The sequence below is a fragment of the Dicentrarchus labrax genome, unplaced genomic scaffold, assembly GCF_905237075.1.
Source record: "Dicentrarchus labrax unplaced genomic scaffold, dlabrax2021, whole genome shotgun sequence".
In the NCBI taxonomy this organism is placed as follows: Eukaryota; Metazoa; Chordata; class Actinopteri; family Moronidae; genus Dicentrarchus; species Dicentrarchus labrax.
Window position 1 is genome coordinate 8,480,926 of NW_026136701.1, and position 281,861 is coordinate 8,762,786.

At 40.3% G+C, this 281,861-nt stretch overlaps 22 protein-coding genes and 1 long non-coding RNA gene across 45 annotated transcripts in view; 8 read left to right on the forward strand and 15 right to left on the reverse strand.

The window, feature by feature from the left end:
* The first annotated feature begins 8,351 nt into the window (after positions 1–8,351).
* Positions 8,352–37,288, forward strand: slc1a7a (solute carrier family 1 member 7a). Of its 2 annotated transcripts, XM_051409228.1 has the most exons (11): positions 8,352–8,908; positions 15,443–15,522; positions 24,516–24,731; positions 29,277–29,319; positions 29,788–30,019; positions 30,144–30,243; positions 30,967–31,200; positions 32,301–32,495; positions 34,978–35,112; positions 35,459–35,558; positions 36,138–37,288. In XM_051409228.1, the coding sequence occupies exons 1-11, from the start codon at positions 8,768–8,770 to the stop codon at positions 36,402–36,404; spliced, it is 1,743 nt and encodes a 580-aa protein (XP_051265188.1). In that variant the 5' UTR covers positions 8,352–8,767; the 3' UTR covers positions 36,405–37,288. The 2 variants fall into 2 exon arrangements, with proteins under 2 accessions (XP_051265188.1, XP_051265197.1); XM_051409237.1 differs by lacking the exons at positions 8,352–8,908; positions 15,443–15,522 and adding an exon at positions 21,359–21,497.
* Positions 37,289–38,525: 1,237 nt separating this feature from the next.
* On the reverse strand, positions 38,526–57,185 carry scp2a (sterol carrier protein 2a). The gene is given in 17 exon segments (XM_051409256.1): positions 38,526–41,451; positions 42,907–42,948; positions 42,950–42,987; positions 46,511–46,640; positions 47,722–47,818; positions 48,102–48,255; positions 50,581–50,688; positions 51,722–51,869; positions 53,534–53,684; positions 53,844–53,930; positions 54,020–54,083; positions 54,186–54,312; positions 54,820–54,884; positions 55,021–55,152; positions 55,433–55,504; positions 55,636–55,693; positions 57,022–57,185. Coding segments are annotated over 17 exon segments (1,623 nt in total). The 5' UTR covers positions 57,076–57,185; the 3' UTR covers positions 38,526–41,355.
* Positions 57,186–57,524: 339 nt separating this feature from the next.
* On the reverse strand, positions 57,525–61,762 carry czib (CXXC motif containing zinc binding protein). The gene is made up of 8 exons (XM_051409260.1): positions 61,663–61,762; positions 61,482–61,565; positions 61,118–61,174; positions 60,939–61,020; positions 60,814–60,845; positions 58,863–58,940; positions 58,111–58,176; positions 57,525–57,818 (listed from the first exon to the last, which is right to left on the reverse strand). Exons 1-8 carry the CDS (start codon positions 61,708–61,710, stop codon positions 57,741–57,743), a joined length of 525 nt encoding a protein of 174 aa, XP_051265220.1. The 5' UTR covers positions 61,711–61,762; the 3' UTR covers positions 57,525–57,740.
* A 438-nt stretch (positions 61,763–62,200) lies between these two features.
* Positions 62,201–68,686, reverse strand: uck2b (uridine-cytidine kinase 2b). The gene is made up of 7 exons (XM_051399053.1): positions 68,520–68,686; positions 66,185–66,344; positions 65,434–65,530; positions 65,057–65,199; positions 64,660–64,757; positions 64,187–64,235; positions 62,201–63,658 (listed from the first exon to the last, which is right to left on the reverse strand). Exons 1-7 carry the CDS (start codon positions 68,622–68,624, stop codon positions 63,522–63,524), a joined length of 789 nt encoding a protein of 262 aa, XP_051255013.1. The 5' UTR covers positions 68,625–68,686; the 3' UTR covers positions 62,201–63,521.
* Positions 68,687–69,283: 597 nt separating this feature from the next.
* Positions 69,284–74,257, forward strand: aldh9a1b (aldehyde dehydrogenase 9 family, member A1b). 3 transcript variants are annotated; one of them, XM_051399005.1, is made up of 12 exons: positions 69,284–69,366; positions 69,668–69,878; positions 70,543–70,688; positions 70,993–71,122; positions 71,210–71,344; positions 71,575–71,771; positions 72,126–72,266; positions 72,344–72,532; positions 72,627–72,714; positions 72,918–73,059; positions 73,215–73,327; positions 73,539–74,257. In XM_051399005.1, exons 2-12 carry the CDS (start codon positions 69,701–69,703, stop codon positions 73,631–73,633), a joined length of 1,554 nt encoding a protein of 517 aa, XP_051254965.1. In that variant the 5' UTR covers positions 69,284–69,366; positions 69,668–69,700; the 3' UTR covers positions 73,634–74,257. The 3 variants fall into 3 exon arrangements, with proteins under 3 accessions (XP_051254965.1, XP_051254954.1, XP_051254943.1); XM_051398994.1 differs by having other exon boundaries at positions 69,302–69,443; XM_051398983.1 differs by having other exon boundaries at positions 69,318–69,425.
* On the reverse strand, positions 74,194–77,385 carry zte38 (zebrafish testis-expressed 38). 3 transcript variants are annotated; one of them, XM_051399041.1, is made up of 12 exons: positions 76,954–77,385; positions 76,573–76,717; positions 76,072–76,135; positions 75,868–75,904; positions 75,736–75,756; positions 75,608–75,634; positions 75,427–75,494; positions 75,184–75,332; positions 74,833–75,065; positions 74,573–74,621; positions 74,453–74,493; positions 74,233–74,330 (listed from the first exon to the last, which is right to left on the reverse strand). In XM_051399041.1, the coding sequence occupies exons 1-12, from the start codon at positions 77,002–77,004 to the stop codon at positions 74,280–74,282; spliced, it is 936 nt and encodes a 311-aa protein (XP_051255001.1). In that variant the 5' UTR covers positions 77,005–77,385; the 3' UTR covers positions 74,233–74,279. The 3 variants fall into 3 exon arrangements, with proteins under 3 accessions (XP_051254981.1, XP_051255001.1, XP_051254992.1); XM_051399021.1 differs by having other exon boundaries at positions 74,194–74,330; positions 74,453–74,621; XM_051399032.1 differs by lacking the exon at positions 74,233–74,330 and having other exon boundaries at positions 74,363–74,621.
* A 601-nt stretch (positions 77,386–77,986) lies between these two features.
* On the reverse strand, positions 77,987–81,579 carry prdx1 (peroxiredoxin 1). The gene is made up of 6 exons (XM_051399065.1): positions 81,425–81,579; positions 79,839–79,951; positions 79,507–79,660; positions 79,287–79,409; positions 78,997–79,127; positions 77,987–78,487 (listed from the first exon to the last, which is right to left on the reverse strand). Exons 2-6 carry the CDS (start codon positions 79,942–79,944, stop codon positions 78,405–78,407), a joined length of 597 nt encoding a protein of 198 aa, XP_051255025.1. The 5' UTR covers positions 79,945–79,951; positions 81,425–81,579; the 3' UTR covers positions 77,987–78,404.
* A 4,029-nt stretch (positions 81,580–85,608) lies between these two features.
* On the forward strand, positions 85,609–89,857 carry LOC127359153 (histone-binding protein N1/N2). 2 transcript variants are annotated; one of them, XM_051393000.1, is made up of 14 exons: positions 85,609–85,720; positions 85,856–85,966; positions 86,257–86,337; positions 86,471–86,577; positions 86,688–86,981; positions 87,082–87,182; positions 87,257–87,333; positions 87,420–87,493; positions 88,021–88,209; positions 88,296–88,468; positions 88,984–89,055; positions 89,207–89,299; positions 89,407–89,528; positions 89,680–89,857. In XM_051393000.1, the coding sequence occupies exons 2-14, from the start codon at positions 85,866–85,868 to the stop codon at positions 89,684–89,686; spliced, it is 1,491 nt and encodes a 496-aa protein (XP_051248960.1). In that variant the 5' UTR covers positions 85,609–85,720; positions 85,856–85,865; the 3' UTR covers positions 89,687–89,857. The 2 variants fall into 2 exon arrangements, with proteins under 2 accessions (XP_051248960.1, XP_051249046.1); XM_051393086.1 differs by having other exon boundaries at positions 85,861–85,966.
* A 1,331-nt stretch (positions 89,858–91,188) lies between these two features.
* gpbp1l1 (GC-rich promoter binding protein 1-like 1) lies at positions 91,189–104,347 on the reverse strand. 3 transcript variants are annotated; one of them, XM_051392777.1, is made up of 12 exons: positions 104,220–104,347; positions 101,077–102,450; positions 100,452–100,566; positions 97,836–97,965; positions 94,328–94,656; positions 94,019–94,094; positions 93,698–93,894; positions 93,364–93,507; positions 92,744–92,899; positions 92,295–92,419; positions 91,900–92,002; positions 91,189–91,801 (listed from the first exon to the last, which is right to left on the reverse strand). In XM_051392777.1, the coding sequence occupies exons 3-12, from the start codon at positions 100,509–100,511 to the stop codon at positions 91,631–91,633; spliced, it is 1,491 nt and encodes a 496-aa protein (XP_051248737.1). In that variant the 5' UTR covers positions 100,512–100,566; positions 101,077–102,450; positions 104,220–104,347; the 3' UTR covers positions 91,189–91,630. The 3 variants fall into 3 exon arrangements, with proteins under 3 accessions (XP_051248737.1, XP_051248649.1, XP_051248822.1); XM_051392689.1 differs by having other exon boundaries at positions 104,078–104,257; XM_051392862.1 differs by lacking the exon at positions 104,220–104,347 and adding an exon at positions 103,952–104,069.
* A 181-nt stretch (positions 104,348–104,528) lies between these two features.
* On the forward strand, positions 104,529–105,811 carry LOC127359266 (transmembrane protein 69-like). The gene is made up of 3 exons (XM_051393205.1): positions 104,529–104,710; positions 104,852–104,897; positions 105,028–105,811. The coding sequence occupies exons 2-3, from the start codon at positions 104,859–104,861 to the stop codon at positions 105,733–105,735; spliced, it is 747 nt and encodes a 248-aa protein (XP_051249165.1). The 5' UTR covers positions 104,529–104,710; positions 104,852–104,858; the 3' UTR covers positions 105,736–105,811.
* A 1,381-nt stretch (positions 105,812–107,192) lies between these two features.
* Positions 107,193–112,347, reverse strand: ipp (intracisternal A particle-promoted polypeptide). Of its 4 annotated transcripts, none has more exons than XM_051392405.1 (10): positions 112,257–112,347; positions 111,426–111,847; positions 111,117–111,328; positions 110,692–110,911; positions 110,392–110,547; positions 109,815–109,982; positions 109,587–109,724; positions 109,007–109,129; positions 108,602–108,822; positions 107,193–108,497 (listed from the first exon to the last, which is right to left on the reverse strand). In XM_051392405.1, the coding sequence occupies exons 2-10, from the start codon at positions 111,763–111,765 to the stop codon at positions 108,273–108,275; spliced, it is 1,803 nt and encodes a 600-aa protein (XP_051248365.1). In that variant the 5' UTR covers positions 111,766–111,847; positions 112,257–112,347; the 3' UTR covers positions 107,193–108,272. The 4 variants fall into 4 exon arrangements, with proteins under 4 accessions (XP_051248365.1, XP_051248447.1, XP_051248533.1 ...); XM_051392487.1 differs by having other exon boundaries at positions 111,426–111,862; positions 112,257–112,335; XM_051392573.1 differs by having other exon boundaries at positions 112,013–112,307.
* Positions 112,348–116,562: 4,215 nt separating this feature from the next.
* LOC127362575 (uncharacterized) lies at positions 116,563–136,409 on the forward strand. The gene is made up of 4 exons (XR_007884482.1): positions 116,563–116,860; positions 117,033–117,078; positions 117,546–117,633; positions 136,317–136,409. It is a non-coding gene; the product is annotated as an uncharacterized LOC127362575 (long non-coding RNA).
* LOC127362452 (phosphatidylinositol 3-kinase regulatory subunit gamma) lies at positions 117,877–124,989 on the reverse strand. The gene is made up of 10 exons (XM_051398161.1): positions 124,643–124,989; positions 122,506–122,617; positions 122,292–122,390; positions 122,010–122,190; positions 121,751–121,867; positions 121,513–121,655; positions 121,215–121,391; positions 121,024–121,098; positions 120,752–120,922; positions 117,877–120,632 (listed from the first exon to the last, which is right to left on the reverse strand). Exons 1-10 carry the CDS (start codon positions 124,695–124,697, stop codon positions 120,359–120,361), a joined length of 1,404 nt encoding a protein of 467 aa, XP_051254121.1. The 5' UTR covers positions 124,698–124,989; the 3' UTR covers positions 117,877–120,358.
* A 7,010-nt stretch (positions 136,410–143,419) lies between the features above and the next one.
* On the forward strand, positions 143,420–163,900 carry sgip1b (SH3GL interacting endocytic adaptor 1b). Its single transcript, XM_051397685.1, has 22 exons — positions 143,420–144,116; positions 149,686–149,749; positions 150,454–150,499; positions 151,623–151,679; positions 152,002–152,059; positions 152,806–152,981; positions 153,143–153,154; positions 154,059–154,083; positions 154,559–154,622; positions 154,751–154,821; positions 154,931–155,005; positions 155,101–155,169; positions 155,261–156,022; positions 157,338–157,459; positions 157,627–157,777; positions 158,295–158,406; positions 158,704–158,859; positions 158,966–159,098; positions 159,200–159,402; positions 159,749–159,813; positions 159,986–160,150; positions 160,304–163,900. The coding sequence occupies exons 1-22, from the start codon at positions 144,107–144,109 to the stop codon at positions 160,324–160,326; spliced, it is 2,619 nt and encodes an 872-aa protein (XP_051253645.1). The 5' UTR covers positions 143,420–144,106; the 3' UTR covers positions 160,327–163,900.
* A 226-nt stretch (positions 163,901–164,126) lies between these two features.
* dynlt5 (dynein light chain Tctex-type family member 5) lies at positions 164,127–166,631 on the forward strand. Of its 2 annotated transcripts, none has more exons than XM_051398394.1 (5): positions 164,127–164,725; positions 165,154–165,309; positions 165,537–165,628; positions 166,074–166,198; positions 166,279–166,631. In XM_051398394.1, the coding sequence occupies exons 2-5, from the start codon at positions 165,197–165,199 to the stop codon at positions 166,480–166,482; spliced, it is 534 nt and encodes a 177-aa protein (XP_051254354.1). In that variant the 5' UTR covers positions 164,127–164,725; positions 165,154–165,196; the 3' UTR covers positions 166,483–166,631. The 2 variants fall into 2 exon arrangements, with proteins under 2 accessions (XP_051254354.1, XP_051254346.1); XM_051398386.1 differs by having other exon boundaries at positions 164,142–164,737.
* A 2,015-nt stretch (positions 166,632–168,646) lies between these two features.
* Positions 168,647–180,391, forward strand: mier1b (mesoderm induction early response 1b, transcriptional regulator). Of its 4 annotated transcripts, none has more exons than XM_051398125.1 (13): positions 168,647–168,717; positions 169,500–169,524; positions 170,359–170,507; positions 170,725–170,910; positions 170,982–171,123; positions 171,256–171,323; positions 171,758–171,830; positions 171,972–172,123; positions 172,728–172,809; positions 172,912–173,006; positions 173,372–173,499; positions 177,294–177,421; positions 178,493–180,391. In XM_051398125.1, the coding sequence occupies exons 1-13, from the start codon at positions 168,709–168,711 to the stop codon at positions 178,807–178,809; spliced, it is 1,554 nt and encodes a 517-aa protein (XP_051254085.1). In that variant the 5' UTR covers positions 168,647–168,708; the 3' UTR covers positions 178,810–180,391. The 4 variants fall into 4 exon arrangements, with proteins under 4 accessions (XP_051254085.1, XP_051254090.1, XP_051254107.1 ...); XM_051398130.1 differs by having other exon boundaries at positions 170,994–171,123; XM_051398138.1 differs by lacking the exon at positions 168,647–168,717 and having other exon boundaries at positions 169,477–169,524; positions 170,994–171,123; positions 173,453–173,499.
* A 61-nt stretch (positions 180,392–180,452) lies between these two features.
* LOC127362512 (UDP-N-acetylglucosamine/UDP-glucose/GDP-mannose transporter-like) lies at positions 180,453–184,425 on the reverse strand. 2 transcript variants are annotated; one of them, XM_051398300.1, is made up of 13 exons: positions 184,185–184,425; positions 182,970–183,003; positions 182,791–182,877; positions 182,618–182,685; positions 182,445–182,516; positions 182,273–182,341; positions 182,070–182,172; positions 181,876–181,968; positions 181,695–181,762; positions 181,533–181,611; positions 181,359–181,441; positions 181,217–181,269; positions 180,453–181,069 (listed from the first exon to the last, which is right to left on the reverse strand). In XM_051398300.1, the coding sequence occupies exons 1-13, from the start codon at positions 184,376–184,378 to the stop codon at positions 181,059–181,061; spliced, it is 1,014 nt and encodes a 337-aa protein (XP_051254260.1). In that variant the 5' UTR covers positions 184,379–184,425; the 3' UTR covers positions 180,453–181,058. The 2 variants fall into 2 exon arrangements, with proteins under 2 accessions (XP_051254260.1, XP_051254266.1); XM_051398306.1 differs by lacking the exon at positions 184,185–184,425 and adding an exon at positions 184,053–184,184.
* A 312-nt stretch (positions 184,426–184,737) lies between these two features.
* serbp1b (SERPINE1 mRNA binding protein 1b) lies at positions 184,738–193,220 on the reverse strand. 6 transcript variants are annotated; one of them, XM_051398219.1, is made up of 9 exons: positions 192,848–193,220; positions 191,920–192,100; positions 191,508–191,648; positions 191,046–191,117; positions 190,722–190,796; positions 190,296–190,473; positions 189,297–189,362; positions 188,793–188,981; positions 184,738–187,108 (listed from the first exon to the last, which is right to left on the reverse strand). In XM_051398219.1, exons 1-9 carry the CDS (start codon positions 193,101–193,103, stop codon positions 187,049–187,051), a joined length of 1,218 nt encoding a protein of 405 aa, XP_051254179.1. In that variant the 5' UTR covers positions 193,104–193,220; the 3' UTR covers positions 184,738–187,048. The 6 variants fall into 6 exon arrangements, with proteins under 6 accessions (XP_051254179.1, XP_051254159.1, XP_051254168.1 ...); XM_051398199.1 differs by having other exon boundaries at positions 190,287–190,473; XM_051398208.1 differs by having other exon boundaries at positions 188,793–188,984; positions 192,848–193,219.
* Positions 193,221–196,825: 3,605 nt separating this feature from the next.
* Positions 196,826–202,212, reverse strand: LOC127362503 (3-keto-steroid reductase/17-beta-hydroxysteroid dehydrogenase 7). Its single transcript, XM_051398288.1, has 9 exons — positions 201,993–202,212; positions 200,759–200,962; positions 200,536–200,628; positions 200,293–200,407; positions 199,612–199,806; positions 198,517–198,621; positions 198,364–198,420; positions 198,162–198,260; positions 196,826–197,959 (listed from the first exon to the last, which is right to left on the reverse strand). The coding sequence occupies exons 1-9, from the start codon at positions 202,025–202,027 to the stop codon at positions 197,843–197,845; spliced, it is 1,020 nt and encodes a 339-aa protein (XP_051254248.1). The 5' UTR covers positions 202,028–202,212; the 3' UTR covers positions 196,826–197,842.
* Positions 202,213–202,376: 164 nt separating this feature from the next.
* LOC127362229 (discoidin domain-containing receptor 2-like) lies at positions 202,377–213,553 on the reverse strand. The gene is made up of 17 exons (XM_051397696.1): positions 213,298–213,553; positions 212,123–212,216; positions 210,806–210,908; positions 209,274–209,511; positions 208,313–208,460; positions 208,005–208,107; positions 207,660–207,843; positions 206,921–207,161; positions 206,715–206,780; positions 206,033–206,169; positions 205,160–205,370; positions 204,768–204,991; positions 204,344–204,471; positions 204,025–204,243; positions 203,694–203,928; positions 203,323–203,472; positions 202,377–203,132 (listed from the first exon to the last, which is right to left on the reverse strand). Exons 2-17 carry the CDS (start codon positions 212,199–212,201, stop codon positions 202,998–203,000), a joined length of 2,601 nt encoding a protein of 866 aa, XP_051253656.1. The 5' UTR covers positions 212,202–212,216; positions 213,298–213,553; the 3' UTR covers positions 202,377–202,997.
* Positions 213,554–216,257: 2,704 nt separating this feature from the next.
* On the reverse strand, positions 216,258–233,730 carry LOC127362423 (carboxyl-terminal PDZ ligand of neuronal nitric oxide synthase protein-like). 2 transcript variants are annotated; one of them, XM_051398103.1, is made up of 10 exons: positions 232,936–233,728; positions 232,127–232,198; positions 229,713–229,805; positions 229,563–229,621; positions 229,350–229,458; positions 225,526–225,655; positions 224,452–224,576; positions 220,790–220,951; positions 219,125–219,293; positions 216,258–218,641 (listed from the first exon to the last, which is right to left on the reverse strand). In XM_051398103.1, exons 1-10 carry the CDS (start codon positions 233,038–233,040, stop codon positions 218,109–218,111), a joined length of 1,557 nt encoding a protein of 518 aa, XP_051254063.1. In that variant the 5' UTR covers positions 233,041–233,728; the 3' UTR covers positions 216,258–218,108. The 2 variants fall into 2 exon arrangements, with proteins under 2 accessions (XP_051254063.1, XP_051254070.1); XM_051398110.1 differs by lacking the exon at positions 220,790–220,951 and having other exon boundaries at positions 232,936–233,730.
* Positions 233,731–242,788: 9,058 nt separating this feature from the next.
* On the reverse strand, positions 242,789–244,457 carry rgs5b (regulator of G protein signaling 5b). The gene is made up of 5 exons (XM_051398373.1): positions 244,300–244,457; positions 244,071–244,160; positions 243,892–243,953; positions 243,620–243,783; positions 242,789–243,511 (listed from the first exon to the last, which is right to left on the reverse strand). Exons 1-5 carry the CDS (start codon positions 244,341–244,343, stop codon positions 243,335–243,337), a joined length of 537 nt encoding a protein of 178 aa, XP_051254333.1. The 5' UTR covers positions 244,344–244,457; the 3' UTR covers positions 242,789–243,334.
* Positions 244,458–277,718: 33,261 nt separating this feature from the next.
* The window catches only part of LOC127362236 (BMP/retinoic acid-inducible neural-specific protein 3-like), a 16,891-nt gene continuing 12,748 nt past the window's right edge, over positions 277,719–281,861 (reverse strand). Inside the window, exons 7-8 of the mRNA XM_051397708.1 lie at positions 280,217–280,439; positions 277,719–279,043 (exon numbers count right to left, since the gene is read on the reverse strand). Of these exons, the coding sequence (XP_051253668.1) occupies positions 277,909–279,043; positions 280,217–280,439 (1,358 nt within the window). The 3' untranslated portion in view covers positions 277,719–277,908. The remainder of the gene's footprint in view (positions 279,044–280,216; positions 280,440–281,861) is intronic.

Genomic DNA, 281,861 nt, shown 5'->3' on the forward strand with positions numbered 1-281,861 from the left:
AAAGGTGAAAAGCCCTTTTTAGAGCCAGTGTTAGGTTTGTCTATTCTCGGGTACTGTCATGTGGCCTAGATTAAAATGGCTCATTCTAATGTAATGTAATAGATCATCCTAAATGTTACAGTCTGGACCTTTAATGAAAGATGTTTCACCTACTCTCGGACCGGGCAAGACGAGCCTGTACACAAATACAAGTAAACTGTGGAGTCGCTGTGTTTCTGGTTAAAAAGCACTTTAACGTTTACATTTCTCAACCGATTTCATTGAGTCATTTTTTTATGATAAACATGGAGTAGATCTTTTTTGTTTGTCTCCAGATCTTGTGTCTTAGAATCTTGATAGTTAATAGGTTATAATAGCAGTAAGACGGTCAAGCGATGGGTGCATGTAGAACTGAATCACTTACGTGTTGGAAAATAATTAATTCTCATAATATTAATAATAATCATAGTGTTATAAACAGGCTGCAGCACCTAAGTGTCACCACATTTTGCTGTAATTTATGGTCAATATACGTCTATGGAGAAAACCACCCAACAATAAAATAAAAGAAAACAACATTGGATCAAAACACTCTGTTAGTATTGGGTCAAGTTAACCTAGTATAGCGTATATGCTATATTGACCCCAGACTGAGTACATTTTTAACCAGTGTTTGTTAGTGTTTTATAACTAAGAGGTCTTTATTTGCATTTCACTGTGTTTACATTACATCATATCATAGGTTTTATTATCATGGTAATGTTAGATACAACATTTGCTTAGCTTGGCACGTGGGGAGAAAATACAGATAAGCTCATACTGACATCTGTGATATTGCAGTACACAATGTCCAGTGACTCTGTGACTTGAGACAAACATAAAAACTCCATTTGATTCTTTTCTCTTATTCAGCAGACCCTCAGTCTCAGTATGACTCATTCAGTTTCACTCCATTTCTTGCTGAAATGGCTCTAATGCAGACTGATTTCTAATCATGTTTTTCCTCCATTAGTGACATAGTTCAATTTGAAGAGAGAGTTTGTGATTATAAGACAAAAGCTCTGGACTACATTCAGAACTCAGCACAGGTTGAGCCACCAAGACACAACTGCCCTGCAGTTACTACTATAATTACTATCTACCAAACAGACAAAGAATAATAATGAAAGCCAAGTCAGTGTTTCCTGGGCACTCAGTGCTCTTTTTGAGCCTGGGTAATTGACTACACTGTAATAAGGTCAACAGAAGCAATGCCCACGCACAATTATTCGTCCAAGTGCTCCACATCATCTATCAGTAAGAAATGTAAAGCAGTAAAAACAGTAAAGCAAAGAAAACAAGATTCCCTCTTGAAAAAGAAGAAAAATACTGTGAAGTGTACTTAAGCCCAAACACAATGTCACATCACGGAAAAATATGGGGCTGCAGCGTTTGGTTGTTTGGAAAAAAAATATTAGAATTTAAAAAAAGGGTCTGGTCCCACAAGACTGGTCCATCCCTCAGGTTGGGTCCCCCTAATTTTCAGCATTTTTTCTTTTGCAGTTGTTTTGTTTTTGGTACGTTTTTCCTTGTCGGCCACCATAATATTATTCTCTAAACTATAAAGCTTATATAGCTGCTAACTGCTCATCGCTAGGGTGCTCCCACTGGGCCACCCCTCCTTTGTTTTAACAAATCTCCTTCAGTCTCCACCAACTCCTGAAGTGTGGCTCTTAAGTTACTGAATGCACGATGTTCAGTAGCTAGTTTTTACCTTTGTCACATTGTCTGTCTGTTGTTTGGTGTGGGGCAGATAGTGTATGTTGGGTTTTTAGAGCTTGTTTGTTGGAAACAGCAGTGGAAAAGATAGCTGCCATGGTGCTCATCAACAAATTTCATAAGCCTGAAGGTTTGTCACTGTGAAGGTTTATTTGTAATTATTTCTGATAAATGTAATACAATAAAAAATACCATCCCGAAAACCATTCTGCTCGCATGGCTATACAGGTGACAACAAGAAAGGATTAAACAAAACTGGAGTCTAATGAACTAAACTAATGTAAAGCATCAAGGGGAAAGATTACCAGAATTTTTCTGTGTGAAGTACATTGCTGATACGAAATAATTATCTATAAGATGGACAGTGAGAGGTAAATTAATCCAATGGGGATTTTTAATGAGACCACTTGGCTCCAGGATAAGGGGCTGCAATGGCAGAAACAAGGCACAGGGGATTATCCTAGAGACTAAGCCAGAATGACATTTTCAGTTATCACCTCAAGGAATCACTCAAATTCCTGATATACTTTGTGACAAGCCATGATCCTGCTCTACACATCTGGATGGATGTCAGCCCACAGATGTGTAGAGCCAAATTAGTAGTCATCGCTAAGAATATATATAGTTTTTCTCATTCTTGCTTGTCTGTAATGAGCTTTACAAACTGGGTGTCAGAAAGAAAAGATGGATAACAGGAGTCCCATATGTCACTGACCTCAGCTGGATTTATGAGAAAAAAGACCAAGCGATGAATAAAAGTTACTCAGTGAGAACAATGTTCCTGCCACACATGGTTTCCATCATGAAACACACATTTTGTTACAGAAACATTGTACAACCATAGTGGAATAATATGGATATTGGAACATAAATTGGGAAGAGTTAGAAAGATAGAGGGATCAGATCATTGAAATCAGTCTCATAGGCATATATCTGCCAGTATTTCAGGATCACATTCATTTAGGCTGATGGGAATGGTACTAGCTGCTTCATTACAGCCCAACAGACAGCAACTACATTCATTCTCGCTCTCAGTTTAGCATGCAAAGTGCCCAAATCTGCAAAATTTTGCCCTGAGATAATATGTAATGGAATATGCTGAGGCACACAGCAGATGACCTGTGGATGTTGAACATGTCTGCCCCTGTCTAAATGAATGAGGAGCACACCAAGCCTGACTGCTCGCTCTAATCCCAGATTATCTCTGCCAGTCCAGTCCTGCAACAGGGAAAAATTGGCAGAAGAAAGGGGATTATTTGACGGTGGTGGGGGATTGTGGACGGACGTGGCGGTTAGAACACACACCTACTTATTCGTAAACATCACTCCCATTCACTCACTCACACAGACGCACTCACAAACGTGCAACACACAAACAGAAATTCACAGATCGCAGTCACAAATACAAATATATAATTCACTGTACGCATGGCATGCAGATGTCCATCCTCCCTATCCTTTTTTCTTTTCCTCCCATCCATCTCCCCTCCCTTGTTAGCACAGAGTTGTAGATAAACATCCTCCTTCACTGCACTCCGCCACATGACTGATAATGTCGACCACCCCTGTGCACGCTGCATGCTGCACAACAGCAATCGCCACAACACTGAAAATCCCAGCATCGCCTCCCCTGTGCTGCTCTTCTTCTCACTCTAATGGGTACTTTCCTTTCTGTATTTTTCACTGACTGAAAACAATGCATCATGTCACACCTTGATGACATCCCTGAGCTCTAGTTGTCTTCTAAAAGCTAAAATGGGACTAAGAAATAATTTTCCATCTTTTGTCAGTGAATGTGTTTCAATTAAAAGTTAAAATTTTACACCTCTGGGTAGTAACATGGTTGAGTCCTTACCATGGTGGCCCTGGTTCCACTACAACCTGCAGCCCTTGCTGCATCTCCTCCCCTCTCTCCTCACTTCCCTGTCACTCTTCAGCTATTCTATCAAATAAAAGCAATAAAAAGCCCCCCCAAAAAAAATTAAGTTTGAAACAACAAGTGAAAACAATGTGACAATGTGAAGGAGGTCGTAATGATGGAACTGCAGAGATTTATCACTTGAATCTGCAGCTCCCCTCGGCTTTTCAGAACTTTCATGAATTTTAGCTCACTCTCTCCGCTCTCATGGTGTGGTTTTCCGCCGCAGCAGGCAGCTGCTGTCAGCAAAAAAGCTACAGATACACCTACTGTGTACTACCTGCTCAGTACCAAACGGCAGACGGACAAAGTTAACTACTGGTGGCTGATATAGAGGCAGATATTTCCCTTGGGAGTTGGTTAAAAGGGAGTGAACATTGGACTTATATTCACCAGGTGGCCAAAACATGACTTCAAATGAATGATAATGTTGCTCCATACAGCTGGATGTGAAACTGTTGGATAGCAAGTTCACCATATCAACTTAAAAGGTTTTCACAACCTGGTTTTGCTGACCACGAGTCACCAGCAACAATGATTATTGCTGGTTTGAATTAAATAAACAGTTTATTAAGCCTACTGGATTAGCTAAAATAAATTGTCACAAAGCAAAAGAATATAGCTCTTTTTCTTAGTTCATGAAAGTTATGGAAATACATGGTTTTCACAGGACAGGGGTAACAAATCCACAATCGTTGAGATCTTTCAAGAAAGAACAGAAAAAAGGATTACATGTTTGCAACATCTTTGTCTGATGACAGGAAAAATGTTGAAGTGAAACTCCAGGGGTAAGATTAGGAAATGTAATTGAAAGATAATTTTCTAATACTGAAGAAGCTCTTGTTTTCTCACTTTGCATTTCAGGATAACCACCAGGTCAGAGTCTGAGTGTATTGGGTCATCCTCGAACAATGGCAAATACGGACGTTCTATTTTCTCACCCAGTGAGCTAAAGGACAAGATAGCACCTGGGATCCATTCATCAATATCCATCCCACTATTCTTTGTGCCCATTGTGCCTTGCAGACTCCTCTTACAGCATTTTGATTTTGAGTGAGACTCCCATGTCCTGTGGTTTATCACAGACACTGCTGTGGAAACTGCAATGTGTCAGCTGTAGAGGCTGCATTTTCCACAAGGAGCAGTCACTAAAGTGGCTGGTGCTATTTTATAAAGACATTTTCTGCAGCTCACAGAAATTGCTAGCGATTAGCATTCAAGACCTTCTGCATGCAGAGTCCACATTTTTAGCCACAGACAACAGCACATCCTGGAGTCCAGTCAGGGATTACACAGCAGCCTCACAAACCTCACACCAGACGTCGCATCTGGGACAATTAGAGTTAAATTACCCATCATATGAAAGCTTGTTATGTTAACAACAGGAGAGCCTTTTTCCCATGTGTCACACGTAGGGCATTGTAGTTAATGGAAATGAAATAAGCTGTTTGCATTGTGCAGGACTTTGATGTCATCACAGTGATTGAGGTCTGATGTTGGGGTGAATGCACAGGGGTCCTTCCATTGCTTGTAAAATTACTTTTTTTCCTTGCCCTTATAACTTAGAGACTGAATTAAGAGACCAAGAATGAGGAGAGTTAATGTCTAGTTTTAGATTATAACCAGTGCAGGTTTAATACACTGATGGCTCCCCAGTTAAAGCCAACAACATGACTGGATTTCCCAAATTTGAAGCTTTACATTTTAATATTGGTTTTATTATCATTTTAACACTGACCAACTTCTCTCCCAGCAAGTCTGCTGCTAATGACAGTTTCATAACAATTTATAATAGACCTCACCAGATTCTGCCAGACAGGGTAATTGTGGTCATACAGTTCAGATTGAATTTACAGCAGATTCAATCAAGTATCATTTCAATTTTCATAGACAAGCCTCTCAGTGGGAGATGATTTCCCTGGATGTGAATTAAAACCAAAGGCAAGTAGGTTTGGGGAATGAAGACAATTAGGGGAGATATGGTAGACGACCGGACTCTGCACCCCATATCAATAATCAATAATAGGGGGACATGCTCTGAATAATGATTGTCAGATAAAGTATGTGCCTGCTGTTGCTGTATGAGACCCCACGGACTGGTTAAGTGGATGTTTTTATTTGAAATGAAGGCTGATTGCTTGCTTGTACTGTAAATATATTCAGAGTTTATGTATGTGTACATGTGCATGCCATATTTAATTGAAGTAATTTTCACATGTAAAATAATAGACATGCATTTATCTTTGTCTTTGTGCTCATTTGTTACTAATTTATTTTCTTTCTTTCCCTGAAGGTACATCAGGCCAGTGTTAGCAGCATGTGTAATAGAGGCTGACGTCTTCACTGTATTGATCCTACCTTACTGCATCAATCCCTTTTTTATCTCTTTTAGCCTTTGGTCTTTGGTCTTTGGATTATGTCATTAAGGTAATGTGTACCACACTACCATACCATCGATCAGTACTGTAGATAGAATCTAAGGCCCCATTTATGTTACAGTGGACATTATACACATCTCTTTTCCAGATAATATCCACACATCATCTGTATGTCGTTTGTACATGGCAACATAGACACATAGACTACTCCAAACACAAGCATGTACTGCATATGCCATATGTAGGCACATCCAACTTGGTCATAGATGTTCAGTAATGTGATGGATTGTAATGTGTATGAACAATTAATGGGATTACTTTTAGTGAACTGGGACTGGTCCAGGATGTTAGCTTGGCACAGGTGTAGGAGGTGTGAGGTGGAGGCTAGCCTCTGCTAAAATAATGAATTGTGTCTCTAACTCCAGACTTATTTAATTTAAGTGTTTTAAACGTCTTTCAGTAATCACCTGGTTGTTGTTTAGATCTGTCTGCTGGTCACTGAATACCTTCATTCCGTAGGCTGTCCTATTGAACTGCAATGTTTAGTTGTCTGTGATTATTTTAGTGAGTATTTCATTTCATTTTTCAATACTTCTGACCACGCAAGCAATGGTTCCGAACCTGGGGACTAGGCTTGCCAAAGCTTCACAGGGGGTTGCGAGGCACTCTTGATTTTAAGGGGTGTAAAAAAACTTTAAAACTATACAAAGTAAGCCTATATCTCATTATTTTGTTCATTTCAGTGAAGAAAACTAAATTAAATTGATATCTTAATTATTTAAGATTAAACTTTGAAGACCTGAACAGAAGGTATATTCACAGTGCCTTCAGTCTCTAATAGAATAATAAAAATAAAACACGGAAAAAGAGCCAGTTATTTGTTTGTCCATTCCGTGATACTGTAGAAATATGGTACTTCAACATGATGGAATCCGTAGAAGAGGACCTTCTTCCTCTCTAGATAAAAATGGCTCATTCTAAGATAACATAAAAAGATGATTACACACAAATGAAAACATACCAATGGATATTATATTCTATTTCTGCCAATAGATCCTCCTAAATGTTACACACTGGACCTTTAAGTAGAAATTGAAGAGACCATCTATATACCGATCAGCCATGATGGTGCACCAGGATGCCCAGGTGGTCAGAATGTTCTGCAGCTCCATACCAACAAACCGTGATGCACTGTGTGTTCTGACACCTTTCTATCAGAACCAGCATTAACTGTTTCAGCAGTTTGAGCTACAGTAGCTCATCTGTTGGATCGGACCACACGGGCCAGAATTCACTCCCCACGTGCATCAATGAGCTTTGGCCGTCCATGACAACTGTCTCCAGTTCATCACTTTTCCTTCCTTGGATCTCTTTTGATGAGTTCTGACCACTGCAGACCAGGAACACCCCACAAGAGCTGCAGGTTTGGAGATGCTTCGACCCAGTCGTCTAGCCATCACCATTTGGCCCTTATCAATATCGCTCAAATCCTCACGCTGCCCATTTTTCCTGCTTCTAACACATCAACGTTGAGGGCAAAATATTCACTTGCTGCCTAATATACCCCACCCACTGATAACCAGATAATCAGTGTTATTCACTTCACTGTGGAAGTGTGATATGTTTTACTTCTCCTTTACTGCTGTGTGCTCTGTGTTAGTTAGTATTATCACCACATCATTTAAATACACTTAAATACCACAACCTGTGGCACTGTGTATGTAATGGACTGCTTCCCACACAGTGTTTAAAAGCTCTAATAAATGTTCCCGACCTTCTTTGTTTATTAAAGATTCTAAATTACATGCAGTATGTATGCGATGGCGTGTGTTTGTGCCTGATAACGTGAATTATGATTAATGAGTAATCATCTGAAGATTGACTGTGTTTATTTATGTGTGCACACATACAGAGTCGTCATCGTTATGTTCAGTCATGTGTACTGTACTTCTGTCAAACATGAAAGCTGGTCAACAACTCAACTTTAAGTCCCAGTTTTTGTTTTGCTCTGTTATTTACCTCATGTCACTTGTTGTGCAATTTTTTTAACTCTTTTTTTTTCCTTTTTTTTGTTATCTGGAACAATCCGCTGTCCAATTGTTCAGAGAGCTCTCTAATCCTGCCTTAGATCTGAGTCGTGCAACGTGGCCTAATAGGATCGTAGTATTAACCCTGATGACAATACCACCAGCTGTCGCAGAGCCCCCTGTTGGCCATCAGGAGCAATGGGCTGGTGGTGGTGTGTGTGGGGGGGGGGCAGAGAGACAGAGAGGGAGGTGACTGACAGAGAGAGGGAGACAGACACAGATAGACGGAGATTGACAGAGAGTGTGTCTGGGTGATGCTCTTAGTCTCATGTGGAATAATCAAGGAAGCAGCTCGGAGAAGGAACACAGAAACTCCTGAAGTGCTTTATTTTTGGACGACTACCTCTCAAATTTGACTTTTCACCCGCCTCTGTTGACGAAATCAAACCTTTTTTTTTTCTTTTAAACTTGTTCTTTATCTTTGTTTCTATTCCCCATTAATCCCACTTCTCCTTCAGCAGTCTGCATCCATCTATCTCGCCCCCATCTGCTGTGTCCACACTGTGCTATTTCTTCCAGTGTGGTTGCGGCTGTTGTCTCTATATGGCTGAATAAGTGGTAAAAGAGGGGGCTTGGTCTCGTGGTGTTCTCTGAGGGAAGTTGCAGTCAGGACCAGGACAAGCAGGGGGAGGAGGTGGTGGAGGAGGATGGCAGTGGCTCTGGATGAAGTGTGGGGGCGGGTGAAGAATGTCTGCAAGCAGAACGGACTGCTCATCCTGTCTGTGCTGGCCGTGGTCATTGGCTGCCTGCTGGGCTTCTTCCTCAGAGGCAAGCAGCTTTCTGAGCAGGTCAGTTGGTTAAAATACCCAGTGGTAATTGTGACCCATGGTTCCCCCTCACACTACCCACCTGCTCACCTGCCTGACTACCTTATCTCCTGCCTCAAGTATCCGTGTGTACTCCCTGTCTCTTTCTTAAATGCCAAGATGGATTCAGACGCCACAACTCCTAATACAAGAGATTACCTAATTCCCTGTTTCCTGCATGCGCCTCTTTACCTACACTCCATGAGATACACGCCAACATTTTCACAATCACATACACATACAAATATGCCCTACTATCTTTGTGAGGACACTGTGTGGTCTCCCATTCAGTCCCTGGAGGCTTCACCATAACTACCAAATGCCTAACCCCAAATTCTACCTTAACCTTGAGCTAGACATGATTGACCCCACCGAGCGATGAATTCACAGTACACACTAGGCCCCACACACGTTTACTTTAAATAATAACATTTTCACCTTTTTTTTATAAAACAGCCACTCTTCCATCTGACAATTGACCACACCTGGACCATTAAAGTGAAAGACGGAGCGATGTAATGAAGTAGTGGATTGTGCCTCACACAGATGTAATGAGGAATGGACTTTGTTGAGGGCTGTTCAGTTTCACCTAAGTGACTGACGCAAGGTTCTTTATCTGCACTGTTCACACTTCAATAACAAAAGAGTGTCAAAGAGATACAGCGTTATAAAGCCTCCAGGGACTGTTTTTTTGATGAGAGAATGAATGAAAGTACTACACTATAGTGGTTAGCTTAAGCTCAGACTTCCAAAAGCCAATTTATCTCCTTCCCCAGGTACATTTAAATTGCAAAGGACATCCCCAAATCTTTTCTGCTTTTTTAAAAATTGAAACAGTATCTCATCAGTCGCTCAGCTTGCCCATAGCCTCTCAGCTGGACTCAGTGCATCAATGTAAAGGGATTGTCGGTGGAGAGATTAGTTGTCAATCACTCACAGAGACATCAAGTCGACAACATACCATTCGTGTTCACTTATATAATTCACACAAGACAGAAAGATTGAATAGTTGGAATTCAGAGAACGCTAAACTAAATGCTGCAGATAAATAGAGAAATATCACTTCTGCAGGCAACTGGGTGATTATTTCTCTAAGCACTTTGTGTCAGATAATGACTGAAATTATTGTAAGAAAGAAATGAAAAAAACAGATTGCTACAAATTCAAAGACTGAATTACTGGGAAAGCATGTGTCTAACTAAAGTTTTTTTCCTTTTCCTGTTGGAGTTGGCGTGTGTACAATATGTGTAAGTGTTGCCATTAATGTTTGACTATGCATATCAGCTGAAGTTTTCAAAGCTCAAAAATAAGTATGCAACGCCTGGTTACACTTATAACGTTGTTGCAGTTTGGTTAGCATTAGGAAAAGGTTGTAAATTACGTTACATACCTGACGTAAATTATCTGCATCAATAAAATGTAACTTAAGTAAGGGACCTGATGTAACTTATGTACGTTACTAAAAATCCTGTGTTTGTTTGAGCCATCCATCCACCCCATCACCTCCATATCCCAACTTTGTAGTTCTTTATATATTACATCACCTGACTTTGATTGTGGGTGCATCCATAACTGACGCTAGAGGGTTCGTCTACCTACAGTGTCGTATTTTGAAGTACCACTGACCCAGCTACAGTATTTGATGACTTGGGATCTGGGTTGGATCTGACTTGATTTTAGGGCACTTCAGAGATCAATCATTGTATTAGTAGTATACTAACAGTATAATTAATTAATTTATGGTGGTAAAACACACAAAGCAGCCCTAGTTTGCTTGTCATTGCCAGTCACTGAGGGTTGAAATGAGGAGAATGCGGTTTTCCATGGAGAAACAAAGCTTATTTCTGTGTCTCTGTCACAAACGCAGTGAGCTGGGATTGTTGTCAACAGGTTAGAAAATCTGCCCACACTGAGCCTGCTGTGCATGGCAATTTTTACTCACTCAGCAGGAAAAAAGAGAATACCATATTAGCTGCCTGAGGAGTGCCTCTCAACAGTCCTCAACCCTGACCATGAGGTGAACAATTCATCGTCACTATATAAAAACCAAAGAATTTTGTTGTTTTTTTAAAATAACAGTTAAATGGAGAGGATTTCTATCCCTTACAGACAGCAGGATAATTCAGTTGTAGGCGCACACTGCTGCTCCATCTTTGTTTCTTCACCAAAAAAAAAAAGTTTTCAATTTTTAGTGTAGATGAAGAGAGTGGTGGTGAATTAGAGTCGACTGTGTGGCAGCTGATAGGTGAAGGTGAAAACAAAGAAGAGGATAGATATGCTCACACTGCATTCATGAATTCAAGGTGAAATAATTTGGAGCAGTTTTTGTGTGTTATGGTGCATGCTTGGATTTATATTCATGAAATGTGTTGGCCTTGGGGAACTTTCTATGCTTTATATGCACAAGCATTTTTTTTTTTTGTGAAAGTGGTTAAAAGTGCAGAGTCTTATTAATGCAAACTGATTAGACCACATGGTTCAGTCAATCTGAACATGATTTTCAATCAGTATAGCTGAGCAAATATGAAAGTTAATTGTTGTTGATATTTCTGACTTTCAGTTAATTAAAAAAATCTTCATTACTTTGTGCCCAGACTCAAAAGAAGAAGTGAAGACATTGATTAAGTGTTTACACTATAAGAAGCCAAGGAAAATGTATTTGTGTGGCTCATTTCATACACAGGTAATTCCAAGTCCTTCATATAGGTCAGTAAGATAACAGAATAAATTAAATACATTGAAAGGAGTAAAATGGCAGACTAAATGGAAAAACAGAACAATGTTAAGAAAATTAAACAGCATAAAACTTAATGTACAAAAGGTTTAAAGAAAATGGCATTTAAAAGGTAATTTTAATTTAAAAAATGTAGATTACAACACGTATTCACAAAACCATTTAACATTTAATAGTGTAAGATTACTGAAAGCTGGATTGTTTCACTCAGACAGACATGGATTTAAATAAAAGCTGATGCACGTATTTAAATACATGCTTCATGCATTTATAATTGTCTGTTTGTGTACACATTACATGTACATATACCAGCTCATGGACTTTGTGTGTGTGTGTGTGTGTGTGTGTGTGTGTGTGTGTGTGTGTGTGTGTGTGTGTGTGTGTGTGCCTATGAATGTACCAAACATCCATGGCAGAAACAGCCACTGTTTGTTCCACTGTTAGCAGACTTCAGGACTCAGTTACAGCTTGTCCTTCCTGCACAATACACATAAACACACACAAATACAAATACACACTGAATGCTATGTTCACAGACTGACATACAACAACACAAAACATACAAATGCCCCCTCACCTCCTGTCAACACATGCTCACACAGCCATTTGGCCTAAAAGCTCTCTCACTCCAAAACAGAATCAAAAAGCTTTTATTCCTCCGTCATATCACCGCACAGATGTGCTGCACTTAAATTTTTATTTCCAACGTTTATTTTGTTTTTCTGTTGACCCCTGCCACCGGATTTGTCACGTTTTTGGCCAGCAACAACGTTCAGTATTTTATATCTTTTTAGCTCTGTTTTGGTATGCACCAACTTTAGCTGCTAGGAGCGAGAGACTTAGAGCAGCAGTGGTCGAGCGAGCTAGAGAGTGAATTAAATGAGGGAGCTACGTTAGCAAGGACAAAGCAGTGAATAAGAAATAAAGTTGTTTTATCATTGTTTCACAGCAGTCTCACAGTGCCGTTGGAAATTGGAACTCTAAATATTCACCAGGTAGTTACTGACTTGACTTTGTCTCTCATGACTTTGTCATTTGTTGCTGTGCAGGTAGCGTACATCAGAGCTTTGTAAATGAGGTTAAATCAGCGAGACTGAACAGTGAAGTTGCAGGCCAGAACCTCAAAACCATGGTAAGATAATTATTAGTTCATATGACCACATATATGAAAGAATATATGGCCTGGATGGGTAACCTCATAGCTCAGTGAGGTTTGTACCATTTTAATGGCAAGTTGTGGAGCTCAGTCCAACCCAGGATTTAAGATATCTCCTCCTGGTAGCCACATACTTTCTGATGCCATCCATCCTATTCTTCTATGTTTTGAGCCCTGTCCCCTGCATCAAATCGAACCCATTGGAAAAAAGAAACAATAATACAAATATGGACACTATTAATTATGATTTAAATATATTTATATGTAATGATATTGCAATATACATTATCTGACTCCTTTATGATCTCTGATGATTGATTTTCAGTACTTAAAACACTTTCTGGTCACAACTGTATCTTGATACAATAGTAGCTGTTTGCCACATTGTCCATGAACTGAAACCAATAGAGTCTATAAAGTAACCAATAAAGTTATTTGTGGGGCACCTGGATAGCTCACCTGGTAGAGCCCCATATACTGAGTCCTTGCTGCCCCTCTCTCTCCCTCCTTTCCTGTCACTCTTCAGCTGTCTCTATCAATTAAAGGAAATTCAAAAAATATTAAAATTATTAAAATGTAAAGTATGTATGAATTGTAGGCAAGCAGGATTCGAATGCATACAGCTGACATCACAGGTAAAGCGCAACCTTAGTGATCATGCATCACTAACGAAAACTGAAACTAACTGAAACGTGGTTACACAAGATAAAAGACAACCACACAGACTGTGAAACTCCATACAGCAGCTTCTGTGTAGGCGAGAGCTCAGACATGAATACAGATGAGGACACTCCAGTCATTCAATGAACAAGCCTTTATTTTCAATATTCATAGCTTTTAATCAAAGGCATACATGTAGATTTGGGCTATAACATGGCTCCATTTCTGAAGAGTGATTATCATTATATAATTATGTCATGTCAATACACACTGCAACTGAATGCTCTTAATATGAACCACAATGAAATGTTGTAATTTAATAATAAAGTATATGTTTGACATTGTGTCTGGCTCAAGAGTGGCACACAGTAGCATCATTTTTAATTATAATATACTGAGTTACAAATGCAGTGACGTCCTCGATTATGGCCATTAATCAGTGATTAATCAGCTACATCAGATATTTTATTGGCCTCTACCATAGGAACATGTTAAATTAAGGCAAAGACAAGCATAATGAAGCATAGCAGTGTATTCATTAATAGTCAAAGACATAAAGGTTAATAGCAGTTAGAAGAAAAAGGGTATACCAAATAAATGCTTTTCAGTACATTCTCTAGGGACAGGAATGTCAGTCAGTCCACAACTGACTGATGGATTTCCATAAAATGTTGACCTGTTTTTTGTACTAATTAGCAAATATCCAAAATGATCACGCTAACACACTGAACAAAGATAATGAACACGGTAAACATACCTGATAAAAGTGTGAGCACACTGATAAAAGCACCACAGGTTCACTAGAATGACTGTAGACTTTTAGTCTTGACGCTATTAAATGTGTCTGGTCAGATAGTTTTTTTTATTTGAAGGAATTTTCTCATCATCCAGTCCATCAACATCTAACAACTTGCAAGAGATTCTTTCACGACCCCTCACACAGACACACAAAACGCATGCTTTTGTTCAGTTACTGAAAGGCAAAAGGCATTATTGACAGGAAATTAGAAAAATAAACTTTTAAGGTCTTTTTTTTAAACAGGTTAAAAAGATTCTTCAGTGCACTATTTCTAAGTTAATGGCAGTTTGAGACTTTGAGGCAGGAAGCTAATGCCAAGTGATGACCTCTGAGTTCTGTCTGGCTCATAGCTGTTTCAGTGGATCTAAAAACATTTTTTGTAGCAAGGCCATGCTTTACATAGGAGCACTAATAATCAGTTGTATACTGAAAGCCACCAACACAGTGAGTTCTCTATTTCTGTCTGGCAGAACTTTACAGCAGTCAGAGCTGCCTTCAACAGCCTCTTTTAAACTTTATGCTGATTAAACAAACAAGATATAAAGTGATTATTACAGGGCTTAAGAGGTCTTGGTAGGTGTTTTTTTAACCTTTCAACAGAGTCAGGGTGGCTATTTTCTGGCTTTGCGCTAAGCTAAACTAATCAACTGTTGGCTATTGCTTCATATTTAGCATACAGACATGAGAGTGGTATCTCTCTTGTCAAATACAGTAAAACCTTGCAGGATAATGTGACCAGTGTATTTGATAACTGAAGTAATTGGTAGGGGCCATCAAATTCTGCATCATGAATATAATTATGTTAAATGTGTAATAATATATGTCTAAATACATGAGTGCCGGGCATTGATTCCTGTGGAACTCCATGTCATGCATTAACTGTTTCTGAGACAGTTTCCAATAGAGGAATTCAATCATGCAAATAGGCAGACCTATTGAACAACTGTAACACTGCGCCAGACAATCGAACCTTTTTTTTTTTTGTCCAATAATATGGTGATGGTCTGGTTAGTGCAGTGAACCCCCTACACACTAATTAGCACATTACAGGACAGATGTCACGAAAATAAACAGGAATAATGTAGGTCAGCATAGAGAGCAAAATACCTGCATAACATATTTTGATTGTATGGTATAACTTGGTGCTTTTTTTTCTGCCACATGCAGGAGGTGAAGTACTTCCAGTTTCCAGGAGAGCTGCTTATGAGGATGTTGAAAATGTTAATTTTGCCCCTCGTCGTATCCAGGTAAGAGCCACACAGCTTCACACACACATTATAAACTCACACAAACACATGCATGCTGTGTATGTTAAATGGCAAACCACATAAAAGAGCTGAATAATTATTTGGGTGGATGTTTATTATCACTGCAGGAATGTGGCTAAGAATAAAAGTCAGAAGAAATAATTTCTAAAAAAGGAGCGACATAAGCACAAAAATGTTTTGCTCTCTTATCACTGTCACCTGTTGCATCAGTGTTCTGTGGTTTTGTTGAATTGCACTGTCTATGCTGAAATAAACTAAACCAAATTCAACTGAATTGAACTGATCTGTAAAGAGGAGATATCTCCAGTCACTGAGCTAGTATCACAGACACTGCAGTTACTCTCCCCCTACATACATATAAAATGAAGTTTGTTGCCATTTGCTGCAGAAACATTTTGCAAATAGCACACTGTTGCCTCTGGCAGTAGTTAATATTACTTTGAATATTGTACAACCTTCTTCTGAATGAGATGAAATATAAAATTTGACCAAACTGCAAGCTATTTGAATGTTCTTCTAAGAACACTGAGACGGCATCAGAACGAGATGTTTGAATTTACTTTGAAGTTGCTTCAGAGAGAATTATGAATGTTTGCACACACACACATATCAGGGTCCATAGTAGGAAAATTCATTCAAATTCATGCAGCACAACTGTACTGACTGGATTACATTTATCAAAACACCTGAATACTGTAAAAAAAAAAAAAAAAACAAGCAAATAGCAACCTATCCTACACTTGTTGGTCATTTTTGTTGTGTATCACAACAGCTTCATTTTGCGTTTTAACTCCAGCTGACTCCTGAGCCAATCAGCTGTCCTCAATGACTACCTGTTTGTTGGTCTACTGTGAGTAACTAAAACAAATATAGTAAATAACATCATAATAAATGCTATGTTTTGAGTCAGGGGAGCAGGGAATCTTTTTCCCCTGATTTAAGTTCAAAATCATGTTTTCTGCTTATAGGGTTTTCTTATGCACAGACTATTGTGTTTGGTACTGGCTGTGCATGGCTACAGGTGATTCAAGTCAGTGTAGTTTTTACTGCACCCAATTACTGTTTTCAACATCAAGGATTAAAGTGCAATGTTTGTATGGAAGTAAACCTATTGCCCTTTTATAGCTTTGGATGCGTTCTTAGGAGCACACAGCCTGCCAGATTCTCCAGTTTGACTATTTTAGGCCCAAAGCTCTCAGTTGCCTGCATGGGGTCAGTGATGTCCAACACACAAAAAAACTCCCAAAACAAATCATGCAAACGCACCGGTTACATGCAGGGCGCTTTGTGCAATAAGCTACTTACAATCTATGCAACAGCAAAGACTGGATGAGAAGTTAATCCTCCCTCCCTCACTCTGTCTCTTTCTGTCTGTCTATCTCTATCTCAGTGTGCTTCTGTGTCTGTGTCATGTATATTTCTCTTTCTGCCTTTATGTACATTGTTTAAACATAGAGCAAAGGGTAGCAGGTGTATGTGTTTGTTTATGTATGGATGCTAATGCTTCCCTCCCCCAGTTTCACAGATTCAGAGCAGGAGATAACTTTAGTGCAGGTTTTCTGCCAAACGTGAGGCACGTGAGGGAAAGAAAGGGTAATTACAAGTATCTGAAACAATGCATGCAGGCAGGGGGCCAGACTCAGCCAATTCAAAATATGGGATACGTAAAAGCAATCAGGGCAAACATTTAGGGTTCTGAGAATGGGCTCTGGCTGCTGGAGCTCCTGTTGAGTCTGCAACACACAATGTTCCTGGTGCCTGCCTGCCACTTGATGGAGGTAATAATGGATAATGAAGGTGGAAGGCATGGCTTGTTACCTTACAGCTGTTGTGTTTGTATTAATCACTATCCATTCACTCCTATTTATTATTTACTCTGAGATGATTTGCAGCATATCTGTATAACTTTGCAGCCCTCTGCAGACACCCACATCAATCCAGCCACAGATACAAGCACAGTCTTGGTTGATCACCTGTTTGTCTCCCTTCTGCCATGCCTACTGATGACAGCACAGAGTGTACCTAGATTGGGATGCACAGACCGGCTGGTTGACATGGTGCATGGTACAGTGGGGCTTATCGAGGGGTGAATATCCGCCGCAGCCGTATAGCCTGCCTGTCCCCATTTTTTCCCTCCCAGCGCCATCTGCGCACCAGCCAAAGCGGAAACCAGATTATCCCATGAACGCATCATTCAGAATCAATGGCCTCTCCACTTACTGCCTCCTTATGTTCCATGTGTCTTTTATTTGGGGGATTTTAATTAAAATAACCTATAAAATAGAACTAGATTTTGAAAAAATATATATTTTATAAAAGAAAATTGTGGTTTCTAGTTAAAGACAGCATTAACATTTTTGATAAAGCCCTTGCTTTATCAAAAATAAGCTCTTATTCACTAATGCTTTGGCTGAGAGGTGAAGGTCAAAGGTGTAGAACTGTTTAATGATATTCAGCACAAACATATGGCGGATTCACATTGTATACAGAGTGCTAATAAGTGCATCTGCCTTTGTGTGAAATCTTGCTGTGAGGTGTAAATAAGTTCTTCTTGCTGACAATGGCTAACAATGCTATGATGTGAGTTCCATTTTCCAGAGTTGTACTCTGTGTTTGTCCTATAGTTTGATCTCAGTCTTCCCATATGCAGCATTAAACTGAATGCTCAATTTTCACACACTGAAGAAGAACTAATTGGCATGGAAGATAAGTGTTTTCAAACAGATGTGAGTGGGTGTGTCCTAGAGCTTGTTTACAGGGTTTTGAGAAATCATAAATAGCCTGTAATCATGATTTGTTTAAATGTGAAGCTCCCCTAGATGTTTTCTCTCAGAAAATGAATGGTAATTCTTTAGCCTCTTCCTACCTACATTGTGGTTATAGCTGTCACATTCTTAGAAACAGACTGAAATTCAATTAAAGGTGCAAAACATTTCCTGATAATAAAGATTAATAATAAAGATTAATAAAAAAATAAAGATTCTTAAACAGGTATGTAAACATCCACAAGTCTGTTTTGTTGGGGAAGCATGTATTTCCCTACGTTTATTATAATTGGGCAGCCTGTTCTGATTTTCATATCGTCCCCCATGTTTTTAGATTTCACATGTGGAAGTTTTAATCATGTGGTTTTATCTTGTCGCTGATTAGGCTTGGTAGCCAGATATTTCCTGGTGAATATTTCTCAGACTAAAAGAAGAATATACAGATGAAATGAGCTACAGTAATTTTCTTGAGAAAATGCTAATGTACGAGTGCATAGAGTGTGAAGGACTCTGATTATAGCTTCAAATTTAAGTCCTTTTACCCATTCACTGGATGTCAGGGTGACTCAGGGAGACTGAGCACAATCCGTGTGCCCATCAAGTCATGTTGTGATGGTTATTTGTCAGCCTGCGCGTGTGCATCTCTCCAGCTTAATGCAGCCTAATTTGTTTTGCTGGTTGTACTGCAAGAGGAGCTTTGGTCATTTTAAATTATGAAATGATTTTTATATATTTTATCAAGAACTCTGTCTATGATGCCAATGACGAACAATTAACTAGTGGCTGTCAGACACATTTATGAATTGCAATACTCAATACTGCAATAGAGTAAACAACATTGACACGAATAAAATTTCAAAGCCAGATCTTGTTAAAAGGAAGTTGAAACAACTTGTTAATGTCTCATAAAACATTTAGATCTCATTTGCTGGACATCATGTTGCTGAAGTGTGTTTTGTCTTGTGTTGTGAGCTTAACGGTTTATGGCTGTTGCAGCCGTGCAATTAATTCCAATCATCATGACAGAATTTATGATCAGCAATAACATGCTCATTTTAGTGTGAAGTTCAACTTAGGTAAACTTCGACCCACATAAGATAATGTTTTATGCTTATATTGCCTTTATTTCTCATATGAGCAGCTGGAGGAAAGACAGTAAAGTGGTTACAGAGATAGGGAGGATGACATGTACCAAAGGGTGGTGGGTTGGAATCAAACTCTACCACACTAGTGAATAGTTGCTACATTACCAAGCTTTTAGAGCAAAATAAATACAGTACTATAAAAGTACCACTTTCACAGCACTGTACCTGTCCCTGTTACCTTGCGAGGCAGCTGGACTCACAAAATTCACAAAATCTAGCCAGGCTTCAAGCTATCAGCATCCCATGAGGAACAACTAGCTGTGTGACCCTGTAAAAAACGATGTTCATTCAAAAACAACAACAGGGGCTCCTGAAAAGGTGCAACTGGAGGGAACGGCACTGAATACTTTTCTCAGGGAAAAGATGTTTTTGTTCTTCTCTGGCTTACTCTGTTCATTTATTTGATTGGTTGAAGTTTGCCTGTGAGAGAAGTTGATGGGTAGTTGGTTCATACACTCACTTGCCTACGCTGAGTATTTTTGAAAGCGCCTCCCCTTTTCCAAATAGTTTCCAATGACGACTTCCCAGATGGCGTCAGCTAATCTAAAAGTGGAGATAGGAAGTGTAGTACTCAGCAGCATAAAGAGGAGCAGAGATTGTTGACAACCTTGTGGTTTGAAAAGCCATGAACACAGTGTGCAGTCCTCCATTAACACAGCACAGTTTGTTATATAGAAACATTTATAATACATAGTATATTCTGTTATGCTGGTAGAATATCAATATGGTTTATAATGACCTGAGCTGCCCAAAGGGAAGGCCACAGTGTCACTACCACATGTCATGGGCAACCCATCTCCAAGTAGCCTCGGCCTTCTTTTTTTCGTCTCGACAAAGGATTACTGTAATGCTCTTGCTCAGTGTAGGTGCAGCAGGAAGGACTGTAAGCCCCAGATGGTCAAAAATCGTGCTGTACGTGTGCTCGAAACCTCACGATCGAAGCAACTTCACATGGCAGGTCACATACTGTAATCTCACCTTGACTCACATAAATGAGATAAGGACATAGATCTCAATAGATACTCTGTGTTCAATATCATCCAGTCCATTATTCACATTCCTGTCAATAAGACACAGAGAAGCAACAGCTTAAGTGCACTAAAAGTATATGTTCCTATGAGTTTGCAAAGTTTTATTTTTTTCACCAAAAGAATAAGAAAAATTTGGATATAGATATAGTTGTTGTTTATTATTACATTTTAATTCAGCACAGTCATATGTTGACTATCTTCCTCTTGCTGTGACATCAGTTTAAAGGGGACTTGCTTTTCATTAGTTCCTGTCATATAATGTTACAATGTTGGATGTTGATAATAATACATACATTGTATCTTTACACAAGGCCAAGATGTCAAATAATAAAGTAAACGTATGTAAACGCAATCCCTGTGAGCAAAAACCTTCAGATTCAGATTGTTCTGCATGCAACATTTCTCATTTGTCTCTTTCGACTTTCTCTGCATCAGTGCTCAGGGATTTACGGAGTTTACTGAAAGACATTTACTTGTAGCTATTAGCTGGGTCCCAAGAAAAATGTAAGGGGTCCCAAGATAATTAAATGGATAAGAAAGATACTATTATTTGTGATTTATCTTGCATGTTTTTTCTTTCCCAGAACATCACGAGTAGACATGGCATTTTACAATTAATATTTTTAGCTTCAACCACAATTCTACAGTTCGCTCTGTAGGTTGTTCAGTCCGTAAAAATGTCCTCACCCTTTGGCAGACACGTCCTAGGACTAAAATTTTGCATTAAGCTGTGTGTGTGTGAAGGTGTGTGTTTGTGTTCATGACAATTAGCAAAAAAGGGGTGTGGTAATGGGAATGGCCTATCACAAACAGGTTGTGTGTGTGAATGCATGTAGGCTTGGATGTACATCCGCATGCCCCCAGTTATCACCAACTCTGCAGTTCTTGGCAACTATGTTGAGTGTTTTAGACAAGTGTGAACCTATCGTGACGTCACCCACTGGTTTGTGAAGTACCCTTTTGAACCCTCAAGTTTTGGCCGTTGCCAAAACAGCTAGACGGAGCCAGCGAAGGTGACGTACTGCAAATTGAGCTGCTCTCATAATCTGCGCACTTTTTACTTGTCTGTAGCAGGAAACAATGGCCGCTCGTCAGGTCACATACAAAAATGTTTCTGGAACGATTTTAGGTGAGAAATAGGCAATGCAGTAAAAGAAAACAGAAACAGAAACCTAGTTTTACAGTTTGATCTGAGTTTCAGTCACATGGTAGCCACGCACAAAATCATACACAACTTTATCGTCTATTTTACTCTAAATTTGACCATAATTTACTATATGAACATCATAATGTATGGAAGAAGACTTGAAACTAGAGAGGAAGGAAATACAGTATGTATGATCATGTGCTTTCATCAGTCAGTGGGTGATTCAAAGCAAACCGCAAGTTTTAATCCGTTTAAAATACAGAACACATTACAATTACTTATCTGCTCAAACTAGATAAAATACAAATAAAATGTTAAAACTTCTAAGTAATCTGCAACTCTGAATCTGAAACAGCATCTGATTTAAATAATTATGAGATAAAAGAAAATGTTCCCAGTTTGATGGATAAATTGTCAATTAAATTAAAAGATCTTTCATATTTTAATTATGTATTACTGTTGATGTTTTTATCAGTTTATATCAGTTTCCCAGCTAAAACCAGTAGCACATCAATAACTCAAAATCAAAAATACAACATTTTATGTTATTATCAGATTTAAATGCACAGAGCAGGGCAGAGGAGGTCATGAGGTAAATCCCTGGAATAGGAAATGTAATTTTTTTCCCATTTTGATCCCTTGGCTGCAGTTACTGGTTTCCAAAAGAGTTTCAGTGTAGAAAAAAACAGTCAGGTCAACTCTGCTCCAAACATCTGGACACACAATGCAGCACAAATCAGTTGAAACAGTTTGTCTGCCATTTCCCGGAAGATTATTGTTTTGTTGTGACGTCATTCTAACTCAGATTTACTTTCTGCTCGGAGGCCGTCTCGTCCTTGACCTGCGCAGGTCAAGCGACTTAGTTATCACAGCTGTGTGTCTTTCTGGCATTGTAATTTCAGTCACATCAAAACACTCAAAAACAAACAAACAAAAAAAACACCTTTGGCAGTAAATTTCAAGAGCTCTTCTATTTAATAGATGGAAACAACATGGTGGATGGAATCATTTTAACTTGCACATTAGTCTCTTTGCTGCAGTGTATAATATCTGTGATGAGAATTCAAATCATGATGGTGGTGACTGCTTCTTGGCTAATCAAGCACACTTCCTCTGTTTTCATACTTATTGACTCCATAATAATCCTTTTATGCACTAATTTATGCAGTTAAGTGTTCCAAGTGCCATAGGCAGCAATTTGCTGCTAATTGCATTCAAATTACAGTCATACCATGGGTCATTCATGGGAGTGGTGCATGGCACAGTGATGGAAGCACATTACAAGTGTTCAGCTCAGTGAGAATGCATTTAAAAGGTAGCAACAAAACAAATTTCGTCAAGAAGGGCATGGTGCTTTTCAGGTCCATGTAAAAAATATCAGCAAAGCAAAAGGCACATTTGGTGATGTTTTGGGTCAAAAGGATATTGTATGAAGTACAATATCTTGATGTCTTCAGAAGAGCAATGTTCACTACATGAGGGGACAGAAAAAAAGGTATCGATGTAGGTGAAGAGGAAAGTATGAAGGAGTGGTATAAATTTACAAACTAATGATGCCCTCTACTACAAGAAAAAAAAATGTTCTTATGGAAAGACTTAGCTCAACTCAACATGAGAAGGAAAGCAGTGCGGTGATGCACTTCTCTGTGTGCTTTTGTACTGTGCAAGGTCAACAGAAGATTCAGTAGGTTAGAAAACTGCCATTATTTTCTCTGAGTAGTAGTTATTGTAGTCGTAGTCTCAGAAGCCCCATCTACACACTTGCCACGTCAAACCAGATTACATTTTGGACAGGGAGGAAATCTTGTCACCCCAGCTCAAGAGAATTCCTAATTCCACTGGATCCACCCTCCTGCTATGCCACCATTTCAGCTCCCTCTCACACAAATTCCAACAAAGAACATCTGCCATTTTTTTCTGTTCCATCTGAGGTGCAAACAGTATAGTATGAGTTGAAAATTTCAACAGATGTCACCATGCAGTGGAAATGAATATCTGAACTGGAGGACTATTCAAAGCAGCCCATTTAAATGCAAATGACTCTCTTCTGTTCACAATGTTTATGATTATAGTTGTTTATCCCCATCCCTCAGGCTTTCTGTGACCGAGAAGAGAGTGGCATGAATGGCTAGATTCACATTTCACAAGTAAAAGCAAAGGAGTAAGTGACAGAGAGACAAAGACAGACAGAAAAAAATTTCATTACGTTTGTTGCTTTATTCTGCCATTTTCTCACTGACACAGATTGCCTTATCTGAGATGGCAGAGGCAAGTTCTTTGGTTTGAAAACAGGCCAATTCAGTTTGGCTAAGTGGTGCTATCATGTCAAAGCTGTATGATCAAACGCCTCATTGAAGCCTTGATGGAAGGTTTGCATAAAGTATGTTATTAGGATGGATATTGAACATAAATCACTTTTAAATATAAGTTAGATTGATTTTCCTCATAATGCACATGTGACAGTTTTGTGAAAGACCTATATTACCTCATGTATTTTCCAAAAGATATAAAAAATGACAGAAGTAAGAGTTATATAGTATAATCTAACCATGGCAGCATATAACTCAGTAATATATTCAGTAACCTGCAGCTTAAATGTACAATTTTGTGTCACTGGTTTCTTTTCTCTATAAATACTTTAAGTGCAAATGAACACTAAATTAGTTCACTGAACATTTGCAACAGCATGCCAATCAGCTAACACTTTTATTCAGCCTGCCTCTGCAGGGAAACTGAAGTTAATTTTTCAAATCCTCTCCTGAAAATGGAGGCAGAACAAAGGCAGTTCTTTAACAGTGGACTGATAAAGTCCTTTCTCGACTTATAACATTAACCTCTACCTCCCTGCCTGTCTTTTTGTCTCCACTTCCTCTCCATCCCCCAGTTTGATGTCAGGTCTAGCTGCCTTGGACGCCAAGTGCTCCAGTCGCCTGGGCATCATGACCATCTCCTACTACCTCTGGACCACCTTTGTTGCCGTGGTAGTGGGCATCGTCATGGTATACATCATCCACCCGGGCGGAGCTGCTCAGAAGGAGGACTCTGAGGAAAGCAAGAAGCCAATGACCAGCTCTGCTGACGCTCTGCTGGATCTCATTCGGTAAGAGACTGTCACATATCTCTTATTACACTCTCAGTGTCGGTTAGCTCATCATCCAGGTGTGCAGCAGCTTTCACACACACCTGCATAGAGAGTGATAGGCAAATGACTTGCATGAATATACAGACAAGACTCCAGTGATGCAGACAATGAAGTTCTTGTATAGCAGTTTAAGTATCAAACATAGAATAAAGACTGAAGTCACTTTTTTTGTGAAACACTGATACATTTGCTGTTATGCCAGCCTTAAGACAATAGTATTTCACTCAGTATTGATGATTGAGCTACTTAAAAATTCAGTTAATTTCTATAATTCTTCCAAAATGCCATCTCAAAAGGAAACACGGGGCACTGCTGACAGGCAACCTCTGACAAGAAGTCATGAGTAAGCATTGCTTAGAGGGTCACAAGACAGCAGGCCAGTGAATTTCTGGGAATATAAAGCCTTTGTTGTATATGGAAGATATGTTGGATGTCTATTGTGTGTAATCATGTGATTTAAAAAAAAAATTAAATATAAGGTAATATGACACCAACATTTTAAAAGCTGGTTAGATTTTCAACTAATTCATGACTAAAAAGATTGTCTATCAACTACAGCACTAATGAAAGCAGAGTATAGGGGGAAATTATCATTTTACAACATTATATTACATTGTGAGCCAACTTAATGTCAGCAGGAAATAACACCTGTGATATATATATACACCTGTACATATGTCCTGCTCTGCGTGCTGTTCCATGAAGTCAGGGAAATTCTCGGGGTCAGATCGTAAAGCCTGGAGCCTCGTGTGCCAGTAGGTTATAGCGCTAAGCTAATTAGCGCTGCTGAGGGATGCAGTGGGTGTGTTTGAGGTGAACCTGGGTCAGCCCTGCAGTGAGACTGTGAGGCCTTTAGAGCCACTGTGTCAGAGTGACAGTCGGTTAGTGGGATAAAGCCAGTAGCTTGTAATGCACAGAGCTGCTCCACCACCAAGACATTTAAGTTTCTGAGGCTGATTAATTATAAACCACAATTTTATTTGAAAAAGAATTCATGTTAAGTCATTAAAAAGTAAACTTTTCATCCTCTGTTGATTTTGGTATTGTTTTTAATATATCTGAGAAAATAAAATCATACTAAGTATAAATTGTATTTGAATGACTCACTTTTAATCAGAATGTAAAAAAAAGGGAAGTAATAAACTGGCCAAGCCCATGAAATCCAACTACGTACTGATCATGTGGCAGAGGTGAAGCTCTGTCGTTCAAGGGATCTCAGTGTGTGTGTGTGTGTGTGTGTGTGTGTGTGTGTGTGTGTGTGTGTGTGTGTGTGTGTGTGTGTGTGTGTGTGTGTGTGTGTTTTAAAGAGCACAGCTGTGCTTTGGATTTATCTCGCAAAGCTTCTTTACAGCCTTCATCTATCATGCAGGCATACTATATCGGTACACTCACAAATAGGCCCAACAGTGCCTGCAGTTATGTGTGTGTGTGAGTGTGTGTGATAAGTATAATGAGCATAATATGTATGAATATTTGCATACTTGGATTTATTAGGGGCACTGGGGTCAGAGTGGTTCATTAGCCTACTTTGCTCTGTCTTAGGATAGGCTGCTGAATGGCTAAGTGGTCAAATCTGTGCAGAACACACACTATAGTCCGTTGAGTTGCACCATATTGCCTCTGTATATCTTTGCCATATGTCAAACTGTAAAATACAATATGTGCTTTAAATCTCTCTTCATCTGAAATGCTTTTTTGATTGTGATTTGAGCTGTATGTTGATGTGGGATTTACAGCCGGCGCTAATGCAATGCTGATTCTGTTGTGATTGTCAGACACTCATCTCTGCATATAGAGTGCTACATAATGTATTCTAGTAAAAAGCAGCATGCTGAACCACAAACAAAGTGTGCTTCATACTACACTCAATGAATTTGATCGCCCCATTGAATGTATAACAAATTAATTAAATGTATTAAATGTATATTTTGTAATTCCATCTAAAATCAATTTAAAAACCATCTAAAATAATTTGTTAGATAGATTTTTTAATTTTAGTATGACTAATGTGCTATTTATTATTTGGAATAAATAAAGTTGGCAGTGAAGGAAAAATATTAAATGTATTATTGGAGTCAGGTAGGCATGAACAGAAACTTCCCAGCATGCACTGGGGCAACCAACTCACAGACATAAGCTGCAGTGTCATTTTGTTTTACATTGTGTCCTCCAGAGGAGTAAATGTGTTAGACCATGAGTGATGTAGTTGTGCACCACTGCTGACGTGCTTCCTAACATAACTACCAGGAGTAATTCAGACCCATGTTGGTGGGAAATCCCATGGCTTATACTAATATCCTTAGGTGGGATATACAATCTCACTTTGCATATGATGAGAAGAGCAGATCTTGCAATACTTGGAAACATGGAAAACCAATAGTGCACTCCTATATTCAGTCACATCAAAAAAGAAAATACTCTTTACAGTTAAAATTGATTCCTTAACTTTGATGAAATGGTTTGTTTTAGCTTGATTTGATTGAACTTGAAAATAATTAGTGGTAATTATTACAGAATCTTTTTCTGTGTAATCCTCATTCTAAAACTTTGAATAAAATTCCACTTTGAAATTTTTATTTTAACCATTTAGGGTTTTATATATCTCAACTAAGCTTCATTCTACTCTGTTTGATTTACTACATTATTATATTGGCTTTAGTTTGCACTGTAAAACAATATTTAGTTCAAATATTAACTTCATTATTAGTAAATGGAATATTTCAGAGCTTAAATACCAAAGAGCGTTACAATGTGCCTCTCGGACAATTGGAGTTGGGTACTTTGCTTATGTGCACTTCAACATGTGGACCTGAGCCACAGCCTCCAACTAGCAATCACAGAGACATTCACATTATTCTCATTCAGTCTTTGGAACAATTATTCTAGCGTCATCAGTGTGCTATTGTGGCGTTTGGAATTGCTGCCATGTTACAGCACTACAAGCCTACAAGGTCTCTGTAGCAGTATGGTTGCATTTAATTATCTTAATTCAACAAAAGCATACAGCATATATATGAAAATTAAATTACAGTCATTGCAGTATTTATGTCCATCCATATATTCATCCATTATCTATATTGTGCAGGGAGGGTCCCAGGGGGCTGAACTATATCCTACGAACATCAAGGGCAATTTAGCATATAATTAGCTTAACTTACATGTGTTTTGATTGTGGGAGGAAGGTAGAGCACCTACGAGAAATTCACAATCAATTCCACACTGAAAAGTAGTGTATATATGTCTTGTAGTATGACTGCACATATAATCACTTACCGTATAGTTCCCACTATTTTAGTTCTTTAGGATTGGTCTAGTCAAGTTTTCATCTTAGCTCTCTCTTTGAGGGTTGTTGGGTATCCATTTTTCTACTCCAGATATACTTATTTTTCCTTTGTTCCATTCAATTTGCCCATATTTTCCTAATGTACCTACTCCCTTCATCTTCAGGCTTAACCCCTTCCTGCCCCCTTAAAGTATCATTGAGTACCAGAGTCTTCTAAGCTGCAGTAAACCTTGGCACACAGAGCACTCAACATGCGCTTGTTCATATGAGTGAGCTTTTAAAGACAGTTATTAAGGTGTACCTACTATCTGAGCAGCTTTCAGTTTTTGAAATAATGAAGATTTTCATCAGCCAAGATCAATGCAGAATGCTGTCATGTGCCAATGCCTATATACTTTCTACATATTGAAAGTAGGCCAATAACAAAGGGAGGAAATATGATCAAAATCTGCCAAAAAGAATAAGATCATGCTGCAGTTGACAGGGTCTTTATGGCCATGAACATATTGCATCTGTTGGTTTCATGAACAATAATACAGAGATACGTCTTTATACTGAGGGATGAGTCAGTGTTTACCCTTATTCAAACATTACATTGCTTTGTATCAGTGCTGTGACTATGAATGACATATGTGAAGGACACTTTTTTAAACTTATTTAATGATGTTTTATAACTAGGTTTCGGGAACAAAGACCACGCCCTGCAATCATCTAATTTCCGCTCAAACTTACTTAAGCACACCTTATCTGTTCACTCCCTCCTTGATTCATTTTCTACATCCCTCCCACCCAAACCCTTTCTTTTTCTCTCCCTCTCTATTTGGATAAATACAGGAATCACTGGGGCTCTCTACAAGACATACGAAGAGACAGCTCCCCCACTCAGTATCTCGCAACCCACTCAGTTCCCTCTTACATCGCGCTGAACCCCTACATCCATACATCGAGCTGCCAACCGACCTTCCTTCCTCAACCTTCATTCCTCCATCCCTCGTTCCTCAATCCCTCATTCCCCTACGTCCATCCTTCATCCCTTCATCCCTCATCCCTCAGTATACCACACCGGTTCACATTTGTTTATTATGTGCAATAAACTTTTCTTATTTCATACATTGGATGGCGTGGTTGTTGTTAGTGAATGTATTTCTATATATACACTGATACTGTATATCTGCCATCCACTGAAGGACTTTAACATTTCTCAAAATTATCTTCCCCAGCAACATGTTTCCAGCCAACCTGGTTCAAGCAACTTTTCAACAGGTAAGCAAAATATTTAACGAAAACATACTGTAGTTCCTAAAAAACAGAAACAATATGTTCAAAACAAGCATAGTTTGCTGTGTGTCATCCTCTGTCTCTGTCCCCCTTTCCTGTCTATCTCCAGCTGTCACTATCATAAAGGCAAAAAAAGCCCCAAAAAATACTACTAAAAAAAAACAAGCATAGTTTGACATTCTGGCAAATACATTTACTCTTACCGAGAGTTAGATGAGAAGATGTGTGTACATTTAATACGATGCTAGAGCCAGCAGTAACCAGATGGTTGGCTTACCTTAGCACAACAGAGGGCAACAGCTTGCCTGGCTAATGTGAATGATCTAATTACAATGTTAACATCAATAATATGAGCCCACACGTGTCATTATCACGTCTGCTGCATTCAACATATCTGTTGCCGTCATGTTTACTGTGCTGATATTGTTACCTGTGCTCTGCTTTGGTTTCAAGTATCGAACCCAAAGAGTCCCCGAGCTCATCCCCAAACCAACCTTGGCTCAGCTCCTGGATGAGACCACCACACGCAGGGTCTACATCTACGGCATCCAGGATGACAATGGCACAGACGTCCAGAACTTCTCCCTGGATCTGACACCGCCCCCTGATGTCATTATGAAAACGTCACCTGGTACCAGCGAAGGCATGAATGTGCTGGGGATTGTTATTTTTTCCGCTACTATGGGTAAGTGGGTGGAAAAACAACAATCAATTACATACTCGTCTATTTCTATTTTTATCATTAGACGTGTGACAGATGCAATTATCAAGCAATGTATGCAACACAAATGTTTTTTTCTTCAATCCAGGTATAATGTTGGGCAGAATGGGACCCAATGGAAGTGCTTTGGTCAACTTCTGTCAGAGTTTGAATGAGGCAGTTTTGAAGATTGTTGCCATTGTTATCTGGTAAGAGTTGTAACTTGAATGGAAACAGCGCTAAAACATTTGGTCAAATCTGTCCAAATACCTTTAAAGGTCCAGTGTGTAAGATTTAGGAGGATCTGTTGGAAAAAATGCAATATACCCTCATATTCATAGGTATGTTTTCATTGGCAATCCTTATTATTAATCTTTGTGTTTTCGTTACCTTAGAATGAGCGGCTTTTTTTACATAGAGAGGAGCTCCTCTTCTATGGAGTCCGCCATGTTGAACCATGATGTTTCTACAGTAGCCTAGAACGAAACGTTAGCAATTTTCTCCTACACGCTTGGAAGACGAGTGGTATTCAGTTGGTGGCAAATTACAGCTTCACCTCACCGTTAGATTACACTAAATCCTGCACACTAGTCCTTTAAAATGAATGGTGTTCCCATGAGCCTTAGCTGTACTTTGTGTTAATGCTAAGTAGCATGTCAAACTAAGATGGTGAACATGGTAAACATTATACCTACTAACTACCTGTTAGTTTTGTCATTTTGAGCATGTTAGCATTCAGCTTAAAGCACCACTGTGCCGAAGTACAGCTTCACGTGACTACTATCACGGCTGTAGAAGGCTTGTTGAAAATTAAATGATTGTCTACAACATGATGGGAAATACTCTAATTTTAAATAAAAGCCAATGTTGTAGCTTTCATTTTATGAACATGCACTCTACCTTCTTTCCTCCCTTCCTTCCTTCCTTCACAGGTATTTCCCTTTTGGGATTGTGTTTCTGGTTGCCGGTAAGATCTTGGAGATGGACGACCCTTCCGCCATGGGGAAGAAGTTGGGTTTTTACGCCATTACGGTGGTGATGGGCTTAGTGCTGCACGGCCTATTCATCCTCCCGGCCATGTACTTCTTCATCACTAAGAAGAGCCCCATTGTTTACATCAGAGGCATTTTGCAGGCCCTTCTCATCTCCTTGGCCACCTCCTCCAGGTAAAAGTGGATGCAAATGTATGTATTAATATTGGTACTTATAAATGTGGCGACCAAACATGTAGCGGGGAATAAAACCACTTCAAATTCGCTACATTTTCCCTATTTTATTTCCCTGTATAATATGAATTAGTTATTATATGAGATTATTTGAGACTCTGAAAAGTGCTCAAGCTTTTCAGAAAATGTAAGTACTTGACTTTGACTGTTTCTGTCATGTTTCCCAGGACAAATTGTGTGCAATGAGTGCTGAAATAATAACAACCTTTAGCTTAATGTCAGCAAAACTGCATCTACGAGAGTCAGAGTAGATATGCTTTTATACTGCATTGCTAGTGTAAATGGATTGGACAATGGAATTCACCTTGAAGGAATGAATGTTTGTTGGTTTTCACCGTGACCCTCTTAACCTTATACATCTATATATAGGTCCTTTCCAACAATACTCTACCTTGTAGCCTTTCAAAGGGGTGAAAAGCATTACATGTGAGTTCACTCCTGGTTTACAACCTTCTTGACACATCCCATCCAAATGCTCTCCTGTTGCAGCAACAAAGGTTCCTGCAGTGTGTACCCATTTGTTGTGTCATTATGTGTAGCAGCTAATTTAGAGGTAATATTAAATGAAATAAAATGATCCCTGATCTGCAGCATTCAGACCTCGCATAACAAAACAAACCTGAATTGTCTGCAGCTTGTTATCACAGTTGCATGCATACTTGCTCTTGGGCTCTCTTTTTGTAATTTATTTTACTATTTAAATGTTAAGTTTACTCACATATGTTCTTGTATGTAACTCCACCTCAAGACTAGCATCGGCCCCTTCAAAATAATTTCACATACTTTTTGGTCCTAATATCAACAGCTTTGACACAATTCCTCACAATTAATCCAGTATATAAATACATTGACACATAAGTACACTAGATTTAGGCAGTTTTACAGCACTGTGGGTGAGTCACAACACATCTACTACTCCATTGATAGCAACTCCTGTAAGACGCATTTAATGATATCATATAATTGATTATCATACATCAACACTGCTTATCACAGAAGAGGTTTATTGTCAGTAATTATTTATCTTTTTCTTGCTGCAGCTCTGCCACTCTGCCTATCACCTTCAAGTGCCTCCTTGAGAACAACCACATCGACAGACGCATCATCCGCTTCGTGCTGCCTGTCGGGGCCACCATCAACATGGACGGCACTGCACTCTACGAGGCCGTGGCAGCCATCTTCATCGCCCAAGTGAATAATTATGAGCTTGACTTTGGACAGATCATCACGATCAGGTAAGGCTTTTTTTCCTAGACCTTCTTTAGACCAGAAGTGGCTTATCAAAGTGGGCTTTTCATGGAAAATTTCATAAACTATAATCAATGTCAGTGGGTGAGGGAGGTCAGAAAAGTAAGTAGATAGCACTCTGCCTCCTTTATGAAATAGGTGTTAGGAGAGCAACCTGCTTAACATTATTTTAACAGCAGTTTCTATCATTTTGTTGACTTTGTTGTTTAGTGGATGGGTTCAGTTCATTCACTTTTTCAGCTAGTAAAAACAGATGTTTTGATCTTTTGTGAATCTGGAGAGAGCTTTCTATAAGCCTAAAAAAAATAACCCTAATGATGTCATCAGGGTTACCTTCTGCACATTTTCAGCAGAAAGCCTCCATTACAAACAGGGGGTAATGGCGTTTGAAAGACATTTACCTAATGAAAGATGCTATTAGGTTGTATTATGAGAAATGTAGACTCCAGTGTCCCAGGGCTTGTCTTTTTTCTCATCTAACTCTCAGCAAGCATATGTCAAACTACTCCTTTGAAATAATTAACATCAACAACTCTTTGGACAGATTCTTATCGCAACAAAAATTCTGCACATAAAACCCTGCCAAAGTCTGACAATGTAAGCATATTTCATCTGGGTCAAAAAGGGTGCAGGCATACTAGTGGTGAGTGCAACATGTAAATTAATCTAACGTCACACATTTAGTTTAATTCTGAATTAATAAAAAATATTATGGGATTTACTAGATACACATATATGTAAATGTCACACAGATTACGCCTCATATGAGCTTCTTAGTCTGATCTGATTTCTGCTAAATCAGTCTGGAAGCCCCTGGGACAGGCAGACAGACAGGCAGGCAGAGTGACAGACAGACAGACAGAAAAAACACCAACAGTCTCCCTTCGACCAACACCACCAGCCTAAAACTTTCAACCACATTACCTGTGGCCCACCCCAGGTCTAGGAAAATGTAATGTTCCTCCTCTGATTTCCTGACATGTTCTACTGTAATAACATTAAGCGGACCTCTCCTCATGGCTACAGTCTGTGCCCATTCCCTCATAATCCCTTGGCGGTAAAACCCATATGACCTGTATTACTCATCTCCCTTGTCACGCCAGAATTATAATCATTTTTCCCTCTTTCTGCGTCCTGTTCCCATGCCGTTTGGTTGCCGACTGTAGAGCTGTTCCATCTGCATGCTAAAGCTTTCAATTTCTCCACATGCAGAAAACAGTGTACATGGAGCTGTAGTAAGACCTAGAAATAGGAACATGATGTCTATTTTTTGCCTATCCAAAACCAATAGTACAATTGGATTAATCCATGTTTTCAACTGCTCGAAGCCACAAATGCTAGCATGCTGCTCTAACTAACTAGCTCCTACAGTAATGAGTGTTTCCTCCAAAGGCCAGGGTTAATGTTGTTAGCTAACTGCACTATTTGTAGGGCTAAAAAAGAAAAGAAACATACCTCCTCCTCAGGGTTCTCGCTTCAAAGATGTCAGCTGAAGACAGACTTTTCAGCTAACTCACAGAGTTTTAGCTGCTTGTGACAGTTCTTATTTTTGGATAGAAATGTGTGAAGTTAGACTCATTGTCTAAAAGATTATGATGAATTTAACCAGCTGTTTTTAATTAAAAATTTGCAACTGTTTTCAATAAATAAATTGCAAATGTGCTGTGTTAGGGGCTAATCACACAGGTACATTGCTGCAGGCTCTCCCATTTCAAAAACGCCTTGGCAACGCCCATCAGGAAAAACATCTGGGCAGCAGGGCAAGTCCGCAACCAGGCGATCAAATGCGATTAACAGAATAAATGGATTGAGGCAGACATCGGCCTCTACATAAGTAAATTCTAGCTTAGAATGGAGAGCTTGTCATGTTTGCAGCGGTATTTAAGAGGTGGTTGCCATTAGTAAACGGGCGGTTACCTTGAACTACTTGTTTAACTATTCCTCATCGCTTCTCTGTCCGCCCCCAACAAAAAAATATACTCTGTCCGCCCCCAACAAAAAATATACCTGTTATGAACTAAAGGTCATCAGTATCTTTGTCTTTGTCCAACTTCCACAATTCAGCACTACATTAAATCTGTGTGAGGATGCTACCTGTTGTCACAAGGTCACAAAATGAAAAACAGGCTGCAGCGCAACCACAGTTAGTGACCCCTGTAGTAAGCGGATGTGTTTTATGTGTAATATAATAATATTATGTGAATCTGCAAAGTAACTATAGTTGTCAAATAAATGCAGGGGAGTAAAACGTACGATATTGCACACTGAAAAGCAGTGGAGTGGAGGGGCCGACTAGAGTATCTCAAAACTGTTCCTTACATCCATTCTTTTACAAATGCACTTATACCCCTCGCAAACTAACCTTCACTCTTCCTTCTGTTCAGAAAGATCATATACACTTTGATGAAGACTTGTTTTTGAATGTTATAAAAAAATAAACGTATTCTGCTCCTCTGCTTGTTCTCTCAGCATCACTGCCACTGCAGCCAGTATCGGTGCAGCAGGAATCCCACAGGCCGGACTCGTAACCATGGTGATCGTGCTGACCTCTGTGGGTCTACCCACTGATGACATTACTCTGATCATTGCTGTTGATTGGGCTTTGTAAGTGAGGGTTAATCTCTTCATCATGAATAGCTCAACACAACCAAAGCCACCAATTTGAAAATGTTTATGATTTTAAGAGTCTTCCAGTAAATGTGAATCTAACTCGACTTAGCTGGAGTTCATATATAGATGCAATCAGCAAAATATACGGCAGTGCACAAGTACCATACTAAAAGTATTTTGAATATTACAAGCCTCTACATTGCATTAACATTGTTCAATATCTCCGTGTATCAAAGGACTCTATGAGCTCTAAGGACATCACTGACATGTTTTTTTTATGAATGATATCTTTTCCCCAGCTTCATAAACATTGCATATGACTTTTGATTTTATTATTTAGGGATCGATTCAGGACCATGGTCAATGTGATGGGTGACGCCCTGGCCACAGGCATTATGGCTCATATCTGCAGAAAAGATTTTGTCAAAGAAGGGGAGCAGGTGAGACCAAAGCCAAATGGTTGTAAACCATCAGTTTATTGTCTTCTTAGGGTTGTCTTGATCTATATATGGTCAAGACAGGTTTGAAAGAGAGATAGGCAGGTGGTTTACGGTGTGCAGTTGAGTGTTTATAACACAGTCATTATTTGTGAAAATTAGATTTAAAGGTTCAACATTTTGGAAAATACACTTATTTGCTTTCTTGCTGGGACTTAGATGAGAAGATCAATACCACTCTGGCTGTGCCTTAACTATGAAGAAGAGCCAGTAGTCGATTATCTTAGTTTAGCATAAAGACTGAGAATGGCTAGTCTGGTTCTTCTGAAATAGCTCCAGACAGAACCGATATCCAACTTGTTAAATAGTGAGCTTTAGAGTATGCATAATTTTTAACCTGAGGCTACCTGTTTCTACTGCTTCCAGTCATTATGCTATGCTAAGCTAAGCTAACCAACTGTCAGCTCTAGCTCCATTAACACACAGACAGTGAGTGGTATCAATCTTCTCTTCGGAAACACTTGGCAAGAAAGTAACAGTTGTTTTCGTTCTATTCCCCTCCATGATCATCACATCCACCAGGTTCCTCTCATCTGTGAAACTAAGCCGATGATAAGCATCCAGCAGATGATGACCTACCAGAACCAGAAGAACGGCTGCTACCAGCCACCTCCACCAGGCAGCAAGCAGGACCACCGCTCCCCAGACGTGGCTCGACTGATCCAGCTGGAGGAGGGGATCCGGCCGATAGAGAAGAAGAAACACGCTCACTCTTCTCATCACAAGAGAGAGCACAGAGACAAGGACCACTGTTCCGTTGATATGAACGGGCTGGAGACTAATGTATAAAAGCAGCTGCCCTGCCAACAGCTACTGGCTCGTCCACAACTGCATTGCCAGCAGGAGAGGAAGACAAATTAAAGCTTCAGGTGACTAAGATCACACGCTTTCCCCCTCCGAATGGATGAGTGCAGAAGACCCTGGAAAAAAAGACAATATTTTTTTCTACATAACCTAAATAATGACCCACATTTGATTGATTGTGTGTGTTGTGTGTGTGTGTGTGTGTGTGTGTGTGTGTGCGTGCGCATGTGTGTGCGTCCATATTTATCAGAAATGTATTATTTGGTACCAGCAGTGACAGTGGGCTGCTCTAGCTGACAGACATTTAAAACTGAAGAACTGATCCTGTTCAAGGTTGCGCTTACATCCTCCCAGATCGTTGAGTTAGTCCATCTCAAAGGAGCAGAAATGGAGATCACAATAACTAATATCAGATATAATTTAAGGAACATATCCCTCTAGGACTGGAAAAAAACAGAAAACATCCACTCACATCATTATGATCTGGTTTGGTATATTTTTAGCATAATACTGTTTGAGGTTTTTGTATATTATTATTTTTTTTTGTCATTCTGTTCTCTGTTATGAAACTCAGGCAAAGTTCTGCCTGTTTCGGAGCATTTTTCTAATAGATTCACTGACTCAATAACACGCACAACACAGAGGCAAAATGGGACAATATAGCATAATTGAGCTTTAACAAGAAAGCTTTATTTAACACACATACGCAACAGTTTGGTTCACATTCAGAAAAGCAATGTCTCAGATTTTGTTTTGAGGAAAAAAGAAGGGATTATTTACAACTTTCTCAGCAACACCTTTCCCTACACTTCTCTGCCTTGTTGTCCTGAGTCTAAGTGGGTACTCATACCTGCAGTACTGTACGGTCACTGCCAGAATCAAGGCAAAAGATGATGAAAGTCACGATGAAGACGAGTGTTTGCCCTTGTGTCATGTTAAATTGTCTTTGCCCTCCATTGTATTCCCTCTTTGCCTTAAACGACCAAAGGAGAAGCATACGGGACCGGTGCGTTACTGACGTAGGCAGCAACAGCAAAAGAACACAAGTCAACAATCACAGGTCACACTCCCAACTCTGTCCGTATGTATATGATATATGCTGTATGTATTTCAAAAGTTAAACAAATGTAGATTTTACTACCATGTCAGTTTGTTTTAAGAGCTGCCATTTTGTATTTGTAAAAAAAAAATAACAACAACATTTCACCGTAGTCCAAAATTTATAAAAATGTACCAACTCTGCTAAAAAGAAAACATCAAGAAATGAAAAATATATCAACAATGTACAAATAGTATACCGAGTTATTTTTAATGGTTTTAGAATATAAGGGTTGAGTTACAAGGACCGCAAGGGCAATAATGGTTCAAGTATATGACAATTCAATGACTAAATACTGCAAAAGTGCAAGTATTTAACAAACTATGTAGAAATTTGACAAGCTGCCTCCTCTCTCTGGAGGGCATACAGAAAAAACAGTTGTTTACTTATTAACAAATGTCCTGTTCAAACATGAATAAATCTCTGTGTAAACTAAAGTCAATTGAGCTGTCAAATGAATAAAGAGAAGTTATTAAGTACTAGTTCAATCCAATCCAAGCGCACTTGGGAGCCTGGATGGATTATTAAAAAATTGGCCTCCATATTGATGTTTCCTATGGTATTTAGCTCCACGCTAAAGATGATATCAACCAATGATTTCACTGACCCTTGCATGCACCCTTTTCTTCGTTTGTAATGGTGTTTTAATATCAAGAATTATATATCTTATTGTCATGGATGGCCAAAGAACATAATGGAACTAACCACAGAAATCCTCTCAAAAAAAGCTAATATATATTCTGTACACAGCACCAATACAGTAGGTTCCTTACACATGAAGGTAACAGGCCAATAGAGTGGGTTTGTAGTTCTTAAGGTGTGCTAAGCACTGGGTGCTCTGCTGATTTAAAGCAAAAGCTGCAGGAACAACAAGAGTATCCTTGGAGTAAGACTGGGTTATAAATGTCAGAAAAATATCATTACCATGGCAACCTTGGTGAACCAATTACAATAACTCTGTGCAATTGAGCAGACAAGCAGATGGGATCGAAAGAAAGGAGAGCGTCCAGAGAGTAGAACTTTATTAAAGAACCTTTTACCGGTATTATACCAGGTAACTGCACACGTCAGAGGCACATACATCATGCCGAGCATTTCTCAGAAATAGCTGTAAGTCGTCATGTACTACAAAATGTAAAAACAATAATGTATGTGGTAAAGGAGTGGGAATGCGTGTTAATTTACATTATGTCCATAATTACATGAAACAATAACATATAGACCGAAAATCATTTTTAAAAATCCTTAACCAAACATTAACATGGCATAAAGCATTAGTAAGGTTGCTATGGTTACACAATGGCTCTCTTTCTATCACTCCTGTTTATAAAAAGCTGAATAACAACTGTAGATCCTGCTAAGCTCCTAACCTTCACAAAGACAATGATTTCTTTCTTAGTTTCCGGGAGGTTTAGGTAGAGAGGGATACATAGCAGCAGCAATATAACAAAAAAAATAAAAAAAATTGCTATTATCCTGTAATTGAAAGTTGTGGCCACAAAGAAAACATGATGGACATCTTCTGTGTTTTGGTGTTTAAAAGCTGCCATCTTTAGTGCATTAAAACCCTTTTAAGAATTACCACTGAAGTAAAAAAAAAAGAAAAAAAGATTTTCTTTGTTTCCTCATTTCAAAGATGCCTCAAAGAAGGCTACTGGAATTAGTAGCGTTAAAGAAGATAAAATGGTTTGGGAAAACTACAACTTTTGTCAGGGATGTAGTAACCTCTAAAGACTGAAGGAATACTTTAAAATGACCTCCTCTATTGTTATGTATAATTGTACGCTATTACTGTAGATGTCTCTGTCCCAATGTCAAAGGACAGAACAGGTTATGTTTGTTCCACTGTGTAAATTTCAGTCTGCTGCATGCTCACTTATACTTAAAAAAGATGCCACTCCACACCAGTTCAATCCACTGAACAAATGTCAAAGACCAGCCGTCGTTTGGCGTCTCATTTAAATACAACATATCCAATTTATACTTTTTCTTTTACCTTCTAGGAAAGCTCTGAGCCGAGGTTATTTATTCGAGCACAGGCTGAGCTTCTTAAGTTGACTTGAGGCGAACCAAGCCTTAAAATCTTCAGTTAACACCACTCCGCTTCACCCACCCCTTTGCCCTGCGCTGGTTACAGTATATCTCCTAAAGACCCATTAGCCCAGTGCTAATGGTCAGTGAGACGGGCCAGCCATGCAGATTGGGCAGCATCTGAGTATCACCATTTGGCCAGCCGGCCACCTGGCAAACGGACAGGATGGTGGGTGGGCTAAAGGGAGTTGGCCGGATAGCAGCAATTAGGAACGCAGGCTGGATCTGGCAGAAGGTGCACAGTAGGCGGAGGGGGGCGGTGAATGGGGGTGGGAGGGGGAGGGGAGCCAACAGGGAGTAGTCTGGATCAACACAAAAATAAATAGACAAATGGAGGGAAAATGGAGAAAGAGGGAAGTAGGGCACAGAGGCTGAAAAAAAACCAGCCGAAATCCCTTTGTTTGTCCGACCAGTGAAAACTAGTGGAGAAATGACAGAGTATGGGGACATGGACGAGAAACACAATACCACTTTCAAACAGCACTGATGCTTTCTTTTAAAACTGATTTGTGTATGGGATTTGAGCAAGAAATGGTTTTTCCTTCACTCAGTATCTTCCTAGTTTCTGTATTCTTCTGTATATAACCATGAGAGCCAATATATTGAGGATCTTCCTGTGGGTTCCCTCAGCTATGTAGCCATTTATGAGCCATTCATATTATCTTTTTTCAGAAATTGTAAGAGAGCATTTCAAAAGTTTCACCTCCCCCTCAGCATCCACCTGTAGGTTTTCAAGATTATTATCGCCACTTCATACTCTCTGCTGTGTTGAGCCTGGTGTTCGGGGAGTGCGAAGGTCAGACCTTGGACCCCAAACATCAATACTGTACACATTCTACATGCACATAATATTTGTCTATTCCACATGAGTTTGCTGACTGAACTAGCTGTAACATTTTGTTGGTGCATTGTTACACCAGGGAGCTGCATCTGGTCAATGCAAGAGATTCTATTCACGTCTGAATTTAAAAAGGGGCACAAAGAAACAACTTCTATTTATATTAGGCTAGTTTCCCCAAACACGTAGATTTATTATATCTACAAAAATATAATGACATTGTAAGTAGAAAGTAAAACTGCAAATTATTGACTCAAATATTTTCCTAGTATTGTACTAAAATAAAATACTATTTGTTAGAGTAGTTCTCATGTGAATGCAAAATGTTGTTTCACAATATGATGAGGTATAAAGAATTAGATATAATTATGGACCAGGACTACCTTTAAGGGGGAAAAAAATCAGAAGTTGTTATTGTCAGTAAATTATTTATTTTTTAAAAATCAGATAATTGCCCTTACACAGATATATATTCTATACAAAATGATCTATCAAAACGGTTGAGGCCATAAATGGCTTTAAACCACAAGATTCATTCAGACAGATGGGAATTAGAGGCACATTGAGTGTTTTGACTACAGGATTAATCAAACTCTGAGGAGTGCCACATATCTTTGACATGAAGCAGCTCCTAAAGACTCACTGGATGTTTCAGAATTTAAATCAGACTTAAACATAATGGGTGTATAAGATCCAGCAATATGGATATTAATAATTCTGTAAGTACTACACAGTGTGTTCTGATATTAAAGTAGCAGCTGTAAGTGAAACTTTATGGACTGTATCTCAAGATCAAATACACTATCAAAGTATTGGAGGAACTTGTTGATTAACAAAATTCAATAGGAGGGATAAAATTTTCCAACTAATTTGTCCTTGAAGTGCTGATCAGAGGAAACAAAGCTCGCTCACAGCTTGGCCTTGCCTGGTGTGACCTGGAGGTTCTGCAGCTTCATAGCCAGGCCCATGTTCCCAGAGATCTTCAGTTTCCCTTTGAAGAACGCCTGAGAAGACAGAAGATCAGAGGAAAAAAATAAAAGTTTATTTTTCATTCAATTGCACTTTCAATTTCTTTTTTTTTCTCCACTGGAAGATGCATCTGAAACACACTGAAAAAGAAAACTACTGAAAACCTGACAGCTGTACACAAAGTACAACACTAATTATGTGTTGTGTTAAGTGAAGGAAGGAGGCAGGATAAGCTGTCCACTGACCAATCAGAGCTCATATTAATCTCTACTGGACTGAACACAGTTTATTTCTGTCTTCTCAGATACAAAGACGGCAAACATGAAACTAGCACAAACCAAGTTTTCATATTTTTGGTTTGCTTGATTGTTTTCTTGTTGCTGCTGGAAGGGAGCTTGCTAGCCTCCGGCTGTGTAGCTGTAAGTGGATTGTTATCTATCAGGAGCCCCAAAGTCAGGGGCCTTTATAAGGGCTAAAGGGTTTAAGGGCTGGAAATAAACATGTTCAAATGTTTGCCACACTGGTGCTAACAGAATAAAAAGGTGGACCCACTAAAAAATAATGAAGTAGCTTTCCAAGTGCTAGCTAGAGGCTAAAAGCTTCAGACGTTAGAACCTGAATGAAGTGATGTGTTGCACATGTGCACAACACTGGACAATGACATCCACGTGGGAAAAACTCTAATTTGGTTGAGTAAAGGCTTTATATATTTTTTTCAGTCCCAAGTAATATCACATCATCTTAAAATGATGTATTTTCCATAATGTTTTATCAATGTATTTCTATCAAATGTTACATTTTCAAGTTTCAAGGTTTTTTATTTTACATTATTCATTGTGAAATCCTGCATTGTATAATGACAAATTAAAATCATTGGCGCTTGAAAAAGATTGAAAAAACACAATGATATTATATATATATGTAATATATAATGTACATATGACATACTACATGAACAACTAGACTTTTCTTACATTCACTGCACCTCAGTGTGTGTGCTGTAAGGTTCTATACATTAAGGTTAAGATGTCTAATTGCTGGTTGCATGAGTGCAGGATATTGAGTGAGTCCAGTGTATTGAGCTTGTGTCCTACTTAAGTTAATTTTAGTGGTTCCCCAATAAAACAAGAGTAAAACAAATACAAAAAGTAGCAGATAGTAACAATGCTCCCCGTCTCTTCACCTATATTTATGAGGTCAAGTTGTAGTTGACCCTTGATGCTCATAATCAGTTGTTTTTCTTTGTGAGCTCTTTGCGAACACCAGAGCAGATAAATAAAGCCAAAGACCAAACAATCTTAATTTCATGTGTGAAAGAGACTTTAGTGGCAGTTATGACGAAATATATTTGCCAAACAAAAATAAAAAGGCACCTTTATTAATATTTTTGTTATGTAAGCGACAGTTAATGTAATAAATCCTTTTATATGTTTAATGTTACATTTTGTTCATGTGTAAAACTGTCAAACAAAGAGTCGGTTAATACACACCATTTGTGCGTTCAACTTTCCTGTCATCAGATCCAGAAGATCCCTCGTCACTCATGGATAAGGTGCAGTCTGCCTTTTTACCTGAAACAAAAGCAATGGAGGAACGTATTTATTATGGATAACTACTTAAATATATCAAATGTTTCAGAACTAAAACTTCACGCAGAGTAACAAATTATATATATATGCTCTCTCTGCAGCAACGGAACTTTGTAGCCCTCCCACTTCTCTGTTAGACTCAGTTTCCACAAAACAGGCTGTGAGCATAATTTACAACCTGTGCTCAACACACTTTCACGCCTTTAGACGTACTTAAAAATGAAAGAGATTTGGACAAACCAATTTCATAGGAAACTCAGTACAGCAGATAGAAAATAAAACTGGGAATTTTCTCCTCTTTAAAATGTCTTAGGCGTGCTGTTATCAATTTTCAAAGTTGTGCACCATCTGCACTGGTGTAAAGTCAGATCTTCTCAGGTGTCATTGATCCCACCTGTGATCGATGCGAATAGCCTCCAGCTTTGGAAAACCATCTTTGTGACATTCTCTAGGATATTTGAAAAAATTGTGGAGCCATCCGATGTGGCCCCAGCAGACGCCCCTCTCAGAAGCCTTCTTCTGGGAAAGAAGCATGTTGGCGTACTGTTCTCTCGTGGCCAGCAGACAGACACTGTTTAAATGTAAAGACCCTACTCTGCCAACATATGGACATTGGATCAAGAAAGTCATGTACAATTGGAGAAGATTGGATATACTGTCAGAGTGTCTACTAGGCGGTTTCATACAATTTAGCAGCCTTTTTCTAACCTCTGCTTAACCAAAAGAATATTGAAGGCAAATGTTAGTTACCATTACAACAATGTTCTGAATAGAAATCTCTCAAGAGTACACATGACATTTTGATTTAATGTTCTATTAGTGTAAAAAAAATTATTGCATATTCCTTATATTTCAAGTCAAACGCAGTTCCTTTCACTGAAGCAACAATTCAGAAAGCTTTATGACTCATGCTTCTATATTCTGACTGAAAATGGACCCTGCTGTGCAGATTTCCAGGACAAGCAGAATACAATCTTTTCCATCATCATAAAAACAGGAATGATTTAAGCCTTTGTAATAGTGATGTATCAATATGATTGAGTCAATGTTTTTTCGGCAGAAACCGTATGTCTGTGTGTGAGAAAGTAAATTGCTTATTGTCCTGAGCAATCTATGCGGTCTTACATAAAGAAACATAAATCAATGCCTCTATCTCAACAGGAAGAGAACATTACAAGCTTTAAAAGTCAGTATTTAGTGCAGAATTATGGACATACATACATTGTACAGTATGCAGTATAAAGAGTATATATGTATAGATCCAGCTTTATATGTCAGGTATGTCATTTTTTCCAGTCTGAACTCTAACTCTAAGGGTTTTAGAGCTTTTTAGCCTGAAAATAGCCTGTTGTGGACAAGACAGCTAAACAACAAATAGGAATATAGGATTATATTATAGTGCCACATTTCCTTTCATTTTCTAAGATCCTCCTGAGTCAGTTACAGTACTTTACTGACATCATTAAGGGAACTGGACTGAGAGCAAGTGGGATTGGCCAACAAGCCCACAATCAACAAACATTGCCAAGCAACATATTGTTGTGTATGTGTGTGTGCACTACACAGCCTCTCCTTTGCTTCAATATATGGCGTTTTAACGACAGACTGTTCAGTTTCAGTTTTTTATTTATTATCGGACATTTTTGTTTAATTGCGTTTTTTTTCTAATTTCTGGTTAATTCTACTGAGGCTATACAGCAGGGGTGTCAAACTGATCCGTGAAAGGGCCGGTGTGGCTGCAGGTTTTCATTCCAACCATGCAGCAGCACACCTGCCTTGGTTCATTCAATTAACTGAACTGTCTTCACTTGGGCTGCGTTTCATTAGTCGTTCAACATGCCCTCGTTCACTTGCCCTCGGCACTCAAAGGTGGATATCACCCACAATGATTGCAGTTTACTTCATTGCCGCTATAACGCTGAGTAAGGGCAAGTGCGTTTCATTTAAATCCCCCGCTCCTCCCCCCGACCACTAATGAAACGCAGGCTGCGTTTCATTAGTAGTTCCACTTCCCCTTGTTCACTTACCCTCAGCCCTTGGTATGACGTAACAGCATACGTCGCACGGAGGCCACTTGGAGCGCGGAGGGAAAGTGGGCGGGGGAGGAGCGGGGGATTTAAATGAAACGCACTTGCCCTTACTCAGCGTTATAGCGGCAATGAAGTAAACTGCAATCATTGTGGGTGATATCCACCTTTGAGTGCCGAGGGCAAGTGAACGAGGGCATGTTGAACGACTAATGAAACACAGTCACAGTCAAAAACTTGCAGCCACACCCACACTTTAATCAAGGGTGGGTGTGGCTGCAAGTTTTTGTTTCAATCAAGCAAGAGGACACCTGAAATGACTGTGTGAAGACAGTTCAGTTGATTGAATGAACCAAGTCAAGTGTGCTGCTGCATTGTTGGAATGAAAACCTGCAGCCACACCGGCCCTTTCACAGATCCGTTTGACACCCCTGCTATACAGAGAAAGGAATCATCATTTAACATTTTTTCTTTATCCCCTTTTTACTTCTGACTAAATTTGTACACTTTTAATTGAGTAAAATGTACTTGTACTTGAGTATAATATTCTAGTCTTTTTCCATCCCTGCGCGATGGTAAACTAAAATAATAGCTTAGATCCAGCGAACATCATAGAGGGAGCCAGCCAAACAGAAATTGTCAGGGAGCTATTTATGAGAGACTGGGTGTGTGTGCTTGTGTTTAATATATGAGTGTGTGTGGCAGTAACAATCAGCGTATAAAGGCAGAATACAATATTGACAATATATCAAAATGCTTAAAGCATCAAATTGATGAAAACAGATGAGTTTTTTTTTTTTCTTTTCATGCTTTGATTTCCATTGCAGGAGCTTTATCAGTCTTTAAATCCAAAGAAGACAAAAGATAATTCCAGTGATTGGGAAGAAGACTGTTCAAACTGTCTACAACCTCAATTGCTTTATTGGACTAGTATTTCAGTAGAAATGCAACTATCCAATACACATCCAGACAGCCAAACCAGTCTAAAAAAATCTGACACCAAAACACAATTCAACCTCAACCTCTCCATTGTATTGCCAAGACTCCCTCATCTTGTCAAAATGAGGACACACTTTCCAAAGGCGAAGAGTTTCTCAGTTTTAAACCAGTACTTATCTGAGCGGATTGAACCAATTTCTTTTTTGAGTTTCAAGGAAAGAGCCAAACAAAGCAAGTTGTTCACCAATGGTTTCTACAGCATGTTTTACTTGCACAATACAGACGTGTGTGGTCTCTATAAGAAAGAGAAAACCACATGAAAAGCTTTTAATTATAAATGACAGAAAGGGCATATGTTGGTGCATGTACACACTGCTGCTGAGAGGTGGGTGTGTGGAAATGGACTGAGAGTGAGGTCCTACTGTGTCAAAAAAATAAAATAAAAAATGTCAGTCTGCCTTTTGAACTCCAGCAGGCAAAAAGTAGGAGAATAACAGCCCAAGATGAATAATTGGAAACATTTCTATTTAGTTGCCCACCTGGGTCACTGGTGACAGAACCTTTGTCATTTTTCACATCCACGACCCAAGTCGCCTCTTTCCCGCCTGGTCCATCCTTCACTTTAAAAGCAAACACTCCACCAATCTTCTTGACAAGCTGCTCTCCATCCTGTAATCGAGAAGACTTTTCAGTTCCATGAAATAACCCTTGTTATGTAATGGCTGTAGTGAGGCACACGTGAGACTAGAATACTTTAAATGAAAGGTTAAGGTTAAGGTCAGAATCTGTTTTAAGGTTAAAACTGTGATTTGATTGTCTGTAATGGCTACTTCATTCTCAAAGCAATGCAGTTTAATGTTTACAGTGTTGTTAAGGAGATGTAGAGATTCATACTTATTCTCTGCAACAGTGTGTTCTAGGATTTCTGTCCCTGTTCTAAAAATGCACTAAAGCTAAAATTCACTCCCCATGAATTAATCCACCTCTGTACAGCACAGCACAGCACAGCACAGCACAGCACAGCACAGCACAGCACAGCACAGCACAGCACAGCACAGCACAGGGAGAGTGGGAGCCCACATGCAGGAGTGAGTGGAATTAAAAATCAATAACAACATATACTCCACATATATAAATCCTGCCATCGAAGGCTTCCAGGCATTATAGCAGCCCTAAGGCCCACTCCCACTTATGATTACTGTAAAGTAGCTCTCCTCTTCCCAGGTACGTGCACGGTTATAAATGAGAGATCAATGATGAATCAAAGTATCACAATTAAATCACGAATGTCATCTAAAAGAAATTGGTGCTTTTTAGTTTTTTTTTTGTAGAAAAGTGTGCCTATCCTTTAAAAACTGACCTCACTAATGCACATCAATTACCGGTCCACCTGATCTTCTTTTAATACGTCAAAGTGCAATAATTAGATCGGAGCGGAACTAATGTATGTTCTGTAAATGTTTTTGATTTAGAGATGTCAATCACTGCCCATCCAAAGCATGATGTATTATATCTGTTGAACAGTGACAGAAATTGTTTACACTACGTGGCCCTGAAACTGAAGCGCTGAAAAGCACCCAAGGGCTGTATACTGCCCACTGGGCTAAAAGGGAAAGAAGGTTGACTCACAACCACCCTTATTTTTTACTTATACTGGATGGATGGTGGATACTGATTCCATCATATCAAACAGAAAAACTCAATTAAAGGTGTGATGGGGACTTTTGTCAGTGACAGCGTGCGGTTTTACCTCATGAAGACGGTTTTCGATCTCTTTGAAGACAGGGTAAGCTTTAAACCCCTCCAGACCACTGCCTGAGCTGGTGGGAACTGCAGCTACGTGGGAACTATGACAAGCAGAAAAAACAGCTTCATAATAAACAATGTGAAAAAATTATTTATAGCTATATATATAGCTAATAGCTATCTAGTACTTTAATCATGGTAAACAATGCACACTGTATCTACAGCAGCAGAACTGCAACTTGCAAAGAATAGACCTATAATGGTTGCATGATACAGAAACCGTTCTCCTATGCCCTTTTCCTCTGGTGTGTTATTATCACAACCTGCAACAACTGATCACTTATAAAATATAATGATTAACTAATAACGTTGTCGGTAACTCACCTGGCCTCCTGAAGGAATCCCATCCTGTAGAGAGCGACAACCACAGCTCCTCCTAAGCCAATGTTGTGTTGCAAGGCCACTTTTGCCCCTGGGACCTGCCTCCTGCCAGCCTGCCCTCGGAGCTGCCAGCACAGCTCTGCACACTGGGCCAGACCTGAGAGAGCACAAGGAGGGAGGGAGGAAGGGAAAAGAGGCAGAGGGTGTGTGTGTGTGTGTGTGTGTGTGTGTGTGTGTGTGTGTGTGTGTGTGTGTGTGTGTGTGTGTGTGTGTGTGTGAGGTGAGGACCTGTCATTTATGGCTTAATGATGAAGCTGAAAAATGTGTCATCACACACAAACGGACGAGAGGCATCATTAAGTGAGAAAGACAAAAACAAGTGAGGAAGTTCAGGTGTCATCATCGGAACTAATTTTCAACCCTTGGTTCCATTATGTTTTAACATATGGATTGATTAGGAAAAAATGCACGTTGTAGACATGTTAGACATTTGTAATTTGTTTTAAGGTGTATTTGTTGCACTAAACCTGCATTAGCTTTTTTTGGCTACCTGGGGGCAGCGTAAAGAAGCTGTAAACTGTAACGTATTATCAACTTAAATGATAAATGACTTCACTTATATAGCACCTTTCTTGTCATCTGATCACTCAAAGTGCTTAACACTACATGTCACCCATCCATGCACTAATGGCTAAGGCTGCTATGTAAGGTGCCATCTGCTAATCAGAAAGAGATCTTTTATCATTTCATGTTACTGGTCACCTGATTAATGCAAGACCTTTTAACGTTTGTGGTCTACACAAAGTCTTGAGAAAAAAATCTGTCTCATTAGCAGCTAATGATGATAAATAAGCTGCTGGCTGCAGTTTGGTTCTGGCAGGTGACAGAAAGCTCACCTCAAAAGCCATTCCAAGAACGTAACATACATTAGTTTCTACCAGTGGAATGAAAAAACAGCTATGTCTTTGTTGCTGTAATTTCAAAATATCTACAATGAGGCTGCAATAATCCAAAGGGAAAGTGTCAATCAGACTCATACATATCAAGCTGAAATCCATACATTCTTTTTTGGGAATGTTTACAACTTAAAAAACACCAACAATCAGTCTCCAGGTGAAGACACCGAAGCATTCTGCAAGTATTAAACACAACATCTTCACTGAGAGGGGTGACAAATTGCCTCCTAATCTGACAACTCACTCCCTACTCTCGCCAGGGACAACTCCTGCGCTAGTGTTATGGTTAAGTATTTCATCCCATGTGCTTAATGAGCTTTTGCATTTCTCCATCAACCCAATAGGCTAAAGGAATTAGAGTAAAGACCTCTTCATGGTGCTAAGTTCACAATCTGCAGCACTCTCCTAATCTTCTCCATGGAGACTTGTTGAAATTTACTGTAGGGTCCACAAGGCTATTTATCAAACTACCAGCAAACATCCTCTAGATATCACCTCAGATATACCTTTTCATTACTGAGGGACAAGAGCATATGGTCATTCACCACAAATGACAACCTCTGCATCAGTGAACCTTCAAGGTCCCTAGGTATCCTGTCAACATGAAAAAGGTGAGGTAGCTCACAATACCTCCTGCGAGGGGATCCCTGCGAGGGTCAGTCAATTAGCTGTCAGTATCTCTGCTCACACTGTTTCTGAGGCACGAGGTCAGAGCTTTACAACTAGGATTAGACGCATAACCATGGATCAGACGGAGCTTAGCTGACTGGGGCACTCGTGTAATAGAAGAGTCACCCATGAAATAGGACGAGTATTGATAACATAAAGTGGGAAAATCATTGCAAAAATAATGAGGCAGTGGGAGTGCTAGAATAAATTTTTAGGCACGAAGAAAGGAAGGCAGAGAAAAAGATGATAGATCAAAGAAAAAAAAGAATCCGACAGTGACAAATCTAATGGTCTGTATCAAATGAAGGATAAAGAAGAAAACTGTGATGTTTCACCTTCCTCTGTTACTGTGTGAGTGTATGTGAGTGCACACGAACCTAAGCAGCAGCGACTATAAATATTAAATGTGGTATGTGTAGGAAAAATATTGGATCTGCCAGAAAGAAGATGAAGACCGAACAAGTCAGCTGCACTGTTGCTAAGTCTCTTCCCTCAACAGTTTAATATGTGGGGAGATTAAAGGAGAGGCTTGCCAAAGCCACAGGCGGCTGGCCTCTCACATACAGGCAGAGGATCACTGTTACCCAGTTACAATACAGGTGTCCATCATCATGAAACACATGCCACCTAGTGGCCGCCGTGGAAGTTGTTTGACAGAGTGTTTGTTTAAAGATGCGTTTATCTATTCTGAACAATTCATTTGATGCTCAAAACAAGCTCAAATGAGCATTAAATGCAAATGCTTTATGACCCTGATCTGCCATTTTCACTCCCTATCAGACTGGATTAGTCTGTACTTTGTCCTACAGTATATGACAGGTGGTTTGTTTTCATCAACAGTCAGAGGCTCGGCATACCTGTGGCACCCAGAGGATGTCCTTTGGAGATAAGACCACCGCTGGGATTGATCACAAATTTGCCTCCATACGTGTTGTCCCCTCTGTCAATCAGCTCTCCTGCTTTACCTGCAGAAGTTGTGATACACACAGGAAGATCACAAAACAATACCCAGTGAAATTTACATTGTATTTACCAGTATTGTTTTCACCTTGTCTGCGTCATCATGGCAAAATGTGCTGCTGGAGCAACCTACTGCAACAGGAACCCCCAGTGAGCACATTTTCTGTACCTTGCCAGGTGTTTATGTGGACAGATGCAGTCACAATACTGTTCAGGTGTGTAGTTGAGATCAAAATGAAGGCCGAGTTCCAAGACGGGTGGGGTCTGACCCATGAGTACTCAGTGCTCAAGATATAATGTAGTAAGGACTACTGAATACTCATGAGTCAGAACGGCTACATGTTGCCGAGCATTGCAAGACATGTTAATATAAAATCATCAGTAGGTGCGTGTTAATAACTTAACACTAAAAGGATGTCAACAAACAAACCTTTGTTTAGCATATTGGCAACATTTAGAAGAAAAAGACGAATTGTGGAAATCCAGTGTTAAACAGTTACTTTCCTCTTGGGGCAAATACTCTTCCTATTTTCCTGTCATGAATGGTTCAGTAAGATCAGTAAGATTTCTGGATCATGTCCCTCAGAGTGACACCAGGCAGCCAACAGGTTTTATTCAGAGTGATCTTATTACTGTATCTCCCATAAGAGCGGATCTGCAGAGAGCGCTGTGTTCCGTATTTAGCCTCACAGCCAAATGTCCTCATAACCCAATAACAAAGAGGAAGGAAACTACAGGCAAAGTTTCTGAGAATTCAATTCTAGTTTATTGGGTTATTTCATATAAGTTCAGCAGTGAGGCACAATATTGTCACACATCACCAGCTTATATAAGCATCCCTGACTCTGTGTAGGAATAGCAGATATTTAATATTAAATAACTTATATAGATAATCCCTAGTCCTGGTCCTATGTACTCCTGTGAAAGTACAAACCTAAATACAGGTTGAAAAAGGGCCGGGGGAAAACTTCCTGCTCTAATCCTCTTGTTGTAAAATAGCTGGAGGATAAGTTAGGTTTTTAACAGCTGTGGTCTTACCCTCTGGACACAGCCCCAGAGCCTCATAAGTGATGAGCTCATTGGCTGAGAAGCAGTCGTGCAGCTCGACCACATCAACGTCACTTGGCTTCAGACCTGCAGCTTCATAACACTTTTTGGCAGCCGTCTGAGACATGTCATATCCCACCTGAACAGAAAACAAAACCCCCAAAAAGAAGTATGTTTAGGAACACATTCAAGGTTACAAACTTATCATAATGAAGAGATCTTCCTGGTCCCAACACATAATAATCAGCAGGGGTAAAACTATAGCTGATAACTGTGCATCAGTTATATAGCTTCAAGTTTCCTTAAGATGATTTTCTCCTCACTGGTTTGCAAAACGATGGCAAGCATCCTTTAAATTCAATTTCAGGAGTATTACAGGGAATAATGGGATATTTATACAACACATTTTGCTTGTAATGTATTACGTCAGCCCAGAATGCTTTTACTGCTGTTGTACCACAGTCGATGTATGAGCGTACCTGGCCCTACGACAGCCAGCACAAATCTGGCACACTTTAATTTGTGGGGAGTTATATATACTATATAATAAAATTTTCATCTGAATAGCTTTATACCCAACTAATTTTTTTGATAAATAATTAGAAGGTTGCAAGATGATTTCCCACTGGTCTGGTGAGAGATATCACTAGCTCTCTTTCCCACTGTGATCGAATATTTATACATCTGTAGAAAGTGTATGACAAGAATTTGTAAAGACCAACATTTGCGTTTTTTCATCAGCAGTGTCTTTAAGGACAAGTGTGATGCCCTTAATAATGTAAATGTAACCTTTTAGTAAAATGATTGGCTGAAACAAGTTGTCCTCTTTTAAATTTTACTGCATTCTTAGTTCATTAAATTCAATAATGTCGCCATCAGAAAGCAACTGACTCAAATACGTAACATTTTCCTGCAGCCACTACTATTCGAAATCTGTTTCCTTCCAGCTGTTAATGGTGGGTTTTTTCCCAAACTGGACAAGAAGGCAGGGATAAGCCAGAAATACAAAGAGTACGTCTTTAGCTATGTCACATATGAACAGAAAATTATGGGGTTACTAACATTTCTATTACATTTAGGGTGGTACCACAGAGAACTATTTTCTGCAATAATCTTTTACTTTACTTTAATATACCCATGACAGTGGATATCTACCATTATAGGCTGCTCTGATTATCTTATTATTCAATTGCCAACATAAATATGAGTGTATGAAAAAGTCTCCTCATATTTCTAGAAGTGAGGCTGCCAGCAAGCATCTTTGCAAACACTTTTGAAGAATTATTTAACAGACCAAGCCCAGTCTGCACAGGACTAGTACTACCAAGGGACTTCATGTCTTCTTCTGTGTAATTTTCATTATGAACCAACTTGTGTGCTGAAAGGTAGGGAAAAAAAGCCTGAAACACAGGAGACCGCAGGAAAAAATGCCAATTAGTCCAACTCAGCAGACGAATAATATATGACCATGAAGATTTGAATGGATGTCCGTCCTGATCTCGCACAAATCAAGGATGTAACGTATGCAACAAAAGGACCAGGCTGTTCCTCCGGCTATAGGAGTCAAGGTAGGAAACCTTCGGTTTTCAGGCCCTTTACCTCCTTGGTTGTCTCCTCATGCACTTCCTGCTGGTCCTCTATATCTCCAATGTTCTTTTCTGCATTGGCACCTCTATTGAGCATGGCCTTTGTTTCCTTCTTAAGACCTTTTACTGAGTTATTTAGATCATCAAACACTGATCAGCTTAACACACTATTCAGTTTGTTGTCACACGACACACTTTATTAATGAGTAGTTCTTACCATCTTAATGCAGCTGTTTTCTTCAAACGTGGAGGAGAGGTCTGTCACCATCTCTTGGGCCACAATCTCCACTGCCTGGTTCTCCAGATGGTGTTCCCTGACGAAGGCCTCGCTGGCCAAAACAGCTGCTCCAGCACCATCTGACGTAGGGCTGATGAGAGGTTGTATTAATAACTGAGGCAAGTATCATCAATAACTCAGAATCTGCACTTTGATCAAATATAAATAACGACATCTGGTTAGCCTCAGTTCTGGCATAGCTTCACTCAAGATCTGATAATCAATTTATTTTTTAAAAGATCAGTCTTACCAACACTGCAGTAGAGTAAGGAAGTCAAACACCTTCCTGGAGTTAATCACCTGCTCCAAACTGTACTCATCCTGGAACTGGGAATACCTGCACAAATGGAGACACATACATATAACTTGAATTAAAACAAAGGAAATTTGGAGGCATTAATCTGTAGTGAGCTAACTGTGTCTTACGGGTTGTTGGTGGAATGCTTGTGGTTTTTCCAGGCAATTTTGGCAAAGTGTTCCGGTTTTGTACCTGCAAGAGATTCAAGCATTTACTGTATATGATACAGCAAAATCCTGAACTCACTGCTTTCACATTTAACACCTTGTGAGCTGCTTTTGTATATGTATATACCATATTTCTCCATGTGCTCTCTGCCAGCGTTCCCGAACATCTGTGGTGCTGCTGGAGCTGCCACCATGCCGTAGCGGTTGATCATCACCTCCATGTGCTTGTCCATGGGATTGGTCCTGTCCATATACTAGAAACAGGATGTGTTTTATAACATTTTACTTGTTTTTACTATTTACTATTATAGTAATAGCCTGTTTTGTTGATAATATTTCTATATTTTACATGTTTTGGTTACAAGCAACACATTAGAGAAAGAAAGAATATTGACAAAATTTGTGTTTGAAGTTTGCTTTTTAAAAGGTAGAACTCTTTATTATGGCCGCCAAACTACCCCTTTAGCCCCCCTGTAATATAAACTCCCTCAACAGTAATAAGCAGTTAATGAAAACTAATAAAAGAAAATTGGAGCTTCTTTTTTTGTTTATCAGTAAAGTGCATCTCTCTGTTTTACTGGGGCAGATGACAAATGTGGACCACCGGCTGATATTCTTTCTTCCTTTCTCTTTTCAGAAAGAAAAACTATGCTGCTAGCAAAAAGTACAGGAGGTTAACAAATAACCTATATGGTGGATTAGAAGATACTGTGAAGTTTTTATGTTATTTTGTCCACACCCTCCAGTTCAACAACAGATACCTTTGAGGACAAAGAGCCCCTCTCCATCTTCTCAAACCCGAGGGCAAGCACACAGTCAGCAAGACCTGCAAAAGGAGAGGAGTAGTGATCAAAGAGTGGATTTACAGTTTCAGATAAATCATAGATAATGGATTATGAAAAAAATATATATATATAGATTTTGGGTGGTTTATCACTTTCAATGCATCCTGCTTGACTCACCTCCCAGAACCAACTGCCGAGCCATGAAGAGAGCTGTGGAGCCTGTGGAGCAGTTGTTGTTGACGTTGATGATGGGGATCCCGGTCAGGCCCAGGCTGTGGTAAATGGCCCTCTGCCCACATGTGGAGTCCCCTGAGGGAATAATGTAGAAGAGAGGATGTTATTGCTTATTTATTTTACTTTTTTACTCTGGTAATTACAATATGAAAGGCACATTGTTGGTTTTTTTATGACCATAAGCATTTTATGTTACAAAATGTATGTTTATAGACATCACAGTATTTAGGAAGTTACAAACGATTGAAAGCATGTACTGTATGTATAAGAATGTCAAAATTAGTGCTATTTACTATTCCAGAGGAAACATCTAAAATGTTAACACTTTATAAGAGACTTGACAACAGGGTCTTACCATACACATATCCTACACATGCTTGTTCAATGGCAGAATACGGGATTCCTGCATCTGCTAGAGCATTCTGACCTGAAACAGGATGCACACATACAGTAATGAAACACTTTGTTACGTTAAACAACAAGATCCATCTCACAGATATTCAGATACGGTATCTTTTGAGTGACTGAACAATGTCCATTTTCTGAGAAGATAAGCACCTGCTTCCTTGGTCATATCAGGGTAATCATAGTTGTCTCGGACTCCAGGCTTGTCGAACTGCAGCAAAATACAGACAATGAGTGTCACTTAACATGAACATTCGCATCAGTTTTTCCTTTTCTCGAGTACAGGATAACATTCTCGGGTTCTTTCTTTCATAGTAAACAACCAACTTTATTGTCACTGTAACCATTACATTGGATCATACTTAAATTACAGTTTTTATAATCAATTTATTTGTAAATGTTTAATAAATAAATGTCTGATTGGTATACAGTGATGGAAATATACATACACACACAATATTTGTTTACCCATATAATTACAAACTGACGACAGGGACATTGTATATTTGAAGTGAAAAAGGTTAAAAATCCACGGCGGGAGGGAGAAGATCATATGAACTATCTCAATATTTACAAGCTCAAACAAAGTATTTGCCTTTAGGCTAAGCTATAGGAACACCTTAATCCAGAGATCCGGAGACAAAGACTGAGAGAAAAGGTCAAACATGCCCCACAAGCCAAATTGACTGTCTGCGCATGTCACAAGAGGAGAGGGAGAGAGCTGTGGGCTGCAATTAATATAAAATATATTTTCATACATTTCTTGCTAAATTTGTCACTAGTTGACTTTTAGAAATAAAAAAAATTAGGAACATTATTGTCTGTCTACTATTCAGTGTGACAGTGAGAGAGGGTTGGACAGTGACACCAATCACAGTTTCATAATGACAGCATTTGTACACTTACAATGTAATAACTACTAAACTGACACAATCTCAGTTAATAAAAAGCATAACAACGGGTGCAAAGGGGACATTTTCAAATCTACTAGAAGTGTTATGCCCTTGTGATGGTCATGGTCACCATTCAGAAGCCTGAAAAGTTTTTCCCATCTTCACTTTCCAAGAGCCTGCAGACACAGACAGACACACTGTGTAGCAGCCTGCTGGAGAGATGACCCTTAGCACAGATTGCAACTCTGGTGGCCATGAACTATGGACTCAAAATGTAGGGAGGCATGAAATAGCACATGTACATCAGACATTAAATCCTGACCAAACTTTAACTCTAAACACAACTTTAAAACCACAAATACAGCTACTTTGTTTGGGCTAACTCCGCTAACTAATGTTTACAATGTGTAGTGCCAGCTGTGGACACAATATGAGCACTACGGTCGGTTTTGAACCTCACGGACTGTTATATAATAACATCTATAACATCAGAGTATACAAGGATTTAAAAATAAAAGCCAAAGTTAGTTTTTTTAAGGGAAGCATGTTGAATGCAGTGCAACCTGTTAGCCGACAATGCTAGCCTCAAGTCTTACATACGGCGGTCGTCTTGCTGACTAAGACAATAATAATAACATTAAGCTACCTTTGTCATGCCCACACCGATGACAAACACCCTGTTCTTCTTCCCAGGTGCCATGGTCGCTTGTGTCCAGCAGCTGATACAGACGGAGGCAGACAGACAGGTCTGTGGACAGCAGCACTGACAGGGTCCAGATATTACTGTAGAGCAAAGATCGTCTATGTCCCAACCGATGCGTCACTCGGTCTATGCTAATGTAGGCTTGCTGGAGAGTTACCCTACAGACAAACATTGTTCTCCTTAAAATCTTGTAAATCATGTGAACACCTTTTGAAAATGACTTGTAGCTGTATGCAGCAGGCTATCTTTCTAACTTTCTTCAATTGTTGAATCAAGAAAACCTGAAATCACTTTTCTGTCAAGGGTTATCTCTTTACAGTGACTCCATCCAGCTATGTGAAGAGAGTTCAGTCTCTTGTTGTGACACAGGTTGCTATAAATATACACTACTACTCTTCTGAGTGCCAGTGAAAGTGGAAAGTAAAGAACAAACTTCACTCAAAATGTTCACCTTTCGAATTTTATTGAGGCAGTGAAAAAAAGCCTTGAACATGCTGATTAATCCATGATGTGTATGGACAACCTGTGCTGTTAGTCTTCACCTGTTAATGTTCATCACCAACCAAACCACGCCACCTCAGCATCTGGAGCATCCCTTGATGCCAGGAAAGAGGCCGGAGGATGTTTAACTGTAGTGTTCATTGGCTCATCACATGATGACATCAGCACTTTTTGAACTGGTGTGTGACCTCATATATTCCCACCGACTCGCTGACTTTCTCGTCGTAGTCTGTCCAGTCCTGAAATTTACAAAACAAGGGTTGTCAAGTTGCACTGATAAAAGAGATTGTCATATTCTGTTGGGTTATTATTATTATTATTATTATTATTATTATTATTATTATTAGTCATTTTCAGAAAGTAAGAAAAGTAAAAAATTAATGAAAGAACCTGTAACGAAGGATGCCATCAATCAGATTTTGAATTCTGTTTCAAGTAAAACATTCTCTAAAAAGTTAATATATATAACAACCAAAAGCTGAAACCAAATCTGACATACCATCAGGGACAAGTTGTTCCCTCTGCACTTACTTTTTCTTGTAGGTTGATTTCAAGAAACGGTGTTCCAGACTCTGCTCCTTGTGCAGCGAAACCCGCCTGGAGTGGGTGTAAAAAATAAAAGAGGAAATTGAGAATAGTCACATGAGAATATATAATATTGTTTCTCAAGTAAACTCTCTAACTCAGGAGCAATATACTTATTTTCCACAGCAAATATGTTGACTCAGCAAGCGTGTATCTAATAACAATTATTGATTTCATTCAGTTTAGGTGGGCAGTTCTAGTGAGTCAGCACACTCATGCAGCAACAGACTTTTTTCACAGCAATAGTGAAATAGTAGGGTAAACACAGGTGTTACCAATGCTACTAATTAAATAGTTATTATAATAATAATACCATATGCCATTATGTTTTCTGAGACAGTTATCCAGTTGTCACATGGTTTCAACCCTATTTGCAAACGTATCTGGTAGGTTAAATGTCACCAAGGTCAAGTTAAAAATGTACACACTCTACATTAAATAAGTCATTCACATGGAAGACATTTTGACATGTCACAGTGGAAATAGCACAGGCGCAAATAATAAAATCAATCGTGGCTGAGTCCCATTTGGCTGCTTTTGTTTCAGGGTGCTGGTACTGTGCATGCTGGCTCATTGTCACACCGTCAGGGACACTTGAGTTGGAACACTTTTGCTTTTCCTAAAAAGTCAAATGTTCACTGTGAAAAAAGCCTATGCTACATGCATTGTAAAACTCATATCTGTTCAAACATTCTTACTTGTGGTTCGAAGTCAATGGGCTCCAGACCTCGACACTCAAACTGCACCATTGTCTTGAAGCGCTCGCTGTCCTCGGCCTTCAACACAGCAAACATACAGCAACATTAGAGAGAGACGCACACAATGTAAAAAAGAAGCAGCACTGAACAGATTTGTTCAGAACTGAAGAGACAAACTCAAGGACAGATGCAAGGCAGCAATGTTTTCAGAAAACCATTAAAGGAAATGTTTTCTAATAGTCCTCTTTTTTTTTAAACCTTTGAATATGTTTTTGCACAAAAGGACTGTAGATTTTGTTCCTTTATCACTTCCATTAAAAGTGCATTAGGATGGGATCTCCTAATGGCCAGTATGAACAGGACACAACAAGAACAATCTGCTTCATGGCTCATATGGGCACCTGACCAAAAATTTAAAAAAAGAACAATTTTAAATCAATCCTTTAATTTCCCAATTAAAACTAGGGATCGACCTATATGTTTTTACAGGGCCGATAAAAATAGAAATCTTTAAAAATAACCACTGGTGGAGTGAAACTAACTACATTTAGTTAAGTACTGTATAATTCTGAGATACTTGTACTTTACATGAGTATTCTCCATTTTATGAAATTTTTATTGCTTATAAATAAATTAGCTCCACTTTTACCAGCTGCAACATTAAAGTGATAACAAATGCATCATTTGAATCCAGTAATATACTATACATTATTCTGAAATGAGCCATTCTGCACTTTTACTTTCAGTACTGAAAGTATTTTGTGATACAAATACTTTTGAACTTTTACTTAAGTATTTAAGTTTTTTATTGCAGGTCTTTTACTTGTAACAAAGTGTTTTTACACTTTGGTATTGCCACTTTTAATAAAGTAGAAGATTGGAGTTCTTTAAGGACTTCCAAAAGATAACTTTTCAATGCTATCTTAAAACAAGTGCAGGAAGCCCTGCAGCATTGTTTATAAATTTAACTGAAAACTTAAATAAAAATACAAAATTGTTTCACAAAACTTTATGAAGTAAATACAGTAAAATAAAAATGAAACTAGTAAAACTTACATTTGTAGTGAAATTTTAGTTTTCTATTTATTTTATCGGCAAAACTATACCAGTAACGGAAAAATGCTGAATATCAGATCCAGAAATCGATTGAGTAAACCGATAATCAGTCGGTCCCTAATAAAAACAACCTATAACAACCATTGTCCTACCGTCATTTTGCTGTTGCTTAAAGGCATACTATGCAGTTTTCTGGTTTTGTCAAACAGCTACCCCTAGAGTCGCTGCGGAGTACTTGTATTTAACATTAACTGTCGTAAATACCACTCACCAGAGCCGTCTCTATATATACGGCTCTGCGTCTCTCCACTCACGGCCTGATCCCCTCCCCCCAGTATACCGGTATATGTTCAGTAGGATGGAAGCGTCGGACATCAAACAGGCAAAGATAGACTCCGAAGATGTCTACTGACCAGGTAACGTCTGAGTGAATGCCTGCTAGTGTCTTCCATTTAGGCTGCTTCTTATGTCGTTGATGTATGTGACGTTGCGCCGTAAAGCAATTTGTGATTCTCGTGAGATTTGGCGGGGCGCCACCTTTCAGACTTGCATTGCTGGTTCTGCCAACGGCGTCCTTCTCCAGCTTTGCTATCGGGATGATTCACTATACTACGAGTTTGTTTACCATCGAAATTACTTCGAAGCTGTTATATTAAGGTAAATATCTTGCATAGTGTGCCTTTAATGCGTTGAACAAAAAGTATTTGTCTAATAGGGTTCTGCAATGAGAAGATGAATGAACTGAAAATGAGCACATTTAGTCCCTACACCATCAGTCATGCTTTCAAATGGCAACTGCAGTGCATGATGGGAGTCGCTGTTTGCAGTACAGTTGCACTATCAACACTCTGGTGATGTGTCTGTTTCAAAGTGGAAGTACAGGATGTTTGCTTACATTATACGGTGTGATTGTGTCTCCCAGGATATCTGTAAATAAACAATAGTCATGTTATAATTCAACAACAGTATTTTCCTCAGAGAATGAAGACAAAGTGAGGAAAACAGCACGTTGACTCCTACCTATTGAATTTTCCCTGGCACAAAGTTTACATTTCTGCACCATGCTGGCACTGCCTCTTCCTCCTTTTAGTGGCACACTCTCCTGTGAATCATTAAAAGAAACAGGTTGGATGCGGTGTGTGACAATATGTACAAAACTGACCAAACTGTGTAGACACCAGGATTATTTTTGTCCTTACCACTAGGGTTACGTACTGCCATTTATCTGGGACCTCTCCACAGTTCCCACACTGCAGCTAAATTAAGGAGAAAAGACAGTGAGACAGAAAGTGAAAGACAATGTAACAGAAATAGAGGGCTTTCTTCTGTAAAATCTGAGGATCTGAGCGTCAGTCAGTAAAGTGGTTAAGAAGTGTGTCAACATGATTAAACACATACACAATGTACAGGTCTTTCCTTATCTTGTTGTCAAGTAAGGGCTGATATCAGAACATTTCCTCTGTCGGTGAACATGATAAAACTATGAGCATTACTGAACACGGAGAGGAGAATGAGATGATATACTATATTTAAATACAGACGTGAACTAGACAGCCATCCTACCTTCAGAAACCAGCGGAAGTCGTCGCCCAATGGCCTCACATTGGTGACATTCTCCAAAGTGGCTTTGAACTGGAGCCCAAATTTCTGTCATATATAGAAAACAAGGAGAGGTTAAAATTCACCCAAAATGAGCTAAATTGCTTCACTGTTTACATCAGAAACACGCCGCGGTGACACGTACCACCATCTTGAATCTTCCACACTGAGGTTTTTTTTTTTTTTGCTGCATTAAAGCGCTCCTCGTAAATTCCAGCACCCGCTGTCATAAAGGACTAGTTTTCCCCTTTCTTTTCTTTTTTTGTTTGGTGGCGTTAGCTACATGACAAAGAGAGAGGCTGTGAAAAGCAACGTGTGACGGCTGTTTTTGTTTTTCAGCTCAGCTTTGCTTTAGAAGTAAAGTAGCTGAAATGAATGTGAGGAAATGTGCATCATGCTTGCAGTACATAATGTTCATTGATCATTTTATACCACATATGCTTTGTCTTACTATGCTATGTCTTATGTATGCTGTTGACAACTGAACGTAGCAGGTCGGGTATTTATTCCAATCATATGAACTATTCAGGACGAATATTTGTGTGCTGTGTTCATATGTCCGTCAGTATTTTAAGGGAGCATAACTACAGTAATTGCACCATCTAGTGGACACTTTGAAAGCCTCTCTCATCAATGCGTATCATTAAACTTTGTCCAAATAATCACACTTCAGTCAGGGACACTCGGCTTCATCCGTTTATTGACCATCAATCAATTGACGTCATTCATCTATAAATCATTCAATAACCCAATTCCTATTCAACAAACATACTGTACAAACCATTCATCCAGTTGTACTATACACAACAAATACAGCACATGAAATATAAAATTGATTTAAGTTTGTTTTATTGTAACCTTAAGTTAGAATGGAAACTGCTTTCTAGTGTGAATACTTACTGTACAGTTTGACCTGAGGTAACTTTGCAGAGGCATTGTGGTAGGTCTCAGTGGTCAATAGCCACTCACCTGGGGAAATGGATATTGCTGTGGCATTGAACATCCTTTAAACACCTTTTAATGCGGAAATTCAAATCAAAACGCTATTATTATCAACCTGAGAGTTATACATGTCATGTCTTTATCTAACAGGGCTGATACTGTCAAGTGAATGTGGGCAAACTCATCTAAATTAGGGAAGTAAATTGAATAACCGTATGATTTAATTCATGTTCTTTAAGAAAACATGAGTTTTGATGGGGACAATCATACATCAACAGGTCATTAATTAAGAGGGTACATGCAACCCAAAAATCTAACAATACCCACAACACTAGACAGAGTTAATACAGTAGTCAGTTGAACCTTCCAGCCTTTGGCTTCCTTGGTCTGGTAGTCACATTATTCTGCATGTGACAATCAGTACTGAAAAATCATGTAGTGTTACTGCTACAGACATTATTCAGAATCAATGTGGTGCACACTGTGTAGTAAACAGATGTCTAGTGTAACACATTAGACCACACAATACAATGAGGGAACTTAAACACTGGAAAAAAAGAGAAAAGGAACACTTCCAAGATTGTCAGTACAAATACAGAGTGCAATCCTGGTTTCTTCAACGCGTCGTCTAATCCACGCCCTTCTCATTTGGAACCCAAACGAACATTTATCAGACTCCCCCAGCCATTAGGGGTTCAAGTTTTATCAGACATTACAAAAAAAGTAAAAGGATTCCCCTCTTTTATTCATTAGCGGCATGAATTTCCATGGAGCAGCAGGGGATACATAAAAAACATAAATGCAATCTGGGAGGGAAATGCATGGGGTCAATTTTAACCCATGGTCTCTTCACAAGAACAACAAGAGCTTCTCTTATACCCTCCTGACCAAAATCTAAGTTCAACAATTACAATGAAAGAACTAATAACGAGTCATAATAATAAAGGCATTTCAATTCTTTTTGCATCTCTTTTCTCTTTTAAATACATAGATGCCATCAGGCATTATTTACAGCGCGACCCCCACACCCCTCTCCGCTCTGTGAAGAGAGGTGTGATGAGGTCAATGAGGCCGGCTGCTGGACTCGGAGGTCCGTCGCTGACGTGGAGTGCTGTGGCCATTCATGCAGCCGTTGTGGCGCTTGCTTAGTCCACCGTTCAGAATGTCTTGGATGTGCTGTACTATCAAGTTGATGGCCACTGCAGGAAACGAGGAGAGAGTGGTGGTTTCAGAGTTAATAAAGTAAAAACAGATTCAGCATTGTTCTCCTATAACGTTGTCAGACTCATGACAGGCAGTTAAAAATGATCAAAGCTGACAATCAGAGAACCCGAGATGTCTTTGTTTTTTTTTTTTTTTTTTTTTTTTTTAATTCCACACAAAAGCTGGCACCAACATTACCCATAACGCAGTTTGCTCAGATTTTGAAGAGTTATGCTTGTAGCCTCCAGCAGACATGAGGAGCAGTCTGGTAAGCTCACTTATTTCTAACTATACACCCCCAAATTTCTTTCACCATGTAGTCTTTAAACAGATGTTTATTAGACACTGCAGCTCCCTCTGGAGCCACACAAGGCTCTATACAACTTATAAAGCAGTAGTACTCTCCAACAACTGTAAGGAGACCTTGATGTGTAAAATCATTCACAAAAAAACATTGACAAAGAGATTCCTATGCTCACCAATATAACTGCAATGCGTGCACACTGTACAACAATTGTCCTTACCAAGGTTATCTGCTCCTCGTGGAATAATCACATCTGCATACTTCTTCGTCTAATAGAAATAAGGATATGGTCAATGCTCAAGTGCTGAAACAACATTTTTCTCATCAAATGGACACTGGTACTTAATATCTGTCAATACATCAACTAATAGTATAAGACCCACAAAATATAAACATTTTGATAAGGATGCCTTAAATTTGGTTATTCAAGAATTATGCCCAAGATATGAACAGAGCAAGTTGAAATAAAACTCAGCGCTCTCTGGTGGACAAACAATGTAATGGCAGCACTTTAATTTAATTATCCTAATTCTGTCTTTGGCCTTTCTGTGCTGAAATTACTTGTTTGACACTGGCCGACATGTACATTAAAACCAATGTAAATCTCTGAGCTAAAATTGTCTGATAATGTCGGCCGTCCCAGTGTAACATTTGCTGCGCCAACAACACCGGGGAGTTAGGAACATCACTTACTGGTAAACAGAACTCCTCAAAGGCCGGTTTTACAAAAGTGATGTACTGAGCCAGCACTTGCTCCAGCTCTCTACCACGCTCACTGATGTCTCTTAGAACTGAAATAGAGAAAGCACACACAAAAAAAGATGGACAATATGAAATCCTAGCACATTAACAAAATGAGAAAAATTCATCCATATAAAAACCCACACTGGTATTCATCACTAGTATTCAGTGGTAACTGGGGAGCACTTACACTGGTGTAATAATGTTCCTGCTGCAACAAGTCTACGTGTACCTTTTATTAGCAGTACTAATTACTTTGATTAACATTAAATTAACATACTCAAGTTAGGCAGGGCACTACTCTACAATTGTTACACCCGTCATGCTTAACCAAACTATCACTACACACCTCGGCGTGAGAGCCGTGTGTCTGGATCTGTGTCAACAAACAGCTTCATCTGGAACAGGTCTCTGATTTCCTGCGAGTAGAACATGAGGATTCCCTCAAACAGGACCACGTCAGCCGGATACACCGTGACAAACTCGTCTTTCCTGGAAGAACACACACAGAAGAGTTTTCTCCTCTCTGCCAGTGACATTCATTCATTGTGTTACGCAAATTTAAACAGATGTTTCCTCACAGAGAAAATCAAGATAAATGATAGGTTCAGGAACCTGTTTAAGGTGACGTGTCACTGTAGATTAAATGTCTATACTTCCAAGAGCACATAATGATAGGCGCTTGCAAAATGGCAACTGTGACGCACAACAGACAGAGGTGCTCACCTGGAATGAGTGACAAAGTCATATACTGGGATCTGGACAGTCTTCCCCTGCAGGATCTGTCGGAGTGTTTGCATGATCAGCTCATTGTCAAAGGCATCTGAGGACAACAAAAGGCAAACGCTCTGTCACAATCTTGATGAGATGTAGTATCATTTAACACCAGCTTGGTGTGCGCCCGTGGACACGTGGGTCCCCACACTGCACGTTTGGTAACCTAGGAATCCCTTCCGTGTAACAGGTGTTGGGTTCAGTCGCTGAGCCTTACAGCAGCTGCTTCTGAGAAAGGCCTGCTGAGTGTGGGGATTTAAAATCAGCCAGGAAAGGAAGTAGGAGCATGAGGGGGCAAAGTCGGGCTCCAAAAATGGAGTCTATGCTTCTGCCAAAGCTACGCTGAAAAAAAATGACCTACATGGCAGCAAAGCATGCTGCTGAACAAAAGCCTGTTTGAAACATTATATATCATCTTGGAACCTTGACTGCTTAAGTTCGCTAGTTATCGTCATCTAAGACTTGATCTTTAATCTGTTTACTGCCGAAGCAGCCTCAGCTCTTACCATTTCCACAAACCATTGCATGCCAAACTCCACTTGTAGATTAAGTATCTGGTTTCAAACCATTTGAAAAACACTTTTCTTGAGGCAACTGGAATCTGCGATACGAGTCGCAAACATGTGCCTGCTTCAAGGCAGCTGAGGGGCTATACTCCATACAGTGCATGAGCTATACCACCAACTATTCAATGGTTGCATACCTGGGTGATCAAAATTGAACTGGCCCTTGGTTGCCTTGGCCTTCTGCTCTGGAGTTAGCACCTTGTAGAAGCTGTCCTGGCTGAGGATCGCCACCTGCCGCTGGTGGTGGTCAATCTTGTTCTGCCCCAGCAGCTCCATGATCTTCTCACATACAGACGACTGCAATAAAAGATAAACAGAAAAACCTTTTTTTTTTTTTTTTTAAATAGGTCACTCTATGAGGAATGTGTTGTTTGAGCACAAACATAAAAATGAGTATTGTATTGTGTCCACAGAGAAAAAAAATAAAAAAAACACATTTTAAACCCACGGTCACATCTAACAGGAAATGGTGTGGGTGGGTAATTTCACACCCTGTATGAGTCAGTTAACACAACGGTAGTTGCACTTCCCAGTGGACCATCATGTTTGCCCTCACTGACCTTCTCAACTAAATGAATCTCATATCCAGTGCTGACTGGGCATTCTACAGCTGCCCGTGGCTGATGCCTTTGTGTTCGTGAAAGTGTACCACAATGAATTTGGACGCCCCGCCTCAGGAGCCGGAAGGTTGCGTCAACACACTCAAACGCAAAAAAAAAAAAAAAGATCAGACAAAAAGGACCTGAATTTGAACACAAAGATCTCATGCACATACAGCATTTTAAATGCTCCAACACTAAGCTGACAAACTGATTAGTCTTTGGGCTGATTAATTAAAATCAGTGAGTTATACTGATAATCAATTTCGGTCAAATTTAAAGTAAACAAAATTAGAGGTTCTCTAGCAAGTTGAATGAGCTTTTGATATTTATTTAACATTAATGTATTATTGAAAATATGACTGACACTGAAACTAAACCTCTTCACTTTTTCTTAATATTTTGATTACTGATAGAACAAAGAAATGCTTTCCTGTATTTATCAAGGAGAGCCAGGCTAAAATCAAACACCTGCCGATGAACAATTCAGCTACTGGCACTGCAGAGCTGGGGGGCTGTTTTCAGAGGAGGAGGCTAAAATTACATCATCCAATCCATGAGCCGTCTACTTAATTAAAACTCGTGTAGTGTGGCGTCAAAACTGTACAGACAACCCTTCGTCCAGTCCCTAGTGAGGGGTTTTCACTCCAGGAAGCAAAACAGTGGCTCAGCGTCAGTGTGCTGATATCTGGGACAAAGTTGGGAGGAGGGGCGGACTGAGAAGACGTCAGACATGAGAGTCTTCGCCCTCATGTCTGATCTACCTACCTACCCTGTACGTGAGCAAGTATTATAACAGAGCACTTAAAAAGGCCAGATGTTGAAACCTTTAGTTTTAAAAGTATCTCGGCAGTGGCTCCCACTAGGAAGCTTTTGTTTGTAAGTTCAACTCGTGCCTGTTCAGCACCACCGGTAAAGTATGCTCGGTCCATAACAAAGACACATAGTGACGTCTTTGACTATATCCACGTCGGTGCGTTATTTCAGTGCAACGAGGAGGATGTCAGCCGGTGTTCAGCGCTGCCCACGCAAGTTATGGTAAAAGGCAAACCAACGAGGCTTTACTTTAACTAGCGGCTTGTTGAAATAAACCTCGGTTTCTGTGTAAATGAATCCCGACTGGGGGTTTACACTACACGGCTCAACCTGGTCACAACCTGATTTATTTCAGTCGTAATAGAACAAAGGGACGTGGGGGCGATGGTTTTAGAGAAACATTTCCATCTGGGTTGGGTTTTTCCCGCTGGCGCCTGTGTCTGTTATTAGTCATTATGTTACACCAACATCTAGGTTAACGTTATCCAACCTCAGCTGTTACCCCAGGTCACTAACTAAAACACCTTTAACGCTACGAGCCTTTTTTTTTTCTTTTTCCCCCTTTTTACTAAATATGCGGTTACAAGCCTATTATGACGATATTCAAGACAGGAGGTACATATAATTGGTTCACATTGTTTACAAACAAGAGTTCCGATAGCCTAGAGGTAAGCTATCACCAGCTACATAGCCATTGTCTGCGCTGCTAGCATGTGATGGAATTGAGCTAGGCGGCTAAGTAGGCTAACATCAGTGATTTCCAAGTAGTCTAAAGTTAGTCGGTCCTTTAACGACCACCACCCTGTACGGAACGGAGAGACAATACTGAACAACTACAAAGCCCAGGACAACAGGCGCTTGACAAGTGTGCTGAGATATACCGGTGCTAGCGAAGAGTCGTGTGGTTAAACAGATGATTGAGCTGTCAATCAAGCCTCAACGTTACATCGCTGAAGCCACGCGGTCAACCCGGCTGCCGACTGACCCTCTGCCGTAGCTCAAAATCTGCCCCTGACAATCCACCAAAACGGTCAACTTAGACATCTAGGGTGCCAACCTTGCCGCTGGCGGTGCCACCGGAGACACCGATGAGAAAGGGTTGTCGAACAATGTTGGTGTTCTCGTCGCGGTCCCTTAGATGTGTCTCACTGTCCCCGGCCATACTTGCACTGTGTAGTCGGAGCTGCTGCTCTGGAAGATCTTTGTGATGGAGCTCCTCCCACCACACCGTCGTTAGTGACGACGGTGGAAGTTAGCTTCCGATTCGGTAGTTAAGGAGAAACTTAAGGGAGATTTATTTTACAGTGCTGAGCGATCAGGCCTCCGTTTTTTGCTCGTCTTACTTTAGGTAAAGGCTTAAACTAATAAATACTGTCAGTGGGCTTAACGCGTTCACATTTGTAATAACTGTATTCTACTTGTTATGGAGGACTACAGGACATGGTGGTTATTGAAAGAGACCTGGTCCAATGTGGTCTAAATGTGGGGAAAAAACAGTGAAATCTCCCTTTTTTGTATTTTCACAAATAGAATAAAGGTTTCACAAATCTGAAACTGTGTTTTAAAGAGTCTTAAGCCTCTCCCAAATAATCTAGTCCTTAGCTCAGTAAGTTAAGTCTCCCTTAAGTTTCCCCTTAACTGACGAGCTGGAAGCCAACTTCACCGTCGTCCGTTATTTTATTAATAAAGAATAATTAATTGTATTTACATTAACGCATTAACATTCTTTTTAGCATAGTTTAATTGTAACACCCGTGCAGTTTGTATCCAATTAAATTATCAATTTGCAATTATTACTTTTGTTTTTTGTGTGTTTGACAGTGAAAATATCCAATCGTCTGACAGGACAGGAAAGTGACGTCCCGTATTGGCCCCGCCCCCTGGCTGAGGCTCATTGAGATAATGTAACGTTAACCGAACACACATGAACTGTTATCTAGATTCATAACATTTAAACCCCACAGTAAGTGTGAAGAGGCCTGTAAGTATAGTTTGTGTAGTTATATACAATGTTGAAACATCCAGAAAGAAGGAGCTAGCCGGTAAAAGTTGTGTACACTTGCTGTAATAGCTAACTGGTTAGTTTAGCATATCGTTAGTTTACTGAAGTTGAGTGAAAGTGCTTTGGCCTTTTTTCCAGTGTCGGTTTTTATTCTGAGGTGACAGTGTCTTATGGTGTTAACCTGCAGGGTGTTTGTTTTACAGTTATAAACTCCGAGCCACAGAGCCAGTTTGAGTATGCTTCAGAGACTCGCTGCGTCCCTGCGGCGGCCCGCAGCTGCTCCCCTCGCGGCGGCGGTACGATGCGTCTCCTCGGGGTCAGTGGACATCACGGTCCCGCTGAACTTCTGGGCTGGGAAGAGACGGACGAGCCTGGAGAAACGCAACAGGGAAAATGTTTACGAACCTGCAACAGGTAAGTCACACAATTGTTTGATGTTAGATTTGTTAAAAAGCTGTCCAACATTATTGACACTGTTTCCTAACTGGACTTTGGTCACTGCTGTGTGAAGATGTATGCATGGTGATCTCTGGCCTGGGAAAACAGTATCAGGTACAATTCAATTGTCATAATTCATGTTATACATCATGCATACATGCTGTTTTTCAGCGACACATTCACATGCTTCCCTATATAGTAAATCCATTTAGTCACAACTGGCCATTTCCATGTGCAACCCGTTTTGTGGCCACTGAACAGCTTCAGTGGAGCAGAGCCAAGTCATGTGATCACTTCACATCCTAGCTATTATAGCATCATTGATAACCAGTAGGTGTTACATTTGTGTTACTGTAATTTGTGGCACTGTGTGGCATGGTTCCTATGACTAATGTCATAGTCAAAGAAACCTTCAACACCACAGTGTAAATGCCACATTAAATACATTGTGCTACAGCCTGTGCTCTGCAGGCCTAGAATGAATGTCCTTCTTTATTGAGGGTTGACGCACATTAAACCAGTTCTAAGTAAACAAAACAAAAACAAAGTCAGATGGCCTGGCCAAATAGAAATTGTGTAACCTTTTGTTTTTATGTTTAACCTGGGTACTTAATTTGCCATCATATATTTCACTTTGCAGGGCGAGTGTTGTGTCATTTGGAGCCGTGTGGTGCTGTGGAGGTCGATCAGGCTGTGGAGTCTGCAAAGTCGGCCTTCAGCCATTGGAGCAAAATGTCTGGAATGGAGAGAGCGAGGATCATGATAGAAACAGCCCATATCATTGAGGTGGGGTTTTATTATTATTTATTCACTTTTGTATGATACTCCTGAGAATATGTAAGTCGGTACAAAGACCACATGAGAATTAATTCAGAGAATACTTTGATCATAGGTCCTTGGCCTGGTTTCTTGAATGCACTCAGTTTGCTGGTATCTTAATGGAGCCTCTTTTATTTCATGCAAAACAAAGACCTTCAGAGTGGAAATTACCATGAGCTGTTTAATGTTAAAAATACTGCTGAGTTTCACATACTGTGTTGTGTAACAATTGCACTCACAAAACGTATTACACTGTGGTTTTCATGCACAGAGCAGGAGAGAGGAGATCGCTGAAATAGAGGTTGTCAACAATGGGAAGTCCATCACAGAAGCCCGTCTGGATGTGGACTCTGCCAGACTGTGTATAGAGTACTATGCAGGACTAGCCAGCACGATGGCAGGTTGGTACAATACTCAGTTTTTTAAAACCAAATCTGTTCAAACCTTATGTTTTATTATGATTATATTTCTGCCTCTCCTTTATCAAGGCCAGCATGTCCAGCTGCCTGGGGGGTCCTTTGCCTACACCCGCAGAGAGCCTCTGGGAGTCTGTGTCGGTATCGGTGCTTGGAATTACCCTTTTCAGATAGCTGCCTGGAAATCAGCTCCAGCCCTGGCCTGTGGTATGGGATACTTCTCAAGTTGTAAAGACAAGTTAATAATTCAGAGTTTTCTCTTTCAGGAAGGTTATATCCAAAAATCACAGCAGCTGACTGTGCCTATTATTGTGTGTGTGTAATAAAGAAGTATATCTAATTACTTGACATAGGTATAATCTCTGGGTGCTGTCTAGTGGATTAGATAAAAAAGTAGTACTCATTTGTTTTTCTCTTGTGTCTGTGATCTAATATAGGCAACTCCATGGTGTTCAAGCCATCACCAGTGACGCCTGCAACGGCGGTCCTACTGGCAGAGCTATACGCCAAGGCCGGTGCTCCAGAGGGGCTGTTCAACGTGGTGCAGGGCGGCCAGGAGACCGGCAGCTTACTCTGCCACCACCCGGACGTCGCAAAGGTGTCCTTCACTGGGAGTGTGCCAACAGGCAAGAAGGTCAGGATCTAAAAATTCTACACACTCTGCCAACTTTTCTTTTTTTATAAGTATGAGTCATTCTGGAAAAAGAAAGTCGATTGTTAAGTGTCATTCCCAGGTCTTCAAATACAGACGCTTTAGTTTATGGTATATGGAAAATAAAGAAAGTGGCTTGCAGCGAGCCACACATAACAGATGGCATTCGTGGACACTTGGTTGCCATAGCATCTATATTTGTCCACCTGGGAATGAGACTCAACAATCTTTTTTTTTTTTTTTTTAGAATGACTGAACCCACCTTTAATTGAAAGAAACACCACTTTAGTGTTTAAGATGTTGAGGTCTTTCTTTTCCATCCTAATCTGAACACAGATTATGGAGATGGCATCCAAGGGGGTGAAGCCTGTGACTCTGGAGCTGGGGGGGAAATCTCCGTTGCTCATCTTTCAGGACAGTGAAGTGGAGAACGCAGTGAGGGGAGCTCTCATGGCCAACTTCCTGTCTCAAGGCCAGGTAGATATCAGCTTTGGATATTATATGTTGTGTTTCATATGCTGTGACACATTATTATTTGATTAAATGTATCACAGGTCTGTAGCAACGGTACAAGGGTCTTTGTTCAGAGGGATATTCTGCCTGAGTTTTTGGAGGAGGTGGTGAAGAGGACCCAGGCGATCGAGATAGGAGACCCACTATTGGAGCACACGCGAATGGGAGCACTGGTCAGCCGAGCGCACCTAGAAAAAGTCCTATCTTTTGTTGACCAGGCAAAGAAAGAGGTAAGACTTAATTTATTTAGCCTTTTACAAACACCATGTCAACAGGCCTGTGTGCAGCAACTTAAATCTAGATCTTGATGTGAATTGTTTCTAGGGAGCTACAGTGTTGTGTGGAGGTGAACCTTTTGTCCCATCAGATCCCAAACTCAGAGGTGGATACTACATGACTCCCTGTGTGCTAGGTAATGCTTACCTACATTCTTCCATACGGTGCATTAGGAAGATAAACAACTTTGATTTACTCTTTGTTGTAGCATTTAAGAGGATTTTACTGTTTTAAGGAGAAGGGATTCATCACTTCAGTTTAGATCGGTTACTTTGAGGTCACACCAGTGTTTTCACATTCTTGTCCTTTCTTTTTTTTTTCTCTTTCTTCCCTGTATAGGTGACTGCACAGATGAGATGACTTGCGTAAAGGAGGAGATTTTTGGTCCTGTCATGTCTGTCTTGTCTTTTGAAACAGAAGAGGAGGTGCTGCAGAGAGCCAATGACACTACCATGGGTCTGGCTGCAGGAGTTTTCACCAGGTAGGTTTTTGGTGAGACCCCTAGGCTAATAAAAGGGATTTTTGAACCAATTGTCTTAAACCTTTCAGAAGAATCTACATTTGATGTGTAAACAGCAGAATTACCAGTAGTCAAAGCAAAAAAGTGAAATATGACCTCTGGTTTTGTGTTTGTAGTGATGTGAGACGAGCCCATCGTGTGGTGGCACACCTCAAGGCTGGTTCCTGTTTCATCAACAACTACAACATCACTCCTGTGGAGGTGCCCTTTGGAGGCTTCAAAATGTCAGGTACAGTCTGGTTGTTAGCCCAAAGACCAGGAGCCAAACATCAATGGCCAAGTTATATGAATGACCCAAATCCAATTGCAGTGAATATGCCAAAAAGAACAACTGTAGCATTGTGAGAGTACTTCCTAATTTTAAAAACCCAGTTTCAACACTTCCCAAGCACATACATTAGGGGAAGTGGAAGTAAAGGTATAATCTGTACATTCACCAGGCATAGGGCGGGAGAACGGCCAGGTGACGATTGAATACTACTCCCAGCTGAAGACCGTGTTTGTGGAGATGGGAGATGTGGACAGCTTATTCTAAGACGCACACATCGAGAGGAAGATGGAGCTGTAACACTGACCCAGAGACTGAAACAGATGGTCTGGACCAGAACAGAAAGGCCATCAAGTGTTAGTGTTGAAAGTGATGAAAACTCTAAAGTTAAAATGAGCCATGATATATATTTTCTTTATATTTCTGAATGTGATATAAATGTAACATTGAGCCAATAAGCTGATGGATCAAACTACAGATTCTAATTAATATTTACTGAATCTTTATTGATTTCAGCTACTAAAGCATACATTGTTGCTCTGCATGTTTTCTTGCTTAATATATTCTGTCATCCACGTACAGAAGAACATTTTTACAGAAAAAACAAAAATGCTTTATTTCTTGAACAATGGACAATTATATATTTTTTATACACACAAAATACTAAATAATAAAGCACTTTGAAGATAATAATAATTTAATTCATCTAGATTGTACACTTCGTGTACAATGTTGTCTACATTAGAACTGACAGTAACATCCGGCCTTGTGGGTAGACATAAGGAACCTCTCTAACACATTTTTATCAAATAAATAGTAACATAACATTAAACAGTGTGTAACATTGCAATAAAATGCACAAATAGTCTGTTTGTGTTTACGTTGCTGACAGAGCTTTTGTGTAATGTTGTGGTTAAATTCTTCTTCTCCTCTTCCTCGCCAGATTTTTGGTGGCTGCATTTCTCTAAGATAGACAAAAAAGATAATGACCGGTCCAACTCCATCATTACAATTCGTCATTATGGTGATGTCATTTATTTTTCTGCAACCTATACTCATATAATCAAGCTTCTAGCGCAACTGTACCTTTGCCAAAGGTCGTGTGGGTTTCTTGAACTGTGCAGACTCTGTTTGAAAGAGAGTCAACAGTGTAAACCCTTTGATGAGTGTTACATTTCTGTTCACAGTAGCAGCACATAGACATACCGTCTTCAGAAGGTAGATCCTCTTGGTCATGCATTTTCTTACAAGGTTCCTGTAACCAAGTGTTTACATACAATTATAATAAGCTGACAGAAAACTGCACCAACTCTAAAGAAAATCAGTTACATGAGAGAATGGACGGCATTTAACAAGAGTGAGTTTGATTCAGTACTTTTTGAGAAAACTGCACATCAGCAAAGAAACAGGCAATGTTTGCTTACACAGAAATCCAGCACTCGAATAAATCCTCTTTCTGGACCCACCTTGATCATTTCTCTCTCTGGAGGATTTCCCTGAGAAACCTGCCTGGTCTCCCTCAGGTGGTTGCCTTCTTGAAGCTTCTCCAGCCGGCTTTGTTCTGCTGACACACGCACTCTTAAGGTGTGGAAGCCAGAATGCACCTTACCCACCGTGAAGTGCACAGCCATGCCTTCAAACCAGAGGCTGTCACATTCGCCCTCTTTGAAGCCTGGTGGTTGGTAGTCAGCAGGGGTGACTTTGAAAAGAGAGCAGGAGGAAAATGTTTTTTTAACTACGTGACCGAAAGAAAAATGTACACTTAAGAGTCTTAAAAGGTTCTCGTTTTGTTCGCCTGAGACATCAATGCGTCTTACTGTCATCATAATAGTAGAGCTTCATGTTGAGGTAGACGTTGTTGGGGAGGGCATCCAGGTTCTGCATGAGCAGGAAGAGCTTCCTGATGAGCAGCACAGACGCTCTCTTTGTGTCCTCCAATGTCACCTGCATCTCCACATCGTTGTTCCTGTGGTTTTATGGACGTAATATCACCATCACTTCAATCACATGTGGAGGACATATCCAAAACACTGTTGCAAACATGGAGTGTCCATCCAAACCTGATTATGTCCATCTTTGGCCCCTTCTCAGTGTATTTGAAATTGAACTGGTATGACTCAATAATGCACTGCGAAAAGGGGGAAATAAATCTAAATGTTCCTTCATTTGCTACTACACATGAAAAAAGCCTGTTTCTGTTCATAATATTAACACACTTCAGTATTTTGAGAGAGAACTTACATTAGGTTCATCTGGATTGGTGTACACCTAGATGGCACCAACATGTAGAGTTACTGTTGGCAACTTTTGTTCTATAAGTAAGCAATGTGTTAACTATAAATGTTGCATTACTGACTTAATTTACTTACCCCGATGAACACAATCTCCAGCTGTTAAGAGGACAATATTTAATAGTAAAAGAAGTTGCAGCAGTATTGATCAAAATGTCTGACAACATTAAACATTATAAATTCAAAGTATTCATGGATGCATTAACTTACATACTGCTTCTCTAATGCATCAAAGCAGCCCATCATCCTGGAACAGACAAGATTAGACAGGTTGAAAACATCAGTTAGGGTAGGAAATGACGTGAAGTGCTATTTATAACAGCAAACTTCTGGTGTTGATCTAGCTGCTGTGGCCTTCAGACTAAAGTACTACTGTGCTGTCTGGGAGCATTAAGGAAGGACTATTTTAATTACCATTTCACAACTTTACTGGCACCAGAGTTGTTGCAGTCTTCTCGCAAAACTTTGATGCACAAATCTGGTGAAAGGGCAAAGAACACAAGGTAGATCTTTTCCTGTTTATCATGGGTTTCCCATACAGCTGGAACAACTTTTTCACAGCAGCCTTTTTAACATGAAATAATGGGGCAAACACACAGGTCTATTAATTAATTAATTTATATATATATATATATATATATATATATATATATATATATATATGAACAGAGTCAGAGAGCTGCTATTGTGCAACTGGAAAGGAACCGAATATAATTTGTAACACTTGTGTTTAACCTACTATCATGTCACAATAGGTGCTGTGCTGGGGCTCTATTACTATGTAGAAAAACATTTAAAAAACTGTCTTTTGTAATGAAGTTCTGATATAGCGTTAGGTCTATTCCTTTGAAGTGACCTTTGCATGATTGTTGATTTCTTAAACCCTGTAAGCTATTTGTGGTCATCAGTGTTCACCTTCCAGATATCTGGATCTGTAGGCATCCTCTGGAAAAATCCCTCTGAGGTAGGTGATGGAGGAGATTGCCACAGCCACCATCCTCTTGACGAAGACCAGGGACTTTTGCTCGGTTTTCAAGTCATTCAGGAATAATCCTGTCCACTTTAGAGCCATCGACAGGAGAGAAAACAGATTAAGAAAGACGTGTAAAAGGAGAAAAGCAGTAAAGCTAAATTTGACTTGGTGGCCACCGGATGGCGCAATTGTCCGCGTTAATTATCTAAAGTGTCCTCCACAGCAGACTTGGAAATATGTTAAACACTGATTCATAAATACACAAAGTGAGTTAATCAAAAGGTAAACATATTATCGTGAGCTAGGCTGTGGGGTAGTCAAACCTCAGCAGTCTCCTCCTTGCTGTTCCTGATGCACATCTTCCCGGCTGCCATCTTTTCTCCTTTAGTTGCTCAGTGTTAGCTTGGTATGGCTAACACTAAAGATTAATTTACCTTTAAATTAGTTAACTAACAACATTCAGCCAATGTAAGGGACGATACAATTATATTAATATTAACGACACCTTTCCTGCCTGAGTTATTACAGTGTTTCGCTGTATGAAGTCTTAAGAAGCTTATCTCAATTCTTAATAATTAGTTTAAACTCAAACACTGAAATATTAATGTAACAATAGCCAGGATGCCGTCATTAGTTTTTCCCGCCACAAACATGCCCTCAGTGAGATTACAGTGCTCTCTCACTGTTTACTGTACAGATGTATTCAGCTAATATGTCCTTCTGTAAAAGAATAGGGCTGATTTTATGTATATTACTTGCTATTAATATACTTACTGTTAATTCAAGTTAAAGGCATGTCCAACCTTATTAGTTTCCAGTTCTAAGTTAATTATTACAGCAGCAGAAACAGGTGTGCTTAATGATATTAATGGCGGCCCTATTCAATCAAGGTGTGTCAGAGAACAATGTACAATACATAACCATCTAAATATGTTTTAGGTCTATTGAAAGAAACAATTAAAGGCCTTGTCAACTCACACAGGGGGTTTCAGTTCAAATGTTAGTGGTGCAATGCTTAAGTCACTCAGCTACATTCAAAATAATTTTTTGTAATCAAGCATCTGTTAACCTGGTTAGGGAAAGCATATTTATTTTAAACTTCAACTCAAGGACATAATACAGGACAACCCTCCAACTTATTTTAGATACTTTAGATTGGGGTTTATCGTCCACCATTATATTTATGTCTTTGACTATTTGCTTTAATTGTTCATATAATCATAGTACCTCACACACACACAGACACGATCAAACATGTACCTGACTTGCTTCTACTAACACCACAAAACTTGTGTAATAACTCCAACACACCCACATCTCACCTGTGATGTTTGCAGTAAATACATGACTTTAAAGTGTTATAAACTCGTACTCTTTATTTTGATGAAAGAACATTTGTTGTTTACTGTAAAAAAAAAAAAAAAAAAGAAATCCAACATAACAGAGAGGTGTTTGTGGCTTCATTCCCATAATAATGTTTGTATGGTCCGTAGCAACAATAGTAAGGAATGTCATGAAAGAACAAACAGACATTTAGCTCAGTCCGACAGTGAAAGCATACATTACCGCATCATAATTAGACAATTATATACTTTGGTCATAAGTGCACTATTCACTCTACAGACAACAGAACACACACAGCATGTTGACTACAAAAACTGTCTCCTAACCTTTCCTCCACAGGCACAGCGACTGACATAAATATTGTTCTCTGGAAATGTAATCTCTAAATGAAATCTCCTACAGCAGGCCACAGACTCTGGCCTTGGACTTATTAATGCTTGGAGAAGAAGTCTTTGCTCTTCTGGACGTCAGGTTTGATGGTGTCACTTCCTGGTTTCCAGCCGGCTGGGCACACTGAAAAGATAAGCCTGCAATGAGTCCTGGCTCAGGAGATGAAGCATTAAAGACTTGTGCCAATCGGATGCAGATATACCGTGTATAACCTATATTGCTTCGGGTATAAAGCAGGGAAACGCATCAAAGGCTTGGTTGCCGAATGTATACTATATTTGTTCAAGACCATGCTCATTTTATTGCCACCCTTTAAGTCTACAATTCTTTCTCAACTTGTTGTAAAATAAATGTGAACCTTAGCACTGATAAGGTAATCACCCTTTATATTTAAATAAGCATTTATGATATTTGCTCTGTCTTTACAAATAGCCAATAGCAACTTCAGATTCATGGAGAGCAAGGTGAGAGTAATTATATCACTCACAGTATGGCATATTTCAAGTGATCTTGAAATCTTTTAGTGAGAGAATAGTTAAATAAACTCAGGGTTGTATGCTACAGGACGCAGTAAAATAATTATATACATTAAGGTGCCAAACCTCTGCAGTTATGACACAGCAGTAACTTACCTTCTCCGTGTTTGTCAGTGAACTGAAAGGCTTGGACCAAACGCAGGGTCTCATCAACAGAGCGTCCAACTGGGAGGTCGTTGATGGTGATCTGTCTCAGGATGCCTTTGTCGTCAATGATGAACAGGCCTCTGAAATAGAGTGCAAGAGTTCAGTAAGAAAGCATAAAGCAATAAAAGTGTACCATCTCGCTCTGGAAGCAAACGCAACAGAAGCTAACACTGGCTTTATTATTTCTGATTTTTAATGAAGCATAAAAAAAACAGCCAGCTGCACATTGCTAAACCGACCTATAGGCGATGCCCTCATCCTCCTTTAGGACGCCGTAATCAGTGGAGATGGTGCGCCGTGTGTCAGATACCAGCGGAATCTTCATAGAACCCAGACCGCCCTGCTTACGTGGTGTGTTGGTCCTTTGAGAACATAAAGCAAAGGGAGAAAGTGGGGAGTTTGCAAGAGTAAATTCACACAATCACTGCGGCTGCTTCAGATGAAAAGCCTCGTAACTACCATGCAAAATGGGAGAAGTGTGAGTCCACAGAGGCGGCGATGACCTCACAGCCAATCTTCCTGAAATCTTCGGCAGCATCACTGAAAGCGATGATCTCAGTTGGACACACAAAGGTGAAATCCAGGGGATAGAAGAAAAAGACAACATATTTCCCTGCACCAAAGGAAAAGACAACAATTAAGGCTGTTTATCATGTGAACATGTAACCATGGTAATTCTAGGCTAATTCATTCTAGCTTTCAGTAGTGTAAATTAATGTCTATTCAGTATATTGTGGGATCACAAAGCAGTGAATCACAGTCCAGAGGAGAGCGTCATCAAAGCAATATACCTCTGTAGCTTGACAGTTTCAGGTCCTCGAACTGTCCGTTTGGCATCACCGCTTTGGCTGTGAAGTCCGGGGCCAGCTTTCCAATTTGTGCATTGCCTGCAGCCATCTTCAGTCTGACCAGATTACAGAAGAAGGAAACTCTTATTACACAATCCCTTCTCAAAATCACAACCATTGTTTCTGTGTGTGAAATCCTGGATAAACCATAACACTTCCTTGTTTACAGGACAAGGAAATTATGTATTTTATTATATCAACTTGTACAAGTTTTCAGACTCATATGGAATAACTATTCATTGTACGGCTGCAACTGATAATAATTTCCCTTCTCGACTTTCCATAATGATCTGCTGATTGTTATCTCGATTAATGAAGTATTGTTTTGTCTATAAAATGTCTGAAACAGTGAAAGATCTCCTCTTTCTAGAGCTCATGGTGACATATTGAAGTTGCATATTTTAACATCTTAAGTTTGCTATCATATGACAAAATAGGAGCCGGTGTCAAGCAAATGTTTCCAATCATTAAAATAGTTTATTAATTAATGTTATTGTCAAATAAATTATCCGTCTAATAATTTCAGCTCTAGTGCATGTACCATGTGCTACAACACAATGAATGGGCAACTATTTTGATAATGAATTGATCTTTGAGGTAATTCCTCAATACCAAACATTACCTTGTTCCAGCTTTACTGTCAGCATTTGATTGAGCATTAATAAACTTAGTTTTTTGACTGTTGCTCCGATAAAACAAAATATCTGTAGACCTTGGACTTTAGTTAGTTGCAGCCCTAAAGGTGAGGCGAATAAAGTTTTGATAAGAAGAATGTCTTCATCAGAGTGAAACCATTCTTATTGAACTGTGCAAATATTAGTGGCACAGCAGAGTAGGAAAACGTGTAATACTGTAATAATACACAGTAATGTAGTTGTAAGAAAACATTGTTTTTGTTAAATTCAGAACTGAATAGCACAGATTGATATTAGAAGTCGGCTATAATAATAATAATATGATAATACAGTAAATCTGTGCCAGCTCAGACCGCTGCTATGTAACCAGGCTGTATTTTAACTGGCAACAACTGAAACCTATTAACTATTTCCACTTCTTCTTTGTTTAAATCCACAGGTGTTTCCGCATATATGATACTTCTTTCTACTCTTTTTCATAGTTTTTTTTCTTGAAACAAATTCCTGGTACATCAGGACCTATCAGGCCACTTGAGTTCATTGGTTAAATGATTTGGTATTTCACTGATCTTCACATCAACTGAAGCACTTTAATGTCATAATGTCCTCCTGAGACTGAACCTGTGAGTCATGTCTGTCAGTGGAAACACTTCACTTTACAAAGGCTTTTCCTTTTCCTTAACTCTACTACTTATAAAAACCTTGTCGGTTGTTCACAATGAACGAGATCACATTGACGATAATCATAACCACTTGTTGAACAGTTCAGCTACAGAAACGCAACTAAACAACTCCAATAAGTCGAACAACTGCACACTTTAACAAACCCAAACAAACTCAAACTGTGAAACACAATGAGGAAAAACATAGAATAATGTATTTTATAACACATACCTCAGCTTTGATACCACACCGACGGACACGCAGGAGAGAGGGGAGTGCGGGGGCTGACTGCCGCGATTGGGGAATTTATAGTACCGCTCACTTCTCGCGGTAAGAGATGAGAACGTGATTACAGCTCATTTCGGTCCAGTCCTACAATCCCACTACACAGCATGACTTTGCATTTTTCCTTATCGCTCTTCTGGGAATTTCTTTTTCCTTTTTTGCTCTTGTGAAATCACATCAATTCAAAGAATTAAAGATGAGAAGAAGAAGAAGGAGAAGAAGAAAGAAAGAAATAGTCTTCAGGCTTCATTTCAAACTCTCACAGTTTCATTTAATGATCCCTGAGGGACATCTTTTACCTCTATAATTCATCCATCTTCACTAGTCAGATGTAGGGCAATCTTTAATGTCTAGATTAGTAGCACTGGATCTGTTCATCTGAAAAAGAGAGCAGGTTTTTAATGGTTTGCAGTTCCCTGGTCCAAGCTTACAGCCACACAGGGGTCATGAGGTTTCATCATATGACTCTTTCAGGATGTATAGCCAATCCATTGTCATCAACACGTTTGCTTGGTGTGATGACCTGATTTCAAACAGGCTGTTTCAGGATATGTGTCGCCCGCAGCCCAGGACTGAAATCCTCACACACAACCTTGAGGAAAACATTACATGAGCTCATGTTCTTCATTCAGGTGTTTTTGCATTGCAGCAGAGAAATGTCATTACAGTAATTTCAGAGGAAGCAGAGGGAACTTTTCCAAGCTAAGAATAGAAATAGCAGGTTCCCAAAATCAATAGTAGCATCACACACATTGCTTTTTTTTTTTAAACATGTAAATAGCTAGAACAAAGTCAGTATACCTGATTATATTAATAGACTATTGTACGTTGGAAATATTCTTTCTTCTATTAAGGTCTGTAGGCTGTTGCACAGATCAATATCCTCCACATTTCCTGGATTGACACCTACTCCTAAACTATTTTGTATTTACAGTGGGACGTACAGGCTGGGGCGGTGCACTGTTGCAACATCCTGTACTTATTCTGTGGGCTGCAGAAGGCATTTTTTCATTTTCATTTCCTCCACACCACTTCTATATTTACTTAATGACTTGGCTGAGGAATAGCAGCTTTTGTCTAGGCATTTTCACTCTGGCAGCAGTTTCTATAATGACTAAAATGACATTTTACTGCCTGTTAAAGGAGTCTGTCCGATAAAAAATATATTGTGCCGACTACCTTAGTAAGGTCATTTTTTTATTAAATAAACTCTGTTTACATACAGAAGGCCTAAGTAATGATTTCCTGGGCCTGAAAGGAAGTATCCTGTTGTTTGATAAAGGCTTTCCTCTTTAATGACACTGAGTGGTGTTATATCTGTTTACTCCACAGGACATGTGGGACCTTTTATATTTATCATCTGTCCTAATTACTAAAGATCAATCGGGATATAGTTGTTTATAAAAATGTTAATTACCCCTTTAATTATAGCTATTGTTCCCAAATGTACACTGAAAAGAGTGAACTGTACCTCAGATTGTTGGATAAAAGTGGAAACCTCTGACACAGCCAAGCCTACTGTACTGTACATATGACAACAAGCCGTGTGTGTGCCGATTATCTACAAGAAGAGGCAAAACAATGAAAGGGAAGTAAAGCTGGTTTCACAGGGCCACAAACTGTCAGTCACAGTGCATCTCTAACTGCATTGTTTTTCTACCTGAATGGGTTTTATAGTTGATAGTAGATTGAGTCAACTAAAGGGAATTATATTTTTTGTAATCTTTAATTACCTTAGTGCCAAATTTCCAACTACAATGAGTGATTTTATAGCCAATCTTACTTGACTCTATAACAAATATCTGATAGAATCCATCCTTTGTAATATAAGTGAAAATAAGTGAAACCTGTGTGGTTTTTCAGATTGCATTTCAGATTAATTCACCTGAGTTTGATGTAACCTGCACAGACAGCGGCTGTTATCTGCTCCAGCGGCCCCTCCACCGTGCCTCCTTTCTCCACTCTCACAGAGCTACGTCTTTGCATGCCGTTGCCATGGGCACCGCATCAAGGGCCAGATAAGAGGGGGACACACAATAACCTCCTGTTAGAAGCACCGTGGTGGGCTAGTGATCAAACGTTGCCCTGTGTTCATCTCCTGCCTCATAATATGCACATAATTAGTGCATCTGCTGATTCCAAAGCAACTGGATGTTTGAAGGGCACTCGTGTGTCCATCATACTGGTCCCTTTCAGCTGTGCAAAAAATCTTTGTTTTCTTTTAAACTGATAGGACTGAACATTTGTGACAAAGAATTGGTACTCTTGATCCAGTAGTGGTAAATTAATGCAGTCACTGTTCTGTGGGGCTTTTTATTTTTTTATCATGGATGGACTGGTTATCAGCCCCAACTCATCCACCAAAGACAATCAACAGATCTCAAAGGATATTGCAAAATGTTTCAAAATGTTCGGAGGAAACGTACATTTTGATAAAAAAAAACAACAACTCCTCTGTTGTCTCATTGTCATGGAATTACAATAAAGGAATAGTTCAATATTTTGGGGAATCTGCTTATTTGCTTTCTTGATAATAGTTAGATGAGGAGATTGTGTCTGTATGGTAATTATAAAGCTAAGGGGAAACAGCTAGTCTGGTTATCATGTCTAAAGGTAACAAAAAAATGTTTTTAAAACTGCCTACCAGCACCTCTGGAGTTCAAACCAGCTCTTTTGTTTAACATTAGGTTAACTGTTTGCCCCTGTTTCCAGTCTTTATGTTAAGATAATCTAATAGTCTGCTGGCTGCAGGTTCATATTTAACAGATGACTAAAAGAGTGGTATCAATATTCTCATCTAACTCTTGCCAAGAAAGCAAATAAGTGAATTACCCAAACTGTCAAACTATTCCTTCAAAGATGCAAATATACTCCTATGCTCTTTACCAATGAATGAAAATATGCTATTACAAGGCAGGTTGAGTATATACTGTAAACTATGGCAACCTATGAAAAATATTTAGTAAAGCCTTCAGTTTTCTGTAATATTGGCTTTTACTTCAAATGAACTCCCCTGAGAATAAATCCCCACTCAAACCAATTGCTTCTAATTGGGAAAAAATGAACTAAACGAGCTGTGGTGAGTTGTTTTGCTGGATTTTACTGGGAAATTATAGCTGTTGAGGCCTTGTCGGTAATGATGACAGTGTGTGTGTGTGTGTGTGTGTGTGTGTGTGTGTGTGTGTGTGTGTGTGTGTGTGTGTGTGTGTGTGAGGGGGAATTGAGTAGGATTGTCTCTGTGTGAGGCTGATTGGATGCCAGGTCCAGACTTGTCTTGACGAGGCAGCCACACAGTGCAGTCAGCAGGAGGGCCTCAGAGGGGAGCTGGACAATCCCTGTCCCTCACAGCAGGACATGACAGCAGTGCTCTGTGTGTGTGTGTGTGTGTGTGTGTGTGTGTGTGAACCATTGGGTGTGTACATACAGAGTGAAACACACACGTGCTAAGAAGTGAGAAATACACACATATACATATTATAGTGAATAGCGTTGATAAAACTGTAGCATCCAGAAGTGGTACTTACTACAACAGTAAATAAATAAAATAATAAATAAGACATTTTGAAATGACTAATTACTATTTAAATACATTATTACAAACAAAACACGCCATATAACCATAAAGGGTTAAATTAATTTTTACAACTCAGCATTAATAAGTAGTTATTTTATCCTAGATTATTGTAGGTCATTATAGCCCAATCAGACTATAACCTATTTAACTGACTCTAACCCACTTGTCATGACTAATAAAAGACATTTTGAAACAAAAAAAAACATTTTGGAATAAAATAAATATGACCTGCAATAAACTCTGTTACTGTGAAAAGAAGCAGAAGGAAATAAAACATCATTGTTATGGGCTGGGTATTCCAAAAAAAATATTGTATTTCACTTTTTTGTATTTATGTATTTTGTATTATTGTTACTTTGAGTATTTCATAACGTCATATTTATTTGATTTTGAATACTATAGGTCTCCATAGTCCTACTACTAGTAGTTAGTAGCAGTTGTAGTACTAGCAGTAGCATTTGTAGTCAAGTTGCACTCTACGGTTGCTCTGTGCCTTTAAGAGTTCTCCCGCCCTGGTTCACGAACCCGGAAATCGACCGGAAAGGGCAGGAATATTTCGCGCCAAATTGAAACAACGGAGCAGTCAGTCTGAGCGGTGGAAGGAAGGACTTGAGACACAAACCAACAGGCTCTACCTTTAACCTTTCACTCGTTATTTCCCGCTCAAGGTATGTGAGTAGTCACTGTAAGGAAACACTGACTCTTTGTTTTGTAACGTTAAAGTTTTCCCTTAAAGTATTTTACGGGCTGAACTGCTGTATGAGTTCGGCTTTTGTTTGTTAAGTCTTTATCTTTCTGTCCAGAGTAGCTAACATGGAGGAGGCCAACAAGCTAATCGGCACGGGCAAGAAGCACCTGGTGATGGGGAAGGTGGTGGAGGCGGTGAGCGCCCTGCAGGAGGCCTGCGGCATGCTGTGAGTTAACTATCAGACACAAGAAACTGCTCAAGTATAAAATAATTATATTAAGTGTGTACTTTAAACTAACAACCAGCCGAAAGTCAGATGTGCGTGGATTATTTTGAAGGTTGTTTTTAAAGCTTACATGAAAGTGATCACTGTCAGTGTTAGAAACTAAAATGCACTTTTTCGTTTTTAATTGAAGTTGATGGTGAATTATGCAAATGATGGTATCATATGTGCTAAAAACAGTGGTGCTTCCATGCAGGTGATGATCCCATTGAATCTGACTTCTCTTATTTCAGAGCTAAGAAGTACGGGGACACAGCAGATGAGTGTGGAGAGGCGTTCTTCTGGTGTGGAAAAGCTCTGTTGGATTTGGCACGGTAAGATCATGAACCTTAGTCTGAATCTTTCTCCCATCGGTCTAGAGTCATTGTTTTAATAAAGGAATAGATAGTCTAGTTTAGGATTGTGCCACTGTGGTTTGACATAGTGAATATGACATTGCTGTTGTAGGATGGAGAACTCAGTCCTGGGTAATGCTCTGGAAGGAGTACCGGAGGAGGAGGAAGAGGAGGAAAGCCCCAAGGACTCGAACGTTGATGGCACAGAAAACATCGATGGTGAGAAAATCATCTTTCTACATGGGGCTTGTTTTTGTGCTGTTTGACCATTCGTTTTTACATCAGAAGTTTAAACCGCTTGGACTTACTGTACTCTCTAACTTAAACAGAGAAGACTAGGGATGAGCTGAGGGAGCAGGTGTACGACGCCATGGCGGAGAAGAAAACCGAAGACGCAGAGAAAAAGAACGAAGACGCAGAGAAGAAAAAGGACGACTTACAGCAGGTCGAAGGGAAGCAGAGCGAAGATAAAGAGAACGGTGATGTAAAAAAGGCTGATGAGCAACAGAAGACAGAAAAGAAGAGCGAGGTTAATGGAAGCAAATCTGATGAAAGTGAAGAGAAGACAGTAAACGACAAGGAGGCTGAGAAAGAATCAGCAGACAAGGAAGCGGAAGCAGAAGGTGAGTTTTATCTCTAATGACGGAGCCTGATTGTTAATGTCTACTGGCGGTTGTAATGGCACGTTGCCAAACTTAACTTATCATGTTATTGATGTTTCAGAGGAGGAGGAAGAGGAGGAGGAGGTGGAAGAAGATGGTGATGATGTAGAAATGGAGGGCGACGCAGAAGAGCAAGGCGAAGGAGACGGCGCTGCTGAGAAGGTACTTCACCAATCAGCTCAAGTACGTCAGGATGACGAGAACGTTCGGATTTACAATCTGTTTGTGTTTTTCAGGACAGTGAGGATGAGGAGGTGGGGAACCTGCAGCTGGCCTGGGAAATGCTGGAAGTGGCTAAAGTCATCTACACAAGGTAACGGAAACACTGAACTCCGATTGGTAAATTTGACTTTGATCTTCCATGTTAACTGATTTGATGTTGGGTTTTTTTTAAATAAGGAAGGAGAACAAAGAGGATCAGCTCATGGCAGCCCAGACCCGCCTGAAACTGGGTGAAGTTTCTGCTGAGTCAGGTACGAACAAGTTGCTCAACAGACCTTCAGTCTTGCACACTTTTTATTTTTTTATTTTTGTCACTTTACAAATGTCTGAGGGGGCAGCTTTAGATGGATTTAGTTTATTCTTCTACACCTAATTATGTGATTGAGAAACAATTAGTTATGACAGTTTTGATCATTAATGATTACAGTCATGTATCAGATAAAAACCAAACATTTGCAAGTTCCAGCCATCACATTTGAGGATTTGTGGCTTTTAACTGTAACATCATTGTAAATAAAATGTTTTGTACTGTTGAACAGACAAATAAGTTTTTGCCCTGGAAACTGATGGACATTTTCACAATATTCTTCACTGTTTTCTGAAAGTTTACAGGCTAAACAATCGACTAATCATATAATATCACATCATACACTGTCTAGATGCCACTAAACCCTACTCACTGGACCTTTTTAATGCCCAAACAGACATGCATCAAAAACCCAACGTGTTCAACGTCTGACATTGTCTTGCTGTCTAAGCTGCTGCCTCTGTCTTCCAGGGAATTACACGCAAGCTCTGGAGGATTTCCAGGAGTGTCTGAAGCTGCAGGTGAAGCACCTTGATTCAGACAGCCGCCTGCTTGCCGAGACCCACTACCAGCTAGGTCTGACCTACAGCTTAAATCTCGAGTACAGCAAGGCCATCGAGGAGCTGAAGAGCTCCATCTCCGTCATAAAGAGCAGGCTGGGTAAGCACGGTCGGTTACAGATGATATGCTCAGTGTCTTAGGAGCTGAAAGCTTTTGTATGCTAACATTCCCACTGTGTCTGGCAGACAAACTGCAGGAGCTGCTAGACAAGGCGGAGGGCCCAGAGGCTCTGCCTGAGGAGAGGAAGGAGATGGAGGAGCTGAAGACGCTGCTGCCAGAGATCCAGGAGAAGGTGGAGGATGCCACAGAGGGGCTGAAGACGGCGAGCACTGCCGCTGAGGCTGTGAAGGGTGTACTGGTGAGTCAGGGACGTAAAGAGACATCATTTGTGTTGTCAGCCTACTCCATAACGAACAGTACAGTGATATTTCATGTTGACTGCTGAACAATCTGCACCATTACTGATAGATGGATGATGGTATCTTACATTGCATTATGGGATTATTTAGCTAAAACTGGTGGACATGCTTGCATACATTATGGAAAGCAAATATGGTGCTCTGGGTCTCTTCATATTTGAAATGAAACGATCCAGTTGACATATTTTCTGTCTCCTGGCATGTTCACTCGTCATTCATAGTCTCCCCTTGATTCCTTACTGTGGAAATAAACAAGCATTAAATAATCATCAAAACATACAATCAAAGTTAATATGAACGCCTGATAAGAAACTAACAATGTGCATTGATTGCTGTAAGTATAAATGAATTCTGTAAACTTTAGATGTGATGGGAAAGGAGGGTGGAGATACTCGGACTGTAACGGTCAGACGTATAAAACTTTGATTCTAACTTCATTTTGTGTACCTGACAGGACGGAGGCTCCACTTCCTCTGCTTTCCCAGGATCCTCTACACAGAATGGCAACTCCTCACCTGCTCCAAAGGTAAAGTGCAGTCTGGTGTGTGTGTGTGTGTACATACTGGCGATGGGCCTCTGTATGTAAGAATATGATCTTACTGTATTGTCCACACAGAATTGATTTGATTGACTTTTTAAATGACTATTAATGAGTCGTGTTTTTGTTCTCTACCCAGATTAACAGCACATCAACCAACGGAGTTAGTTCTACTAACGGACACACCTCCAAAGCTCCAGTCTCTGACATCTCCCACCTGGTCAGGAAGAAGGTGAAGGCAGCCAGATGTGTCTCTAACTGAATGATAAAAATGAATTTCACAGAGCTGTAGTGGTTGCACGTTACAGTCTCATTTGAATGAACCCGTCTGTGTTTCAGAGGAAATCAGATGAGAGTCCAGTGAAGGAGAACGTGGTTAAGAAGGTGAAGCAGGACGCTGGTAAGACTAACGGTGCTGACAAAGCCAACAGAGACGCTAACGGACAAATGGAAGTCGAGAGGTGAGAGATGCTGAGGTTTCACAGTACTGTTTAATGCTCCTTAAACAATATCACACCTCCAGAGTCTAATGAATCAGGGCGAGTTCATGTCCGAACTGTCCGTTGAATCGTTTTCTGCTGCCGAGTCTGACTCAAACTCTTCTCTTTTCAGTAAGTGAAGCTACACTCGACTCCACCCAAGAAGAGACTCAAACATGCCATGCTCACTTCACTGTTTCTACACCTGTTTGCTGTTGTAAATATGTGTTTCTTTTTCTATGCCTGTTATAATGTTAGTGTGTTCCCATATGTAACCTATAAAATTTCAATAAATATTATTTGATGGAGAAGTTGTCATGCAAGTGACTTTAGGAAGGCATTGCCTCTAAACATAAATGTTCTTTAATTTGATGGATAGCGCACCAAAAAATATTTCTGATTGTGTTCAAATGTTTCCTGTCCCTTGAGTGTGGAGCTTCAGCCTATGAGCCAGTGTGCTGCTGTTTAATACAGAGACTGAGGACTAAAACCTCTTAACTTGTACCACTGAAGTAGAACCTTGTATTGTCTGTTTATCCATTAATTTGCCTCTTTGGATAAGATATTTAAAAAGCTTGACATGTAAGTGAACTGTGTTATCACAGGTTCATGCTATGTCATGTCCAATCCTATTGTGGTGAAGTTAATGGGCCTCATTCTCAGACATTTTGAGTTGTTCTATCATGAAAAGCAGAACCAGGATCCGCAAGAGGAGGGCCTTGGGACTAACACTTAAATGAAAAACAGCCTTTAGACATTAGAAAAGTACTGTACTTGTATGTTGAACATACTGGTTGAGTACAGAACGACCCCAGCACAGCTCTGATCAACATGTAACTGAGAAGTGGTCTAATTAGCCGATCACTTTCTCTTTTCAACAGACCTAAAGCTTCACTGTGAACATCTTTACTTGTCATAGAAGTAAAGGAACAGGTGTAAATCACAATCAGGTTTCTGGCTCATGGTCATAGCTTACTACCTCAATATAATTAAGTCATTGTTAATTAGTAAAAGCTAGTGATTTTACTAATGAGTCAAAATGTCTGCTGCAAAAAAGCCCTATACAATTTTGAATATAACATCAAGAGAAACTTTTAAAAGCTATAAAAGTGAATTTATGTACATAGAAGGATCCTTTTATATAATTTTCTGACACCTCCAAAATTGAAAGCCTTTGTTTTAAAATCTGAATGAAATCCAAGCCATAGCTGAAAATACTCATCTTTAAAGCATTAAGTTGACAGTTTTCTTTTCACAAATTCACCAATTTGTTATTTTAAAATAATGCAAAAATATCTAATACGACCCTCTTCATGAAAGATGTGGTTTGGTACTACATTGGTATCTGAGAAAATAAGGCTCCTGCACCACAAAATACGTACAGATCATTCATCTGCTTTCATTCCAAAAATGAGACAATTCAATCCTCCAATTATATTCAGCACTAATAAAATAGTGAGTGCTGCATTTGTTATTCTTGGCAGGGAAAGACAACGGCAGTACAACTGCCCAGTAGCTGCATCTATTCAAATTCATTATAATAGCACTCAGGCTGATAGCAGGCAGCGTAGGATCAATACTTTAAAAAACGGATCTACAGAAAGTAAATTACATGTACACTCAAAACACCACAGTAGCCAGATTCATATTGAAACATATCAGCTTGTCAGGAACCAATTTTTATTAATATCATTAATAATGTGTCATCAGCATCATCAATGAAATGAGTTAGTCTGTTTAAAGCAGAATCAAGTGTGCATTCATTGCCCTTCTTTTCTTGATGAACACTTCAGTTCCACAAAGCGAGGAAGAAAAAGGAAGTAAGGGAGGGGGGTGGGGGTTCAAAGAGGGCAGGGACTGCAGTGAAGGAGGAAACGCAGGGAAAACGACGTCTGGCGGAGCAGGAATCTCCCCCTTCACTGGGATATGATTGGTTTTTCCCTTGTGCAAGAATGACAACAAAAAAATCAAAACAAAAGAAATTCAAAATGGTGCTCTAAAAACAAAGATGAGAGAGGAAGAGGGGGATTGCTTGCTGGGATGTTGTGTTGGCTGTTGTGTTTTTTTTGTTCCGTAAAGCCACGTTAGGATTTGATGCAGTCGTCGTCGTCGGAGGTCTGGCTGCTGCTACTGGTTTCGGAATCGGAGCCCTCCTCGACGTTCGCCTCCGCCACACTCCTCCAGGGGGTGAAGTGGAGGGTGACACCCCGCGCCCTCGGGAGAGCCCCATTCCTCTGCATGCCGTTCCTCTTCAGCTGGTCAAAAGGACATGGACGATTAGTGTGGGAATTAAATAAAATACATAAAAGACATGAACACTCCAGTGACACGAGATGATTCTTGGAGTGCTCACCTGTTCGGTTTTAGTCTGGAACTCTCTCAGCTCATCCTCCGTCAGGGGCAGGAAGTTGTCATCGTTTTCTGGGTACTCCTGCCAACCCATGGCCTTCAGCAACCTAGAAAAGCATGGTGATTTTCTGCTTAGTTGATGGTCTCTCTCTCTCTCTGTGTGTGTGTGTGTGTGTGTGTGTGTGTGTGTGTGTGTGTGAGAGGTGTGTGTGCGTGTGTGTGAGAGAGGTGTGTGAGTGATAGTGTGTGTGTGTGATAGTGTGTGAGTGATAGTGTGTGTGAGTGATAGTGTGTGTGTGTGTGATAGTGTGTGTGTGTGTGTGTGTGTGTGTGTGTTAGTGTTAGTGTGTGTGTGTGTGTGTGTGTGTGTGTGTGTGTTTAAGGCTGTTAGTGTCATACCGGTGCTCTGCCTCCAGGGAGCTGGACAGGTGTTCTGTGTCTGAGTCACTGAGGGAGTAGGACAGACCATTCTCGTGGCAGACTTCCTCGCTGTAGGCTTTGGGCTCTGGGGTGCTGCTTTCACCCTGAGAAAATTCACACAGCAAGAAAACGCAATTGAAATTTAAAACAGTCTGACACACAGTCAAACTTTGAGCAAACTGCAACAACAAAGGCAAAATCTTTTTGGATTTTTGGGAATATTTAGTTGTTGGATTTCACACTTTAATGTGCCCATGTTTATGTGCAGACCATAGTATGGCTCTCATCTGGTACTATGACATTCATTTCAAAAATAGACAGGACAGGTCTAAATTTGACAGCACTCTGTCAAGCATCTCTGTCATTGCCTCTAAGTACCGTGCTGTCCAGTGTGATGCTTTATGAAACCGAGCCAAACGACTGCCTACCTCTCCTGATGTCCCTGGGCTGCTGCTTGTCGTCAGCTCTCCGGTGCCCTCGTCCTTCAGAGCTCGCAGGAACTCACTTTTGCGGTCCGGACCACGGCGCATCAGCTTCAGCCTCGACGGGGCAATGTCTATGGGAGGAGTCGTGCTGGAAGGGTGCTGTAGGTGCGACAGCAACACATGAAGGAAGGGAGAGAGGAAAAGAAGAAAACTAACTTGAAATTGTTTGTTTTTTTCCATGCTATGGACCACAGATGACAACATTTTAATACAGTGGACAGAAGACAGATTGCATATACTGCTGCAAAGGAAAAAAAACTCCATGTGCACATGCAAGTAAGTGTTTCAGCCACCAACCCCACTAACACATAATTACTATGTTTAGATAAAACCTGTGATTTACTTACACAGCGACAGGCTAACTACACGTGTCACGAATGCAGCCATAAGAACTAAGAGTTTCAAACCGACTGCTACACTGGAAGTTTGCTTGCGTTGCAGTTTTTTCACTAGGAAAACTTTTAAACATTTAAAAATACTGTTCTTGTTGGGGTTGGAAAATCCTTAAATGTCTGTTGTAGTTATGGACATTAAAGTTACTTATTTCCCCCCATTATCCTCACCTCTTTCGGGGTGTTGTGCTGTGGTGCACTGACTGGGGTGCTGGGTTTGGCTGCAGAGACGGGGCTGGTGAAGACTGAATCTCGGCCTGGCATGTGAAGGCCAGACTTAGTGATCTCTCTACCACCGGATTTCCACTGGGTGCTCTGGAAGAGAGAACATATAATGAGTCTCTGTCACAAACGGAGAGACTGCTTCCATCTCAGCAAAGCACCCACATGACTGGTACATGCAGTATGCAAAGCCTGTTATCTACTCTATACAAATGTGCTTTTATTAGTTAATCTTGCTCGTCTATAGAGAGAAATCAAGATAGTTGTTTAATTTGAGTCTTACTTTGGTGGGGGCCACAGCAGGCTTTGGGACCAGGTTCTTGTAGACACTGGAGCCTGCAATGGGAGCTTTGCTGCCGTTGGTGGGCAAGGCGCCAGCAGTGGCAAACCCCGCAGAGAAGGCTGTGCTGGGGTCCTCCTTGGAAACCTTCTTGATAACCAGCATTTTGGACACCATCTGTTTGCCACTAGGGGGATTTTCTGCAACACAATCAGAGATGAAATGTTACAAAGGCGAGGACAAGAAACTGATTAAAGAGAGCTTAAACTTTTAACCGTCTCGTTTGTTCAGTATTTAAATACAATGTGGACTGGGAGCTCTTACCCCACACTCCAGCATGGGGAGCAACTGCTCGCATCTGACTCCCAGGCTTTCCAGTTGTTTCAGGGTTGAGGGAAGGCTAAAAAACAAATCACAAGGTAAACATGGGGACAAAATGGAAAATTGTTTCTGACAATGGTTTTAATTATCGGAGGTCAAGTACATTGTGAACATCCACTATTTCCCTAAAAATATACTTTGTATTATGAACCCTGTTTATTTAACAATTCAAACAGCTTTGCCACTGACTCAAGGTATCTATGTCAAGGTCAGTGTCATGCACAGGAAAATCAGTGATGGCTATCTACTCACAAAGTCCTCTTCCACGAACTTCAGCTTGTCGTCCTTGCCGTCTTTGCGTTCCTCGTTGGGAAACTTGTCCTGGTACGAGGTGGCCTTGCGGGGATGAAAGTTGCCATTGCGCTGCCGGTGCCCCACCTGCCTGTCCCTGTCGCCTCCTACCCGCTTGGGGTGGCGTCCCTGGTGGTGGTGGCCGTCCTGGGCACCCCGCGAGGCTCCATGCCAGCTGGGTGTTTCCTTCCAACACGAGCCCCCTGCCAGCCCACCATGCCCTCCTTTGGCCACCCCCGAGTCCACAGAGTCATGCCTCAGAAGCAGAGAGGGTTGTTGCCATCCGTCACCTGAAGAGAGAACAAACGTACATACGTGAGCTAATGAAATGCAAGCAAATAATGCTTTCGGTTATCAGATAGTTTACTGAATGGCTGTTTTTGTTACGCTGGCACTAACACATCTGCTTCCCTGCTGGCTGGTTGGGCAAACGGGCATAATGTTAACTGAGACTCAGTAGTTTCAAATGTGGAAAACAGAAAGCAGGTGTCAGGAAGAATAACATTCAGATTCATTGTACAGGTACTTTTTTTAAATTGAGAATTGTTCTGAATATAAAATGGCACTGAAAACAGGTAGGCAGAAAAATGTAGATTACATGTATGGAAAATGTGGGATGTGCCCCACAAGTCAACCTAAAACTACTAAAACTACCAGAATATCTGTAGCAACAAACTAAATAAAAGACCAAAGCACCAAACAGGGTAGAGGCACTACTGAGTGGGTAACACATATGGAAATACACTCCACCGTCAACCTCCTACAAGGTAACTACACCAGCAGTTACAGTAAAGACTATTAAGGAAAGACACTTTCAGAAGACAGTTAAAGATTTTGTTCAACATGTCTGGCTGGCACTGCACACCAAGAGCAAGTAGAGACAAATAAAGCTGCCTTTCTGCTTTCCAACGCTGAGGTCGGCACAAGGTGAGCAAAGACAAGAGCCTGATTTATACTTCTGCATCATATCGACACCATGGGTACAGCATAGGTATGGTGTAGCCTCGCACCTTACGCCGTAGGGACAAAGCCTGACGTCCACCTCTCTAGATATGCAACTACACATTGCAGCGAAGCAGACTGCAGCAACTGTGATTGTTCCGCTTGGTGTGTGTGTACAAGTAGAAATGCTCATAACGCCTTAGCTAACTTGCGTAGGCCCGACACAGAGCCTACTTACAACTAACAATCAGCCTAAAGTGAACTGAGGGACAATGGTGAGACAACTCTTAAGACAAATGGGTGAAGAACAAGAAGCGTAACTTCTTGGACCTGGGATTGAACTTCCACTGCACCTGAACGCACCATGGTGGTACAACTGATCACCCAAAAAAATGATTCATCCAGAAGAACAACAACGCAGAAACTGAGATGAAACATAACTAAAAAAAACATGATAAATGGAGATGTGAGATTTAGAAACAAAACACAACAGCAAACCATTGATTTCATAAAGGAGGAGATGAGCAACACTGCACTGGAAATTTAAAACTGGCACCACACTACAACAAGGCCTGATGGTTTGAATGAGGTATAAAGTTAGCCATATATGTCATGTGAGATGCTTAAAGGGACATTGTGTAGTGTTTTAAGTATTTTATTAGCTAAAATCAATGTCTTCATTCATAAATGTGTCCTCATTGGTGTAAAATTACCTCTGCCAATGACCTGACTTATCCTCGTAAGCGAAGAATTTCTTATCTGTATAAACATTGGACGGGCAAGTCCATGGAGGCTTCCATGTCGTTCTGCCATTTTGAAAAACTATAATCACCGAGAGGGACATAAAGCACTAGCCTACCTGTCGAGCTAATCCACAACGCGTTTTCGTTCAGAGCCAGCGTCACGTGACTGAAACCAGCTATAACGGAGAAGGAGATCAGTGAGAGGCGCTTGTCACTGCACCGACGCATTTGAAAGTCTGCACTGCACTTTAGTTAATAATGGAGGATCATACTTATGCCGAGCCACAGGAGAAGGAATCCTCGTCGCCAAATAAGCGAAAAGGGGAATTAAAAAGGCAACGTGACCGGCGAATTCAAAAAACGAGGGTAAACATCGGGGTAGCTTTTCCCAGGTGGAAAGAGCTAATGAAGGAGAAAGACTTTCAAAGGGACGCTGAAGTTGCCTGCTTTCTCCTCGACAGGTAGGCTTCTTGGTACATAACGGCTACTGTAGTTGCAATACGCATTTGAAAACGCGAGGTACTAGAGAGCACTATTCGTTTGAATGCAAAATACAATTTCACCGCTAGATGGGAGAAATTCCTACACAATGTCCCTTTAAACTGCTTAAAACGCTGCTAAAACGCCACTGCCTCCAACAACGTCTTCAGAGCATGTGGCCTCAATTGTGTCCTTATCCACTACAGGGACCTGAATAATATCCTCTTTCGGGAGAGGTCTGCTGCTCTCAATCAACTTTAACTTCACACAATGATAACCCAGCAGAATCACTTTACTTAAACTTGGCATAACTGACTGAAAAATACTTGACGTTGTTCCCATTCCGAAAGCTCTAAATACTACCCGTTCATTCTGCACACAAAAACTTCTATGACCAGCTTTAACAAAAAACACTGGTGGTCTGAGATGCATTGTATGCAGATGTTGAACAGCTGTAAATATATCGGTCTCTCCAAGATGCATATATGATCTTTACTAAGGAGTCTGTCCCTGTGACAATGGCAGCTCAAGTTACAATAAAATGACACTGAAATTAGCTGTTCTTTGTCTCATTCAAGCAGCACGAGAAAAAAAGGCTCCAGCAATCTATACACTAAACAACTGAATGATCTGTATGGGTGAGGGAGCAGCATAACAGCCTGTGTAGACAACCAAACCTTTGTCTCGTAGTTCATTAATATGATTCATGTCTTTCTGTTAGGTTATGGATAGTTGTTAGCTAACACTAGCCAAACTGTTATTGTCATAACTAAACTACCGAAGGGCACAAGTTATTCTTATTCTGGCTGACACTGACTTTCATGAAGCCAGGAAAATGCGACCCATGACAGACAACAACCCATCATCCGAGTTTAGCAGGTTAATTACCTGGCATGGTCGGCAGCAGACTTATAATTAGAAGAAGAATATAAAGCCTTTACACACCCATAGTCCACCCAGACAAGTGTTTCCACTTAAGTTGTCTGGTTAGACCTAACTATATCTCCCTTACAGTCTGTTGTGTTTGTTGCACTTGAAGAACTGGACAACTTACATCGTTTTCTTTCTTATTGGTCCATACAATTTGGGGACACGATTCCCAACAAAGCTTTTAATATTTTGTTACGTGATTATTTTGTTACACTACACTACACCAGCAGTATAGTGTGAAAACTAATTTACTGTAACTCATCATGGCTTCTTTCTTTTCCCACGTGTTCTCACAGTTGCTTTCCTTGACACAGTTAAGCGTTGTAATAACAATAGCGGGCTTAGCAATAAGAGGTAACTGTTCTGAGCCGTACCTGCTGGAGCACGCAGGGAGCCGTTGTTGAAAAAGCCATCAGAGGAGTTGTGGCGGCGGCGGCTCACAGCAGTTCTGCCATCTCTGTGGAGGTGGGGCTCACCTTGTTTCTCAAGGTTGGCAGCAGGGGACTGAATGAGGACAGACAAGGGACAGGGTTAGTCAAAATGGGACTCTTCCAGGGTAAAATGACAACAGGAAAACTACAAAACAGAAACGGCAATTACTCTTAGACCATTTTTCAGGACAGGTCATATTTTCTCTACTTTATCTTTGTTCTTGTAAAGAAACTTAGATTAGCATAAAGCGGCTCCATACTCCGAGTTCCTCTCTTACTCCCTCTAGAGAGCTAAAATAACTCCAAGTGAAACTGTCAATGTAGGGATTTATTCTTAAAGAACGAACAAAAACAGATATCCTAGGAACTAAAAACGATCATGGAATCTTCTTTGAAAGAAATGTGCATCATTTCAGAAAAACACAGCGTACATAATTATTAGTGGTAAATCCTGAAGTCACTGCATTGGCACAGCTATGGGTTTGATAATATTAACTCCAAATGCTCAATTCCATATGAATCATATCTCTGTCACCAGCAAAAGTTCAAAGATCAAATTAAATGTGTTCTTCAGCCTGTCACTGCAAGCGTCATCTCAAGTAAGTACAATAGAATATACAGCAATTTTATGTACAGAAAACTGTAGCTCCAACCCTGGAGAGTGTATGCAGACTAATCCCTGTAGACAAATGACTTTGAGGTGAAGTCATGTGTCAGCAGGACATGGACTGTGCACTTATTTCACTGTCTTGACTCTTGATTTTACAGACAGGCCACTTAGCTGGGCAACTTCCCGGCTCACAGATTACACTGAGCTCTGGAGAAGAGAAACACAACCACAATCTCAGACTGACAGTCAGACAGCTCAACACCTTTCCTGAAAAGAAGGACAAAAATCAATCCAATCGTTCGCCTAGCATCCACCCCCAAAATTTTACTTTCAAGTATATTTGATCTAAACTAAAGGTGGCGGATACAGCCTGGTTGCAGACCCCTAAATTGCAGCCACATCCCAAATTATGACCAGCAATTAAAATAACTCTGGTGTTGCTTCTATGAATTGTTGTTTCTTCTGTTGAAGTCAATCCGAGCCTTTGTGGGAGAGAATAAACTGACATTACAGAGCAATGTCAGACAGTCTGTGGCAACTTCAACACAGATCATCGGGTCAGCGCAGTCAACAGTTAAATCAATACTTGTGATATTTAAACTGCCTGCAACTACAGATTAACAACAAATGTCTGATCTTATTCTCTTCTAGGAGATGTAATTGTGTTACACGGCTTTAGCAGACAAATGCTAATGAAGACAGTCTTGCTATACGTTTACTTAGCTAGCATTTGAATTACTTTAACAATCCTGCTCCGGTCAATACCCATCAATTTTCCTCATATTATCATGACCAATCTGGTTAAATGTTCTTGTGAGAAAACACTACAAACATGAGAAAAATGTTACTTGGCTAGCTGCAAATGTTATCCAGCCTGCTGAGCTTACATGTTAACAAACATTTGCTGAATGAATAACACAATAGCTAGGTTGAGCAGTCACAGTCTTCACTAAATCTTCTTAAATGGTTCAGACATTTCCTTTGCTTTAATCAAACACAGCCTACCGTTTGTTTCATTGGTTAGTGTCCGCAATGGAATCAGTGGAGGAAACTCTTACAAAAAACATCTATCAATATTACATATAAACCAACTTAACTTATTGTAACAGTTAGACAATTAACACAACTTCCATGTAAACTTAAAAAACAGTGTTGCCTGGGTAGCCAGATGTGCCAGTCATTAATTATTTTTATTAAAAATAAAATCCTCATTAAATTAAATGCAAAGACAGAATGGTAACAAAATTGCCATTTGGTCGGAATATCAAAATGATATAAAGATAAATAACTATCTTATAAATAAATAAATAATGTGGATATGACAACAGAGCAGGTTGAGTATCGTCCATTTCACTCAGCTACAGCAGTAATTTCCAGTAAACTGAATCACTTGACTGTAACGCAGGTTTTGGCGAGGCAGTATTTGAATGTAGTCATGTTAGGATAATCAAAAACACATACCATGATATACATTTTACATAGATCTAGCTCTTCTCTGAACACCTCAAACCAGTCCTTCCAGGAATTTGATTTGTGATTTACAGGAAATCCATACATTCTTTAGTTAATCTGTAATAGCTGCACTTCTGGCCAACCTCCACCACAAAATAAAAATGTTTCCTATTGAGGAAAGAACATTGCTTGGATGCAAAAATCCCTAAAACTCTCCATGAAATCCACTTTTTCATGAAGGTACACAATGTCTAGGTGACAGTCTGCTGAACCATGTACTGACTGCACTGTCAGTCCCTGAGGGGGACATGTCACTGACTACACACACACACAAACACACACTTGCACTCAGGTGTACAGACATACACTCACTAAAAAAGGTGTGAGCTGTGACTGACATTTATAATTTCAGGCAGTCTCAATAACCATTGTTTCCTGTGATCAACACACACTCAAATACATACAGTACATATACATATGCACACACACATACACACCTTGGCAGGCTGGGGCGTGGAGAAGTTAAGCCAGGCAGGGACAAAGTCATGCTGCGCCATTTAGGTCCAGTGTTTCCGGTCAGTGGATCGAGGCATCAAACCTCATGGCCAGGATCTGAAAGAAACAGACAAAGGGAACGACATTTTTAAAATTATGATTTTGCTATTTCAACCACGGAAACATGATTCAAATTCCCATTCACGCTCATCTAGCTTTGATTTCATCTGATCTCTTTCAAGTGTTTTTGTCTACCATCAGTTATTTCGAAATTCACTGCATAAAGGTCTCCCTCAAGACGAGCCAAAGAGTCCTATTCTTAGCAGAAAACAACAAAGCTCGACTTGCTGCAGCTGTGCCTGTGAAGTTGATAACTGGTTGACAGCCTGGATGGAAAATATCTTGTGCAGCATGAAACAAGTATTACTTTGCAATGTGAGTATGTGATACATTGATATAGCTCATCCTGCTTTATTTTGCTCAAGGTTTTAATTTGAAAATGATCGTGAGTGTAAGTTGACAAATAACTTAAAAAGGACCACACCACAGCAATTAATTGAATGGCTATGGAGTACATCCATAGATGTTTGCCCTGGCCAAGTCATTCAGATGAAACGTTATCATTACCCCAGAGTCTGTGGCTCTGAAGTCCTCTGCCTCCTCTCTCGGTCCGGCTGGGCTCGGTTCCTCAGGCCTGTTGGCACTGATCACAGTGTGTGCGCACTGACAGACGGGGAGCAGCACACCGACAACCCCCTCTCTACCTCCGCCAGGACAGCACAGCCCCTTTCCCCAGAGGCAGATCCCTTCGTCCAGGGTGAAACACTGGGAGATGGGTCAAAAGGTCGCAGGAATGATCTGGATTGGCGATCCAGAGAACTGGCCAAGCCGGAAGTAGATTTTAAAGCAGAAGCGTTGACGTCTATGGGACCGATTTTCCTTCTTGAACCAGATTCCCAAGCAGCTCCTGTGCCGGTCACGTCTCCGATGAATTGCAATGGTTTCCAGTCCGTGTAATTTCTTTCCCAGGCAGATTAAATCCTTCACCAACTTATTTGAACCATTTGCTCTTATTGTCAGGAGTAAGACTCAAAACCTGATTGGACTTTATGCTGATTGGCAAACTAAACTGATTTGTCCCAAAGGTGAGGAAGAGCCAGGTTGTCTTATTATTACTATAAGAAAAGCAGTCTGTGAAAATGGTCTGCCCAGGAATATGGACAGCAGTTTGTGTAGCAGTTCCACTTTGACACCAGATGGAGGGGAGAGAGACAGGTGTTGTCCTGCCACACTGCGTGCCAGTAGGTTTTTAACGGCGGCTCACCTTTTACCGAATCATTTTAAGATCTACTGAAACGCATGCAGAAAAGAAAAAAATAGTTCAGGAGGACAGCCTTTTATTGGCTATGGAGGTCACTGAAACCCACTGCTCACCTCATTAAACTGATGAAAAAGACTGTCTGGTTTTGAAGAAAACAATGCTCAAAAGGTTCAAAGTCACATGACAATGAAGGAAGTAAAAACCCTATGTTACATTGCCGACATTTTCAGTTTTGGTTAGTGAAATAGAGATGCTGCTGGATGATGCATTATAATGCTGTTTTTATCTTTATATGTTTTAATATCACATTTGTAGGATGCCCATTTAATTATCTTGGGTTTTCTGATTGAAACAGATATAGGGTATAGCTCTGATTTCATAGATATGCAAGCTCAAAAGCTAAACAAAAGTCTTCCACAATTCAGAAGGTCTTTGTGTCATCGAATGCAGAAGAGTCCTTTAACAAAAATTAAACGCATCCAATAAGAAATCCTCAAGACAGTTCAATCAACTTCTTTTTCTCGTGGGAAAAAATGAAGGTTGAAAAATAGCATGAGTCCAAAACTTGTCAAGTGGGTCTTTCCTTTTCTTCTTGAATGAGTTTTTTTCCCTCACTCATTAAGTTTCAGTGCTGTTTCTTGTTGAGGCTTCACTGATATCTGCACAGGAACAGACTGGACCTGCAGTAAACACAAACAGTGTCAGTCTTAATTCAGAAAAAAACATCTCAAAGCTTATTAGTTACACCTTACAGTTGAATGCAACAGTCCTGCAATAAACGCTTCCTTTATAAAAGCTATATTGTTTTAAGTGTTTTAGAGGGGTGTTGTTGATTCAGCTGTATGATTGTGGCACTGTTGAATTGATTGTAAATTGTTTCTAATATTTGTTCAACCATTATTGATATAAACGGGGTGGACAAAGCATTGCTTAAAATGTTAGAAAACATATTGCAGGGTAATGCAACATGGTGCAACAGCAACACAAACTACAGCTTCCAAAATGACCATATAGTTGAATCGACACCTCTCGATAACTGTTGTATCAGATCCTGTTCGTTTTAGGTTGGTACGCCTAGTGAGCTGGCTACTGAGAAAACAGAGGAATTCATATTAAACCAACATTTCCCTTCATACCTCTACACCAGTGTTACTGCAGATGTTTAACCCAAAACATATATTCCAATTAAAGACACAACCAATGTCTAAACAGAAACTGAGTTTGACACTTCAAACACATTTTGAGAGGTATGAGTGAAAAATCATGACTCAGTGATCTAAGAACCATGTCACGCTGGAAGCTGGCTCCTTTATAAAATTGTGCCGGCTTTGGGAGATGAAATATTTATACCAGGGTAAAAATAACTTGAACACTTTATTTCTCGTTTCTTCTCCCCAGACTGCTGCGCATATAAACAGGCCTGGCAATGTGTGTAATGCTGGATGAAACTGAGGTTTACAATCCCAAAGCCTGGTTCAAACATGCTATATAACACAGCTGCAACACCTAAACAAAAATAACCCCCGTATGCAAAAAATCAGAGCTACAATGCACTCGTTAACGTATTCCCATTGAACTATTACGTAACAGCCCAACATCAATGAGTTTGCCACGGACACGGGCAACAATGTGCAGCACAGACTGTCACTGCACTGTGAAACCACACTCAGGTCACTGACGGCCACACAAATACTGCTCATATCGGGAAGCACCCACTGTAACATTATGATACACTGTGGGAATCCCACATGTCCACAAACACTGCAGCAGTCCAACTCAAACACACAGCAACGTTACATGCACGTCTCACCACGCTAACTAACGTTAGCTGAGTAATGTTATGGATTAAAGTGCATCGAAATACTATCAAGACGCAAAGCGGCTGTGGCGTTAGCTAACCGGACAACGTTAATCACTAACTAATAACGTTATCAGATCAGTCCTAACTCTGCTGCTAGCTCACTCTGTTTAGTTAACTAAGGTTACCATTAGCGGAGCAAGTGTTAGCTAATAGCTGGCGTTACTCAGTCTGTTAACTTGCCCACGAAAGCTGCGAGGTAGATGAAATTAATGAGTACGGTTAACGGGCTTAGCAAAGTAAAAACGCATTTAATACGCCCACGGTGGCTAGAATAGTCTATTTAAGCAGCTGTCACGAACATACAATAGAGGTAAACAGACCTGGCTTCGTTGGAAGAACACAGTTTCAAAATGGCTACCTTAGCAGCGGCAGCACACATTCATCAGCTTGCTAAGTGCTAGCGAGCTAACTTGCAGTGTTTCATGACGATAGCGTGTAGCTGTTACCTTCTCCTGAGCAACGGAGCCTCCGATAGAGAGATCATTCAAATAGAATCTGCAAACAGGAACGAGGTTACACTTTTTCGCCACTATAAACTTGTTTAATAAAGCAGCTATTGGTGTTTGTTTGGGGTTTCGGAGCGCTTACCACTGGCGCTGCCACTGAGGGATTCGAACAGCCTCAACGATGCTTCGTTCAAGAGCTGTCGTGATTATGCAACTTAACGAGGTTCCACTGTGTTTTTAAAGTCGAACTGGCCTAACAGCGCAGCGTCTGTAAATACTTATTTTTTAAATAAAACGACATGTCCATACTTGAAATGATTATATTATAATTTTCTAAATATTCGTAGAACGCAGTCTTTGTAGGACTTATATTTGTATTTTCCCCATCTTGAATACAACCTAATACTTCCCCCGCCACCGACAGCCCAATCAGTCGATAACCGAACCAGTCTCATTCAGCTTGGGAAGATCAGGAGACAGGCATTTAATGGAGCACCGATTGAATGGGAGCCAGCAAACGACCTTAAGTTTGGCTAGTTAATGTTAGCTTTGTAACTATTAACTCTGTGTAATTGTGCCTGTAATGGCCTCGGCAAACCATTGAACGACAAACAATTAAAGGCTAACATTTCGGTAACTGCAGCATCTTTGGTTTATTGAGTGTTACAGTAGGTTAGCTATGTATTGCGTCAGGTTGAGCAAGTAGCTATAAGAGGTTGTGGGGGGGGCGTGCTATGGGGAGTGTTTATTACTAATTAATTGTGTCTTTTTCAGATCGAAAATGATCAGATTTGCATTTGGAAGATGCATCAATTCTGGGGTAAGACTAAACAAATGTGACTTGTTGATCAATAACGTTTGCCTACTCATAGAGTTACTACGTGTGCAAGCATTATGTTACTACAGGAAGTCATGATGTTTGTGCACTGCTATGATTATTACGTTCTCAGGTTCCAGTGTGGAGACGCCTGCAGCAGACAACCAGAGCACCAAACACAATGACATACACGACAAAAGCTCAGCTGCTGTTTCACTGTCCAGCCTCCTCGGGGTTAATGCCATCCAGGCTAACCTCCACCAGCAGGTTGTTGAGCATCAGGCCCCTGAGCTGGCCTGGCTCACGGCTCTGCCACGGGGATTCACAAAGCACCTCAGAGAGAGCGCATAAAAAAGGGGGTTTCAGTTTGAGGACCCTCGCCCAGGCTCCCAAACCAGCTCTGTACCTCGGTTTCTCGGGGCTCATCCCTTTCCTGTCTGCCCCTCTCCTGATGGCTGCCACACAGTCCTTCTACCCCGAACTGGCATATGCTCAAGTGGTCTACGGAGCCTCTATAGTCTCCTTCCTTGGAGGTTCCCGCTGGGGGTTTGCCATCCCTGCTGGTAGTCCTGCTCAGCCTGACTGGATGAACTTAGGCAACAGTGTGGTGCCTTCGCTTCTGGCCTGGCTGGCTCTGCTCTGCAGGGACAATATTGCAGAGGGCGCCCTGGTAGTTATTATGGGACTGGGTCTCTCGCTGCACTATGACCTGACCCTGCTGCCTGGCTACCCTTCCTGGTTCAAAGCCATGCGAACGATCCTCACCCTGGTTGCCACCTTTTCACTTGTGGCTACACTGACAATGAAAAAGTTCTGCACTGAGAAGAAGATCAGAGATTGATTGAGAACTGATTTAAAAGGACAGTTTGTACTGTGAGCCACATGGACTTTAATAAAAATGTAGAATAATAAGTGTAGCTCTGCAGACGGTCTGGTTTGTTCATGCTGTACACCAACCCACACCAACTCCTTTGTTACTTATAGATTTAATACCTTTTGGGACAAATGTTCCATGTAGACTATACATGTGACATAGTTGTCACATGTGGCACAGAAATGTCTACTTTGTGAGAATCTAGATTATAATATCCAAACATTTAGCATGTATAAGAAAACATTTGTAGAAGCACAATCAATTCAAATTGAGTTGTTCATACAGGGTACAGCTTGTCTTATTCTTCTGCCGTGAAAAGTAGAGACAAAACGTATCCTGAATATATGAGGGTTTTGAAAAAGACAATTTTACATGTGCAAATGTGAGACGATGGCTAAAGATCTATTAGGGTCTATTTAAATAACTTTTCATTGTTGTGTAACTCCAAAAATATAATAATAATAATAATACAAATAGTAATAATGGCTTTAGTAAGGACACAAGGGAGAAGGTCCATAGCATAGTTGATACAAGTCAAAACCACAGCTGAACGAATGTATGCAGTAGGTTTGTAAGCTGCTTTCTGAATTTGTTTAAGATGAGTACAGTATAGTTCTGTTGTTAATGCTAACTGTTCCCAAACATCCTCACTCATCTGTCTCTCTCTGCCTCTTTACTGGTTTAATTCTGAGGAGTTCCAGTATATCAAACAGAGACCTGTAAATGTAAAGATATTACACGACACACATCACAACTTTTAAGGTCAAGATGTTACTGAAGATTGACATTCGATGTAAATGCTCTGTGTAAATCCAGGATTGCTGAGACTTTTGTGGCAGAGCTCTCGTCTTGGAAGTGTGCCACATCAATACAAAACAGCCTTGATGCTTTACAGTAGCAGACCTCAGCCCAACAGATGATTGCAGAAGCTAATAAAAAGGGCGCTGGAGAGTTGATGACAACAGACAAACTGTATCGAGGAGCACATTTTTTATTTAACGAGGAGCCACTAATCCAGTGAGATGTCAAATGTAATCTTACAGAGCAAGTGCTGCTACTGTAGATTGTTTGCACAGTGCAGAAAATCCTCCTCTCTCTAGCAAACGTATACAGTCAACTCAGCATGTGTTTGTTCTGTACTTCATGTACAAACTCAGTGTAATGTTTACAGTGGACAGTCCTTTATACTGTAATTTTCCAAACAGTACACAAAGTAGAGCAACTTTACATTTGCAGTTTTCAGCAAAGACTGCAATCATTCTAGTCTGAGTCGTCATAACAGACCAAGCAACCCTCCATACCATCACTCAGTACATCAGAGGCTTGTAGAGAAGAAAAAAAAGAACTGTATGGATTTGCCGTTTTTACAGGACTACTGTGTTATTCAGTTTGAACTATCTTAATGAAGACACAAAGAATTCTGGTTCATTTAAAACCCAGCACGCACATAAATGTTGTGAAGTTTATTAAGCCTGAAAAGCAACCAATAAAACGTTATACTGTTGTGTAACATTAAAATTCTGTTGTTTGTGAAGGGTTAACAGTACGTAAGAGGAAAAACTGTTGTTTTTCAAATGTGACGACCTCCAACATCCAGAGAAGAAACATAACTTACCATAAAAAGTAAACACATTCCTAAACCTGTGCATTGTGTTCTAATAATTATGCTGTGTGTCTCAATATCATGAAGTTGAAATGCAAATGAAATGAAAGTTCAGACGCCACTGATGAGTCAAATGATGGAACAATCTCCACTTGTGTGGAGAGGCACTACTATTTACAGTATCATACATACAAAAATAATCCAGTGAAGGTCACTGAATGATAACTGCACTGGTGAGACAACAGTGGTGTGCTGTTCAAGTTTATAATTAATTACAGAAATCACTTATCATGGAACTTTGGTTCCATTATTAAATAGGCTCAAGTGGTTTGATTAATCTTCCATGTAGCAATGCACTCAGCTCAAACATTTCTTTGAGGAAAAACAAAGAGAAAACCAACTAAAAAAACAGTGCTTTCACATATTATCCACAAACAGTGTTCGCAGTCCCCACAGGACTCTTACAGTGAAAAACTCTCTCTGGTCCATCCAAAACAGAACTCCTCCACTGCGAAACAATATCCTTATCACAAGGATCACTTTGTCTCAAATACACAAAAGAAGAAAACAAATGAGTTGCCACTCTGATAGTCTTGTAAAATTATTTAGTAAATTGAAAAAAGGGATGAAGAAGAGTCGTGTAACAGTGTGAGCGGAAGCAGTTTTGGTAGTTTTCCAGTTTTGGATTTGCTGTCATATTCTTGTTCAGTAAATGTCAATTGTTCTGGACAAATAGAAAAAGAAATGTCTAATCCATGTATAAATAACATATATGATAATGTGAAAGCCTACTTGAGACGGAAACACACTTTTAGTGTTTCTTAAGGTGCAGCTTTTCTTCAGTTTATGCAGTTTTGGAATGATTCAGGCGCTGATCCGGAAGTTTTACAATTTCTAGCTATCAGAGCACAGCTAGCCCTCCGTCACAGCGACTGGTGATCATGTTGCCAACTTCAGTCCAGGTATCCAGGTGAGGGTCATAGATTTCCACTGAGTCCACCGTTACTGGGGCAGAGAAGTCTCTGCTGGCGGCCCTCCCTCCGACGGCGTACAGCAGCCCATTAACGGCTGACACTGACACGCCTGCCCGAGCTGTAGACATCGGGGCTACCTCAACCCATTTCTCCTGTAGACAGAAAAGTGCAGAGGTCAGGAGAATGTGAGGACAGTAAAAAATGGCAAAAAATGTAATTATCACGGAAGGGACCCTTGACATTTGCCCTGCTTTACCTCCTCGGGACAGTACTTCTCCACTGTCTCTAGTGCACCCAGTGCCTCATTCCAGCCACCCACCGCATAAATACAGTTATTGAGGCAGGCGACACCGACATAGGCTCGTCGTGTGACCATGACGGGCAGGGCACTCCATCGGCGAGAGATGGGGTCATACACCTCAGCTGAGCGCAGCTCCATTCCTTCGTCACTGATTCCTCCGATCACGTAAATAAACCCTGGGATAAGACGACAGCATGTTCAGTGTCCAAGTGTTGATCTCATCAGAGAAAACCCAAGGCAGAAGGTGGGTTCAGTAGGATTTGTAATTGTGTGTCAACACTGAGAAAGGCACTTAACTTACAAAGGTTGCACTAGATTATACACATTATTATTATTATTTTTTAAACTGGAGGAACACACCTTGTAGCTCACAGCAGCCAAAGTAGTAACGAGGAACTGCCATGCTGCCGATGACCTCCCACTTGTTCTCTTCTGGGTCATATCGTTCCATGGTCTTCCCAATCTCAGAGCCAATCCAACCACCTAAAGTAGCACAGTGAAATAAATAAAAGTTTTTTGTCTGTATTTTTCCCAAGATGCTGGTAACAACACTTTAGTATCGCACTTGCATAAAGTTGGTGGACACAGACAGACAAGAAAAAGAAAAGTAGGCCAAGATATCCTGATACCTATAGGGGTCAAACTCCAAAAACACTGGATCCTACATTTCCCATAATGCAACTCAAGAGCATTCTTTATTAAACCTTCCTAAACAGGTATATGCCCACATCTTTTGTATCCCCAGTTTGAAATACGGGGGTTCTGTTATAAGTTTTAAGTCTTCAAGGACAAGCTGAGATGAGTCAAATGATGTCACTGTTACTGAAGACTAGTAAACTGATCAATAAGTGTGAAATTGGTGGATTGCCTCTTCAAAACTAAACTACCAGTTTGTGCACGCTTTAGTTAAACATGGTGCTACTGTTATTGTGGCATTTACCAAGTGCATACAGAGCTCCGTGGCAGGGGCAGACGCCAACTCCACAGCGAGGAAAGTTCAGAGACGCAACAGCGGCCCACTGCTTGGTCACTGGGTCGTATCTCTCTGTGCAGTCAAAAATCATTGAGTCTTTCTCCCCTGGTGACAAAAAACACCCCTGTCAGATTATTTAGGTCCTTTTATTTTTTGGGCTTGAGCACAAACACAAACCGGCCTCATCTGTCTCACCTCCCACCACATAGATCATGCCCTCCAGTACTGCGACGCCCAACCCGCTGCGGGCCTGGTGCAGGGACGATACAGTGGTCCAGTACTGGTTGAAGGTGTCGAAGCGCTCCACACAGCTCAATGCCCGGCTGTCACTCCAACGGCCGCCCTGCAGCCGAGTGTAGCCTCCTGCCATGAGGAAACGAGTAAAGGTCTAAGTCTGGCATCACTGACATTTCTTATTTGAAAAAATCTTAGTTATTGTCTTCAATTAAGGTCCAGTGTGTAACATTTAGGAGGATCTATTTGCAGAAATTGAATATAATGATCACAGACATGTTTTCATTAGTGTATAATCACTGAAAATAAGAATCATTGTGTTTTTGTTAGAATGAGCCGTTTTTATCGACAGACACCCCGGTCGCCTTCCATGTTGAACCGCCATGTTTCTACAGTAGCCCAGAAGAGGTGAAACGAGTGAGTTGCATTCTGCAGCTACACCGCTAGATGCCACTAAATCCTACACACTGGTCCTTTAAATCAACCAAAATTCATCAGGTCACTTTTCTAGGCTTAAGAAAGGGATTTGAAACAGAACCTATGGCATAGAGGTATTTCCTGGCTTTTCTTCTGGGTCTCATCTTGGCTGGTTGCAGCTGACTGTACATCTTATTTTCTTTGGGAGACTTTGTGACTTCAGTGTATTCCTTCAGCAGAGTTTGTAGTGCCACCCGCAGGCTGAAGTCTGTAATACCTTTAACGAACCGCACAATGACAAAACCTTCAAGATGTTGTTTACAATGTGGCATCTAATCAATTCAAAAGCTAAATTGTGGATATAAATCGTTAAGTATGTAAAATTAAATAGGGGCGAGCAAAATGTGAATGTTTTCCTTACCTTCTATGTACTTGAACAGTCTCTGTGGGGACAGCAGAGGGAAGCGGACTGGTTCCAACACCTCCACTACATGCTTTTTCCTCTTTGCCACATCTTGGAGAACCCAGTCCATGGCTGCAGTGAATACCTGGTACTCATCCTCAATTCTCAGCTCTTCACTTCTTAGCAGCCTCACGAGCTGATCCTTCGACAGACCCCTGAACTCATCGGTGACACACACCTAAAGGGAGGCAGTTGATGAAGGCAATCTGTAAACAGTTTTTTTTAGCAAAATAAATGATGACGCAATTTTATCATTCTGATAAAATGCTGATGGTTTTTGACTGGCCTTGTTTCAGATTTCATGTAAATCTAGCTTTAATTAACCAGGGGAGCACCAGAGTATTGGCAGAGAGATAAAAATAACATATCTTATTGTTTCGTACCTCCAGAAAGTGAACATGAATGTAGTTCTCAGTGAACTCCAGCATGTCCATGCAGGCAATCTGCTCCAGGAACTGAAAGATGCCCACGCAGTTGGACGGGTCCATGTGGCCCTTGAGAAACTCTCCACAGATAGACACCACCTCGTTCAGCTGCAGCATGTCTGCTGCCACCATCAGCTCCTGAACATTCTCCACTGTAACACTGATCACGCCTGATAGGAACGAGAAACATTTCCATTCAGAAAATAAGACAAAATTATACAGATTTTATGGAACATGACGATGGGAATTATCAGGATCGATGCAGACCTGTGTATATGAAGTCGAGCAGAACCTCAAAGACTTCAGTCTCCACACCAAGGATCTGCACCTCCTCTTTATCCGCCTCCCTCATCCCTCCAGAGAACAGAGCGGAGAAGTATGGGCTGCTGGCAGCGAGCACCAGTCGGTGGACCCTGAAGACCCTGCCACCAACCTTCAGCCCCACGTCACAGAAGTCTGTGCGGAGCCGCATCTTGTTCATCTGGGCCAGGATGAGTCTGGCATAGCGGTCTGAGGCCAGCAGAGCCTGCTCGGACCCCTGGGTTGCCATGGCAGCTGCAGCATCACCACCACAACACGTGGATGTTGACACAGAGGTGGAGGACATGGCAGCGGTGACAGATCTGTGATAACATGGAGGCCAGTAATCCCAAACCCTCCTCTCTAGTGAGGCTCAGCAGGAAACAGGCCTGAAGACACAAGAGCTGAGGGCATGAACACCAAAACAGACACACTTCACTGTTGTGTAAAAACAGAAATTAGGCAATGTCAGCAATATACGATAAACATATAAAATACTTTTTTGACTGCTGCATGGTAAAGCACACTAGTGCAGTCATAGGTGAGTTACTGACCGTCACTCTGTTGCTGTATTGTCTGTAAAAAAAATACACCTGCCGCCGAAGTTAGCCAGCCATGCTAGCATACAAACAGCCCGTCAGGGTGGATTCAACCATCATATTCATCAGTACAACGCTCAACTCAACTCAGACAACCTGTACTGCTCCACCAAACCCCGCTCGGAGAGGGTCAACTCACAGAGAACGACGGTGTGGTTAAGAAATGTCAAATTTCAGCTTGTTTTTAGCCGCGACTTACCCATAAGTTTACTGATGAGGATGCAGGCAACTTCCGTCGCCCTGCAGACTGTCAATCGATGTTTCTGGCTCGACTGCACTGGTCTGGCAGATGAATCTCCAGTCTTACCCAATCAATCCCCGAGACGACCCTCGCTGTCTCTCTTGGGAAACAGCACTTTAAATGACACGAAGGTATGGCTTATTATGTTTTTTTTATAATAACATTTTTTTTATTCTTCATTATTTTTGCTCAGTTTTCTCAATAATTCACGCCAGATTTCTGTTATAACACATAACGCCAGATGGCAGTGTTGCCTTTGAGTAAGTGGCCAAACAAATGAGAGCCCTTGACAACAAGCCACAGAAACCTGCCATGTAAATTATCATAGTATTCTTAGCATGTCAGAATGGTAATTTTAGATGTAGCTATCCTCCACTGTGTGAGCTGTAACCTCTTCCACTGGAGACTTGACCAAGCCTTCAATCCAGCCTACTCTTAGACAGTGGCAATGGGTAGTCCAGTTTGTTTTAATCAGTAGCTTGACATCAAATTAGTTTAAATATTATGTTGGAAACCTGTTATTACATACAGAACTCGAGCACTGCTTGGGCCGATTAGACCTGTCTGGTCCATTGAATTGAGGTGAAAAACGACTGTGACAGTTAACAGGAAAAAGTCCTGTAACTGTCACTTGACTTGTATTTCCTGCTGTTTCAATGTGTCACCCAGAATTACACCGCCAGTGGTGTACTAGAGAATATGTGGTGGCACCAACCTTGGCCAATTAAAACTCAAGATAGATTTGTGTCAACCTGGCCACCCTTTGTACTACACAATTGGCTGGGTTTCCCTCTTGTTGCCCAGTATTGTTATATTTCCAGTGTGTCCTGTTTCCCTATAGGGCATCCACCATGGCCATTATCTCAGCTGAACAATTAATTATCTTATTGGATGCAGCTTGAATGGACTCTTAGTACGCCATTATAAGGCAAACCTTCTGAACTGAGTGAGCTTTGAAAAAGCAAACACACATTTTATGGTTCCTCTTATTTGCAGCCAAATATCTTGGTAGGAATTTGAAAATCTAAACTTAAAATGTTACATGTCTGCCTTGAGAGACTACAATGAGTTTGTGAACATGAAAAACATAATTGGCTAGCCAAAGAATCATCAGTGAGTACAGTCTAACTTTTTTATCATCAAATATTTCAAATTATCAAAAAGAAAACATATTCATGTAATACAACTAAGGTTACTATCTTCTGACATATTCAGCTGCCTCATTTTTCACAATGGACTTCCAGCATAGATCTTTCCATGAGTAAACTACAATAATAACAATAGTGTTTTAACTTGTAATGTGATACCCTCTCTTTTAAATGCTGATCAAACAGTCCAAACCTGCTTACGTGTTTATCAGAGAACAACAAAAATGAAAATCTGGAAGGCGAATGTATTCTTCATCCTCAAATAAGACAACATTTTTTTCTCAATAGTGGCACGAACACTGACACTTTCCACACAAGCCTGAGTTATGTGTTAATCACATCGTGTATTTTTAGCAGTCGTGAATTATCAGTGCTGTTTAGTGATTCAAGAGCCTCATTGGTGTTTCATTGAAGTGTGACAACAGCGTCCTTTCATTCAATGGATGATACATGAGGGACATACATGTTCTCTAGTCCAGCATGATGATGTCTGTCAGAAGTTGTTTTAAATAAATGATAAAGACATTTGTTGATGGTTGTTCATAGTGACTGAAAACAGGCCTCTGCTAAATCCTAAAGACTTAATCATAATGACTGGCTTTATGTGTTTCATTTGTAATAAGAAAGTCATTCATGTTCTTGCCTTTTGTTCTTTATGTTGCTGCCTGGACAGGTGTCTCTTGTAAAACAGGTTTTAATAAGTAGGTGAGGTGCTAAAATGAATTTGAATGTAGTGGCACAGATTTCTTTTGGCAAATGTGCTTCTGTTACAGTGTGATTGTGCTTTTTTTTTATTGTTAGGCATGGCTGTAGTCTCTCACTCGTCACTTCTCCTGCAGTCAATGTTTTTGCTTGTCATGAACATGCTAATTATTTTCACTGATCATCGTGTCTCTCCATTGTGGTGATGGGAAGTGTTTGCGCAGCTCCCAGAATCTCCCATGTAGTGGCAGAGAAAGTAAACGGTGTGAGGGTCATCCTATGGAAAGTGGTCACCATAATTACCATTCTGCTTTAAGTGCAGGGTATGTCTGACTTTTTCATCAGGGCTCTGTCCTTTGGCAAGACGTTGCTTTCACCAGGAAAGAAAAACACTGTGAGACGATATTGACAGCTTATGGTTCTTATGGGAGTCGGTAGAGTTCAGAGTTTCTTAGTCCTAAGAATTAGCTTTAAATCATAATGCAAAACATGTTATTACAGCACTCTGTGGTAGGAGTTTTATTATTATTTCCATAATATTGCCCATAACTTATAATGTAAAAATCTTTGTCATATGATGAGGATATTTTGTGTTCATAATACTGCTCCCTTCTTATTACAAATACATAGCAGTTGCAAGTTTTATCTGGTCTACATGTTTGTTCTGATATTGCCAGACAAGGCTCCTGTCCTCACCTGACGGGACTTGAACTGTGTAACCCTTCCTTATCTTGGCTACGCCTACAGTGTACAGAGTGACAGTATTATGCTTTTAGGCCAAACTGCATTGTGACTTGAACACTGAAGCTTCTCTGCCATCTGCACCGGAGCCGGTGTCTGTCAGTCCTGTGCCACATTGGTTTGCTGGCCATGTGCCGGCTGGTGCTTTTTTAATCTATCTGAAAGCTGAACTCCCGCAATGAGGTTGTCCTGAGAGCTTGAGAGACGCTGAGGTCCTTCATTTATTACAGCTGAAATCATTAGTGAGGATTTTGTTTCCTTGAGACGTACAAATACAATATGTATGTCGCAGGTTGAACTGGGACGAATGCAAAAGGTTGGGCACTTATCCAAAAGGAAAGTTTTATTTTAGAGTTGAGTCAGTGTCTTGCTCTACCTGTTTCAAGGAGGTGGGATCAACTACCATCCCTGCTGAAGCTGCTATCTGCAAATCTGATTTGGCTGTGGATCTTGATTTTGCATTTCTGGTGAATGGATTGTCAGCAAACAGTTGTATTTTATCCCTTGTAAGAGCTGTCATCTCTCATCTCACTGCGGTCTGAGCCCCTTACTACAACCACTGTTACCACAGGTCACTGAGATAAATACATTATCATATTAGGTTCAGAAGCATCTATAGTGAATCACATTGTTAACTTTTGTTCAGTATAATTGTTTCATCCAATGCCACTTTTATTTTAAAGTTCTAAACTGATTCAATTCAGGATTAATGACTTCATGTAATTTTCTTTTTTGATTTTATTTGAGAACACAGATTAGCAAAACAAGAAACCTTCCCAGTGTGTTTAAGTGTTAACCTAAACATTTTGCTAAATACAATATTCACTATACTACTTCTACTATAAGTAGTGATGACTGTAAGTAATCAGATGTTGTTTATTGGGCTATTCTTTAAAAGGATAGCCAAAATATTAAAGAAAATACATTCCTGAAGAAGAAAAAAAAGATTTAGTACAAACTTTCACAACATAACTTTCATACTAAAACTTGCTGTGCATCATTTACCATAATTCCTCCAGGCTTGGAAACAATTTTCCATCTCAATCTTCTAGCTTTTCCATGACTTCAACAACTCAGTGGGTGATAAACCTGTGAACTTATATTCTTAAATAAATAGATACATTCATACATACATGCAGAGGTGCAAACACAACATACAGACACATTGTTAAGCTTTTATTTGTGCTGGTGGTATTAGAGAGACTTCGAAGAAAATGTGGAGCTGGTATGTTTAATGGTTCAGTCCGTAGCCTACATGCTGCTTGGCAGGCAACAGTGTCTCTTGCCTTCAGCCTATAAGCCAGCTATAATGTGAGCTAGTAAAAAAGAGAGGAAAAAAAAATCCCTCTGTTATCGATTCTGCCTCCAACATAGCAACTGCTCGCTGATTGGCCGACGCTCGGCACGTTCCCGGCCTCCCATTGGCTGAGCGGGTAGCGTGGAAACGGTGGAATCGGACGGAGACAGAGGGGAGGAGAGCCGCGATTGGCTGCGGCTAAACTGAAAGCGAAAACCTCTCTTTCTGAAAGCCTGAGAGACAGTTCATGGGGTGTGTATTTTAGGCGTGACTCCAAAGGTAATTCGTCCTGCTGCCCCCCGCCCCCCCCAATCCCTCCCTCCTTCCCCATCCCTCCCCCAGCCAGGAACTATAAAGCAAAATGACTATGAATTTAAAGGAGCAACAAGCAAAGAGAAAGGGAAGTAGAAACGGACTATGTGTGTGTAAGAGCAGGAGAAAGCTGTGGGGTGGAGGGGGGGGCTTCGTGTTTTTATATGGATTAAATTCAGATTTCACCGAGATAAGGAACATAGGACTGAGTGGTGCAAACTAAACTGCTGTCAAAGCAAATAGTTCTGGGCTGAAGCCAGGTGGGAGTGTGTTTCAGGTTAAAGGAAGTGCAGCAAAAAGGCCCAATTTGACCTTTCCAGCCTTCATTTTTATACCATCCTGTACAGGAGGTATGAGGAATTGTGAGTACTCTTTCCTGTCCCTCCTCTTTTCCTGTCTTGTCTACCCCACACGCTTTCTCTACCCACTCTCTCTCTGTCTTGTGGACACTCATGCTGCAGCCTGAGTGTGACTCAGCTCTGGTACAGTCTGTCCTAACTATCTATCTCTCCCCTGCATCTGGTCCATCTCTAGCCGAGCACGAACGCAGCCTGTCCACCAGCTCTCTATGCTGACACAGGTAAGAGGGAGTAATCCGTGGCCTGCAACTGAGGCTCTCCCCCAGTACATCCCCGCCCTCTGCACCTCATTAATCCCTACCTAACACAGACCTTATGTGATGGTGGAAACAGGCCACCTGTTGCTCCGGTCACGGAGGGCCAGCGGTGGTGTCACCCAGAGTCAGCATCGTCATCCTCCTCAGTGGTCACCATATTGTAGCGGCTCATTTGTAGATAGTGCTAAAGTTTGCGTAATTATCAGGGCAACAATGGTGTTGTGATAAAGTTCTGCAGACGAAACCCAAATGAGCTGCATTCCTTTCCCAGGAACATCAAAAAACGTTTGAAAAAACAGCATGTTCATTCCGAAGTAGGACTGACAGATTGTTTTCTAGTGACTCAACGGCGGCCAGACCTAGTAGGGACAGGGCCTGCACATATCCTGCTATTGTCTTTATCGCTTCCTTTCTCTTCCATCTGTCCACAGTGTGTCCTCCAGTGCCCTCGCTGCCTCCTATCTCTGCTGACCCAAGGATAAGCTCATCGGACGACAGTGGCTCCACTACAGACTGACGGTATATTTTAGACAACTTTTCTATGCTTTGTGTTTTGTCATTTTTGTGTCATAAAAAATTTGTAACACTACTTGGGGAAAAAAATACTATATATACACAATTATACACTATATATATATATATATATATATATATATATATAAATACTAACATCTTTTTACATGGTTACCATAAATTATTTTTTAAAAAAAGCGTGCATACTGTGAAAGCAATAGACTGTGTAGAAGAAAGACAAGCAATGGATTATGTAAGTTGACAAAACCCTCATCAGTTTATTGTCTTTCAGCAAGAAAAAGGTCAGGATCTCACATTGCTTAGCTTCACCCGAGGAGTTTCCTCAATCCCCCAGTGGAGTTATATTTTTATAAGAGGCGTAATCACCCTCCTTCCATAAACCAACCTCAGAAATACATTTTACAGTTTCTCTGTACAGAGTATCTATTGTCCTCAAACTTGAAAAATGTGCCAAGTTCAACATGGATTCCTTTCCTCTTAAGCTATGTAGGCGGCATGTCATGAAAAACATTCATAGCTCGAGCAATGCCACAGTTCAAGTAATGGAGGCAGGATACTTCCGGACCTCTGGCAGTTCACACAAACATCGGAGGCCACATCATACCGACACCACCAAAGAGAGTGCATTTTTGTGGCAAATGTCAACCTCTCATAACAGCATTACCTTCACCACCATCATCATCGTCATACATTGCAACAATAGAAATACTGTTGGATTGCACTTTCTTCAAGCTTTCATCTTGTGGCATGTTTATAGAAAAAATATATATAGAATACAAAAAGCTTATACTTCTTTGAGTAACAGAATATAACATACAGTACTTCAGATTATGTTTTGATCAGCACATCAGCAGGTGTACATAAATTGCCCTCCCCTTGCCCAAATGCAATTACCGGACTTAACAGGGACGTAGTTTCGCTCACTATTAAGTGCTTTGGTCAATGGGTTTAACATTGAGTATGCTCGTACAATGGTATTCTACAGGATGTTAATGCTACATAATTATCCACTGTATATGAATGCCTGTTTAAGAAAGGGGCATATTGTCAAGATGCACCACGACTTTTCACATATTCACACGTGGCATTTACCCAAGAAATGGTTTGGTCCACCAAACCAGTATGACGGAAACAGACTGTTTACAGCACCATTATCCCCCTCACAAATGCACTACGTAGTAGTAACCTATGGTGTTGTATTCCTGCCACATACCTGAGGTAATGGGTCATTTTGAGTACAGAAAAAGCACATAAATTAGAGTTTGTAGAGAAATTATCACACAAGCAATTTAATTTGAACAAAGAAAAATCTATTTGTGCTCAATACATTTCTTACCGTGTTTCCTACATCCCCATGAGTGCATGATGATAACCTCTTTCACTCAGTTTAATCATTTCCCTGCTCTGTGCGCTACCAAATACTTGGGACCCTAGTGTTTCTCTCAACATCTCTGCGCTCGGCTCTACTTGACAGCGTGTGACAGTGTTCTACAATGCCAGCCAGTCAGAAAACGAGTGTGTAATTTCTTCATTAGCAGTGTATACAGTTTTATGAACCGCTTGCAAGTTAGTCTGTACTTTATTAGCTTGCAGCCAAACTGTCTTGGTAGTTTGGGAGCTAACATCTCTCATATATGCAGTAACTAACTGAGCTACTTGGCTTCCTTTAAGATTGCAAACTACACAGCCAAGACATTGAAATTATTTATGAAGTTCCTTGAAAAGAAATGGAACTTAAACTGCCTCTAATTTTTTTTATCTTAGTAGCGCAAGCCCCTGTAAAAAGTGGTAAAAAGCATAGAGCCCTGAGTTGATTCTAATAGTTATATAGCTAGCTGACATAATTCACTAATTACTATAAACCAACTAATAACATTCTTATAAAATCAGATGTACAACCCTCTGAGTTATTTCAATTTGTACATAAAACTCTGACTAATTTTTTATATTTTATTATATCTTGCATTTTTCTGTTCTATTTTTTTATTTTGTTTCATGTGCATTTTCTTTTCTGTTGTGTTGTATCAGGAGCTAGCAAGTAAATTTCCCCAGTGTGGGATCAATAAAGTCTTAAATCTTATCTTACACATTGAGAGAGTGAAAGAGATCATCACTGTGTGCTTATGTGGATATTATCAGGTAAATGATTCATCGAGGACTTGTTTTTTCTCGCTCAAATCCAAACTTTCTGTGCATGATAAATATAATTTATGTGCTTGCAAAAAGCCTTTTTTTCTGTCCTCAGAATGGGCCCTCACACACTCAGGAATGAGGTACAAATATAACTCCATTGTAACCAAATATGTTTCTAACCTATTGGTCAAATTTTCAACTGAAACATTTTAACTAGGGAAATGGACATCTTTTACAACATCAACTCCGGTTGTAAAAGTCTAACAAAGGTGCAGCACCTGACGCCAGTGAGCAATTTTCTGGTTGTCAACATCCCTACCGAAAAGGTGTCCATTAAAGAAATGGAAATAAATGAAGTACAAAAAAAAACATTAAAAGCTTAAACAGTCTCTTTGAAAACAAAAAAACAAAAACAAAGTTCAAGCTGACATTCAAGATCCGGTCCCACTTCAATCTGTGAACTCCCATTCACAAAAACCGATGGAATCACTGTAGTGCAAAACTTTACACATTGCACCTCGATGCAGTCATCCTCGCAGGTTGCAGTAAACATGTCCTTTTGTCTCTTTCCGTTGGATTACATCTCTGGAGCGGCAGGCGGGAGCCCCGCTGTGTGTTTTGGAGTCTGTAAGAGTTTGTGTTCCTCTGCGTTTTGAGAAGGCGTGGCTGCAGCTTTGGCGTGTACTGGATGTGACAGCCGAACATCCAGGGCGTCATTGTGTTGCGCTAAGGAGTGCAGGCGATAGTGCAGGACAAGGTCTTTCAGTGAGCAGTGGACGTCGTAGGGCTCAGCAAAGCCGTATCCGTGCGGTGTGCTGTAGACCATGCAATGCTTCACTTCCTCATTCACGCTGTAACAAAATAAAGGAAAAAAAACATCAATAAGTGTCACACCATTACACCATGCATAATATTCATCTCAAAAATCAATCTGTTCTCCAGGTACTGCTTACTAAAATGTCACACTCACACAACAGAGCAGGCGTAGCATCCTTGTTTACTGCTCTCACGGATCAGGAATGTTCCAGGGGCTTTCCCTTGAAGCATCTCCTCGGCCTGCGTCCGGCTCAGTTCACCGACAAACCAACTCGTCTCATCCTGATGTGGCAAATTCTTCTCGTCTCCCTTCAACACATATGTGCTGAAAAACACAAGAGTCGTATTGTAACGCTACTGTAATAATTCTGTATTTCATTTTTAAGTTATCGGCTGCTTTCTTAAACAGAATTAGTTGAAACTTACTCATCAAGGCTGTCACTCTGCGTCCCCAGCCAGTCATTTATACGTTTCTGCCGTACGCCTTTGTGATTAAGCCAGCTGCAAGGAGAAAGTGTAAAGAAAGGTTTTATTTTTCACATAAATTAACTGCACTTAACAGAGCAGCTACGGAAATGCTCTTACTTACTAATTTACTACTTAACTACACTACTTACTTTAGGTACTGGTCTCTAATGTTGCGTAGCTGGATAAGGTCAGGCCGCAAGCTGTTCATCTTCCTGTCCGTCTCTCTGTAGTCCTCCACCTGCGTTCTTAAGTCTTCCTCCAGATGGATTTTGCTGTCGTAGATCTCCCCGAGACGACACTTGAGCTTCTCGTAATTGATCAGAAAGCTAAAGAGGGGCAGTAAAGGTCGCAGGTCTGAATACAGTTCAGCAAACATGGGCTACGTGCACACAAATTAAACTACATCTGGGGACATTTTATTTTTTGGACCACAATGAAATAAAGTACCTCTCTAGATCTTTGTCGGCGCCCTCAGACTGATTGTTCCTCTCAAACTCCTCTCCATAACGCTCCTGTTCACGACACTGCTCCTCGAAGATCAGCATTGTCTCATTGAAGGCCTCAATTGCTGTTCGCTTCATCTGGATCTCCTGCATCACAAAGAACACCTCCAGTAAGAAAAGACTGATGAATGTAAATTCCACTGTATATCTTTTCAGAGTTCATTTATTAAGTGTGTTTTTACCTGCGAGGTCTTTGTGAATGCTTCATAAAGACGATCAAACTCCTTCGTCTTCTCTTGATACTGACTGTGAACCTCCTTGAGCTTTCTTCCAGCGACGTCGACAGTGTCCTCTTTCACCTGGAGGAAAAATATCACACTTAAATATGTACAATTCATAATCCTGTGTACTAAACACAAATCTCCATCATCGCTTTTTGCAGCGTCTGACTTTTTAAGGACATTTTAATTAAAAAAGCATTAAAAGTTGCTGCTCGCTAACCTGCTGGAAGCGGGAAACAGGATGTGTGAGCATCAGGTCCAGCGTGGCGTTGTATTCGACCAGCGGATGGTGCTGGTAGTGCCATATGAGCTCCACTACTGAAGTAAATGTGAGGGGGTCCGAGAAGCCGTACTTCCCATCGCGGTGGTAAATCTTTATCAACTTGTTGTGCCCGTCTTTCCTGAAACGTGAAATGGCAACGCACAAAATTAGTTTATGAATGCAAAGAATTTTTGTGGTAGTGCTTGCGAAGGGTTGTTAGTCTCTTTTTCTTCTGCTTACCTTAATGTCAGCGTAAAGTCTCCCTGCAGCTTTGTGGAAGCGTCCCGCACCATAAAGGAGCCATCAGGTGTGTCTCGAAGCTTCTCGTTCACCTCATCCCTGAGGGAAAAAAAGTGAACGGTTAACAGGTCTCAAATACCAATACGTCCAACAATCATCTTAGTGTTTGTTAGAATGACAGCACGTTTGATATGGGACTGTTAATGTTATTTACCTGCTTATGTCTCCCCAGTACCATTCGGCGTCCTGTAGCGAATACACAGGTGGTGAAAGGCAGTTGTTGTTCATGGTGGAGGACACTGGCTTTGTTGACCTGGGAGGCAGAGCTAGAAAGCAAAAGAGAAAGACTGATAAGAAAATTAAATGCAAATGATCAGGATGCCAGTTTCTTAGAAAGCGATCTATCAGAAAAATATTGAAAATACTTTCAATAGTATGGCTATCGCAATCAACTGTGTGTGTGTGTGTGTGTGTGTGTGTGTGTGTGTGTGTATGTTATGGAAATACAGTGTTCTCAGTGTGTACCACCCCCCCTCAACTCCCCCACCACCACCAACACACACACTCTGTCACACCCTTGCTTGATGGAGCCTGTCAAGGTCTGAGGACAAGCCCAGGCATGTTTCCAGGAGATATCACTTGCCAGATCATTACCAAGATCTTAAGTGGTCAGCACTAAAAAAGGAAATGTGGCAGTTAGACCTCATTTCTGAGCCCCGTCAGTCAACAACTATGAAACATGTTCGCTTTTATTATTCCAGGAATTCTCACACTACTTGCAAAGTAGATTAAAGTGCAGCTTCTGAAGTTTGCAGCAGCCCTTGGCACCGTCCTGAACTGCATGAAAGGCATTAAATAAACCACAAGTTATATTTTGGACCACCCTTCCTACTTAATAATGATTGCACGCTTACAGATCCTCTCAAGTTTTCCGTCAACCTTTAAGGAATAAAATCTGCGAGCCTGGCCGAAAGATTAAGCGTTTTCCTAAAAATGAAAAAGGAGGGCAAACCGCATCAAGAGGAGGTGAAGGGCGATATATTTCACTACAGGACAAAAGTGCCTTTCAGGAGGCAGTTGGGGAGAATACAAGAGCACCCTCAGAGAGGAGAAAATGTGGGTTTCTCCCACCATCCGCTCTCTTCTCTTTTTTTCTGACCTTAAAATAAACAAAAGGCAGGTGCAGCAGCACAGTGGCAGGCACAAAACCAAAAGCTGCAGCTCCTGAACTCAGCAAAATTAAATCTGCACACCTTCCTCCCCCTCCCCCCCAAAACCCCCTCCTCCTGCCTGTCTGTCTCCTGCCAAGAAACTCCACTGGCTTCCAAAACCCACATGCGCATACCAGTACAGACAAGAGCCACGAAATTTAAGCACGGAATAATAAAACATATCTAACCACTCACGCCTGGTTCTGCACCTCCAACCCAGAGACACATAAAAGGTAATGGGAGTCTCAATAACCAAACCCAGGGACTGTCACTGACACATACACAACACAGACCTTATGGGGACAATACAAGGCATCTGTATTGTTCTTACGGTGTGTCAGCAGTATTCATTTAAAGTTCATACTCTGGGCTTATCAGTCATAATCATACAGAATAATGAATGCAATGTGCACTAGCAATATGATGCAGCTTTCATAAGCAAGGTTGACATTTAGAACAGGACACAAGAAGGACTGTTATACACTGTTAGGACAATGTAATAACGCGGAGGTCAGATGACAAATGTAAATAATAATAATACAAAAGAAGAACTATTGGTGAGTTGCCGGAGTTTAGTCATGAGACGAGTGTGTCTAGTCTGCTCGCCTGTAGCCTACTTTGAGAGCTAGCACACAAATTAAGCACGGCTGGCTGCAGAGGAGAACAAAGCGGTCGTTTCATGCGGCGCTCATTAACGCGCACTCCAACTGTATTCCCTTACAAAATGCTCTCTGAACACTGCTGTACACCTTCTGCCAATCTGTCGCTTTATGGCCACAGATGCAAAAAAAATGTAAAAATTTAAAAAAGCGCCATGCATTTCTTCCCAAGTTAGTCCTAGGCGCTGGGACAAAAGAAAAGAGGCAAGCCACTGCGCCTGGTCCACCGAAAGCTATTACGTAATTGGCAAGTGGATTGCGCTATGCATGCCTGGGCAATGCCACTTGGGGAGCGCAGCACTCGGGACCCGATCCATTATCACGTTTTAACGACACCTGCACAGCGTTTTGTCAGATGTCAGCTTCATTACAGATATTAAACAGGGTGATGCCAGAGGAGGGGAGAAAGCAGACACACGTATAAAAAGGTTTTCCGACCCCCCGCAGATCAGACAATGGCTGCTGTTTAACCCTAACTTACCTGGTGGTGCTTGATCCATTTCGATGTAGAATAAACCTTCGGGAGGATAAACCATTCCTGTTTCAAAAGAGTAGTCCAGGTTGCCGCTGTTGTCTTTGCGCCTATTTGAAAAAAAAAAAATTGCACGTTTTCCTTTTGCTGCAAATTGACTTCAATGCAGTCGCCACGTCCTACATAGATGTGGACGGAAACAAAAGTCCTTCGTTTCCGAGTCCGTAAAACATCCCAAAGTCCAAATGTATTGTCTCAACATACCCTGTCTAACTGGGTTTTTTTTTTTTTACAGAGATTGTCAGTTCATGTCTACTCGCTGTACGGCGGAGCTCTACTTAACTTCATCTCGGAAGTGGAGCGACTTTAAAGGGCTGTTCGTAACATCATCTTGGCGCGGCCCAACCCGCTGCTACAGCAGGGGGTTTCTTTTTCTTGTAGGGTCGGTTGTCACGTCAAACAGACCCAGTCAAGTTTATATTACACAGTTGAATAAAAACAAGCATTGTTTTTTAGTAGAATCTGCCCGAGATTTAGTAATTTATTTGGTGAATTCCGCTCGCAGATACTGTGTATGTATGATGTGTATACCACATCAGTAACCTCTACAATGTAATGGTACAGTCCAGACTGTTTCATTCAACTCTCCTCAATCTGCACTGTAACAGCTGAAAAATTCCTTTCAGGGCATGAATGGAAAAGGAAAACCTAGTCTATTAGCTTAAAAGCTTAAATAAGGACGTGATCTAACTTATACCTTACATTTTTTAAATTATATTTATTATATATATTATTATTATTTTCTGCCACTTAAGATTTACACAAATTTACTGGTGAGTGAATAGGTTGCAATGAAATGACATCATGCTATAGGTTTAATGACAATGTCTGACAACTGTCCTTAGCTGTTTGGCATCCAGGGAGCACCAGATTCCAGGCACCAAACTCTTTTGTCTGCAAGGTGACAGAGTAGACTGCTTACTTGGAAAGTGTGTATTATATTCTCGTTGAGCTTGTCAAACATGTTCGGCAGCAAAAATGGCATCTTGACTGCTGCCCCTCGTTATTATTGCTGCTCTCAGATCACCCTGTTAAAGACACCATAGGTAATAGCAAGGGTGTTAACATACGTACACATTAGAGATTTAAAAAACGAAAATAAGGCTGAACGAATGGACTGTTTTATAATGAGACATTCTGCTGTTTCTATGTTCATATGCTAAAAATGGCCCGAGAATCAGGATAACTATCTGCTTATGCATTCATGTTGGATGAATACATGCATTGTTGCTCATTTCATGACACAGAATGACATTGTGCTATAAATTTAAACAGCCAGGGCCTCTTCCACCAGCTAATGTAAGTGGCTGCAAGGAAAGTGAAACAAGGCCTGTATGGTCAGAGGTCTGTCTCTGTTGGTGTCCAGGCGTTTATGGCTGGTCCCCTTTTGACCCAAGGACAGAGAGTCAGGGAGGTAAATGCCTCCAGCATTCCTTTTTCCCATCAGTAAGACGATTCTTTCCTGTGTCCAGTCGGTGCCCATGAACCGTCCTTCAGTAGCTGCCATTATGGACCATATTATGGCAAGAGAGCGCACCCAGTTGGTATTCCAGACAAACACATACAGAGTTATTTAAAAAAGATTTAGGTAAAAAAAAAATTGTATCATTTACATGTTTTATGCAAATGCTCTATAACTTGTCAAGTGGTAATCGTTGGATGTTGGCAGGTTTCTTTGAGACATCAGATCCTCCATTTGACAAGTATGTAATTGTGTGGGTGTGTGTGCACGTTGGCTGAATGTGCTCACGTGTGTCTGTGTGTATTTGTGGGTGAAATGTATGAGTGTTTGTCTGTGTGCTTGCCATGCGTTCCTACTTTAAGACACCTTGTAGCCTGTCGCGGCATGTCACTTGGCTGCTACCCAACCACCCCCCTCTCTCCACCTCACCCTCCCCATCCCCCGGTGTCAGAAGACCACAAAATTTGCCCCTTTAACTTCTGGGTCTGACCCCCATGACACATTTCACTACTACCATCCTCTGGAGACGCAACAGCACCGGGGCTTCAGGCACATCAGTGGGGGGACTTTGGGCTTTGTGTTTGGGATGTGTTTCCTTTATGATCAGTATTAAAAAATGATATCTGGGATGTGCTGTGCATTTGTGTCGTGTGTGTATAGTGGTCGGGGCGAGGGGGGGCGGACGTGCAGGATAAACCTTTAGGCTTTGCACCCCAGATCCAGGCAGTCCTGATGGGATCAGTGAAGGCTAATCGTAAGATTACTGGGATAGGCTGATACGGCAAGCCTGCCAGCTGCCTGCTAGCTGATGTGACTCATCTTGATATCCACTACCACAATAGGCCACTGGACTGTGGGAGTGCTGGGAAACGCTGCATGAGTTTGAAATTAATAGACAGATGTTCTACTGTGTAAATGTAGATAACAGTTAAACTGTAATTCTGTTAGATTTACATTTTTGACAAACAAACAACTTAGAAGGACTACAGAGGGACTATTGTAGGAAGCAAATTCTGAGGAGAGTAGGTGTTAGAAACATTATAATTTGGTCATTTCTCTGGTCAGGAAAGCAGTGTCAGGAAGTGAAATACAAATGCATAAGAGCTCAGGAGAATGGCGAACAGGATTGGTTTTTGTGTCTTAGAGGTTATTAGGTTATTGTGGTTAAGTGTGTTTTACGTGAACTCTGTGGTGAAATTATGGAAAGAGCTTTAATCCACATATTATGTTAAATGTATAAATGATAGGCCTCCTGCTGTCATTCACTTAGCCACACTAAGTCACAACAACCAGTATTTGTAGAATCAGTGGAATAATCTCCTGGCCTTTTAGAGAGTAATGTTTGTTTAGAGTCAGTTCCCTAACTGTGTCAAGGAATATAATTCAGCAACTGTTTTCATACTTCCGGTGCAATGCAATGTAGGACACTTTTTTATCAGGCTTTGTTTTGTTTGTTGTCGATCAGAAAAAAGACTCAAAGACACAACACGGAGAAACCATGTCAGGGATTAGTTCAGTTCACCAGTGTCGGTATCTGTGTCATGGTCTCGCATTGTAGGCCTGGGTGAATTGCACATCTCTCAAATCTTCTGTACTGTAGTGTGCTGCTATTCACGGCCATTGAAGGGATGCATAATGGTCTTGGCAGGGCGTTCGACATTCACCATGGAGAGACTGTGGGGTTTCCCTGATCGGCGGCCAGAACCAGCACACAAAGCACGCAGTAGTCCTGCCAGAGGCAACTCAACTGCGGGCAGAGTGTAGGGCGGCTATGGTCTGGCCCCCAGGACCCTGCCATTGTGGAAATGTAAGTGGGGACAGTGTCTGAACGGCTTGAGTTGGAACAGAAAACTTTGGATGACCAAAACTATGAGCTTCAAATAGCTGGGCCCTGGGAAACATAGCTTGTTCTTTTAAGGAGGTCAAAGAGAAGCCAAAAAGAGGAAGAAAAAACAGAAAACCAATGTTTGGTGGAGGGAATGTCAAATTGGAGGCTACTGTTACTATAGACATCAGCAAAACTGACATACCGTTTTTCCAAACACTCCAGTGTCTGCCTCGCTGTCTGTCAAGTCCAGCTGTCTCTTTCTCCGTCCTCTGCATTAGCACCTGGTGGTCATACCCACCACTCGTCATCTGTCACTCCATTCTGCCAGAGCCTAATCTCGCTAACAGAGGTGACAACTGAGGTACTCGTGGCATGCCACCACATAACGTTTACCAGCTGAGTGTCTGAGTTATGCCGGGGATGATGATCCTGTGGTATCAGCGGCCTCTGTCTCTCCAGAGGCCTTCCCCACCTCTCTGCTTAAGTGGTGCGCCAAATAAAGGCCCGACTGTGACAAGTGTAAGCAGAACATATCCATGAGATGTTGTCAGTTTTGCAGCCTTTGTATGATTAGGTATGGTTATAGTAGGTTATAGGGCTGGAACTAAGGATTATTTATCACAGCCACATAATATGTTGTCATTCATGTCATTGTTTCTGATGAACTGTTTTGTTTTAAATGTCAGAAATAATAAAACAGTTTTGGTTTTGTCTCTCCACCGTTCCAAAACCCAGTAAACTAAAACACAGAACCTGATAAATTATTTAAACAATTAAAAGATTGTTTCAGAACAAGTCAAAAGTAAATTCTGAAGTTTCCCAATTGTTCTAAACACCACGTCTGTGTTGTTGTCTGTCAGGTGAACCCACTTCAGAAAGAAATCAGCAAAACTTCTGCAATGCATCTTCATCTATAAGTCAGCCATGGGTCTTTAGAGAGAGGAGTCATGTATGTCAGTGAGCAAAGGATTAATGGATGGAAGTTCAGTGAAGTTAAGATAGTAACCTGGCCTAACCTCTGTCTCTCTCACATACACACAAACAAATGCACACACACACACAATCCCAGGCTTTCATGCAAAGCAAAATTGAGAAGCCGAGACCTCTTTCAAGCTCCTCAGCAGTTGCTCCCTTTATATAAAAGGACACTGCTCTCCTCAGCTACACAGCCATCACATCAGCACTATAACTCTATTAGGCACAGCTCCAGGACACACTAAGCAACCCATAGCCCACAATGGCATCATTGTCAGTGGGGATTGCAGCTATTGTCGTCCATGCTACAGGATTTATTCCCCCCCTCCCATATTGTGACCTTCACCTCTGACCTCGCCTGCCATCTCACATGCTCGGGAGCTGAGAGCTTGTGAGGCTTTATGCCTTCTACTTCTTAAATGCTCCTTACAATGACCCAAGCCTGCTAAGTGGCTTCTCTCTGGAGCACCAGAGTTGAGATGATTCAGGTTAGTGTCAGTAAGGAGAGAGAGGGGAGGAGGAGGGAGGGGGGTCGAAGTATGGAGTTGTGGTTGGACTGATTGACCCTTAGAAAAGGTCAGCTGGAAGGCATGAGAGGAGAGGAGCTGCCTAAATGGCTCTTTTCTCTCCCTTTTCTCCCCCTGGCCAGGACAGAGGCTCTGTATGGTTATTTATGAGCGTGTGGGAGAGCGAGAGGGGCTGCAGTGAAACCCACCAGCCCTCTTTGTTGCGAGGGCTGGGCTGGGCTGAGGTGCCTGTCATTGGTTCGGTTCTGTCATATATACATGCACGGGCACGCTCACGCAAGCGCTCACACACTATTAAGAACCCCTCCCAGAGAGGCAAGGACAGAGGAGAGGACTCTGTTGCGAGGCAGATTTGGAAAATGAGGTGCGCTTCACACAATAGCTGTCAGCAGTTTGATAGATGCCTCTCAAGCATCGAAACCCCACCAAATGTTCAAAAGCTGGAGGCCACTGACATTATACTGAGCTAAAGCTGGCAGATGTGTTAATGTACATATTGTGACATAAGTCAAGATATCATCTGGGATTCTGGTGTTTATTGTTGTTATAATTAAATTATATTATTATTTAATTTCATGTGATTGTTATAATTAAGCCTCTAATTGACACCCACATTGCTGAAAAGTTTATATTAGATATTATGCATAAGCTACTAAACAATTGTACAACAATTGTAACTGTGCTGAAAGTGAAAATAAGTCCTGCTCTCTTCTGAACATGCCCACTGTCACCACTTCTTACAGTAAATATATGATGTGTGAGATTGTCATGAGTCACATATTCCTCGTAAGTCTGGTATTCAAGAGAATACATTAACTGTGCCTTCCCAGAATTGCACCAAGTTACTGTTCACACCAGGGCACCGCTCTTCCACTGTAACACACACAACTCCTTTTTTTCTTCCTGACAAAGTTAAATTAAGCTTGAATTTCACGCTGAAGTCAAATGGTCATGATGTCATGGTTTGAGGACAGAATGACTCGGTTTGTCTGTTGACTGAGAAGGCCTATTCTTACATGTTTGGGTGGGAGCATAGCATATAATTGCAGAGCGGGATAGCATGAGGGGATGGGGGAGGGAGCGAGTTAGCACGCAACATGAGTTTTGGCCCATAGTTGCTGGTGTGGGTGCCAAACTTGTCCAGAGGGCTGCAGTGTATATCTGTGCGCGAGGCTCGTTTCTCCTCTGCCTAGAGCCTTGCACTGTTCCAAGACACATCTTTCATTTGCACACGCTGAATAGCTTAGGGGAGCCCAGGGCAGTTTGGACTGGGGACGGATCTGGCTTTTTGGACTTTTTAGGGGATGTTGGGTGGTTGCCTGGCTGGCTGTGTGTGTGTGTGTGTGTGTGTGTGTGTGTGTGTGCGTGCACGTAGGAGAGTCCGGATCTTTTCTGGACGTGCAAAATTCTTCTGAGTGTCCCTTTTCAGTAAGAACCATTGCATTGTTTAGTTGTCAAGTTAGTTGTTAGGGAGCAACCAAACCGCTGTACACGTGTTGCAGCCATTTGAGGATTACACTGATCCAAAAATCTGACAGTAAGAGAAGAGAATGGAAAGCTTTGTCGGCCTTTTCATATCCTCTCAGTGGGAGGTAGAAAGACAAGACCTCCAGACCTGGGCTAGCAGTGGTGGGTGTTAATGCTGGGGGGGGGTGGAGCTCTCAACGGCCAACCAGATGGACAACCAAGCCCTGTGTATTTAGGGAGATCATATGGGATAACCTTGCAAAGACAGATTGACATTTTGCTGACAAAACAAACCACCCCTGTCCCGCACGCAAGTAGCCCCCTTCCCTTTTTGCCCTCACACACGCTCATTCTCATGTACAGGCATACAAATACTTTAAGTGGTATTTGCTTACATAGGTCTTAAGGAAGTTATTTCAGCATGTGTTAAGCACTCGGTGAGGAGCCACAACAATAAGTGGATAGGACAAAAGAATCTAGGATTACACAACTCCCGCACAAATAATAGCAGCATTGGGGACCTGCGTAAATGACACAACCTTGAGCTGGGAGGGGAGCAAGTGAACTCCTTTTCTGCGTCATGCATTTAGATTTACCTTGGTGCTTTAAGGCTATAGGTTGGGATATAGGTCCCAGAAGGTTAAGAAGGTCATTATTTGTTTAACTTTACTTTACTGAAAGCTGAGTGAGTTGCAATATTCAACTAGACCTAGATGCCACTGAATCCTTCAAACTGGTCCTTTAAGCTGTGTTTCCACTGCAGGACCTTTCCCCAGGGTCTAGGAACCTTTGGAGGAACTGCATTTCCGCTGCAGAGCCTAGAGTCCAGGGTCTAAATTAAGATCCAGGGACATTATTTTACCCCCTAAAAATGGTGGGCAGCTTTTTATTTCAGCCACCATTTTTAGGTGGTTTGTTTTTGCTCACTGTGCTCTTACACATTTACATGGAGTTACAGAAGAAAGCATACAAAAGATGGACAGACATCGTATAGTCGTGTTCAAAAAATACATACCCAATACACAACCTTTGCGAGACTTTAGACTGCGGTGGTCACATATAGACAATAAAGGGCTGAAGGAACCTTTCAGTTCTTTGGAAAGTAGTTTCTGGAACTAACAGGTGAGGGTACTTTGGGTAGAAAACCCGACTTTTTATTACCATGTAGATGAGTCGACTCATCTACATTGAGATTCCAGTACGTGATCCTTTTTTTCTCCTCTGGTCTAGTCAAAATAGTTCACTCAGTTTAGGAAAAAGTGTCACGAGAACAAAACATTCTCTGACTTGAAAGAACAGGATAAATGTGATTGAAGTTATCAAGAGTCACTCTGCTCTGTTCCCTGAACTCTCTAATCCTCTCTGCAACAATCTGAACACACTGGGTGATTTACGGCACATAAACTCCCTCCCACACACTCCACTAATTTACATTATTAATACAGCTTGTACCAATGCTATGTGTTCCAAAATACTGATTACATTTGTTGTCATAACATTTAAAATGGATTACTGTCATCTCTCCACTTCACACCTGCACTCTGTGGGCTTTTCACCACACAGTCAATCTTGAGCAGAGATTCTGCATGACAGACAACTATACCGTAAAACTGCTGACTGCACAGGCAGAAATTGTCATGGTGACCCAAGAAAAATTATGCCAGAGGCTGTGTTGTCTTTTTTCTTCTGCAGGATAAAAGTCAAATTTGAATTTTTATTGGCACGACCATAGTTAAATACAGTATTGCCAAGGAAGGATGTACTAGTTCTATAAAGTCTTTAATAAGTATGAATGTAAGAAAAAAAGACATAAATGAGCACACTACAGATACAGATACACTATATAACCTTATATACAACTACATCACTACACAACATAGTATAGTAATGAAACAATTAAAAAAATAGAATAATATCATTAGATGAGATATAATTTAACATCTGGATGGCATTGTAATGGTGAGAACCATAGAACAACACAGACAAAATAAAAGCAACGGTTACTGGAGTCTGGCACAATTTAATGAAGAAAGTAATTAGAGGAAGTCGGGTAAGAAAGTCCAATTTTCTCACCCTTTCTAACAGCCTGCTTTGTGTTTTTATGTCCCACCACTATGGTCTGTGGCACATGTGTGGGACACCAGAATGTTTTGGTGACATCTGTCTGTGTGTCTACTTAGACTCAGTGAACGCAACATGTTTCCCGTATAGAGTGGATGATTTGAATGTATTTTGAACATATTTATTAAAGGGGTACTCCGTAAAGTTGGGGGAGTCACAAGAAACAGATTAAACAGATTAAAGAGTAAGAGTTAGGTACAGTGGTGTATCTGTGGAAGTAAGTCATAAAACAAAGTATTCGGTATTACGGTTTCGCAGAAGTAGTACTAGTGTTTTTTGGTTGAGCAAACATGATTAGAAGTTTAATAACACTAATACAAACTAAGTCGATACTGTAGATAAGGTATAATAAGAGTACATTTCCATAGTGGGATATACATTGAAACTGTATATTGCTGCAACCCTGGTCAGCACTCACAGTATTAGACAAGTACATTGACGTAAAAAAATCTGCTAATGATTGTCTTTATTGGCTTAATTAATTACATTGTTAACCTAACTGGTTAAGTAAAAAATATCATAATTAAATTTGTTGGGATATGTTCTTGATGAACCACTTTTCCTGTAAAGCTCCCCGGAGTCAAGACTAAGATGTGCTTAGTGAATGGATTCAATCCTGTTTGGTCATCTAACGAGGACGGAGCACGCCGCTTAAAGGTCCAAAGGCCTCTTAAGCTCGTATGACCACCTTTCTTTGGCAATTACGCCTGTCAGAGGGGGTTAGCTTTTATCAACACTGGAAATGTCAAAAGGTAAACAGGTCACTAACAGTCTGTGCCTGGGCTTTAACTGCAGAGATGTAGTAGTGTAATAGGATGTTTTGGGAGACGGAGAGACAGCCAGATAAACAAACAGACTGGCAGGCAGGCAGGGAGGCAAACACACAGTTGTGACAAAGGAATCCTCAACATCACATGGTCATGAAGATAGTTTATGTCGCATGTCTAACCCTTCTCAGTTTGATTACACTCATCATGCTCAAATTTATGTTACCCACAGAGATTCTTGCTTGTGCTATTTTGGTAAAGGCCTTTGCTTGGGCTTGTCTCTGATGATCCAGCTCTCTCCAGCTGTCTTGCACTCTCTCCATCTCTCTCGCTCGCTCTGTCTTTCCCTCCCTACCGCTCTAGCCACATTGCCAGACTCAGTTTTCCATGGCCTCTCATTCCCGAGTGCTCTGCGAACTAAGTAAATGAACGACACAATCCGGAAATAGTGTTCCAGCCGGAGATGGTGGGAAGGAAAATCCCTTGACTGGCAGGAGGGTGGGACAGAGAGAGAGAGAGAGAGAGAGAGAGAGAGAGAGAGAGAGAGAGAGAGAGGGAAATTGTATTGCAGCCATTCACACTTTAGACAAATCTTGTTTCTCCCTCTTAAACGCCAAGTCTTGACTCCTTATGTAATTTTACTGTTAATTTAAACTGTTAAGCGAGGGAAAACACATTGCAACTTGGTTTTTTCTTTAGGCAGATCCTGCTCATGTGTGCTAACATGACAGCATCAGGAGAGACCATGACGGTTGCTTCATGACACGGTAGTAGAGGTTAACTTATCTTTAGCACGAGAGGTCAAAGATCAGTATTAAAAAAGGGCAGACGTCTCTGAGGAGGCTGGTGTGGGTAAATGTTGTCAGGATTGGCCTGGCGTTTGGCAGAGGGGGTTGGGGGAGGGGGGGTGAAGACAGGAGGTGTACCAACAGGTTAAAAGCGGGGTCAATTCTATAACCAGGGTGTTATCTGGATACCTCTCCACAGCTGCCAATCACAGCCATACCGCAGCGAGACCAACGACCTGTCGCTAGCAGCTTTAAACAGGGGTTGTGATGGTGGTTCGGTCACTGAAGCCATACATGCTCAGGAAATGTCCCAGCTCTCTTGAAAACCTTGTGCAACGGCCTCTTGGTCAGGGTGGTAAAACGCTCTTTCCTGCATTTGTTGGAGGATGCGGTTAAATCTCCACTGAGAAGCCCGGGGCTGCATTTGTGAAGCAACAGTGTAACATTGGTCATTTCAGTTCAGTATAATTAAGTTCCGGCGTGAATTTAAAAGATGTAAATGTGCCATTGTACTATAAGAAAATAATGTCTTGTCACAGATGTTTAATTGTGTTTAACTTGGTGCCTGCTTGGTGCCTGTTAAATGGCCAACAAAATGCCTTGCTGACATTTTATAAGGGGAGGACTGCCTGCGTGAGTACATCTCACTATAACAGTCAGTAACATGAGATGGGGAACCACACAACCGCTAAATCAGTAAAATGGGAACCCAGAGTCACTGTAATTTGGGAGAGAGCTGGTTAACCACTCCTCATAATGGATGGTGTTTCTGTTTAGCCTAAGGCGTTGGAGCTGAGGTCATATGCAAACAAGGCAGATCCTAGGCCTCGGCTTTTACACAGTACAAAATGTTTCGCTCCATTTATTTCATGAAATCACAGGGACTTGAAATTACACAATTATCTTACACATATTAAAATAAAAAAATAAAATATGTCTTTAACCGGCTAACTGATGGTTTTTTAATTGAAGTCTATTAAAAATGGATTTTACCCATTTCTTTCTATGAAGGTAATCTTTAAATATGATGTTGCTATAGCTAAAATATTCATGCAAATTCACCTCAGATAGGAACATTAACTCCCACAGCGTATGCTCATTTAACAAAGTTGGTGAAAGTGATCCCTGGGAATACCAGAGGTTCAGTGAAACTGGATTCCATAAACTTTTTAACATGACATTTGTAACAGTTCCCCTCTATTTGTTTCCCTTGTTGACCGATAACGTTAGTTATGCACTACATTGATATTGAATTGATATGTCCTACTATATCTAGCTATATCCTACAGTAACTAATGAAGCTGTGAGACACATATGATCTGTCTTTTTTTGATTAATAAAATTTGTATTCATCAGTTACTTCTCCTTAATTGACTTAAATCCCCATCAGATTCCTTTGTTGCAGCCATAGATAGAGCATATACATACACACACACACACACACACACACACACACACACACACACACACACACACACATACACACGATATAGAGCTGAAACAGTAATGTCTAAAGTCAAGAAGACTCTATCCTCGGACAAATCGGTAAGCTAATTTGACGTCAAATTAATCAGCAACATATTTTGTTACTTGAGTAAGCCGCTTCCAGCTTTTCAAAAATGAGGGTTTCCTGTTATTCTCTGTTTTCTATCTCTGTAAATCGAATGTCTTTGTGTCTTGAACTGCAGGTTGGACAAAACAACCAGTGTGAAGACGTCACTGAGCATTTTTACCTATTTTCTGACATTTGAATCGATAATAAAAATAATAATTCATTCAAACATTTGTATCCGTCGTGGTCATTTCAGCTCAGCACTACAGCCTTCTGTCTATTGTTACCATATTTCATTTTTGTGAATGTCCCTTTAAAGGATTACATCATCCTCTTTGCTCCTTTTTTTTCTCCTCACCACATTTCTCAGTGTTCAGCCTTTTCTGCCCAGAGACAATTGCTTAATTCACCGGTGTATAACACTGCTGCCACCTTCTGATCCACAATACCATCGCCGTCTGTGAAGCCGACACACCTTTCAGAGGCATGTTTGGTTTTTCATGATATTTGACATCATCCATCACACCTCTGTACTCAGATCACAGCACTCAGACAAACTGCGTCGCCATACAGACTGTAGTTCTCATTATCACATGACGTTCAGCCCCAAAATCTTCATTTAGTGGCAAGAAAACAGACACAAGTGCTTTATGTTCATCATTAATCCACTCTGAGCTGACTGGATGCTTTCAGTGTGTGCTGCTGTGGGTGTTGACAGTGCTGTTGTGCCATCTAGTGGCAAAGATTCTTACCGTGACCTCCAGTCATATTAATGAGTCCATCATCCATGAAAACTGTGACATTCTCTGCCAAAAGATTCACATCTTTTCCCGAGTGCAGTGTGAAACGTTCCAGAGGTATTTTCAGGAGAGTCACAGGAGCAGCGTGGGGTTTCAGTTGTTCTTTGTGCTGTCGACCGGCTCAGCTGACATCCACGAGTCTGTGACTTTAAGAGACAGTCATAACACCACTGCACAGCTTCCACCAACACTTAATGTCGCTTTGTTATCTGCTCCATAAAAAAGGTGCTGGAGGGGAAGATTTTCAGCACAGAGAGATTTTGTTGGGCACAACACATTTCTTGTATAAGGAAAGCTAAGTTTATCTGTATTCTCCCTTCCTCACTCTTTGTCCTTGTGTGCATTAGTGTAGAGGTTGTTTTATAATTACATGAACTCAGATTACTCTTAAATGTGGCATCAGTCAATTTGAAATCGATTACGTCAAGCCCAGTTATCAAGCTATTAGACAGTAATAAGAGGAAGACCAGTCTGTTCATATTCACTTTTTCTTTTATAAAGAGGAGAATGAACCAAGTGAGAGAGATACTGTACCTGGAAGTGAGTAGACTTGGACCATCTGCACTGACCCCAAAAGTCTCAGAGTTTGTTTATGAATAATGTAACATTAATTGTTTTAAAGTGGTCATTAAGAATAGCTGTAATCTTTATAAAACATACAACAGAGAAGCCAGAGACAGTTTCCGATTTACCCTCCTGAAATGCCCGAGGGTAAAAACTCTTAAGTAACAAGTTCATGTCACTTGATTATAATTTTTTTCAGTTTTCGCTTGAAATACTTCTCTGTCACATGCTGAATGATAGCGTTAAAACAAGGCATCTTACTGCTCAATAAAATGTAGCTAACTGTGAAAGGATTTCTCTTTAGAATTGGTCCGATTTCTGGTTGAATTTCTCTCTTCAATATGGCCTTGCTAGCTTCACAGTGTATTCACAAAGCAGCTGCTAATATCATTAGATCCTTGCTGAAGCACTTTGACTACAACATATCAGACTTCCTTCAGCCGATCCTCCTGCTGGGAGGTACACAAAGAGTTCAAGTCAGGAAGGCTTTGGCTGTCTTTGCAGAAGCAGAAAAATGCTTTGTTGACAATTCTGGCTTTAAATCTGGCTCTCAGCTCACACTACCAGTACTAGCAAAGCACACAAAATAGCTGTTTTGCTAAAGGCCTGTCATGTTATTCCTGATGATTATGTAAAACAATGTCAGAGGTTTCATAGTTTACTGTAAAGTTATTATTTCTGTCTCTTATTGTGATAACAATGTAACAATGTGCAGGGCCATGCTCATCTAAAAAAAAGTTTTAATATTTCAGTGTAGTTTACCTGAACCTGATTCACTGGGTGTGTTGCTTGCATTTCTTAGCATGAGTATTCCTCCTGGTACTGACTGTCAACCTGAAACCTTAAAGAAAGCTACTGTAAGCTTTCCTCAGGACCTCAGACGCTCCCCTTTACTATCGAACCTTTACTATCAAAATTTTCTTTAAATGCCAGTCAGTACTTTAATGCCCAGCACAGCCAGTCTTACCACACTGAACAACTTATGAAATTCACAAGAGCAATATTGATGTATTTTACTTGTAGCAACCTGTTGAGTTCTAACTTGTTACACAGAATAATTAAAGCCGCAGGTAACTTTTATAAAAATAACTTTTTGTCATATTTGCTGAAACTATCACTATATCCTGACAGTAATACATGAGAGAGATCTTCTGTGAAAAAACATATTCCTCTGGTTCCTCCTAGTGCTCCTAATGGCGTTCGTAAGAATAAACCAGGCCTGCACGAAAACAACCAATCAGAGCCAAGAAAGATAGTTAGATGCTTTTGGTTGTGGGCTTGAGGATAGTTGATTTTTATGTCATTCCTATGGTCCCAAAGTATCTGTATATGACGGCCTATCGCCTATCTTTCTCGGCTCTGATTGGTTGTTTTCATTCAGGCCCGGTGGATTCCTGCAAATACCATTAGGAGCACTAGGAGGAGTCAGAGGAACCTGATTTTTTCACAGATTATCTGTCACATATACTATTGTCAGGATATAGTGATAGTTTCAGCAATTATGACAAAAAACACTTTTATAAAAGTTACCTACTGCAGCTTTAAGAAGAGCTTGTTTATATATTTGGCAGACTGTTGTATGGTTGACTATGCTGGATTTAAGGAAGCCACATGAGTATTAGAGCACCAGGTAAAGTAATGGAGTACATGGAAATATCCCACTGGATAAACCAATTAAACACAATTAAAATAACACTGATAACAGTAATGTATGTGGTCACAGGAGTAATTGATGACACAAACAGTAAAGAGCCTACCCATACACAATCAGTAGTTATATCAGAGTAATGTACTACTCTGTTTTTTATGTTTTTCTCTCTCTAAAGAGGCCTTTGTTACATGCAAGTGGATTTAGAATTGATGAACAATTAACTGTAATCTGTTGAGGCTGACCAAGCTTCTCATCCTTTCATTGAAAAGCCTCGGGCAGGAGAGAAAGCGGTGGCAAGGTTACATCAGCTCACCATGGCCAACAGCACTAACATGACCTACAGTGATGTTGTCACTCTGTCAGCCCCCGACGAGTCATGTTGCTTTTACACCCACAGGATGGACAACAGTGAGCTCACATGGACAACAAGGACACAAACAGTCTCTGTTGCAAAGTTACAGAGAGGCAGACGATATGTGTTAATGTGCTCTGTGATAAAGCTGAAGAAAGATATTGTGTGTGTGCATTTAACTTGTCTTGAAATGATGCTACTCATTTGACAATATGCATATAGGGATATATACATATTTTTTTCTTGCTAGCTTCTATTATGAGGAGTGCTTTGAATCCAGTACCATCCTGTACTGTGGGGATTTTCTGCAGGTTACAAAGTATTCTCACAAGTTATAACCAACCATGAAATCAAGCAAGCTGAGCCCAGTTATAATGATCACCAATGATCAGGCACCCACACATTGATATCATTTTTCCTGATATTGCTAGAATTTTGTTGATATTTTAACCTAAATCAAGCAAAATTGGCAAACTACTCTCCACTTATCAATATGATGTCTGCAAAGTTTGTTTCTAGCTGTAAATCTTAGAGTGACTAGAATAATAGAGCTCATGTATACAATCAGTAACGTCCCTCACTAGGTGGCAGTATTGAGCCACACAGTGTGAAAGGATTTACAGTGCATGATAATCCTGTCACTGTTTGCTGCAGTGAAGGCCATCATATCATGCATCGTTTTTCCCATAGTACTGAATCTAATCTATATGAATATAACACAGACTGGTTTATACGTGGAAAAGCACTATACAGCCTAATCAACCCGGGAGTCGTCGACAAGTTCCTGCTAATTCAGACTTTTTTTTTTTGCGTCACTTGAACTGCTTTTTGCTGCTGTGTGTTGTGATGTATTCAACGTTTTCAGTTACCCGTGCGTATCTGACATGCAGTACCAAATAGTAACAGTAATTTGTCATTATCCCTCAGCTCACAGCTCTCCTTCCTTATGTTTTGCTCTGTCCAGCTCTCCTTTGCTAATCCCTGTTGCCGTGACCTCTGACCCCTGCCTGGATGGCATCTTATGTAAGGAGGTGGTTAAGGAAAGCACACGGGAGCGGCCTGTGGTCTGTTGCGCCAGGTCAGGTAAGCTCATTAACAGTTACTAGAGGATGTCCAAGTTAACAACATCTAGAAATAAACCTCAGTAGTGGGAATAATAAACCAGAGAAGTGATGACACAACAAGGTGCTGGCTTCTGTTTCCTGGTTTGGAGTATATTTAACTTGGTTGTCTCAAGACACTGAAACTTAAACTTACTCTGCATTAAATAAACAGTATAAAGTAGCCTACAGGGTTTGTGTGTCCGAGTCCAATTACATTTCACCTACCTTACTGACATACAATAGGCTCTTAACATGGGAGAACAGACACAGCGGAGGGAGAGAAAACACACCATGTGTAAGGTCTAATTTATTTATTTTTTATATATTCTTCGTTCCACACCAAAAACCTCTTTACCCCTAGTACACACACACACACACACACACACACACACCGCAACACTATCCTCTAACGGCCTTCCCCCATCTGTCCTTTCCCTATCAGTGTGGGTGAGTCACTCTGCTCGAACAGTCCAATACGCAGCCATTAAAGCAGCAGAATAATCACACCATTGCTTTCATTCAAGCATCCCAGCTTTTTCTACCAAAGTGTAAAACTTGCATACCGGTAATAGTATTAGGAATAGTTAGTCCTTTGCCACTCTCTCTTTCTTCCAGGCTAAAGTGCGAGGCCCCTCCTCCCAGTGAGCGTGTGTTATGATTCTAGCTGACAGTGTGTACTCTGCGGTGGTAGACACACTGTTGTCCTCCAGTGTGACACATTTTTAACAATAGAAACAATCTTGCAGTTGTGTGCAGTCGATATATTCCCCTTTTGTTTCCAGAGTGCCAGAGAAAGTAGTTTTCTCCAACTGCTTCTTGAAAAGAAAATCCCATCTGTCTTCACTTTTTCCACAGAATAAAATCCATCTTCTTAAAATTGGACAGATGATCTTGTCTTGGCATCCTCTGGTTTTTAGGTCTAACTGCAGGCTTTGACAGTGCAGACCACATTATTCCGATCCATTGGCTAAAGCATAAGTGTCTCTCTCGTCTGCTTTGGACTGGTTTCCCTCGCATTTATCCAATACAAAACTTCACAGTTCCACTGGGATTTCTTGCTCATCCTCATCTTCAATATCCTGCAGGCTACCCTAAGGCTCAACTTTTGGCCAAATCCTCTTCGCCATTCATTTTCCCCTTTTGGCCATATTATTCAAAAATAAATTTTTCTTTCCGTCATTTGTTGTTAATTTAATCTCTCTTTCAAGGCCCGAAAACTTCAAATCTCAAACATTTACATCAAATATTCATGTACTCACATTTAGGACATGGCAACAAAGTTAAAAACATCCCTAGTTATTATTTATTGTGAGTTTAACACCTAAAAAGTAGGCAACAACCTTGCAACTCTCATCACATTTTGATTTAATGGTTATTTTTATTTAATGGTTTTCTAAATTGTGATTGGTCCATGGAAGTACAAATCACCTTTTTCCAACTGAGCCCCGCCCACTTCAATCCAGTGAGAAAAACTAAAATTACAGAAATCTCTTATGTAAAATAACCCAAACTGTTATTAAAGTAGTGTATTCAGGTAGGAGCTCATAGTAAAAAGCTGCTTGAGAAGATCTTATGTTAAGTTTTTAAGTCTTTATGTCCTTTATAGTCCAAAACACAAATAGTTGATCAGATTTCAGCCTTGAGGACATCGAATATTGATAAGACGTTCTCCATCTGAAAGAGTAAAAAAGTTATTTTCTTCCACTTAACTCGACATTGGTTATTACTTTATTATTTAATATCCAGCATCGTTTTCATCTAAGTTTACTGGCTAGCAGTCTTCTCCTTCCCTGCCTTTGTGAGCTGCTTTTCTCAGTGTGTTACAGCCACCTGTTGATCAGAGGAACAGGGTAAAACCGTTGGCAGGAATGTGTATAACATCACCTGCATCCTTGTGTGCATTCATGTGCATCCTTGTGTGCGTGCACTAGAACAAACTCTTCAAAAACATGGTTCCATAGCACTACCAGAGGTCAAAAACTCCAGAGGGTACCTTTAAAACTTGGACACTTTGTCCCCTTAGGTTAAACCGTATATGAAAATAATATTTGATTTAACATTGAAATTTCTTCTCTTTTTTTATTGTTTTGTTTTTTTATATCCAAACGAGTCAATTGCATTATATTTTGGTGTCACTCAGGCTTCCCGGTCCAGCCTCCAAAGCGGCCCAGAACACTGAGGACCTCTAACAAGACCAGAAAAAGAAACAGTACTACCCCTATTATGTCTCCCTTCACTGGTCCCGCTTTAGTTTATTTGTATACAGCGCAGTGCATGGTCTCATCCCAGCATACAGTGTATATCCCTGAACTCCTTTCCCTAAGAAACCTGAGGGCCTTTTATCTGTCGCTCATTCAAGGACAAAATCATAGAGTCCTCCTTCCTCTTCTATTAGATTTTTTCTTTTATTTTTAACTATTCAAGATTTGCACAAAGGACTTAAGGAGCCTATTTTGCTTGCTGGCTTTTTAACTGTCCCTGACCTCTTATTCCTACCCTGGGTCTGTCTGCCTGTCTGTCTGTCTGTGGCTGAATTATGTATTTGTCCCACTTTTTGGAGTCGTGCATTTAATGTTTGCTCCTCACTGTCCTGTGAAGCTCAAAGTGTCCTAAAAATATAAATAGAAGTCGAATCACATTTCAGTCATACAAAAAAAATGTCCTCCAACAAACACAAACAGGGAATTCTGCAATTCATGTTTTAAATCATTATTATTATTAGATCAAAGTGATCGTTTAGTTCCAATCAGATTTAAATGTAAGACAATATTTTGCCAAACTGTGCTTTATTTTATGTGAGACCTTGTATAATATGTATGCAGTTGGCTGTAGTGAGTCTGCTCCAGGCGCACCGAGAGCTGCTAAGGCATCAGGGGACAGCAGCCATGTGACCATGGTTGCAGGGATTGGTTTAGTGCAGATGTGACATCAGCGAGCCTCCCACTCCCTCCCTCCTCCCTCCTCCCCTCTCTCTCCCAGTCTTTCTCTGCCTCTCTCTGCCTCTCTCTCTCTCTGTACCGCTCTGTTTTTTTTTCTCCTTTGCCTTTCCTCAGCATCCCCCCTCTCAGAGATGGCGTGTGTCTGTGGTGCTCAGGCGTCCGGGGCCTAACGTGCACACACAGAGAGAGAGAGAGAGAGAGAGAGAGAGAGAGAGAGAGGACCCCCCCATCCCCCGATCTGCTGCATATTCTTCGGGTGTCTCTTCTCGCTGTGTCCTCCACCGCTGCTGCTGCTGCTGCTGCTGCCTCTCAGCTCTCCCTCTCCCCTCCACCCCACCTCCCTGTGCGGGTGTCTGGGAGTTGGGCCCTTTGGGGGTGGAGGGAATCAACATCGTGCTTCGCTGGGGAGCTGTGCAGAATTAGCTATGCCCTGCCCAGGCATCCTTTGACCGGCTGGATCTCTCCGTTTCTGTCCGCCTGCGCACCAGAGGACAACATAGGATGAAAATCAGCAATCATGATGCAAGGTAATTTAACCGTGCACTCCTTCTCCTCCTTTATTTGCCATGTTCGCCCCCCCCTCCTGCGTCCTCCTCCTGCCCTCTTGTGTCCTGCTGGGCCATTAAAGCCATTGAATCCAGTGATGTGATCTGTCGTACCGTAAGGACCTTAGAGCTGAACTGAGCTATGTGCATGACCAATGTGACAATGTGGCCGTTGTGTGTGTGTGTGTGTGTGTGTGTGTGTGTGTGACGTTGTTAGTCACAGATTGAGATGTAGGTGAGATGAAAGCGAAGGTGTGTGAGGTTTAGATTTGTAAAGGGAGAACTGATGCACAGAGCAGTGTAGTGTTGCACTTGCCTGTTGTTTGTGTGTGTTTCCACATGTCTGTGCATGTCTGTTTGCATGTGCAGATTATAGATCTATCTTTAGTTGTACTCTCATTCTGTGTCATGTGAAGGCGTATTTGAGAGATGAGAAGAGATCTGAGCAGTCCAGGAAGCTGCACTCATTCATACCTCTGCTGCTGTTGCTATCAGTGCATAATATTAAATCATGCCAATAGGAGAAGGTGGTGGAGTAGAGAATGCTGTACCAAAGTTAACAGTGGTGGAATTAGGTAAAGTACATTATAAACTGTGATGGAAGATCTTAATCATAGATCTAACCCTGCATGACAGATGCTGGGCCTTTACCATCCATTAATGCCAACGTGGTAATGGAAGGTGGCTATTATTAGCAAAAGGCCTGCAGTTAGCTTGCCGTGATATTATACTCAGTTCATGAGCTACACAGCAACACAGATGTCACATGCTTATCATAGCCTTTGTTAGCTACATGTGCATTGCTAATTACACAGTATAGGCTGTCAGGTGTAGTTAGTGACACTGAGTACATGTTATCTGGACTCAAACATGGCTGTAGTGCTCCAGTGACAACCTTCTTGTTGATGCAGCATGTGTGTTTATTATCTTTATTAGAAAATAATTAAACATAATGTTATAATGTTAGACTACTTAGACAGTCTCAGTGTGAAATTAGCTTATTAATCTTTGATAGAATTTGTCCAAATGTCTCCTTTTTGAACTGCAAGTTCATACTTGGGTGTCAGATTAATCGACTGTGGCTCGACACTGACTACAAGGCCCACACCGCTGGTTGTGAAGGTTTCAGCCCCGTAACTACAGATAATACATACTTTACACTGATGCTGACCATTCATCAGAGCATGGCATGAGGTGATACGCTGTTTGCCTTCTTTCTTGGCAGCATTATGTAAAAAAAAATAAACTTGCCAAAACGTGAAACCTTTTTTTTCTTTCAATTTGTTCTTATTGAGTTAGTCACAAACATAAAGCAAATGCAGTATAAGGGGTGTAGTTCAACATCACATATAAATTGGGTATAAGATTGCAAATTCTCTACCATTTTCGGAGCCAGTATAAATCAAATGATATCTTCTCAAGACACGTCATCCTGTTTGTGTACGTGTCTATGTGCCAATAGTGATGATTCAAAAATGGGTAACAGAATCCAAGTAAGGGTCAGTCTGCACAGATGTCCAGGGGAAGGGCACAACAACTAGTGCACAAGGGGTCAAGGTCATGCCTGTCCATCTGCTTGCACACAGCTCACACTGGCCTCATTCAAACTTAGATGGAGATTGCACTGCAAGCAGCAGATCCTTATACATGCATCTTGACACTAACTTCCCACAATTTAACTTAATTGTTCGCGGTGTTACGAAGATGGAAAGAAAATAAAAAGATAGAAAGAAAACAAAAAAAAAAGGAAACAAGCATACATTTAAATTAAACGTGAAACCTTCTTGAGATCAGTAATCCATTACAGGGAACACTTAAAAAGACAAAAGGGTTCACAATGCATAATTCCACCACATTGTAAAGCCAATTAGAAGGTGGGCTGAGAAGCTGAACATCATAGAAAGGGGTGGAGTATAATATTAATGACATTATACAGTATCAGCCACTCAGAATTAGCCCCCGGACGGATATATGTATCCATTCATTCCACCGAGGTAAGCAAGGGCCTGTCAAGGGCCTGTCAGGGACCAACCAGCAATTCTATTTGGCTGCATCTGTAAGTGCTAATCAGTAGGTGGTGGTAATGTCTCATTTGTTTGTTTGCCAACTGCCTTAGAAGGGGTTCAGTAGGTGTAGATGCTTATTGGGAGTTAATGCAGTGTTTGAGTTCTTCTACAGTTTCAGACTAACAAATCAAAAATAGAATAAAAGTTAAATCAACCATATAGACAATAAAATACTGTACTTAGAGGTAGCACACGTGCAGTTAGGGTTTGGGGACTGGAGTGAATGCAAAGTGTATCATCGCTAAGCAAATCTGTCCTGGACATTGTTCAAAACTAGCTGCTCCAAACTATGGTTTTATTGCTCCTCCTTTCTTTCCGCTTTGTTACAAACCAACATCTCTGTCTCCAGCATCCGAGGCACGGTGTTGTGGGCAGTGTTACTGTGGCAGAGGCAGGTGTGTGAAGAATTGAGAGTAGATTTTTCACACCTATAAACTGACAATCAGCACGAATAACTGTCTGTCTTCTCGCTGGTTTTGTATTTATTGAGAGATCCATCATGAGAGATTTGAGAGTCAGCTGTTGAACAGAGTGACCTTGTTAAGCTGTGTTTCCAGAAAACCAAACAATAGTCAGAAAGATGAACTTGAAGGTTCATTCTTGAGCGCAGAAATAATAGTCCAAGGGTCACATTCAACATTTTTTCTGGAGCTTTCAGCTGCATCTGGTAGCCTTCATCTGCAGATTCAATGTGCTCAGTAGTAAACTCAATCCACTGATGAACGCCACAGTACACCAGTTACTAGAGTTCATTTGGAGCTTTCAGCTGCATGGCCACAAGATGTAACTTAAATAATTTTACTAAGTTAAGATTTTTGTCCTAAAAGGTTAGTTTTGTGGTGCAATCATACGTGCATTACAGGTAAGTGCCAGGCTATGGGTAAACCTAAACATGTGGTTCGGAGTCGGTATGGAGGAGTGCATTGATTTGGATTTAAAAAGTTGCTGTTTCACAACCGGATCTCATCGCTCTCATGTTCAAGACTACAGGAAACGTTTGAACATTCACCAAAAAAAGAGAAACAACTGCTTTACTAACATTTTTGCATTTGTCTGAAATGCAGGGACATGCATTTGAAACCCTGTTTTGAAACGCTCTGCTATACTGAAAAATGGTCAGCAGTAATGTAAAGTATATACCATCTGTACAGGGTAAAACATGCGACAGAACACAACAGAAATGTCCGAACTTCTGTGAGCATGAAGACCCAAACGTCACAATATTTACAGCTAATATCATTAATTACAGTGATCCCTCTGTTTAATGAATGTCGTAGGGCTGTCCTCAGGCAAACTTTGTAAATGGGTTACAAAAGCAACTCCTGCACAATGTGACCAAAAAGAATCTGACGAGACTCCTTGCACTCCCTCACTTTGTGTCTTATTGTTCAGCGTGTTTATTACACTATTTCTACTCCTTATCACACAAGACACATGCAGGTTAGGACTGGACAGAGGGCTGGCTGTTTGGAGCTGTCTCCACTGATGAAGAGCCATGGTGCAGGAATAATCTGTGCTATTGAGCAGTCCAGCTAGCTACTAATACATCACAGGCCCTGACACGTCCTTCAGTACCCAGAGAGCTTCCTCCCAAGTGAATGGTACTGAGCGCCAGTCCAGTGCAGCTGCTTCACATTTATAATATTCATTAGTCTTATTATCTGGATTTCAATGTGAGCGTGACGTCAAATCAGTGACTCAGTATTTATTTGGATGTCAAAGTCGGGTTGATTTTCAAAACAATTTCTGAACACAACAAACACCACAGGACTCTCTCATTGTAAAATACATGAGCTATGGACAATGCAGAATGTCAGTTTGGGGCATATCATATGTTCCTGTGTAAAACAGCCTTCAGAAAAAGAGATAAAGAACACAAACTGAGCTGCCTCTGAATAGCACAAAATGTTCATCCACCCAACTGTCCATCACGTGTCCCTGTGGCTCTTGGATGTGAGAATCAACTGTGCTTTCTTGTCTTCTAAAACGCTGTTACGCAAACCTACCGGTTGTCTATTTGGAGGGAAGAAAATGTTCCACAGCTCTGCCAATACAATACAAAACAGAGAAAACTGGGATAAATGCTCCTTCAGTGATTTCTAATTGCCGTTATACCTTTGACCCGAGGGAAGCAGGAGGATTGTCAGTGTCAGTTAACTCAATACGTCTGAAAAAAGTCCACTAAGAGCTCAGTTTGTTGGGCTTGTCTTTGTCTCTGTTGTTGTTAGTGAATGTGCAGAGCAGGACAAACCGACGCTGAGTGGCCACTGGGCTTAGTTTGACTAACATGTAACTAAGATGCTAACAACGTGAGTCTGTCTGAGGTCAGTTCAGGTCCAATTATCAATTGCCATGAACTTTTTTTCTTGATCTCCAGAGGATGAATCTGGCCAACCTTGGTGATCCTTTGACTTTTCATCACAAGCTGGTCAGAGTTTTTTATCCAGTGAAATATCTCTAAGCTCAGCTGTGCTAATTACTAAATATTAGTTTGTTAACACACTGAACTAAGACGGTGAAAATACATTTAAAGTACACGCTAAGATAATAGAGAGCCAAAGTCCTTACATCACGTACCAGTGCAATCTCTTATTCAGCATTTCTTTCAGAAAAAAAAAAGGTTTAATGTCCATTATCTTCTACAAATCGACGTACACTTTTTTATTCTTACTTTGTGAACACAGAAAGAACTACAGCTCCCATGACAACGCACAAACACGAGAGCTTACATCATCTTTGGTTCACATCCACAGTGCTCCCTGTCCTGCTGTTATTACACACATGTCACACTTTCATGCTACATATTTTGTTTTACAATCAGTCCAAAAAGCTTGACGCATTTACATAAACTTTTTTTGTTTTAAAAATGTTTAAAAATGTTTTAAAAATGTAATGGTTTCGAAAGTGTTTATGGATGACGTGTTTCTGTGCTTGTCAGTGACAAGGTAAACCAGGAATAAAATCACAGATGAAGCATTACACTCGGATTCCACCCAGCAAATACTTACTTATGCAGAAACCTCTAGGCGTTGCACACATTGAATTTTGTTTCTTTGTTTGTTTTTCCCAGTCGTCCTGATTCAAGCGCTGCATGGTGCCAACCGTCTGTGCTGCAGGGGTCTTGGCGTGTAGTTTGGCTGACGGGTTGCTCTAGTAGATCTCTCCACACTCTCCCTCGAATCTTGCTAATGAAGTGGACACATTGATCAACCTTTCCTGGTGTTTTCTTTCCCGTTGGCAGGATGTTTGTGTCCCGAATCAATATATTACTTTAAATCAACATATTGGGGGTTACTGTATTTCCTGTGTGTCCACAAGGACAGGGTCATCCTCGAGTTACTGAACATCAGCCTGTTACTCTTCTGTGTTATTTGCTTTTAAGTACATTTTAATGAGGAGACAGTTAACTTATATTAGGCTCTAAAACTTGAAATTAATTCTTCATGATGTTGCCCCCCCCCCCCCTTTCTCTCTCTCTGCACTAGGATTGAAAAATCGAACAAGGAAGGCCCTGGGCTTACGAAAGAAAGACAAGGATACAGACACAACGTGAGTTAGCTCAGGGTCACACTCGTAACACCATTAACATATAGAGTTTTACAACCACCCAACTCTGAATGAGGAGGGCTGCATGGGAAACCTAAATACCCTTATGACTGACCAAATTGTGTCTCTAGCATCGAGTATCAGAAACTGTCAAGTACTGTCAGATATTTGATCTTTTTTTCTCTAGTTCCTGACTTTCCTTACAATTGTGGTCATTTCTGACTATTTATGATGAAGAGGAAAGGCAGATAAATATCTTCTTCTTTATTATGGGCAAACAAACACCACGTGTTTCACTTATAAGCCATCATCAGCATCATAAAGTCAGCAGAAATGCCACTTTCTGAAAACAGATGAGATGCAAACAACAGTCAGCAAACTGAATATAATAGCATGAACTAATACATCTGTGAACCGTCCATGACCCTAGACTATTTCATTTCGGTAAAGTTCTCATACTGCTGCGTGTGTATTTTGTTGAATGAAAGAAAACGGTATTGTAGGAAATTATGTGTATAGTTGTCAAAGTAAGGCTGAGAAAAGAATTATTTTGGAGACAGTACCAAAGCTCAGACATTTTATTGGTACTAGTAATAAATAATTCCAAACGATACTCAGCCCTAGTTTAGAGACGCCTGAAGGGATGATAAAATTTTTACTGCGTCCTATGATGTAATTTCTTTCTTCCTCCTTGTTGCTTCAAACAGGAGCTCACCTGACAAAGAAGGAAGTGGAAGCGGAAAGAAAGGAAGTGTAAGTAGATTTTAGATTTTCAGTAATAAATCTGTGAAGCTGTTACTGCCTTTAAAGGACAGTTCCTCATTGTAAAACCAGATAAGATCATTTAACTCCAAAAAAAAGTAAGTAGTAAAAAAGTAAAGTAAACGAAAACTAACATTACATTTTGTAAGTTAAAAAAACGTATAGATCATGTAGCTTTTAATTTTAAGTAAGAATGAGTTAATTTTGTAATTTTTATTTGTACTGTGAAAACAAAATACTAGTAATAAAAAGTTATTAATCAGGAATGTTTCTGTAACGTACAAAAACGAAGTTAATGCCACATAAAATTACTACTAAAAGCGGGTCAATCAAAAAATCTTTTTTTAACCTAAAAAACTGAGTTTGTGCTACTAAAAGATTTTCAACAATGTTTTGAGTTAAATGAACTTATCTGGTTTGACAGTGCTGTTTATTTCAACTGGGGTCCTATTTTTGTAGTTTTTGGCCATTGTTTCTATTTTGTGATGATAACTCATCACAGTAACTATCTCAAATCTCAGTAGCTGAGATCTGAAAACTTGACAAGGTCACTAGAACAAAGTCTGAAACAGGAGAATTCAGACAATGAGACAGGTTGTAAACAAGTTTATCTAAACCACTTCTTTTGAAGGTCAAAACTAAATCATTTTGGCCACAGGTCACTATTCATTATTTATACTGATAGGAATAAAACCCACACTGTAATAAGCCAGACTCTCCTTTAAAGCTCCGGTGTGTAACATTTAGGAGGCGGAAATAGAATATAATATTCGTAGGTATTTTTTCATGTATAATCACCTGAATATAAGAATTGCTGTGTTTTTGTTACCTTAGAATGAGACGTTTTTATCTACAGAGGGAGAGCGTCCTTTTCTTTATGGAGTCTGTCATGTTGAACCACCGTTTCTACAGTAGCAAACAAGGCCACTAGCCCTAAATAGGGGCATTCACCAAAATTTCTCCATCGCGCTTGGAAGGGGAGGGTGAAGTGAAGCAGTTGCGACCTGCACCTACACCACTAGATGCCACTGAATCCTACACATTGGACCTTCTCTACTGGACCTTAATGTTCTCCTCCTTTCATTACTCTGTCTTTTCTCCATTTTGTTGCTAGAAAAAGGCCAATGGAGCACCGAATGGCTTCTATGGGGAGATTGACTGGGACAGATATGTAAGTATACACAGCCTAGTCCTCTTTCTAACCAAGCAGCAATTTTGCAGCTTTGGCATAAAGTACATGTACTGTGCTGTGGCAATCAGTGTCATGTAATGCTAGGTTTAAAATTACTGAGTGAATGCTTTGAATAGAGTGATAGCTGCATATTCTGTGAGTCAGCAGGAGCTTCAGCCAGGAAGCTGACCGTCTCAGGCAAGCCATCTGTGAAATCTGATCCACATTTATATGCAGATCTGTTCACAGGGAAGAGTTTAGCAATGCCTCTGTTACAGCGTGTGATGGACTTGAAATGACTGTTCTCCTCCCTCTTTTCCAGGCCTCTCCTGACGTGGATGAGGAGGGCTTCAGCCTCCGGCCCGGTGACGAGGGCGATGATATCCTTTTAGTGAAGAGCGGAAGTAGTAGCAGCAGCAGCAGCAGTCTTGGGACTCTTCTCCTGCAAAACTATTGACCTGTTTGGATGAGTGACTCATTGGATGAGTGCTTCTCAGCATTAAATAGGCCGAATCAATAGTCTCTCCCTCTCATGCCACATCACATGTGTACGTCCCTGCAAAAAAGAAAGGATCAGGAAGGAAAGCCGGACAGACCCACATTACATTCAGACTGGCTTTGCGTTTCTCATTAACAACTGACCCCCAGTTCACTGGTATTTTAGGTTTTTTTCTCCCGCAGGTGTCAGCAGCTTTATGTTTGAAATGGATTCATAGAGAGTTGGTACTACAGAGACTTCTCCCGGGATGATTTAGCTTAGACAGAGCAGGAGTGTCAGTTACAGCAGGTGTAATGTTCTTCATGTTTTTAACTGGGACACAGCAGAGTAAGTAAAGTAAAAGTAGTAGTATCACAGTGTAGAAATATACTGTTAAAAGTAAAAGTAATTAATTCCAGCTTTTACTTAAATAAAAGTGTAAAACTATTAGCATCAAAATATCCTTAAAGTACCAAAATAATGCAGTTATTATAATGTAGTTGTAATTACACCATAAAATGTGAGTAAATATATGTGTACAGTGTGTATTTGATATAAAATGTATTTATCTAATGCTGTAGATGATCTCCATCTTTCACATCATGTATTGCACTCATTCTACATACTTTGCCCTTGACTCGCCTTCACCAGCTTCTAAAGGAAAGCAGTTTTCCTCCTCCAGCGACTCCGAGGACGACGAGGACAGCAAGAAAAAGTTCAAAATTAAGATCAAGCCGCTTGTTGCGGACAGCGCCAAGTGTGTCCCTCCATCTATGGACGAGCTAAAAGCCTCGGTGGGAGGCCTGGCACTCTCTCCTTCTCTGGTGAGCACTGCTGATCAGCACTCTTGTTGTGCTACATAGTACTGAAGGGAACAAATCACACACGCTGCAGTTTATATATTGTAATAGCTTTTGAATTCTCTCTGTCTTACACCCTCGCTGTGTTTGTTTTTTCTCCTCACTTATTTTCCGTCATCTTGTAGAAGAGAAGTCCGGTAAGCCCGTCATTCATTTTCACATCTGTTTTACCACCAGCGGGGGGTTGCATGGCATGAATTTACTTGGAAATGCTTATCACTTCCTGTGACAGTTCTCTTATAAAATTTCTGCATGCAGTTTCTGTCTCACCCTGAGTGTCATTGTCTTTTCTAGGCCTTAAAAGACCTTACTTCTTTTTGTTGACTTTTTTTCTGTTTAGCTACAGCTTTACTTGAACCTGTGTAGCAAAGCGCCTGTGTTAAATAATGCACAGTAAACATAACACACACGCAAAGCTGCAAACCTATTGATTCGGTCTCGGTGGAGTTTACACGCTGAGCAACCTGCTACATTCAGTGTGTGTGACGGTCGTAGGTGATGCTGGTATTGTTCTCAAAACCTGAAGGGTGTTATGGCTCATGTTGCATTATTAAGGCTTTGCGGTGCAAGTAAAGAGGTGTGTGCAGTTTTTTAGTTGGTGTCCATTTGACTGATTTGTCACTCACTCTCTGACCCAGGTCTGTTCTCTCTTCCTTTTTGCTGGTCTCAGAGACGCAGCCCGGTGAGTTTCTTACACCATCTGCTGGCTGTTTCAGTGCTGACAGCCTGAAACGTAGCTTTCTAATCCCTGCTGCCTGACCTGTTTTTAAAGTAGAAGGATACACAGCAAAATAAGAGTAAACCATCTAAGTCAATCATGATTTATTACTAAGTCTCAAAATCTTTTTCTTAAAACAAGTGAAAAATATGACTGTGGTGACAAAAATGTATGCATTTGCAACACAAATTAACTTTATCTTACTTTACTTGTTCTTACTGCTTTGTTACTGGTTTAAAAACAACAACTTAAAAAATTAAAATGGTTTGTTTGCGTTGTACACTTTCTCAATGTATGTTTTCTTTGGATTCTATCTTTTACAGGGGCTGATAAAAAGGAATTTGTCCTGTAAGTACACCAATTTATGAACATTTTTAAATCCTCTATTCCTTTATTACTGCACAGTAGTGACCTAAATGCTAATATGCTCACAACGGCGATGCTAACAGTTATAATGTTTACCATATTCACCTTCTTAGTCTAGCGTGTTAGCATGCTAACATTTGCTAATTAACACTAAACACAAAGTACAGCTGAGGCGGATCTGAATGTCCTTAGTTTTGCAGGCAGTGGTCATAAACCACAGTAGGGGACAAAACTGAAATGGATCACCAAAGTGATTGCAAGGGGAATATGAATGTCTGTATCAAATTCAAATCCAATAGGAGTTTAGATCAGTTTGGACCAAAACGGTGGACCAGCCAACAGACATTGCCATCCCTACAGCCACGCATCCCTATTAGAGAGGCTAATAATACGTTTTTTGTTATAGGAATACAAGTGTAACAGTGCACCAGTTGAGGTTTTGATTTGTTCCTCATAGGTGAAGAGATTGCGAGACCCAGACGCTCCACCCCCACACCGAGTCCTGCCCCTGAGACACCAAGGTCTGTCATTCATTACCCCTCTCATGCAGTCTGTATATTATTCGTGCTGCTACTAACGTGACTTGTGGAGTTTTAAAAAGTAGAAACAGTTTCTTTTGATTGATTGTTGTATGTCTCTCCTTTTGCAGCGACAGGCTATCGCAAAATGTTCCTGCCTTTTTTGGGCTGCCTTCAGAGACCAAATATGCCAGATACGATGGTCTGTCCTATCGAAAGAACATCACATGAACTGATACTAAGTATGCCATGTAGCAGGAGCAGTTTATAGAGGTGACATGTATTGTTTCTTTGTCATTATCCAATCACAGTGGTCCCTACTGAAGTATGGGGAGACTCGAGACCACGCTCAGAATCACCGCTGAGCAGAAGTTTCCCAACAGGAGGTGATCTGGCATGAATGAACCTCACTTTATGTTTGTTATAGGAGTAATATTAGTATATGTTTGAAATAATATACATCTATCTATCTTCGTGGCAGCTCCTCCTCCGCTTCCTCCAAAAAACATTCCATCAAGAAGTCATTACGGCTATCCTTCGGACTCTGCTGGTAAATTTATCTCGTATAACTTTCTATTTCAGTCACACAGTTCAATCCTACGAGAGCTTTGATCTAAACACTACCTCAAATTCTTTTTCAGCTGATCTACCCAATGGAAGGGCAGGTCGCAGCTCGGCCCCCATCTACCTGAACGTCCTGTCCCCCGCCTCTTACCGAGGATCCCCTGCCCCCGACCTGGACGACGTATTTGGCCCCATGGACAGCCCCCGCACCAGTGAGGAGACAGTGTCTCCCAGATGGGTCACTTTCACTGAGGACAGACCCCCGCCGCCTGATGAACCCGCACCCCCTCCTCCACCGGACTCCCCTCCTCCAGACACACCCTCGTCCACCCCCTCCACCCCCTGCCTCTCTCCGGGACCACCGCCAAACGAGCCCCCGCCTTCGCCTCCACCGTTTTCTCCCGGGTCTCCTCCTCCTTTCACACCACCAGACTCACCCCCGTCCATCGTGCTCGGGCCTCCTCCTCCGGATGAACCCGCCCCTCCCTTGCCTCCCGACTTCTCCCCCTCTGACTCACCTCCTCTGTGTCTCGATGATGATGCAATCGATGAGGAGGTGCTGCAGTTTGCAGAGTACTCTTCATCTCCGGCCCCCATCAGCCCCGTGCCCCCTCTGCCAGCGGAGCGGCGGTCTCCTCGGATAGGAGTCACATCTCCCCTGGTCCTGGGAGGTATGGGGGGAAAGAGGACTCCAGAGGGGGCGTACCTGAGAGATGATATCCCAGACTTTGTGGGTTCACCCAGAGAGCTGACTCCAAGCTTCAGGGGCACGCCGCCTCCTCTCCCTCCAACCACCTACAGGTCTATTATGTCTTCCCCAGGGCCCTACTCAGGCAGCAGTGAGTACTCAGTCTGTTTCTGAATGTTTACAATGGCCAATTATGCTGCTTTCACACAAAGTACGAGCTGACTATTTAAACTGCGTCCTTCAGCGCTGGTCTGTTTGAAAAACTGAGAATGACCCTGCCATCAGTGCCACCTCAAAGGCACACAGAATGCCAGGTCCTCTTGCCTATTTGTAAATGTTGTGTTAGGTCTGACCCAGCATTCATCACCACCTCACAAACAGCAGTCACTTCTTGTGTTTGCTGTTGGTTTTTCAGTAAATATAAACATTATTTATATTTTTTATAATTGTTTGGAAGATACGACAAAAGAAAGAAATATTATTTTGACTAATTGTTGATTTAGTATGTGGGAAGCTTTCTTCAAAACAGTTTTATAAGCTTATAGCGATTGGTACAGGGACAAAATAATATAATATAGCTTGCTACAGTCACCAGAAACAATGATTTCATGAGAGACGAAACACTAAATTAACTAATTATTGATATTATATTAACTATTATTGTAACATGCAAGAATGGGAAGAATGTGATCATTTGAGTACAGCTCTTTTAAAGTAAAGGTTGCTGGTTAATGTAACATGTTAATTAAGTCAAGTAATTTATTACATTACGAAACTGAATTATCTTTCATTTAAAAGGAAACTTTTAAACAAAGATCAAATTTTTATTTGTAACGTCCTATAAAAGTCACATAACTATAAAACACTGATTACGATGATAACAAATGTATTTTTTAGAAATTGAATACTAATTTTAGCTACAAACTGACAAAGCGTCTGGGGAAAAAGCCATGGACATAAGCACAAACTGTATAAACCTACTGTTTTCCTCAAAGATGGGAGGTGCAATAAATTCTGCCATGTAATGTAATATCTGTCCCTCCTGCACAGACATTTCTCTGGAGACACTACAGTCTGAACAGGGATCCAAACTAATCCATCCAATTTTGGTTCTGTATACAAAAAAAACAAAACTGTTTGTCATACTTAAAATAAATAAATATGTCAACCGCTCTGATTAGTTGAATAGAGTCAGAAGTAAGGTGTGAATCACTTTAATTCATTGTAGAAGTGAAATATGGTAAGACATCCCTGCTCCTCAGACAGACAAACAGAGCTTTGTTGAACTCATAGAAATGAACACAGATTTAATTTTGGTCCCAAGTTACTGTCTGAGGCAGGCGCCAATACAGCACTCGCTCTGAGAAAGTGACATGAGTAGAAATGTTGGAGCTGATGTTGAATGATGATCTCTCTCACTGTGATCTGAAGGCAGTGCTAACCACAGACACTGGTATGTGCCGCAGGCCCTTCATCTCCAGCTCGTCCTGCCACCCCTCAGTCTCGAGGCAGTCCGGTCCCTCCGCCTCCTCCTCCTCGACCGTCCTCAAGACCAAAGCTGCCCCCAGGGAAACCAATCACAGACCTGGTACATGTGAAGTGTCCTTTCATTTCTCTGACTCTCTGGTATTTAAATAAAACTGATTATTAATTCTGTATGTTTTTTGTTAAAAGAAGGTCTTCTTTTGGTCATTTTCACTAATGTGTTGTTTTTTCACTCTAATCAAAGTGTGTCTTGTTGTGTACTGTCTCCAGTCTCGGCCCTTCAGTCCGCCGGTTTCAGGCAGCCCCCCACCTTTCGCCCCCCTGGCCCGGGCGGAGAGCGCTTCCTCTATCTCCTCCATTACCTTGCAGAGTGCAGCGTCCACTCCAACCTTAGGAAGGGACCTCAACATATCCACCGCAGGTACACTACCAGCAAGTCATCCTGCTCCTCTTATTTTATTTTTTTTCAGCCTCACATCTCAGTCTGTCCACGTTGTCTGTCGCTCATCATTGTGTCCTTGCCTCACAGTCTTGTCCCTTTCCATGATTCTCTCCTCCTCATGTCTCTGCTCACTCAGAAGCCTCACAGCCTCTGGTATGGTTTGACCACGGCAGGTTTTATTTAGCTTTTGAAGGTGAGTCGAGCCAGAACTCTACTGTAGTCCCGCTAATGCATGGACTGAAAGAACCTGCCCTCCTTCCACCTGCAGTCCATGCTCACTGAGCCAGAATATTGCTGCCCATCCCATCCCGTGTCCTACTCACTCACCTAGAATTTCTAGAGTGTGAGTTTTCCTGAGTTTTGATTTTTTCTGTTTGCTTTTTTGTTTTTACTCCCCCATCCTCTGCCCATAACCCATAGCTGAACATTGGAGAGAACAGACACAGTCCAAGGGTAGACTTTAAAGGTGTTTTCTTATTTTGTGTGTTTTCAACAGGATGCTCCAGAGGACCAAGTCCACTCACCATGGGGCCCCAGGACACTTTGCCAGTGGCAGCTGCCTTCACAGAAACCATCAATGCCTACTTCAAAGGCGCAGACCCCAGCAAGTAGGCCCACATTTCTCTTTTGTAAACAGTTGCAATGACCAGAATGCATTATTGATTGATGCATTGGTGAAATTGAGAAATGATGGAACACAACAGACAGTTTTTGATTTTGTTTTGAGTAGCAAGATGAAGAACTTGTGAGTCTCTTTTTATATAATAAAGATATAATAAGATATAATAAAGTGAATACATTACTGGCAGCTACACATTGACTTTGCACTTTATAAATAAATAATAAAGGGATTCTGGGCGTGTATGTCTTTGTTCACCATGATCTCTTCTCTCCCTCTGTCCCAGATGTGTTGTGAAGATCACAGGGGAGATGGTGCTGTCCTTCCCTGCGGGCATAACTAAGCATTTTTCCAGCCACCCAACTCAACCCATCCTCACCTTTAGCATCAGCAACTACAACCGACTGGAGCAGGTCCTCCCCAATCCACAGCTGCTGTGCTGGTGAGAATGACATTACAGGCAAACGCACACAATAGTGCCGCTGCTCTGTGCTTTTAGAATACATAAATGATCTAAGTATTTAATGAATGTGCCTCTCATCCCTCAGTGATCCCACAACAAACAGCGTGGACACCAAGGAGTTCTGGGTGAATATGCCAAACTTGATGAGCCATCTGAAAAAAGTGGCTGAACAGAAGCCTCAGGCGACATACTACAACGTGGACATGATCAAATATCAGGTATCAAATATCTGTTATGGTCTATGTGTATCGAGTATTTGTCAATCTAATTATAGCATCTATCCCTATATCTAACTTTCTTGGGTTTCTGTGCGTCTCAGGTGTCAGCAGCGGGGATCCAGTCCACTCCTCTGAACCTGGCAGTGAGTTGGCGAGGCGATGCCACCAACACAGACCTTAGAATAGACTACAAATACAACACTGAGGCCATGGCTGCCCCCATGCCGCTACACAACATCCACTTCCTGGTTCCTGTGGATGGAGGCATGGCCAAACTCCAGGCCATGATCCCCCCCGCCACCTGGTAAGGACAGCTCATGTATGGGGGCTAAGGCCAACCTAGCACCATTTCCTACCCAGCTGCCAAAATTATGGGATGTTTAGATACTATGTTGTAAATATAAGTTGTATCCGGAAATGTATTATCTCATTTTGGAGCACTGTTTCCCATGTGTCTACTTGTAGGAGCTGAGTATATATATGCATAAAGCAGCTGGTTCAATGGCTAGTGCGTAATAGAGATATGAGCGTTTTTATGTTGTATTAGATAATCAAATGTTTTGTGTATTAGCATGGGCTTAGGCCTAATTTATCCTGGCTTCCTATCAAACAACATGTCCTCTATAATGTAGAATTATTTTCTCATAAAGGAATCCAGAGCAGCAGACGATACAGTGGAAAATCCCCAGCCTCTCTCATAGATCTGAAAATGGAGGTAAGTGTTGTTACATAATCTTCTTGTTAAACAAACAGTCTCATTATATTCTCTCTGTGGACAGTAACGGTGTGCAGCTATTTGCTTAGAGGCTAGACATTTATTATTCTCTCATCTAAATGTATCATGTTGCTAAATACTAAACTATCAATACTGTATCTGTGTCCCGCAGGAGTAGGGGCTCTTCTGGGCCGGTTCCAGATGACAGAAGGTCCCTGTAGACCCTCACAGCTGTCAGTCCAGTTCACCAGTGAGGGGAGCACTCTGTCAGGGTGTGACATCCAGCTTGTTGGGACTGGCTACCGGCTATCACTGATCAAGAAGAGATTTGCTGCAGGTCAGTTTGAGTATCAGACATGTGTGTGACCTCCTGTTGTCTGACTGTCTTCGTTTTAGAACCAGATTACTCTTTGGTTTAGTCATCTAAATGCACACAGACACTCAAGGCTGAACTTCCCCGCTCTTTGACATGTTTCGTTTTGCTTCACAGGGAAATATTTGGCGGATAATTAGTGGACCTGTTTGTGAACGGAACCAAAAGAATCAATGGCTTTTTGACTGTGAAGACTATGGATCCATCCCATTTGTTTAGTGCATTTGAAACATTATCTTTAGCAACCATTAGAATTAATGGTTGAGATTTAACAGAATAACAAAACATAACACACACAGATGATATTTGACTTCATAACATCATATTCAGTAGACTTACTGCTGCTGAGTTTATGCAAGTAAATACAAATCATTAGTTTTGTGCACTTGGAACACTTACGGGCTTACATGGAGTAAAATATAGGAAAACCCTGATTCTTTGTTCTTGTTAACATAATTGTGGATTCATACAGTGATCCAGCCTTATTCATTGCCGTTTCTTTTGTCTAACCGGTTGTCATTACAAATGCACCGTAAAAGATAATGTGAATAGATTATATAATATTCAAACAATCTTAAACAAGGTGGAGAAGAATGGAAAATGTAAAACAAAATGTGTAGTATAGGGTTGCTTTGCAGTTGTATTCTAAGTTATAGGTTACATGGTAATATCTGATTTACACTGCCACCTCAAATCAGACTTTTTTTCTTCTCCATGTGTGACCAATCTTTATCGTTGTCTAAGCAGAATTTATGTTTCTGTGTAGACAGCCTTTGAAAAGTCACAGCCCATCTATCATTCTTGTGATTAAAGGTGACTGGTCAGTTCAAAGTTCAAAATGACCCGCAGCGCTGGACTAACATCAACAGTCTTAATCTGGAGGTGCTTTTTATATGGAATTATATTTGTGGCTCAGTCTGGATCACATGATTGGGAGTTTGAGGACGGTGAAACTTTGCAAGCACATGAATTATATTTTGTAGAGAAATGATCATCATGCACATGATACTTTCATTTGAGCAGAAAGAATTATATTTTATGCTCGAATAAATGTGTTTGTTTGCAGTTATCTCAGTAATAACCTCTTTCACTCAGTTTTACTAATTTGCCTTATTAAATATTGAATTTAATTAAATTTTTAATTTAAAGGTTTTTTAATTTAAGTTTAAAGGGGATGTGATTCATATTTTTATATTTACAATTATCACATAATTACTGTTGTAGTAAAGTGCTTTTGTAGAAATAGGTTCCTCATAGTAACAAACCCACAGAGAATATATCACCTGAATAGCTCAACCTTAATGTTTGGGTTCACGCTCATCGCTCTCACAGCATCTCACCGTTAGCAACTAGCTGGTGAACATTGTGGAACATTTAGCTTTTTAAAAAGCCAGATTTTCCCCTTTGTTGGTAGAGACGTAATACTGAGCTCAAAGTAAAGTGAACATTGGACTTTCATTTATCAGGTGGCCAGAAACAGGACTCCAAATGAGTGCTAATGTTACTGCGTGTCTGCTGGGTGTGTTAATCTGTGGCAGCTGTTTGCTAACAAGTTGATCAAATGTCAGTGTTGTGCTCACAGCTGGTTTGCACAGCCTCTAAGTGGCCAAACAAAATCATTAATTGTAGGTTTAAGTTTTTTTTTTTTTTTTTTTTTACTACATTAACGATTGTAATGCCTTGGCTGTTTAGCTGACATTTATCAAGTTAGGCAACTAGCTTAGTTAGCTACTGCATATCTGCAGGCGTTAGCTAGCTATAAGACAACTAGTCCGCAAGCTAACCGAGTACAGAATAACTAAAGGTTCATAAAGTCATTTATGAATGAAGTAAAAAATAATTTAAAGTATTTATACTGTATTTTTGTGTGGCTGTGGTGTGCCTGCTTACCATTATACTACCACCAACTTGCCGGATTTTCATTGTGCACTTATGTGGAGAACAGCTAACATGCTAATAAATTCATTGATCACAGAATAGGTTTTGCTGAACTTAAATTATTTTTGAGTGATAATAACTTCTCTGCAAAACAGATAAGTTATGTGTGTGCAAACATATTTCTTTGTGCTCCAAATCTCCCATCCTGCGGTCAGGGTTGAACCACACATCTGTAATGCTATACTTTTACACGTGCAGCCTTTACCACTACTTTGATGGCATTCTGCTGTTAACGGGTCACGTGAACAGAGAGTTGAAAACAGTTACGGCAGTTTGACCTGCTGCAGAACAAAATCATTACATTACCACTACGGGCACGTGCAATGCTGAGAGAGACATCACAGTTCCCACATCACAGGACTTTAGTGGTATTCGTGGTGGTGTGTGAATGGTCAGATTTTGTAACAACAAGGCGATACTCGTGTGACTAACAGAAGCTGCTACTTTCACTGGAACAGTTTGGTTAATTTATTCCGCTAACGTTACAGAAATTATGTTTGAAAGGGCCTTAAGATGTAAGACACATACAGAGCCAGACGTGAGTGCCATACGGGGGTGAGAAGGAGCTTTAAGTTTCAGGAGAAATGTAGAGGGGACCTGGGCTGAAGATTGTAGGAGTTGCCTTTGATGCTGCTTAAAAACTTGGCCAATTCCTTTGACCGTGAACTTTGATAGAGGTCTTGACGAGTATTATCGGGACATCACAGAGTAATGAAAAGAAATGTCTATCAAGAAGACAACACTGTTTCCTGTGTCCTGTTTTATTTTCTTCCGTTTCCATCATGTTGAATAAATGTTTTATGATTTTCTAATAGCAATATTTAAAAACTTAAGTGTAAAAAGTGTACATAAAAAGCTATGTTTCAATTATTTCTCTGGGCATATGGATGTGTCTGTGATTGTCTCTTGGTTTATTGATGTCAGCACTCATAATGCATTAGGTTCTATGTAACGACACCACCACTCGTCATCTATTGTTTTACATGTGGGTTTCTTGTACAAAACAAAGTGTTACTGTTGATGAATAACTCCAAACGGTGCCGCATGAAATCTGCATTTGTCCATCACCAGTCTTATCAATGCAATACCAATTTATCCATTTCAATAAGGTCATGACTCATGTGTTATTGTATATTGTGCTATGAGAGGAGACCTTTTGCCTTCACTTAAACCTCCGATCTCTGTTTTGCTGTTATTGCACCTTCAGAAACCCATTGTCAATAAATTTGGCATGTATTCATTGATATTCCCATTCCATGCATCTGATATAGGTGTTTGACATTCTCCTGTGTTTGACTTGCACACAAAACAAACCTTAAATTTCATTAATAAAACAGTTCATGGCTTCATGTCACATGTACACATGTTGATATGTTTTTGAACATCACATTTTATTGAATGTTTTAATGTGTTGACTCACAGTTTGGGCCTGGGTGTAATATTTCATTTAGTTCTTAGAAAAAGACAAAAAAGAACATAGTTTTTTTCCCCCCAGTTAATTTAGAGCCCCAGTTCACAGTGTTTCTGTTAATAATGCTTATGTTTGCTTTGCCTTATTTTTGAACATACACTGAGTCCTCCAACATGGGTTGGAGGGTTTCTGTAAGTTTATTTTTTCTACAACCTTTTGGCTGTATTCCTTTCACTGCATTAGACACAGAATATGCAAACATTTCATGTAAATTTCCCATCCAAAGATTTTGAAAGTGAATATATGAAAAAAATCAATATAATGTAATACCTGTTTTACTTGGTAATAAAGAAGAGGAAATATGAGACATTTATCTCCCTCTCATTTGTTCAAAGATATAAAAGTATACTTTGGGGGTATTGGCCAGACTATAAAAGTACAAGTGAATCTTTCAACCTGTTTCCACTGTTTGACGAAGAATATTTTATGATTATTCATCATAATTTATTCATAAGTTCCACTGGGTCAGGTGGGCCATCGGGGAGGAGAGGGTATGGGGGCATTACGAAGAGAAGTCCTTAAAGCGCTCAGAAAAAAGCAGGAAATGTGAAAACCTACAATTCCACGACAGCTGGGTAAACTCTATGCTGACGAAGACCATGTGGTGTGATCGACAGCTCCAGAATAGCTACTAAATAGACCTTGTGGGTGGGATTGTTTCTCAACTGCTGCTGATGATCTAAACTTAATTCCACTTAGTGGCCTAGCTTTTTCAGGAGCTTTCATCTCGCAGTCTTCACCAGCAGACGGAGTTATATGAATAATGTACAAGTAAAATGAAATGCAGTGGTGATGACAGCTGATGAAAACTGTCACGTGTGGTTAAAAACTATTAAGTGCACCTTGAGTTATGATGGATGAACTCTTATTATTATCTAATTATTAGGCTATTAGTCACTATCACTGTTAGGGAAAGGCACCAATGAGCGCACACAGCTCTGTAGCCATAACTTTGGGCTTTTTTAACCTTCATTGATTGGTAACGTCATCACTAAAAACAGTGTACGTCACGCAGCCAGCAGCACGCTCGTGCATGAAACCCCGCCCACTGACTGATGGTTGCCATGACAACACCAAGCTCCACTGTGCTGTGCTCGTCCCAAGACGCCCTGAAGTCGGTAAAAACATCGGTAAAAACATCGGTAAAAACGTGCTAGATTTCCCTCAGTGATGTTTATGTATGACCCATTTGACACGAAATGATCTGTGAAGCTATACTGTTTGTAAAGTTCTTTAAAATAAGCATAGGTTTACAAACGATTCAATTCTTTACAGCTAACTTTACGTTATTTGTAACTTAAGCTAAACCTACCCAGAAGGCTAACGTTGCAACTTTGACTAGCTTTAACGTTAGTTACCCCCCCCCCGTGTATTCATGTATTTTTACTTTAGTTTTTACCTTTTTACAAACGTAAGTTTCCTAATGAGTTTTCCTTATCGATTTAGGGAATATGTGTTTTAAACGTGATGTCCTCAAGTGTTGGAGTTAGCTACTGTATCTGTTTAAACTAAGCTAACTAACGTTAGATATTAATTAAGCTAACGTCAATATATTTAGGTGATCATCCTGTAAAGACAATCTAAAGGAAGGGGAAGGTGTCATGTCTGATCTGCTTAAAGACAAATCCCTAAAAAGAGAAAAGAGGACGGGCAAGGCGCCTTCAGAGGGCAGCCATGGAGTCAGAGGCAAAGAAACAACCGGCAAGACAAAGGAGTGAGTAATATCCAGCTTTTATCATTCTTGTTGTCAGCTTTATTAATAATACCAAACTGCCATAGGTTATGATGACTGATGAAAGTATTCCCAATACACTATGTTTGGTTTAGAAGTTGTTGTGAGCTCTTCTTACATTATTACTTATGTGGAGGTCAGTCAACCGCAGTGTACACATACAGTGGCCCTTATCCTGGCAGTTTCATCACTCTGATCCTGTGTTTCAGCTCTATAAGTACAGTGTCGTGTATAGATGAACTAGGACACCATGATGACAATGCTCGGATGGCCGTAACGATGGAGAACACCTACCAGCTGGGTGAGATAACTTCACCTGTGTGCGGCATCATACCCAGCTATACAGATGCACTGCAGCTGTTTGATACAACAGTGATTTGATTTTGATTCTTTAAGAAATTTACCTGATCAACATATATTGCAGATGTGTCTTTTTTGTTTGATTTTTTTTCATGGCCTTAGTCTCACTACAACCATACACCAAGGCACTGATTTAAATAAGGACATTTTACAGAAATTGTGTCAAACTACAAAAAGGTTAGCACATAGGCTTACTAATTCTTGAGGGATGTAAGTTGAACAAGACCAGAAACATATCAAGTGGACATTTTTATGCAATATGAATTGATTTTAAAGCGCCATAACTTCCCAAATTTAAATCAATGCATTACAATACTTTTTACTAATTGCATAAGAAGTCAAAGTTATTTAACATGGCATTGTTGTCTTTGTTTTTTGGACCACAGGACCTTACAAACGCTTCCCTATTCCTGCTGTCACAGACATACTGAAGGATGTACTCACCAGTTACCTCCAAGAGGAGAAATATGAAGTGGAGTGGTCTCAAAAAATGACAAAAACAATATGTGAGGTAAATAAAATGGAAAAACTAATTCATGGCATGAATACCTTATGTTCTATCAGTTTCATTATTTGTATTTCCTCTCCCAGGTGATAAGAGCTCGTGTGAAGGACCTCATGATTCCCCGATATAAGATTGTCGTGCTGGTCCACATCGGCCAGCTCACCGGGCAGAGCATGCAAATCAGCAGCCGCTGTCTGTGGGATGCATCTAATGACACCTTCGCCTCTTACTCCTTCAAGAACAGCTCTCTGTTTGGTGTGGCATCTGTCTATGCTGTTTACATTGAGTGAATCATGTAGACATTGGATGGACCCACACAAGATTCACTTTAGTCATACATATCTCACAGTGAGGAAGAGATTTCTGCTATTGAGGAGTTATTTATCTATGTTGTATATTTTGTCTGAATAAATGATTAAACAAGGAGGGATTACCAAAATTCATGGTGTTTTTTTTATTTTTTGCTAGCATGGAAAATGAAATCACATTTTTCTGACAATGCTCTGAAAATGTATATATTTTGAACTAATGAATGACTGTGGCAGATCGATGATGACCCGTTGGGATTTCCCCTTCTAGCAGAGCATGGAGAGGTCACTCCTTCGACAGCCTTGTTCACAGCACACTGATATTAGTGCCTGGTTTAGGTCCCGCCAGTGACGGTGCATCACTGGCACATCTGTCGTCTTCAGTTTTGTCTCTTCGCTTCCTGCCAAGAGATATTGTTAACCTGAAGTCAGGGCTGTCACTCTAATTTGGCTTACAGTAAAGTTTAAGTATTAAAGAATTCAAGTGACCACGTTCTCACCGTCTTGAAACGTCTCCTCTTCTCCCATCAGTCTCCTCCACCTGGATCCTCCACAGGTGTACACCACTGCCCGCAGAAATGCCCGGCCACACAGCCTCAGTGTGTTATCCTCTGTCTGTACCTGTGCCACACATAACGTGCACAGCAGCAACGCAAGCAGGATTAGGGATCTCATTTCTGCTGATGTTCTGATGTCTGTATTCAGAAAACATCTGTCCTGATCAAGCCTTTTATGCAGAGACTCCACTGATGTCACACACTTTCCAAGGTCTTCCTCAGGTGATTCCTGTGTAAACGGTGTCTGTTATCTTTGGTAACCATCATGTGCTTTTAACAACGGATGTCAATCTGGCCATTTGGGATATGTGTGGGAATCTAGGCCATTGTTATGATCACTGATAACTACATTTTTGTAAATGTTAAAGAGAAAGAATTGCTTTTTTATGTCCCAACTGCAGGGTTTTTATTGCCATGGATTAACTAAAGTGTTGCCTAATGGATCGCTTGAGATATCCGTCCTACAACAAACTGAGGTGATGGCTCTCTACATAGCAACATAGTGGAGCGTGTGCTCACTATCATGAACATAAATCAATGATTCCAAGAAGAGACAGTTGCATTAACCGGAACATTTGTTGTTATATTGAACTGTGTCATGGAATAGGTGACTGCGCTATAGTCATTTCCGGCTGGGTGAGGCATAAGCATAGCTAAAATCTAAAATATAGTTTTTATTACGAAGGTATCCTAATTCAAGAAGAGTGTATTCTGGTATAAAAAAAGTCAAGCTAATGAAAGTTAACATTTTAATTTTGATTAATGAAGTAGTTCTTCCTCTCTTCAGTGTAAATAGTATTTTGAACTTGGATCAGTGAGACCTTTTGGCCTATGTCACTTTAAACATTAATATTACATTGTAAAATGAGCTTGTTCTCTATGGCGTTTGGTGGAGGAAAACATTTGTTACTTATTTTAGATTGTACTAGTAGTAGTAGTATTAATGTAGACCTACACACTCATCTCACAGTTTTGATAGTCAAGGTCAAGGTATGAAGGACCGGTAACCACCCAGGGACCATGATTTTTTTAGTCAAAACTATGGCATTATGGTAAGAGGCCCCTGGGCGGTAATCCACCCTTCAATTAACCTCTTCAGGGCAGCTGCGTTTACAGTATAAAAGCACTAATAGACCTTTTTCATTGAAGATATTTAAATTTGTCATTGTTGGAAATGCATAGGTCTAATTCATAATAATAAAAAGCTGTCAACATCATGTAAACTACCACAGCCCACTTAGAGCACTGTTCAGAAAAATATCAGCTAAGGACTTTTAGCTTTACTTATTGTGTGAAATTCAGTTTGAAAGTTCATAATATGCTAGGTTTGAACTTGTTACATTATATTAAATGTTCACACATTGCTCTCTGTGTATCTGGTATCTTAGTAATTATTTTGTCATTTTTATTGTCATTGCATTGAATTTAATTGATTAGATGTAATGTAAAACCTGTATATGTATCGTTTGGTAATTAATTTTTACAAAATGCACATAGTACTACATGAATATCACAGAAACATCCATGCTTTGGCGGTGCACGACTGAGACACCGAGGCGAATGTGAGCAGAGCAGTGTTACTGCAGGTGGGCGGGGCTCTACATCCGGGAACTACCACTGAACCCTGACGTGACCCTGCAGGATTGCAAACATGGCGGAGGTAAGAAAGTGAAATAAATATTAGGAAAAAATAATTTTATACCGCAGGATAGTTTGTTCAGTCGAATGTGTATATCGTTTGTGTGTCATAGCTTTAATACACGAATTGAAGAATCCACTGTTTGCGTCGCTAGATAATGGATATTTCTTGACACAAGCATGTTTAGTAAACTTCGGATTTAGCTAACGTTAGCCGAGCTAGCCCAGACGGAAGGTAGCTGCGGCGTTAGCGATGATACTTGGCGGTTTTGTTTAACAATACTTAACTATCCTTTTCAGCGTTTTTAATTACACGTGTAGCAGTAGTTTCATGGTTACACATATTTTGTGTGTTGTTTTTTTAGCATAACTTGATGGCTGTTGATACGAAGCTTAACTTGGACGCGTTAGCTAAATATATAAAGGAGGATTAGCTTGTAATTTGTATTCTAAGTTAGCCATTTGAGTGAATTAACCCAGTAAGCACCCGCCAGTTGCAGCTAACTGGTTGAATGCAGGCGGTAAACGCCACTGTTCATAAGATATTCACAGTCTGGTGGAGATGGAGCCTAAATTCTCCCACAGGAAGTGGTGACAGTCTTCTTTGTTTCTTTTCTTCTTAAACTGCAGTCAGCTTTTAGGGCACGGGGTCGGGCGCGCTTTTTTCCATTTACGTTCCCCTGCGAGACTAACTTGAATAAGTTATACACAGCGGCGAAGCGTGTCCTGTTGTACTCATAACGAGATATTTGCCTCTGAAGTTGTTCTTTAACTTTATTTATGTTCTTCTTTTCCGTTTTCCAGTCCTCCCTCGGGAATTCGAGCCCAGGTACATACAGTTGGAACTTTTTTGTTGTTGTTTGTGTGTATGGCAGAGGTTTGAAATCCGCTGTCCAAACTTAAATAGTATATGTATAATACGTATTGAATTTGATGCTTAAAGGAACTAATTTGGTCAAAATTTAAAGAATGGAAACTACTGGATTGATAGTCTCATACTTTAAGATATAAAGTTATTATTATTTTACACAGTAATAATAATAAAAAAAACAGTTTTATATATATATATATATATATAAATATAGATATAAGAATATGCAAAGGAGAAACGTAGTGCAAAAAGTAGAGTGTAAAAGTATAAAAATACAATAAGGATTAATAAAATAAAAATATTAAGATATAATAGAAATATAAAATATAATGAACATATATACACTATATACAGTTGGCAATAAAGGAATATGGTCTGCCAAAAATATGTATAACAGTGTATAACTGACTGTACATGTACTATTATAACAAGATAAGAGTTGGATGATAGGATTATATTATACTGTGAAACAATATAAAGTTGTCTACCATCAGAGTTTTAGCCATACTGTTTGTATCCAAAGTATCAGTCCCTGTAATTTTTCTGACTGAATTAAGCCAATTATGGAAAGTGGTGTAAATCAATGAGGAGGATTACTATATATTACTATTATCATGTTAGATTTAAAGGATTTTTGCATCAGTGTGGCTTTGATTTTTGGTAAGCAGTTCCCTGGATGTGCCAAAAATAGACATTCCCATCTGGAAGTTTTATCTGTAAGAGGTTTAATTGAGTTTTGATAAAAATGTACAATAAATAAATATTGCTTTACTTTTTGGGTTACTTTTCAAGGAGGTTCGGCAGGTTCCGATGACCATGATTTCGACCCATCAGCAGATATGCTTGTTCATGACTTCGATGATGAACGCACCCTGGAGGAAGAGGAAATGCTGGAGGCAGCTGATGAGACCAACGCCAACGAGATTGAAGATCTTGCACGGGTGAGTTTCAGGCTTTGAGGTCATTTTTGGTTTTGTCAGCTCTGTCTGGTAATATATACATTTAACAGTCTTCTCAAACAATTTGAGAATAATGGCTCTGACTTTTGAATTTAGTTCTTAACATTTAGATCAAAATTATTTCATTTAGGCATCAACTCTAGGCAAAAGTTTAATTCATTGTACAGTTTAGAAATCATTGTCACTTCACTTTCAACAGGAAGGAGAGATGCCCATTCATGAGCTGCTGAATCTGTATGGTTATGGCGGTGGTTCACCAGCAGATGAGGATGAGGAGGAAGAGGAAGAACCTGAGGAGGAAGAGGATGATGAAGAAGAGGATGAGGAAGAGGACCTAGACAATGATGAAAGCAGTAGAAGCACTGGCGAGTTGAAAAGAAATGAGGTACGTGGGTGTTTGTGATATGGTTTCCATGAACTTAATATGTTTGTGTCTGGTCTTGACTGTAACTTTAGGTGTGTTTTCAGGGTGAGGGTGTTAAGAACTTATCAGGACAGGAAGATGAGGCCCAGGCAACGTCTGAGGGCCGCACACGCTCTGTCAGGTCCCTTGGCACAGCAGAACTTATTCGCCCCCAAAAACTCAAGTATTTTGAAAGTATGAATCATCTTACCTCATTTTCTTTCTCTTCTTTCTGCTTGCTGCAACTAAATTGTATGTCCTGATGTCTGTATTAGAAAATACTGCAGATATTCTATTGGGATTTATTGTTCATCCGTTGTGTCTAAGGTAATAATGATGCAGAGGAGGAGTCAGATGAAGATGAGGACTATGTTCCATCTGAGGACTGGAAAAAGGTAACTTCATTTTTCAGTGTCAGACACTTGTCCTCTTACATTACAGTGGGATTTAAACTACACTGCTAAAAACATTTTTCAGAACAAAGAGGGCATGGTTTGTTTAAAATGCTAAACATCTGGATCAGTGGAATTTACACACTGCCTGCCACATATCTAAGGATCTGGAGCATGTGCGGTGTCAGTTCAGATTTGTCTAATCCTCTTAGACTTTTAGAAATACACAGCTATTGAAGTCAGCTGTCACTATGATAGATGTATGTCTTCAGAAATACTCTTTGCCCACTGCAGAAATGCTACACTGACCAAACAGAGTTATGGTTTCATGGTGTAAAGACAAGAATCAGAGATGAAATTAGACCCTTTCTGTTTTGTATGATGCAAGCAGGATTTATATGTGTTATGAGTCTAAACTGTGTGTGTATTCCCAACAGGAAATCATGGTGGGCTCCATGTATCAAGCAGAAACTCCTGTTGGCCTGTGTAAATATAAAGACAATGAAAAAGGTAAGCTGGCTGTTTGTTGTTTCACTGTAAACATTTACATATTTAAGTTATAACACCGTGTGTCCTTTCTGGGTCCAAAAGAACTGAAGATGGTACAGCAGACAAAAGGTTGATGTGTTTTTCTATGAATTTGTCCTGTAGTTTATGAAAATGATGACCAGTTGTTGTGGAACCCGGAGTGTCTTCCTGAAGGCAAAGTGGTGGAGTTCTTGACGGAGGCGTCAAGGCGGACAGGAGAGGAGAAGGGTGTGGATGCCATCCCAGAGGGATCACATATCAAAGATAATGAACAGGTGAAAGCAGTATATCAGTAACCTGTACTGAAAGATAAGGCTGACCAAAACAAACAGAAAATTGATTCTACTATTGTCTGTGGAGCCAAATCCTGATATATCTTATTTCTCTGTGCCGTAGATGTTCATTGTTGTCCAATAACCCTTAAAAAAAAATCAGTGCGCCATTCTGTGACAATGGCGGAAATGTTCATTCATTACAATGAAGTTAGACACTTTAATTTGCTTTAAGTCACCAAATGTGTATTAATCTGTGGCTGAACTGCATTATTTAAGCCTGTAATGTTGGCTACACACTACGGGGCCCAGCTGTTAAGTACTTCATTTAAAAATGAAACAGTATGTTTTAGAGCCACTTTTAATAGAAAGGAATGGGCTTGGACAGGGCTTCTCCAAGGAGCACAAAGAAATGTAGAAACAGTAAAAATGTCCCTGGGACAGGGTATGGAGGTCAAGATGTGTTGAGAGATGGACTCTCTTTCATGGGATTGTTGACAATAAGAAAAATGTTGAATAACACCACAGTTATGCTTTAATTCAAATGAGTTATAATCATGCTGTATTACATTTGAGTAAACTTGTTTGATCATGTGTTTCCCTGTAGGCATTATATGAACTGGTGAAATGTGACTTTGATACAGAAGAAGCTTTAAGAAGACTTAGGTTTAATGTAAAAGCAGCCAGAGGTAAGTAGACAATTAAGTCCTGCATTATATTAACCTTCAGTTTTCTCTGACGCAACATGTTTGGGGTAAAATGGCTCTTGACTTGTCTTCTCTCTTTAACAGAGGAGCTTTCTGTCTGGACTGAAGAGGAATGTAGAAATTTTGAACAAGGACTAAAAGCTTACGGCAAAGACTTTCATTTAATACAGGCCAACAAGGTAAGAGAAGTGTTTCAAAGCCACATTAATTAACCATTTTTAATTCATATGTCATGACCATATATTGTTAATGTCAGAATTATTTTAACAATCATGACATGGATTTGAATTTTATGTTGTTGTGTTTATTGTTATGTGGCTGTTGGATGCACAGGGTTGGAATCTGCTACATTTCAACCTTGTTGCATTTTGAGACAAATCCAATTTTTTTAATTCGTACAGTGTTAAAGTGTCTGTAGATGATATGACTTTTGTCAGTCACATGCAATAATTTGATTTGTCTCTTATGTGAAATTGCATTGAATCAATCTCTTCAGATGATGGTAATAATGGCTATTTCATGTCTGCTGAATTAAATCTTTCAGGTGAGAACTAGGTCTGTAGGAGAATGTGTGGCCTTTTATTACATGTGGAAGAAGTCTGAGCGTTATGATTTCTTTGCACAGCAAACCAGACTTGGGAAAAGGAAATACAACCTTCACCCTGGTGTCACGTAAGTTAAAGATTATTGTTCAAGTAATTGTACATTTCTGTTTCAGGTTTATGTGTTTGGTTATGTCTGTTGTTTCTGATGTTTCATTATTCACAATTACTGATGTAAACATTTTGTTAAATTAAGTGGCGCTGTTTTTGCATCAAGCTTTGTTCAAACTGAGTTTCCCTTTTTAGAAAACAAAAGGTGATAACATAGCACAATAGCATTGCAGTGGACTTTAAGGTGGTGGATGGAGTTACATTCAGAATATATGATAATAATGTGGCATATATTTATATATATATATATATAAAATGGGGTACTGTGGTACTTTTTAGGGATGCACCGAATATTCGGCCACCGAAAATTTTCGAAATACTTTTATCACCGAAACAACACAGCCGAAACAGAAAGTTGTGATGATGTAAACAAAAACCGCGGCCAGCACACGCTTGTCTGGATAAGCGCCAACATGCGGTGTGGACGTATTTCAATATATCCGAGAAAGACCCATGGATAGCGATTTGCAAAACATGTAATGCTGAAATTTCAAGAGGGGGTGCATTTGCAAAGCGTTTCTCCACGTCGGGTTTAATTTATCACCTGAAATTCAAACATCCTGATTGCCATTCTGAATATGAAAAGAATGTGGCACAGAAAAGGAAAATCAATCCGAGCACGCCCACTCCGTCTGTGGCGGACGTTTTTGAAAAGGCAAGAAAGTTTTCCAGTGATGGTGCCAAGGCAAAGGGCATTACACAAAAAATTATGGAATTCATTGCCTTAGATGATCAGCCATTCTCTGTCGTAGAGGATGTGGGATTTCGTAGGCTGATTATTAGTCTCATTATTCATTCATTCATTCATTCATCATTAAGTCAAAGTTAAACATTTTATTTTGAATTTTATTTTATATTGTGCACTGTTGTAATGTCAGTGCTAAATAAATATTTTCATACTTTTGTAATTGATTTATTCTTTGAATTGCAATGCCTTGATTTTAGTGAGGTTAGTACACAGTCATAGCCATAAATGCAATGGTACTAATAATTGGCATAATTAGGGACCGAGCCAGTATGAACTGGAAGGTCCATATTGTTTTTCCTATGTTTATTATTATTATTTCTAGTAAACTTCAACTGCGTTTTCCAGCCCCGTGCATTGACGAACTCTCAATTTTATTTGGCAGATTTGTCAAGCCTCATTAAACTTAGAGATTCCATGCGTCACATGCAGATCGCCAGTAGGTAGGCCACTAGGTGGCGCTGTTTCGGCCGATTTTGAAAGGCTAATAACTCCCGCATAGTTTGTCTCACATTCAAAAACCTTATATCCACGCGTTCGGTGAATGGAGCTGAACCTCCCTATAGGCCACGCCCACTCGCCTAGATTTTTTTTTCTAGAGCGCAAATGTCCATAAATCACTTTTTGGTGTTCATCCTACACACTTTGTCCGATTCGCACGAAATTTTGCACATAGCATCTGTGGACCGTCCTGACAACAAAAGTAATTTGAAGAATTTTGATATTTTAAAAAATAAGGAAGTTATAAAATTAGCACTTCCTGTTGATTTTTCGTCAAAAGGAAGTGGGGTATTTCTCCACGTTGGTATGTCTGATTTACACCAACCTTGGGTCCATAGTTCCCCATGTCTTCCTTAGGCATCGTGCACAATTTCAGGTCATCACCACAAGGTGGCGCTCTTAAAATGAAGGAGTTTATAGCTCTACAATGGTATGTGTGATTAAGATGAAACTTGGTACGCTGCTTCCCCATGGCTCCCTGAGGCTTCCCCAAAAGGAAAATCACGCCACTAGGTGGCACTCTGGTGGCAGGGTAAATCACTGTGCGGATACTGTCATAGTTATGAATATGAAATTCACAGAGCACGTGTAGAGTGGTGCCTGAAGCTAACATACCAAAATCGGGTTTCTCGTGCTTGTAGCGCCCCTACAGAATAAAAATATATCAGCCCCGGCGCCACGTTTTACCGACATGTACGAAACTCAATAGGCATGTATAATGTGCCGGGCTACAAAAAGCCTCTTGGACCCATACCTCAAATCCCACAGGAAGTCGGCTATTTTCATTCAAAATTTGCACTTTTGGCGGCCATTTTGTGGTCATTTTGACCTTTGGGCTTCTTTGTGAACTAACTGATCCTAGGGAATTTATCGGATCTGCTTCAAAATTGGTCAGTACAGTCAAAACATGGTGCTGAATGAACGCATTATATTTGGTGACTGTATGTTGAAGGGCGTGTCCGTGGCGTGCCCTCAAAGTTGGCCATTTAGAACAAATGTCACACTGTGATGTCATTTTTGCATTTCAGGGCTTCTATTTGAATGATGCCCACCTACAGCTTCTATCGGATCTTCTTCAATTGGCAGTCCAGTCACAACATGGTGCTGAATGAACGCATTATATTTTGTGACTGTACGTTGAAGGGCGTGTCTGTGGTGTGCCCTAAAGTTGGCCATTTTGAACAAATGTCACACTGTGATGTCATTTTGGCCTTTCAGGGCTTCTATTTGAATGATCTGCTCCTACACGTTCTAACGGATCTTCTTCAATTGGGCAGTACAGTCACAACATGGTGCTGAATGAACGCATTTCATTTTGTGACTGTACGTTGAAGGGCGTGTCCGTGGCCTGCCGTCAAAGTTGGCCATTTTGAAGCCCGTGGTCCTGTATTTGAACAAACAAACTCCTTGAGAATTGATCAGATCTGCTTCAAAACTTGACAGTACTCTTGAATAATCTTGCTGATTACAAGTTGTGCTATTTATGACTGTACGTTGAGGGCGTGTCCCAGGTGTCTCGTCAAAGTTGGACATTTTGAATTCTGTGGTCTTTTTTTCAAAGTGATGAAACACAAACACCCCTCCGCTCCCACTAGCCACATCTACAAACCATATTTCCTAGGGAGTATTGTGCGTGAAGCATAGTGTGAAACCGCTGGAAGTCACTTATTAAATTGCAAGATAAATAGGGGACTTATCAAATCGACTTCAAAATTGGACAGTCTTATAAAAACAAAGTGTACATGAAGAATTGAGCTATTTGTGGCTGTACGTCAAACTGCGTGCCACTGACCCCTTGTCAAATTCTGATGATTTTCCATTGCGGTACTCGTAACTTCGTGTGCATGTCCAATTTCCAATAAACTTCTATATTCTGTAACAGTCTCCCACTGAACGCGTCCTCTAACATCAGCCTACGTATTACAGTCCCGCCATGAACTTGTCTACGTGACAAGATTCAGATAAAGTGAAAGCACGCATACTGGCAAGGAAGGAAGCGCTGCGTGGCATCGGGCCGATTTGGAGCAGATTTACGTGCGGATTCGCCTGATAGCGCTTGTTCGCGGCACTGTTTGGCCTGCGCACCCGACCGCACGTGCGCGTTTCGGCGCCCGCCCGTGCGTCCAACTGCTTCAGCTTTAATTTATTTTGGTTTTTCGGTTTTCGGCCTTGGTTTCCTCATTTTCGGTTTTGGCCAAGAATTTTCATTTCATTCACTTTTACTTGTGTTTAGTGTTGTCTGTATAGAATCTGAGATGATCTACTCCTGTGGAGGCATCCCGTGTGTTTTTAGGTCTCAGATAACAAACGTATGCATGTAGTGCAACAAGAAGCTTGTATGAAACACTACAATTCAATGCACAGTATTACATGCTAACTAGGACCCACTTGCCGTCACTGTTAGGTTACAAAGAAACGACAGACCAGACTACCTACACTTAAATAGTATTTTCATATCAAGATGTGAGGTTGTGTGTAACAGAGTGTGTGCTGCTGTGTGTCATCAGAGACTACATGGACAGATTACTGGACGAGACGGAGAGCGCAACATCCAGCCGAGCGGCGTCACCTCCTCCAACCACCTCCAGCAGCAGCGCCAGCCATTCGGAGAGGGAAGACAGCAGCAGTCAGAACGGTGAGCTGGTGAACCAAGTGTACTTGTATGAGTGCACACACAAACCGTTATTAAAGATTTCAAATTATTCAACTTATCTTTTTGTATCGTTTCATTTTCACATCGTAAACATCACGTCTGCGTGGATCACCCAAAATTTATGATGACATGGAAATGTTTATAGATGACCCACAGGAGCAAATAAGTTATTTTTAAAAAAAGTTTACATACTGCTAATGGTATCTAGCTGTCAGTTTAGTTTTGATTTTGTTTTGCCAAGTTTTCAGATATATGTTAGGTTTCTGCCTCCACCCCATTACAGGGGGAATTAATTTAATTTATGGTGTACCTAGCATTGGCAAAATGTCAGCAACAATATCTCTTTTCATAATATCCCACAATGTCAACAATTTTAATGGATTTCTTAGGTAGAAAGTAGTTCCACTGAACACAGCGAGCACCACAAATAAAATCCTTTTCACCTCTATTGTATTTAGTTGAAGGCAGAAATCTGAGAGACTAAGGGCCTGTCCACACCAAGAACAATAATTATAAATATATTGTTTTAAAAATATTCCTAACTGAGGTGGATGGTGCCACAACTATACTGACAGTAGCCAACAATATTGTTTGGATCACTTTCAGATGAACGACTTATTAAACACTTCTATAAGGCTGCAAATAACTCACAGAAAAGTCATTTTATCTGAAACATATTGCCAAACGCTTTGACGCTGATGGGCTCTCTGAAGTTCGTTTGGTCCTTACTGATGTCCTCTTTGACAATCGCCAGACTCGCATGAAAGCATGAATAAAACTCCTAACTGCTCTCGTCTTTGAAGAACTTTGTGGACTCCTATCTTTCTTATTCTTTTGTTTCAGTATTAACAGCCATACATATATATTTTCCTATTAAGCTGCTGACACATTGTCGCTCATTAGTGTGAATACTCACCTCGTTATAGTTATTGTTTTTGGTATTGATGACACTTGGTAAAGTAAATCCCCAAAAATGTGCACGGCTAGATAATGCTACAGTTTTTATAGTCTGGGCGATTCTCAAACCACTCCTTTTTCATTGTTATGTGACAGGTATTGCAAGCCACAACTCAAGCCACCCGGTGGATGGCACTCATTTGCCCCCAGTGAATCAAGTCAAACCTGAGTCAGTTCAGTCCAATGGTCCCTCCCATCCGGTAGTGGAAGCTCCTGTTCCCATTTCAGACAACAACTCCAACGGCTGCAGCGAACCCAGTGCGCCCAGCCACGACCGAAATGGTTCTCTGGAGTCTCCGCTGGACCACAGAGACACAGCAACAGCACATGAAAGGCCGGCCAAGAGATGCAGGACAGAGGCCGAACCATTGGGCCAAAGTGAGGTTGAACCGTCCAGGGCGCAGGAGAACTGAAGGATCCAGAGCTTGTGATGTTGACTAATAGACGCTCAGTTGGGGTGAAAAAATTGGCCCCACTTCCCAGCTTATGGGCAGAGGTAAGGGGGGTAATGAGCCAGGTGAACCCCTCTTGGCCCAGGAGCGCAGTATCTCCTGAGAGCAAAGACTCACTCTTTAACAAGGTCAAAGGTCACTGAAAATCACACCTTAACACAGCCAACCAAACTGCAGCTGGTCCTCTAGGAGGGGCCCCCGCGTGTCCCGTCCCTCCATCCCATCCATGTACGGACTGCCTGCAAAGCTCATCCCAAAGTACCACAGCTCCATCGTGTCCTACAAAACATCTTCTACTCATCGACTTTATTCCCTCTTTGGAGACTGACTGACAAAATTTTGCCAAGAATTTCCTTTTTCTATTTGTACTCAAAGAAAATAAATCACCCGTGATATTTTTTTACACAAGAGATATTTATATTTTTTAACAAAAGAAAACTATGATGGGTAATTGCTGTTCAAGCTATTTGAACGTTTGATGAAACGTGACATGTTTTAACCGATTACGTGCTTAAGTTGTCAACAAGTAGGCAAACACAAGATGAGGAAGGCTGGTGCTGTCGCCGGCCCTCTTAAGTTGCACTTTGTATGTTTCTCATCTTTATTGATAAGGAGTGGTGTCGAAACCCAGCAGAATTACATTTTTCATTTCACTTCTGAACCCGCCCTATCATGGCTGTTTGTTTGGTTATGATAAATAAACCAGTGGGTTAGTCCCCCTGCAGGTTTGTTTGTGTAAAGCAGCTGACATCAGTGATGTCCTGTATTATAACTCATCATGTAGAAGATCGCTGTATTTTTGGATTCTCATGGTCAGTGCTTTGCTCAACGCTCTGTTTTTACTAGACAGAATGTCCGTGATTTTTAATGTAAAGTTTGTATAGATTTCTTACCTTGAGCAGTTGGTACATTTTTTATAACTGTCTGTCCATCTTTGTATTTTCTGGTCTTCCTCGTAGGCTGTGCTTTTTGTTGAGATGGATGTTAATAAAAAAAAGTAGCCATTCCTTTTCCCCCCTCTGTTCAGCAGCACTTCCCATTCCTGAGTGATCCTGCTCAATCCGAAATGTTTGTTGCAGAGAGCTTCATCTTTTGTGCGTATAAAAAAAAAAAAGCCACACATTGTGGTCGAGTGTGCTGCTTGCCTTTGGTTTAAAACCTCTGCTGACTCCAAGTGCTTAGTTCCAACCAGTATTTACTGTGTCTTCAGTAAGTGGCTACAGAGCAGTGGATTTCCAGCTGTCTAACAGAACAGGTTGATGTAGGCTTGTGAGCTGGAAGACCTTCATTTGTTTTGGTACACAGTAGCTGTTCAGCTTAATGTTTAAGTGTTTACTTTGTACTCAGCTTTGAACTTACATTCACAAATTTAAAGATAAGTTTGTCTCAGATAATGTTGATCCATGTAGTCTTTCTTTCCCTTTGTTGACCATTTGTTTTTGTTTTTTTCTCTGTAAATGACGACATGAATAAAGTGTATTCCAAGACTGGCTATGAATGGAATTACATTGGCTATATTTAATAAATGTATTAATGAGTCTGAGTTGTTGTATTTTGAGTTTTTAAACTGCAGAGTTGGAAAGCAAAAACACAACACTTTAGAATTTGATCCAGGTTTAGGTTTTATTTTATATTTTGTCTTTTTAAATACAATATTCACAAGCCATATGTATGTTAAAATGATTATTTTCCTCACCTGCTATGAAACAACCTCTTTCTAATGAGATTAGACATTACACAACAGTGTTTTATCTGGACAACACAGGTTTTAAGTCTGGAACATCACCAAGTTCAGCTAAGCTTCATTTCAACTGAAAGTAGTTTCACATAGTAAGGAGATTTTGTCACCATTTTCTAACAATAATCAAAGAATCAATTAAAAGCTAGGGAGGGAATGAATGATTACAGTGATAATAACTGGCATGTGAATATTGTATAACAGAATTGAAAAAAAACCCAAATCCTTAGATTTGATTGATTTGTTGAATATAAAAATACTTATTACTTTACATTTAATCAGTGAATTACAGTTATAGAAAAATTAAGGCACCTTTCTTAATTATAGATACAAAAGTTGATAACAGTGTCTCATGTTAAAACATTTAAACAGCATGGTTTAAAACAGCATGTCTCCACATACAGTACAAAGACAACATGATGTGTGTTGCAGATGTACGTAGTTCTTCAGCGTCGGCTCAGGGCTCCGTGGTTTACGCCTTTTCTGTTAAATTTGATGCAAAACATTGAGAAACCTGCAGTTTTGCATATATTACAGCTTGTTCCAAACTAATGACAAACACTGGTAAAACAAAACATGATGTAACACTTTTAGGGAGGTTTTGATTCCCATTATTTGAATTGTTCTTACTTGTTTGCTCCTGTGTGAAGGTGATGTAGGAATACACCAGACTCCCAGCAATGCTGTGGGAAACAACAAATCTGTTGCCAGACAGAAAACACCATCTTCTCAACAGCTAAATGTAAACAGTGCGTGTGTGTGTGTGTGTTACCTGATGTTTAGACCTATGAAGTTAGTCCAGGTGAATATGTAGTCTCCACCAAACACCATTCCAATGTAGGTCACAAGGATATTCTGCAGGAATCACAGTCAGTGTCACTGCACACATCTGCATTCATGAATCTCAGCAGCCCACAGAAGGCAGGACCAGCGTGTAATGACTTACCTTAATGCAGCCTATGATGGAGGTGGTGAGTGCGGAGTTGTACTGCGTGCACAGCATGATGGAGTACATTAAAATGAAGCTGCACGACACATTGAAGAGGAATTAGACAAGAGCAGCGATGTGCGATATGATCTATTAACGAATGATGGATCTAATGTTTACCCCATGACGCAGGAGAGCACAAACTGCACAACAAACAGCTGATCGGTCCATCCATTATACTCCAATGCCTGCACGCAAACACACACACACACACACACACACACACAGAAGACATTCTCAGCACTAACTTCAGTTGCTGGACACTAAACTATAAATACCAATTTGTGTTAAAATAGCTTACCGTTTGTAAGTCCCCTGAGTAGTATGCGTATGCCATGGTGGGGAAAATCATGATTAAAGCATTGTAGTAGAGGAGCCCATATTTGCCCAGCTCCTGTGGGAACAGCGGTATATATTGTTATCCTTTAAGCCTTAAGCCACCGCTGCTGCATCATTCCTCAGCGGTGAGGTAGTGTGATTAGCAGCTCTGCTCACCTTGGAATCAAGTTTCTGCTTCACATACGCCCCGCTGGCCGCTGTCAGAACATTGTTCACCATTACAAATACATATCCTTCAAGGTCAAAAGCTAAATCAGTGCTACGAAAAAAAAACAAAAAAACAGTGAGAGTGAGATGCATGTTCACACCTTCTGCCTGTGAACCGGATCATAAAGTATGTGGGTGTGTGGCCGTCTCACCTGGCGGCAATAAAAGCACCAAAGATCATAGTAAACACTGTGATTTTAACCAACGTAGAGTAAGTCTTTCTGTGAGGAAAGGAAATGGGTTTGCGGTTATTAAAGTCATTCATTTTCAGGTACAAGAACATTCTTGTTAAATGTTGCCATGGAAACATGAAGCTTAACTTACTTCAGCAAGAGTCCCTCAAACACCATGGTAAGAAAAATACTGAACCTCCTCAAAACTGTAAACATGGGCAAACTAGGAGAAAGGAAAACATGGTATATTTTGTGGTTCCATATTAAGCAAAAGTTATTTCATGAATATAATAATACGACAATTAATAGATAACAAGCTCTAACTTGAGCCGCTGTGTCCCGAACAGCCCTGATACTTGATTCCCGACATACAGCAGAGGCAGTGGAAACATCTGGAAAGACACACAAAGAGGCAGTAGTTTTGTTTTTTTAAATGACATTCTTCTCATCATCGTGTGTTGATGAGTCCAAGAGAGAGAAAGACTTCAGATTCTCACCTTGCGCGGTATACTCAGATCCATATCTGGAAACGAGATCACACCCAACATTTTCCCCATCCTCAGAACTACGATTGTAGCCAGCATCTGCAGAGTTATTGAAGCAAAGAGACTCAGTATGTCGGGCTCTGTGTAGGTGAACAGGAAGGATCTGTGACTTAACTTAATACAAAACTTACTTGGCCGATTCCGACGCATGTTGAAGATGGAAATCTGAAATATAATGTATAATACTCAACAACACACAACACAAGCTAACTGTGGAGGAGGAGACATTCTGCAATAACATGTACACAACATGGTATTTCTCAGTTTTTAGGCCAAAAGAAATAAATAATTTTGCATATTTTCCACTATTAAGTGACTTAAAAGTAAATTTACTAAATGACTGTACTTAAGTTCAAGTTTGACTGAGGTTCTTGTGCTTTACTTGAGTACTTTCACAGATTCTGTGCTCCACTACATATATAGTGTACAGTAATGCATTGCTATACAGTGAATTAGAATCAGCTCCACATCGACCTCCTGCAACATTAAACAACTGCTTACACATTGTTGCACAGTGTAGTTCAGTAATGATAATAATGCAACTTTGTGATATAAAACTATGACTGTATGATATGGTAAAAACATCATATTGTGATTATGTTATGATTCATGACCAGTGTGGAAATTATGATTTGTGTATCAAAAATGTAATTCACACATAAAAAAAGTATATAAATCATGATGATGATGTGACATTTGTTGAGGTCTGCACCAAACAAACATGTTTTTTTAAATCTGTAGAACAAGATTAGAAAGGGCAATTCTGTGATTTGGATATTGCACTTAGCAATACTGCAAATGACAACACTGACAATGATCATAAATATATTAACTTGTGATCATTTAACCTTTGCTGATAAACAGCCACTCTAGCCAGAAGAGACAGTGAGATAATAGTACATGGTAAAACTTACTCTAACAGTAGCAACAACAAGAGAGGACTCATAAGGTCAGTGACTTCATGTTAGCTACACAGCAATGTCCATCCAAAGTCTGCTAACATAAGCCAACATTAGCTAGTGAGGCTGTACGGTTTCATTTCTTATGCTTTTAACTCTTAATTTGTAACTAATAACACTTTTAAATGAGTGTCTGTACGTTGTGGGACTGACTGACTATATGGACATATGACTGCTGGCTGCGGCTCCGTTCAGTTTAAACTGTGTGAACACACTGAGGACTGCTCTACAAGTATGAACACTAACTACACTTACTCTCCTCCATCTTTCCTGTCCCCTTCATTAAAACTGACACCTCTTCATCCCGCTGTCGTTGCTGATATTCGGGGTGGTCAAGTGTCCCTAACTCCGCTTCCTGTCACAGTAGCTTGTACTTTGCCCCTTTACCTGTAGCTGGTCAGGACGCTTTTGTTGACGACAACGATGAGAAACGAGCTGACGCCGTAAAATCCCGCAGACAGCAGTTTCACGAACACCGTGGAGCTGTCACCGGATGCGGCTCTTTCGGTTTTGGAGGATGCTCGTTCAGGTGACAGCTTTCTGTCCCCGGGCTCGTGTCTGCGTTTATGAAGCGCTGCCATCGTTTACGTAATAAATACCGATGAGGCGGAAGCCGACGAGCCCTTCTGCACATGCGTACAACAATCTAGCCTCACTGAAATAGAAAGAAGTGAAACATCTGGATACTTCAGGAATATCTAGCACCTAACCTATAATCATTAACACTTACTTACTCACTTAGAGCTAAATATAACACAGACTAAGTGTAACTTCAAACTGAGAATACCCTTACTCCTAATGTGACATTAGTAATGTCTGTTTTAAATTATACTTGACATATAAAAGCAACTTAATAGAGTAATACTTATTTATGTCACACATTATCAGGTTGACGTTCAAAACAGTTAATTAGGTCTACGATACAGAACTGACAAAACAATTTTAAGCCAAAAATTTAGTTACATTTAAATTAGGTTACATTTACACACACTGCACAATATACACAAATTACTAAACTATCTGTGTTGGTTGGACTCGAAAGTTGCCACTTTATTAAGTACAGCAAACTAAAACTAGTGAGTTGAATGCAGTAGCCCGATACATGAAACAACATAAATCCTACCTTCATTAAGTGTATGTTCAGTTTCTAGTGAAACTGTTTAGGGAGGTGTTGGCTCGACTTAATGGTCATTTTAGAGGACATGTTTGTGCCGCTGTTGAGCTTAAGTAACTCCATCAAATCAATTTCTATAAATAAGGCTGAATATTAAGAGAGATTACTTCTCAGTACAATTTAAACAAGTATCTCAACTACAATCTCAACATTAGAACCTCCATGAAAGGTAGGATTTATTGCAGGGCTGCTGTAGTATCCGACTGCATTGGTTTTGGCTAGCTGTACCAAATAAACTGGCAACTAAGTGTATATCAAACCCTTCTGGGCTGTTTACATCCCTCCCAAGTATATTATGTGGCATTCACTTGGAATAGTGTAGTACTGAAATTACCACAGCTTCATTACGCTTCAAGCAATTAAGAGTCCACAGCACGTTTGTTTACACCTTTAAAATCACAGTACTGATTTTAAACAACCCAACAGCCACTGGCAGAATACATGTAACACCTCTAAAGCAATTTATTAGAACAGGGATGTTTGCAGAGAAAGTTTCACTGTCATGTGGCTCAAACAGTTCTACAAGAAAACTGCTCCAGCCATCTGTATCAGTGCATCACCAGCAAGTCTTTGCAGAGCACAGCATGTAAAGCTTTAAAATTCACTCCATCGTGTTCATCATCCCCCCCCCGCCCCGTCGTCCCACTGTAAAATATACCCGCTTCATTAAAAGAAAATGCTCACTGGATATGCTGACACAGGTGGCTAACAGCACCATTAACTTACATTACATTCTGTAGCGTATGATTGTTCCACAATAACAGCCAACATTTCTTTCAGACAAATTATGCATTGGTGCTGCTGCACTGATAAAATAAAATAAACAAACAAACAGCAAATATGGTTTACAGAAGGGGGAACACAATCTTCAGAGGACTGGTGCTGATAAAACCAAGTGCTTCGAAATCTGAAAGACATAACAGATACTGAAAGAACGAGATATGTCCACTGTCTATTTTCCCATTCTCACCTAGATTTCAACAATCATCCTCAAAAGACATGAGAATATGCAGACTACTGTTTGAGAATGGCAAGTTCATAGTAGAGGAATACTTAAATTCTAAGTAACTAGTTGTCAAATTCACACATTCAACCGCACACTTAGTTACACTCACTCACACACGCACACACGCACTCACTCATCCTTAACAAAAAAAAAATACAATATTTGCTTAGTGGTCCTGAAGTTACAAGTAGTACAGTCTGTATGACCTACAAGGACCAGCCTAAAGATATACATTGGGCCCTGGGACACCCTGAAAACACAGGTAGCACATCTGGATCAGGGGATACAAAGCATTACTAACCACTGGTCCACCAAAAAAAGGCAAGCTATTTAAAAAATAAAAATAAAAAATAAAAAAAGAAGGAAAAAAGAGAAAAGGAAAAGAGGCATTTACTTTCACTGCACAACAAGCAGAAAAATACCAAGCTTTTAGTAGGAAGTCCCTTTGCCTGGATACCCATCCTGAATTTGTGCCTCGCAAAAGGATGGGTAGTCAGGATCAGAGTAATTACACTTTAGATGCATGTTAAGCCATACTTCAGATATCTAGTACAAGTTTCCTATGTAGTGTAGTGCTACCACATCAGTGTGTATTACTGGGAAGAAAAACTCCAGTAGAAAGTCTTTTCTAAGATGACCCCTTAATACTGAGCTGAAGTCATGAGGAAAAATGCACAGAAGCTTCAGGGGAAGAGATACACACACTTCAACCTAAACGCAGAAATGCATAAATTCAAGCAGCACAAAAAAAATATCAATGAAGTATGCATAATCTCTGAAAAAAAAAAAAGAAAAGGTATGAAAACATCCCTGCTTTCATGTTCCTAAATACAAAACTTCAGTGTAACAAGAGGTCCTTTTTCCGCCTTTTTTTTGTCTTTTGTTCTCCTTTAAAACAGGTAAAATTTGAGTCCTCTGGTGGTGTGAGTGGTATGGGATGACAGTCTTTTTTGTCATTTAAAATCTTTTTCTCTGTTTTCTTATATACTTGAAGATGTGGTAAGCATGCAAGCCTCGTAGAGGAGGGGCCCGGAAGGGCTGATGGGTGGGCTGGTGGTGGAAAAGGAGCCTTTAGGCCAGGGCTGGGAAGGCCTCAGGATCATCCACGTTGGGGACTGACACGCCACTAGCCTGCAGGACCAAACACACAAAAACCAGGATTTGGTTAAGAGTGTTTATGTTAAAGCTGCAGTCTGTAATTTTTAGCCGTATTTGCTGAAACTGTCACTATATCGTGACAGTAGTACATAAAAGATAATATAAGACAAAAATCTGGTTCCTCTGGCTCCTCCTAGTGCTCCTAATGGTATTTGCAAGAATCCAGCAGGCATGAAAGAAAACAACCAATCAGAGCCAAGAAAGATAAAAAGACGCTTCCAAAGTGTCCTAAGCAAACCATCTTTCTTGGCTTTGATTGGTTGTTTTTGTTTTTGCCCGGTGAATTTTTTTTCACAAATTATCTGTCTCATGAACTACTGTCAGGATACATTGAAAGTTTCAGCAAATGTGACCTGATCTAAAAATGTCCTACTCCAGCTTTAAAGATTCCATCATCAATATTGTTAAAGTAAAAATGGATCACATTATTCTTGTATATGAAAGTGTCACTTGCAGTGATAAATCCACAGATAATCAGTCAGTCAATCTATAGTTCTCCTCAGCTCTACAGAGTCTGATAGCGCCTTCCAGCTCACCTTTTTGATTTTCCAGCTTTAATGTTTTTGTTCATTTTCAAGCATCGTTTTCAGTAAAACATCACAGACACCGACTGTCTGGCAGACACTGACTAACCCAAAAATTAAGGATGCCCGTTGCTATAAAAACAGCACATGGGACACAAAGATACAGTGTCTGGGACAATTCTGGAACAGGAGAGAAATACAATACAATATAAATTACCAGTATTACATCAATGCGTCATGGAATATATTCCATTTTAATTGTTAGGTGTTAAAATTAAAAAAATGTGAGGTGGCCCCAGCACAAGCTCTTTTCTATGTCAAAATCAGTCACAGACAGAACAGTGTTGCCAACTTGGTAACTTTCTCATCAGATTTAGCAACATTTCTAAAAAGTAACGAGTGACAAATTTAGCAACTTATTCAGACCATCAGGGAAAAGGCGAGAAATATATTCAAATACATATTGTAATTCATTCTGACGCATGCTGCTCACAGTAATCCGGCGCCTCTCCCTCTCCTCTTGTGCTGTGTGCAGGCAGCCAGTAGGTGTGGTGTTGTGTGTAGTTTGTAAAAATGTAAATAGTTTGTTTGACCTTCTCTCGCACTCTCTAAAGATCTCTGTATTAGGCTGTTCCTACAGCTTATATGCAAATAGTTTGTTTGAGTCGTTTGTTTAATCTTTTTCCTCTCTTTGTACATTGTCTTGCTAAAAGAATATGCTGTCACATGAGTGAGCGTGATTATTTGGCTAAATAATAATGTTGTAAATTTCCATCGCATAGCAAAAATTTGTCTGCAGCAATAATAACAATTGAATGTTAAAGTAATTTAAGCATAAATACCAGAAATTCACTGTTTGTAAATGTATGCAATGTAATTCTTTGGTAATAGACAGTTTAATACTGAATTATTACTTATAATAAACTATAAATTAACAAAACTAAGCACTCTCTACAGAAATCCTCCGTACAACTGCCTGTGTGAGTTTTGCACTGTGGAGCACGTGGTCACTGGTCTTGTTATTTCAGGGCCTCAGTATACCACAGCAGGTTTTCCAAGTCAGTGGTTTTAAATCTTTTGTGAGGGAAACTAAACCATTGTCGTTGGCAGTGACAACAGCTTTTTATTGTTACCTTGTCGGGCCGTCCTCCCCCGCGTGCCGTCCTGCTGCCTCCACCACCGCGGCCTCCCCTGCCTCCGCGGGCTCCCCCACGCCCGCGGCCGGGGCGGCCCAGGTCTCCAAAGTTGATCTCCAGCTGGGATGTGATGTCGTTGGCAGGTTTACGGAAGTGGTGGTCACTGGACTCATCAGGGTTGGCCGGCTGCTAAGAACAAATGACGAAAGTATGTTAGCCATTAACTGTAACTCTGTACTGAGGGGTTTGTTCGTAAACCAGTAATGAAGTGAGTGAACGTGTGTGTTCTTTGTGTTTCTTTTCGTGTTATTTAGCTGCTTAGCACCAACACTGTCTTTAGATTCTTCATTTCCTCTGGAGAAAAAAAAATGAATAACCCATTTTCAATATTTGAAGGTGTATTAAACTGCTCACCATTTTCTAAAGGTGGTTTCATACAGACGGTTAACACTGAATGTTGTCATGAATTGTGTGGGTGTGGAGTGTGAGAGCTGTGGGCACCTTGTGGTACAGAGTCGGTGTGTCTGGTTCCGTCTCTGCGGCGTCAATCAAAGCACCAACAGGCCTCTGAAATGTACAGACAGCAGAAGGTCTTTCATTAATACAATGTCAGATCAGCTGGAGACACACAAGCATGGGAATTCTACACAGAAGTAAGCAAACTATTTAAATACATCAACCGTGAAACAAAAACACAAAACAGAGCACGGTACTCGGACAACTTTCTAACTATGTTTCATAATTAATCTACAACTATTTTGAGAACCAACTCAGTCAAACATTTGCCGGTTCCAGCATCTTAGATAATATAATGACATTTTGCCAGACAAAACAAGACATTTTACAATATCACCTCTGTTTAATTGTGATCTTTTAGAATTTTCTGTACTACCATCAGAGTAAAGACTAGAAGCTGGCAGGAGAGATTTGTCTTAATTGTATCCAAATTATGATGATTCTGTCATTACAATACATTTTATCTTTTTGTTTCTGTTCTGTTTTCCCTAAATATGAAATAAGGAGATATTTGTATTAAACAAAAAAATAATTTACATTTTACAGACAAAACAATTATCAGAGAAAACAACTGGTTGTACTTATCGATAATCAAAACAACTGGTTGTTGCAGCCTTGAACTTCATCAGTACTTTACTTTCTAAGTTGTTTGTTGTTGATTCTATACTTCCTGTTGTCTGTTGTTTTTTGCTCTCTTCCTAAAATTCTAAAACACTAATGCATTCGTTGTTAAACTGTCAAATTGTTGTGCTTAAATTTTCAAAGCAGCAATATTATTTGACTGGTTAAAATGTTACAAATCTAAGTCAAACGGTATGTTTAAACACTTAAAAACAACCTAAAGACTAAAAGTGTGTGAGGAACTGAAACATGGGCCTGTACAGAGCTGGTGTGGTGTAGACAGCTGCAGGTGGTGAAGGGAAGGAAGAGAGAAAGTGAGAGAGAAGATTTGTTCTCGATCAGCTCATAAATCACCTCACTCACGTCTTCGCTCTTGGACTTGTGCAGCACGTATCCTTTCTTCCACTGGCTGTCGGCTCCTTCATTGGGCTTACGGATGTTGAACTCCACCTTGGTGCGCTCTTTGTCCTGCATGGCCTTCCACTCGTCCAGGGTCATCTCTTTGGGGCCTTCCATTTTAACTTCTTCAACCTCATTTTCCCTGAAAAGCCAGCACACACAACAATGTCGGACCTCAAACAGCCAATCCTCTTAGCTCTATACATGCTCTCTAATCCCGAGGCCAAAAGGTCAGTGACATTTGCACAGAAGCTTTGTGACAAAAATGCACATGCAGAGATACTGTCTGTGACACAGAGCGGTGTGATGACATACAACTCTGTATCTTCAAACGTTGCTTTACTGAACGTCCAAAGTTCACCTGAAACCGGACAGGAAATGGATACTCACTTGTTCTCAGAGCCGGCAGGTGCGTTTTCTTCTCCCTCCGGGGCCGGCTCAGGGGCAGCAGTCTGTTCAGCCTCACTGGGAACAGAGACGGACAGCCACCTTGTCAATACTGAAACATTATGTCTTAGTGGTACCTTTACAAGCTAGCTCAAAACACTCTTTACTGTGTGTCATTACACACTAAGTGGAATAATAAGCACAAATAACACAGAGAGCCACTTTATGTGGACCACAAAGTAAGTAACAAATTTCAGATTTGCATCATTATCCTGCAAACAGCAACGCTCAGATAAACAGGCCACCTGTCTCTTCTCCAACACTCACCTCACTTCATCCTTCACATTGCCCCAGTTGTTTGAACCACTGCCGCTGCGCTTCTCCTCACTCTTCTGATTGCTGGAGCAAACCAAAGGGAAAGAAACACACACTGATGCATGTGGTCTAAAAATACTCACAGCCCACAGTGAACAGTAATTCTGAAACCAACAACAACCTTTGACCTAAAGTGTGTAGTTAAAAGTAGCTTGAGAACTGATCCTGATCAGTAGCACCCTTTTTATTATTAACACTTTGTTACTTGCTGTAAAGTATAAAAGACCTGTATATAGACCAATAAACACAAGGTTGATGACAGTGCGACTTGGTCCTGGCGAGCAGTTAAAAGAGCTCATGAAGGTACCCCTTGATAATAAATAAAGATTAAACAATGGATGCTTTGGTTAAGTAGACGTTTCTATTTCTGGATTCACTGGTCTGCAAAGGTCTCAGAGTTCAGGACTGACTCACGATTTGTCAGTGCCGCTGTGTCGGTCAAAGTCTCGTTTTCCACGGGAGTCAAAGCCGTCTCCTCGGCCCATGCCCCTTCCTCTTCCACCACGCCCACCACGGCCGCCACCACGCCCTCTGGGGGGCCTGTCTCCAGGAGGCCTGATGGGACACAAACAGAGAACATTTTCAAAAAAAAGCATCTTTACAAGCTGATGTGACTCACGTGCATATATCTGCTGCTAATATCAGCAGCAGCCGAGCTTCAAAAACTAGACATTTACAAGACGGCTGTGCTGGGATGTTGAGGTTAAGTGAGCTGAGATTATATCAAACGCTTGCATGCACACAATGATCCTGTGATTGCACCACACAGCCTTGAGCTAATCAGCATGTTTAAATATGCTCTGCAGCGTTCATCACAGCTACTCACTTGTCTGTAGAGAACTCTCCACCTCCCTCAGGCTTGTCCTCAGCGGGCTTCTCAAAGCGGCGCTCGCGGGGAGGTCTCCGATCCGGCCTCTTGTCTCCAGGTCGCCCTTCACCCTGCCCGCCCTGATGCTGGGAACCAGGCTGGCCCTGCTGGTCTGGTCTTCGGCCCACCCGCCTGATACCTGACAACGACAGGAGCATACACAACGAGAGTGAACCCTCCAGTACAGTCATTTCCATTAGTGACATCATTTCTTGCTGTAGTCGTTTGTGCACGTTTGTCAGCACTGTGTAAACCATCCACTATCATATCATAAGTATGTAAGCTGCTGCTGCTGTACTGTCTGTCTGTCTGTCTGTCTGCAGCTTTAACAACAGCACGCTGCACTTAGTTTCTACAAACACTACAGGCGAACAGTGGGCCTCTCTTTTCATTAACTCGGTTGTGAACTCAAGCTTATTCGACTACGCTTGAAAGAAAAAAGTTTTCAGTCAGGGGAGAAACCATCAATCCAAACAAAGGGCCGTCTGTCTAGTTCTCCCAGTACGCAGGTGAATATTATGCGCATTTGTTTGCAGAGCCTGCAGCCGCTAACGGAGCTGCGCACGAAGCATCATCCAGCAGACAGTAACCCAACACTACACCTTCCTGTCGGATGATGCTGGGAACCATCTCTGCGACACAGGCTCGGCTGTGCACACAGGACCTTGCAGGCGGATACACCTGAGCTGTGAAGTGACCCCGCTACAGACAGCTCTCGCTGTCAGGCTGCCCTCGGTCAGAGGGGTTGACCTCACTCTGTGTTCCGCTCAGACCAGCAGCAGAAGCAGCTAGCGCAGCTAACAGGAGCTGCACATGACAGTGGATGCGAAAAAGATGAAAATAAACATGCACTGCACAAAAGAGAAAGAGCAGTTGAAAATATTACCTTCTTTCTTCAGGGGGACCGGAGCCTGGGACTCCTCCTTCTTGTCCAGCAGCGGGTTCTTCCTGTCCTTCTGTGACTCTTTCTTCGGCTGCTTCGCGGCTTGAGCTGCGGTCTTGGTGGACCCAGCGGCGGCCCCCTCCTTCTTCTTGTTTTCAGCAGCTTTCAGGATCTCGAACGGGTCGGACTCATCGTCCAATAACTGGTCGAACCGGTTGGTTACGACGCAGCCGAAGCCTTCTTGCAGGTGTCCGGGCATGATGGCGCCCCTTCAGCGGGATTCACCTCCGATTCTACGAGGCTTGATGCGAACAATTCGCTGGATGCTGCCACAAGATGGCTGGGAGAACTGCCCCTTCTCTTCCGGTGCGAGCACCATCCGGGACATCGTGCGGCGCGCACCAATCTGAGCACACGGTGGCTGCAATGTTTTTATTTACATTATGTAATGACGTGCTTTCATGTCCTCTTAGAATAATCCCGGGTTTAATGTCTGAGAGGAAGTCACTCGCAAGGGAAGCTTTCAATTGTTCCACAGTGGGCCGCAGAGAAGAAGGTTGAAAACGAAACACAACTCTAGGAGAATAAGCTGAGGAAAATGCATGGTATTCAAGCAGTGTCCAATGGTTTGCCTAAAGATGTATATATGGACACAATTCTGAAATCCAACACCAATATATGTATATAAATATAGAGATATATATTAGAGAGCCTGAATAAGCTCTACATGATACTAGACAGTTACTGCTATTAAAATGTCAGTAGCAGCTTGGACGTGCAGCTATGGCTGTACTGATGCTACAGACACACATATCATAAGATTAAGTGGGATTTGTGGGTTTATAAAAAGCAGCAAATGGTGTGTTTTGGGCCAGTAGGGGCATGCTGAGAAACAGCTGGTGGTAACATATCTGCCCTCAGTAGAGTCAGCACACACTGGTGGAAGATAAACTCAGGCTCTTTGTGTAACTTGAGGCCTGTCTTTCTAGTCATGGATGTCAAGAATGAAAGCCTATTCATGTCCAGTTTAAGCTTCGGTTACTTGGCTAGATTTTTTTTTTATGAAATGGCTTTGCAAAGGGATTCTTTGGCAATGAAGATCATTTAGACAATGTGCCAGTTCTATAAACAATAAAATGCATTTTAAATTAAAATTTGGAGTCAAAATTTGCAGCACAAGACAGAATTGTAAAAGGTCACGTTTGAAACACTTAAAATCATCAACCCAAGCTGTCAGTAATCAAAACATTGTCTCAAATGCATTATACCTGTATAGAGAATAGAAATTTTTAAGTTAGATTGATACAAGATGTGAGTGGTGGCCTGTTGCTGCAGCTCTGACCTCCTTTCTGTGTGTTTAGTGTATTTCTTTTTTATTCTATTTTTTATTTAATGTGTATTTTCTTATCTGTTGTTGTATCTGGAGCTGCTGTAGCGAGTGAATTTCACTCACATGTTGACTCGTCCTTACTGTGCTGTATATTTGGCAGGAAGTTGCTGCATACACAACCTAACTGACTCAAAATGTCCAAAATCCACAATTGCATCCCATGTTGAATATATTGCAGGTTGAGTCCTCAACCTGCAATATATTCAACAGGAAGTTATTTTAAATATGTCGCACACATTCCTCACTTGATCAACAATGCAGAATAATAGTATGAGTACATCAACTTTGACCCTAATTATTGTACAAAATCTATAGTTCTCTATTGAATATATGCCAAGGTGGCTCCTCCCTTTGCATTGAACATGACAAGAGATTTCCCACAGGGATTTGAAATAGGAATAATCCTTCCTTTAGCATGCTCCTTTGTTCCCTTAAAATATCCCTGATGACTCCATCCTGTGCATGACGGATTACCTACACACTACACGAGGGACATGTCGGTCACATTTTGTGACTCATGAATCACTTGAGTCTGCACAGGCCTGGCACTACTGCAACCACTCTGCTGCACTATCAAGATTGTGTTTCATACCATGGAAGCAAAAATGTAAAAAAAAATAAGATTGAAAGTGTGTGTGTGCGGTTGGTTCATCTGAGCTAGGGTTGAGCTGTAGCTGATCTCTTTTGACATTCCTAATAAATGTGGATTCAGGTGGCTGTCACAGTAATGGATTAGAAAATAAACTTGACAGATATATGTCAGTCGATATATTTTGGCATGTTAATTTCTGCATTTCATTTCCTGCGTGTCTTCCCTCTCTCTCTCTCTCTATACCCTTTTCAGCCTATCTTCAGCTGTACTATCTAAGAAAGGGAAAAAGCCCCCAAATAAATATTAAATAAAGAAAACCAAACTGCCAGCATTGTGCACACTACATGGCCTACTACTATAGCCCAACTGATACTGGACTTTTGGGACAGATACTGATACAGATTTTGAGAGATTAAAATACCTGAAAATTATATTTTATAGGCTGATAGTAGCTGTGAGACATGTAGGACATTTCACAGTTAAAGAATCAACTTGCCAGAGTGGCAACAGTGACACTATTTCAGACCTAGATTCTGTACTGTGATACATGACATATCTGCAATAACATCAGTTCTATCAGCCTGGTCAACTTAAAAAGCACAACAGGAATATGAGCTTTAACTTGAGGTACAACTCGGCTTGTTCCAATCAGACTATTTGTATGTATGTATGTTAATCCATGTCTGGAAGGGATCTTTAAGTTAAAGCAATACCTTATTTAAAAACACCCAATTACAAATGAAAGCACTGCATTAAAATTGTTACTTAGGTCAAAGTAGCTAAATGTATTTAAACTATGAAAGTGTAAAGACACATTTTGCAGGGACACAGTATTATTAGTTTGTTTTTATAGATGTTTTAACATGTGAGCAGGATCTTCATGTTCCTGCTGGTGAAGCTAATCTCAATCACTTTAAGTAGATATTCTGTTGGGTAGTTTAATCTATATGATTGATGATGATTTGAGAGGAAAACCATAATCTCCAAAGTAGTAACTGACAATTGTAGTAAAAAGTACAATGTTTCTCTCTGTAATGTAGTGGAGAAGAAGTCAAAAGTAGCATACAATCTAAATTATGAAGTACAATATAAGTACCTCAAAATTGTACTTAAGTACAGTAAATACTTGAGTAAATGTACACCATTACTTTCCACCAGTGCTGTCCAGCCTACCTTGTAGGTTATATGGTGAAAATAATACATTTGCCCCAGAGAACTCACTTACCTAGAGTCAGTCCCCGACTGCAACTGAATCACATCTTATATGTCTCAACAATGAATAAAGTATATTACAATAACTCACAATAAATAACAACTTTCTGATGAGATGGTGGCTGATGGTGTATTCTCTTCTATATCTTTTCTTGATTTCTATAATGAAACATTAATAGATGTATTTTTATTTTCCAGATTAGAGACTGTAGGAGTTAACCATGGCCTTATACCGACCTCAAGAGCGGTTCAATTTATTTAAACATGCCATTACAGTCCGCTAACTGTGCATCATAATGTATGATTTGTAGCACAAGAACCCACTGATGACAGCTGATGGTATGTTGGTGGTCGCTCAATGGCCTCAAGAAAGTCTGTAAGGTAAGAAGCCTGATACAGATATCAGATGAAGACACACAAGCAGGCAGTCGCATCTACATTACAACAAGAAAGCAGCAACAGATGAGACTGCTGCAGGTTATTGATCTCACACAACCTTCATGACCCTGTAGTATAAAATGTAGTGTAGGTTAGTGCATTTTATAAGTTAGTAATCAATTAATCACACAAAAGTTTGGATATTATGTTGTAAGCACTATGGTTTGTTCACACAGATAACTGGAAATCAAGTAGAGAGCACTATGTTTTAAGTAATGATGATTTTGAGTGTTAAGAAGAATAGATTTATAGAAGCTCACAAGGATGTTAATGAAGGCATTATGTTTTAAGTTTATATGATTTCATGATAAGCACAAATACTGTTGATGAAGTAGTAAGCACCATGGTCTTTCAGTAAAAGTTTGATTTAATGTGTGGAACATATAGAATGTGTAGTTGTGTAGCAAAGAAATGAGCACTGATTATACCAAATGTGTGTGTGTTTGTAACACAAGTCTCTTATCATCTTATAAAGTTTATAAAGTTTTTAAAAATACAGTAGAAGACATCTGTGACATAATGGTGTAAGAAAAAGGTATTAAATGGTTTTTAAAAAATAGAAGTACAGTAAATTAGATTCTAATGGTGTAATCCTGATGAAAGGAGAGCAAAAAGAAAATGTCATGGCCTACTGGTGTAGGCCATGAAGCCTGTGGGTTCTGTGATAAGAACATAGGCCTGACGGTGCAGGATAATTAGGCGAGCAAGACACCAGTAGAATGGAGCATGGGCCCAACAGGTGCAGGATAATTGGACTGATAAGACACTAGTAGAACCGAAAAAGCCACAGGTTGGTGGAATTTTAGGGTCTTTCCAAAGGGAATTTACACCATTCTGTCATAGGTTGGAAAGGTAGAAGATGGGCTGGACGGAGTGCAAGAGTATATAAGGAGAAGCTTTGTGAGAGTGAATTCAGTCTTTCCATGGATGGCTCAGGCTTTGTTTGTCTGTTAAGATAATAAAGCTCTAATCTACTGCCAACTTTGATGAATCCTGGTTGTTATTTTTCCACCTGAAGGAGAATAACTTTTAGACCTAATTTGGACTTAGAAAATCGTATGTTGGACACAATCTTCTGATCAAAAAGAGAACTCGTTCTGACCAAGACCCAACAACCCCAACCCCATTACGGTTTATAAAAAAAGAAATAAAAAAAGTTGTTATTCAGATATAAACTCTGCAATAGGCACATTAGCTCATGTGGGTAATTTTGTGGAAAAGACGACAAACAAAAATAACTCAATGGTACAACTGGCAAGAATGAAAAGAATAAGAGCACTGTTATTGTTCTTCTTCACAAATTGTACATGGTTCATTTCCCAAGAGCAGAAACCTTCCATCACAAAAGAATCACGTCTACTCTGTCTCACTGTCCATCAGATTCTTTGTCAGCATTGCTCTCACTCAGTGTCCTTCTTACTACTTTCTCAAGTTCAAGAAGTTTTGAATAGAGGACTTCAGACGTTCCTTCATCAATGTCCATCTGAAACATTAACAAAAAAGAGACAGAAAGTCTGCATTAATTACATGTAAATAAAGCATCTTCAGCAGCAGGTTGCTGATCCCAGTATGTTTCTTATGGATAAATTTAATTTCTTCAATATTTATGTAGCTTATCTGAGGTTCACAAACAGCAGACTTGAGCAGCATAATGTCTGTAGAAGCAATGATTTCTGGTTACTCACCTGTCGAGGCTGAGTGTAGTTTGTTCCAAGTCCTGATGTTAAACTGTGATACTTTGCTCTTGGATCCAGAGACTCTGGCTTTTGAAGAAACAACCAGTGCTGTGAAAAGCCAGAGAGAATGTCATTGTAGAGATGTGAATCCTTGAAGTGTGTCCTTGAAGTATTTTCATACGGACAACGACAGAAGAGGTTGAAAACATACCAGTGCCTCCGCTCCGTTGTATGGTGTAAGTGTGAACGTGTTGGTGAAGATCCTAATCTGCTCGAACAGAGAATATGTCACAATAGCATGAAACAGTTCATATGCAACTTCAGTCCTGTTTAACGCAGAGGATTAAAAACCATGCTCACTCACCAGCCACATAATGGGCATAATGAGAGTCCAGAAGCCGGAGGGGAGGATGCCGTACGTCAGATTAGTCATCACCAGTCCTGGACATATTACAGAGGAGAACAGCCCCTGTCGCAAAGAGAAGAAAAAAACTGGCATTTACATGACAGAGGAATGATTAATTAAAGGATGTGTGTGGTGTTTCTAGCCTTCATAAAATGTTTCTATCAATTCTGATTATTAGGAGGACGAATAAAGGACACTGTGATTATTAAAGGCTAAGGAGGTGATTCTTTCACTCTTTTTTGTTATGTCCATATATTATTATTATGTTTGTATGCTATATCTACTGTATATACAGTAAGATACTCTTGATCTAGAGATCTGTTACTTGCAACCAGTGGGATTTATTTCAACCGACATAATTCAAGCTTAATTATCTGTGTGAACGACAAAACAACAAACCTTTGCAGCCACTTTTATAGCCTAAAGGAGGTGAGTGTTTGGTTTGTTTTTGGGGGGAGATTTGGGGTGTTAGTCCTGCAAAGACCATTGTTTAACTTCTTTCAAGAAAAGAAGGAGCTAAAGGGATTGTAATGTGATCTACTAATTAAAACCTTCACAGAAAGCAGCCCTCCTTTTTGGTTCCATAGGTACAGGAGAGCGAGATTATAAATGAAGTAAAGAAGATTTTAGTGGGAAAAGTAGAAAAAGTTTAGTTTGGATGAAAATTGTTCCTACTGAGTAATGTGAGTCCTTTGACCAATACAGCCTAATATGTCCAGTTTAAAACACCAACTGCATACTCAGTAAATACTTCACATTAAGTCACAGTTGGGGAGGACTCTACATTAAGAAGAATAAAGAAATTAGGTGCAGGTTCTGTAAAATAGATGGTATAATCTTTTTTATAAACTGAAGCATGCATGTACTATTATATAGGCTAATGATTAAAAGATAACTAAATATATGTACTGTAAGGGAAGTTTTCTGATTTTGCCTTTGCTAAATATTCTGTAATCTTTTGTCTAAACGCAACATTTGTGTGAGAGGACGTCAACGCAAGAAAATGAGTCAGAGTGCTGTGTCAGTAATCTGTAGACTGTGTGACGGACCAACCTGGCTGTTCTTGTGCCTGTTTAGCGCCAGGCTGAGCAGGTCTGATGCGTACTTTGAGGAGCTGTAGGGCTCCGTCCCATTTCTGTGCTCCATGTCCTCCATGCTGAAGGCAGAGCGGCGGGCGTTACTCGAGGAGGTCCACACGACCCTGGACACATGGTCTGTCTTACACAGCAGAGGCTCCAGCTCCCTGATCTACACCACAGAGACAAAGCCATCATGGGTAATGATGATACAGATTACAACACAATGTGACAGATAATCTACACTATCTATGGTAAGACATCATAGATCATTATAGCTGCCTCATTATATTCCAGATACTGTTGTTTAATGATAAATAATGGACTGAGGTTATTTCCCAGTGCTACAATATTCTAATGTTAGCAAGAACATTTGATCAGTAAACTTTCTGCTTCAAATAAACAAAGGACAACAGGGCAAATGTAAAGTAGCTCTAGTTTAAAATGTTTTACTATACAAAGATTTTATGCATAGAATCCATCTCTAACAAATCTGTCAGTATGCCATATGCATAAACTATATACATATGCAATACGGTACCATATGCATATACTATGACGGTATGTTGCAACAACATAAAATACTGAGAATTTTGTCAAATTAATGGACTTTCTATGATCTTTTAAATGTCATGTATGTGTGCATTGCGTTGGGTACCAGGAGAAAGTGACCGAAGAGGTTGGTGGCAAAAACTTCCTGCAGACCATCTGAGTTGACGAGGTCCTGTTGAGTTAAGAGACCCTCTGCTGTCGCAAACATGTTGATGACATTCCTGCAGTGATAGCGCACACCATTACACAACAGCATGGACAAGTTGCACTGGTGTATAGCCATCAAACTTTCAGCAAAAATGAAGTAAATCAAAAGCAAAGCAGTCAGGAAGTGGCTTTTGAATCTTACCAGGAGAAGAGACCCTTGAAAAAGGCTTTGACATTCACTTGTGGATTGGGCATAATTCCTGCATTCAGATACAGAAAGTCAATTCTGCCGTACCTGTGGAAAACATCCCAAATTAATCAATCTCAATTCCATAGCTATTTCATAAGTAACAGTTAAGAGAAAAAGCAGCTGTAAAGCAGCGTCTCGGCAGTGTCATGGCGTCACTGTATCATGGTATCCGTACCTGGCCTTGACCTCCTGAGCAGCAGCGAGCACGGACTGCACAGAGCCCACATCGAGGTGCAGCAGGTCTACGCTGGCGTCAGCGTGAGAGGTCAGGAGAGAGGCGCGGGCAGCCTCGGCCCGCTGCAGGTTTCTGCAGGCCAGACAAAGCCGGAGCTGGCTCTCCTCCGTCAGCAGCCTTTCACACAGGGCCAGGCCAATGCCGCTGCATAAAGTGACAGATGGCAGATAAACACAAGCATGTAAACAAACTTCCCCAAGGAACTGTGTGATCACACAGATTCACTGAGCGAATCAACTGGCAAACACAGAAAAGTGTCCATGAGTAACAATTGGAAAAGACATAATAAAGGCAGATTGGAAACATTTGTTTGAGAGTTCAAATTTTTACAATGCAAGTGGATAATATGGACCTTTTTTAGACAAATAATTTTCATTGAAATATCACAGACCAGTGCATTAGATGTAAAGTGGATATGAGGATGCTGTATTATTATTTATAGGAATGTCTTGCTGAAGTGTACTTGTAATCTTCCTTTGTGTCCCAGGTTGTGTTTACTTTATACATTTCCTACCGTATGCAATTTATGGATTGAGAAAATAAAAGGATGGTACTTTTTTGTTTTCTGTTTTGGAAAGAACCCACAAAAAAAGGACTCAAGCACACTTTATATGTAAAAATTATAATCTACAAGCAAACTTAAAGACAAACAAAAGGTATATATGTATACAATACAAACTACTGACACAAGGGAATACTTTTGGTATTTAGGAATAGAGAATTGCTGGAGCTGGCACACTAGTAGCCTAGCTTAGCATAAAGAAGAGTTTGTGGATTTAGGGAGGAGTGTGCACGACATTTTACTTCCTTTACTTTTTAAAAAATGTTAGCTTACTATTGTATCTTACTGAGCGAGACGTTCACAGCATATCTGTAGTGTAAATGCTTGTTTCCTTCAAATGAATTACACCAACACTGATAAAGACTATCAGCCACAAAGTGCTATCGGCTCTTGTATCGGTCTGCCCACTTTATTTGACTTTACCTTTACTGTAATGTTATACATTTCCGGACAGCATGTCTCACACACATTAGATACATATTATCTAATATAGTCCATAGTTAGAGGCACTAACACACACTGACTCACCCTCAGTGTTCATCAGCTACCGAGAGCTGTCACTTTGTAACAAGGTGACAAACCGACAGTCTACTCTTCGCTGGACGGACCCACCTGTTCGCTCCGGTTACAACCACAACTCTCTCCATGTCCGAGCGGAGGAGCTGGAGGCGGCTGCAGGTGAGCTCGGGCCCCGGGGACAGAGCCTGAAAGCGGGGACAGAGTCTGACAGCGGGGGCCGGCGGGGTTCAGCCATATACTGTCAGTGTGTTCAGCCCATCGTCCGATCCCGATGGAAAAAAACAGCAGCCTATATGCACGAGCAGATACGTGGTGTGGTTGGATGTCAGCAAACAGCTGGCCAATCAGCTTCCACTACGGAGAGCGAAGAGGCCCAAAAGAGTGCAACGGTTTGAAAATGACGCTTTGGACATTTGGACTGTGTCCAATGAGTCCAGTGTGTGAAGGGAAAGACAAGCAAAGAGGGACAAACAGCAGTGAACATTCATTTCTCTTTATTTACAGGGATCTTTTGGTTCGACAGCTATTAAAAAGGCAACTGTTCAACAATATAAAGCTCATTTATTTCTGCAGAGGGACATAAACATGTCAGTGAAATGCTGCAGAGTAAAACGCCTGTCTCATCGGTCATCACAATGTCATTAGTCCATCTTAACATTTAAAAGCAAAAACAAAAACATTCATAAAAGGTCACACTGTACTGACATTCTCTAATAAATGTGCAATAGATTTAGATGTATGTATGGCAAAGAAAAAATATATTCATAATTGTGTTTTTCAAACCCTAGGATTACCATGGAGTACTCTATAAATAGACATAGCGTAGAAAATAAAAAGAAATTCATAAATACTCAGAGGTGTGAATAGTGCTACTTTGCATAATATCTACAATAAAGGCTCTGTTCAAGTGTATACCTTCTCCTCATATCTTATTATTTACAGCACCATTGTGGCAAGCAAGCAAAAAAAAAAAACCCCAAAACTAATGGAAAACATTTGATGGGTTGTTTCTGACTCTGAATTAATTACAAAAGAATCGAGCCTGAAGGCAGCAAATGTGACAGTGCATGTCAGAGAGAAAATGATCTGTTCCATCTGCTACGCCAGGCTCTCCATCAGCTGAGTGTGTATGTCCTGAAAGCTCGGCCTCTGCTTGGCGTTCCTCCTCCAGCAGCTCAGCATGAGATCACTGTACACTCTTTCAGGACAACAGGGAGGCTTTGGCAGGTACACCTGGGAGCATGAGACCAAATATGAATGTAGGATTAATTTTACAAGGCCTATGAGGCATCACTATTTTGCACTGTGAGATACAGATGCAGGGAAAATATGGGAAACTGATTATTACCACAAACAAACTGACACTGATCATAAACAGATTGTACCACAGAGGATTGGTTGCCTAAATCTGTGTGATTCTCACCTGCTTGCCCTGGTCTCTGAAGAGCTCGCCTGTGTTTTCAATGACCTGCTCGTCAGAGAGCTGGGAGTAGGGCTGCTCCTTACACAGAGTCAGGATCTCCCATAGAGTCACACCGAATGCCCACACGTCACTGGCCATGGTGAACTTACCCTGAGAGAACAGACAGCTTGAATCCAGATACAATCTAGCATTGACTCAGTGTGGATGATGGCTCATAGCTGCAATATAATCAGCAATCAAATCATGTGAATGTTACAGTACACTATCGACCATTTGGGTTTTCTGAATCCTTTGACAGGAATGTCACTATATAAAGAAAATGAAAAACTATAGGGTACTTATGTTTTCATTGACAGACATCCGGCACTCACCAGCAGGATGCTCTCCCAGGACATCCAGCGAATGGGCAGAACGGCCCGTCCCTGGATCCTGTAGTAGTCCCCTCTGTACAGGTTCCGACTCATGCCAAAATCGGCGATCTTTATGGTGTAGTTCTTACCCACCAGGCAGTTGCGGGTCGCCAGATCACGGTGGACAAAGTTGAGAGAGGACAAGTACTTCATACCAGATGCGATCTGCACAGCCATGCCAATTAGTTTACTGTAGCTACAGAGCAGAGGACCCCACAGAGAAAGAGAATAAGTCCAGTATATAGTGTACTTATGCACAGTGTTGGAGTTTAATGTGAAGATATGAACCTACCTGATCATACTCTTCCCTTCGTTTTCCTCCTGTTCTGTCTTGTCTTCATCAGCAGCCTCTTTTAGTCTGAGATTGCAGAGGAACTGGTTCAAGTCTCCATTTTCCATGTACTCAGTGATCATGCACAGTGGGTCGGTGTCCACACACACCGCCAGCAGACGGACAATATTGGGGTCCCTCAGACGAGACATGATTCGGATCTCCTTCAGGAAGTCATTCCTGCGGTGCAGCAGGGACAAACAATTACAATTTACCAGTTGACCGGCGATTGAATGGATAATAACTACCAGCTGGAGACTGATGTACCAACTGCTTTTACCTTGCGTTCTTGTTGGCATCTTCACGCAATGTTTTCACAGCAACCAGCAGAGGTGACTCATTGTTTCCCTCTATAGACAAATCCTCATCCAAAAAGTCCTGCATGCCCTCTGCCTCACACAAGTGCACCTGTTTTAAAAAAGCACTGTTTTAGTCCATCATCCACTTGGCACCACTTGAAACCATCTGTTTAGCTCTGTTTATTACTTCTAAGTGTTGCCTATTTGTCAGCATGTACTGTATAGTCGCTGCATCTCACACTGCTGTTGCCACACAGCAATATCTATCATTCAGGTTTCAAAATTAGAGCTATAAAGATACATCAACATAACTCTGGCAGAGAGAGAACAGCCCAATGAATCTAATATATTTCTAAAATACCAGATCAATGCCAACAAACATTAGAGCGACAAAACTAAATATACTTCTCCAAACTGGCCCTCTCCCAGTTTCTCCTTGAAGGTGAGCTTGTCTCTGGGGAACTCTCTCATGGATGAATCGGTACCAGCAAACAGATTCATATTGACAGCTGCGATGGAGTAGGTGCCGCTGTCTGCAGACTCCTGGAGGCTGATGATGTCTGCTTCTGCATAGTGGGGGGCGCTGTCTGAACTACTTGTTGCAAGGGCTCGACAGGAGGTGCTTGGCCCTAATGTTGAAACACACGGACACGGACACGCACACACACACACACACACACACACACACACACACACACACACACACACACACACACACACACACACACACACACACTACAGCTGCTATAGCTACAGCCAACCTCCACAGTATTGATTGCATTGTGCGTCAGTCTTACCAAGGTGTTCAGTGGACTGAGCAAACTCAGGTAGTTTCCGGATAAGGCGTGACGGCTCCTGGTAGTCGGCGCAGAGGGGGAAGATTCTCTCATAGGTGGAGTTGGAGGTGGAGCCACCCTCACTGGACAGAGAGGAGTGGTGGGAGGAAAAGGCCTGGGTCTGGACCGCAAGACGAGCTGTGAGTTCATCGTCCAGGATCCGACGAGATGCCTAAGAAAGTACATGTGTGTGAGAGTTGAGGTCTGTTATTTGTTGTTTAATTCAAATAATAATAAGAGAAGGTTTCTCTTACAAGGTTTTTATAGGACATCAGTGATGGATGTCAGATGTGTTCAAAAATATTTCATGCAATCAGTGTCTCAAACTACGAGGTCTTCATCAGGCAAAGTCCCTGCTTAACATAGAGCAGGCTATATATACAGATAAGAAAATGACAGTTGCACCTCCATCTCATAATACAACATAACATCCATTGTCCCTAAACACATAATGTTCTGCAAGGTTTTTGTCAAATCCCTGAATTAATCCAAAATGTTCCATATTGGAGAGGTTTTTCTCCAGATCACCACTGAAAGGAGACTTTTAAAAAATACCAATATACAAAAGCTGCTGATGGCATTGCCTGCCTGTCCGCTTGTAATGGTTTACGATGGGACTACAGTCCATTTCAGCTCATAAAGCCTGTCTCATAAATATGAAATAATAAACTCCTTTCCTTTATCCCCTCTCTGATGATATGTCTCCCCCAATGTCAAAACAGAACCCCGATCAATCAGACAAGAATATGGTCTTTTAAGTCATTATCAACAATTATTACCAACATAAGCACATAAGATCAGTGCAAGAGAATTGAAAAAAACCTCACACCCCACCTTTTCAAGCATCTTTTGCCAGACCTGCCTCCACAGGATGATGACTATGATAGTCAATAGGATGGCAATGATAGCCACCAAGCAGCCGATCAGGATCCTGGTATTGCTATCATCCACTTTATGAGTAGGATCGTCCCCTGACCAATGAGATGAGAGTTATGAGTTGAGGTGGATTTGTTTTAATCCATCACAGTTCAATTTCTTATTAGAGCATGCTCATAGCACAATCCCCTTCATGTTTCATTACAACTACACAAATAAACCTGACATTTATTTCAGTCATTCCTAATGCTATCAGCAGGGGGCACTGTTTAACCAGAAAACATTGTAGTAGAACCACCTTTTAACAACAAGTAATTGCCTACCCTTTTAGATTGAGATAAATCACTATACATCATAGTAAGTTGTATAACACCAATTCAAGTTTAATTAGGACATTAATTAAATCATAAATTAATGAATATTTTCTGAATATATAATAGTTTTTTGATTATATTTGAGGTTGACTGAACATTATATGCAGCCTGTGTTTTGTTTACTACAACATCTCTTCCTAGCAGCCATATATCAAACCAGCCTGCACTCCTTCTTGCCAGCATTTTTCTCAACTGCCTGACTGTCACTTCACTAAATTACAACTACTGCTTAAAAGAAAAAAACCATAAAGGATTTAGCTGCTGACCTGGTAGTGTGTTTGTGGGGTGTCCATGTTTGCGAGGAGTCAGAGATGTATTGTACACTGCTGAGCCTGTAACAGAAAGACAAGGCAAGACAATACTAAAGGATATAAGGTCAGGTGACATTTTCAAAATGTTTCCCCTTCAAAATGGGATGCATCAAATCAAAGTTTCTGACCAGGCACCAACTAGAAGATGACACGATTTTTACCTGACTGAAAGGCCACCTCACTGAAAAGTAGCCAAAGGTCACTGAAGTGGAAACGGCATTTGATGGCACTGGCTGTGCGGTCCCCGAGGGGCACGGTGACAAAACGGGCGCCCTGGCTCAAGCGGTCAACAGTGGGTCTGAAGATCATCGGGTCAGCCTCCCAGTCTGATCCTGACCGGAAGTAACAGCTGGCCTGTCTGAACATCCTCACCCCTCGGCTGAACATGTTATTACAGTGGACCTGTGGAGGTGGAAAATGTAAATAAACGCTAATCAAAATACCAAAACTGTAGCATGAAAATAGGCTGTTATCCTGGTAATATCTATAAGGAATATACATTTCTTTCACCATGATGACTAAAAAGGTGCAAAAATGTTAAAAACAGTCAGAAGTGAAGGGGGACATGACGCAGGACAAGGTGTAGCGATGACTAATCTGTCTTGCTGTGCTGTGGCTGAAAAATATTATCTTCCATCTCTGATCTCTGGCCACACCACTTACCCATGACAAATAGGCTAATTATAGAGAAAATATCATTTTCACACTGTGAAGCTATTTTGCATCATTTTATAAAATTTATGACCTAATAAAATTTGCAGCAGCTACTGAAGATGGGTGCTTGCCTGGCAGTGAGCAGCATAGCTCACTTCAGCATAGTGTTGGCTCAGCAATTTAAAAAATATTACTTTTTCACCATGAAGCTGTTCAGCAAACTACCACAGAGTTCTCACTCCTTACCTTCATGGAGGTGAAGTTTCGGACGTGGTCGAACTCGAAGATCATCTCCACGTAACCTTTGGGGAAGCTCCTGTTGTTCCAGCCCACGTAGTCGTACCCTGGCCACATGCTATAAATGTGGCTGTGGAGAAAATCATCCAGACCCCAGGTGCCATCCGTCAGCTGGCCGAGGCCCTTTGTCAGTCTAGCGGAGGGATGGATGGATGGAAAAATAAGAAGAAAAGAAAAGTGTGTGAGAGAAAAGTACTGCATTCACAGGAAGTAAACAAAGTGATAACTATGATTGAAATAAGCTCTAATTGTGGGCTCCATCTTTCTTTCTAGAAGTAGCAGTAAACTTCAGACCTTTCAGCGGATGCTCCATCATACACAGAGTCATTAAAAAAGACATCCAGGCCTCTGTAGATCATTTGGTGCCCATCTGGAATGCTATAAGACATCAGGCCATCTACAGGGAGCAGGTCAAAAGTCAAAGATTGGGACTGATTTACTCACTGCATGCTTACAGGGTATTGTGACAATGAACTAGCACATCAGAAAAAGTCAGAATAAAACTGGTAAGTTCCAAAAAACTCCAAAAAAGTGATTGTTTTTTAAAAATGATGTTGGTAGTGCAACTATTAAGACTGTATAATTGAAAAGTGATGACTAACCCAGCCATTCACAGCCGTAGAGCTCCACTCTCATACACACGATCATGGAGTGGTCTGTCACAGGCATAAAGCGGACAAAACGAGCTATGATGGGAGGCTCCAGATCCTTCAGCACCACATCATATGCATTCCTGTTCCCCTCAATGACCTGGCAGAGGAGACGCAGATGAAACGAATAAGACTGATTAAGCGAAACGTGTCAGGGGAAATAAAGCCATGTAAATATACTGTATGTAGTGTGAATGATTTGACGCCTCAAACTAAAACTGCAGCAAAAATATGTGATTGTCAAATCTGTAAAGAAAGTGGTAGCCTTCATCTCATGCCAGTGCTGTCAATGCTTCTGCTGTTTTTAAATTGATCACATTTCCCATGAACTCTGCTGCTATCTGCTGCAAAGAAGATGCTATATTTTTGGTTCCCCTTTTCGAGATCTTTCACAAGTGTTGGAGAAAGTATTCAGATCAGATTCTTTACTTTAGTAAAAGTAGCAATACTGTGATATAAAATCCTCCATTACAAGTAAAAGTTATAGAAATTGTAACCTGGGAAAAAGAACAGAAGTATTAAAAACAAAATGTAGTTAAAATGTCAATAGTACTTGCCCCTGTGAGTGTTATACTATTATCTTCAATTGTTTTTTTGTATTGTAAGAAGTATTTTGCTGTTGTAGCAGGTCAAAATGGTACAATATTTCCCTCTGAAATGTAATGGAGTAGAAGGATAAAGTAGCAGAAAATGGAACACTCAATCAAAGTACAAGTACCTCAAATTTGAACTTCACCACTGGCTTTCCCTTTGTTACAATAATTGTGACACAGTCTGTAAAGTCTGTCAATTAATGTCATGATGATGAAACTGAAACTGCTATAGCTGGCACTTATAAATCAGGTTGTGTTAAGACATAAGATGAGCCAGTGATCAGAAACAACACTGCACTGTATTATCTACACATGCTCACCTGCCTTCCCTTCCTATCATGCCAGCCCACCCAGTTGCTGCCATCGCGGCTGTACTTGATCCTGTATCGCTGGGCAAACTCATTACCCATGCCGTCAGCATGGCGACCCTGGGTGCCCACCAGTGTGATGAAGTGCAGTGAGCGCAGGTCCACCTGGAGATATTCTTTAAGGCCGTCTGGCTCTGACATGATGTCAGGACACCAGGCCCCATCACCGTCTCCATTGTCTAAGTCAAGTCTGAAGAGGAGGAGGAAATTAGAGAGGAGGCGGTGAAAGAAGGGAAGGGCAGAGAGTTCAGGTGTAGAAGAGGAGAGGAGCATGAAAATCAAGAGGAAGAGAGAGGAACAGATACAAAGGGGAAAGAAATCTTGCAAGATATAAATAGTGAATTTATCTACTGTGCATGATCTTGTCTATGTTAATGAATTCATATTTTCATGAGAACATCTTGTGAAACAGCACTGTAATTATTCAATATCTAGCCAGTTCATGAAACTTTCACATATGCTGAGCTTTCATCCCTGACCTTGGAAACAGCAGTTGATCAAACAGAGTTACCTCAATTTAGTAGCTGTTCTGTAGCTTTCAATCACACTACTTAATCTTCATCAACAGATGGATTTTGCTCAGTTGTTGTGAAATTGTAGATGTTCAAATAAACATGATTGAAAGCTCCAGAACAGCTGCTAAATTACTGGTTTGTCAACTTTCACATATGGTGTTTGCAACAGCAAGTCTAAGACCATTTTTTTCAAACTAAAGCAGTGGTTAGTTTGGAATAAACAGAAGAAGAATTTGGCATGAACAGCAATGGCCACCAGGGCTGAAAAGTTTGACTTAAAAAGAAAAGATTATTAGTAAAGAAGGAAACTATAATACAGTATGTTGCTTAAAGGACCAGTTTAGGAGGATCTATTGCCAGAAATGGAATATAATATTCATAGATATGTTTTTATTAGTATATAATCACCTGAATATAGGAATCGTCTTGTTTTTGTTACCTTATGTTTATCTATAGTCACTTTGGGTCGCCTTCCGCCATGTTGAACTGCCATGTTCCTACAGTTGCCAGAATGACAAACCAAACACTGGCTGAAGATAGGGCGTTTTGGGTGTTTTTCACACTTCACAGCCTGTTCTCATATCCAGGTGATATCCTTTAAAGGACCAGTATGTTGTAAGTGGCTGTAAGTTGCAGATTGCAACCATTTGAATGCAGCTCAGCCTTCTAAGCATGTAGGAGGAACTACAGTGGCTGCAAAACGTCCAAAAAACGCAAAGACCCTATCTAGAGCCAGTGTTTGGTTTGTCCGTTCTGAGCTACTGTAAAAACATGGTGGTTCAACGTGGCAGACTCCATGGAAGGCAACCTGCAGCGTCTGTAGATAGAAATTTCTCTTAGTTTCAATAGAGCCTCCTAATGTTACACACTGAACCTTTAAATGGGAAGTCTAGGAAACAGTAAGTACATTGTCTCAACCAAATAAAATGAAACTTAGATAAAACAATATAAACACATTATCCAACATGCCTGCCAAATCTCGCAGCAGTTGACTCAGACCACTGACTGGAGGCAGAGATGTCCTCGTCCTGAATCTGCCCGCCGGTCATACCGAGAGGATATCGGCACATTTCTACAAACACACGAAGCATCACTGATACACATGCTGCTCACATTATGAATATGGTTATAAGTGTTGACCTGTATGCTTTCACGTGCCACACATTATTAGTTTTTATGTGTATTTGCAGGATGTGAGGCGTGGAGGGTGAAGTGGTCAGGTCTCATCCCTTCCCCCCAGTCCCCTTCCTGCAGCCCTGCAAGGCCTCTAAAGCCAAACAGAGGCATCACTGTGTAGGTGCCAGTCTAAGCAAAATGAGACGGGGAGTGTCCTCAGAGGTGCCTGCTTTTCATTTTTCATCCTTTTTAATAATTTCTACGTGTGAGAGACATTTTTGAGTTCGAAGCATCTGCTGGGCATTAACTCTTATTTTGCATGTGAACAAAAAAAGATTTTTGACAATGAAAGATGCTACATTATAGTGTTAAAAGGATTCAGTGACCATACTGTACATCTGCTCACTGCATCTACCAGAGCGTCTCTGTTTATTCTTACCATCACTAGCTGGTAATTAAGGGACGTCTGTGTTTTATTCACCTTCCCACTCCGAAACGCCTGACATGTACTTTGAGAGAGCAACAGAACAAATAAGCCTTTTACTGTGAAAATATTCTAAGTGGGAAAGTCATGTATGTGAGTGTCTGTGTGTATGTGTGAGAGAGATTGTGTGTAGGTGTGTGTGTTACCTACAACTACGCCTACAAATTTTCAAACTGTTTTTTTTTTTTCCGCGAATGCCCCCTGCTTGTGAATGGTCTGCCTGTTCTGAGGATATTTGCTGTCTGACCATTAGGTAAACCACATACACACACACCCACACACACACCCACCCACCCACACACACACACACACACACACACACACACACACACACACACACACACACACACACACACACACACACACACACACACATTACATTCTTGTGTTCTAAGCCCACCCACCTAAAATTGCTTTCCTTCTCCATCTTGTCAACATGCTTGTCCCTCAGGAATAAGAAGAAGTTATTTTAAGCGTATATATGACATATCCGCATTGACTGGCTCACACATTAAACACTAAACCTGTGTAAAATGAAACCCCTTATTTCATTGATTGTCTGACTGGCGTGTGCATGGAGACAATGACCAACATGTCCTAGCAAAGTGTCCTTGAGCAAAATACATAACCTCCACCTGCTCTGAAAAAATAATGGCATAGATGTAAAAGATTAATATCTCCTATACCTGGATTGACTTGAGATCGTACAGTGGCAGCCAGCAGGATAAAGAAGAGAGAGAGAGAGAGAACCTTCATGACCTTCATCTCTTCTCTGCACACCTAAAAGTTTCAGCAAGGTTGTAGATCAGTGGATGAGATCAGTAGTAGTACAACATGCCATAAACATCAAGGTAATGAAAAAGAAGAAATCATTTAGGTTTTTATATCTCATGTCAGCACATTTTACACAGCAAATCCCGTCCTTTATAGTTAGATTTTGTATGTTTCAAATGTTTTATTTGACACATACACAAACAATATGTGTCCTAAGAATGCACTGCTGTGCTCTTAAAGCTGTGCTAAAAGACTAATTGTAACAAATTATAATTACTGGAAAAATAAAATCTAAAAAATAATAAATATAAAGAGTAAAAAACAAAAACAAAGGCAGAACATTTAATGTATTTATGTAATATAATAGTTACATTTCAGGAAAGTAGGAACATATAGTTCTATAGAGTTGAACATCCCTGAAACCCTGGTGAGATCTACAGTGGTAAATGCACACACAGTCCTCCTTGTAACCCAGTTACAAGGAGTTTTGCTCTACCTGCTGCATTTTATTTACCTTGTAAAAGCCCTGCGAAGGTCTCAGTGACTTATAGCTCACTCTGGTGTGTTATAGAGCTATAGGAACTTTTACTATAATAGAACTTAGAGCATCGTTTAGAGACGCCACTTACAGTCTTTCACGTGGTCGGTTCACAATAGATGCGGGAGGACAATGTTGTTCTGTGTCAGTGTGATGTGTATAAAATTTAGTCTTACTATAGTATAACATGTTATAACTCTTTTTCTTCTCACATATGCACATGAAAGGAAATAAGAACTGCATTTAATAGCAAAAACCCATGTCTGTAATGTATTTCTCAGTAGAGTTTCCATTTCTGGAGAGCTGACATGATCTCTGACTAACCTTCTAGTGGAAAAACAAGTTTTTTTGAGTTAAAATAAAATGAAAAATAATAAAGCTAAAATATGTGTGGTGAGACAGACCTATTTCTTGAGCTTATTTTCAACTTGTATAATGTATTTCCTGTGTGAGGGCACTTTCCATACTGAGCTGAGTTGACACACACTTCCTGCAAAGTCAAAGCGGATACTTGGTTTAATATATGAGAAAAATATGGATTTGACTTACTTTTGGAAGTTCCTCTCTCGTTATTACGAAACCATCTATTTCATGGAATATTCCACATCTACTGAGAGTTGATGCATTCAGCGCTGCGAGTCGCTGACCTCCTCCTCACAAGGACTTTTTGGGAATGGAAAAGAGAGAGAGAGAGGGAGAGGGAGAGGAAACGGAGGCTGATGTAAGAGTCTTTCTGGCTGGAGGAATGAAACAGAGAAAATAACACGCTTTTGGATTTTGAGGAGAGGCCAAAAAATCCCAGAATTCCACCTGATCCACAAATGGTTTCAATTACGGCCCACAGAGGCAGCTGAGAGCAGCAGTATCTGGCAGCCTCCACCAAGAGCTACTGACAAAAACAGACTGGAGTTCACTTTCCTGCAGAGGACAACCTGCTAATTACTGAAGCAGACATGATGTTTTAGAAAAAAACTTGCTGGATACAAACAAGATGAGTCACAGCTGGAATTAAAAGTAAAATGGACACAGCTATAGCAGAAAGAAGGCAGAAGCCTGTTTTGATTATCATAAATCAATATGTGAATCACAATGATCTGGTGGAATGGAAAAAGCACTAAATATGTATTGCAAATTATGCACCAATGTCTCCTAACTTTTTTCTTTTTCATATAACCTTACAATACAAAGAGTTTTACAGAGACTTTGAGATCACATTCATATTTTCAGTATCATGTCTACAGTTACTTATAACACTGGCATGAATTTAACAGAATAAACACTAAAAAAGTTTTAGTTTTTGACAGTAATTAAACTGCTGCTGCAGCAACACAAGTAACCATGAAAGGCTTCCTCCAGGGTGTATAAAAATAAAGGCTGATATAAATGTAATGGCAATAGGAAAGAAACAGAAAAACAAAGAATGTATATCGAAAGCCACAAATTCCTTTTTTATACAGGTCTTTCTTTAAAAACACCGTGAAGGGTTTTCAGTGCATCTGACCGCTGACTGCTAAGTGCTAATCACTACCAGCTTGTTCTCATTATGAAAGTTACATAAATAGTTCACATTCATTTAAAATAATTGTTCCCCATTTTGGGAAACACGCCTGTTTGCTTTCTTGCTGAGAGAGAAGATCAATATCTTGATATGCTAAATATGAAGCTACAGCAGCTGGTAAGCTACGCAAACCTGCTGTTGGATGTAGCTTCATATTTAGTGTACATCAGTGCTAGAAATAAGAAGATTTTGTTACCTTTCCCCCCATTTCCAGTCTTTATGCTAAGCTAAGCTCACTGGTTGCTGGCTCCAACTACATATTTACCTTACAGACGTTAGAGTAGTATCAACCTTCTACTCTCCCAAAATGTGAAACTATTTCTTTAATAGGTTTTTACGAAGAGATCATTCTGCCATCATGACACATGACTGATGTGAGGAGTGTGGCGCAGGCGGATGACTCACCTGTTAGAGCTGGCACCCCACGTACCGTGCTGCAGCGGTCAGGGTTCGAGTCCGGCCTGTGGCCCTTTGCTGCATGTCATCCTCTCTCTCTCTTTCTCTACACTCTTTCCTGTCTATCCTCCGCTGTCCTATGTAATAAAGGGGGAAAAGCCCCATAAAATATATACATTTTTCCTTCAGGAAATGAATGAATGAGATAGAGATTTAAAGATTCATGAGTCTCCCTGCTGCCAGCCTCATGACACCGAGGCAGAAACTGGGGGTTCTCAGACTCACTCACATCTGTAGGAGAGTGGTAGGTTTGATTGGAAAAAGGATTAATATGTAATGTTGTGCTGGGAAAGAAAGTGGATGTTTTAACAAGCTCTACAGCCATGCTAGCAGCTCTGTGAAGCTGTACTAAAGCACAGTGGTGTTTTGAACGAAATGCTAATCAGCATGCAAACATGTCAGCTTGTATGCTGATGTTTAGCAATTCTAATTTTTAATATGGTCACAATCTTAGCTGAGTGTGTTAGCCTGCTAATATTAACGTACAAGAAAGTATAAGAAGAGAATATAGGAACCATGAATGTTTGTGCAGTTTTTGTGCCAATTCAGTCTTTATGTAATAAATGAGTAATGATAATGTACCGTGAGCCGTACATTATCCCACTTATTACACGGCTACTTACTAAAGAAATTAATAATTTCACACAAAATATTGATTTAAAATTTATGTTATTGTTTTCGCTGTGGTCCTGCAGTCTAAATTCAGAACTGCATCCATAGCAAATGTCTGTTATTCTGCAATAATAGACCGTAACAAGCATAGGGAAGACCAAAGTCATTAAGATTTATTCCCTGAGGATGATGAAATTCTATGACAATCCACCCAATAGTTGTTGACATATTTCAGTCTGGATTGAAGTGGTGGATCATCAGTGCCATCCCTAGAGCCATAGTGCTAGTCTGCTGTACACTGCAGGCACAGTGAAACAATGTTTTTTTAATGTATTTTACCGGCAGAATACAAGAGATGGTGTGTAAAATGACATTATGACCATTTTTCATTATAATCAAGCAAATGAAAGTAGAGGCCACGTCCTGGAGGCCACCCACTATCTGTGTCAGCAGCAGCTGCACCAGCGGAACTGCAGGGTGTCGTGGCTGAATGTGGGTGGGTAATGGCTGATATTCTTCATATTTTCCAGTTTATCTGCAGCGTTACATCAAGCTGCTGCTGTCTTCACACACAGTGAGCTTAATGGGAGATGACCCTGTATAATGACCACACCTGTTGTAAATAGAGTGCCATCACCCTCACAAAAGACCTTCTGCATGTCCACATCTCATTTTCTCAGCCAATTATAAATACTAATGAGGGAAACATTTTGAAAAGGTCAGCCCAGGAACTGGTGCTGGTTATCATTATGTTAGAGACATATTTCAGTTAAATCGCCCATTGATTCATTACAGCAATTAGTAACTCACACCAAATGCAGTAAACATATCATGACACCAGACGGCATTCGAGAAAGAGCATGTAATTCCACACGGAGAAACATTGATTTAAGTGCACTTTAATTTTTAGTACACTTCATGGGAACAGACATAACCTTGGAGAGCAATGACAGATTGACAGAGAAATATGGATAGAAGGATAGAGCAGACAGATTGAGTGCAAGAGAGAGGTGACGAGCTTTGGGGAAAAGAGGGGAGGAAGGTGAGTAAGGAAGAGGAAGAGAGAGCGAGAGGAGGGCCAGGAAGAGATTAATCGATTTTGGAAAGAGCTCAAAGACACGTCCCCAATTCAGTGATTCAAAGAGCTGGCTCACAGTCAGCGAGGTGGAGCTGCTGCGACAGCTGGCCAGAAGAATATGAAGTGAGTCCAGAAGTCTCATACGCCTCTATCTGAACAGGTACTACACAAACAGTTCATCTGAAGGGTGGAGCAACAGTGAAACAGCAGTTTATGGTTGTCGCAGTACGGCATCAACAAATAATACTTACAGTACGTGGTGGCTACACTTTAAAACAGACAAATCTGTAGCAGCACCTGCACATAGTGAGATGTTTCCCTCTGAAACACAGGATCACCTCATCAGAAAATGTTCTTCAATAATATAAAACATGATGAAGACGCGTATGAACAAAGTCATGCTATGTATTTTATGCAATGCATATAAGTTAGTCAAACTATATACAATGTAGTGTATACAAGAAAATCATACTGTGAGAGATACATGCTAAATTTTAAACCCATGTGTAATTACAGATTAAGTGTCATAACAAGCACAGTAAGGTTTTAACTTTCACACTCATAGCATATCCAGACAGACTTGGCAAAGGGGTCTTTTTCTTCATATATCTTCATTAGAAAACAGCAAAAATGACCATGTCCATGCCAGATGTGTCACAAATCCATAAACACAGACACGACCACAGTGTAACGAGTCCAGTGACGGGCAATGGCACCAACTCAGGGAACCAAATGTAAGGTACAACAATCATGAAACTGACAGGCACACAGTATGTAACACACAGACACCAAAGTGTTAATACTATCTGACAGTCCTAGGTTTGAATAAAGCTGCACTGTGTCAAAGACATATCTACGAGTATAAGACGTGGTCAAAGTAGTTTTCTTTTGGCTTTGGAGCTGCAATGGAGCAGAGAAACAAAGAAATACAAAAGGTATGTTTTAGTTTTCAGAATTACAGTAATTAATGTCCAGTGTGTGCGGCTCAAAACCTTTAATTGCAAAACAGTTTATCGAGGTGCAGTTGGGCTGATGTTTGATGATTTGCTCTCAGATTAAAAAATTCAATTTCTCTGATACTTTAGTTGGCAAATCATAGCATGCAGTAGACTCTTGTTTAAATTTACTTGATAAAGATGTTATTGATTTGATCAAAACAAGCTTGATTTGTAAAACATCTCTATGGTTAATGACTGTTCTATTATTATAACTTAATATTGGTATTATTTGGTGTGTGTATTTCTAACATTAACATGCACTGCCAGTGAACATGCCAGTCATAGACATGTGATGAATGATACTGATTAATCACATTTTTTACCAAATCAAGATAGTTTTTCAATGTAAAATTTATCAATTCAACTTTCTTTATTATTTGATTTTATGAGTTCCACCACTCACAACAGCAAGTGGGTCCTTTTTTCAGTGCACAGGAAGTAGCAAATCAAAACATAAAGGTAAGATTCGAAACGTTACCCAGAACAATAGTGAGTGAGCACTCTGTCCAGGACAAGACACAAATAATTTCATTTTACTGAAGTCACAATACATGATCTCTGTGTAATAAAGTCCTTCACATTCTGAATTTTACCGCTCTCTCACCCACTGGGGTGGCGCATAAGTGCAATGTTTCCTTGTGCAGCATCAATAGCACCGCTACACAGCCATCTCATCCCCTAAGCAGTCCGGCAGACTCTCTGCATTCAGCACGTTTAAGAGTCGAGGAGCACCGTCAGCCCCCGCTCCCTCCCCCTGCCCCCAGCTGTCCCGGTCATCGCTCTCATCTGTGTTTGATTCGTACTCCGATCCGATCCCAGACTCCCTAAACCGGAGAAGCTCCAGGGCTCCCAGGACCTGCTCCCCCAGTAGTGAGCTTTCATCCGGGGCCCCGTCGCTGGGAGTCTCCCCTGTGTCCTGGCCCTGCTCCTGGCTATCCGGCCCCCGGGATGAGAAGCGAAAGCACTCGAGCCGAACTCCACTGCTGCCGAGCCCCAGAGGGCTGGTGTTGGTGCCCATGGTGCCTGGAGAGCAGGGTCCGGGGAGGGTGGAGACCCAGGCACCGTCACTAATCTGGAGCAGGGACTGAGCTGCTAAAGCGCCCATAGATGAAGAAGAGGTGAGGGGTTCACGGGGCATGCTGGGGGGCTTGGCACGGAAAGTGATCTCCAGAAGACTGTCCTGGGAGCCCACTAAGGACGGAGGGAAAATATGAAAAGAAGGATGATAAGATGAAACACAGCAAAGAGAATTTTTTTTGTTATCACATGTAAACAGAGATACAAGACATAAGTGAGAGAGGTTAGAGCAAAGCAGATGAGATTACATGGAGTGGGGTGACAGGATTTGATAATTCATGACTATAAGGCAGCATATTGCCACGGGCTAAGCACAGAGAGGGGAGAGCAAAGCGCAGAACTGAATCCTCTGAGAGGGCTGCCATGGGATAATTAATTGCGTGCCAGAATTGGATGAGAAAAGGAGCCATAACGACAGGAAGGAGGCAAGGAAAGAAAGTGATGGAGGCAAATGTGATGGAGGGAGAAAAGGATTTTATTACAGAAATGAGTAGCGGAGAAACATGGATATAGAGGAAGGCAACCAAATAAAATGTAATACATACTGTAAATGAAAAAGAAAGCTCAATAGTACAGCAACAGAAGATTTCCACTCACTAGATGTTAACTGGCCAGCAGATTTGAGCTCCAGTTCCTGGATCTGTTTGACCAGCAGGGAAATGTGTTGCAGCAGGTCGGTGTTCTGCTGCAGCAGCCTCTGTACTCTGGCCTGGGCTTCAGTCCGCGCACACACCTCCACTGACAGCTGCTCCTGGAGCACATGGACCTGAACAGACCAAAACACACACACAGGTGGGACAAAAACTAGTTTCATTGTAAGCAATTCTTTCCTATTTACAATGCTAATTTATTTTTCTTCATTAGACCCAGTGATTTAATAAAACTCATTCTGTCATTAGGAGGAAACCTGCTGATTAAATCCAACAGTGACTCTTAAGTTTGGAGTCTGCTCGCTCAAAGGTTCAACAGAAATCACACATCAGCATTAATAATCAACTGAATCAACCAAACTAAACTAGAACTCAAAACTCAAATCTTCAAAGGCCTTGAAACCACGTCTCAGACATATTTAATTAAAATGTATTTTATGTGAAACTTTTCAAAAGTAAAAGTTTAGAGGAATGAATGAGGTAAGAATTTAATGACCAGAAATACCTTGCTACATCCTATTTAACACACCACTGATTGAAAATGGAAATAGCGCATCTGTCTAATTATCATTCTGCAGATAAGATTAAGCACTGATTCCTGTTTTTTACTACTTTGATTGATTTTTGTCTAATTATGTGAGCAGAGGGTATTGTGTTAAGCAACATGAACTTTTCCAATAATATTAATCAGGGGATTGTGCATTTTTAATATGACTTGAATATCTAACTATTCTTTTGGGTTGTCAGAAACTCATCAAATAAACATGCTCTTTAAATTCTGTTAATTCAAAATTTTTCTTCTCTATGAGGACTTTGGTCCAGAATAAAATATCTCAGCAACAACTGACTGGATTGCCAGGATTGTACAGAGATTCATGGTCCCCAGGGGATGTGTCCCTCTGACTTTATTGATCCCTTGACTTTTCCTCTGGTGCAACCATTTGTGGTTTTTAGTGAACTGTTAGATGGATTGCCATTACATATGTTCAAAGCACTGCTGTGCCTATGTACCATGAATGTATGAAATACAGCAGAACAGAACCACTAACATGACTGTAACTCCTCAGGTGCTTCCAGACAGCGTCCATTGTTTTCAATGTAAACACAGTGGCAGCGCTTGCTCTTGACACTACTGTTGGAGTTTATGATGGTTCAACTTTTAATTTTCCGGCGACTCTGCGTGTGACCATGGCAACCACAGAAACTACAGCGAGGGAAACAATAGGAGCTGATTTTACTGCTTCTGAGTTCCATGAATTGCACACCTCTCCTCAGACAGATCAATAAAGAGAAACAGTCTGTGAGCAACATCAGCTTCAAAGTCTGATAATCTGGTATTTACAATATTGATTAGCAAAGCTATATAAATGATATCATGTCGTTAACCATTTTCCAGCTGGTTGATCTATATTCTAAATTCTATACAAATGTATTTGTGACCCATTTAGGATGTGTGATTTGTATTGTAGGCTTTGTAGATGATTCAATTCAGAATTATACTGTAAACACTGTATCAACCAATGCCGTTAGGACTTTCACTGGGAGAAAGAAAGAAAGAAAGAAAGAAAGAAAGAAAGAAAGAAAGAAAGAAAGAAAGAAAGAAAGAAAGTACCTGTGCTGAAGCTGCTAGTGCCTGTTGTTCCTGCTGCTGCAGATGTTTCTGGAGGAGCTGGACCTGGTGCTCTTCAGAGCAGGGAGCCTTTGCTGCCGACTGAACCGACACAGAGGCTCCAAGGATGGGGGAGCTCAATAGGAGAGACGGGTCATCAGACGCCTACAGCAGAGATGACAGTAAATTGGGCTCTACTTCTTCTACTGTAACAGCATTAAGAAGTTACAGTAATGTGAAAGATATTTCATTCCTTTAAAGGCTACCACAAAAATGGTTTGTTTGGAATAGCCAGAGTGTTCAAAACCACCATGAACACATAGAAACATGTGTAACAGAACCACCCACAGTTTTGAGTTTAATCACAAGAAATAAAAGGAACCGAGGGCCCATTGAAGTGGAAAAACCTCCACAGCAATGAGCCCTCAACAGCAAAGATGCTGCCAAAATAAATATGAAAAAACAAGAATCTTGCATTTTAGCGTATAAAGTTAACAAAATACAATAAATCACAGCAAGAGTACATATGGCTGTGGATGGGCTTTACAGTAGATAGAATTAAAGGTAAAGTATAGGGTAAGATAACCAACAATCTTAAATAATGGAGGGACAGTGGAAAGTAAAACCTCACATGAAAGCTTGTGTGTAGAAACACATCTGAAGAAGTGGTTTAAAAGCTGACAGTCTCTCTCTGCCAGTACTGAGCTAAAATGCTACTTTAATTTGTTATTAGACTTCTAATATTTTCTAAAAATAACTTTCAACAGCGCAAGAACTGGGTTTCTTTGAGCTGTCTGGTGCAAAAGGACAGGGTGAGTTTTTAGGTAGAGAGAGGGAGAGAGATCAATGCTGCATCTACCACATCAAGTTGTATAAAAAATGAAAGAGGGAGTTGTATTTCACACCAAAGGAAGATCAATAAAGAAGCTGTTGGTTCTCTATTGAGGTTGCTGTTGATGGAATATTTTGTAATGCTCTCGCTTCTGTGACAGATTTCCACCTGAATTACTGTTGAACTGTGAGATAAGTGTAGAATAAAGAGCCTCTACAGCCTCGGTCTTTGATTTTGAGCTGCTGATACCAAAGCATGACCTTGGTGAGGATGGAAATATCTTGAGGTAATTTAATGTTTTGTACAACGTGTGTAGAATTTGGTGTTTTGCAGATTGCAACTAACTGAACACCATGGAAGGCCCTATCTACAGCTAGTGTTTGGTTTGTCCGTTGTGAGCTACTGTAGAAACATGGCGGTTCAACATGGCAGACTCCACGGAAGGTGACCCACGGTGTCTGTAGATAAAAAAAACAGCTCATTCTAAGGTAACAAAAACACGATTCCCATATTCAGGTGATTATACACTAATGAAAACATACCAATAAATATTATATTCCATTTCTGCCAATAGATACTCCTAAATGTTACACACTGGACCTTTAAGTCCAATATTTACTCTCTCTTTTTTAAATTTATTTTTATTTTTTGGGGTGATTTAATTGCCTTTAATCAATAGTGACAGCTAAACAGACAGGAGAGAGAAAGAGAGAGAGAGAGAGAGAGAGAGAGAGAGAGAGAGAGAGAGAGGATGTCATGCAGCAAAGGGCCACAGGTTGGATTCAGACCCTGCAGCGAGGACTCTACTAGGTGAGCTATCCAGGGACCCCATTTACCCTCGTTTTAAATATCCTGTGCACAGCAGTGCTTCCCTTCTCCAACTGGTACAGAACAGACCAAAGTAAACCAGTCAACAAAAATATATTCCAGTGCACACCAGGATACTAGGATTGGGAATGTTTTATTGCATTAAAAACAAAACAAAAAGGGGCACACTCTGTGAATAATTGCCATAAGGTGTGCCTTTAACTACAGATACACTTCAAACTGGGATTTTGTAATCTAAAGTAGGCATGATAAGACAATCCAGCTATATATTTTACTCTAGTAATCTCTGGTCTAATACAAAATACAGAGTAGCATCATGTAATCTAATTGTGACAATGGTGTTTTAATGGGGATTCAATGAGTGCAATCTATAAATAAACAGGTTGACGGGGCGGGCTGCTGTAGGATGGTTCGACCATACAGGAATTATGACTCACGCAATTATGTTAGAGTGCTGCTTTGGGAAGAGCAGCCATGAAGGACATGACTTATCTGTTATATCTGAGGTCGGAGATCAATATGGTGGACTCTTGTCATTACTACTGGACTGTGAAGAACACTTGACCTTCACATTACACACAGGAGACTGAGACACTGCAGGTGAGATCTGGACGTATTAAATACTGCTGTTTTATTGTGGCAGAATTGCATTAAATATTGAAATGATGAAACTAATTGTATTGCTTTTGTGGAACCATGTAATTAGTTGTAATATCAACTGAATTCAAATTAATTAAATCCTCGCCAGCACAACACTAGTTTTCTCTCTTGGGTAATAAAGCTGACAGTGCCACAGAGACTTGGTTGGAAAATGAGCCGACAAATATTAGAGAGATGCTTGTTCAACATCTCAGGATTAGCAGAGCAGCGCTAGAAAGCCTTGCTATGTTTTCATTAATAAACCATACGATCACATCAATATTGAAGACCTTTGTGGAGGATTTCTTCACAAACAAGCCTTGAAGACACGGCTGCTCGCTATACATCCTTAAGTTTTCTGAGTTTTGTGCAGTTCCTTATGAGGCCTTTCATCATGTGTGCAGTGAGAGTCCCAGAATTATTTATTAACAGGACATTTCTGACTTTTTACATCATTATTTCCCCAAAATATAGAAATATATAAATGAAACATGATCTGCCAAAATACAATGCGTTTATCCTGTTTAATCCTCGATCTGAGAACTTGCTTGTGTCATGTCTGTTGAAGAGTGATCATGAATTAAACAGTTCAATTGTGGGATTTATGGGTATTAAACGCTTTGTGAGGTTTCGAATGTCAGAATTCAGTATTCGATTAATCAATTAGTCAATTTTATGGATAAATACTTTTAAGGAAGAGTGATTTAGTATTGCATGTGGGGGACTAACTTTCAGCAGAGGCTATGACTTTAAGTCACAAAAATATTGGATCCTACATTTCCCATAATGCAACGTGATAGCATCTTTCATTTAGTCCCTCCCTGCCTGGTAAACACCCATGTCTTTCAAAATGCACAATTATATAACTGTTTTCATAGTCTGAGTAGTAGTCTTCATAAGTGGCCCCTTAAATCATTTGTTAGGCAAAAAAGCTAAAAATTCCCAGCTTGTTGTTTCTCAAATGTGAATACTTGCATACATTTTTTAAAATAAAAATAAATAGAAGATGTTTGGCTTTTTGACAAAACATGTGATTTGAAGAATTTGTTTTGAGTTTGGGGAAACTGCGAGGGGCATTTTTCATTATCTTTTGACACTGTCTGGACCAAATGACGAATTGATTAATTGAGAAAATAAATGGCAGGTTTGGTGATGCTAATTGACAATGAAAATGTGTCAGCTGCAGTTATATATTTTAGTTGCTGTGTCATGCAGAGCGCTGCCAAAAGCTGTAAATTACACTTTGCAGGGTTCGTTTCATCTCTGCAGGGTTTACAAAAACTCCTGTGTTTCTAAAGGATTGAGAAAATAGCAGGGCTTTGTATGAACAACACTACAATGATCAAGGACAGCTTCTATACTCTACCTTGCCCTCGTTACAGAGGGCCTCATCCTTTTTGCTCTTCTCCAGGTCTGATGAAGAGACACACTCAATGCTCTCCTCTGTAGTGGCTTCAAGGTCGGTCTCCTCTGACAATGCAAACCTCTTTGCTGCAGAGAGACCAGAGAAATTTAAGATTTTCATTCTGTTTTTACTTTGAGTTCGTAACATATCTTGAGATGGATAGAAAGATACATAGACAGATAGATAGATAGCAGCTACACATGACATTTACTAAGGTGTTTTACTGGTAGTGGGGACAAAACTCCTGCCAAAGCATGCCTGTTTCTGTATCTTCGACCGGATGGCAGCAGTGTGAAGAATGGATTGAAGGGATGCCTGGGGTCATGTGCTGTGCTGTTTGCTCTGTGTGTAGTGGCTGACAGGTTGGGGACACAAATAATTTTGGAGGCACTGTGTGTGATGCATATGATTGTGTATGTTCCCATTGGAAGCCGTTATTGTGGTAAATAACCAGGTAGAACAATAGAGGAGAATGGGGTTGGATTACAGAGCAGAGCAGCAACAGTAGGTGGGGGCCAACGGAAAGTGCTTTAAGTTTGCAGATGGCAGAGAGTCTTTGTTGGCAGCGTTTGTGAATGCCAGTGGTGTGTTGCTCAAAGCTCAGTTTATTGAGGCAGTGACAGCAGCAGCAGAAGGCAAAGAACTGGCAGAAACCCACACAAGGTCTTTGATCAATGGCTCGGACGACTCATCAAAACACAGCTGCAGCTGCAGCAGAGCAAGCTGCTGGAAAAAAGCTATGGTCGGTGGATAATGACATCTTTTCTCAGAGAGGTGTGCGCAGTTGTCACTGTTTGTTTCTGCAGACGCTCAGGGTTTTTGTTTGTGAGAGAGAGGAGGAAGCAAGAGGGAGAGAGGAGGTAGAGACCTGGGGAGGGTGTGAGTTGCTGTGTGAGGAGAAGAAAGGAGATTGAGTTTGTGTGTGTGACAGAAGGAGAACGGGAAGGAGAGACACAGACGGGAGGGAGAGCGGACTGGATTTGTGGATGCAATTTTCTGTGCGTGTGTTTTAGAGTGTATGTAGATGTGAGTCACCTGGCACTGCCGCCGACTCCTCCACCTTCCCCTCCTCATCCTCCTGGTCATCGCTTTTCTGCTGCAGGGTCAGCTGGTGACACACATCGAACGCCTGACCCACTGTTCGCACGATCCTCATGGCCTGAGACTGTAAAGGAGGACACAGAGGAAGAGTGTGTGTGTGTGCGTGTGTGTGTGTTGGGATTTTGAGAGCAGGGGTGGTGGGAAGCAGCAGCAGGTGCACAGTAAGGGAGGATGCAAAAATGACGAGACACGGCAGGGGAGAAAATGAGGTGCCAAAGGGGTTGCACAGGAAGAAAAGTAGATAGATGAATGAGTGTGTGTGCATTTGTGCACAGGTAAAGAGAAAAAAATAGACACAATTGCAGCAAGAAGAAAATGGGGAAACGTTGGGGCAGAATGTGAGATGAAAAATGAAGACAGAGGAAAACAGGAGGGGACCAAATTAAAGTCAGAAGACATTACGAGCACAGAGCTCCAGCTGCTCGTCCTTGTCTGTCTGCTCTGCATACATTCTGCTGTCACAGTGATGGATCTGTCTATTTTAGTGGCAAGTAACGTTGATGGCAGGGGGAGTGAAGTTTGTTGTTATTGCAGGAGGCTCAGTAGGTGTGTCAGAATCATGAGGTCATCGAATAAGAGACTGTTTAATTTGCAATTACTCGAAAATTAGCTACTTGATCCTAAAGTGAGGATATATAGGTGTAGATCTAGATATATAGGTAACAGGATATCTGGTGCATATACAGCATGTACCGTACATTTTCAAGTTTTAATGTAATCTTATTTGGATGCAAGGATTTAAGATATAACATGTTGCTGTGAGTCACATACAGTCCTGATACGCAATATTTAGTTGTCAGTGATATTAAAGTAATAGTTTTGTCTGTATGCTAAATATGTAGCTATAGCTGTTAGGTTAGCTTAGTATAAAGACTGAAAACAGTGGAAAGAGTTAGTCTGGCTCTGTCCAAAGGTACTGAAATGTATAAATGGCAAGCTGAGGTTTTATGGGGACACAGTTTTTTCAAGCTTCAGAAGAGCCCGGACGGTTGTTCTGCTCCCAGTCTTTATAATAAGCTAAGCTAAGTGTCTCCTGGCTGTAGCTTCCGATTTAATGTAAAGATGTGACAATGGTATCAATCTTCTTATCTGCACAAATAGACACAATTGCAGCAGGAAGAAGAAGCAAACAGAAAGAAAGCAAAAAAAGCGAATATGTCATACTATTCCTTTAAATTACACAAAATCCAAGACCATCACAGATCCCAGCCCAAATGTATTGGTTTTTGCTTACTTTATTTTATTGTTTGCTTTACTGTAAATCAAGGCAAAGACTTGTTTAACTTATTATGTTGTACAGCTGAACCGATTAGTCGATTGACTGGAAATTAATCACCAAGTAATTTAACATTACCTATTACAGCTTCTCTATTGTGAGTATTTGCTGCTTTTCTTTGTCTTATGTGATAGTACACTGAATATCTGAGATGGGTTTATATGGGTTTTGGGCTGTTAGTCAGACAAAATAGGTGATGTGAAGATGTAGCCTTGAGCTTTAGCCAAAAAAAATTAACAGAGAAAATAATCATTAGTTACAGCCCTAATGTATTTTAATTGTTCTATCATCTATAAAACCTTATAAAAGGTCTACAAACATCAGGTTTAATATTGTTATATATACATTTCTGTTCTGGCTTAAATGTGGGTATCAGTGTTTCTTAAGCTGAACACAAAGGAAAGAAAATTCAGTGTGGCCTTTGAAACAACGACACCTCTGTGATCGATTTCAAGGCTTCTTTTCTCCATAAAGCCCTAATACGCAGTCCAGTGGCAGCATCCTAAATCCACTGGAATTAAACTTTATCCACCATGTCCTTCCTCAATCTCATTAAAGGTGAGGTTTTTTGTGTTTTCTTTATTGTGGTGGCAAAAAAAGAAATGAAAAACAGCATGGAAAATAAAAGTATTGTCAGCTGCCTCTGGAGGATCATCCTGCCTCAAGGCACTCAGTCAATATGTCAACCCTTCATAAGCTTGAAAGTATTCAATCAAGTGAAAAAGCAAAAAATAAATAAATGCAGGAATAAAGTCATGAAATGGATTATTCTGTTCCAACAATCCAAAATGTAATTTTGTTTTAAGAATTAAACTACCAGCCCTCCCAAGGCCAAACACAAAAGGCCCTGCTGATGTACTGAGCTGACATCGAAGCCCTGCTGGGCCGCAACATGCCATGGTGAAAATAAATCAAATCTCCTCTTATCAGCCGGTCCATCTCCTCCTACTCAGCACACATGCTTGGTCTGCAATGCTCAGATAAGGCTCGGCAGCCCCGGGGAGGTAGTGGGGCACCACTGGCCGTGTCCCTGACAATGTGGTGGGTGTTCATTCAGCAGTGGTGAAAATGTCTTTAACCGCTAAGTGAAAAAGACCCTCTTCTTTTCTCTTCCCACCAGGATGATTAGTATTCAGCTTCACTAAGTCACTTTCTGTCTGGTATCCATGGTGAAGGGATGGGAGTCAACCTCACTGATGCTTTGCCTTTGTCATAGAGGAAAAAAATCCTCTGCTTGATATGCAGATATGTGGATATGGACATGCCAGTAATTCTTTTTTTTTTTTTTTTTTTTTACAATTTTAGCATTTTAATCATAACACACGAGGGCTTCTGACACTCAGATTAATTGGCTACATGTGAGGTCCAACAGGACTATACATCAGTGAGATTAGAAGCTATGTACAGAGCAAGAAGCAGAAAAACAAAATGCAATGACTGACTTTCATAACTGTTTGCTGTCAGCTTAAAGGATAAAGCTGGAGATATTCCGTACTTTCGTGTTTGTCAACAAAATTCATAATAATACTAAAACCAACAATGTGTCTGCCTGTCTCCTAATATTTTGCAATTTCCCCAGCCTGTCCTCATTCCCACTGAAGACATACATTTTTAAAGGAATAATTCATCATTTTGGGACAACGCTTATGATTTCTCACAGAGAATTAGATAAGAACATTGATACAACTTTCACGTCTCTACAGTATACAGAAAGCTAGAAGCTGGTAAGCTTAGCTCAGAGAATGGAGACAGCTAACCTGTCCATATTGTGACAAAATCCTCCTACAAGCACATATAAAGCTCAACTAATACATCATATCTTCTTTAATTCAATTAATTAAAAACTGGTGATGACCAGACTTGAGGAAGTCACTGTGCCCAGCCAAGAAATAATCCCCCCACCAATAAAACCACAATATTTTATTTTTACCTTCAGACAGACATCAGTCATCTTTATGCTAAGCTAAGCTAACTGGCTGCTGGTCGCAGCTGCAGACAGAGATTTGTATCGATCTTCTCATCTATCGCTCGGCAAGAAAGCAAATAAACTGTAAAAACTGTAAATAAAGTGTATCTCTGAAATTGAGGGCTTCCTTCAAATCTATTAAAACATCTGGCAACAAACAGCTAGGCACTGTAGTTTTTAGAAAACAGTAGATAGTGTCATCACTGGGGACTATTTTCAGCGGTGGATTTGGTGCTATAGTGAGTAGTGAGTCTGTACTGTTAAGGCATAATTGGGAAATAAACTACAGTATTTGTCCTAATGAAGAAAACCTGTGATCCAGGGAAGCAATGTGGCTCACTGATGTGTTTTTAATTGTTTTTTGTACAATAATGGAGCTCTATGACACATAGGAATAAGAAAACGTGTTAATAAGAATTAATTGGTCTGATCTGGATTTGTTGACGATAAGAAAAATATATAATATCAGCAGACTTAACTTTTAGGCATTTTCAGTTTGTCTGGAATTAAACCTACTTTCCTCTTTGACTTGAACACATTGCAGCGGAAAATGTTGCTCTGTCCATCTCTCGCTATGTAACTGAAGATCTTCAAGTCTTGGGCATCATGTGAGACATAGAAGATCCTGTTAAAAGGAAGACAATAAACAATATGTCACTGAGTTACAAGCTGTTATTTGGCTTCGGCTGGGCTTTTTATTTTTAATTTAAAATCCTAAAGAGGGCCTACCTGTAGATGGGATCCTGTGTCACCAAGATGGTATTCTCATCCCATGACCACCCTTTTCTCTGTTACAACACAAAAACACGAGTTGACGGTGACAAAGGTGTTTTTCAAAAGACAAAAGATTAAATTCAAATAAAATTCTTCAGTACTGACCTTCTTCTTTTTGCGCAAAATCACTTTGATAAAATCGGTGGATACCACAATGTTGACCTTCTTTTTCTTTATATTCTTCAGTTTGAATTCATACTGTGAAGGGAAAATTATATTCAAATTAACGTTCAAGGTTCGGCAAAAAGATATTTCAAACCAAATTGATTATTACGCTATATGGTGTGCCTTGCATTAAATATGGCATGGGCCTGCTGAGATGGAGCTCTTTACACAGGATAAATGATATTTGAGAAGAGAGAAGGGATTGTGCACACAAGATATTTCTGACTATCTTCTTCTTAGGGGAAAACGGAGTTTGAGTAAACACTGAGAAACTGTCAGTTTCTTTTTCCTGGGAGCTGTTTAAGCTTTCAAAGGCAGACTTCCCAGAGGGAGGCAGACATGTGTGGGACACTTTCATCCCTCTCCGTGATTAATGCTGGAGCCTGTAGCCTCTGCTTCCACTGCAGGCTCAGACTCCAAATATCAGGGCCCAGAGATCTAAGAACAACCAGAATGTATGTGAAATAAAGTGCCTTGCTTTGAAAACACACAGTCCAACATCGGATGATTAATTGATCAGATGAAGTTCTGTGAAGTCACCACTTCTCCTTCTTCTTCGTCTTTAGCGAACGAGCCGCCACCCACTCTGTGTGACAGACTTGGATACTCTCTGTGATCTTTCCTTTAGTTTGTGTAAAAATAACAACCCAGCGGTGTCTTTTATTTTCAGCAGGACTGAAGCTGTCTTCTCACTCTTCTTATATTGACATTTCAGAGTAAAAGAAATCTCAAAGAAAAGAAGAAAATGGATAATTGTTACCAGCATGGCACGTCTTATTTGGTGATTGTAGCCCTACTGAATCTGGAGCAGTTTGTTCTATATGTGACCTGTGAGAAACACCTCACAGGAAGATTCAATAGGCCCTTACTCCGTGTCATACGCTTCCATCTAGTTCATCCATCTTGTTGCTGTGTGGGAGTTTTCCCCCACATGCAGTAGATGCTCAGGTGAAGGCCACAACTCCCATAACGTGTTTGTGTTATCCAGAAAACTGGGACAAGAGGACTCATCTTCACACACACTTCTGTTAGAGAGCGGCGAAGTGTGGAACCCACAGGAAGTGTTCACATTTCCAATGCGCGTCAGCCTGAAACTAACTGAGACTAACACTGACCTCCAAGCACAACTAATGCTTTACAAGTTGTGACAGCTCACCTCCAGTCTTATCTCTAAGCCACTGTGAGTGCCTTAAGTTATCTGTTGAATATTCAGAGTGAGACTCCCCCCAGAAGGAGAGACTCTTAATTACTGTGCCATTACAGAACTCAAAAAACAGCCCTGATTCCTTTTATAGACTTGCTTTTATGTTCCAAATTTTGAATCTCAGCCACATTTAATATCAGGTTGTTTATTGTATTTGGATTTAAATATATATTTGTCTCTTAATGCATTTTCTTTTCTCTTTATTTTCATCTCCTTAAGTGTATTATTTTTGCTTTGAAGCCTTGCAGAAAAGCATTTTGCAAACTCTGCTTTTAGATAAGAGCCACACAACAAAGACATTTAATTAAAATGTTTGTTTAAGGACAGATGAAAAAGGTACAATACATAAACCTGGCCAGCAAGGTCTTCAAAAGCATTTGTATTACCCTGTGCATTGTGTGGGTTTATTATTTCCATTTTAAGCTGCTGTATCGACCTGCAGGCAGGCACTTTTATAATGCAAGAAAAACTGTACAAATCTGAAAAGAAAAAAACATTCAGAGATCGCTATGATTCACAAATGATATGTCAGTGAGGAAATTCAATCTTGGCCAGTGCAATCAAATGGCCATTATGCCGCACAGTACTCAAGGGATGAGGATTAAGTCCCTCCTGGGTGTCACTGGGGATGTGGCCGACCTCTGAGTGACACAATAACTTGGTTGTTAGATTAGATCTAACAGCCGACAAGCAGCTAAATCCTCTCCTCTCGTGCTTCTCTGTAACACTGCAGTGATGTGTAATGACAAGGCATCACAGTGTTTCCTGTGGCCTTGTCTGGTCTTAAGGGAGACTCAAGAGTGCTCGCTTTTCCTAATAGTATCACATATAAACCTGCACGCTGTATCTCTCCTCAGCCATAAAATCTGCCTCCTGAATCTTGCTGTGATATAAACCGCACCTGACAGCCCACTGAATCTGCTTGAGTGTGTAGTTTTTAAACAGACTAGTGATTTATGTGTAAAGATGATGTTATGGGGAGTAAGGATCCTCTGAGCAATGTGCACAAGGTGAGACATAAAACACAGGGACAGAGAGAGACAGGATTAATGTGCATGCACCATCATCAGTCGCTGGGTCATTGTTAATGTGTCTAGGGTCAAGTTCAGTAGTTTGGGTTCAGGGAAGTCACACATTTAGGATGTCTTACTCTGATTCTCCTCATTGCAGCGACTATCTCCATCCGACTGCCGGGGCGACCCACCTCCAAACTGCCAATGTACTGCAAAACATAAGAAAGAGGTTTAAAGATTGGCAGTTTGAGGGAATGAATGCCACTGATTGCTTGGGGAGTGCTGGGCTGTCAGATTATTTATTTCCATTCTTTGTTATTCTGACAGCTTTTTCACTCATTTTTGGAAATATTCCCCTGCATGAGGACATCATTGTACAGTAGAGCTGCAACAATTTGTGGATTAATCGATCACATCCTTTTTCTATAACATATACCAGATATTTGAGGGTTCCAGCTTATCAAATTTCTGAATTTACTACTTTTCCTTGTCTTACACTATAGTAAACTTAATATGTTGGGGTTTTAGACTATTGTCACAGTGTTCTGATGTTTTATAGACCAAACGCTTCTCCGATTAATTTAGAAAAGAATTTGCAGATGAATCAACAATTAAAATAATCCTTAGCTGCAGCCCTTTTACAGTCTGGGTGCCAGAAGGCAGATATGGGAAATAAATTATGTCAGCATTCATCAAGTTATCAGTAAAGCAACACTTCTCCGTGTGAGTAAGGTCAAACATTTTTAAATCACAAACATTTCAAAGTCATACAAAGTAGCCAGAAATCTAAGTATTACATGGTCAATAAACACCATTTACATCACGTGAACGCATGGATGGAAACGTAGTGGTTGTTAGCCTTCATTTTAGTGTTTGACACATTATGATCCACAAGCCTCAAATCATTCCTGCCACCCAGAAACTATCTGTTGCAGAGGGTCCCTACCTTTGCCTCGAAGCAGACCCCATGTTTGAACACCTCCTCGTTGTGCATGGGGATCCTCAAATCGTGCGCGTCATCCACTAAATTGTACTTGGTTACCCCTGGCATCGCTTTAATGATCGCCGACTCGCTCCCGTCTCTTGTTTTACGACAGCGCTAGAGTACCTGCAGATATGCGCATCTCCTCCGGCGCTGCTCCCTCCGCACTCTCACCGGAGAGACGCGTCACTCCGGAGGTCATCCGGGTTGGGCGCTCCGGTCGCTACGGATTGGTTGTCTGGTGTATTCAATTAACGCGCTGATCGGTGATCGGTGTGTGCACTTGCTGACCCTCTCGCTCCGGACTGAGGCACGACGGAGAAGCAGAACGCACCGCGGCCACCGCCACCGCCGCCACCGCCGGGGTCCCAATGACGCACGGATCTCAACACATGATTGTTTTTTCCTCGAAGCACCGCGGCATCAATGTAGGCAGTAATTTATCAGAGTGGGCGATCAATATTCAGAAGCAGTGGGCGCTTGTTAGCTATTAAACTGGGTGTAAAATCTAACAGATGAAGACTGACTCTGCTGTGGAGACTATCAGCAGCTACAGCTGGTGTTTGCTTGTATGACATCTAGTGGCATCGCAGGGAATAAACAAATCCTCAAATCACTGTCTCCCAGTAGATTCCAGGAGCCCCCTGGGGTCCTTGAAGGGCTCTTGGTTCCCTCCTGCAAAGTGAGGATGAATGAAGCCATTAATTTAAGAGAAACTCGCACACCTAGCAGAAGTAAACACCACAAATGATTGTTTATTACGACACAATGAATGAAAGAAGCACCAATGGTCTTGCAACCAGATGACACAGTAACACGCCTTTAACCTAGAGTTTCCACCATGCAAAGGCACACTCTGAGCTGTTAGTGGATTGTTCTCAAAGTGCTGACACACTGACAGTTTTGACCTTTATTCTTATGGTTGCTGCTGCATGCAGGCTGCCTCTGTTGATCTTTTATAAGGGCTGAAATGATCATGAAACAGAGAGGGAACAATGTAGCAACTACTTTCAGCTCAAATGTTATGAAAACAGCCCTAAGGTAATTTCAGAATGGATTAAGGTAACATATGATTTGCTGAATGGGCATAGATTTGGGGGAAATATGAATTTTAACCCCCTGATTTTTATACCTCTGATGCATTTTTACTTGCTCTGCAGTTTTAAAAGCAGATAGAGGTTTAGTGAAATACTTCACTGTGTATTGTGCCTGGCTTTCGTCACAAGAAAATGCAACTCTTTCTCTTTTGGATTTTATTTGCATACTTTTAAACACATTTGCCAGCAGATTTTAATTCAAACCTACAATAACTTTTTGGTCATATGTGGACAGTGGAAACCAGCTCTAAACACAACACTGACATATTATCACATGGTGTTTTATAATAAATATATCAGCTGAAATTGTGAAAAGTACGTGACAATAAGAAAGGAGTCACTCATAGTGATGAACCTACAGAGAATTATCACCTGAATCTGCATCTCCCATTGGCTTTAAGAGCTTTATAGAGAGTTTCAGCTCATTGTTTAGCTGTCTGGCCACAACTTTGAACCATTTTGTTTCACTCCCACCACTCGTATAGTGTTGCTTTTCAGTCAAAAAGTTTTGATAAATCCAATATACTCTATCTGCTCAGCACCAAAATGCAGACAGACACAGTTAGCAACTAGCTGGTGAATATAGTGTCGTATTTAGCTGATAAAGAGCCATACATTTCCCTCAGCAGTTTGTAAAAATAAATGTGAAAAAGGTTAACTGCAGAGTCGGGCGAGAATTCTCGTGCATTTGTCATCATCAGCCTTTCACATACACAAATTTGTATTATAGCAGCTTTAAACTAAACTCTAAAGAGTCTTTTAGGAAAGTAGGTGATTGCCGTGCTTTATCTTTTGTGGCCTACTGGCCTAGAGTATTTCACCCACAGACTATTAAAAGTGAAACCTCCACCCTTTCGCTCTCACCTCACAATATGTTTTCTGATCAAACTTCAGTCATCTCTCCAGCAGGTGGCAACAGAGCTCTATGCATTTTGCCAGATGTAAAGCTTGTAACAGTAAAAGACAAAGGAGAAGAGACAAAGACAAAAATCCACTTTATTCACTGTGCTTCTTTTACCTCCATGTCCGTCTTTATCTTTTTGTGTACCTTGTCTTTTGTTAAGCTGTGTGAGGAACCATTTGGTGGCGTACTCTCTGCCTCAGTGTAAGGCTCACAGAGACTCCATTAAGGTCCAAATGACAGAGTGCTCTGTCACTTCAGAAAATCACCCCCCTCACTTTTCATTTTTTGTCTGTTTTCTGGGGACAGAGTGTACTCTGAGATCATACTTTAACAGAAATACTGTATTGGGTGCTTCAGGAGGTTCTCTTCTGTAAATTGCCTAATTTCAGGTAGTTGCTGTCTTGCTTTGGGCATCCAGTTCCTGCAGCATTAAGGACTGCTTTCGGCATTTGCGGTCTTGCCAGGCTGCTGCAATGGCTGGTGACATGGCTATAATGTGTAACACTTTATTGGGTTAATTTGTGATGCTGCACTCCCTCAAACCGGAAGCTTCTTGACTCCAAGTGACTTTTATTGTTAAGACGAGCAACAACTGATGCATGCACGTCAGAAAGAGCAATTATTTTACCACTCAGCATCAGGTAAATCTCTCAACTGCTTTTTAATTGGTTGTACAGGTAAAATGTGGCTGTTGTGTATCTTCATGTCTCTCTCTTATCACTTCCCACTCGCCACGTGAGGAAAGAGCTGTGTGTTTTTTATCTTCATGTGTTTGTAGACGCACACGATGGGTTTGCACTCACGCTGTAACACACTATTCTTCTAGCCTTTACTCCATGTTTGATTAGTTTTTTAAATGAACGAATCACAGACACGTTTTCAGTTTCAATTTTTCTTAACTTGCAAAAACAGATAAACACCATTCTTAAAATGAGTAAACTGACATCCATATTCCCTTGAGTGCACAATAAAAAAATTAAATTAATAAGGAAACAAAATTGAAAAGATAAGTTGTTCAAGTTCAGAAAAACAAACATGACAGAGATAGTTGTTTTTGAACCCTTCTGAATCTACATAGGGTAAAATTGCATTTGTTAATTTTTTATTTTAAAGAGACTAGTCTACAGCTACACTAGCGGCACTGTGAGGCTGTACCTTAGCAACTTATGAACACAAAGTCCAGCTGAGCCTGAAGGGAATGGCATTAGTCTCAAATTAAAGTACTGGAATTTGGACCTGATGATGGTGTTTAACACAAAGTCAGAGTATCATCAAAGTTATTACAATTCGTCCCTTTGGGAAAAAAAATTCGTGGCAAATCATACAATATTTAAGACATTTCATTTAGAACCACAAACGTGCACTCAAGGTGGCGTTAGAGAAAAGGTTGGGAGATCACCAAAGTCATTAGGATCAGTCCTCTGGGGAACATGAACATGTACCAAATTTAATTTAAATCCATCCAGTATTTGTTAGATATTACATTACTGATCATAGAATAATAACAACAGGGGCGCCTGGTTAGCTCAGTCGGTGGAGCTGGCGACACATGTACGGAGTTGCTGCAGGGGCCCGTGCTCTAATCCGACCTGTGGCCCTTTGCTGCGTGTCATCCCCTCTCTCCGCCCCCCTTTCCTGTCTATCTTCAGCTGTCACTATCAATAAAGGCAATAAAAGGCCAAAAAAAACCCTTTAAAAAAATAAAATAAATAACAACAAAGTAAACAGAATTAAAAATGAATAAAAAGCCCCTGCTTTAGACCGGCTCCTGAATCACTGTCACTCTGCTGATCGCCACAGACTTTTTTTTTCTCTTTACACCGTATCACAAAACTGGGCCTGAGTTCTGTTTGTACAATCTGACACACTGCTGGCAAATAGGAATCAGGTGTTGTGTTGATCTCCACAAACTGGCACGCGACTGAGCGCCGACTGATATGAGATCAGCTGCTTTTAGGCATTCATTGCTCTTCATAGGTCAATAAACACACAGCCTGCTGTGGTTGTCAGAGCGGCTGAGTACAAAGCTGACCTTCCCACAAACCCAATTACTTTGTCACTGTGGAAGATACACAGATATTGCCCCACACACACTTCCCATTATTTGTCACTTAGTCATGTGGTCGTGGTGGACCTACGTCACAGTATTTCCTCTTTTCTGTTTTTTGTCTTTTTGGTGATCCACATATATTACGGACTCGAAGGATTGTTATGTGCATCATTTAACCTAACCATAACTGCCAGTTCAGTTTATAAAGACGGGGTGCTATTTGAATTAACAAACTGCTGGTGGAGTCAGGGTTCACATAAAGTTCCAACATGGGAATTGAGAACCGGTTCCAACTTGTCCGATCCGTTGGAATCGTATCAGTGCTTTGTATCAATGCCATCACATTATTCTGACAATGATGTGAAACTTATGTGTCTACGATGCTGGAAACTTACAACATGAAGGAGTCATAGCAGAAAGGAAGTAACAAGAGTGGTAATGGTATTGGCATTCCCTAATTTCCACCTGTTTCTTGTCTTATGTTGAGCTAAACTAACTGGCTGCTGGCTGTAGCCTCATATATACTGTACAGATGTGAAAGTGATATCAATCTTCTCCACTAACCCGTGGCAACAAATGGAATGAGTATAATTCACAAAACGTCTCTTTAAAGAGCAAGTTAGCCTCAGTTTGACTGTTTGCACATATTTACTTTGTGGCTGTTCTCAACTCTTCAGAACTTTAAGTTCTCTCTTAAATAATCTACTTAGGAGGTGAACTTGGTGATCTTACATCCTACTAATGTAGAATAAAAAAAAAAAGTAAACAAAACAGACAAATACATGGTGGGAACTGCTTTTTTGCATGAAACTGTCAACATTCACTCACCTTATTGCATGCATGTTGAAATTTTGCTGTAAATTCAGAATAATTTGGGAATGGGGTCAGTGTCCAAACGTTTGTAGTCTCATGTCTTGAAATGTGTTGTTAGTAGCGAAGCAGACGATTGGCTCATTTGCCCGGGAAGGTGGAGCTGTAACGAGGTCATGAGGAAGTTTCCTGAGATCTCCAGCAGCAGAATATTCTCAAAAAATGTAGAAAGAAGGGACATGTGGTAGGGGCACAGCAAACAAAACAGAGCGAGTCTCCTGTGGGACACGCTCTCATAAAAAGACACTTTAACTCACACTTAGTGTTTTGGGGATTTTTTTACTAAAACTGCTTTTCGTTAAAGAAGCAGTATTTCTGTCCACCTATCCCAGCCTTGAGTGGATGAGAGGGAAACATCCTAGACAGGCCTAAACATACAGACAACCACATCACATACATTCACACCTTAGGGAGTCTCCAGTCTGATTTGCCAGTCTTTAAACTGTAGGAGGAAACCAGAAAACCCCAGAGGAGAACAGGAACTCCACTGAGAGTCAAACTACCTCTCCTCAGGCTCCATGTCATTTTTCCTGTAAATTTAAACTAATAACAAACACATGTATGGCTTTTCCTCACTGATGTGAGTCATTATTTGCTATGCATGGCTTGACCTGCTGTCTTCATATGACACCATGTAATGAAATAACGCAGACCAAATGTTGACATAAGACCAGAGAGTTATATTCTCATATGTCACACCACTATTTTAATATCAGCTATAATCAGATTTTCAGTGTTTATGAGGCTATTTTCAACAAATGGACACAAAGGAGTTTATTTGTAGTACGAGCCTATTTTCCATCTTGCAATTTAAATGAAATGAACACGAGTTTAAGCTCTTGTGGTGTAATTGAGCATTTTAGAGTGAACTATGGATGGGACCACTCAGCTATGCTAGGTTTGTTCCCTTGGTAACCTGGTAACCATGGCTGCGGCTCTGTGTCTTTACAGCACTCTCCCAAGTTCAAGCACCGTTGGCGGCGCTTATTAATCACCACTCGCTTAGCAAATATGTTTTTAAATGAGTATGCTGACTCATTTCTACCAGTGAAGTAGCTGCCCAGTGGAGCCAGATCCACCGTTTAACAGAGCTCCACCTCTTTTGTGCCACATTATGTTTCAACCTTCCTGACATTTAAAGCAGCCCATTTAAACCGATCCTCACTTTAGAAACACTCATGTGAAAAACAGCCGGGTTCAGCCTCTCCCATGCCAGCTCATACAGGTGTGTTCACAGTGTGGACTGTAAAACTTTATGATCCTGAATGTTTAGGTGCGCTGAAATAAAGCTTAATCTTCTTGTTTTTCCTTTTGTGTAAACACATTATGTTCATTTCTGGCTAGCCAGCGTGAAATAACTATTGTAAACCTGAAAATGGATCTGTCTTCAAACAAATAAAAAAAGACATTACAGTAAAATGAGACAAAGCAGAGTCTTTTTTTGCTTCTAGGTTTTTATTTATTCAGATATGTCGTTTGTATATTGAGTTGGATGGTGCTTTTAGGAAACATACAGCATCCTATCTGTATCCATATCTTTTTGTATTTTTTGGGGGGGGCATTTGGACTTTTATTTTGATAATGGATAGTGAAGCGATGACAAATAATGAAGGAAAAAAGAGAGAAAGGTGGAATGATATTCAGGCAATAGAAGACCCTTTGCTGGACAAGAATGCAGCCTTCATACAGACTCATAGAATTTACATAGAAACATTTACGTGCAGGAAGCTCACCTGGTGCTGGTGTCCCATGTACCAAGACTGAGTCCTCAGTGCAGCAGCAACACATTCAAATCTGACCTGTGGCCTTTGGCTGCATGTCATCCCCTCCTCTCTCCCCCTTTTCCTGTCCATCTCAGAAAAACAGAATAAAAAAGACATTACTGTAATGAGGCTGTCCAACATTAGATAGCGATCTTTTTACTGTTACTTTAAGTGGCTGTCAAAAGCCTCCAGGAGCTTCTCCATTTTATGGTTTGTTTTGGCAGCTGGTTCCTTGTTTGTTTGCCAGAGGAAAATCCAGCAGTTAAAAATAGGCTAGTAAAGTTGAACTCCAATCATGCAGATTTCCAGGACGTTAATTTACCTTTAAATGCTAATTTATTTACTGTAAGTTAGCTGTGTAAAACACTGAAGTCAACAAGTGTCGTCAAAATTTGTTTATTGACGGAGTACAGAAGAGGACGTATTTATACAGCACTTGAGTTGTGTCATTCAGGCCTTCCTTTTACACTCTAGCTCATTTTATTTTATCTCTATTTAAATGTGTTGGACAGCAGTTTCAATTTCTGGTGTTTGGACTAATCCAAAGCCATTAAGATAACATCATTTTAAATTTGCATGGTCCAGTGTGTAACAGTCTATTGGCAGAAATGGAATATAATATTCATAGGTATGTTTTAATTAGTGTATAATCACCTGAATATAGGAATTGTTGTGTTTTCCTTAGAATGGGCTCTAAGGAAACAAAGCTACTGGCTCTAGATAGGGCCTTTACTGTTTTTCCTGTTTTGCTTTTGTAGTTTCTCTTACACAATTCACAGCTCGCTAAAATATAATGATATATTACGAAGAATTAAGCTACCCCCATCTTCACAAACTAAAAAAGTGATTCTTACACTAAACAAATTATAAGATAGAAACATAATATATATATATATATATATATATATTATACTATACAGGACTTCCAGCGCTGACTATGTGTGTGGGATTTCTTCAAAGTAAAAAAATAATTAATTATTTGAAGAATGAAGATGATGGACATCTGATATTTGGATCGTGCTTGTTTTAAATAAGCAGCTAAAGCAAGGGCAAATGTCTCGTTTAGTGTTTCACTGGCGTTCAATTCAATGATTCAGCTCTAATTGACCCATTTGAAAGTTCTTTTGTCTACCCATCTGCATAGAGATACACTCATCACACACAAATGCACAGTCTGGCGTCACAACAGACTCATTTCCTCCCTGTATCTTATTAAAATACAGCCAGACATTGTTACTTAAATCTTTAAGAGTTTTTACCTGATGTGTATCTTTTATGTTGATCCAAGTTGTTGTTGCCACGCTGATCATATTTCAATCTAGGCATCAGAAAAAGGATTTATCTCAATCTCAAACTTTTCTCTCTCTCTGTTTCTCTGTGCTTATTTGTCTTGTTGTCATTCATCTCAAACATTTGAATAAACTACACCCTTATGATAACACAACATCAAGTTACATAAAAACGGTCTAAACAAATCCACCCACATGCAACCGCACCTGATCAAGTCCCTACATGCTTTTTTCTTTTGCCAAAGTATATTCTGGCATTTGATAGCTTGAATAAGAGACGAATCATAAACATCTGGTCAAACAGAATGAAAATAATACTTTTACATATACAAATCAGCTGGTGCAGCAAAGAGTAGGCCTACGTGACAAGTTAAAGTCAAGTCCATCTGTTTCAGTTTGCTGAACCAAAAAATACATCAGTGTTTCTTCAGTTAATCTCAATGACTGTATGTCCACGTTGAGAAGAGGCCTCATTACACATCACTTGTAATGTGAGGTGAGACTGACAGAGACAAAGAGGGATGGAGTGGAGAGACAGCCTCTGCCATTTTCCATGAGTGTGAGAGAGGTGTTAATGACTTCGACCTCGCCTCTTTCGTGGGCTGAGTGTTTGAACAGGAGTTGGCTGTTGCAGTGGGAGGGCGTAAGAGGGGGGATGGCAGCGAGGAGTTGGCGATGATGGACGGCAAGAGAATGGAGGGGAGGCTGCTGTGACTCACAGGCTGAGTGGCTGTAATACGGTAGTAAACAAACCTGCCTGTGGAGCTGCTCAGTAGGCGGCTGCTGTATCCATGGCGACCTTCCATCACACTCAGATGTTTCCTGGCAAAATTATCTTTCTTTTGGGACACACACACACACACACACACACACACACACACACACACACACACACTAGGGAAATATACTTATTCAATTTCATGCTGTGGGTTGGATGAGAAGATCAATACCACCCTCATGTCTGTGCAATAAATGTGTAGATACAATCAGCATTTGGTTAGCTTAGCTTATCCCAAGGGTTCTGAAACCTTTCCATGCTAAGGCATCCCAAATAGCTCATGGCCACCCCCCCCTTTTGTAAAATTTATTTTTAAAGTATTTCCTTACTTTTATCTTTTTTAATGCAATACAATTTTTATTTTTTTGTCTTTCAAATCTTTAATTTGAAGCAAGCAAGCATGCTAAATTTAAGGAGCAGGGCAGCTTTGATTTTATATGAATAATATGAATATGAATGTTTTTTTTGCATCTTCCTTCAATTTTGCTGAACCCCACTGGCTTAGCGCAAAGACTGGAAACAAGGGGAAGTGGTATCAATCTTTTCATTTATTCTCAACAAAATGTCAAACTATTCTTTGTATTTAAATAATAAATTGTGTCTGGGCAGCCTCCTGAGCTACACCTAGGTCTTCTTGAATAGGTGTTAGTTTGAGTGTTACTATTGTCTATTGTGACCTGTCTGACTGTTTGTTACTGTGAATGGGTGACTGAATAGTTTCCCCTCTGGTGTTGTGTGAGTGTGTATCTAAATTTAAGATCTACTCTAATCCTGTAGAAGTGAATGACCAACTAAAATGAGCTCACATTTTCTCTCCCTCTGCATGGGTCAAAATAGATTATTTTTATTAATAAAAGCGCAAGAACTGACACACACTCATCTCATGTCTTCCATTCACTGTAACTCAGAGAAAAGGAGTCATCCAGTCACCTACTTGTGAAGTGGAACCACTGAGGCCACCGATTAGTTAGCGCCTAAAAAAGCACACACGAGCAAAATTTCTTCTTCCTTCCTCCTACATTGTTCCAGAGCTCAGTAACCACATCCAGTGAAGAGAAGTTTCCAATGCAAATTGGTAATCTTTTATTCAATCTTTACATACAGTACTTCAGATAGAAAAACATATAAAATACAAACCAGTTTTCACCAACCAGTTGCACAACAAACATTCACAGAATAAAAATGAACTTTAAATAAATAGATAATAAATAAACAAACACTGGTGCTACAGGAGTCTCTCCCTGTGGTAGATTTGTTGTGTGAAAGCAACTCATTTATATCTCTCTGCAATTTAAAATTGATGCCACTGTGGCTGCCGTTCATGCAGCCATGTATGTACAGTATACGTGTCTCTTTCAGAGGCAGACAGCTCAGTCTGTGTCCGTCTCTTCTCACAGCTTCATGTGTCCTTTAGCTTCCAGCTCGGACCCCAATCAGTATGCAACCTCCCGTCTCCAAAATAACTCCACAACCTGGCACCAAACTCCTTGGACTGAGGTATTTGTTCCACTTGAACCTTTCCAGTCTCTGCTGTGCGTCAGTAAGCTTATGTCCCTTTTGAGGAGTGATCACGTCTCATCTGCTGCTTGCAGGATGTTTTTTTTAAAGTTTGTTACGCTGTCTTGGCCTTTCTGCTGACCTCTACGTATATGGAGGATTTGAGGAAGCGAGGGTAGCAGTCTTTCTCCATCAGGTTGTAGATTTTGGCTTGCGCCAGTTCGAAACAGGACTGTCTGGGATGCTCCATGTTCTCCTTTGTGATGGCTTTGGTCACGTGATCAAGATTTACCTGTGGGGAAACAGAAGAGATAGAGAGTTGATTATCAGCACGCCACAGCGAGATAAGAGAAGCCAGCAGAGCATCTTAAATCGTCTCTGTAGGTGATTTGATATTTACCTCTCGTGGCGCATCAGAGCCGATGAACTCGTCGTAAATTTTCTTGGCTTTGGTGGCCAGTTTTGAAGGTTTAGTTGTCTGGTAGTCCTCACAAGCCAAGTAGAAGGCAATGTTTTCTTCACTGAACTCTGAGACCAGGAAGGCTCTGAACAGGCACAGTCCATCTGGAGACAGGAGAGAGAGGAGAGAGTTAACATCTGGTAGTCGTCTTTAAAAACATCTGCAGTAATTGAAACAATTGCATCAAGTGTGATCTGGAGGTTTAAACTTACTTTGACTGGACAACAGTTTGTCAAACGACTCCTTCCATTTCAAAGGCTCGTCGACATTTAACCTGTAGAATAACAGAAAAAACAGCATTAGGAAAATTTCTAAGAACAACCAGCGGTCCACTTTAATTTGACTGGCAGGCTTTAAAATGGTGAATTTTGAATTTGAATGTATGTCTTACCTCAGTTTGTCATTTTTCTTTGACTGGCCAGTGATGCTGTGATCTGACTTCTGTAGTAAACTTCCAAACAAAGCTTTCAGCTCCTTTGCCCTGCGAAGATAAAGAAAGAGAACATTTTACAAAGAGAACTGCAAGGCAATTAAGTCCATTTGTCATTTTCAAGAATTAAAGTAATAATTACTGTTCCTCCAAAAAAAGAAAAATATCAGAAAACACTCATGGATCTCACCTCTCCAGGCAGGTAATAGGCAGCGATTCGAGTCCTCTACACATGATGAGATGGTTTCCTGCTTACTGGTGGATATTTCCAAAGGTTTTAACAGTTGTTTGTAAAGTATGCAGCGTCTCACAGAGCTGTCTTTCTTGCTGTTAAGTGAGTCGCAGCTGGTCTGTGGTCTGCCGTCTGTGTGGGAGAGTGACTTTTTATAGGGTAGTCCACTCTGTGACATCACGCCTCTCAGCCAATGAAATAAGATGTGTGGGAGGATGAGGAGACTCCTCGACACTGATTTTCCTCTTCACTACTTCCTCACTGCTGAACAACATGTGTGGTATTACAGTGACTAAATTACTTCACAACTCTTGTGCTCTTTGCTGTCAGGGTGTGTGAATGTGTGAATGTGTGTGTGTGTGTGTGTGTGTGTGTGTGTATTGGTGAGTGTTTCTGTGTGTGTCTTATATTTCAATACTTGTGAGGGGAACCAGACGTTCTTACAAGGACAGAAAATCCCCTGAAGTGAGGATGTTTTGACAGTCCTATCCTTTAATAGAAGTTACGTTTAGTCTCAGGACTCAGGTCAACAAGTCCTTATATCTAAAAGACTAAACATGACGGTGATTTCCAAAATGAATCAAGTAAAAGAAGCGTTAACACAATGTAAAAATACTCTGTTACTGGTAGATATTATTGTCACTGTCCATCTTGTATGTCTAAAACATCACCTTCTCATGAGTTTGGAAGTTTGTTCCAAAGTCTGGCTGTTCTGGGCTACTGTAGCAACATGGCAGTCTAACAACTCTGTAGAAGGTAGCAAAAACACATTCTTATATTCAGGTGATTATACACTAATGAAAACATACCTATGAATATTATATTTCATTTCTGCCAATAGATCCTTCTTAATGTTATACACTTGACCTTTAAGTACCATTTCAGTGTTGTAGTTGGTAATAGTGGAGCAAATTTTAAATACTTTATATACATCTGTTTTCAAATACGCAAGTAAAGTACAAATACCCTTAAATCCCTCGAAGTTGTACTCAAATTATTTGAGGTCATTAAACTTAACAAACCAATAGGAATCATATATTGTAGGTGAACCTATCCCTCACAAGTAGGTCCAACAAATAGAAAGGTCTGTATCTGAACAGCATTTTCCAGTTGAAGGCAATTAAAACGACATGTGGAAATATTGTTTTCATGGTTGAGGGAAATAAGCTCTGAGTGGTGATAGGAAACAGAAAACGCACCTCAGAATCTGAAACAAGGATTTGCCTTGGTGTTATGGTGGAAATTGAAAATATTGAAATATATTATTATTAATATAGAAAGCAAAAAGAGCAAAGTACTGAGAAAGTCAAGAATCATGTATGTAAAATAGAAATTTGCAATAAAGACATGAAATATATATCGATTTTATTGTGGAAAGAGCTGTACAATGTTTAAAATGAGAAGGATTAAATGTACACAGAAATAATAATACAAAGATTTAAGTTAATATAACAGAAGGTGTCGAATTAGATTTGAATGTTTAATAAAGACTTTACATTAATGCAACATAGGGCAGGATGAGAGCCATGGGGGTCTGGGGCGTTGTTGATGAGTGGCTGCAGTCTGGCATTGTGGCTTTGGTCTGGATGGACTGCAGCCTCCTGCCAGAGGGGATTGTTTGTGTCCGGGTGAAAGAGGTCAGACATTATCTTTCCTGCTTGCCTGAGGCTCTTGGCGGCGTACAGGTCCTGCAAGGAAGGCGGATTGCAACCAGTCACCTTCTCATCAGCTCTTGTCCTTGGCAGTGGCAGCAGTGTGCCATGCTTAATTTGCTTCCATAGGTTATGCTTTCAAAAATACTTCAAAAATACAATAATAACATACAAAACCTATTTCCTCAATCAGCTTTTGAGTGTTAAAATCTTAACAAATAATAACTGCATAAAACAAACAGTGACATCAAAAATGAAAATAAAGCAAATTAGGAAACTATAGTAACACAAAATCCCCCATATTATTCATCAGAAACAGCTCACACAATATAATAATAACTTTTATTGCCAAGCAATTATTCTGTGGCCCAAAAGTCCTACATCAGCTTCTTTATTTACTTCATTATCTTCAGTATTTTTCTCAAGAGAGAAAGGAAGAATTGTTTATGGTTAATTTGGCTAAGGTCTTCACAGGTACAGTAACTAAGAAGTGTGTTTATATTGCATGTGTCATGAGGAAGAGTTTACTCAATCTCTGTCTGGATTTTTATTCTTGTCCATTTTTTTCTGTCTAGGCATGACCAGGATAACACAATTGCATCTATATATAGCCTAAGGGCTGAGAAAACGATTGTTAATTGAATTCAAAAAATCTATATTTAGACTGGACAGGGAGCCAGCTAACAGTAAACCCTACTAATGGGTTATTTCTTAGTGAGTTCACAGGAAAACGCTCAGGAAAGGGCAAATCAGGCAGCCGGATGAAAAGGTAGAAAGCTCATTGGAAGTGTCTGAGTTAGTTTCCTCTGTCGGAAGCCCCGAACAATGCTTTCCTTCTAACTGGCTGCTTTGTCCGTCAACGTCGAGTCACTTCAGCCTGAGATAATGAGCTGCTTCCCTGCATTTTAGCAGGGAGAAAGGAGAATGTTTAAAAATGGAGTTGAAGCCAGGCATTAATCCATCTTTTTTGTAATGTAGGGAAGTGGCATTAATTTAGCTTTAACTGGAAAGGTAAAGGAGGATTAAAAACATTCAATAATAATATGTATACTTTCTAACTAGTTAGTATACTAACTAGAAAATACAACCTCACTCTCCCATTATGGGGAAAGCTACTATATTTTTATATGTAGTCCTACAATAACACAACAGTTAAGTACTTTTATAAAAATAGAATAGGATTTTTGAGCATTGATACAAAAAGAGAGAATTTCATTTTACAAAACTCTTAATACAAAAATCTCATAAGCACACAAAGTGTACATATCTGTGTTTTAGGTACTGTAATACATCACACAGTGAGACCATAGCATCAAAACATTGCATATGTTCCTCTCTGGATTTAAAGAATCTTACATTTCAAAATAAAATAATAATCATAACAAAGAGTGAACAATAATCTTTTCTTCACGATTAACCAAAATGGAAATAGAAAGAATTATGCAATTTATGCAGAAATCAGTGGCCTATTTGGAATTATGTGGAGTAAGAATGACTTTTGTTTTGTTTATGGAATATGTTGTATTACTGTAAGCTAGTTTAGTCTACAGTGTAATTTTATATTACAGTGAATCACACTCCTACAAGGTAAACTGATGATTGTGTCAACTGTACTTTTGCAGCACAATAGCTGAAGCTCTGTGAAATTATAAATTAATTTGGGTGCATTTGCCTGCAGCCAAAGGGATTGTTTCTTTGTATCTCTTTACATGTTTCTAGCTTTGCTTAAAGTTAAAACTGCAGACTTACTGAAGGATCTGCTCACATGATGCAGTCCTGTTCAAATGTATTGAGAAAATACCTTTTTGGCAAAAACTGGACATGTAGTGGACTTTTTTTTGTTTTGTCTGAGAAATTGAATTTAAAGCAGTGGAACAGAGGGGGGTTTTGTGTTTTTTTGTGTTTTTGTTGGTTCACAGCCTATAAACATTATTTTGTGTCTCATATTTGTCTCATATAAATAACAAGAAGGTAACCAACTAAGCATACAACTTCAATTTTTTTTCACATACCCCAAATAAAGCTTAAGATCTAAAATAGCAGAAAATTGATGTGCAAGACTTTCATCCACTGCTTTGTCAAATGCACAATATTATACAGTACCATGAGTAGGGTGAAGTTCAGAGCCTGAAGAGCAGAGAGTGTATTTTGATTCTTGGGTCAGTGTTTTTCAGGACATTGTGGCTCGAACATGTTCCAGTCCTGAGCCAGGGCAGGCGTCCTTATTGAAGATGGCTGCTTCACATATTGTAAACATGTTTTCATTGGCAGTTGCTCATCACAAGTTTTATTATGAAGGACAAAAAATATGATCCCGGCTTTCTTGAACCCAAAACATGATATTTCTCAATCATATCATAGTTATGCTCTTCCCATTTATGGATGCAGTGTTTGATCAGATATTGTGAGATTTCACACTTTTTAAACATTCATTTTTTCATAATTCAATGTAAGGAAAGCTGCATTTAATTTACGATACTACTGGAGCTAAATTAGTCCATAATTGCTGCTTTAATGTTCACATTTCATTAAATTGCAAATGTTTGCTGCTGACACACTTTCCTTTTAAAAGCTTACCTACTAACCTTGAAGATTACAGGCATTACTAGCTTTTGAGTTGCTGCTTTCATATACAGACACAACTGCTGCCTGTGAGTAATTTTCGCTCAATGACAAATACAAATAACTGATGTTATATCACCAGAAATCGTGTATTATCTAACCACGGAATAGGATCCTCATGTGTACTCCCACCATAATGTGCCCATTGACACAGATAAACAACAACTTTTTATTGTGTGAAATTTGTGTCATTATTGATTCAGTTAGAATCTGGGTCGCAGACACATTCAGATGTTACATGAAAAACTTAAACTCAAAAAAGATGGCTCATAGAAGAAATCAACTCACAGTCGACATTGTGATAACGCTGTTCAGATTATGAACATTTAGGTCAGAAAATGTCCAAAATCTGGGTCATTTGAACAGCATGAACATGACCCTGTCTTGGCCCTCACCACTCATGTCTTACAGTCAGAAATGACCTAGAAAAGTGTATAATGAAATACAACTCGGTACACTTTTCAAGGCTGTCTGACAACAGAATAATGCAAACACAAAAGAAGAAGAAAAAAAAAAAACATTACATGCTGTAGAGGCAGACTGAAATAACAGGCTACATTGGCTATTTGATGCTTTTTAAATTGTCCTCACCCATTTTTAAACATACCAAATGGGCCATAACTCTGGAGTCCTTACAGTTATGGAGAGGAGGATGCTACACAAACTGTTAAAGCAGCTATAATCAATATTATTGTATTAACAATTGTTTAGATTGACTATTACTAGCGAAGTAAAAAAGCTTTTGCTATTGAATTTAGCAGTTAAAGAGACAGATATTTACTTCAGGAGTTGGTGGAGGTCAAAAACTGAGCTAAAAGGAGAGTGAATATTAGACGTACAATCACCAGGTTGACACAAATATGACTCTAAATCAATGCCAATGTTGCTATATATCTGTTGTATGTGTAGATAGGCAATATAGGCAGGCAGGTTTAAACATTGCCGACAATCTTTCCCTTTTCATCCATGAACTACTAATAAAACAAATTTATTAATCACATAATTATATTACAGTTATTTGTTGTTCTGCTATGGCAACAACAGTATCTGCATATAAAGACACGCTAAAGTATATGAACTACTGTTGTTATTAATACCAGAAAAATCTATACATATACAGCCTCAGTAGGACGCCCTTCCATCTTTAATACATTCATTGTTACACCTGTATAAATATATAATATGACAATATTTTAGCCCGGCCTGTTGCGACACAGAAGTTGAATACTCACACTTCAGAAACCTGAAGGTACAGTCCTATACAAAGAAGGTAGCTCCAATATTAAAAGTGAAATCACAGAATTAAAATCTGGTATTACTCTCACACTGATGACTGGTCTTAATACAGGGTGTAATGGTGATAAACAAAATTTTTGTTAACAACCTGAGAGACGTTGTACATTAGAAGCTTAAAATTGTGTAATACTTTATAATATTCATTATGGATGGGTATTTCAGTTTTATTATTCATACTTAAAGTAAAGTCTTACTGGCAGAACTATCTTGACAGGCAGGTCATTCTGTAATTGTTTACGAACTGTGGCACACTTTCTGCCCTGCACACTTACATGCTGCCTAGAAACAGAATGAAGCAAGCTGGATTTGTAGTTTGAAGCTTTGGCACAAAGAGGACTATGTTTACTGACCTTTGTGAAGGAGAACCTCAGCTGAGAGCTTTCAGTTAGAGCAAATTTAGCTCCATCGTTAACGAGTTTCTCATACGCATCTACTTGAACCAGCTTAAATATGTCAAATCTATCTTGATTCAGTTAGTTGAAGAACTACAAAACTGTATTCCGATCAAGATGTTAGCTAACGGCTCTGCTGATATACTTGAAGGACCTACTGTCAACTAATTAAGTTAAGTTAATTAATTAATTAATTAATTGATTTTTAAAATAAAACTGTGTTATGAAACAAATTATCTTTATGCATTTGGGGACTGACACCACTTCCTGCCCTCCATTCGACTGTGATGATTTTCATCATTAGTTAGAGTCTGGTTTCTGGAAGGGTTGTCCGATGCGGGAAGTACACAGCAGCATGGAATTCCCAGATAGTCAGTCCATTTCCCAGCCGATGTGACCCCAGCCTCTATCTGGAAGACTTCCAAAAACAACCGCTTCCTCCTTTTTCACCATGTCTGCTCCTCCCTCTCCTCTTCCGCCAAAGCTCACATGTTTAGATTTTATTCTTTAAGCTTTTGGCAGACTAATTGTAAGCAATAATAGAGAACAGCAAAAACACAGGGCCTTCATTAAATCCTCTCTAGCTTTGGACATCATCTTTTTAGCACTGCGCTGTATTCAGCCTGCAGACACAGTCCGAGTGGCACCATCTGGCAGTGGACAGAGAAGCCACAATCTGCATATTCACTGAGCTACCTATCTGACAGAGCAGGTGGAGGCTTACCTGATGCATCCTAACTAAGAAGCCCTGCCAATGGCCACCAGTGGTGCACATGATCCTATCTATGTATTATCAAATGTCAACTGGCCATCGAACATCTGGAGATGCAGCAGCAAGGATGAGAAATCAATGTTAACTAGCCTCAGCTTCAGTGGAATATCAATGACTGTACATGAAAAAGAAGATCCAGTGTATCCATTGCTTCTGGATACACCCATCTGTCTCAGAAGCTTTCTGTACCTGCCAGCTACTAAAGCAGAATGTATTTTTAATTCTGACACACTGGCTTTTATAAATACATGCACGAGTTGTTTTTCACCCATCTGGTATCGAGCTGCACAAGTTTGATCTTCTAATCTGGAGGGAAACAAAATCGCCAACTGTAGCTTAGCTCAATTATAACTGTATCTTCCTCAGTGATTACACACAGTACTTTTTATCATACGGTGAACACGTTTGGTAAGACATTTAGAGCTTCTTAGAATAATTACAGAGGGCTGCCAGAAAAAAACTGTTTCATTTTTCCAAAGAATACTCCGCAGGAGGCTAATAAGTTTGCACTCGATAGCACAGAAACAAATATGCCTGCAGCAAGGCTAGCAATGCACCAGCAGGACATTGGTAGACACACAGCTAATTGGGTACATTGCCAGAAATGTAGGAGCAGGCAAGGAAGAATCTGTTTTATTGGAAATAATCAGGGACACTATACACCACTAATGTGTCTTATCTTATTCTGTAAAATGGCTGCCTCACCCAACTGAGACAGTAGGGTGAGTGGGAACAGAAGGTTAATGGGGTGCCAGTAAACAAGACAGATATGTCATGTCAGTGTAATGAGGGCAGTGATGTCTTTTCCATATATGTTATGTAATTTATTAAATTTGGTCACACAAGCCAACAGGTTTTGCAACATGTCACCATGCTCTTTTCAAGGAACAAAGGATAGTAAGAAAAAACACTGATATAAAACACTATAAAGTTTTAACAAATCAAATCGTACAAATATATTATAAATGCAAATAATTAAGTAGTTATTAAAAAGAATGGCATTGGAAAAAACAACGCCTAAATAATGCAATGAGAGGCTTCACTTCAAAAAACTTCAAAAAGAAAACTGCACACAAGAAAGTAATTGAAACACATTCGATTATGACAACAGCATACATCAGTAACATCATCGTGTCAATTTCAACAAGCAGAATGTGGGTTTTTTCTCTTTCCATTACAACAAAGTAAGTAAATGTTTGTCTGCTTTTAAGTAGACAAACATTTGAAAGACAGGGGAAGAATATTCTGGGAGGCCTTTTGAAAGTATCTGGGCAAGCACATCTGTTGAGAGACCTGTCTGCTTGGTAACACTCAAGTGGGGAAATCTTCGCCGAGCTCTTCTCAGAAATGAACTGTGAATGTGGATCATTAGAACCAGACTAAGAGCCCACAGCCATGCAAGGGACTCTGTATGGAATCAGATGGGTCACGACATTAACGAATGCGCAAAGACACAAAATGTATTTTGTGATTAAACTATAAATGACTGCTGCCGCAAAAGTACTTTTCAGTGCACATAAAAATGTCTATTGCTGCACATACAAAATAAAAAATTTAATAAATAAATAAAAAATCACCATATCCACATATAATAAAAGAAGGCTCATTAATGTATTTCTGTTGCACGCACAAATATTTCTTGTTTTAAAGGGCCGGTGTGAAGAATTTAGAGGCATCTAGCAGTGAAGTTGCAGATTACAACCATTCTAGGAGAAACTTTGTTAAAAAACAAAATGCTAACATAGTTCCTATCTACAGCCAGAGTTTTGTGTGTCCCTTCTGGGCTACAGTAGAAACATGTTGGTTCAACATGGCGGACTCTGCAGAAGAGGACCTGCAACCTCTGTAGATAAAATAGCTCACTCTAAGATATCAAAAGCCTATTTAGAGGTTGTTACATTTATATACAGACTCTGCAACCTGCATTTACAAACTGCTCGTCATGGGTGAACTTGGCTGGGTGTCTCCCCTGCCACGGTTTGATTCACGAAGGAATTTGTTTTTCAACAGGGAATCAATCAGATAAGCATAGATTATCTGCGATCTGCAATTATAAATTAGAATGAGCGTCAGGCAGCTGCCTGGAGGTCAACCTCAGCGTGGTGTCTGGTTGCTGCTCTCACAGGTAAGTGATAACTCTCTTGTCATGCACGATTGAATATGTTTGAGTCGTGAATGTGAGCTAGCTAAAGTTCAGAGGTTGTCTAACGTTAGTGTTAAATGCCCTATCGCAATCTTAGCAAGCACACTAACATGCTCACAATTACAATGCTAACATGTTGATGTTCCGCAAGTATAACAATAACCGTGTTCTTAATCTTAGTTTAGTGTGTTAGCTCACTAGAATCAGCTAATTAGCACTAAGTGCAGCTGAGGCTGATGGGGGCTGATGGTTTTTCAGGTATTTGGTCATAAATCAACGTATTGGACAGATTAACATTTTGACCTGATGATAGTTCTAGATGAAAGGTCAGGGGATGTAGGGAACATGAATGTTTGTGCCACATTTCATGGTAATCCATCCAATAGTTATTATTCTAGTCTGGACACTGTTCTGCACTGTGGGTTTCATCCTTTTTATTTCCAAGTGTTTTCTTTTCAGCACATTACTAATTACATTAGTAAATGATATGTATAAGCTCAACTATAGACAGCTATTGTACTGTAGGGAGAGGAGAAGGTCAATCAACTTTGTTTGGCTCACTCAAATAGAATCATTTCAGGCAATTTCCAAGAATTCGAAAAAAGTAAATATACAATTACAAACTGTGGCTGAACATGAAATTTTCTGGTAAATCTGCATTCATAGTCTATTTAGACTGACTGTACTCTATATAAAAAGACAGGGTGCCTTACTGTTGAAGGTATAATATTGAAAAATACTAAATAATAAATAGCATGTTTGTGGTAAGCATTAATTTATTTAAAGTATGTGTAATCACAGGGCCTCTTCCCATAATTCTGGTGGGATCCATCATTTTGATGTACTAGTTTTGCCCCATAAGCGATCATTGCATTTATTGCACAGGAAAAAGCTAACTTCTCATCAAAAATGAATAGAAGTTGGACTGGCCATTTGCGCATTTTGGAGCTTCTCTGTCAGACTGCATCTACAAGCTTGCTTCAGGCCAGGAGAAGTTCAGAGAGAATTAATGTGCAGGATGATTGTTTCTTCAGCTCCTTCACAAAGCTGAGCTGTGAGCATTGCTGGTAGCAGAGACAAGAGTTCAAAAGGTCCAAGGAGTGTGTTAGATCCTTCTCATGCAGCACAGAGCTGGACAACAACAATCTGGTATCTAATTAGCATTAAAGCTAACCTGAAGTAACAAAAGGGGTGTGAATGTTGCGGAATATTAAAATGGAGGAGAGAAGATTATACAGGGAAGGTGGCATTCAGAGCTTCTTCTCCATCTAGGTAGCCTGAATTTCACTTGAATACCTCCATAAGGTGCTTTGTCCAAAACAAACCTCTTACTATATCCAATTGGAGCTTATCAGTATTTGGCAGCAAAATGTCCAAGGAATTCAAGCTGAGCAGACAGCAATGGTAATAACTTCTGACCTTTCGATGCTCCTTCCTGCACTGACTGCAGATTAAAGTTGAAGTCACAACATGTCACTGTCAACCCGGCTGAGACCTCCGTGGATCTGTTAACTGTAATCAGTTCTGTCAAAGGCAAAAGCAACACGATTAAGGCAGCATGCACATCAACATTATGACAACGTATTGTAATTCTAGTAGAACTCTAACTAACACCGGGAAATAAAGTTTAAAATGAAGACTTGAAATTTCTTCTATTCACTACAAGAATCGTACCAATGTTCTTCTGGTTCCTGTTTCCAGGGGTCAGATGTTAAACATAGAGAAAATGAATATGTGTGCGTTTTTCCACTCACAACTTAAAGTATAGACAAGACAAGACAAAACAGATCTGATGTCCAAATAAGGTTCAAAAAGTGACCAAATACTGAAACCTACACAAAGTTTTATCCATATGGCATCTGGAGGAGTGATTTTCATCACAAACATAATAAAGAATTTTTTAATATAATAAACGACAGACATTGTTCCTTATTTCAGACCGTGAATGTGATGAGAAAAATGATCTACAATGGTGGTGATTTGTTAATGCTAAACACCAGAACTATTCATTCATAGAGTTCAACATTTTGACAGTTGGCTATATCATTCAACATTTTTTTAATGTCCTGCTCCATGCAGGCTGTGATTGGTTGGTTCACAAAAAGCTGTGTCATTTTCTGTCTCACTCTTTCAGCTGCAAAGTAATTTTTTTGAGAAGAGAATATCATGAATATGCACCTTTATGTAAAGTAACTTTTTATTGCCTCACAGCAAAAACGTCATATTCCGCAGAAAGTGCATCTGTAGTTGTTGACAAATCTTACAGACTGAGTTCAGTGACTCACTGATGACTTTCCCAGCTTGTGATGTCAAAACTGTCTTGTACGAACACAGTTTTGGAGGAAGTGCTCTCCAACGTAAATTTCAACACAGTTAAAGTTTTCACCTTTGAATATTTTCAGCCGCTCCATCCTGGAACTATAAATGCAGTGACAAAGCAGTACTGATGTTACAGCGTAACCTTTCTGGCTCCACACTTCACCTTTATATTTCATCTCTGCTCATCTCAACTCAGAAAATGTAGCACACAGGAGCAGAGGAGGTTTGGAGCCAAGAGTTTGTGCAGCAAGAGACAATAACAAAGATTGATAAAGGTCATGGATTACTTAAAGCTCCTTTAATTATCATAGATTCTCAATTTACATGGTCTTATTCAAGTAATTAAAATGATAAATGCACCTGATTCTCTTCCATCCTTTTGGATTGTCTCTGAAATCCTCCCACTTGAGTTGGAATGTTTAACCTAATGTAATCCTTTCATGGCTGTGCTCGCAGAAAGGCCCATCCGAATCTTTGAAACAAGACAAAGTGTTTCACATTAAGAGTGGAGGTGGTGGGAAAGGTAGCTGGGTGAGCATAATGACAGTTTCACAGTACGCCATCTTCAATTGGAGGTGTAGGAAGCCACGGCACGTACTGTACAACTAGCCGTTGAAATGCTTTAAAACCCGCTCAAGGCTGTTGAATGCCACCATGAAATGTCCGCCCACATAGCAACCGGTGCTCTGCTTCTCTTAAGAGACGCAGTCAGACACTGCTGAGTGTCTAAAGCTGCACTGACTCACAGGTAAACTTTCTGTTTCTTAAAAACACCTTTTTCTGATTAAAACTAAATGAATGGAAAAAAGACGGTTTCCAAATCTCCTTTCAGTGAGTTAGCAGCAGAAAAGTCTTGCTGATTTATTGCCTGTTTATGGTGGTTTTCATAACTAATTTGGTTTTTAGAAGGCTTAAACAATATTGCCATAGTTTACACAGTTTTATGATAAACTGTCAATATAATGTATTTCCATAGTACGTTGTTCTTATTTTGATGAGATTATTTTTAGCAAAATTACAGCTGTGAACATAAGCCAGTTCACTCAGTTTACCAGTGCAACTTATGTCCAGTGTCTGTGTCTAGACTGCAGAAAACCACAAGAGGACGATCCATGACCCCAAAAAACTGTAGAGCTATTCCGTCAAAACACAGATTTGTGTTATTACCTTATTTTCTATATTGTATATTTATGTTATATGTAAAATATATAATTATTTCATTATTTCACTTAAATTGAGACAATCGAATGCAGATCGTACACTTTTACTGCAAATGAACATCTCACTGTTGCCATATGGTGGGCTCATAATATCTCAATGTGCAATCAATTTTTTAGTAATTGTCTTTTTGTTGTCCAAGTGTCCAAAGAAAGAGACTATTATATGTGTTACTGAATTTAACCTTAAATTTCTCACCACTGATGACCAACAAATGATGGGATAGAAAAAAATTTATTTATTTATTTTTTCTACATTGGGGCTTTTATGGTAGTTATAAATTTCACATTATGTGTATTAAAGCTTTTAGAGACTGACAGTAATGCTGTTTGTGTGACTTTCGTCATTTAATTGAAAGTGAATTTTACAGTCATAAACAAACTTCCCATGTTGCCACATACCAGGCTCAGTGGAGTCCCTGGTGTCCCACTGCAAACCACAGAGTTATGTGTGGGAATTTTGCGCTCCCCATGGGAGGAATATCATGCATCACTTGATGAGACACAACATTTGTCACATGGGAGGTAATATTTTCTATCTATCTTAAAGATAAAACATTGCAAAAATCACATCCGGCTTTCTTTAGGAGTGAACCTGAACTCTGGTTTCCCCAATGAGGCGAGATCATTCTTGGCTGCATGCCTACTGAAACCACTGTGGGTTTATTTTCTTCTACAGGAAATAGATTTCTCATGATTGATCTCAACATACTGGAAATTAACTAAAAGTCAAAGATGCACCTGACATATCAACATTAATCACGTGACAAAATATGTCCTTTCACTACTGAGTAAGATAAAGCAGGTTTGCCCGATTTCCCCAAATGCCATCCTGGTACAAACACATCCTCTGCAAGTCACACATCAAAACATAAAAGCGAATCAAAAACTCGATGTCCTTTTGCTATCATTTGGTCTAAAGCATCAAAGACTGGCTGGGCTGACAAACACGAAACCACTTTGTGCTGTTAATTTGGCAATATCTTAGCTGATTTGTAGGTTTTGAAGTAAGTGAACTTCATTTGTGTTACCTCCAGGCCTCACCTAACTTTCTTCTGTATTATCATTCAAATGTTTTACTAATCTAATTGCAGTCTGTCATTTAGTGAGGGGAGCATTAGATGCCACACACCGTGCCATTTGTCACGACAGACACGGTTCCCTGGAGAGATACTCTTACAGCAGTGATGACAAAGGGAGAAGCAACCAAAATCACTCTGTGGTCTCAGTGCTCACTCTTGTGTTCACCCTGGAGAGCAGTGACAAACCAGCATGTGATGTTAATGCTGCTTCATGATGAATCTATCTATCTATCTATCTATCTATCTATCTATCTATCTATCTATCTATCTATCTATCTATCTATCTATCTATCTATCTATCTATCTATCTATAATGGCAACTTATGGCATACTTATGCCTATATATGACCTATAGGCAAACAAGACCATCAGTGAGAAGATTGGTTATATGTATATAGTTATTCTTAATGCCTGCCACCAGGTCGGATTTCCCTTTAAATCGAACAAACATGGTGATGGAAACATTACCGTCTTTGTCCACAGGGGCCGCCAGAATCAATAAAACATGAAAATTCCTTATTGCTGCTATAAGTAAAGAAGGAATTCACTACAATTAAAGAATAAGACACACCTATACAATAAGTTAATTCTACTTGAAGTGAAGTGTAAAGTTACCTTAAGTTGTCACATGATTAATCACATGAATTATTTTTATTAGGAACAGCCAATCAATGATTTTAGTTTAGTTTCTGTAACGTTATTATCTTCTCCAATATGCAGCAGCGATTAACATATGAAAAAAAAATCTAAATTATATTTACAGTGTATAAATATATAAATAGAAATGAAATAATGGGAACTTGGCTGAAATTGAAACATAAGGAAAAGCAAACAATTTAATACTAAATTGTAAATACATCAATATAAGTGAAATGAGAAAGGAAAAGGAATAAAACATTCTGTTAAATATTTAATTCAAATGCAAATAATTGTATTGAATTATACATATTGCTTCAGTGAACATAATGACATTTTGTTTCGGGATAGGGACCCTCCTAAGGGGGTCACAAGATAAGCTTGAGGGGTCATGAGGTGGTCAGTGGGATGGGAGAGAATCAAATTCATATTTATTCTGCACAAAACCATGAAAGATTTTGTTTGATCTTTTTCAATAACCCTATATTTATTGTTAAATAGATTTTTTAGATAGTTTGAGCCTTTTAAGCTTGTAAAAAACCCAAAAAACAGTGATTTGCTTTAAAGGGACAGAAACCTACTGGAACCGCTGATCCAGGATTCATTCTTAACTAATCTAAAAGACTAGTGGAGCTCTCTTCAGTTTAAGAGTACTTTAAAGTTGTAAGAAATCAGATGGATCGCTTTTATTCTCAAGTTTGTGAGCAAGAGTAAACGTACAATAATGGATCTACAGCAACAGTGTGTGTCAGTGTTTGTCCAGCAGATGGCAGCAGAGTCACATCTGTACTGTGTCACCTGTAATCAGTGTCACATCCTGACAGTCCTGCAGCAGCTCTCATTAAGCACCACTCCTCGCTTTCCACTTACACAACAATCTGTCGGCTCCATTCAGTCTTTCAGAGTTCAGTGAAGAATGAAAAAGGACTGCTGAAGAAAAGAAGCAAAGCTCTAATTTTCTGTGGAGTCTAACGTTTGTCTTTGATATATAAAGACATAAAGGCAGATTGCATTCAATCCTAACAGAAGGTTGCTTTGAACTACACACCGGGCAGCAAGCACAAATTAGCTATTAAATTCAAGGCCTTAGACACACTTAACACGCTTTGTGTTATATATAACAGCTTTGAGTGAGTATGTTTGCCTGCACGCTATTGAATATGTCTTAAAACACTATGAATGGAAGTTGTGCATTATGTTAGCACACAAACCATTTTCTACAGATATGAGAGATGAATAGACATACGCAAGCAAATGCTGTTTTTGTTTTCCTGATCAATTTTCCTACCCTGTAGAAACCCCTGGATACTTTGTATTGTGTTTCTTGCATCTCCCCCCCAAAGGACCACATTATCTTGCATATTTTCCTAGCAGACAACAAAAAAAAAAGTGTAAAATGCTTTCATGTTTTACCCACTGGGTGCAGATGTGCACATGTAAGCATATTTTATCATGTATGGCATTGTTCAGCTTTAAATAAATCCAATCATTTCAACTGTGTCTCTGCCGTTTCCTCTCTCTGAATGCACTTGAACAAAAGGCCAAGGTGGATACCAAAGAGCAATTCTTTGTATGAATACATTTTAGTGAGGTATGTTTAATACATCTTTACTATAAGGTAGCCTCCCTCTAGACCTATTTTGTCTATTTGGATCAGTGGGTGTGATTGAAGCCTAATGGGAATAGATGATGGCTATAAGAGCACCTGTCTGAAGATGATAGCTTAAATCAGTATTCTCTCTTGCAATGAGAAGTGGAAATAGGGGCTGCAGTTAAGGCAATAGTGATGTCTTTCCCCTGGTCTGTGAAATGGCTCAATCTCCCTGGCCGCTCCAGCGTTTGATTGTTATAAATCTTTTGGAATCACATTATCTTGGCACACTCATTACCAATGATTGTGATTCCGAGGCAGTGAAAGCAGGGTATATTTTCAAAACTTCTGAGGTGATACTTTCGATTTGCAAAAAAAAAAAAAAAAAAAAAAAAATAAGAAGCTATCTGCTGCGGTGCTTTGAGCTAAATGCTAACAGCATGCTAACACACTGACAATGCTCACATATTGATTTAGCAGGTATAGGTTTTACAATGTACACCGTCTTAATTTAGTGCGCTAGCATGCTAACATTGACTCATTAGCACAAAACCCAAAGTACAGCAGAGTGATGGGAATGTTTTACAGGTATTTAGTCATGAACCAGTATTGGACAAATGTAAATAAAGATTTACGTTACCAAAGTCAGTACGCTTTATTTTTTTCTTAATTAAGACAAAATCACTGCAGTTCATCCAATAGTTGTTGAAATATTAAGTCTGGATGAAAGTACTAGACCGACAGGTGACATTTTTGAGGATGTCCAATCGTGTAATAATAACGCTGATTGAAGACAAATTCCCTGCACTTATTAGGCAATAAAGTTAATTAGTTTACAATATGCTCACAGTACTGCTTGTGAATCAGATGTTAACTATTGGCCAAAATCCGAGTAATTTTCTGGAAATGTGGAAAGAGAATTACAGTTACACGAGGGAAGGAAGAAAAGAAAGAAAGGAGGAAAAATACATCTTCTGTATGTTCAGTTTTGAGCAAATTCATCAGAGCACTTAAGCTAAAAGGGTAATTTCATAAATAGAGATGAAAGCCATTTAAGTGATTTGTCTACCATCCAAAGAGATTTTGATAGTTTTTTCAGTAAGAGGGAGCTATTTGGAGCACTGAGCTCATATAGGACCATTAGCTATAACAAAGAAGTCTTTTTCAGCAGGCGACACTGAGAATATCACTAATCTTATCATATTTACTTTGCATTAATGAATGAATTCGTGCTTAAAATGCAGCACTAAAGATCAAAATGATTATAGACCGCAGTGTTTTCATGAAAGATATATCAGTTTGTTAAGAAATCCAACATGACTAAAGTGTTTTTTATCTTTCGTTGCTCACAGAAAAGTAATGCAAGTCAGCCAGCCAGCCAAAGTGGGAGCAGGTACAGTATAATATTCACAAGTCACGACTTTGCTATTGTTCTGGGAGCTTTGTATGTTTTCAGCATACATAATGGAGCATTTTAATTAGAAACACTGAGAAACATGGAAGCTGCTTTCAATATTAAAACATTCCTACTGTGTCAGGCTGTCAGTCAAAAGCACTGATACCAATTTTGGGCTGCAGTGAAACATGTGACACGAGAGCCCCTGGAGACTACACAATTTTGTCTTTATGATGTATCGAAAATGTTTCTGAGCTCTATACAGACAGAGGGCTATTAAATTATTTGTCTCATTCCACCCATCTTGCAGCACCCCTGCCTGGAATTTTTAGAGTTTGATCATTATAAAATATTTTATCATTGTTAAGGGTCATTAAGCATCTGCCATAGCAGTAATAAAACTTACATATAGTTCACCCCCTTAAGTAATTCACCAAGCCTTCAGTTGCCAAATTAGCATATGGTAACGGTCCTCTTGGAAGCCCAACCCAAATTTCAGCTAGTTAATTGCAATGCAGCTTAAAATGTCAGTTTCTGAGGCTGGAGTGAGATGAAAACTCTGGAGAGCTTTAACGACCACATTGGTGATATAAATGCATGTTCCCTCAACTCACTGGGGCGTCTCAGCCTGCTAAGGACAGACTGCTGAGGACGAACAAGGACAGCAGGAAAGAAGCAGAGCTTAAAGCTAATTGTAATCCCCCCACACTGCATGTTAGTTCTCACTTTACCCAGAAGAGCTCATATGGCTTATCAAGACAGAAATGAAGACTTAGCCTGTGCTGATCATGTTTAATTAAGAATCACTAGTGAACACCTTCTATGAGTGTAATGTCGCGTTAGTGCAAGATAACACTGGGGTTATTTTGGAAATACCTCTTATGACCATGATACACAGATACGAGCTGTTTCCTGATATGCTGTAAAGGTGAGGTGCAGGTTAATCATAAGAGCCAGTCATTCATTGCCTTCAATTAAAATAGTACGCATTAGTGAACATTTGTTTCAGTATCCTGTAGCCAGAAGTAGTTCTCTCAGTTCCTATCTGTGACAAGAATATGCAGTTCCATAAAGACTTAACAGGAAAGGGTAGGAAGGGTCACAATGGGAGTCTTTCTACATACAGAACAGAATTATATGGTTCGGTCCTCTACCAAATTAGAGTTCAGTAACAGTCTGCAACTGTGCTAACGGTTCTGTGAGGTTAGGTGCATTGAGCTGAATGCTAACATCAAAATGCTAACAAGCTCGCAGTGACAATGCTAATATGTTAGATGCTAATTAAACCTAAACACAAAGTTAAGCGGTGGCTGATGGGAATGTCTTTGGTTTTTGAAGGTATTGAAGAGCCGGTTGAGAACATGCATGTTTGAGACTCTTGGAATAAGAATAACTTCCTGTTGGCTCCCCACACGAATGAATGGAGTAAAATAATCATGCAACACTTTGAACATTTTATTGGATTGATTAAATTCTTATAATACAAAGGCTCATTTGTACTGTTCCTGGGGGACTTGCTGGTGGTGCAAGTCCAAGGAAAAGTCAGGAGATTAGCAAAGTCTGAGGGATTCATCCTCTGGGGACCATGGAAGTCTGTACAAAATATGTGGCTACAAACTACACTGATAGTACACATCTTGTGTGGGGAGCACATTTCAATACACCCAAAAGTCTTTCCAACAATGTATTAGTGGCAATCAAACAGGGACAGATGGATGAATGGATAAATGAAGGAAACATTCAAGTATATTACAAATCAGAACACTAGCATTAATAAAGGATATAATCAGTGGCGTGCACAGACTTTTTGATGGGAAGGGGCAGAAAGAAAAAAAAGGGCACATATAGCGCGTCCTCGCCACTGTAGAGGGCACTTAAGATTAGGTGACCAGACGTCCCCGATTTCCGGGGACAGTCCCCGTTTTGGGTGACCTGTCCCCGGTCAAAGTTGTCCTCGAAAATGTCCCCGATTTTGACACTGAATGGGGGAAAAATGCACGCAGACTCAAACACCAGTTATTACGATAGCCATTTAACCCATCACCAGAGAAGACGTCGTATGACGTACAGACGCAGTAGTGTCAACAACAACAATCTAGAGGCGGCAAAAAGGAAAGAAAAGGAGACCAGCGGCCTCGATAAATGGTATGTTGTGTATGAACTTATTTATTTTGTGTGAACTGGCAACTGGCAACCATGTGCAGTTTCTGTAACCACACCCCTACCTCTATCTATCTCTATCTCTTGTGTAATAAAAGCTGGTTAAAATACATGAACGGGGGAGTACTTGTCCCCGTTTTTTATTTCATAATGATAATATTTAATGATTTTTCACCGCCGCATTGAAAATGTCCCTGATTTTCATTTCAGAAATCTGGTCACCTTAACTTAAGACACGTTTTATATGTTATACAAATGGCACATTATATAGCCTTAAAACAGACTAACTAGACAGACTACTCAGTTTAGTTTGCTGTTAGGATCAGCATCCACAAGAACTGTGTGGATTTCAACGTTGGACTGTGAAGAACACACAGTGACATGGATGTATGAAGGACATAAATCCCTAGGTCCCCCAGAACATTTTCAATTAGGTAGGTGTCATTTCCTGTATTCTAGTGCATTTTAACACCATATTAACACCAGATAATCAAAACTGGTCCTGTGAGATATAGTTCTGGCTCAATATAGATCAACAAAGGGCCCAACATAAAAGTCATTGCAACAGTAATGTGTCATAGAGAATCAGACAATGTGCACTCCTGAATGCTGTGTTTTCAACGGCAACAAAAGAAACTGAATTAAAATAAAACAATATCAAAGCTTAAGCCATAGCTGTTGAAAAGGTCTGAGACACATTTACTGCTCCGTGGAATAAATTGGGGCTCATTCATGTCTCTAAAATGAGCTAGCCTAAATGTATCTATCCTTCACAAAATTCAGGAAATCTGCTTTGCACAGATGACTGCATTATCTATTTTTATTGCAAAGTGTATCATAATATACACTAAAGCTACATTCACAGTTTATAATGCTCACCCAGCTCTGTTCTACTTAGCTGATCATCACACCGGTCTCTCTCTCTCTCCCTCTCAACTAGCTGCTAGCATTAGCCACTAGCCTAGTCAATAGCATTAGCCTACTAACAAGACTTTCTGTCCTTAACTTACAAGCTGAAGTTTAAAAGGCATTTTTAAAAATTATCCCAGACGCTTAGCCCGGCGGGGAGTCAACATATACCTGGCGGAAACCCTGATATGCAATGCTAACCCAACTTTTAACTTTACTGGCTAGCTTGAAAAAGACGTAGTGAGGTAGCTCCTCCTTAAACATGCAATAGGCATCTACCTAATAACAGAACTTAGAAGAGGGCAGTTGAATTTTTTTTCCCCCAAGAGGGCAATTTAGTGTATTTTGCCTCCCAATAGGACACTTTAGCGAGTTTTGGCTCCCAAGAGGGCACTTCAGCACTGTTTTGGCTCCCAAGAGGGCACTTTAGCACCGTTTTGGCTCCCAAGAGGCCACTTGAGGGCAGTTTAGCACACATTTTGGCTCCCAAGAGGGCAGTTTAGCACCGTTTTGGTTCCCAAGAGGGCACTTTAGCACCCCTTTGGCTCCCACTTTAGCACCGTTTTGGCTCCCAAGAGGGCAGTTTAGCACGCATTTTGGCTCCCAAGAGGGCACTTTAACACACATTTTGGCTCCCAAGAGGGCACTTGAGGGCAGTTTAGCACACGTTTTGGCTCCCAAGAGGGCACTTTAGCACGCGTTTTGGCTCCCAAGAGGGCACTTGAGGGCAGTTTAGCACACATTTTGGCTCCCAAGAGGGCACTTTAGCACCCCTTTGGCTCCCAAGAGGGCACTTTAGCACCGTTTTGGCTCCCAAGAGGGCACTTTAACACACGTTTCGGCTCCCAAGAGGGCACTTGAGGGCAGTTTAGCACACGTTTTGGCTCCCAAGAGGACACTTTAGCACACGTTTTGGCTCCCAAGAGGGCACTTGAGGGCAGTTTAGCACACATTTTGACTCCCAAGAGGGCAGTTTAGCACCGTTTTGGCTCCCAAGTGCGCACTTTAGCACGCATTTTGGCTCCCAAGAGGGCACTTTAGTACCGTTTTGGCTTCCAAGAGGGCACTTTAGCACGCGTTTTTCAACAATTGGGCCACGAGGGGGGGTCGACCCCCCCCCCTTGTGCACGCCACTGGATATAATAAGTAAACCATGCCATCATTATTTTCGCTTACATCAATAAATAAATGCCTAACCTTCGTTGTTTAGGTACATTTTCAGCCCTTATTAAACATATAGGATCTAAAATAATGCTAAACAAATTATTCAAAGAAATGTATGAAATATTAATCACATCAAAGATTCTAAGGATGAAAGGTCCTAATGTAGCTTGTATCTCTTTGTTCAGCTCTCAGTCATAGTTTGGTGGGAAAAACTGACAGACCCACAGGGAGGAGCTTATATAACTTCCTCTGAGTGTCTCAGAGTGCTACTGGAGATCTACAGTATGCAGGGAGCTGGGTGTGGTGGAGACTTGTAATTTACCAAGTTTGTTAAACTGACACAAAAACTGACAAATTATTTTGTTTATGGCTTTAAGAGAGAAGTGAATTGATTCAGATACTGTTCTCCCATGCCTATTCAAATGATTTGCTCCAAAATGTTTCTATCATGAGTCGTGGCTGTTTAAAGCTGTTCTAATCATTACTTTCATATCAACAATTAATTGGTTATGTACATTGTGAAAAGAGTTGCTTGCCGTGACAAATACACTGACAATTATCAACTAACTGCAGATCCTCTCAGCATTTTATTGTCTTTCAGCACATTGTTTCGGTTTTATGGCCCACAGCTTTGATTTATTCTCATGGTGCTCACTTTCAGCATTTGTCAACAAGCTGTCGACACTTAGTTCAATATTCTAACTTTTGAACAATTGACTGGTTTGTTTGATATGGTTTCCATGACTGGGGATGTTTTTAGAGCTTAGCATAAAATCTTAAAATACCAAACTCCTCACCATGTAGTACAAGTATTGAGTCTTGTACCTGGTGAAGACAGAACAGCAGAAAAGATCCGTATTTCTCACTCATATGTTAGCTGCAATATGTACAACAAGCTTGTAAGGTTTCCCCCCTGGACTGTGGGAGATAGTGGTAATGCACAAATTCTGCTTTTATTTAAAAAGTGACAATAACAGCCCTAAAAATGTACAGCAGCAATTTATATTTAAAATAACTGAAGCTTGTGATGCTTAAACTGAGCTTTTGGAGCAGCACTCAATGTAAATAAAATGACACACTCATTTTTCCACACACATTTCAAATTGAGCAAAGCAGAGATCAGTCGATGCCCTTGGTTGGAGGAGCACACGATATCATTAAAGAAAATCTAATGTTAACATTTGAAAAAGGCGTACAATTTGAATTGCTGCTTTCACCTGAAATGGAACACTTGTTTGTTCTCACAGACCTCCAATTGACTGAGGCTCACTTAAGGCATTAGGTTTTATTTTAGACAGCATATGCTTTTACAGCCTTTCCATACAGTAATGCAAATGTGTGAGCTGTTTTACAGGAAGTTCTGGGGGATTAATTCTCGAAATTCACACAGTGCATCACTCCTCAAAACACTTTCATTTATCTCATTCAGTACTTCAAGTGGGATACACAGGTCACAGAATTTAGGATATCATTCCTAAATCACTCAATCACCTTCTTGAGGATTTATGAGGACAGTATCTCTGGTCAGAGCAGTTGTTGTCACCCTGCACGCCTTTGATGCTTTACGATCCGTGAAATAGACCCTGCAGATGTTGGTGTTTTGAGAGCAGGCGCTGCCTTCTTTCCTCCTGTCTTTCTGCCTTTCCTGCCAGGAAACGATTGGGCCACATGAGGAGGATGGCTAGTGACAGATAGAAAAGAGACAAGGTTATCAACTCTGTCAGACAGTCAATCAGGATGACTAACTACGTAACAACGTCATGTTAGACCGTCAGGTAGACTGTCATTCCTGAGGCTTGTTCCCTGTAATTTGTTTTCACTATCTGTCATATTGCCTTAATGGCAACAACATGTGCGGCAGACAGAGAATGAAGTAAGTACTTCATACTTTCACTCTATTATTTCCAACAGAATTCCATCCATTGTACCGTTTCATCATCCTCTTATCATCAATACCTGCATTGTGATAAAAGTATTTTCAGACAACCATGACATACAGGTGAAGTTAAATATTGTATATTCAACACAATTACAGTGTGTGAGCTGCAAACCAGGCATTCAACTAGTTTTGATGGCTGATTTATTCATACAGTATAGCCCTTCACCACAAAAGTCTGTCTGAAAGAAATCTACAGAGACAAGATCTGATGAGGAGCCCGTCAGAAAATATAATTGCGGAATTCAGCAAAAAAACAAAAACAAAATAAAACATAAGGGAGCAAAACAAAGCACAACGAAAAATAACAGCCTGACCCATCAAACCTTTCCCAATTTACCCAGCATGTTCATCTTTAGAACATCAGTGAAGAAGGAAAAACAAACCACAAGAAAATGTTTGACAAACCCTGTTTCCTATTTCCTGCAAATGTAAGCATTCAAGCAGATTTGACCTTCAGTTTATTAAGGTGAGTGAAAAAATGCGTTTTGCAAAGCATTCATTTGTCTATTAAGTCCCTGAATGTTGAGAATGAGATTTGCTACAAGGAAATCAGTTAATGCAACGTGGCACTATACAACAACCTCTGTGAAATTCAGCCGATTTGTCTCAATTTCCCCATCAAAGTCCTTTGAGCATCATTGTGATCCTATTAGTGGACGTCTCTGGGTGAAGATGACTCCATTGAGCCATGGTGACTGGGATCTGACAGCTCGGTGGGGGGTTTGAATAGCGATGGGTGAAGACAGAAAGGTGGAAAGGAGGTATAACAGAGGAGAGGAGTGTGTAAAAGACACCTGAATTGAGAGTAATGAATCCAGAGAGGAATACAGACATCTCTTTCATCTTCAAGCAGACTTGAACCGCTCTTTCATCATCATCATCTGAAAAATGTGCATGCTCATAGCACAGACACATTTACCTGCAGGGAGGAAAGACACATTTCACTTTCAAAGAAGATACTCTCCTACTTTCCCTCTTGTTATTGCTTTTCAGGTCCTGCAGTGTTTGGAAGCAGAGCGAGGAGTCATTAAAGGCATGACACACACCCACTGCGAGGAACACGGGCAGGTGACAATTATTTACCCTGAAATTAGCCTTGTTATTGTGTCTGATGAATGTATGTGGAAATTAAGAGTGAAAGCTTCAACTGGCAGGCTTACAATGCAGCATAACAAGGACATGGGAGTGTTTGAAGAGTCACTCATCAGGGTGACAGAAAGCAATGTGGGGAGCTACAGTTTCTTGCACGTTTTCAAAGCTGAAATAATTTAAGGGAAAGACAGTTTCATTCCTATGATTTCTTTTGGTCTGTCTGAGTTCAAGTCAAGCCAGATCAAGACAGTTGTATTTTTATTTCTATTACTGCCGTGGTTCTAGCGATAGGACTGACAATCTGATGGTAGATCCATGACTTTGGTTCCAGACTGAAATATCTCAACAACTAGTTGATGGATTGTCAAGAAATTGTAATTAAATGAATGAGGATGATGATTCAGAGGATGAATCTAATGACTTTTGTCATCCTCGGCTTGTCATTAATTTTTTTTACCTATCTACATGGATTGGCACAAGATGTGGTATAGACATTAATGGTTCCCAGAAATTGCTTCCCTCTGGCTTTGGTTCTCTCTAGTGCACAGTGCCGGTTTTGATGTGCCATTAATTTTCCTACAGACATTCATATCTGTATCATAACTTTGCTGATCCCCTGACTTGTCATCCAGTTAGCAAATGTTAGCATGCTAACAGGCTAAACTAAACAGACAGACATTAGATGTATGCTAGCTAGCAACATATGCAGCGACCGTGTGTGTGTGTGTGGTATTGGGAATGTGAAGGCACGTCATGCTGTGTTGCATGTTGTGCCGGGTGTGCCATCTTGTAAGGAACGTGCTTTCTTACCTGTGCCTGCTACTGTGGTTAGCTGCTTACCTTCTGTTTTGTTTGACTAAAAAGTTGGTTAAAACTGCTAAATAAGTTGAAGAAGGGAAAAGAGAAGAGACCCTAATGTGAGAAACTGGATCATCATAATGCCAGCAACGGACAAACTAAGAACAATAATCAACATAGATACATATGACTTGACAGACCAAGACTGGATTACAGACCCTGATGCACTACCTTCCCCCAGATATTATAGACATCTACTTTTCGGACTATGTGCACACACACTTGCATGTGTCTAAAAGTTACAAATCCCCAGAACAGTTTTGTAGTGTCTGTGTACAAGATCTGCTAATTCACAAGCTGGCAAACTGCGACAGCACAGTCATATTAAGAAAGTTAAGATGACGCTCTTCTTATTGGCCCAATCTTTAAACCAAACCAAATATAAAACTTTTAAGACTGCTCAGCGATGTGATCATAGACAGTGGGTTTGATCAGTCGCATTATTAATAAAAGATTGCTATAATGCTGGACCTTGTTAAAATCGTTTTTCTCCTTGCTACTTCCAACAGAAGGGCTGCGGGATACATTCAACACGGCACATAAACAAAATGAGGATGTCAGTTACCCAAAATCCGGCACGGCGTGACGTCAATTTCACATTCCCTATTGAGCCTTTCAGTGTGTGTTTGCGTTTAACTGGATCTCAGAACTCACCACGCTGCAGTACTTTGTGTTATTTTCTTACCGTCTCTCTCATCTTGTCTCTCTACATTTAGGAAGCAGATTCATAAAGTCCCAGGACAAATGCAGTATTTCACTCAAGTTAAAAAATGTTCAACTTGTGTAAATAAGACTTGGTTTGTGATGCCCTGGGCTAACTTGCGTCTGTTCATGCGCACTCACGTCTTTCCATTGATTTTATATGTAATTGTGCCACATCTAAAATTCGCCTTGTGTTCTTTAATCTAGTGAACGCTGTAAATAAACATGTTCTTGTATCTCTTAATTGAGAGAGAAAAAAAGGTGGGCTGTTAAAAGAGAATAAAAGCCTGTGCTTTCATCTCACTGCCTTTCCTGAGGTGATCTGAACCTGGTTTGTCACTCTCTGTGTGTCTGTGAGTGTGAGTCAGTGTGTGCTGCTGAACTTAAAGCTCAGTGGCCTTACTCGGTCCACAAGCAGAAGACGCGATTTGCCCGGACCATCTGACTGGATTTACTGTGACCCAGTTAAGATGAATCCTTGGCTGCTGCTGCTGTTGCTGCACAGACAACCTGGCTTTGCTTTACTAAATTCCTGCTTAATTGAAGAGACAGCTTAGCGAGGGAAGACACAGCAACTTTCAAAGGGCATTTAGGTAGGTAGTTTATTTTCACTTGAGGTGAGCTCAGTCACTGGCTTAGTCATCAGTATCGTGACTTCTTCCCGTTCCCCTCTGCTCCAACAACGCTGAGCCTCGGACTGGGGATTACTACAGCAGTCATTACTATAATGGCAGACACATAAATCTAATCTAAGCAATCGACAGTCTACATCTTGATCTGCTTATTTATTCTGCTGGAGAATAGTGTTTGGAGAGATGAATGGCTTGTGATTTTGAGACATAATTACCACATCCAGCTGAGGTTTTCAGAGCTGTCCTTGGATATGCCAGTTTCCTTTCAATAATTGGCCGCAGGATTCCTGGCTGTGAGATTGCTGTTTGTCCGGTTATGGCAGCTTCTGCTTTCCAATAGTCCCCACAGGCCGAAAGTGCTGATTCTGAGTGCTTTTATAAGAGAACTTACTCTCTCTTAATCGCAAAACGGTCTCCAGATGCCTTTTTTTGCGCGAGTCAGCCCCAGCTTGATTAATGTGATCGGGGAGTGCTGAAAGTGCTGCCAGGCTCAGAGGTGTCACCCAACACTGCTGAATAAATGAACAGAACTAATTGTTTGTTTATGATTTGAAATATTAATAACATTGAATATATGAGGCTGTCAGTTGAAATCACCATTTGGGACAAATATGCGCTGCGGCTGGTGTAGCTTCGTATAAGCGTTAACAGTCACAGCTTAGGCTGCCATTTCATTAGGACACAACTCATTTCATAAATGTTGAGGCTACGTTAGTTGGACTGTGATGTAATTATGTTATTCCCATAAGAAAGAGAAACTGTGTCCATTTATAATTAAAGTAGCTTGAATACTGTTTTTGGGAAGTTTTGGGGGGTAAACATTTGAAGGGGAAACTGCTAGAGATGGCAGCGAAGATAGTGGCTTCTGTTAATGAGATGATGAAATATGCTCCAACAGCTTACTGCACATTGCACATCTGCTTCCCTTTACTGTATGTCATTCACAGAGAAAAAACAAAGAGCAATGCTATCATAGATACAGCTACACAGCCATCGGGACCATGAATGCAACTGAAACTGGCCTCGACAATTTTCATTAAGTATGATTACACTTGAAGGATCCTCAAGTTCCAAGCTGACAAGTATTCCCGAGCCACTGATTAATGGACTATTATACAGTATGTTCTGCTCTAGAGCCACTTAGAGAAAGCATCAGGTTTTCCACAGGCAGTGGGATAATGAGTACTGAAACCGTCCAGTGTGTATGAGCCCCGGAAATCCAAACCGAGCGGTTTAGTTCAAATGTTGCAGTTTGGGGTTCTGGTGGGCTTCATCAGGATTTCTGCTCTCTGCCTCTCTAATGCTGCGAGTTTAAAGAGGATGACGCTGAATCCGCAGACTAAATCCCATCTCCCTGGTGGTGCAAACCCCAGGCAAAGTTTTGTTTACGCTGTGCTTTATCAGTGATCTGGGAAGCATTGTAAATCCTTTGCATCTCCTCTTTCATCTCCATACAGCACCTTGATCCTCACCGCGTCATTAGTGCTGCGGCAATAATGAGAGAGCGGGGTGAAGAATTGCAACCTTCTGGTTGCATTGCTTTTGTATGGTGTGTGTGTGTGTTTGTGTTTGGAGGGGGGAGGGTGCACCGGCACTTCTCATTATAGAAAGACTTTATGTAAATCCAAAAGCCTCTGTTGTTGTTAATCTTGGTGAGGAAGCAATCCTCAACATTTTATTGTGCAGCACACAGCTCTCAAAATGAAATAAGATGATGATGTTGATTATGGCTGATAGTGGGGAGCAAATAGCCAGGTCTGAATTATTCTGAAGCATCTAATCAGTAACTTCATTTTGTTTTATCGCACAATGAACAATCTTCTGGAGTAGCAAAACCAACCAGTATATTGGTTTGCAGATGTATAGGGTGAATACTTCCCATTTTCAAATGTTTTATAGCAACCATTGTCGATGTGTTCTTTTACTTTAGTTTCTTCTCTTGCCTCATTCTTTAAAACCTGAAATGATTTTATTTAAAACTAATGTCACTAGCAAGTGTATCTCAGTCTGCCCTAACATTAAAACTTGGGGATGTTACCCTGCCTTGCTGATAGAATTTCATCATTCCATCAGCTTTGGTTGTTTTGTGCTGTTTATAGTGTCAAAAGACAGTCTACAGTTCATGCTGAGTGAGAGGATTTTCCACCCTGTCAAAAATCCAAAATCTTGGGAGAAACACTTAACATTTTTCTACTTTTGACATGGAAATACCCATATTTTATAGATGCCTTACTGACTTCAGTGTGGGAATGTCAGTATTGCATTGAAAAGCCATCAGTCAAACTCACAACAAAGCTAATCTTGGGCGATCATAAGGTTCAGTTTGGAGTGGCTGTGTTGAATCTTCACAGGCCGTGACACCATATTCAAACAATGGTGTGTCAGATCTCATTTGGTTTGCAAGTGTCATATTATATTGCTGGATTGGCGTCACATTATTTGATGTCTTATCATTATTCCAGTCTACATTAGACCCCTTATTACTGCTGGCAGAACATAGCCCCACTCTTAATTTTCTAAATTAACATGTCCTTATGCTAATTGAATGGGGTCTTAATAGCTCTCTGTAGACAGCAGTTAGAGTGAAAGAGGAAAAAGCTGTATGAATGTCTCCATTGCCCACCCACATTTCCTGTAGACAAAAGATTTTCTTATTAATACTGATGACACCTGTGGACGTCCAATTAGCACACTAAGCAAACCAACAGACGCTGAGCAGCAGCAGTATTTGTAAATGTAAAACCAAAAAAGTTTTGTTTTGGTGATTAAATACAAATGTAAAACATGATAACTAAATTGAAATACAGTGACCAATAATCTGTTTCCTGCTCCTTTGTGTGCTCTGTTCATCGTAAAAAGGCCTAAAAAGAAGCAGTGCTCTACAGTTAGTTTTCAAGGAAGTTCTCCCTCATGGCTTTTAAAGCAAGCTGTCTGGGCTGTTCTGACGTATCGTCGGCTATTATTCCTGATGCCTCCCATGGGGTCGTCCTCTCCATAAACTCTTCCCCTTCACTGAGCCCCTGTCTCCCATCACCAGCATGCTTGTTAAACAGACACACACATTAGTCTAACTCATGTTTCCTCCGAGGCCCACAAGCCTGCCAACACAAAGCTCCTGCTTATCACTCAGCCTCTGCCCTTGTGTGTGTGTGTGTGTATATATGAAATATGTGTGTGTGTGTGTGTGTGTGTGTGTGCATAGCTGCTTGCACACAGTTATACTCCTGCTCTGCCCTAAGATAAAACCTCTCGAAAGATGTGTACCTTTTCTTTATCCCTGCTGCCTCTTATTTGCTTCGTAGGTTTGGTTTGTTGAAGATTTGACCCAGAATCCATTAGCAGACGAGCACATATGCAAATGTTCTACTTGAGTAAAAATAGAAATATCTTGATGAACAAGCAGACTTGATATGTAGTTTAACAACATATATTCAGACTTATCAGCGCTAAGAGGAATGCTGCCTTTGATGCATTAATGTCTGCAGGTCAAGTGGAGTTTGAAGTCAATAGCATCAGTACATCAGCATACACATAAATTCCTCAAAAGCGTTGAGGTCAAGCAGATCAAAACTATTCTAAAGTATCAAATAGAGAAACTCCCCCCAAGGTAAGCTAAGCCACTCCAAGCAAAGTCAAATCCAAACATCAGTGCGATGAACTAAATCGGCAGAACAGACATACAGGATGCGTTAACAGGATCCGGGCCTGTGGAAGTCAGTGCAGTGGAGCTTCCTGTATCCTTGGACTGTTAAAACATCAAGTCAGCGCCTGCACAAGCACAGACAGCATGCTCGTAGTAAACACCAGAGGCAGGCCATTATACCGCTATTAGCCAGACAATAAACAGAGCATGCCCCTTATTGTTCCAATCAAATTTAAATTTAACCTAAGGATTTTCTCATTATCGTCTAAGTTCTTTCCACTTGTAACAGCGAGTTCACATTCTGACCGTTATTTAGAAATCAACAATGTTAGTTGTTTGTTGGCTAGTCACTGCTCTTTTTAGGAATAGTCCTCTGGGTATGTTTTCTTATTAACATTTTCTTGATTGCATGCTGTGAAAAGTACATTTGTCAATTTTGTTTTTAAATACAGATCATGCAGTTTGTCTGAGCAAACAAATGAAACCCAAATGAAGTACTTAAAACAAAGGGAGAAGGAAAACAAAGTTTAGACAGACAAAAAACAGGACAATATAAAAATTATTAAAAAGCTTTTTCCATTTTAGCACATCCATCCCACACGTGATGTATATCCAGTTCACACTATAGTGATGTATGTCATGAAATACCATTCTTAGTTTTAAAGGAATAGTATAAGATAAGAAGATGGATACAACTCTCTATAAAGCTACCACTAGCTGCAGGTTAGCTTGGTTTAGCAAAAACCATAGATTGTATATTTAAAAATGGACATATTTTCTGTAACGTCACCGGTAAGTTTCTGAAGAGCCGTTGCGAAGCACAGTGTGTGGCGGCCATCTTGGAAGTCCTGACTCTGCCGGCTCCCAGATTATACAAAAATTAGCAAATTTGTGGAGCGTGGGTGGTGACACCAGCCACCTGTCACTCAAAGTGGCCACGCCCATAGTTTAAACAGGCGAGTTTTATAAAAAATCACCCCACTGACAGATCTCATGAATGGAGTATTTAGCCATCGAAACCGAAACCTTTATTGGTACCAAGCTGTAAACATGTTTATTTCTGCTGTAAAGGTAGTCATTTTAACATGGAGCCTTATGGAAATCACTCACTACTGTGGCAGCCCCAAGAGGCCATTTGAGGAACTGCAGTTTTTGTTACTTTTGTGTTAGTTTCAATTGCTAGCCACAGAGGTTGCAGCTTGGGAAAAACCAGGCTGGATCTGTGTAAATGTAACAGAATCTGTTGCATTGGCACCTCTAAAGCTTAAAGCTCACTTATGATATTACATTTGTTTAATTGACACAAAAACTGAAATATAAAAATTATATTAATTTCTATTATTAGTCTTTGTGCTACACTAAGCTAACCTTCTCCTAGCTATAGTTTCATATTTATTACACGGACATGAGTGGTATTTTATGTAATTGCTCTGTTGGAATACACAAATGCAGAATCCATTTTTTATCCAAGTCAATCAAAAATAAAACCCTACCTCAAGGTTTTCATTCCATTAACCTCTGAGAGAAATTCAATCTAAGACGAGGAAATACACCAAAACCTTTCTAACTAATTTTGAGGAGATGGTGTAATGTCCTCAAACCAAAACCTGCCTTCTAAGCCAGAGCTGCTCATTCCAACAAACTCTTTCTTTCTGTCTTTTCCCCGTGTCAGACTCACCCGAGAGGTACACTGGACTGCTTCCAATATCCCTGCACCACATTTTCACACCCAGATGCAGAATATTTGCTTGTTAAAAAGATTTTTAAAAACACACCAGATGCTCGCTTTTTAACCCTTTACTGGGACATGGTCCAGATTCAGTATCTCTCTCACACACCACCTTTTCCCTGCAGTTAATTAAACACACTGTGCAGGTTGGTAGATTTTTGCATTTCAAATTAATTATTACTGCTGCAACTAGCTAAAAAATAAATGTAAAAACTTTTTTGAAATGAGAGCATCAGAAAAAAGGGAATGGCCGGGTTGTGAAAAAGGGAATTTTAAAGGGTGATTTTGACATGATATGACTAAACTAGTCAATGCTATAGTCCTGTGATGTCTGAAAGCTCAGCAAAAGACTTGTGTTACAGCCTGGAGACAACTCAGCGGTGTCTTAAAATTGGTCAATAACATTGTAAAATCAATGTTTAAAGTAAAAGGCAGCCTATGGAAGATGCTAAAACCTGTAATGAAATCAATGCCTTGAGCCCAATTTTAAGCTTTGCCAATCTATTTTGTGCCACATAAACTGATTAAACTGATTTTTATTCTCTTCACATTCATTCTGAACGATAGCATCAGAGCAGATTGTGTCTGGCTTTAATCTCAGGAGAAACATGTCTGGTGAATCTTGATGAAGCTACGTCTTTTGCTACAAGCTCTTTAGATGCTAGTCTAATAAAAGCCGCACCATGCTGCTAGCCTGCGGCTTCACTGTCGACAGCCCTTGGCGGATTAAAGCTGATTTCCCTTTTGGTCAGAGTCGCTATTGTGAGGGTCCAACTCGCTCCAGCGCTGGGCGAGAGTACTATCCTTGTCACTGATACCTAGCTTACTGTTGTTTGATGCTGGGCATGTCTCCGTAGAGGGCCCCAGCTCATCTATCACAGTAAGTGTGAATGGCGGACGGCGACGGCGGAGGAACAAGGGAAGGCTGCTCTGACCCTCCCTTCTCTCACTATATACTTAGTAATCTGTGCCAAGGCTGTTCCCTCAATGAAGAATGGAGACCTTGTGTTCTGCGGACCCAGATGGGCAAAAACAACACAGCACACACCAGTCTGACTCTCTAGTGAGATAACTAGGAAGCCTATGATGATATTTTGACGCTCCAAGGTAAAAATGATTCAGATTTAACGTGATAATAATATTATATATAAAGGCCCTGATAACTTATTTTCTTAATTATTTTTTCTTAGATTTTCTGCCAAGGTTGGAACAGTTTGGGGTATTTCAAAAGAAAGATTTCTGTATTTGTCATTGCTTTTGTCACAGCTTGGTAAGGCAAAGTTGAGAAAAGGTAATGTCACATATTTCAATGCACCAGTCAGAGTTTAACAATATTTCAATCAAATTGGGCTGTTTGCTTATGTTAAGGCAACACAGTCCTGATGATCAGATTATCAAATGTTGATAAGTGGCATACTTAAGATTTGAAACTGAGTTTTCAGAGGCTTTAATCCATAAAACTTCACTGAAATGATAAAAACATCAAATTTAATTGCACATAGTGTATGTACAACAGAGCCTTGAACAACATACCACGCACTTGACACAAATGGATCCAGCTGACAAAGGATACAGGCCTGTCTGTGGCAAGGAAATAGTACAAAACATCAAATAGTGGCCCTTAACTACACAGTTTATTTGCCTCATACTCCACATAGTTGGGTTGTCTGGCACTGAAAGCTTGCAGGGCAGTGAGTATCCTGTTCACGTCTGCACTGGACAGTTTGAGTCTGTGGCGGAGCAGACAGGCGAACAGATCCATGTGTGGGGCCCCTGGAGGCGAGAGACGGTTAATCCTGTAGCGCAGCTCCACCAGCTGCAGCAGGGCAGAGTCCTGTGATCCCTGAGTGTACGGGTAGTCTATCTGCAAAATCAGGTCCTGGATCGCCTCGGGGTCAAAGTGCACGCTGTATCCGAACAGCTGCATGCTGTTCACTTTCATGTAACCGATGTTGTTAGACGGCTCTGTTGCCTCCAGAGGCTCATAGTACATTGTCATGTTCTTGTTTCCTCCCGTCACTCCTACGGAGTCCCTGATACGACTCCTCAGGTAGAAGTGAACCGTCTCAAAAAAGCTCTTCCATCTGTTTCCTAGAGTCAACGTCCAGTTATAACAGTCCAAGGGGATATCCAGCTTGGTCCGCTCCCAGTCAGGGTATCCGTGTTGGCCTATAGGCATGGTCCAGCTCTCTGAGTGGCTGCCCCCGAAAGGGTTCACAAACAGAGACAACGCCGGCTCCAGAGTGCTGTTTCTGGTAAGGCAAAACTGGAGGGAGAGTCCGAGGAGCATATGAACACGGTTGGACTTCACCCGGTTGCTCTTGAGGGTGAGCAACATTCTTTTCCTCCAGGACGGGTCAAACCAAGTGTTAACACGCACGTCATTGCTCACAAACACAGCATGCAGAGCGATGCGTGAATCGCGCCGCTGGAGCAGGTAGCGCAGCTCCAGATCCTGCAGGTCTCGGTCACTCTCCAAGCCCAGGTAAGGGTCTGTAGGGTCGGGCACAGCGGGCCGGCAGGCACCCTGGGTCAGGGTGAAGCCGAGGTTACAGCTGGAGCATCGTGTGCGGTTCTCTGTGGAACAGGAGGCGCAGCGGGAACCTTCGCCCACGGAGCAGGGAATGAGTCCCTGGCAAGGTGGATGGTTGTAGGGGCAGGAGCAGCTGCGGCTCTCGTCACTGTAAACACCGACCTGGTTGTTCTCACTGCAGTATAAAATGGAGAGGGCGTAGCTCAACCAGAAGTTCTGAGACCTGAGGAAGAGATGACAGATTAAACACTTTCCTGTTACAGGGTTTCTAATTCATATTTGTTATGTTGAGTCTTTTGCATGTTTTTGTGATTATAAAATGAAGGAAAAGTTTTGCCCAAGATTAATTATGCCTCCATAAAAAAATTATGTTGTTTAGATGTGCAGCAAAAACAATTTTGGACAAACTCAGGCTCAGCTGGAGTCACAGAAGCAAAATCAGATCAAAATGAATATTTGAATCTATTGAATTCCCCTTCTGTGGTGCAGATGGTGATGACACACACACAGACTAACCCACATATAAACAGGTGCACATACCCATACATACATACTCTTTGTTTTGTAACTCTGTCAAGTTTATACTCCCATTTACAATGAATACGGCACATGTAGTAATACAATAACAATGCTATCAAAATACAATTACACATAAATAAAATACACAAATATTCTGTTTTGCAGGGAAACGGAATAAAAAAAACCCTGACTTTCCCCAAACCGCTATTGAATTTTTTTTATGATGGGGGTGTGATAAAGAAGTGTAATTGGATTGTGGACTGAGGAGACAGTGGCTGCATTTGACTAGTAAGCTGATGGATTGTGTCATTTAGTTAATTTCCCTGCCAGAAATAGCTATCAACATAGAGTGTTCATGAGAGAGGCATAAATCTGAATGAAGTTATGACCGCGTCTCTAACAGGCTGCTGAAACAGAGTATCCAGGTGGGAGTGCTGCTGAAATTGCAGCTGTTACAGTAAAAAAAATACAGTAATAGATATAAGCAAAGTCGTCATTTGTTACTGGCCACAGCAGCTTGGAAATGAATCTGTTAAAATAAATGGATTATTATATGAGGCATTTTTAAGGTGCTGGATTGATTGTAATGCTGTTTGAACCTGCAGACAGGGAAATGTGTCTATTTGGCTAAACATGATCCGGTTTGTCTTTCCTCCGGCTTTAACAGAGTAGCAGCTTTGCTCCTGTCAGCACTTTTCACCTCACTCCACCACTACTTTTCCTCAAGTGCCTTCTAATAAGTACCGTCTCGCTCCGCTGCTCTCTCCCAGCGCCTGGCGCATAAATCATTTTCATAATTATAAGTTTTGGGCAGCACCTTGGGTTAACAGGCTGCGGTATAAATATTCCTCCCTCTTGTTCCCGTCTTGCCTCTTACCTCGGCCTCTGCAGGACTATTTTGGGCTGTTTTCGGCACCTCTTACTGAGGCTGAAGAGCTTGTTAGCGGTGCGGCGAGCTTTGGTGAAAAGCTGGTTGCTGCTGGTCTCCAGCTGCTTGTACCGCTGGGGCAGGCTGGCGTCGGTCCTCCACAAGTGTTCCACGACAGATGTGTTTACAGCGTAATGGGTTGGCAGTTTCCCAACAAAGCTTTGGAACTCCTCTGGTAGGAAAAAGAACATGAATAAGTAAACTCAGCCTGTGGCTTTGAGCCGTGGGGTAACAATAACCAAAAAAATGGTCTACTCCCCATTGTTTGTCACAGAAAAGCAAACAACTCAAGAGGAGAAATAACAGCTGCAACATGCCAAGAAAGCATGTTTTGTTGTTTAGATTTTTTTTTGGAGGGAGGATTGCTGATCTCGTCAGCATGTCAGAGAACAAACTCCTGTCATATTTTGTTTCTGTAAAAAAAATATATGTTAATCATCACCTGATGCCAGCATACAGTACTGTACACCTTCAAAGCAACTGGTCTCTAATTAGACATGAGTGACACTGAAAGCAAAATTGCTGTTCCTGCCTTCAACAATGTGACAATCAGTCGGGTTGCTGCTGTAACTGTCAATACTCGTGTCAAAAAAGTGACGTTATAAAAAGTTCCTTGACAGTCTTTGATGCAGGAGGAAACTTTTTCACACGTTTGCATTTCACCTTTCAGAAGTACAATATATTTGCACATACACACGTATGTGACACACATGACAGAAGTGCACTCTCTGTCACATATTCTTCTTCAATTTAGAAACAAAATTTAAAATCCAAACATAGACACAGACATGTACCACTCAGCATCACCACTACAGGGCTCTGTGCCAAAGGTGAGCCACTGTATGCTTTTCAGTAATCCTACCATGGTACTGCAATAATAACCTTGGCTTTGTTTCCCCTAACAGCAGCTTCTTCCTCCTGATTTGTGCACACAACAGTCTAGCAGATTTGCTTCATATATCTGTTTAAATTGTTGTTTAAATGACAGTCTAGGCTACTAATCTTCTCCACAATGGTCTGGTGTTTTTCTGGTAATTATACCGTTGTCTCAAATTAATGCAATAACACATTATTTGGTACTTGGACATGGACCAGGCTTTGTGTGATTGCTGGTTCATTTTTCCTTTTTCAAGTGCATAGAGCTGATGGGGAATTGCTATAGGAGCCGTGAATGAGGAAAATAGTGTGCACTAATGTCACACAATCATTGAAAGAGTTCCATGGTGGTACAGAGTTACATTCACAACCATAAGTGCAAAGGTCACCACATTAAAGCAATAGTTTTTAAAAGTATTTAACTGTTAAGTTTAACATTTTGGCACTTTGATTTTATATTCATATTTTTTTTTGCCTTTAGCATCTTTGTTTATTTTCTTGTATGTTGGTTTACCTTTTATGTTTGGACACAGCCTTTTTTATTATGAGAGCTTTAAATTATGGACATTACTGAGTAATTACTGACATTACTTAGTAGTTTGACATTTTGGACTATACATTTTCTTTCTTCCTGGGAGTTAGAGGAGAAAATTGATACCACTCTTTTGTCTTTGTGGCAATGATGAAGCTACAGTCTGCAGCAGATTGGCTTACCTTA

What these genes read in the sequence shown, in the direction of transcription:
- LOC127362423 (XM_051398103.1), bottom strand. Translation starts at nt 233,040, where the DNA reads ATGCCAGGGGTAACCAAGTACAATTTAGTGGATGACGCGCACGATTTG. An exon ending in GGGTCTGCTTCGAGGCAAAG is followed by an intron (nt 232,199 to 232,935) that starts GTAGGGACCCTC and finishes TATGTTTTGCAG; the next exon opens with TACATTGGCAGTTTGGAGGT. An exon ending in TTTTGCGCAAAAAGAAGAAG is followed by an intron (nt 229,622 to 229,712) that starts GTCAGTACTGAA and finishes GTGTTGTAACAG; the next exon opens with AGAAAAGGGTGGTCATGGGA.
- mier1b (XM_051398125.1), top strand. An exon ending in ATATCAAAGATAATGAACAG is followed by an intron (nt 172,124 to 172,727) that starts GTGAAAGCAGTA and finishes GTTTCCCTGTAG; the next exon opens with GCATTATATGAACTGGTGAA. An exon ending in TAATGTAAAAGCAGCCAGAG is followed by an intron (nt 172,810 to 172,911) that starts GTAAGTAGACAA and finishes TCTCTTTAACAG; the next exon opens with AGGAGCTTTCTGTCTGGACT.
- aldh9a1b (XM_051399005.1), top strand. Translation starts at nt 69,701, where the DNA reads ATGCTTCAGAGACTCGCTGCGTCCCTGCGGCGGCCCGCAGCTGCTCCC. An exon ending in TGTTTACGAACCTGCAACAG is followed by an intron (nt 69,879 to 70,542) that starts GTAAGTCACACA and finishes TTCACTTTGCAG; the next exon opens with GGCGAGTGTTGTGTCATTTG. An exon ending in AGCTCCAGCCCTGGCCTGTG is followed by an intron (nt 71,345 to 71,574) that starts GTATGGGATACT and finishes GATCTAATATAG; the next exon opens with GCAACTCCATGGTGTTCAAG.
- sgip1b (XM_051397685.1), top strand. An exon ending in AGATTGACTGGGACAGATAT is followed by an intron (nt 151,680 to 152,001) that starts GTAAGTATACAC and finishes CCTCTTTTCCAG; the next exon opens with GCCTCTCCTGACGTGGATGA. An exon ending in CTATCCTTCGGACTCTGCTG is followed by an intron (nt 155,170 to 155,260) that starts GTAAATTTATCT and finishes ATTCTTTTTCAG; the next exon opens with CTGATCTACCCAATGGAAGG.
- LOC127362503 (XM_051398288.1), bottom strand. Translation starts at nt 202,027, where the DNA reads ATGGAGAGAGTTGTGGTTGTAACCGGAGCGAACAG. An exon ending in GTTGTAACCGGAGCGAACAG is followed by an intron (nt 200,963 to 201,992) that starts GTGGGTCCGTCC and finishes CACTTTATGCAG; the next exon opens with CGGCATTGGCCTGGCCCTGT. An exon ending in ACAACGGAGCGGAGGCACTG is followed by an intron (nt 198,261 to 198,363) that starts GTATGTTTTCAA and finishes GGCTTTTCACAG; the next exon opens with CACTGGTTGTTTCTTCAAAA.
- slc1a7a (XM_051409228.1), top strand. Translation starts at nt 8,768, where the DNA reads ATGGCAGTGGCTCTGGATGAAGTGTGGGGGCGGGTGAAGAATGTCTGC. An exon ending in GCTCTGCTGGATCTCATTCG is followed by an intron (nt 24,732 to 29,276) that starts GTAAGAGACTGT and finishes TATCTTCCCCAG; the next exon opens with CAACATGTTTCCAGCCAACC. An exon ending in TCCTTGGCCACCTCCTCCAG is followed by an intron (nt 31,201 to 32,300) that starts GTAAAAGTGGAT and finishes TTCTTGCTGCAG; the next exon opens with CTCTGCCACTCTGCCTATCA.
- rgs5b (XM_051398373.1), bottom strand. Translation starts at nt 244,343, where the DNA reads ATGTGTAGAGGACTCGAATCGCTGCCTATTACCTGCCTGGAGAG. An exon ending in CCTATTACCTGCCTGGAGAG is followed by an intron (nt 244,161 to 244,299) that starts GTGAGATCCATG and finishes TTATCTTCGCAG; the next exon opens with GGCAAAGGAGCTGAAAGCTT. An exon ending in AAGAAAAATGACAAACTGAG is followed by an intron (nt 243,954 to 244,070) that starts GTAAGACATACA and finishes GTTATTCTACAG; the next exon opens with GTTAAATGTCGACGAGCCTT.
- LOC127362452 (XM_051398161.1), bottom strand. Translation starts at nt 124,697, where the DNA reads ATGGTTTATCCTCCCGAAGGTTTATTCTACATCGAAATGGATCAAGCA. An exon ending in ATTAGAGACCAGTACCTAAA is followed by an intron (nt 121,099 to 121,214) that starts GTAAGTAGTGTA and finishes TTCTCCTTGCAG; the next exon opens with CTGGCTTAATCACAAAGGCG. An exon ending in CAGAGTGACAGCCTTGATGA is followed by an intron (nt 120,923 to 121,023) that starts GTAAGTTTCAAC and finishes TGTGTTTTTCAG; the next exon opens with CACATATGTGTTGAAGGGAG.
- serbp1b (XM_051398187.1), bottom strand. Translation starts at nt 193,103, where the DNA reads ATGCCCGGACACCTGCAAGAAGGCTTCGGCTGCGTCGTAACCAACCGG. An exon ending in CACAGCGGCACTGACAAATC is followed by an intron (nt 191,118 to 191,507) that starts GTGAGTCAGTCC and finishes GGTTTGCTCCAG; the next exon opens with CAATCAGAAGAGTGAGGAGA. An exon ending in GGGGAGGACGGCCCGACAAG is followed by an intron (nt 187,109 to 188,792) that starts GTAACAATAAAA and finishes TTGGTCCTGCAG; the next exon opens with GCTAGTGGCGTGTCAGTCCC.
- dynlt5 (XM_051398394.1), top strand. Translation starts at nt 165,197, where the DNA reads ATGTCTGATCTGCTTAAAGACAAATCCCTAAAAAGAGAAAAGAGGACG. An exon ending in ACAACCGGCAAGACAAAGGA is followed by an intron (nt 165,310 to 165,536) that starts GTGAGTAATATC and finishes CCTGTGTTTCAG; the next exon opens with CTCTATAAGTACAGTGTCGT. An exon ending in GGAGAACACCTACCAGCTGG is followed by an intron (nt 165,629 to 166,073) that starts GTGAGATAACTT and finishes TTTGGACCACAG; the next exon opens with GACCTTACAAACGCTTCCCT.
- LOC127362229 (XM_051397696.1), bottom strand. Translation starts at nt 212,201, where the DNA reads ATGAAGGTCATGAAGGTTCTCTCTCTCTCTCTCTTCTTTATCCTGCTG. An exon ending in TCAGTCCACTGAACACCTTG is followed by an intron (nt 204,992 to 205,159) that starts GTAAGACTGACG and finishes TTTCAACATTAG; the next exon opens with GGCCAAGCACCTCCTGTCGA. An exon ending in GAAGGGAAGAGTATGATCAG is followed by an intron (nt 203,929 to 204,024) that starts GTAGGTTCATAT and finishes TCTGCTCTGTAG; the next exon opens with CTACAGTAAACTAATTGGCA.
- ipp (XM_051392405.1), bottom strand. Translation starts at nt 111,765, where the DNA reads ATGTCCTCCACCTCTGTGTCAACATCCACGTGTTGTGGTGGTGATGCT. An exon ending in ACTGTTCAAGTACATAGAAG is followed by an intron (nt 110,548 to 110,691) that starts GTAAGGAAAACA and finishes GGTTCGTTAAAG; the next exon opens with GTATTACAGACTTCAGCCTG. An exon ending in TGGCTGCTGTGAGCTACAAG is followed by an intron (nt 108,823 to 109,006) that starts GTGTGTTCCTCC and finishes GTCTTATCCCAG; the next exon opens with GGTTTATTTACGTGATCGGA.
- LOC127359153 (XM_051393000.1), top strand. Translation starts at nt 85,866, where the DNA reads ATGGAGGAGGCCAACAAGCTAATCGGCACGGGCAAGAAGCACCTGGTG. An exon ending in CAAGGAAGCGGAAGCAGAAG is followed by an intron (nt 86,982 to 87,081) that starts GTGAGTTTTATC and finishes TTGATGTTTCAG; the next exon opens with AGGAGGAGGAAGAGGAGGAG. An exon ending in ACTCCTCACCTGCTCCAAAG is followed by an intron (nt 89,056 to 89,206) that starts GTAAAGTGCAGT and finishes TTCTCTACCCAG; the next exon opens with ATTAACAGCACATCAACCAA.
- LOC127362512 (XM_051398300.1), bottom strand. Translation starts at nt 184,378, where the DNA reads ATGGCAGCGCTTCATAAACGCAGACACGAGCCCGGGGACAGAAAGCTG. An exon ending in ATCTGAGTATACCGCGCAAG is followed by an intron (nt 182,686 to 182,790) that starts GTGAGAATCTGA and finishes GTGTCTTTCCAG; the next exon opens with ATGTTTCCACTGCCTCTGCT. An exon ending in GGTGCTTTTATTGCCGCCAG is followed by an intron (nt 182,173 to 182,272) that starts GTGAGACGGCCA and finishes TTTTTTTCGTAG; the next exon opens with CACTGATTTAGCTTTTGACC.
- czib (XM_051409260.1), bottom strand. Translation starts at nt 61,710, where the DNA reads ATGCAGCAAAAAAAAAAAAAACCTCAGTGTGGAAGATTCAAGATGGTG. An exon ending in GTGGAAGATTCAAGATGGTG is followed by an intron (nt 61,566 to 61,662) that starts GTACGTGTCACC and finishes TATATATGACAG; the next exon opens with AAATTTGGGCTCCAGTTCAA. An exon ending in ACTTCCGCTGGTTTCTGAAG is followed by an intron (nt 61,175 to 61,481) that starts GTAGGATGGCTG and finishes TCCTTAATTTAG; the next exon opens with CTGCAGTGTGGGAACTGTGG.
- LOC127359266 (XM_051393205.1), top strand. Translation starts at nt 104,859, where the DNA reads ATGATCAGATTTGCATTTGGAAGATGCATCAATTCTGGG. An exon ending in GAAGATGCATCAATTCTGGG is followed by an intron (nt 104,898 to 105,027) that starts GTAAGACTAAAC and finishes TTACGTTCTCAG; the next exon opens with GTTCCAGTGTGGAGACGCCT.
- zte38 (XM_051399021.1), bottom strand. Translation starts at nt 77,004, where the DNA reads ATGGCAGCCGGGAAGATGTGCATCAGGAACAGCAAGGAGGAGACTGCT. An exon ending in GCCAGTAAAGTTGTGAAATG is followed by an intron (nt 75,905 to 76,071) that starts GTAATTAAAATA and finishes TGTCTGTTCCAG; the next exon opens with GATGATGGGCTGCTTTGATG. An exon ending in ATGCATTAGAGAAGCAGTAT is followed by an intron (nt 75,757 to 75,867) that starts GTAAGTTAATGC and finishes TCCTCTTAACAG; the next exon opens with CTGGAGATTGTGTTCATCGG.
- uck2b (XM_051399053.1), bottom strand. Translation starts at nt 68,624, where the DNA reads ATGGCCGGGGACAGTGAGACACATCTAAGGGACCGCGACGAGAACACC. An exon ending in GTGGCACCGCCAGCGGCAAG is followed by an intron (nt 66,345 to 68,519) that starts GTTGGCACCCTA and finishes CTTTTATTGCAG; the next exon opens with TCGTCTGTATGTGAGAAGAT. An exon ending in ACGAGGAGCAGATAACCTTG is followed by an intron (nt 63,659 to 64,186) that starts GTAAGGACAATT and finishes CGTTTCCTGCAG; the next exon opens with TGGCCATCAACTTGATAGTA.
- prdx1 (XM_051399065.1), bottom strand. Translation starts at nt 79,944, where the DNA reads ATGGCTGCAGGCAATGCACAAATTGGAAAGCTGGCCCCGGACTTCACA. An exon ending in GAAACTGTCAAGCTACAGAG is followed by an intron (nt 79,661 to 79,838) that starts GTATATTGCTTT and finishes CCTTTGGTGCAG; the next exon opens with GGAAATATGTTGTCTTTTTC. An exon ending in CACTTCTCCCATTTTGCATG is followed by an intron (nt 79,410 to 79,506) that starts GTAGTTACGAGG and finishes ATGTTCTCAAAG; the next exon opens with GACCAACACACCACGTAAGC.
- gpbp1l1 (XM_051392777.1), bottom strand. Translation starts at nt 100,511, where the DNA reads ATGGCGCAGCATGACTTTGTCCCTGCCTGGCTTAACTTCTCCACGCCC. An exon ending in CTCCCTGCGTGCTCCAGCAG is followed by an intron (nt 94,657 to 97,835) that starts GTACGGCTCAGA and finishes TTCTCTCTTCAG; the next exon opens with GTGACGGATGGCAACAACCC. An exon ending in AGCACAACACCCCGAAAGAG is followed by an intron (nt 92,900 to 93,363) that starts GTGAGGATAATG and finishes TCGCACCTACAG; the next exon opens with CACCCTTCCAGCACGACTCC.